The sequence below is a fragment of the Semicossyphus pulcher genome, unplaced genomic scaffold (genome assembly GCF_022749685.1).
Source record: "Semicossyphus pulcher isolate SPU_LCO1_2020_fin unplaced genomic scaffold, fSemPul1.0.p SCAF_17, whole genome shotgun sequence".
Taxonomy (NCBI): Eukaryota; Metazoa; Chordata; class Actinopteri; order Labriformes; family Labridae; genus Semicossyphus; species Semicossyphus pulcher.
This window is the reverse complement of record NW_027211681.1, coordinates 8,783,724-9,017,462: the sequence shown is the minus strand read 5'-3', so window position 1 is coordinate 9,017,462 and position 233,739 is coordinate 8,783,724. Positions and strand designations below refer to the sequence as shown.

General features: G+C 42.7%; 2 protein-coding genes across 7 annotated transcripts; one reads left to right on the top strand and one right to left on the bottom strand.

The window, feature by feature from the left end:
- The first annotated feature begins 36,249 nt into the window (after positions 1-36,249).
- On the top strand, positions 36,250-198,770 carry ptprdb (protein tyrosine phosphatase receptor type Db). Its single transcript, XM_069665336.1, has 43 exons — positions 36,250-36,332; positions 36,513-36,618; positions 65,840-65,865; positions 82,628-82,703; positions 83,996-84,040; positions 125,889-126,038; positions 138,786-138,931; positions 142,615-142,756; positions 150,218-150,406; positions 154,062-154,079; positions 155,720-155,830; positions 157,349-157,618; positions 159,473-159,582; positions 159,968-160,165; positions 160,406-160,531; positions 160,680-160,827; positions 161,215-161,360; positions 161,455-161,599; positions 162,443-162,745; positions 163,932-164,125; positions 165,699-165,725; positions 166,355-166,472; positions 166,774-167,361; positions 167,708-167,802; positions 168,152-168,408; positions 170,708-170,801; positions 171,615-171,839; positions 172,171-172,331; positions 174,151-174,162; positions 174,482-174,594; positions 175,833-175,930; positions 178,557-178,680; positions 180,950-181,125; positions 183,367-183,390; positions 185,078-185,197; positions 186,326-186,480; positions 188,177-188,462; positions 192,027-192,205; positions 193,497-193,623; positions 194,279-194,404; positions 194,524-194,678; positions 195,191-195,326; positions 195,416-198,770. Exons 6-43 carry the CDS (start codon positions 125,954-125,956, stop codon positions 195,482-195,484), a joined length of 5,796 nt encoding a protein of 1,931 aa, XP_069521437.1. The 5' UTR covers positions 36,250-36,332; positions 36,513-36,618; positions 65,840-65,865; positions 82,628-82,703; positions 83,996-84,040; positions 125,889-125,953; the 3' UTR covers positions 195,485-198,770.
- Positions 198,771-202,720: 3,950 nt separating this feature from the next.
- kdm4c (lysine (K)-specific demethylase 4C) lies at positions 202,721-233,507 on the bottom strand. 6 transcript variants are annotated; one of them, XM_069665530.1, is made up of 22 exons: positions 233,437-233,507; positions 231,507-231,673; positions 230,970-231,145; positions 230,367-230,481; positions 229,613-229,806; positions 224,932-224,981; positions 224,067-224,170; positions 223,713-223,850; positions 223,338-223,531; positions 222,718-222,947; positions 220,430-222,552; positions 220,207-220,318; positions 218,884-219,065; positions 217,038-217,281; positions 215,224-215,300; positions 214,315-214,370; positions 214,066-214,174; positions 207,346-207,540; positions 206,978-207,148; positions 205,471-205,590; positions 204,014-204,106; positions 202,721-203,865 (listed from the first exon to the last, which is right to left on the bottom strand). In XM_069665530.1, the coding sequence occupies exons 2-22, from the start codon at positions 231,648-231,650 to the stop codon at positions 203,698-203,700; spliced, it is 4,995 nt and encodes a 1,664-aa protein (XP_069521631.1). In that variant the 5' UTR covers positions 231,651-231,673; positions 233,437-233,507; the 3' UTR covers positions 202,721-203,697. The 6 variants fall into 6 exon arrangements, with proteins under 6 accessions (XP_069521631.1, XP_069521635.1, XP_069521633.1 ...); XM_069665534.1 differs by having other exon boundaries at positions 204,029-204,106; XM_069665532.1 differs by having other exon boundaries at positions 206,978-207,145.
- Between the last annotated feature and the right edge of the window lie 232 nt (positions 233,508-233,739).

Genomic DNA, 233,739 nt, shown 5'->3' with positions numbered 1-233,739 from the left:
CAAAACTGACGTGAAAAGTTAACATCTGCCTTAGCTGAACTTTGCATTTGTTGCTTATTATGTAATATAATCATCATAAAACACCACAAGCACTGTAGTCCTGAACTTGTCCGAACGTTGCATTTTAGAACACAAATGGCAAAATCAGTTGAGCCGGACATTGAACAAACTTTTTCCTGTCAATGTGGGAACGGAGCAGGCAGTTGTCTGGAGCATTCCCTCCAATGCCATGAGTGGGTATGTTAATGAGGCTGCTTTGTACTTTATTCTGCTTGCCTGTCTATTGCCTTTCAGTTCATTTAATGAAGACGGCTTAAGATGCTAAAACGTGATAAATACAATACCTACCAAGCGTCATAATGCATGTACGGTACATTGAGTGCAAAACATTGTGGGTCACTAGCACTGTTCAGTTATGTTCTTTGAATGAACATTAATTGCGTGTGAAATATGTTTGTAATGTGATATTCAAATCTCTATTCTGCTTGCCTGTCTATTGCCTTTCACACTTTCACTGAGGTCGTCCAAATACAGGTTGTAGCGATATGAACGCAGTCACAGTCGTCATTACGAGTCCTCCTCCTCCTCCTGAACACTCTACCAGCGTGCCATTTCTCACCTAAACAAAACACAGTATGTTCCATAGCTGAGAAGGCGAGACGATCAATATCTGACATGAACAATCTCCTGCTGCTGCATGTGTGAAAGGGCAAGTCTGGAAATGATTCTCTGGTCATTGTCCAGAGTTCATATGTGAAGACGGCTTAAGATGCTAAAACGTGGTAAATACAATGCCTACCAAGCGCCATGATGCATGTACGGTACATTGAGTGCAAAACATTGTGGGTTACTAGCACTGTTCAGTTATGTTCTTTGAATGAACATGAATTGCGTCAATTGTGTTGAAACAAATGTCTGACATCAGGCTAAGCTTCACTGTCCTTTTCCCCTTTGAGGAGAAGTTATGTATTTGATAGATCATACGTTGTTGCCCTGTGATCTGCCCAAGAATAGCAGCCCCTCTAGGAAGCTTTAATGTGGATTGCCTTTCAATGAAATCAGCTGATGCTGACCAAAGGCGCCATTGACTCTCTTGCCAAAAGGCCAGCGTGACAAAACTTTAAACTGTGTCATGGAACCAATGAGCTTCTTGACCCGGCAGCTTAATATGTAACTGGCTCCTCAGCGGGACCGCTGACAGCCTGCTCTGAGCTATAAAACTAACGATGGAAATAATAGAGACTTTTTGGCTGTCAGTGTTGGTATAAGAACATGTCAGTGTTATTCTCTGTGGTCTATATGTTTCCTTTGAAGCTACGGGGGTGTTGCACAGTGATCTCTGCTTCGATTTGACTTACTTGACAATTCTGTGCCAAATCTGCACTTGGGCATATCAACAGTCTCTGTTCTCGCTCTCAAAACAAACTATAGATAGAAACGGAGACTTTGGGGCTTCAGAGCCGAAACATAACACATCTCAGTTGGGTTTTTTTTCTCTGCATACTTTGTTGCTTTCTTCTGAAATCTCTCTAACTTTCAATTTCCTGATCTCTCTTTCTCTCGCTGACTCCAGGAGATTAGGTCTGTGAGGTTAATACAGTCACATGAGCTTCACGCTGGGCTTTGTGCTACCAGCCAGTAGCACTTCATACTTGGCTTGTGACTAGGCTGGAGAGGGGGATTATTATTATGATGCATACTGTATATTGTCCACATACACATACATATTCACACCTACTTTCCCCTTTTTAATTCACACAAATATGTGTACAAACACAAACGCAGGAATACTTATTACTTGTACACACTACTTCTTCCTAATCTGTCCGAGGCCTTATTGCATTATAACTGTTTCTTTAATACAAATACTTTATAAGTGTTTGGAAATAAGCAAAGTACAATATTTTTGTAAGTCAATAATGGACGTAGGAACAAACTTCACAAATAAACAGTGACCTATAAACAAATCATTCTCTCTCTAAGAAATGGGCTTCCCCAAAGCGCCTCTGGGTTAAGATCGCCCTTATTACATGTTATTTGATGAAACCACAAGATTATTTTGAAAACATAGTTGGTGAACATCATGTAGTTTCTAAAGTTGTTCTATGTTTAGGGCTGGGAGGAGCAGCACCTTGTGCAGTGGGTCTGTTGGAGTTGCTGTCTGTATTTCACATGTCAATGTTGGAATTTCAGACGTGCTCTCCATGAAAAGAGGGCGGAGAAGGTGAGTAATCAACACTAACCTCTACCCTGGCCCGCTTCACTGTCATACTCTAACACACTAGCTGCTGATCAGCAGCTGAAGAATCTGCTTCATCTTGTTATTTGGAGCTCTTGTATTTGTATTCAGTACGCTCACGTTAAAGTTAAACTCAGTGATTTGGACAAAAAAAATCATGAAACCTAATATGAGGAATGAGTGCTATACTAAAACTATACTAAATGTGACAGACAATTATGGTTAAAGATGTTCAGATGTATTACACTATGTCCCTTTTCATCCTATTTCTGATGCATTACATATTTAAACTATCTGACTTCTCAACTTTGGAACCAGCGTTTCATGATGGTGTCAAAGTCAGCCACTTCCACTCATTTGCAGATCTACTTTTGGGCAATAAAACAAACGACAGCAGCAACAAGCCGCAGATATAGACATGCACCAACTGTAGGCAAATAAGGAAAGTCATTAATTCTTCAGTTTTGACGCAGGACACATGAAGCTAATGATTATCACAACAGCCATTTGCTTTTTGTAGCTACTGGAAGTGTGTGTATTAGTGGTTTTATTATACTTTTTAAACCTGCACAATGTAATTGTGTCTTCCTGGTTACTTCCATAACAGATTGCATCCATCCATTATCTATACCGCTTATCCTGGTCAGGGTTGTGGGGGGCTGGAACAAATCCCAACTGTCATTGGGCGAGAGGCGGGGTACACCCTGGAATGATTGTGATATGTAGAGACAAACACCTACGGGCAAGTTATAGTCACCAATGAACATTTCTTTGGACTGTGGGAGGAAGCCCACGCATGCACAGGGAGAACATGCAAACTCCACACAGAAAGCCACACTTGGTTCGAACCTTCGTCGGAAACTTCTAGCTGCGATGCCCCAGCACTGACCACTGCACCACCGTGCAGCCCTAACAGATTGCAATAGGAAGACATTAAAGAAAAGAGGATGCAAAATTCCCATTGAAAGGTCAAATTTATCCTGACAAAATCTCGGATCCCAAAGCACAACGGTGAACATGTAGCAATAAACGACTTCCTGTTCCGCGTGCTGCATTGTATATAGAAAAAGAACCCGGTTCTCTTGTGGTTCACAGGTCTTACCTTTGCCGAAATGTCAACATCCTGATGCAGATTTGTAAAATGTAAAAATTGAATCTTTGTCAGGGCTGTCAAACAAATCAACTTTTAAAATGCTCGTTTGTTAAACTGATGTGGGGTCGATGTGATGCATTCGAGGAAGTCGGGGAAATCTGAATGCTGAACGGCTTTTGGACACAGCATCAGGGAATTTATCTCAAGTTGAATTTTAGATCTAAAACGGATTGTTAGCTGTTAGCATGCAAATCTCTGTTTATAGAGATTAATAAGAAGCTAAATCATCATCAGATGACCGCTGATGTGAGCTGGGATGTCATTATGTTCTGCCTGCTTTTGCTCTCTACACGGACTGCCCAGGTCAGGAGAGAAGGAGGGTCAGGGGCAACTGCCCTCGACTAAGGTGTTGTACAGTCTGATGGCTGTGGAGACAAAGGATCCTCTGTACAGCTCAGTCTGAGACCACGGTGAGATGAGCCGTCTGCTGCGGCTTCTTCTCTGCTGCAACCTGCTGATGCGTGATTGGTCAATATTACTCGGACTATAAGCGTAGTACAAACAGAAACCAGAACACTTGCTGTCCTGTCCCTGCCTACAGATTCTTCTATAAATAGAGATAACTTCTCCGAGGTGCATACAGCTATAAATACCCATTTCAGACCAAAGGGGCAGGTTATAAGAGGAGCAGAGATTTTAAAATGACTTCCCCTTGTGACATTAATTATCAAATAAATTATTTGCAGGTAAATAAATAAATGTTTAATTTTCATAGACGTCTCCCATGATTTAAAATTGTGCATTGAGTATAAAAGGCTTAAAGTGGATTCTGGGTAACAATTGCCTCTTGAGTTTATATTAGTCATATGGGGTCAAGGGTCAATGGCACAAAAGGCCACTTGAGTTAGCAGAGTAATGGAACAGCATTTATAAAAGGCTGTGGGGATTCCCCTGAGGAAGCACTTGTTTAAGCAGTAGTGGAGACCGCTGAGGGTAAGAGGCTCTTGAGGTTGAGGTCATTGCCAGAGGCCTGCGGAGAGGGCTATTTATAACTATTTTAGTTCATAATTTTAACTACAATTCACCCTCACTCTGTAATGTCAGGGTCTGAGGGCATAAGTACTAATAATTATGTAACATACAACCACGCTGAGGCTCCAGAATGCACTAAACCCAGTGAGCACATAAATATTAGAAATTAAAAGGCCTATGTAGTCTAAAGGGAACAGAGTTTTTGATTGATATCACAGAGAACTTTTTGAAATTATGTGTCATTCACTAAAGAGCAAGAAGTTCTATTTCATCTCGTTCTTTTAGCGTTTTTTTTCCTCCTCATCTCTCTTTATCGCTCTCTTCACTTCTGCGCTCTCTGTCTGTAGTTTCAGGAAATTTTTCAAAAGGATGTTCCCCAAATATCTAGGACAACTTTTTAGGTCACCATTAAAATGATCCTCCAAACTTATAAAACATGCAGAGAAGTTACCTTTTTTTGCATATATGGAGATCTGAGCCTTCCTGCCGACACAAACAACAACAACATCAACCAGTACCAACAACAGAAATAATGTATGCTCTCATTATTATTCCTATTTAGAGTTCTAATTTATTCGGCCTTAGTGGGGGGAACAGCAGTTTCAAAGGAAAAACCATGAAGAGTGGCTTGTTGATAAGGCACGAAAGTTAAGTCAAATTATTCCGTCTTCCCCTCTCATTTTCTCTCTCACATGAAAACACAAACACATACACTACATGCACACATCACTCAGCATCCTCACTTCAAGTGGTGACGATTTACAATTTATTAGTGGGAATCCATATTTCCTTGCTTGTTTATGCCTTTGCAAAAGGCTCTATGATCTGCAGCTCAAAGCGAAGCAGAGAAGACAGACGCCCGAAGCTTCCCCTGTCAGGTCCATATGCTTGGAGCAGCCTTTATCGCTGAACGATTGACAGCCGCATATGAACTGCCAAATGAAACATCCCCCTCATAAATGTACACCAGAATTGAGCTGCATCAGTGGCTTTGTCATGACTCATTTTGCTTGCATATCCACTTTGCGTGTGCCTTTTGTATACATGGCATGATGATATATTGTGATATGCATCGTTACATCTTAGCCATGTTTCTACACGTACGTTTACGTCAGGACAGAGCTCTGGAAGGAAAGCTAGAAAGGGAGCAGATTTGTCCACCTGCTTTTAACCACCATACCCTCGTGCTCACAGTATCGTCTGCCAACATACAACACTTTCTTTCTTTTTCTGTGATGTTAAAAAAAGAGAAAACAATACCTCCGTGCACATTTCTGCTCCTCCTTGTAAAATGGAACACTTATATAAGGCACCATTGTGGATTACATAAATGTCTCAAAGTTATCAATATTTCATCCTCTGTGCGTTTGATGTGTTTGGTAATTGGATATTTATGTTGTGGGCTTCCTCTCACTAAACCCCCGTCGCACTTTGGTATTTGTGTATGTGTGTGTGTGTGAATGTAGTGTGTGTATATATAGTTGCAATTTGTGTGTGTTTGCATTCATGCATACAGTATGTGTGTGTGTGTGTGTGTGTGTGTGCATGCTTGAACATGTGAACCCATACGCATGTTTTTGTTATGTATGTTTATGTTTATTCTCTTTTGCTTTTGCAGATCTCTTTTAAAGCAGATAGCGGTCGTCTTAATAGTGGATTCATTCAAAAAGAAACAGTGTGTAGCTGTTCTGTGTGTGGGTGGGTGTGCATTTGTGGTAGTTCGAGCCCTTTGTAATGCTGGACATGGAAAGTCATGGAGGGCCCCCCACAGGAGAAAGTAAAGACTGCTGGAGTGTGTGTCTTTGTGTGTGTGTAGATGAAACTGTGCAGCTATTGTTGCATACATGAGTGAATATGTTTTTTTCCCTCTTTTTTTCTCTCCACACACCGAGATGGTCAAGTTGTATGAGATCTGGGAGCTTTGTTTGTCTCGTTGTGGTGTCTCCCTGGGGCAGCCCGAGCTGGTGGTTCTTCTTTGATGAAGACAGCGAACAAGAAAGGAAGAGAAGAAGAGGAGGAGGAGCACTAGTATGCGACTCCTTAGTGGGAGCTTGAGTCTAATAAATGTTTCACGTTTCTGACAGTTAATGTGACAAAAGAACTGTCTGTGTCTAGAAAGTATCTGACAAACCATTCAAGGAGCGACCTGGGTATCGTAGCGAGCGGATTATCTGAGGGGAACGGAGGGGGGGAGGGAGGAGGAGTGTGCACCATACTTAGGGATGGAGATGGAGAGATGACAGAAAGACGGAGCTAAAAGCATGGAGTACACAAGCAGCAGCTGACGTCTCTTGGCGTAGTTCCCTCGTGTGACCGAGCGAGGGAGCTGTTGGGTTTTAATTCGGTGATCCCAGAGGAGCGGAAGAAATAGCCTGCCAAGACAAAAAAGAAAGATAGAAAAAAACAGAGATATGGGAACAGAGAAGAGGGAGGATGGTGGGGGGGGAGGAGGAGGGAGCGAGAAAGAAGGAGCCTGACTGGTACCTTCACGGTCCATTACATCACTGTTCTCTCTGAGAATACTCCTCTCGGGCTTACGTCAGTGGGAAAGACTCCAATCACACTGTTGGTACAGGAGCAACACCTTCATGATGCTACAACACATCAACAAATACAGTCCTTCAGCTCCTTACACTGCAGAAGATTGAGCTTGGCACATGTGAGAGTTGGACCTCACTTCATTACAGGCTGTGGAGGTCAAACTGCATGTAGCGGAGACGTTAGAAACACTGTAAAGTTGCAAGGCAGAGTGGGTTTTGAGGTCGGTAAACATGTAAGCAAATGCAGCTCCTCATAGCTATTCTGGTGTTCTAGACAGCTTTACTGCTCATCAGACTAACAGCACCTCTGCCCCGCTGCTGATGTGCCTGCTTACCTGCCTGCCTCCTCAGCACTTCAGCACAAACTTGTCTCAAAGTACACGAGAGGAATGGAGGCAGCAGCAGAGTGCACAAGAGTGCGAGCTGGTATGTGTATGTGAGAATCCGCTGGCTATTGTGCATACTGTGTGGCCAGGTCTGCTGGTACATGCATGGGAATGTGGGTAGGGGGCTGTTGGAGCCCTGTGTGTGTGCGTTTGTGTGCTAATGATCCCAAGCACTCTTTCCTCTGCCACGTGAAAGCAGCTCAGTGCCTGAAGGTCCCAGATAACCTGTTTGTGTGATTTTTGCTGTGGCTGCGGATATTCCAGTCTTATCATCAATCATTAGACTTTCTCGCTAGCTGTTTGAATCAGGTTTACCCCGCTGTGAACACATTTAGTGTAACAGGATCTGCGTGGGTGTGTGTGTGGGTGAGTGTGAGAGTGCGTGTGTGTGCATGTCCTGCTGTGAACGCAGATACAGCAACACTCAGCACTGGACATCGCAGCAGGCAGCACCTGAGAGAGATTGAGAAAGGGAGAGGTAGGTGTGTGTGTGTGTGTGTGTGTCTGTGTGGTGGGAAAATGCTGCTCTATGAAAAGGTGGTGAGTGGGGAAAGAAGACGGGAGGAGGTGGGAGTGAGTGTGCATTCACGTCAGCGAGCATCAAACAGAGCTGTACTGTAATACCTAATAGACACAGGGTGCATCGTCTCACAAACACACACACACACACACACACACACACACAAACAGTCGCAGACACATGCCCCATCCAGGTGCAGAGGCTGGTGTCTGCTAGTGATGAAGCTGCTTCTCCCAGGCAGAAATAGGTCAGAGACCTCGGGGCCTCTAGGAAGGCTGGCCGCTCTGTATCTATACGTCTCTTACACACACACACACACACACACACACACACACACACACAAAGCCATCCACTCCCAAGGCTATATACTGTAACCTACAATATATAAGAGAATACGCCTAGCCATTGTCTGTCTGTTTTGCTTTAGTCTTGCAGATGTAACTACAATGTCTATATTTACAAGTCAAACTGTTTTTTTAGGCAGCTCAGGAGGTAGAGCGGGCCGTCCATTAAACATAGGCTTCATGGTTCGACACCCTGCTCCTCCTGTCTACATGTGGGGGTGTCCTTGTGAAAGACCCAAAGCAAAGTTTGCATTAAACCAGGTGATTAGACAAAGTGCATGATAGGACTGAAAGCTAACCATAGCCTTCATGCAAACTTGCAGCTGGGAAAGCACAAACCATCCATAGTTTCCGTGACTGCATTGTATGGTTGACATCCCACAGCAGGGCTGTGTCACCATGGAAATAAAAACAACAACAAAAAATACAATATGAATTAAAATAAGAATAACCTATTAAACAAAACCTGACAACAAAATTAATTTATTAACAATATATTTTTATGTATGAAAGCAAATATAACCCACTTTGACTCTTACCCTAAGAACTTTATGGCCCAGTCCCATTTCTTATTCTTATCCCTACCCCTTGCTTTTGAGTGCCCCTTGCTTTTCGACTTGCTCGACTAACTCTTGACAGAGTTACAAGGAGTAATGGCTGAATTCTATGAAATGGAACACCCTGCAAGACCCTATATGTCATTATCACAATGACATTTGCTATTTATCTGATGGAGACAGACAAGCATGAACGCTCATGATTCGTTCACAACTCATAAGTTTCACGCTATCAATAAAGTCATCAATTAAAAAAAGAATACTGCTTCATTACCAGGCCTCTTCATGACAGAAAAGTGCTCTGTAGGCTGGCAACTCGTGCTCATATGCTGGCAGCCTACACCAATATTGGAGGGCGGTTACAAGTGCAGCTACTTTGCTGCTGGATTTTGGGCGTCATAAGCCATCAAAAGGGGAAAATATGACATGGAAACACGGGACTGTGTTGCCTGTAAACAGTGTTGTAACAGCTCGCTCACTAGAGACATCAGCATACTAGTGGTTTTGTGTTATGCTTGTTATAAAGAAATACATTGAAACAACATTAAACTTTGCAATGGTTACCAGTTTTATTAACAAAGAAAATACATTTACGGATATCTTTTGTTGCTTGTGCCGCATTCGCCTTCCTCTCGCCTTCCTTTTTTCTCATAACACTCGGATTTGAGTGTGCCTCTGAAAAATCTCTGTTTGGAGGGCCATTTAGCCCTACCACTTGGCCCTAGCCCTCTATCCCAACAAGAATCGGGACACCCTACCCTTACATGTGAACGTGCAAAACAGAGGGGTCAGGGCTAAGTGGTAGGGGCAAGGGGTGTATTGGTTTCCTAGTTGGAAAGGGGGCCTTTCTGTGTGGAGTTTGCATGTTCTCCCCGTGCATGTGTGGGTTCTATCCGGGTACTCCGGCTTCCTACCACAGTCCAAGGACATGCTTGTTAGGTTAAGTGGTGACTCTAAATTCCCCCCCCCTCCACTGAGTTACAATACTTCCTTCCCTGACTTCTGCAGAAAACTTCTGCTCAAATTCCTAGCAAAAGTAAAATAAGAAAGCAGCTGTGCTATCAATTTGAATTCAGAAAGTTGTTTTTACAACCACAGAAATATGCACTTTCTAGTGTCTTCGACCAATTGTTCTGATTGGGTAAGCAACACTTTCTTTGACAGCAAGATCCTCATTATGGCTGAACAGCATTTTTTTTTCTCACTGAACAACTTTGCTTTGGAAACCAATAACTTTTTAACAGTATACAAAACAGTGAGAAAATTGTGTTATTCATCTTGATAGAATAGTTTTATTGTTATTTCAGTTTCCAGCATTAATGTAAACATCATTTGCAAAACATGTGTTCAGAGGTGAACCTGGGTAACACAAAGGTCTTGACCTAATGACAGAATTCATGAGATTATTCAGCAACCATTATATCATGCTTTTGTGTGTGTACTTGCTAGACACACAAACAGACACATCACATAAGCTGCCTCTCTCTCTCCCTCTCTGTACCCCTGCAGCTCTTCTCGTGTGTATCTGGATGTGGGATTAGCAGTTCTGGTCGAAGGGATGGGAATGAGGCTTACCTGCGAGTGGAAGCCTCGTCCTCAGTCCCTCAGCAGAGGAGGGGGAGATTAGCCCAGTACATAAACACACTGGGATTACTCACTACCAGGGATTAATGGACGCATGGATACAGTGTTGGTTTATGTTACCAGACCATGTATATTTATGTATTTATATGAGCTTTAAAAGCGGAGCTTTCTCCCTCTATGTTCATGCATCTTAAAGATTACTTGCAGAGAGATTACCTCCGCGGAGAGTTGCTGCACTTCGAGCCTCTCAAACACACAAACCGATGGGGGGGAGATTAGTCAGCAGATCTGAAATCGACACATGACAAACTGTTGAGATACACCACCTCCGTTTAAAATCTGAATCGTGAGATAGTGTTTACTTACAAGTTGTGCCCGTGTCAGTCAGTTGGTGGCTATTTATTTGTTAGAATCAATATTGGTATTTTTTTTATTCTGTTTACTTGCAACTTCTGCCCAGTCAGTGAGTCGGTAGCTATTTGTTTGTCCAGAATCAATATTTTTGTTACATCCTCACCTGCTAAGCAAAGCAGCTGCCATAGCGGGGAAAAAGACCTTATGTAAGTCAGCATGGAGCCCGCCAGAACGAAGGGATGAGTTACCATAGACAAAGGACATGTTTGTGAGTGTGTGTGTGTGTGTGTGTGTGTTTGTTTATGCATGGGCTTGCATTCCTGTTTATAGCCAAGGTTTGCTTTCGTTTTTGCAGGAGCCAAATCAGGGAAGGGCAGTGATTCGCTATGCCTCATTTGAAGCACAACTTGGAGACGTAATTGGTCTCCTGACACATGCAATTGCAAACACACACATATACACGCTCACTTTCTCACATGCTCGCTCTCGCACTCGCTCATTCTCTGTTTTCCATGCCTTTGAACCCATCAGAATGCATTAGTCAGAGAACAAAGACTGTGTACTTTGGATGATGTTGATTAGTCAATTACACAACAGGGAGTACGATAAGAAAACTCTGGTGGATCTCATGAATATAATGCCTCATTATGTCATCCACCGTCTATATATTTGAAAGGGTTCCCCCTACTTTTGACAGATCATATACAACGTGCAATTTGTGTTCAGCCTTTGGGCACCAAATGAGGAAATTCAAGCTGTAGCTATCATACAAAACTCCCAATACATCTCACGTCTGAAAAATTAACACCCCCATATTGAAATGTCATGAGCACTGATGGGTGTCTCCATTGTCAGACATAAATGACATTTTCCAGCATGTAAAAGAGTAATTTTTATCCTAACAAGCTCTTCACAGAGTAATTATACAGCAGTATTAATAATTATGTGCTGGAATTTCCTCCGATAACAGAAGAAGAAAGAGAATAGTTTCCCTTTTCGACTAGTGGTTCAGACGCAGCAACCTGATAAAAACTCGCACAATAAAATACCGCATGAGCTCATCTTTTCCTTAAATCTGCTGCTGCTCCCTGGATACATAAGTCTTGACTATCTGTCAAATATTAGGTCAGACTTTTCAGAGGAGCCTTCATGTCGTTCGTTATTCTCCAGCTTACTGAGGGAGACATGAAGGAGCGTCGTCTCCCTGCTTCAGGTTTCAAAGCCGTGTTACAGCTACGCACTGGAAACAAAGCATATGTTTTCATCTCGACTTTTAAGAGAACCTACTTGCTATTTATATCCCGTCACCAGCAGAAGAGAGATGACAGCTCCCTCTTCCCTCTGCTTTCTCTCGCTCTCTAAACTTCCTCTGATAAAAAGAATTAAGCAATCAGTCATTTTCTCCTCCTCCCTACTGCATTCACTCCAGTGAAGCAACGGCACCAGTGTGTCTGTGCGCTGTATCTCTGCATGTGTGTGTATGATTATTGTCCCTGATGCCTTACCTACATATAAGAAGTACAGAAGTAGCTCGCTGTCAGGCTCGGATGACAACTTCAGCGTATGAAAGGCGTGTAACTTTCAGAAATGCACAAAAACATATTTGACAATACATTTTATACAAAGTAACATTTAAATAATATCTCTCCAACAAAATGATTGCTTTTCGAGATGCTATGTATGAAGATGAAAGTGGTAATTCCGCTGTTGTGCTCGAGAGGGTGGAAAAAAGAGACACAAATTAGCAAACAGGGAAGTGAGCAACGAGAATGTATCGTCTGGCAGATGGCACTGGTTCTTTGCACTGTTCCTCCCTGAGACTGGTGATAAGACACCTCGCAGATGATGTTAGATAAAGACAATAATTTGTATTGTTCGTGCCAGTTGTTTGTTCTCATCTGATCAGTGTGCCGAGCTGCAATGTGTCATTCATATATGAGTGACTCCATCTGAAGAAAGGCTGGTAATTGAACGTTTGTAAACTGTAAAAAACACATTAAACATACTTCTCATCGAGAGAAAGAAGAGTAAAAGTGAAGATTAATTTCATTCAGTACATTAACTTCGGTTTCATAAAGTCAATAATTTTGACTAATGTGACACAAGACAAAGATAAAGTTAAAGGGGACCTATACTTTCCCTCATTTTATGTCATAAATATCATTATTGGAAGTTCATACTTTTAAGTTTTGTTCTACTTTTAAGTTTTGTTCAGCGAAAAGCCAAAGTAATGTATTCCTGGTAAATGCAAGTACCCACAATCACAAAACAGTTCATTGGCTTTAGTCCTCATAGAACTGCAGTTATATTTGGTAACCATTTGATTTGATATCTGTTACCTTTGTTAGCTCCTGTCATCAGACAGAATTTCTTGATCGTTCAACTATTAAGAAGGGCATTTATAGAAACAGGTTTATATACTGCTTGTGAATAAATGGACTGTTATGGACTGGTGGCTGTGGCCCTCGTCTTGTTGGTCGTCTTTCAATCAGAAGGTCGGAGGTTCGATCCCCAGCTCCCTCAGGCTACATGTCGAAGGAAGTGTCCTTGGGCAAGACACAGAACCCCAAATTGCTCCCAGTGGCATAGCCAACGGGTATGAATGTGATATCTGATTGACAGTTGGGCACTTTACCTCTGCCATCAGTGTATAAATGTGTGTGTGAATGGGTGAATGTGATATGTAGTGTAAAAGCAGCTTTGAGTGGTCGCAAAGACTAAAAAAGCTCTATATAAGTACAGTCCATTTACCAATTTCCATTTATATCACACAATAGGCAGGTAATGAGCATGATGTTCGCCAGTGAGACATCCTTTTGTAACCGTTGCTGCAGGTGTTTCTCTAATCTCATATTGTCGATAGGAATTCTGTTAATGGATGCAGAATTTCCAATCATAAACAAGAAGTTATTGTAGTGGCAAACCTTCAGATGGCAGCAGCAAGGTTTCTGACTCGTGTCTAAAATGCTAAAATTACTCACTGAAGGCCGGGATTAGCTTGCGATGTCGTTTATTTCGGGTTTTCTGTCATCACTCATCCAGCAGAATCAATTTGTAACTTATAACATTCGTCGCGTGTCACAGTGTTTCTTCCTTCTTCGTTATGGATATTTAAACATTTCTAAAGATGACGGTCAAAAGTTGTAGGCTTCCAAGCTACTCACTCACATTGTCGTTCTAAAACTCTAGCTCGAGCTAGGCTACACATCACACATGTGCAGTAAGCAACCCAAACATCAAGCAACAAAAGAAGTGCTAAAATCTGCCAAAATATAAACAACTTATTCAATTTATGTTCATATTATACATTTTGGCTCTTACACTTATGTTATTTAATGAATGACAAAATAATAAGGCGGTGCTTACAGGCTTCTTGATAGCTGGCCAATCAAAAGAGAGTGGGTCCTTAAAGAGACAGGAGCTTAAATGGCTGGTTTCATACAGGGGGTGGACTAAGAAGCAGATGATTGGGCCAGTTTAAGACAAATAAGAACTTTTTTTTTGCTGTGAATCATGTCAAGTTATTCTGGAGGAGTCCAAGGATTAAACATAGAGTTGGATATGAGCACAAGAGCTCCCCTTTAATACATTTTATTAAGAGTTTCTAACTCTGTAAGTATGGCAATAGAGTGCGTTTGCCTTTGTGTCAATTACTGTGGCAGTTTTACTTGCATTTTATCGAGACATCAGCAACATGAAGGGGAAAGAAACCGGCTTTATGTAATTTTATTCAATTTAAAAGACTTTGTTTTGTCACGAATTATACCGTTATAATGATGGTTGATCAAAGAGGAGCTGGACAGGCAGACAAGACTAAAATCTTAGAAGGAAGGATAACCGCTCGGAGATATCTCTGTAATATGCTAATAGTTACAGCATTTAATAATGGTTTTCTGGCCATTGAGTGTTACACATCCTCATCTAATGGGATTCATCTAATTACAATGTTTTCTGCTTGTTGCCTTGCCTCTGGGATCCCTGACTGTTGAGTTCTCTCGCTCTATCTCGCCTCCAGGAGCCCTCTAAATCTAAAGATCACAGAACCTGAGGAACATTTTAATGGTTGCTGAAATGAGCATCTCTTCAGGCAACAGCTCAACTTTCTCCCACTCACAAACTTTCCTGGAGCATTATACGCGACCCACCAAGCTTTTCTTCACTGTTGCCTACTCTCTTTGCTTCATGCGGGGTCCTCCCACCACTGCCTACGTGCTGTGGCTGATGGTGAGTGGAGCAGAGAGGGGAGTTCTGCCCATTCAAACTGTTTAAGAGACCATCTAACTTAATTGTCTTCTGGGTTTTTTTTGTGTGGTGTTTTAAACTGTGCAGGAAGCCTTCAACATGTAGGCACTTCATATTCATTAGCGTCAGACACAAAAGAGCTTCCCGAGGTTTATTAGTCTACAGTGATACCTGTTGTACCTGCGTACCTGCTGGTGTTCAGCTCTATATTTTCTGAGCTTGGTTCGGTGAACAGCGTGAAAGTTAAATGCTTGTTGGTGCCATGCTGACGTGTCATCTCATACTCATTATTACAAGGAGCAGTCATGCCAGAGGGCATATTGTTGCTTTGCAGTAAAAGTAACAATAATAAGACACAAGACAGTTTCATAATTTGGACTGTTACTTTGTTTAAAGATAACTTCATGGTGTTAAAGTCCAAGTTTAGTTTAAAAATGTCATTTTCTTGTCATCCTGAATGTGTCCTGTGTGTTGAGGACAACCACACACTGAATTGAGTTCACTGAATTTAAAATACAAAGATATGAATTTGCTTTTCAACCTGACTCAAAATTATTCACGGCCGTTTGATTGCATAGAATTTAAGTGACAAGAGGCCAACCGACAAAATAATGTGTCTGTAACTTAACTTGGAAAGAAGGCTGGAAATGGGTGGGGTTAAATCTGGTAGTCGCGTTTTCTTACCTTATATTTATTGGCAATGCAGTTATTGCCCAAAAATGGCCTCTTTCTTTTTTTGAATATAAACGAGCAACTTCTAGTAGAAAAAATGTTTTCACCACATTGTTTGCGCTCTCCTGATTAACGCCACAGGCCTGGTGGCGTTTATAATGAGTGCTATTTAAAAAATTAAAACCGGAGAACATTTAATTACAACATGTCAAGTTAAACAAAGTAATGAGGAGTTGTCTTTAACTGAAATGTAACTTATCATACGCACAACTTACTAGTGGCATCTGAAGAAAAGAATAACGTAGGTGTAAACATCCTGACATGATAATAATAATCATGAGAATAGTGAAACTTGCTGCCTGAAAATTGCTGCCCACAAGAGAGAGGCTTTCTCAGCCTTCCCACTCAGCATGTGTGTGTTCACTTGTTTCCCCATCCTGGTAATTACACCAAACAATCTCAGGCAACATTTTTTACTTTTAAATGTATCAATTATCTTATGAAACAGTGACTGGAGTTTTGGACAATGTAGATTGTTTATTGGAAATTTTGTTCACACATTTATATTTTATCTGCTTTTAGTTCTTGTTTTTTTATTTTGTCGCACATAAATCTTGCATGTTATATCAAAAACCTTTCTCTTAACACTAGAAAAATTTCAGGTGGCTAATTATATTTTTAACTAGACTAAAGTAGACTCAGCAGATTGCAGATCTCGAGCAGGTGTGCATGGGGGCATGTGGGAGGGGATCAGCGAGTGCAAAGCAGGTTGTATGTCCACAGATTACGCACAACAGTAGTTAAGAACATTTTTGTTGTTAGACACCAAACAGATGTAAACTCCTCTCTGCCTCCCTTACAAACAAATAAGAATTGAATCTCACTCAATTGTCCCCTCTGGTGTTGTGGTTCCTGTCTATATGTTTTTGCTTACCATACATCTAACTCTGACCACAACCACGAAGGAGAGAGGACCAGACTTTCACACAACACCAGATTTTTTAAATGTAAAGTTGGTGGCTAAAATAACAAAATGGGGATTTAATTGTCATATTGTTCCTGACTAATTGATTATTACTAGGGATGCACAATATTGGATTTTTTGCCGATATCCGATATGCCGATATTTTACAACTCATTTAGCCGATTACCGATACCGATATTTTTTTCCCGCACACCTAATTGCAGAGATCATCAACTCTTTTCTATATTGGAATTAGCGTACAGTATAATGGTGAAACTCTTATCACATTTGCTACAACGGTCGGGGTGACGGGTCTTGAGATGGTTAATCAAGTTTGTAGCGTTGAAAGACTTTGCCTTGGCTCCTCCTCGCATCACCGAAGCTGAGCAGTCATTGCAAATAGCAGTTTTGTGATCTATTTCGGACACTTTGAAAAACATTTTGGCTTCTAACTCTCTCATGCTGCAGGTAGACACACATGATGTCATCACGCTGCGCCGCGCAGGTCTTCTTTGCGCCGGGGACATTGCGCCGAGGTTGGGCATTTAATCAAGGATGCAGCCGCCCATCATTTTATCGGTTAATTATATTGGCTGATATTGGCGTGATAGTTCATTTTTAAGCCAATATCGGCCGATACCGATAACGTGCCGATAATATCGTGCATCCCTAATTATTACATATGGTATCAGAATGAACTTACAAAGGCATTTTAACCGCTGGCTGACATTTTTTTTAATGTTTTGGAAGAACACTGCTTTAATGTTTGATTAAATGAACACAAACCAAAATTGTCTTACCTTGGTGTGCCAATCTGGGCAAAAAAAAGAGTACGCCAACACTAATGTGCCTGCCCTGTACATCGTCCATAGCGCTAACAAAATTGTACGTCTTGGAGACAGGACTTCAAACTGGTTCACATAAAAATATCTCCAGCTTCGGACAGACACACACACACACACACACACATACACATGAGTGTGCAGGATGTCCTCCAGGTTTAAGCCTGGTAGAGATAATAAAAGCAGATTTCTCAAAAGCGTATTACTGCTTATGCTGTCTTTGTCCCATTGAAGTGCAATGAAATTACTGTAATAGTGCAACTTTGCTGTTGGCAATCTAAAGCATATAACTAGTCTAGGATTTTACAGCAGCTGTACAGTACCACCACTCAAAAAAGCCCATCTGTGTCAGGTATATTCATGCTATATCGTGTAAACAGCTCTGAATTTTTGCATTTAAATCTTTCATTTCTCGCGTAATGTGTTTGGTCTATAATGCCCTGCAGGACTGACAGTACCCATGATAGGTCCTTACAAACTGGGGTAAATTAAGAGTGCTGTTATAACAAAAAGCCCTTAGGTTGTAAACATTAAGACAAAATACTCATCTGTCCGAAAAACAATGCTTGTTATTGAACAGCTTAAGGATGTACGTCTGACATGATAGATTAGTCTTGGTTTTGGGCTTTGAAAAGCTTAGATATGATTGGACAGTTCTAGGTCATTGGTAAAGCATAGAGCGTCAATTGATGAATGAGTGTCTATTGTAAAACTTAACACTGACGTGATATGCTTCCTTACATCCTGTCATATTCCATTGTTTCGGTTGCCTTATTTTACCCTCCTTTTATTGGTTTCACATAAAAAACTTTTACTTGTGTCATGATAACATTTTTTACCCTTTTGATGACAGTCCTCTCGGTTTGCTTTTGCAACACTTAGTTTTGAGCCTTTTGTAGATTTTTCTGGTACTGTTTTATTACTTTAATTATGATCAATCACCGTATAAAAGAAAACTTCATATTCAGATCCATCTTTATTTTGATCAAATTAGGTTAATTGTAAATTGGAGAGACTCCAAACACCTTGGTTGTATACTTGCTTAATCTGAATTTATACTGTAACAATTTTACATTATTTGGTGATGTCTGACATTATCAAAAGGCATGCCATCAGTGTTGAGATGGTCCTATGATTTTAGAGTTTAAGCCTTGAGGTAATGTTTCTTATAATGTGTATTTGAGACTGTCCTCACCATCAAAAAAGATGGCATTCGGTTGCTTGCTCAAAGGCCTGAAACATCAATTTTTGTTTGGGCTCCATGACACTTAACTGTTTGTGGTGTAACAAATGACCACTGTCTACCTTCAATATTTCTATAGGACATTTTTCACTAAGAAAAATGACAGCTTCATTCTTTTAAGACATCCATCCATCCATTTTCTACTGCTTATCCGGGGTCGGGTTGGGGTGGCAGCAGGCTAAGCAACTTAACCAAGATGTCCCTCTCCCAAGCAGCATTTTACAGCTCTTCCTGGGGGATCCCGAGGTGTTCCCAGGCCAGATAGGACATATATAATCCCTCCAACGTGCTTTGGGTCTACCCCAGGGTCTTCTCTCAGTTGGATATGCCCGGAAAACCTCCACAGGGAGGCGCCCAGTAGGCCTTTTAATCAGATGCCCGAACCACCTCAACTGGCTCCTTTCAATGCGAAAGAGTAGCCTCTCTACTCCGAGCTCCCTCCGAATGCCAGAGCTCCTTACCCTATCTATAAGGCTGAGCCCAGACACCCTGTGGAGGAAACTCATTTCGGCCTCTTGTATGCGCGATCTCGGTCACTACCCAAAGCTCATGTCCATAGGTGAGGGTTGGAACGAAGATCGGCTGGTACATTGGGAGCTTCACCTCATGGGTCAGCTCCTTCTTCACTTTGACGGCCCGGTACAATGTCCGCATTACTGCTGATGTTGCACAAACCTGTCTGTCAATCTCATGATCCATTTTACCCTCAGTCGTGAACAAGACCAGGAGATACTTGAACTCCAATCCATACAAAATCACACGGGTACCTTCAAGCAACAAATCATTCTAGTGGCTGCTGGGAGAAGTGGGAAGTCAGAAAGCAACAAAGTTGGACAATCAACAATGTCAGAAACCCTCTGAGAGCAACAGCCAACTTTTCAGGTTTTTCTCGTGGGGCCAGCAGTTAGCAATAAAGGACTTCCAGCCAAGGCTCCCTTTTTCATGTGCTGCATTGTTTACAGTCCGACTATCAACTTGAGAAGCTAGGATGGAGAGATGACGTCGAAAAACTGATTGTTAGCTGCACTTGCATGCAGATCTGTTCATCGAAATCAATACAAAGCTCAATCGTCATCAGGTGAAGGTTGATTCGATTGCTGACCAAGGATTGCATTACGCCCAAAGTGTTCCGCCTATTTTGCTCTCCGCACGGACTATTTACCTGCATACGATTAGAGCCTGCTGAAAGGCTAGCGAACAATGCTACTCGGACTACAAATGGAAACCAGAACACATTTGTCACATGCCTACAGCTTCTGACTTTGACATGGGAGACGGCTGTTCATTCCTGGTTTGCTATCAAAAGTCAAGGTTGGTTTCTTTGATCCATGGCTGCTTTCTAACCCTGACCTTAAACAGCACGTATTTGTAACCATAAAGTCCCCCGAGCTTAGCTTTGTAGTTTTAGTTTTAGTCACATGTATTTTATCTTAACCCTACAGGTGGCAATCTCTAGTGAACATCTTGTGGGTTCTTCTGTAAAAGTAAGTATCAGACACGTGGTCTGTTTTGTTATGAGAACTTTTAGCTGTCAAGTGTGCACATTTTTATGTTTCAATGTTTTTATTAAAAGCGTTTGTGCAAACAATTTTAGACATTCATACATCCTAGAAAATGCTTCAGATTTTCACGTTTTTTATAGAATGACAATTGTAAAGGAAAGAAAAAGACATTGAGAAAAATATACAAATGAACACACACAAAGTAAGGGGAAACATTCACATCAACCCACCCATCCACCCAGCACTACATGTATTTATAGGTTAGAGCTGAATTTGTTAGTTGTTCGAGAAAAGAAATAAAGGGTGACCGTATTTTCAAAAACAGACGAAGTTTACCATTCAGGACAAATTTAATCCTCTCAAGATACAACATGTCGGTTAGTTCTGTGATCCACAGTTTCGTCGGAGGGACTTCAGCTTTTTTCCAGAATTTAAGTATGAGTTTTTTTGCAGAGATTAGTCCATAGGAGATAAAGCGTTGTAGGGAAATAGATAATTTGCCTCTGATATTCCTAGTATAATCAATTTCGAGTCTGGCTCTAGCTGGATTTTCAGTATATCACTGTGCACATATTTAATTAGTCAAATGATCAAAAGCCTTAAATATTGTTTGATGTAACATTTAATTTGACCTATGGGATTTAAAGTGCTCCATACTGTTGATCCATGATGGCTAAAAACAGAGAAGCGTGATGCTTTACCTCTCAGAGCAGCGTTATCCTTCATTTGAAGGATTACTGATGTTACTTTTTGCTTTCAGTGGCATATCTTCATTCATCATTTGACGGTAAGTAATATAATAAAATAACAGCATGATTAGGAAGGCACAGTAAGGGACAGAGATGATTTATGTGTCATTCTACTAATTACTAGTTTTAGTTACAGACATAGCCATAGTTTATTGCTGTTTGTGCTAATATAGTCTGGCGTCACTGCTCTGTTTAAAGGGCCCCATATTGCCTAATCTGAAAGCTACACCTTAACAACTGTTCTAACTGTAAAAACAAAACCTCTTTAAGCACAATGCAATTTCTAATAACACAGGTCATAAATCTGGATCATTAATTATTGTTTTTGCACGGCAGGCAACCAGACGAGTGTTTTTGGCTTGTTATTTTAAGAGCTTTGAAACATGTCTGGCAGTGAGGACAGAGAAATGATTAACAATAGTCTCATCATTTTCATTATTTCTATAACCCTATTTGCACTGATTAATTGCTTTCCTTACATTGTGATCACTCATTCTCATGCTTACGGGTTATTAATCTCAAGAGAATTAGGCCCTACGTTTGTTATTATCTCGCGCTCTTACACTTTCTCCTCTCCCTCTGAAGGGATTGAAAACGTAACTCTCTAACTGTGATCACTGAGGCCTGAAAAGAGAAAGTTATCTTATTCAGAGTCTCAAAGGTTTTCTTCATCCATTAAACAAGTGGGTGCTTAGTAAATGTTTGCTGCTCATCTAAAGTTTTGTTTCCCGAAGTCTATCCACCTGTTTGTGCGTGAACTTTCTCTCAAATGTCAAGTATGCAAATGTGAAACTATATGGAAGCTGTGTTCTGGAGGGTTAGACAAACAATGTTTGTTTAATTCTCCCTGTGTAGACCAGGGGCGCTAAAGCAAAGAGTCATGGGTCATTGTTTTTGCAAATCATTTTTGGACAATTTACACTCCGATGTGTTTACTGGATTTTTTTTCAGCCTTCGCAGGTATGCAAATTCAAATCCACCCTGTATTAAAATTGCCTTAAAAAATACATCAACAGCTCTTTTTTAAACTTTAAGGTCATGCTAAGATCTCTCTCAAAAGAAAAGATGATATAGCGATGAAATAGGAATATATCTCTGCAAAACCAGGATTACATTCAGTCACATGTAAACAACATTATAATAAAGACTCAGACATTGATCAAACCCCTCTCAGCCTTAATCTCATTTATAGTTTTGACAGACATTTTAATGGGCTATGTTATGTATGCACACAACTGTGATAGTTGTTAAATGATAATATGAGTGCTCACAGTTCTGCATGATTTAACAGTGATACATTTCGCCTCACATGAAGGGCGGGAGCGTGTCTGTGTTTTTCATTTCAATCGGAATGATTTGAAAACTGTTTTTTACTATTGTGATCTTTAAATGTATCATTTCATTGATTATATTGAAAGACAACCGACTCCATATGACGCTCAGACCATAATCGCTGCTGCTTCCCGAGTTGTCAGCCTGAGCTCGGGCCAGCGAGCGTCAGGCCAAAGAGTGATCAGTCATGTTGTGATGGGCCATGCAAGTATTTGCATACCATTAGCTGTGAATACCTCCCGTTTCAGAACATCTAGAGAGGCAAAGAGATGAGACATTTGAGAACAGATCTAATTAAATCAAGAGGACTGAGAACGTGTCGGCATAAAACAGGTTTGGCAATGGATTAATTTTTATCAGTTATTAAAATATTTGTAATAATCTCTAATTGTCTTATTGCAACACTGGGAATATGTTTGCCAACAGAACATCAATATTTAGTATTTTGTTCAGATTTTTCAGTCTTTGAGTCAGACTCCTTCGAATGTAATTTCTTTTTGTACAAAAGAACAAATCAGATAACAAACTTACTTAATGAAAAATATCTCTTATATTGACATTGACACAAGGCATTGGTTTACATGTACACCAGTACAGCTTTATCTAGACATAGACCTAAAGGCTGTATCAAACTACACACATCAGATTAAATCAGGTATACGTATAGATAGAATGAATATAACAAATTTAAATGTTGTTGCTCTTTCTTTCCAGAGACCTTCGGGATGAATAACACCACTTTTGGAAACTCCTCCGTCTCTGACAAAGTCGTAATAATTTTTGTAACGGCGATACCCAATCTAATCACCCCGATCCTTCGACTTCCTCTCAATATCTACATCCTGCATCTGATAGTATCAAGACACTGGATCAAAACCGAGTTCTTGACTCTAAACGAGGCGGTCTTTGAAATCCTAATCTGCCTCAATGACCTTCTCGGGATGGCTGAAATCTTTTTTCCGAACACGTATTTCAGAAACATCAAGTTGTTTTTCCTGGGATTCATAATTACAGGTCGTCCGAGTCTTCTGTCATTGATTTGTGTGGAGCGATATCTGGCCGTCATCAAACCTGTGGTCTACATAAGGGTCAAAACATTCAAGTGCAAACTGGCCTTGTGTGGGATAACCTGGCTGTGGACGCTTGTGGCTTGCTGCAGCAGATTCTTCTTTCAGATGTCCGTCTATCTCAATTGGGTTGTAGTACAAGTGTCCGTGTGTTGTGTGGTGAAACTTTTCTGTTGCATTGCTACTCTTCAGGTCCTCAAACAGCCTCGTCCAGGAGAAGGGCAGAGAGACGGCATGAGCAGCATAAAACTGAGGGCCTTTCGCGTACTATTGCTCATTACAATATCAGTTGTTATGATGTATTTACCTTTGATGGTTGCTATTTGTTTTAGGGGTTACATTTCAACCACAGCGCTTTCTGACATCTTGAATGTGTGCTACACCTTCACCAGCTTTTCAGGGTATGTCCATGCTTTCCACTTCCTCAAAAAATCGGGTACACTGCCTTTTATGAAGAGGCCATAACATGGAAGTTTGAGTGTCAGACCATGACTGTCTTAGCCTATACATTTATGCAAAACTACAATTTATGTGACAAGCATCAAATGCTGACTCAAGCGTCTGGACTTTGTGTGTTTGCATATCATTTGCAAAAGGGTTTTACATCAGCACTTGCGTTCCCTATCGCTGAAAAGCCCACTGGAACATATTGAGTGTCTTCTCAGAAAACATTAGGGCCGTGCTCAAACCAAAGCAGCCCACTACAAAAGTAAGACATCACGTTAGGCTTGAGAGATTGCACATTGTCTCTGCCGAAAATCCTCTGGGTTTTGTCAAGTTTTGCAACCAATTTAAGTCCACAAATTGCCCTGGTAAGTTTTTGTGTTTATTCTACCATCCATTTACAACTTGTCTACAACATGTAGATCTTACTTAACATAATGCTCTAAAAGTTGTTAATACTTGCACTTATTCTTTGCAATTGAATGCAGAACGCTTGCTTACCAGAGATTCAGAATGCCTGATTGTCTTTGCTTCCTTGGTCACCAAAGTCCTGTTTCTCCCTGCCTGAGGGTAACATATCTTAAGTATGCTTCATCTTTTTATAGGGCAGCTAAGATGGATGGAAATCACAGTCTCCTGGCTATTGTTTCTCTTCCGATCCCCTGTGAAGATGTCCAGGCTCCTCTCATAATCAATATCATTCTCGGTCTCCCTGCCAATATGTGTGTCATGTGGCTAATATTGGCAGGATCCGGAGATGTAGCTGCAGAAATCTTTCCTCTTAACCAGGCCATCTGTGAGGTTGTCTTCTGCATGGCGAATGTCATTACGTTAATTGCATTTAATAATAGAAGATCCAATGTTTTTCCATACCTCTGGTATGTTATCAGATTTTCCTGGGGATTCATATTTTCAGGGCGCCCGCTGTTCATTAGCTGTGTCTGTTTGGAGCGCTATTTGGCAGTGGTACATCCTGTGACATTCCTAAAGTACAAGCTCTCCAGATACAGACTGGCTGGAGCTGTAATTTCTTGGCTGACAGTGCTAGTCTGTTGTATAATCCTTCTATTGGTACCATTTCAAGCTGTTTTCTATGTGTCTTTTGCCATGGTTGTAACCTCGTTTGTCATGCAGATCTTTTTTTGTGTGGAGATACTTCGTGCACTTGTGCGACCACCACCTGGAGACGGGAACCAGGCGTGCAGCGGGATGAACGGTGTCAAACGGAAGGCGTTCAGAATAATGTTAATAATCTTTGTATCTGCAGTGGTAACTTATTTACCTTTCATCATTTCAGTGACTTTGCACCAACATTTATCAACAGAGAACAGGTCTGAACTGTTGTGCATTTCTTCCTACTTTTCTTTGGTTACTGGTTTCATCCCTCCCATCCTCTTCATTCATAGAGCTGGAATACTGTATCAGTGTGGCAAAGATACAGTGTAAACAAGCCTAAAACATCAGGGTAATAACTTCAATCAGCACAAAAGTTATGGCACCCACTGTATGCCATGGGGCACCAGTGCGCAGAAAGTTGTGATGCGAAACAACAACGTGGGCATTTTTAACTATAGAGGCATACCATGAACACATTGTCTCACACATAGGTGTGTGTGGAGGCCAACTAATTTTCCTATATGTATCATTTGGCCACTGGAAGGGCAACCAAAGGGCACTTTTTTTATCTACAACAGGGGCATTCATGAGGGCACTTTCGCAGCGACACCCCCCCCTGAGTGGTTGTCCATAAGTCTGCATGATCGGTACACTGGGTTGAAGCCTGTTTGCTGTTCTTATCGGTGCCCTTATATGTGATTTGAATGTGCTTTTAATTTGAAATCCATCATTTTATTCAGTGAGTTAAGTAATGACTATGCTTTTACATTTACTTGTTTATAACTTGCATTGTGAAAGTTACATTTTTTAATGAAGTTTCTTACACTACTTGTCTTACACTCAAATGTTAATAAAAGAAAAGACTGATTTTGAAACAAAAAAAGTCCTAAAATCCACCAACAACTTGACAGGAAAGTGTGAGGAAGTGTTTTTTTTTTTTTACTATGGCCTGATCTGTTATGTGGGAGGGTGACATGGTGTGGGAGGTGGTTACTTCTTGGTTAAATTGATTGTGATATGAAGGTCTACCAAGAGTGTGTTAATGTTTCTGATGATTTCATACATTAAAAGATATTTACTCATAACTTAAACACTGCAGTACATCTGCAGTGTTCCTCTGTGTCTTCTTACAAGCTTGCATATTAGAAAAAACACTTTTTCTGCAGCATCTGTGAGTTTTCAGACTTAAAAATCATGTTTCTGTTGTGTTAACAGTTTGCGAAATGACTTCACAACTGGTCATTTGAATATGCAAATACCAAACCACACATTCAAAACTCTGTCAACAACAATATCCATCTGTATCTTAATAGCTACAAAAACATGTAGCAGTGACTGAACCATTGAAACTTATCATATACGTTGTGTACAATCTTTTATAAATCGGTTGTAATGGTTCCTTTGCTTTGTTTTAGATATTTTTGATTGTATGCATGTTCTTGAAAATATGTGAATGTTAAAATATGTCGCTAAATTTGTGCTTACAGATTGGAACATATGAATAAGACTTTAAAGCCACATGTCTGTCTTGTCTTTCTCTCTAACTCAGCTGAGTGCAGTTTCTGTGATGACTAAGAATGAGAGAGACTGTTCACGAGAGGCCCTACACACACAAACCCCGCCACCACCAGCGCCACCACCGCAGCCACCTGCTTGTCATGAACGAACTCTTTGTGATTGACACAAGCGTCTCATCTGCCTTCCTATCACGACCAGTAAACACCCCGGCCAGAGAGAGGTGACCTAGTCTGTTTGATGAGAGCTCATCATAAACTTGATTTTAAAGTGTTCCAGGAGACGGCGAGTCACCTCAATTAAAGCTGCTCCGAGATGTAAATTACAACCGCCGTCATCAACTCTCAGCTCTCCCTCTAAACACGAGCAAATCCAGAAAATGATTTAACGTTACTTTGACTTCTTTATTATCACTATACTATTTCTATTCTGCTTTTCTGCATCTTACCTCAAAAGCTCTGTGTGTCTGTGCTCAGTGTGTTTAACACTCCCAGGTGACATTTCAATGATAAAGAAATGCAATCATCCAATGAGCTAAATGTCACCTTGGTACATTCTTCTATAAAATTCTGTTTCACTGCCCTACGTTTGTCAATGGTATTATGATATTGTTTATCACTGTCACCAATGTGGCTGTGATTTTTTAGTAATTCAAATCAGACTGTCACAGTGCTAGATGTACATTTCGGTGTACTAACTAATGCCGCTTGTATTAATATAGGCTGTGTATTTGGTATTCAAATCGTAAACCAGTGCAAGGCAGCCTTCGGGTTTGGTGTTGTGCTTCTTGTTTTGTTTTGTTGCTTTATTTTTGGAAGCAAAGTAAAGGCTTTAAGTGCAGCTGCAGGCTAGCCTGTTGGCAGCTGTATGCTAATTGCTCGCCTTGTTTGTGACTTTGAAATCAAAGCAAGTCTTATTCTGGCCGGTGCTGGCCTTAAGGCTGAGACTTTTAGGAATATGATGATGAAAAATTAAAAGATGAAGACAGCCTATTAAGGTGTTGTCGATGACGGAATTGAGATTCCTTTGAATTCTGGGGATTCATTAGCTACATACTAAAAGCTTGTTTTTCCTGACTTGTAAGGTCAGGAGAACACTTTTCTTGGCCTTGGAGCCATGAGCTTTAGGGGAATATTCAAGCAGGAAAATATAGGCAGAATCCCACGACTGATACTTGAGACTTCACAGCCTTTTTTTTTAATCACTTCAGTTCTGTCACTCAGTCTGTGCACCTCACGCTACCTTCAATACCTTCCACCCTGCCCTGATTCGTTACCTTTTCTCACCAGGTTTCACTTTGAATCCTTTTTGGTCCCCCTTCAGGTTTCTTCTCTTCGTATCAATTCCCCTTCTCTCTCCCTCTGTCTCTCTGAACCATGTCTCCTCTCTCCCATCTTTTCATGCCTCCCTCCCTTCCTCTCCATGTAGGCTGTGTGATATGTAAATGCGCAGACAGCTGCTCTCTTTCTCCGAGTTTTGATTCAGCAGTCGGCGTAATTAACGGCTCTGCGAACTGTGACTCATCCCCAAACTAGGTGAGAGCAGCTCTGTCAGCCAATGAGCACACTCTCTTTCTCTCTTTGCTCTCACTTTGGTGTCCTCTCTCTGCTCAAACACACATTCACACACATTTTAAGATATTAACTGAGACATTTACTGAGACACTTTCACACCAACCGCTATATAATCCAACCCTTAAACATTTGGGGTCATCTCGCAATGGCTGACCGGCGCATTTTCTTTATTGCACTCCCTTGTCCTGGGTCTTTCTTTCTGTCATTTTCCTCCTCCTCACTCTTCTTTTCGTCGATACCTTGCAGTAACTTCTCCGCTCTCCTGCCCTCTCCTCTTCCCTGAGCCAACTTATCTCTTTAATGGGGATATCAATTAACATGGGAAACTGGGACCCCAAGGCCCCTCAGAGAATTAATGCATAACATCTTAAGCCACAGGGACAGGCTCCGATGTGCTCATCTGCTCCCTCTCCTGTACTTCTTCTTCTCTCCCTTGCTATTTTTCTTCCATGCTAGTTTGCCTCTGCAGAGAGGGAATGATTCATTTTCTCTGAATCTCTTCCTGGGTTTGAGCCACTCGCTGTTTATACAGTAGCAGACGGTTTTATGTTACGTTTCTATAATTTGGCAGGGGCTGGCGAGCCTCATCTGCACACCTATCCCAATATGTTGCAAATATACACTCTGTTTTGACAACATGGCAGGTGTGGAGATTTGACTATGGTAATGGCTCAGTAGTCTGTGGTGAGTAGAAAAAAAACAAGAAGCAGGCTAAATTACTTCAAGGGTTCAAATCTTAAATCACTGAAAGGTTGTTTTTCTTTAGATAAAACTTCTTAGGTGATATGTGACCAAAACACTGAGTGTTTCATCAGTGGCATGAGAGTCATCACATCACATTCTAGTCAAAAGTACATTTTTTCTATAGGAAATGATATTGCCTTAGATCATTTCCTCTACCGCTGTAAAAAGAAAAAAGAATCGTGTATGTAGACAACACACAAGTTCCCACAAAACCAGAATCAGTTCAGTTCTTGCATTGACTTTAACATAAATACCAGTATCTGGCACAATAATGACAAAAAATAAACGTATTTTGTAGGTTTTCTTAATAGAGTTTATCATTTCCTCGTCTACAGTGTAAATTTTGGGGTCCTGGTTTAGCTCAGTGATAGAGCAGGCGCTCCACACACAGAGGCGATAGTCCTAAACACAGCGGCCGTACTCCAGCCTGTCCGACTCATGCTGTTGGCCTTTTGCCAATCATCCCCCACTTTCTTCTCCCAACATTTCCTCTCTTCAGCTTCTCATTCAGAAAAAAAAAATCTGCCGATTACCTTCTGCAGTGCATGACCTATACGATCTAGCTAGCAGGCTACCATCCCCAGGCATGCTAACCTTTTTGATTCCCGCTTGTCCCGCTGTTCTCCTAAAAAGAACATCACAAATACTGCGATGACAGTATCATCACTGTACGCTTATAGGGAGCTTAACCCTTTCACCAAACAGAACCGCTGAGATAAGTTGTTTCATCACACAACTAAAGCATAACCTTACCTATCGCATTGTTACTGAACCTTAGTACTGGAAATACCTCTCGTTCGACTAAATCTGCCATTATGAACGTTATAGAGGGAAAATGTTTTAGATAGGAAAAGCAGTTTATGTGGAAAGAAATACAAGCATTGCTTTTAGTTTAAGAAACAGGTAAATAAATGTATTTGTACCCTAAGAACAAGAAATGATCTTGTTAGAGATAAAGTTAGGATGGATTTCCTTTCCTCTGTTACTTTCCCCAACTCTGGGAATAAACAATGTTTAACTGGCTTTTTGCACAAGACACTTTTTATATCAGCAGGGGTTGGCAAATACAGCTGCTCGAAATTATCCACTCCACTGGTAAATCAAAAGCTTCTTTACTTAACTGTCAAGCTTTTCAACTGGCAGGCTGGCATGATTGTGTTCATGGTATATGATAGAAAAGCCACAGCAAAGCGCCAGAAACTCCCCCACCAAACTTTATATACCCCTATATGTGCTGTGAAATAGGCCTTCTTACACAGCACACCATAGAGAGCTGGAACCGATAACATTAACAATGACTATCAAAGTGCCCAAGTATGCAGTAACACTGAGGCAGCACACACAACAACACAACCCTGAACTTACATGAAATGGAATTCAGCCATTATAAATTCTACCTGCAGTAAGCTGTCCAATTATCTGTAAGAACCTTTTAGTTCAATTCCTCGGAAATCCAAGAGCAGCGATCTCAAGTGCACCATTTGTGAATCAATAGGAGCACTTGAAATCCAAATAGTTCAGTACTGAGCTGAACCTAGCATTATAGTTGTTATATTGACAACCTACAGTTCATACCACTAGCCACTTAACATGAGCTAGCTAGCTACTTGCTTGTTTTGATGCTAAGTAGAATATTTAAACTGCCACAGGAGCATCTAAAACTTTTTTGAGTTGTTTCTGACAAGAAGTATGACGCATGAAACTTTGGTTGTTTGCAGTTCTAATTTTAGCTTTTACTCCTAGCTAGTGCCGTGTGGTATCATGTGGCCTAATTCTGTTTGTAGTCAGGCGAGATTTGAGGTAGTAACAATCATCTAAACATCAAATTACTTCAGATGAGCAGTTAATAAAGAGCCTTAATTTGCAATAATGGGACCTTAATATTAAAAATTAATGCTTCCTTGACCCACTTTGTCGTCAACACCTTAAAAGTTGGAACTACACACAGGGAAAGCAGAAACATTGTGGTTAGATTAATTAGTATTTTGTACTTTCAAAGACTGCTATAATGTTTCTGGTTGTGTTCATGAGGCCACCATCCTGAAGGTAACTCAGGCTGCTTAGCTGCTGCCTCCCTGGCCCTTTCTAAATTAAAGTAAGGTAGTCCATCATAAATATTTTCTTAGCCCTCCGATATCCAACGGGGTGACTTGACCTTATTGTTTAAGGTTGCATTAGGATTCTGTTTTCTGCTGTGTCAGAGCCAGAGGTCAAAAGGTCAACAGTGAAATGATATAATCAATGTCTAAATGGAGACATATTGGGAGGTGATGACCTGTAGTGGCAGAAGAGGATATAGGCTAATATTAATGGTATTATTGACATTCCCAGTGGTCTTGAAAGAGAATGACTTAAACCTACTTCACCCTCTCACACATACACACATTTTTGGGGAGTTATTCAAACATTCAAGCTTTAAAAATGAGAGTCTGAAAAAGCGGTTTCAGCTGGAAAATGAGTTGATATTCTGTTCTTCGTCACAGTGTAGCCATGTCATGTCGTATACGTACGAGAAACAAACCACACGCAGCTGAAACTTTTTAACCCATCTGACCACTGGTGCGGTCATAGGGTGAGTTAAACCGCCGCCTCTGAGATAAAATTCAAAACCAATCAGAGCTGAATCCGTTCATATCCATTATACTCTGAACTGGATCGATAGTGACAAGGTCTGCAGCTCATCGCTCTGCAGCTGTCAGCAGGGGAAGCCCTAATCTATGGGAAAACGGCCGGCCACCAGCGCCGGCCGAGGCAGGACTGTGTAAATGAAACATGGATGTTTATCAAGCAGGAGAAGATTTATTTAGATATGTGTGTGATTAAGTGTTTGATGTTGCTCTTTGAACACAATGTGAGCGAGGCGTTTATCAGATGGGAGGGGTGTCTGTGTGTGTGTGTCTGCTTGTGCGTGTGAGAATGTGCATATGCCTTGTCTTTTTCCCCCCTTTTATGGCGTTTGAAACGCTTTTTTTCCCCTTATTTAAAGCATGTTGCTTTGGTACCCCCTGAGCTTTGCAAACCCCTGGGTGGTCGATATGGCCTAGTTTTAGAATTTCCTGCTGCACACAGCGAGGCACACACAAACAACTGGCACACATACAATGCACCGTCAGCCCCACTCGCACAGCGCACAGACCTTGTAAGCGAATGAACAGAACATGTATGAAGACGCTTTATTTTTCCCTTTTTCACTCCAGAGAGGACGAGAAAAGCATCTGAAGACGGAAAGGGAGGAGATGAGGAGGGGGGAAAAGATGAAGGTAGAGGAGGGGATAGGAGGGGGGTGAAATATAATAATGTGTCACAGTATATGGAGTCGAGCCAAGACACATGCTGTGAATAATCTGTGGTGGTTTTTCGCTGAGCCGGTTGTTGTAGCATTAAAAATATAATGCCAAATGTGTCTGGCTTGCCTTAATGAAGACAGCCCAGGGGGATGGATAATTAAGAGAGAGGGATGAGAAGTTCGCTTTATATAGCTTTAACAGTACTCCAATGGGACTTGTTCACTGTTATAGACTTGGATATTGATACTTTGACCAACGCTGTGACCTCATCACAGGTTACAATGTGCTCTGAATGTACGCAACGGCTCGAAATACGCGTCATTCAACATGCAAGTTCATCAAAGGTGAAAACTCGACCTTTCTTGCTCTCTCCAAGGTCTGCAGCTGTTTTATTCGTACAGCAACGCACATGAATAGTCCCAGCCTGCATAAGAAACATGGACGAAGAATCCCTCTTATTATTTTGGGCGAATCGTGAAAGGGAATACAAATAGACAGATAGATACAGATATAACAGCAGGTGCATAGTAATACAATCCATCACCTTGAAATCCAGGTTTAGACCTAAGTCTACTGAAGTGTAGAGTCCCAGAGTGTCTTAAATAAACCGCTCTGAATCCTGCGTAGATTTCACAAGAAATGTGAGAAACTTTAAATCCACAAAGCGAAGGATTTAAAATACGCTCTCCCTGACCTTTCCTGTGACTTCCTCCGTGTGCCCTTTGCAAGGAGAAATGAAAATGATCAGATTGATCAACCAATTATCTAAGCGACCAGTTGACTCATTGATTCACATGTAGGGAAGTATCTTGTCGCTTTAAGTAAACAGTTCCATGTGGTTAACATTTCAATTCGCAGAAATCAATCGAGCTGTATACAATGCAGTCAGGCATGAATCAATACTACAACATTTATACAAGGTTGTGTGTGTCACTGAAAAAAAACAAAACACTGCAATGAATGAAGATTCATGTACATACAGATACACAGAGTTACACAAGTACAAGCTGACGCACAAACATACACACACATTTCATCCCACATGCTCTGTAAATAGAGAGCAGGATGTTGCAGACATTCGGGTGCATGAACAAACAAGAGATGCTCCTAGAAAGAGAGCGAGATAGAGAGAAGGAGGGATGGATGAGAGAGAGACGGGAAAAAAAAGGGAGAGCGAGGGGTAGGTGGACAGATGAAGTGGTGACTCAGGAATGAAATGTGAAAAGAAAAGATTCAGCACTTGGAATTATTCTCCTCCTCCTCCTCTTTTTCTCCTCTCTTATTCTCTCAAGACAAGAAAGGACGCATGAGACAGACGTGGATCTAACCGAGAACTTTGCCCCCTTTTTCCCCCACTCGCTCCATCCCTCCTTCTGTCCTGCCTCTTCTTCTTTTTTCTAATGTCCTCTTGCAGGAGATAGTCCAGAAACCTTCCCATCTCCTCCTTTGTTAGTGCCAGCAGTCACAGAGCGGTCAAGATGACACTTAATAAAAGAGGAGATTCAGGAAATGGGAGCCAAAGCTTCTGCCTGCACGATTTGAAAAGAATGGTTAAATGAGATTTGTAGTAGAAATAGAATACAAGTGGTTGGCAGGGAGCCACACATCAAAAAAAGAATCAATTTGGAAATGAAATATTACACCTACACATTTATTTGAAGCGTTCAACTCCTGTTAGCATTGTTATATCTCTATAATGATGCTGGTGTATTTGAACAGAGGTGTATTTTTGCTCCGTAAAGATCTTCATGCTGCCTTTGGCTCTGTGTGTTGGATGCTTCCAGTCTGCCCCATGGGAGTAAACAGTGACACCTGTGTGATTTGATCAGGGTAACAAAGTGACATGCAGTTTGTTTGTATTTGAGATGCATTACAATTTTACAAAGGCCCGTCAAGGATCCGTTTTGTTTTCTATTGTTTCTATAAATTACACGCAGCGTTACCGTTGTTTCGTGATCTATTTAGTTAAGTTTATGATGGTCCAATCTCGGAACAAGGGGTGGAGATCGCAGGGTAACTCACGATACGATACGCGATACATGGCCCACGATAACGATAATATCGCGATACAGCGTTTCTGCGATAATTGATATATTGTAAGATAATCATGTAATGATACACCACATCGAACGATATTTCATCCCACCCATACTTGGAACCGCATCCATTATCAAGTCATGATGATTTAGCATTTAAAGAGCCAGTTTGCTGTCATGCTATTATTGGGAGCTAATGCCATTATTGTAGGAAAAAAATGCAATTTCGCTCTGTGCCTTTGGAGGACGCTGTTTGCTTCTCCAATGGGACCCGGGAAATCTCCGCCAGACTCCGTAAAACACGTCACCTGGCGGAGGGCAGGGAGCTTGCTAACTATACTTCCTCAATCTAGGACGCCAGCCTCCGATGTCTGCAGTGTTTATTTGAAAAAAAAACACATACCATAAAATGTAATCATTTGTTCCATGAGGTGCCTTCAAGTGCTGCCTCCGCTCCTGTTTTCCCCCCCAGACATTCCACTTTTATACCTGAGTCATGTCTCATTCAAAATCATCAGATTTGTAGAAATGTAGACTGAAGTCCCGAAGTGTTCTTAGATGATCCACCGGTATATTCTCGCCGTATTTCAGATTCTGTACCGCTCTGAGCCATTGCCTGCAGCGAAAACGGTAGTATCAGCGTCTCGCTGGGCCGTTCCTTTCAGAGGGAGGGGCGCAATGCACGCTGGGTGTTGTAGGAATGTAGAATGGGCGAAACCACGAGCTGTTTGTACAACTTTCTCCACAGCTATGGCGCCAATTTCAAATATTATTGCTTCTATCGATTACAGAGAACACCAGCTTTGACTTACAGAGGTTTTTTCCAGGGGCTAAATTCTCCATTAAGGGCGACAGCCGAAACATCTTGTTTGGTGGAGTAGCCAGTGGATATAACGGAAATCCAGGCAAAGTCTTCCTCTCCTCTAAGCGATCACTGTTTTTAGTCGTAATGCAACCGGACACATGAGAATAGCGTTTAAGTTCGGAGACGACACGAAGACTGGAAGGTTTTCTGCATTCATATACAGATATCTCTTTGTAGAGATGAATGAAAAGCTAAAGCTCATTGCAAAGGTTGAGTGATGGGGGATCATCAGCTGACCAAACTAAATGGATTAAAATTTGGCTGATGAGGTCAGCCTCTTTTGCTCTCCAAACAGACCATTTTCCTGCATGCATCCAAAGCCCTCTTAAACCTGATTGGGCGGTACTACTCGGACAACAAACAGGACAAACAATCTGAGATCAAAACGCTTTCATCACCAACATTTTGTCCCTCAACTTGCAAGTCTGCCTTCACATCTGATATCTGTTTGAAGAGATTCATGATGGCCGGAATATAACCGCTCCTTCCTTATGGCATATGTTGTGTGAAACTGCACTTGTGCACTTTTCCTTTTCATGTTAAGGTGTATTCCATAAAACATTATGTAGAAGGGGCTTTTTGATTAAGGCAAGGTGGTTCAGCTCTGCTTTAAAACGCTGCTGTAAAATGAAACCCTGCACCGTCTGTATGAAGGTATTCATTCAAACACTCATTTTACGCTAATGGAACATTGCTTTTCTGTATTCTCCTCTGTTAAATGAGAACAAAATCTGCCGCAGTACATTTATAGAAATAGAGCAGGAGCTGGGATTGGGGATTTTCACCAAATTAATGTGTGAATGATAAACACTCTGAGTGCTGCAAGTCTCTGGGGATTCCTCCGCCACCTGAGGTAAGACTGGATGTGAGCCAGAAAGTCCCAGGTCAGCTCTTGAAAGCATCTTTGAGGAGTGCTTTGCAGATAATGAAGCCAGGATGCGGTTTGAAGTCTTCCTCGCTCTCTGAGTTCTTTCAATTCAAATTGTTTTTTATTAGTGACGTAAATAAGTAGCCTACAATGTTTACTAAACAGGTTGTAAGATCATTAAAAGATCTTTCATCTTGACCTCTAGCCCGTGGTCGACGGTAGCACTATCACAGTATCATAACCCAAAACATGCACATGTGATGCATTTGAGTGCTTCTGCAGAATTGGGAATTATTTATCAAGACTTTTGATGAGTTCACGTGTTATGTTTTCTGCAGTTCATAGGTGGTTTGTGTTTCGTATCTTTGACCTACTTGGAAAAAAACTTTTAAGTAGTGGTTTGTTTAATTCAATTCTCTGAATCTGTCTGCTGCACCTCTGATCTCTCTCTCTCTCTCTTCCTCTCTCTCTCTCCCTCCCTCTCTCTCTCCTCCGGAGCTTATCTCGGTGCGCATCGTCAGCATCAGTTTCAAGTCAAATCTGACAGCCGCTGCCTTGCCCGGTCCTTTTTCCCTTTCCGTCTCTTTCCCTCTCCGGTGGTCATCCCGTCTCGTTTAAGAGGTACAGACCCGGATTAGTGAGCTAAACGTGTGTAATTATTGATGTACTTTTTGGGTGGGTGGGGAGAGAGAGGAGAGGGGGGAGGTTGACCTCGATTGCCGCCCGGGATGAGAGAGTCTTCTATAGGCTGGCGTGCTTTTCTCTCAATGTGGTCTTCTTCTTACCTTTTTCTCTTTGCAGTTGTGTCGGGACTGTGGGAGCGCGTCTGGCTTCAACTTGGGGTGAAGAAAGACAGAGGAAACTCCTCGGGATTCTCCGTACAACGAGCTCTGATCCGGATATTCTGGTGAGCACACTTTTAGCGAAATTGTTGCTTGATTTTCATCCTTTTGCGTCTTCCGGTAAAAACAAAAACATTTGAAAGTGCGCTTTGTGCTGATTTGAAACGGGTTTGTGTAAATAACCCGGGCACTTTTGTCTTCTTCAAACATTGAAAGCAGCATTTCATGATTGTTTTCTCACGCTGGAAGCTGAAAAGGAGCGCGTGCGTGGTGTTAGCAGCGCGGCTCGTTCGCTCCTCTCGTTCAAATTTTTCTTTCACCCCGTGGCAGCGAACTTCTCGCTTATTATGCATGTGAATTAAACGTGTCCATTTGTGACTATTACCAGTCAGTATTCCTCTCACGCAGGGTGAGGAAGAGAGTAAAACACTGCCGGCCGGGGTGAGGAATAGGGAGAAGGGGGGAGAGATTAGGTGAGAGGAGTGTGAGGAGAAAGAAACATTTTAAGGGATCCCTCAGGGAAGCGCTGCTTTTCTTCTATTTTTATGAGAGGGATTTTATTAGTCTTTTATTTCCTACAATGATGACATTGTGTGATATTGTTCTAAAGCCTCTATTTAATATGCTATTATTGTCAGAGCCATTACTCCCCATTATATATATAGTGACATCCTACAGTGCTGCTGGCTGGGCTGTAGGCAGAAATCTATGGGGCCATTTGCTTGTTTTTATTGTCCTGTTTATCAATTAAGCTTGTCTATAATGGAGATCTCACACTTCCTCCAACATAAAACATTACTCTCCCACACACCATCCGCTAGCATCTCACCTCCCACATAGCCAAACTTGCTGTCCACAGCCGATTATCTGGTTATGTGCCACCATTTGCACTAATAGAGAGTCCCTACTTAATGTAATGACAACTCGATCTGTCAGCACAGGCACGAGCGAGGGCCGCTTAAAGGCTCATAAGCGGTGTCATGAGGGCAGATTGAGGAGCCGTAAAGACACAGAGGACATGACAAAGTGCCTGTGGAGGTTGTTGGAGTAGTTTGCTGATGTGTTTTATTGTCCGTGTACAGTATGGGGCTGTCATTGTGAAGCCAGGAGTGCGTGCGTGCGTGCGTGTGAGAGTGAAAAGTGTGCGTGTGTGTGTGTGCAGGCTTTGCTCAGTCATGTGTATGCAAGGAAAGAATAAGTGAGCAAAAAGAAAAGAGGGACGGAGACAGGGACAGAGAGAGAGAGAGAGAGATTATGCTAACTCAAAGTACTGGAGGAAGAGGAAAAACCCATGTAAGCAGTTTTTCTTTAGCCTATATATTTATATATTTAGCTGTCAGGGCCTTCACTGATACACAGTGGGTTCTTCTGGATTTGACATGCTTGTCACCAACATGGGGTTTATATAAAAGAGGGCCACTGCTTATTTTAGCTTAGCTATACGAGAAACAAGAGGAGACTAAGAGGATTGACCAAACAAGACCACTGACAAAAACGCAAATAAAGTCAGCTGCTCATATTTAGGGTAATATGCAGGGGCATTTCCAGGTGGTGGCGTGGGGTGGCATGGGTCCCCCCGCTGAAATCTGATTGGCCCCTCTTAATGCCACCTAATTATCCTAAACTTAGTTGGCTATCTGCCTGCTTAGAGGCAAGGCCCAACTTATCAGGCTTTGGTTCAAGAGATTGGTAACTTTTGTGGCATGTCAGTGTAGCACAATTTATTTGGTTGGTACTTTGTACTAGAGGAGACAAATCTTCCTTTCGAGTCCTTCAAAAATTTGTAGGATGCACCTCTGTTGTGTTATTTTTACAAATTAAAAAAATATACACATGAATGTAACAGCTGTCTTATACTTTAATGTAAGTAGTTAAAGTAGATATCATTAGTAAAGAGAGAGACGTAAGGCTATTTGGATTACCTATACTTCATGCCAACCCTGCAGAAGTCGTTGCCCCAGTAGGGCCACCCCCCAGTCTAAGTATTCTGCACTCACCCCTGGTAGCATTAGAGGAATCTTATAGACAGCAACTAAGGCTCCACTGAACTTTATCCACACTCAGTTTGTGCAGGAAGCAATGATGCACTGCTGTCAGACAGCTGTGGGTATATAATAATAAGAACTCATTTCATGTTTCTGTCTACGTTTTTGGTCAAAGTAATAACAAATCAAAGGAAATGTATTTCTAAGGAAAAGAGTGCCCCATGTCATCGCTCCTCAATTTGATTCCAGCTCTTTCTTCAGATGAGTTTCAGTCTGAAATGTTACAGCAGAGATTTTTAACCTCATTGTAGACATGGCCAGGCAATCATGTATAATAAACCGGTCATTTACCCTGGGCCGGTGTCAGGTGAAAATGAGCTGTTGATGCGCTGACACGGTGACGCTGATGGCCATCAAGATGATGATGATGACAGTGTTCTGGCTTGTCTTAATGATTGTTATAATGCTGATCATCTGATTATCACTGATGCTGCTAATAAAGTAGGATTACATCATTGTGAGAATGGTGTTACAGCACGAGTCAGGCGCTAAATCTGACACTAGAATAAGATCAAAAAAGACTTGATTTCCCAGAATGCTCTTCATTCTCAGAGCTGTGCGAGCGGAGGCAAACACTGGGTTAAAGTTTGTTGTTTTTTTTTCTTGCGAGAAGCAGACAAGTTGAGTGTCGTTTGACAGCATGAAAGAATGGATCTTCTTGTATTTGGTGTTAAGATGGTGGGCTGGCAGCTTCATCACAGTCTTAAGAACATGACAGTCCGTGCAAAATGGTAGCGGCGTACAAAGCCAATCCTGATTTTTTCCTTGTGACAGATTGCGTGTGTGTGTGTGTTTGTGTGCGTTCTTTCCCTTTCCTCCGGTTGTTGTTTGTTCTCTCGGACGCACACTCACTAAATCACACATAACAGGCACATATGCACTCAAATGTACTTACGCACGTTATCTCATTTTTAACTTGATGAACAAAGCGTTCGCCACATTTTTTTTAAAAATACCCAGAAACACATTGATGCAGGCCGGCGGTCACACATGCCTACACAGTTAATAAAAACCTTATTGTGTCCCGGACGTATCCGCCATTCTGTCATACAGTACACGGCCTTGAGCTTAAAAATATCTGAGTACAAACGCACGTACATGCAGACACAGTTTTAGCAGGGACAGCCCTGGTGTGCTGGCACAGAACCAAAGAGTTGGTGATAACGAGGTTGAAGTTAGTTAGGATTTTTAGCTGCAGCTCAACCTCCTAACACCCTTTCTAAATCTGATTCATCCCAAAATGAGATGTTTTTCCAAGAGAGGGAGATGAAAACACTCTCTCTCTCGTTCTCTCTCCCTCCCTTCTTCCACTGCCAAATACAGTTGAGCTCACCCCCCTCCTCCCCTCCCCTCTTTCTATTACTCTCATACTCTCACACACTGTCTGTTTCACACCCCGTTCCTCCCGCCCGTTCTCTCACATCTCTCTCTTCTCTCCTCCCCTGGCACCTCGATGTGTTTCTCTTTAATTGAGATGCATTTCAATGTGGTGCAAATTAGCTTTCTACAGCTCCAGTCTAAACTTGCAACCTGTGTATGTGTGTGTGTGTGTGTGTGTGTGTGTGCCCATGCATGTATATGTGCATGTGTATCTATAAGTGTGCGTGCAAAAAGAATTCCCACAGTTGAAAGCCCTACCTTCCTGCTCATTTCTCTCCAGCGCGTCTTCTGATGCCTCTCCCACAAACTTACATTTTTAGTACAGCATTAATTACATTCACTTGGTTGAGACGGCTTTACTTTGTGTGTCTTGGCTGGAGGAATTTATGTTGCTCCCCTCTCCGAGTTGGAATTGTGATCTGTGCCTCTGAGAGATGACAGTGCATGGCAGCTCATTAGGGAGCGGGCCGGAAATCAGTGGGGTCAGGGGGGGTTTATAGAGACAGGTTTCAGTTATGCAATGCTTGTCCTTCTCAGCTGATCTGATCTGATCTGTCTGGCTAAAGGGAAAGGCTGGCAGGTGATATCCTGTGCACTGTGCAGGGCGAGGGCACAAGTGTAGGGGCGCCACAGGAGGACTGGGATGTGCAGTTTGCAGCTTATTTTTTATATATATGTTCTGCCTTTTTATTGATAGTACAGAGTTGGGATGACATGTACCAAAGGGCCAGGAGTCAAGGAGTCAAACCGGCGGCTGGTGCAGTGAGGACTTTGCCTCCATAACTGAGCTAGACCTGTGCTCCCAGTTTTCTCTCTTAACCCTATGAAAACAAACCTCCTCTGGATGGCCATGGTGGGTCCATTGTTTGTCCTTTTTTAATCAATCTGAAATAAGCAAATTATAATAGCTTTAGCCGTCATTCTTCCTGCAGCTGAAAGCTAAAAGCGTTTTCCCACTGGTCGAAAACCGCTAACACCCTGCTTTTTTATGCTTAGTTGGAAAGGCTACAATCGGCATTCACACCCGGGTCAAATGACTCTGCAGTAGACCCGGGTAGTTATCGCCTCGGCTCCGATCGGCATTGATGGGAACACTAAACCCATGTCGACATGCTAATCTCTGCCACCTTTCCGGCGCGATGCTCCATCGGTAACTTCTGCGACTCCTTGTCATCTCAGCTACAAATTCCGCCCGTCTCCGTCTGAGCAGCGTTCGAACATTGTTCCAAATTTGTCGCCGCCGAGTTTGATAAACCGACTGAATGAGTAATAGATACAATAAAGACCTAACCACTGCAACTTCTTCACTGTTGACTAACCCTGTCTCCGGCGAGTTTGTGACATGTGACGCAGCAGAAAAGAAACTGAAAGCAGGATACTCCCCTGGCAATGAGAAAAGAGACAATCGGCATCTATACGCGGGTCCTCCTGGGTCTGAAACACCCACATCAACGCGCTAATTCCGATGGGAAAGGGGGATAAGACTCCTGTCTCTTCTGTCAGCATGTTATATTCATTGATGACATCATTACGGTACTTACATCCTGGTTTTAGGGATATGTAGCATTTAAAGATAGTCTAAGAAGATGTCAGCACAATAAGCAACGTAACAATGTAGGACCTGTATTTTAGATTAAACTAAAAATCAAAAATGCTGTTCCTCTTGTAATTTACGTTTCACTCTTTTCCTGGTGTTTGTTTGGGAATGTTTGAGTTTGGTATTTTTTTATTTATGACAAAATAAATTCTCTGGTTTATTGAATTACAAGGTTTCACTTGTACAGATTCCAGGGATATGAAGCATTTGAAGATAGTCAGAGAAATCACAACTCAACAAACAAGCAAAAACAAAACATTCTTTGCACTGGTGAAATTATTTCTTTTGCAGAGTTTAAATGTTAACAGGTTTGAGTCATTAAAATCCCACTTACAAGCAAATCTTGTGAGGACCTTTGAAAGTATTTACAAGTTGGGAAGGTAGTAAGTCTGAGGGATTTGCAAGATAATACCAACGATAAAAAAACAACAACCTTGAACTAACTTAAGTTTACTCTTTGTGACTCTCTGAATCTTTGCTTTTTACTGTGAAATACTTTTTGACTTCCAAAATTCTCCTCAAAAGAAACAATCTGATTTATTCTTGGGATGATCTGTGCGCATGGGAAGCCTGTGATACCGGGTTTGCAAGTAGACTTATCTTTAAAGGGTCTCATGCTAAAGAAGTCGGCCAGCCCTGAATTAGAGGGATCATCCAGCCTCAATATAAAGTTCTTTGGTGAAAGAGTTCCCATCATAAGTGCCGTTGCATTTGAAGATGTGAAATAATTTCAAATTGATAAAAGATAAAAACAGTGGAGTGACCTGAGGCAGGTCTTTCCAGGTGGTCACTTGTGTGTAGTGTGACCCAGCAGTGCGGGAGTGTGACTGTGTGTGCACATACATTTGAGAGAGCTGGAGGAGTCGTTAGGGAGAGTGATGCTGACAGTGGGGTGACCTTGGGGCTCCCAGTCTTCCTCCTGTCGATGAAGGGGATGACTTAGTGCCTCCCAACCCACCCATGATGGCTCATTTATTATCATTAGGCACACAGTCAAAAGATGCTGCTCAGGCCCTCAAAACAGAGCCGTACGTCTGTGCGCTTGTCTCCGTCTCTTTGTGCGCGTGTGTGTATCGCCGAGACAGGAAAGGAAGTCTTATCTCTTATGATAAGTGCTGCACGTCTGAGCATATGTGTCTGTCAGCCTGTGTTTGTCACAGGAGCACCTGCCTTTGTGTTAGCTTCTGAATGTGTGTTTATCTGTATCTTGACTGAAGACGCGTCGCCTGTCGGCCCACATCTGCCGGTGAAACGCGCCTCTCTGCCTGCTTACAGTGCAGTATAAATAACAGTCTGTGCCATAACCCTGCCGTTACGTCACCTCAGCCAGCCAGCCAGCGTGTATGCGTAGATCAGGGCGGCCTCTGTGCTATCGTTTCTCAGCGTGATGGATGGAGACTTCTGCGGGCCAGTCAATACCCAATCTGAGCCCCACTGTCCTGATTTAAGATACAGCAGCACCCAGGTGACACACTCAGAAGCACGCCACTTTAATCACTCTGAGCATCAACTCCACGCTGCCAAGATTGGTGTGTGGGTGGCTTACTGTGTGTTTGTGCGCGTGTGTAAGTGTGTGTGTTTGTATTAGTATCTCACTCAGTCAAGCACTGCTGTAATCACACAGCGATCGGCGAGTGCCTGCCGCCTCTGACAGAGTTAACATTTCTTTAGAATGAGACGGGAGTAACATAAATAACGCGTGCACGGAGGATTTATGCGATGTGATTTGTGAGCGTTAACAGAAAACATACATGAAGAGAGAAGATGGAAGTGCTGAGTTAACTTACTGTTAAATAAATAGAAGAGATGTTCCAATACCATTTTTCCTTCCTGATAGCAAATCCCATTCCTAGTCTAGAGTATTGAATAACAGCAAGTACCACTCTGTTACCAGTTGGTAAAAAATCACATGCTGTAATTATTTTTTACAGCTTTACATCTATGCGACATGTATGCTAACCTAAGCAGTCTTAGCTAACAGCAGCTGCTCGGCTCGCAGCCCCTCCTGACTACTACTCAGCCAAATAGTGTCGGAGAGATAATTATTATGAGCATGAAACTGTTTTACTTATCTCATCTTCAAACTGAAAAAAATGTTCCCTGATGGGAAAACACTGCTAACATTTATCTAGTTTTGACTAACTTTACAGTAGTACAGTACTAGCAGCGCGCTGTTGGTGTTAGCTAACGTGAAATGGTAATTTACCTGTAATCAATGTATGTTAAAGCTCCTGTGAGGAAATTTTCGCTGGTGAGGAAACACTGTAATTTATTCTGATTACTCTCTAAGACCTACAAAAGCAAACCAGACCATCAGCAAGAAGATTGATTATTTTCTATATAGCTATTTTGAATGCCTTAAAATGCTGGTGGGGGGTAGGTGTCAGATGAAGTGATTAACTGCACGCTGCCTTTGTTTATATATTCCAGGGCAAGAAATTACTTAAACTTAAAGACTTAAAGTGACTTGACAGAAAGCAGGATGAGACTAAAGCATGTACAGGACAAAATCGGCAAAGTGATAAGAGGTACGGCTTTGTCCACAGGGGGCGCCAAAATCAACACAAACAAAAAGTTCCTCACAGGAGCTTTAAGTTACTATCTCTCACCGAATTCAGTAACACAATGGTGATTGAGCCTATGGCCCACTGAAGAAAGCCTTTGCATTTGCATTATTACGGACTGGGTGTCTGGTGCCACTTTCATGGAAAAAATCACAAGCGGCGCCCAGTTAGTGCGTCGTCAACGCGTTTTCCATCACCCAGCAGTGGTTGGTCTGCTAGAGAGGGTAGGCGGAGCTAAGCGGCTGCTTTTCCGGTCTCTGCAAATGTTGCGAGTAAACAGTAATCTACTATGGCTGAACAAACAAAGAAAAGATGGATGACTACAGATACAACAAGTGAAAATCCAAGGAAAAAGAAACAAATTCGACCCTCAGATGTAGGCAAACAGTCTAAAAAGGAAGTCAGCTATACTAAATATTTCTGCTGTGCAGGCTGTGCTGTGTGTTAAGGAGAAGAAGGAACAGGGTGATGTTTCTTAGGGGCATACAAATGGGATTCTACTGGTTACAACTCAAAACATGTGTTGATATTTCTATTTACATTGTCAGATTTAAAAAATTAAATTTCTGCCTGGATTTGATTTAGGGACAAAGTTTTCCAAATGATGAAATGTGGCATCCTTTGACTGCTATGTGACTTAGAGAAGCTGGATGATCGGGCAGGACTTTGTCACCTCAGGGTAGGATTTGTGCCCTGAACTTTTGAGACTAGTAGGCCGCTTGGTTAAGGTTAGAAGAAGTAGAAGCATTTTTTGGTTAAATCTAGAAAAAAAAAAAAAATCTACATATTCCACTGTATGTCATCTTTAAGTCAGGATTTACATTTTCAACATTAAACCAAGACACTGGCTCTCTCTCACAGTAACCACATGCTCTTGCTTGCATAAACAAACCCTTTAAAAAGCATTACTCATGCTTTAGCTGCAAGGAGCGGATTAGGAGGAAGAATCAATGACGTCATTTCTGTGTGAAATGCTTTCAGATACATTCAGATTGAACATCCACAATGAATAGTTAGCAGTCCATGTAAACAGGCTATGCTAATCAGAAATGTAATTGTGCAGCATTTCTTCTCCGATGTGAGTTTAATCAGAATGTAACTTTTTTTTAAACACATTCACATATGTCCAAATCTCCCACAATGCGAGGATGGGAAAGAGCGGATACTTGATGAGGGAAAAGGTGGGCAACTTATACTCAGCCTCCACTCCGTTTACACTGTGCCTGCTGTTTCAGTTTATGAGCGCATCATGCTGCAGAGAACGCTTCAGCACGAGCAGTAATCAAGGCAAGATTGTGTTTGTGTGAGTGAGCGGCTGGATATCGCTACTTTATCAGAGAGTAATCTGTTTGCATTGCTTCAAATTGTTCCCTCTTGACATGTCATCACTCACATACATGCGCAACACATACTTACTTGTGTACACAGAAACACACGTACGCACACACATCCGCGGGGCCCCTCCCCTCCGGCCCCCTCCGCTTTGGCTGTTAGTCTAATTTATGAGGTGCCGTTAATTTGGCCTAAACGCTCGTTGCGAGACCTCCCTCCTCTCTCATCCCTTCATCTCTGCATCCCTCCTTCTCGTCCTCCTCCTCATCAGTCACTCGGCAGAGTAAATCAGAGGGGTGGTATTGCACAGCAGGCAATACACAGACTGGACACCTTGACTAATATACCGCTGTCCTTCTCCCTCCCTCCCTCTCCTCCTGTCTATCTAACTCTCCCTGCACCCCCCCTCCTCCTCCCTCATCTCTCTTGCCCACTGTCTAAATCAAATTTGGCTCCTCTCCCCTCTCCTCTGTTCCTCTTTTAGGTTGCCTCTCCACACTTCTTTTACCTCTCCTGTGCTTCTTTCCGGTGCTTTCTCTCCACTCTTCCTTCCACCCACTGTCTCCCTACTTGTGTCCTCTACTCTCCGTCTTCACTCCCTTACCTTGCCTCGCTCCTCCTTGCCTCCTCCCCCATCCTCCTGTTCTCATGTTAGGTGTAAATTTAGAACAGAAGGCATGAGGGGATGCTTTGTATATGTGTGTATTTCTGTGTGTGTGTGTGTGTGTGTGAGAGATAGAAAGACAAACTCCACTTGAAAGCTTCTCACAGTCCCCGTACAGCGCTCAGATGGGGCTGATTAAAACATAAAGCCTTGGTTTTTCATCCACATTTAGGATTCACATAAGAATCAGATACAGTCCACACACACTCGCATGCATACATGCACGCACACACATGTTTCCAGCCTCATTATCTGACTCTTATTCCTCTCCTTTTGCTCCCATCTTCGCTCTCTTTTTTCTCACTCACTCTTAAACACACTATAAACCGGCTGAAGGAGATTTTTTCCCCCAGTATCGTGGAAGTGAGCAGAAACAACATTTGAGACTCCCCCATCGCTTTACGCCACATTGTCCCCTCTAATTCCATACATGGGACACACTCGGGAGTTAGCCCGCGCTGTACTCACTGTCCTGCACACCTATACATCACTGTCCATCTCTCCAGCTCCCCTTCCTCCCCCCTCTCTCTCTCTCAATCGTTCTGTGTTTCATGTCTATTTATTTTCCTCCTTTTCCCTCTCATTTCTCATCTCTCACAGCGTCGCTCTCTCTCACGCAAACCCCGTCTTCCCCGGCCCCCTGTCTTTCTTTCTCCGTCCCTTCTCCTCCTCTCTCTTCTTCAAATTCCCCAAACACAAAGGGCTTAGCTACTTCTCAATAAATGTAACAACATCTAGCCTCCTGTTCTCTAGATCTCGCTGTACCCCCCTCCTCATCCTCCCCCCTCCTCTCTGTCACTTCTCTCTCTCTCTTTCTCTCGCTGGGTTTCCTACTGGTGCACACTTCCAGTCACAAGATAAAGCATGCTACCTCTGCCTTATTCCTCTGTGTATTATATAAAGCTACCATGCTATCATTAAGCTAGAACAATTTAAAATACCGCCTCATGCTATATAAAGATCAGACAGTCTGTGGAGCTAAGAATTCACTTAATTAGAATAAAGCAGAAAGGGAACCAGACAGACAGATGATGTTGATTTCAGAGTTTATGTTGTATAAAAGCTATTTCTTTACCTTATAGACATTTTGACACGCTTCACTTTTATTCTGAAATAAAATAGGACAACGGGGAGCACATTTATTGCAAAAGATGCAGCTTCAAGCTCATTTTCATCTGCGATCTCGGGGCAAGTGCCTCCAGCGATGTTCAGGATGACTGTGCAAATGGTTTAACAGCAGCAGCGATTTGCAGTGAATTAAAATGATTTTGCCTCAAAAACAATTTAAGACGACTCAAATTTTACATCAATATTTCAAACACAAAAAGTGTCCAACTAACCGGCCTAACACGGGTGATCCAAAGCATAATTAGAGTCGGGCAGTTTGGGAGAATTTTCTTAAAAGCGCTGCAATCTTTTACACTTCCAATTTGAATTTCAATTTGATGCAGCGCAGCAAAACCTCAGTGACTGGAGTGCTAGAATGAAAGTGTTTAACTAAAAAGTAAAGTCAACATTCAGATTGCACTGAATGGGGAAAAAAAACCACTTTGTTGACTCAAATTTGGAAAAGTAGTTCCTTTCAGCGGAGGCTCTCGTTGACCTTGAAACAGAACTACAGGTTGTAACAAACTGACGGAGCTGTGGTGGAGGAAAGTCGTGATGAAAGCACCAAGAACCAAAAGAAGACGTAGAGAAAACATGTAAATATCATTGTATAATAACTATATCAATGGTTGATTTATGGATTTGCACATTTTAAAGACCAGCTCCAGTTTTAAGACATATAAAATGCTCTTCTTGAAATAATAAATTGTCCTCCTAAGGTCTCTCCTCCTTCTCCCTCATTAAAAATTACCCAATCTGCATAGTCCCTGCCCACTATGTCCTATGCTTCTCCTTTCATAAAATTACAGCCACAAACAAATCACGTCTCTCCCATCGTTTAGCGGCAACTTGTTGAAACGTTGCTAGCTTGAAATTTAGTAATTAGCAGTAGTAATGTTATAACGTTAGTAGTCAGTAGTGAGTTTGCAAAAATAACGATGACGACGACAGCTGGCTCGCGTCTCGCAGAAGTGGTTGCCATAGGTTACACATAATGATATGTATAGCATCACCCCAGGAATTAACAGGATTGGCTCCTTATGTTTGTGACATCACAAACCTGCCAATCTGAAAACGTGTTGTTCAGCCTGTCGTTGGTATACTGCAGTTTAAAAGCAGACAGGCCCAGCCATGGAGATGACTGCTTATGTTGTCCCTGATATGTCTTGTAGCACATAAAAAACACCACATGGAGATGTTTACAAGGTTAAACACTGGATTTTCACTGGAGGGGGTTTGGCGTCAGTTTAGCTCAGCCGTTAAATCATCGTCCCATGTACAGAGGCTACAGTCCTCTATGCGGCGACCCCAGCTTCGACTCCCACCCTCAGCCCCTTGCCGCCTGTGATCCTCACTCTCTCTTCCCCTGTTTCTGACACTATCCACTGTCTTCTCTATAAATAAAGGCCTAAAAAGGCCCCCCAAAAATCTTAAAAAAACAGATAACAGCTTTCTCTTTTTAGAGACATTGGAAGGTATTTTGAAAGTAGAGTATCCAAAGTTAGACAACCCAAAGTCTCGGAATATAAGTCTGAAACTTTCAGCTTTTCCAAAGTTAAACTCGCGTATTGGCTTATGGACTGTCGGATCTTGGATCGTGGGAAAGTTTGATGGACACTTTTTTTAGTATTTTTCAAAACCTGTGCTTTATTAAAGGAGAAAATGTATGGTCAAATTAAAAGTATGCGTTTACATGGGGCGCTGGTTTAGCTCAATTGGTAGAGCAGTCACCTGATATACAGAGGCTACAGTCCTTGACGCAGCGGCGGCAGGTTAGACTCCCACCCTCGGCCCTTTGCTGCATGTCCTTCCCCCCACTCCCTTCTCTCCATGTTTCCTATCTCTCTTAAGCTGTCCTATCTAATAAAGGCAAAATGGCCCCAAAAATTATCTTAAAAAACCTGTAACCAATAAAAATAATTAATTTAATTAGTGCTTTTGTTTATCTACAAATATCCAGATTGATAAAGCCATGATAGTCCTTCAGAGTAATAAAACAGCAAAAAAAACCACACAAAATATTTTTGTTTTGCCTATATGGCCTTTTTTCTTGTTCAGTATATATTGCATACGCCCTTACACTGACTTGTGACATTTAATCGAGCAGTAAATACATTCAGGTCATGTTCTTTGGGATCAGCAGCATAAATCAGGAGTTATCAGCTTCTGGCAGTGCTGACAGTCAGATAACAAAGTCAGGTAAGTGCAGGATGATGCATTATTATTACACTCAAGCATTTTTTATTCTTGATCCTAACTTGTTTTTCGGCGATCGGCGAGACACATTCATTATTTCACGAGCTAAAAAAGCATTCAAAACAAGTATTTTAACTGCGATAATGAATGGATTTACAGCTCCCGACTCAGCAGGGTTCAACTCTTTTAAATAACAATCAAGATTCAATGACAGACGTGGAACGTGCAAATCAAGTATGAGCTGGGTGCATTTTCCTGTGTGAATCCATTATGTGGCTGTATCCCTGTGAGATCTCCGGGAGGCAGGCCAAGTGTCTCTGGCTGAGCCATCTCCACTCGCCGTGTGTGTGTGTGTGTGTGTGTGTGTGTGTGTGTGTGTGTGTGTCTGTGCAGTCAGCCACACACAAGACAGATAGAAGCACCAGTCTGCTCAGCCCTCCAGTCGCACCAATGTAATCAGACCTCAGCAGCCATAAAGCACCGGCTATGGACATTCTGCCCGGCCCGCTGTCGCACACTCACACACACGGAAACACAATCCTACGTACTCCCATACACGAATAAATTCCGATGTAGACTCATGCACAAGGACGCAATTGTGTGTCTTAGTGTAGACGTAAGCTGCAAACAAACAAATGAGAAGAATAGCACCGAATTGGCTCACACCTATCTGTACACACTGACACATATATGCACGCGCACACACGTAGATCAGAGCGAGTGCTCATTGGTGGTCCTCCATAAGTTGAGGCTCTCTGCCCGAGGAGCTTAGCCCAACATGTCCCGGTCTGCTGGGGCAGGAAGGATGTCTTCTTGCCCAGGGGGGATCTTCATCATGTTGCTCATCCTGCCAACAACCATTATATGTGTGTGTATGTGCATAGTGTGTGTGAGTTATGTGAGAGCTCATGTCTTTATCTCCCTCCCTCCCTTCCATCACTCTTTTAGCACCTCCATCAGTGTCTGTTTTCACCCCTCACCAGCGCCTGCGTCTCGGGCCATTTTGTGTCTGTTTGTCTTTTTGTTATCTTTTGTTCTCCTCCTCAGCGCGGCAACACTCCCTCTCTCCCGTCTCCCTGTGTTCTCCTCTTTCTCCCTCTCTTTTCCTCTCTCTCTCCAGCTTTGTGGTGTGAACGATGGTGGATGACTGTGCTTTAGGAGATTTACTGCTGGATCCTGTCTCTGTCAGGTGTCGAGACGAAAGCAAAAAAAAAAAAAAAAAAAAAAGCGATGAAGGGAAAGGGAGAGAGATAGAGAGGGGGGGAGTAGCAGATGGAAGATAGAGCGGTACACAGGGAGATGAGGAAGGGAGAGGGAAGGGAATCAGAGGATGAGGGCGAAGAAAGGGACGAGAAAGAGGGGCTTATGCGGGGAGAACACAGAAGAAGAAAAATGTGAACAGATTGTAGAATAGAAAGAGGCTCCACTATGTTTTTTAAAACAGTCTCTGAATATAGTTTGACATAACTGAGCCTCCTTCCTCTCTTACCTCTACACACTCAGAAACACACACTCAAACACTTACAGACAAGCAAATGAATTCATGCTGTCAGTTTCAGGAGCATCAAACTCACCTGGAACCAATTTGTGTTCCTGGGTAAATGCAAAGATTTGCTGATCTGGATTAAAACCAACTCTCTCGGTGTCTGAGCGCTGCAGGCCTTGTGAGGGGTTAAAGTTGCAGCTGAAGGGTCACTGTGAGTGTGTTTAACCCTCTAATAGACCATTCACACACTTTAATGGCCCCCAAGAGGAAACACACACACACACACACACACATACATCTTCAAAGGCCAGACGGACTCCCTCCCTGCTAAGACATATATTCACAGATGGACGCATTACTCCTACTATGCTTGTGAGGACCATCCATTTACTGCTGTTCTTTCTGTTATTCCAACATTATTACTCACCATCAGTGACAGGCTGCATTTATCTATGAGGAGGTGGTCCATTAATCAATTTACACTGATGTAAGATAGACTAAAGTTACCATTATTGTAATTTACCTATTGATTCATTTACACTTTGGCACACATGAATGTTTTATAAGTGATTGTAGGTGTAGATTACTAATAAAGTATGCAATCTTTTGGATATTTTTAAAATGAAGACATAATAATGCGCTATTTTAATCATTAGTGATGGTCACTGCAAGAATAGAAGTCCAAATGTGTGTCATTACAAGCTAACTAACGTGTCAACAGTGGGGAAAATGGCTACAATATATATATTTATCCACAATACTGGATGATTAAATGGTCAACCAAGTTAAATAGGGAGATTTCAACAACAACTTTAACTTGGGGATAATGTATAGTGAGCAGGTTGTTACTGCGGAATGGAACCCCTTCAGGGTGAGTGAGACGTCTTGTCTCACCCTAAGGGGTTTCTCTGTGATAACTCACATTAAAACAAGCTAACTGAGCTTTTATAACTCACATTAAATCAAGCTAACTGAGCTGTTATAACTCACATTAAAATGAACTAACCGATCTGTTATAACTCACATTAAAACAAGCTAACCGATCTGTTATAACTCACATTAAAACAAGCTAACCGATCTGTTATAACTCGCATTAAAACAAGCTAACCGATCTGTTATAACTCACATTAAAATGAGCTAACCGATCTGTTATAACTCATATTAAAACAAGCTAACCGATCTGTTATAACTCACATTAAAACAAGCTAACCGATCTGTTATAACTCACATTAAAACAAGCTAACCGATCTGTTATAACTCATATTAAAATAAGCTAACCGATCTGTTATAACTCATATTAAAACAAGCTAACCGATCTGTTATAACTCACATTAAAACAAGCTAACCTAGCTGTTTTTACTCACATTAAATGGAAACATATCCACTGATAGTAAAGTAACACAAGGTGAACGGGAAAGCAGGAATCAGCGCAGCACCTTATTGAGGTTTTCTGTCTCGTCACTGTCAGTATTGTGTGATGAGAGTGGAATCCCTAGCAACGGTCTGTTCTTCATAGCAACGATCTGTTATCGAAAAATAGTAGAATGCCATAATTAGAACCAAGTATTTACCCAGCCGTGTAATTATCTATAAGGCTATATCTTAAGACCAAGTTCAATTAAACATTCTTTAATAAAGCTTTCAGTTGTTGTTTCATATACACATTGAAGTGCCTAAGTCTAGATTAGCAGTGTTATCAAGAAGTTGCGCATTAAGCACCACTGCTCCTCATCCTGTAGAAGCCAAAAATAGCCGTGCATCAAAGCACCACAAGGGGCTGCGCTGATGTGGGCGTGTGGCTACAGGTACCGGTGAGGAGCTGAGATATCAAACCAGGAAGTCCAGATTGAAGCCTTATCACACAATTAGACTCAGCACAGCAGTTTATACCCCTCTGAGGAAGGATTTTACAACTCTTATCACATCAGCAGTAATTTGCTCCTCAGTTTAGATGCTTCTCAGATAAATGCTAGCATTAGCATGCTGTTGCATAGCACAACAAGAGGCTACCGAGTCACAGGACTACAAAACACTGCTTAAACAACAGAACAGAATCATCAAAGTATAAGTAACGTACAGAGGATTTACTATGCGTCTGCTCTTGTGGTAATAATCATCTTTTACAAAGTGACGTTTGGTATCAAAATGCAGCCCTGTGATCACACAAACATGCATTTATTGTCAGGCATATACGCTCCATGATGAGTGGTCAGGTTCACATTATGTTAGCCTGTCAGTGACAGAGATGCTGGCAGCAATGTCGGAACAATCTGGACACATCCTGCCATCAAAACATGGCCCATGTTCAGAATGTTCCTGCTTACTGTTTACACTATTTTCCTTCACGGAAATTGAGAATGGTAAATAACAATTGCTGTGGATTTAGGAAATTAAATCTTACATTTAAGAGCTATGAGGATGGAGTTTCTACAAAATAAGATGGAGTAATCTGCTGTTCTGTTTTCAAGCTCTGTGATTTGTGTCATGTGTGATATCCACTCCAGCCAGTCATTGTAAGCACAATTCTTCCATGTTAGATAAGTTACTTTAAAGGCAAATTAAATCCATTTTTTATTTTGTATTTGAATTTAACACAAGATAGATAAGGATAAGTGCTCAGTGAAGAACCCCCTCCCCTTGTGTCCCCATCCCAATAATGAACCTTAACCATATGGCCCTTCGTGGTCACCGCATCCCAAGCAGAAAACTTCAACAGACCCAGGCTCCCTTCACGCAAGACAGTAACGTTTCAACCTACCCTACCACATGGCTCCTAATGGCCCCCACAACTCAAACTTGGTGGGCAGTGAGAGGCAGCACATCAAGTGGGCACCTCCCTATGCCCACAACACCTCAGGGAGGCTCAACAGTTAGCTCTGGTCCATGCTAGCTTTCACCGTCAACCACACCCAGACACAGCACTTTGTGCGGTCAAATCCTTATGTAGAAAATGCAACTATTCCTGATGCCAATATTAATTATACTATATTTATTTTGGCTATTTTAAACAGTTCTTGCTCATTTTTAGTGCAATAAAAAAGTGACTGTTTTCTGTCTGTTAAATATTTGACCTCCAAACTCATCTTAAAACAAGTTAATAAATAATGTGTTTTGGCTGACCATAAATTTGCGGTAAAATATTTGATATATTTGACTTTTAATACCTAAATATGACCCAGGCCAGTCAGGGGAGGCTGGAGCCAGCACACTTTAAAGAGGAGACAACTGAGTTCCTCATTTGGCGAGTGTTAAATGTTTGTGTATCTCATGTTTAATTTAACTGCTAACTGTACAGCAGTGGCTTAGCATACATATATTTCAAAAGTAAGCGCACAATCTCAAATTTGTTCTCATAAGAAGAACACTCACAAACTCAAAGAGTTTCGAAGCACAAACTTTGTAAACGTGTGTGCATGCATGAATGACCGCATGACGAGCTGTGGAGAAAACTAGAAAAGCAAAGAGGGAGAAGCACAGGGAGGGAGAGCAGAACCAGAAATGGTTGGAGGCTCCCATCTGCCAGAGAAAAAGAAGAGAGACGAGCTGAGAGACAGACAGAGATAGTGAAAGAGAGAATCAGAGCGCAAGGGGGGGTTCAGAACGGGGGGTTGACAAACTGCAAACAGCATGTGAATGTACAGACACAGGCTGCGAGACAGACAAAAAAAAGGGGGGGAAGCGACAGAGCAGAAAGAGGAAACAGAGAGGAGACAGAGACAGGAAGAGGGAGTGAAAGACAGACAGCCTGAGAGAGTGACAGAGTGCCGTCCTGAGAGAGAGTGTGTGTGGGTGAGTGTGAGAGCAGCGCTAGCTAACTCGTCTGTCAATCTCAATCTGTGATTGACACCTCGGGGTCCAGTGCTCCTCTCTCAGCCTGCCGGCTCTTCCTGTCAGGATGTAGGGCACAGGGTCACACACACACACGCACACACACCCACGTAAAACACACACCACAATGCATAAAGAGAAGGTTACGTGCCTTTTATCGTGAGCTTCGTGACGGACACACAAATCCTTACATGACAGAAAATATGGTGTCGTTGTAAAACGTGCATATGTGTGTCTCTTTAGATCTATCTACACACACACACACTAAAAGCAGACACACACGCAGGCAGGCGGGGTCCGGCAGAGGTGAGGTCTCCTGAGTGGTCCACTCTTGCTGACTGGGCCTTAACCTTTGACATATGACCTTTGACCTTTATACTGTCGGCAATGCATCTTTTCTCTGGACCTATCTTTCACATGAATCTGTCTTTGCATGTGTGTGTGTGTGTGTGTGTGTGTGTGTGTGTGTGTGTGCATGTGTGCTAGTCTCGATATTTATGCTTCCTTGTTTATGCACTACAGCCAGTTTGGGATTTATCTTCCTGCTCTTTCTCCCTTTCACACGCACAGTATCATAAACCAGAGACTGCATTAACATACATACATTTGTAAACGATACTCATTTACATACTCACACACACACACACACACACACACACACACACACACACACACGCACACACACACATAGACATATCAGTGTCCTTTGGAAGAGGGATGAAAACAATCTGTCCTCTACAGTGTGTCCACACCTCTAGCAGTTACTCTCAACTCCAGGCTGAAACTGTGTGTGTGTGTGTGTGTGTGTGTGTGTGTGTTTGTGTGTAGCTCTGTTGTCATCATGACATGGAACTGTGGTCATGCATGGACAGGGGGATTGAGACCCTTATTTCTATTCAAAGGCAGTCTTAAGCTTTTATTGTGTTTTGCATATTTATATTATTTTTAAAGAATAATTATTTGTTATTATTTTTAAGTTAATCAACTTTTAAACTTTGAGTTTAAAAAAAAGTTTGAGCCTGTAAAAGACACCACTGTCCAAGTGCAATGACATGCACATTGCTTTATAGCTGAATAGCATTCACTGTGTCCTTGCAGGTAAACTATACACTACTATACTACACATTTTTTGTAAGTCTTTCTGACTGTCTGAAAGTCAATTGAAAACTTCATGTTATGCATACATCTTTCTATGAGAGACACAATCAAACCAAAGGTCAAATTGGTGCATATAATTAGAGCTGGATTTTTTTGCATAATGCAGTGTTATACATTTGAAAAACACACATTTATACCCATGATTTTTTTTCTTACTTTTAACATGTAATTTGAATAAGAGCCAATTATGTGTTCTCTTCACTTCAGTGAAAATCCAGTGTTTAACCTTGTTAGCATGTCCTTCTGCTGTTTTTCATATGCTACAAGATATTTCTGGAGCAATAACAGCAGTCAACAGTAGAAACTGAGAATTCTACTTTTAAACTGCAGTGTACCAATGACGCTCTCAAAAAACTACATATAAATTGATTTTATTTGATAGAGTTTAACATACAGAAGTTTAAATACAAAGCATGAAACTGATTGTTGCACAGAGTTTTTAGCTTATGCTAATTTTCAGCTCTCGTCCCCAGTTTGGCCTTTAGATATACTAATTAAACTGAGTAATTAAACTGACAATCTACAAGATTTCAGTTTCGTTCTCTTGGGCGCCACCTAATGGCGCTATATGGTAATTGTGGGAGGACACTTCCCAGTTTAACCAGACGTCTACGGACGGCTTACTTTGTCATGGTTGTAACTCTTGATTTTCCTTTCTGACGGTCGCTTTCCTTTTTAAACTGTTTGCCTTCATCTGAGCGTCTAATTTGTTTCTTTTTCTTCGGATTTTCACTTATTGTTGAAGTTGTATCTGTAGTCATCGATCTTTTCTTTGTTTGTTCAACCATAGTAGATTACTGTTTACTCGCAACACTTGCAGACACTGGAAATGCATCAGCTTAGCTCCGCCTGCCCTCTCTGGCAGACCAAACACTGCTGGTGATTTTTTCTGCGAAAGTTGCACCTAGTCCATAATAATACTATATACTGCAAATGCAAAGGCTTTCATCAGTGGGCCATAGACTCAATAACCATTGTGTTAACTCATTCGATGATAGATAGTGGCAGACATTTATTTAAATGAAAATATTCAAGATTATTACTTTAAATTGTACAGCTTTCAGTATAATTTAAAAAAAATTACACTACATATATTTAATAAACAAATTCTATAAACTAATACAAAAACATACTTTCAAATACAATAAGCTGATTCAGACAGGCATTGTTTCATAGGTCACATATATTAGGAACAATGCAGCCAGCTTTGAGGATGGTGCTACAGTGAAACATGGTGTGGTACAAGATGTATCCACGCATCCTTATTTTGCAAGTTAGTTTTAATTTCACTTAAGGTTTATCTGACATCTATTACTTTTGTGTTAGATAGCGATACATAAAATACATCACCGATCTGATACGTCCACTTGACTCGAGCTGGTGGGCTCCGACGGAGGGGCGGGTGGAGATTTAGCGACGAGGACTGCTTGCATATATATATATATATCGATCAGCACGTACTAAAGGAAGGCAAATGTGTGGAGTTACATGTCGTTCAGGGAACGATCACGGAAAACACTAAGTACGTATTTTGGGTTGACAGAAAGGAGTTTTAAAGAGAGGGATCTTTTCATCATGAACTGGTAGAAAAATTCGAAAAATTCAAATGCAGCTGTGATGACAGTTTTGAAATTACACAAATGACACATTTTTTTAATCGCTGTTGCTTCACACCTGCACTAAGAGTGGTGTGAAGATGACTGGTCCGTCCAAACAGCTTTCATTAATGGAAGGAGAAGTGAAGCACTCATACATGTCGTTTCTGTGTAGCTCTCATTTCTTTTTTTAAAACATCTCATGTACAAGCACATACACGCTAATGAGAGGAAGTGTCCATCTGGCAGTCTCTATGTGTGTGTGTGTGTGTGCGCATTTAAGTGTATACGTGTGTGTGTGCACCAGTAGGGGTTTGTGACTAATGGGGTCATTATTGATGCTGAGTCAGGATTACCGCTGATTGCGATGGCTGGATACCGACCTAACGAGTATACAAAAAACACACGCACACACACACACGCACACACACACACTTTCTCTCCCTACCCCTGTCTCTCTGTAACACACATACACACACATTTTCATTTCTTTCAGGCTCTCATAGGTGCACTTATGCACATAAACCTCCAACCTCAGCTAATAAACTTACTCACCCAGACATCCCTTTCACAACCTCTGTAGACCTCCTTTGCTCTTTCACACACACACAAATAAACACACACACACGCTCACTGTAGACACCATGAGCTCTATATTTAGCAGGACAGGTGGCAGGTGTTGTGTTGAGTAACCGGTCACTTCCTTATTTTTAACACGCTACAAATTAGCCACGCGCAATTAGTCACACACTCTAAAAATATGAAGTAAGTTATAGTTTGACTTACTGAACATAGCATGCAGTTTAAAATACACATTCACGACAGAAAAGAACAGCAGGAATAAATGATATCAATAGGTCAAAGGTTTATTGTCTGGTTTTGTGTGTGTATTAAACAATAAAAAAAGGGGTGCTAGTTTAGTTCAGTCCGTAGAGCAGGCGCCCCGTGTACAGAGGCAGAGTCCTCACTGCGTCCTCCGCCCCTTGGTGCATGTCATCCCTGCTGTCATTCTTCCCCACATTTCCTGTAATATCTTCACTGTCCTATCAATAAAGGCAAAGGTTAAAAAAATATAAATTTATAAATACAGTATATATAAAAAATGTTAAAGAAAAAAGAAAAGCAGTCTGAAAGAGCTGTAGGCTCAATTTTATGGCAGTCAAAAGTATTGATTAACTTGTGTTAAACAAAAACAACTCATGCTGTTGCTGATGATAATTTGCCATGAACCTTGTAACTATATGAAATCAGTAACATCATATTATTACATCATCACAAAGCCATTGAGATGCTGGTTTAGCTCAACAGTTAAATTTGCGCGTCCCATATACAGAGGCTCAATGCGGCAGCTGTGGGCTCAACTTCTACCCTCTGCCCTTTGCCACGTGTCACCCCCCCGTTTCCAACACTGTCCTCTTTATTATTAAAGGCGTAAAAGGCCAGAAAAAAATATTTAAAAAAAGCTTCATCATTGCACACCTTGGAACAGTCTAAGGAGATTTTAAGAGGTCTATAGTGATATGTTGTGATCAGAAGTAGCTTTAGATTGAAACCATGCTTGTGTGTGTGTGTGTGTTTGGTAGGCTAAACCATGACGCTGAGCTGTGTATCAGTGTGTGTCCGTGTACAGTAGGCCGTGTGTTTGTGCTCATCTGTCCTCTCAAATGCCAGCGTTGTGATCACCCTGCCTCGGCATCATGAATAAACAAACGATCACATCAAGATCACTCCCAACATTCAGCACTGCTATTAGACAGTTGCTTCAGTGTTTGTGCACACACACTGTTGTATGTGGTATCCCTTTAAGTAAGGGTGATAGCTTCTCCGGAGTAACTCCGACACGTATCATTTAACACCCAGCTGATAAATATCTTCAATATCTTATTGGAGTAAATCATGTGATTGACATATGGAGGGGTGGGACAAAATATCGATACAGCGATAAATATCGTCGTCCTGACTCGTGCAATATGCTTTTTGACTCCTCACGTTGGCGCCTATGGCATGAATGAGGGTGACGTGAAGGGAAATAAATTGGCCAAAGAAGAAATTAATCAGATATCGTGATGTATTATTATATGATTGCAATTTATCAATTATCGCAGAATCGCTGTATCGTGATATTATTGGTATCGTGGGCCACGTGTCGTGTATCGTATCGTGAGTTACCCTGCGATTCCCACCCCTAGTAAGGAGGTTGGGAAAAAAAGGTGTTTATGATTATGGAATGATCAATACATGTATGTGTGTCTATTTAGCTGTGTGTGTGTGTTTCCTGTGTTTCCAGGAGTGATTCTCTTTAGCACATGAATTACACACTTATAAATGTTTATTCTCAATAGCAACTGAGCAGCGTAGCTCGAGGTTTTAATCAAAGCATGCTATATGTGGATGTGTCCCTGTGTGTGTCTTTGTGTGTGTGTTCCAAGCTTTATGTGTGATATGACAATGTTCATTGTTCCTGAAAGCCACCATAGTTTCTAAATCAAGTCTTTTATGAGGTTCTGCCGCTCTGGGCAGACCATTAACATTTCATGTCACCCTGCTTCGCTCTCTCTGTCTCACTCCTGTGGGCATTAAACAGAAATTCCCCTCTGAATAATCCCTGCTGCAGTCTGCAGAAGAAAACCACTGTCGGCGTGCGTTTCTCAGTCAGATCTTGTATCTTTTTGTGTTTTTAGCTTTCAGAAAAAGTTGCACAAAAGCTGTTAACCTTGACCCTCAGCTCAACCTTTTGCGCACAAGCTTTGCATTCCGGTTTAATCGTTCATTTTGACAATGCCAGTGGAAGAAGCAATTTTTAAAAATCAGAGTATAGCCGCAGGAGGAAATTTTTCTCTTAAGTTTCATCAGTTTGCCAGACTTTCTTGTCTCTTTCTCTCGCTCCGTCCTCGCTCTCTTAACATTCAACACTCACTTGTCAGTTCTGAAGTGCAGCTTGCCTTAAGTATCGGGATTCAGCGTGTAAGCTCATCTCATTATCCCTGTTTGCGCGCGCGCGCCTGTGCGAGCTTCATGTACGAGTGTATTAACGACTGTGAGAGCGTGAGTGAGTGATGGGTGTGTAAGCCCTCCTTGCTCGCGCTCTGTTTGAAATAAAGCGACAGATAATCGCAGGGCTCTGGCGAAGCGAGCTCATCTGAGCGCCAATCGATACGGGTGCCATAGCTTCAAAGCAACCCTTCAAAGAGGAGAGAAATAGCCATATGCTCTACGTGCTCCGTGTGTGTGCGTGCGTGTGTGTGTGTGAGGGAGGGAGAGCAAATACTAGTCAAGAGAGGGAGAACAAAAGGAGGAGGGGGTCGGAGTCAGGGAGTCTCTGTGCAGATGAAAACAGTTTTCGTTTAGTAGCGAACATTATCATATCACAGTTGACATGCGGATTGCTTGTGATGCAACTGATGTCGCTATTTAAATTGGACAAAATCATTGTTTCGTTAGCTAGTAATCTCCTGATATTACGGCTCTGTCATCTTTTATTCAGCAAACCGACAGCAGCTGTGGCCTTTGTTGAGAAAATGGGCTGGGAAGGAAAGACACACGCGCACACACACACACTGCAACACAGACTAAGATGGAGTTTAAAGACTGAGAGATAAAGTGTGTGTGAAGGAGGCAGAGAAGAAGAACTATACAGTGTACCGAGAGACAGAGGGAACAGAATGCGGTGTAGGGAGGAATGAGTGCAAGGACGAGAGAATGACAGAGTGAGAAAGGCAGAGGGAGGTGTGTACAGAGATGTGTTTGTGTGCGAGACGGGAAAAAAAAAAAGAGGGAGAGAGAGATCCCCCGGCCGTGCTGTGTTTAGCTGTGCCATCTCACCTTCCGCAAAGTGAAAATGAAAATGTATTTTTGACTCGTCTGTGTTAAAAAAAAAAAGAGAAAAAAAAAGAAAAACTTGTCTGGAAGTTTGTGCGAGTCTGAGTGTGATAGAATATGTGTTTTCTCTGCGAGCGCTAAGGTGTAATTGTATAAAGTGTGTGGCGTGTGTGTCAGCATGTCTAATTAGCTCAGACAAGCAGGTGTAAAGCAGTAATTAATGACACAACTGACTGACTTCATTATCTCCACATGAGCTTCTCATGCTAGCTGCTAAAACACAAACACATGCTAACAAAACATTATCTGCAAAAGAGTGTTTTTATGTGTGTGTGTGTGTGTGTGTGTGTGTGTAGGTGTGTGTGTGTGTGTGTGTGTGTGTTTTGCAAGCCTCGCTAAAAAATAATAGAGCGACGGCGTGCGGAGCAAGTGGACACAATCATCACACACGCCGCTGTTCGGCCACTCAAACACTCATTTAGTTTGCAAATGGACTCATTACTAATGAATCACAAGCTGCTTTAGAGCAGGCTGAGCACACAGTAATGGTTTGGCCATCCTCCAGAATACTGACTCTACAACACACACACACGCTCTCACACACACACACACACGCACACACTCGTTGACAGAGATTGAGAGCGAGTGTCCAAAAGCCCCAATTACCTTCACATCCAATGTAAGAGAACAAGCGAGAAAGCTAATTACAAGTCCCACACATGTAGATGGGGATTGTTTAAGCACACACACGCACACTCACAGACGCTACGCTACGAGAAATAACATTTTCCGCATTTTAGCCTCTGATTGTTCGTGTTTATAACAAGCTCATTACGGTAAATGCAGCTGTGTCATTGCATTATTACCATAAGTCATTATTACAGCCATGTTATTGAATCATCAATAACGATTGTATAATTGACTAATTCAGCATTTAGCCTGATTGATTTACACTTCAGCGCTCTGCCAGGCTCGAATGAGATCAAACGATATTAGATGCCTCCGAATGCACCACGTTGTCATTCGGTAAGTGGAATAAATATGTTTTTTATTTATCTTTTAAGTGCTATCAATCTTTTTCTGTTGGTAGTGTGCCAACAGATAAATATGCTGATGCTCTCTCTCTCTCTCTCTCTCTCTCTCTCTCTCTCTCTCTCTGTGTCGGGCGGGTGAGTGACTGAGATGGCACTGATTGGACAGAGTAATTGGACCTAATGAATATGTCAACAGCCTGTTTCTTTCTCTCTCCATTAAACACAACTGGATTAGATTTACTGTGCTTACTCTAACAACTTAAAGACTCCATCAGTAGGCTACTTTCCACACACACACACACACACACACACACACTCACAGACACATCTGCACTCACACACACGCACACACAGAGATTGGCTTAGCTCAGTAGATCAATGGCCTCTTGGTCAATGTCTCCTTCGGGAGGGTAATCTATCTGCTCCTCACTAATGAAACACTCTGATCGCTCTCTGGCGTGTGTGTGTGTGTGTGTGTGAGTGTGTGTAGGTTTACGTGTGCACTCATGGGTGTCAGATTGTCTCCATAATGTATGTATACGGCGTCATGTTGTTTGTTCTTAGTTTAATTACAGACTTATCTACCATGCTACACATACACACATCATAACTGTGTGTGCGTGTGTTTTTAATGGGCTTTTAAAAGAATAATTACCGTCATCTTCACCTCGTGTTAAAGACCCTCTTGTGCGTTCAAAAAACGTAACATTTGGGGTGAAACAGATGTAAAGGTTTTTGCATTTGCTTTGTATCAAACAGTCTGCATTTATTTTTTTCTTAAAGAAAAAAGGATATTAACAAAACATCTCATTCTCATTCAATCAGTAGGTGAAAATTTCCTGCTGTTTTCCATCTCTTCTGTGTCTAAAAATGCCATCAAAGTGAGCCCCATGATAAAATACAAAAACCAAATGAAGTGTGCACAGCCAGTGAGACACAACAACCCACATGGTCACGCAAAGGCAATAAAAATATCCGTCCTTCCTCTACAATGTCGGCAAAAAGATGTCTTTTATAATTAAAAATGTAAAAGTCTTGTGTTTCGCGGCGGCCTGAGATGTAACCGCGAGGTGACATCACCGGTTCAGTGCAGGCCGTGGACCCTCGCTGCACGCCATGCCCTGCTCTTTGTCTGCCTCTGTAACTCTACCTATGCAATAAAGGCACAGTGTAATAAAAAGCCATCACCACTATGTAGTAAAAACAAAGAACAGAGTATACCATGACCATTTGAGATTTAATAAGATAGATCCCCTGATCCCTGCTGTGTATACATGTGCTGTTTATTTGTGTTCCTTTTTATATCTCTCAGAACTAGTTGTGTGTATGACACATGTTCTCTCCAACTTCAAAATAGACAGTCCACATATGAAGTCCTCTGAATCAGCCATTGTCATCCAGGGTCGTCCAATAACAGAGCTTTGTCACGGCCGCTGTGTCTCATACAGATGCACAGCATAGTGTCTACTTTCATCCTTTCTAACACGTCTGTTTGGTTCTAGGCACTCAAAGTACTTAAGGTCAGATTTATGGAAAAACAACATGTTTAAGTTCAGAAAAATCATCATCATCATCATCATCATCATCTCCCACGACTGTAAACCCAAGTAGGTTCTTCTGTGTTACTAATGGTAGCTGCTCTGGGCGTCTACTATAGGGGTGGGAATCGCAGGGTAACTCACGATACGATACGCGACACTCTGCCCACGATACCGATAATATCACGATACAGCGATTCTGCGATAATTGATATACTGCAAGCCAATCAAAAAATGATACATCACGATATCTGATTAACTTCTTTTTGGCCAATTTCGCTCACGTGACCCTCATTCATGTCATAAGCGCCACCCGGAGGAGTCATGAAGTATTCGGCGCCAGCCGATCAATAATTGTATTGAGTCAGGACAACGATATATTGCCACATCGATGTTTTGTCCCTCCTCTAGTCTATTTCCACGTACAGGTTTACTTTTGAGTTAGTTGAAGCCTGACTGAGTGAGTGAGTGAGTGAGTGACGGTACTTTCAGAGCCATAGAGAGAGAGAGTTGCGACGTCGCAATGGTTGGATCATGGAGCAGACTGGACCTCCACTGACGCGACTCTCTGTCTATGTGGCTCTGGATACTTTGTTCGGGGAGTAGGCAGTGCTGCTCCTCCGCTGCTCGTTCGCTGTCGTCACCATGCGGTCAGCCACATACTAGATTTTGACCTTGTCTTGTTTTGACAAGTATGGTTTTTGAACAGCAATCTCCTGGAACTCTGTACAGTTAGTTACATAGAGTACGTTAGAACACAAGGACATACGTATGTTCTTATTTAAAACCCAAACCGTTGTCTTTCCCTTAACATAACCAAGTATTTATGGTGCTTAAACATAAACAAACCAGCATTTGCTTTTTTCTTATTGCTTACTTTACTGCTTTATTTTGATTTCATTTTATTACAAATATATATTGTTGCTAGCGCATCTGTGTATGATGAGTTGGAGACAAGAACAACCTTAACAAACTGTCTGAGAATGTTTAAGGTCGCCTTTGAGTGTTATTTTTCTTTTAATTTGGCAACACTTGGATTATTTTCTTATGTAGGTATAGTCTGTACATCTTGTCAGAGGGAAAAACAGTCCTTTATAAAGAAGGACATGATATTGATTGAATATGGGGATACCAGCGAACATTTTCTCTCCTGAAGGACTATCACAGTCACAGCGAGAAAAGTGACAGAAATATTTGTGTCAAGAACAAAACAAGAGAGTCATAAAGAGAGGTTCAAACCCTGTCTCCTTCCTCACCTCCGTGCAGCTCAGTCACAGCATGAGCTGCGCGTGAGCATTTCAGAAACTTCCAAAAAAACGTCCGGACAGATCCCCAAATCCCCAAGTCCAGCGTCTCAGTTTGGGAGGGAAGGGGGCTTTCCAAAGCGGTTCAGCCATCTCACAAGCACTTCTGACGGCTTCCACTGGCAGCTTCAGGGTGTTTTCAAGGCCGCTCATATTGCAGCCAGGAGAGCGTGGCAGTGTGAAGTACAGTAGGTCAGCGGTTGGCAAAGGAAGAAAGAGAAGAAGAGCGATCAAACCAGCTCTTCTCCCCGACTTCCTGCTCTGCTCTGGGGTCCTGAGCTGCAGGAGGAAGGGAGGAGAGGAATATTGTGCAGGATCCAGAGCTTCAGGAAATCCATGACAGCTATTTTTAGAAGATTTAATTTGTTTATTTAAACTTCACACAGCCTCTTAAAAAGCTGATTTGAGCAGCTTCTTTTAGGATCTTTTAACTACATATCTTGAAATTGTATTCAGTGAAGCAGCTCCCGCACTTTGAAATCTCTTTACAGTCCCCTTCACATCCTCCTGTGAAGTGTCTTGGAAAGTTGTTGTTCTGCCACTGTGCCCTATGGTAATCTAATTTCAATCTTTTTTCTCCCTCTTCTCCCTCCCTCCCCCCTCTGTCTCCCCTCCTCCTTTTACTCTTTCTCTTTGCAGTTTGACGTGTTGAAGTGCTTCTTAAGGTAAGAGAGAATCTCATTCTGTGTACTCCTCCTCTTGTACTTTCTCCCTCTGATTTTTCAACCCATAAAACACAGCATGCCGTCCGCACTTGGCACAGTGTGTGTATCACGAAACAATCTGCGTCCTCAAAATTTATTTGGCTCAGACTCCTGCTCACTGAAAACACAATAACGTTGTGTTAAGATAACAAAGAGACACTCTGGGAAGCACTTCCACCGCAACCCACCGGTAATGCCATGATTAGAAATGCACAGACGTGAAGCAGCAGCCAGCAGGACATGTGTCCTTCCTTTAGTGTATAAAACATTTTAACCAGTACGATTTATCATGAGGGCTTTGAAGAAATATTCTGATAATAACACACAGTAAATCCTCTTCCCTTATGTCTTTAAACTGCACCTGTCTGTCACAAGCTTTTAGTCATAACCGGGCCTGTTTGGGGAAAACCTGCCTTATACTTTTAAAAGGAAACGCTGCTGTTATTGTTTATTTAGGGATTACTGGTTTCAGCTTTAGTATATCTCAAACTTATTACTTTCACTCTGGGATGCTCTGTAATATCGGCAGACTCACAGTACTTCCAGAAGAAAATTAAATGTGCGACAGTGTCATACAAGTGTGCAGGACGTGTGTAACAGCTGACAGCAGTGGACAGTGTGAGAACGGACACAAAAACATGCTATCAGTTCTTGTATGAGTTGAAAATCTTGTGGCTTCAAATTAATTTAGATTATCAATGGTTTTATTTTACAGCTCAGTAATTTGACTTTAGCTTTAAAACGCTCCGCCACATTTCTGCTGTGGTTTTTCAAAACTAGAGAGGAGCTGTTCAAACTGATTGTTGTCTCTTTATTTGATCGTAGTTTGACAAGATGAAGACAGACACAATGATTAGAAAACTCGTTCACAGTTAAAGTTATATAATACCAAAAAATATTGATTATCATTTTAAAGACTTTAAACACCCAGAATAAATAAATCCCCAAATCTGACAAAATGTATTAAACAGCTACTAGAAAATCAATACATCAACCAATAAAAATGTTTCTGAGATTAAATAATATTTTAGAAATATAAAGCTTTTCTTTAACCTCCAATCATTGAAAAAGGTGTTTTGATGTATTTTATCTGAGGCACCAAAGGTTTAAAAAGAGTTAAGGGGAGCTGGTTTACAGAGGCGTACTCGGGCTGTTTGAGGGGCAGGGGCAAAACAAAGGGGCAACCGCTGTATGCCATTGGGCACCAGCACGCAGAAAGTTGTGATGCAAAACAACAATGTGGGCATTTTAAGCTATAGAGGCAAACCATGAGGGCAATGTATCATTTAGCCACTGGAAGGGCACCCTTAGGGCACTTCATCATTTTTTTAATCAATGACAGGGGCATCTATGAGGGCACTTTCACTGTGTTTTTTCAGACATGCGTGCACCAGGGCGGGGGTGATTGGCCCCTGCCCGCCCCTGAGTACACCAGACCAGTGGTTTAGCTCAGTTGGTAGAGCAGGCGTCCTATGTACAGAGGCAGAGGCTCCACTCCCGATCTGCCTATCTTTCTCTGTCTGTCTCTCTTCAGCTGTCCCACCAAATAAAGGCAAAAGCCAAATAAATCATCTTGAAAAACAAAAAAGAGTCTAAAGGCCAGCTCAGACAAAAGATTTGCAACAAAAAACAGAAAGTTGCTCAGAAACGTTGCAGCGGTGTGCACTTCTCCTCTCAGCTGACTCTGGCCTGTCAGGTCACCAGTGGCTGGTTTAAGAAAGGAAGCATCGTCACCTTTTCAGCAGCCAATCAGCTTGTTGCAGAGTCTGCATATTCAGTCAGATACAGACTTTTGGATGAGGTCAAATCCAGGATTAAGTCAAAAGGTAGAAAAGATAAACAGCCATTTATTTATGACACAAGTGACACACATCTTCAGGGTGTAATGAGAAGAACTTATACAGAATTTACACACTTTAAAATTTGACTGTCAGTTTAAGAAGTTTCAACTAATTTCCTCGTGAATCTAAACTGGCTTTATTACCTTTGAATACATGTTGGCAGTTCTCAGCTCCATAATGATAGACCTCTGTGTCTACGCTTAATGGGCCTGATTAGTTCATATATCCGGACTGAAGGGGCATCTGTCCTTCATTGACATGTCCTTCACACTCTTCATTTTTTATTTATTTTTTGCTGTTTATGCTTTTATGTAGAGAGAGAGGACAGTGGATAGTGCCGGAAACAGGTCAAGCATGTCAGAATTTTTTGTACCTTCCTTCCTAGTTTGACATCTCCTACGACGTGTTCCCTGACGTTGACCAGTAGGATGTCAGAGTGCTCTGATGCGTAAACGTATGATTGACAATTTCTTGTCCAGCCTCCCCGATGACCTATTGCCCCGCACAGGGTCGTGAATGATGATTGGTCGGGGTCATACTTGCAGTGTTGCCAGTCTCCCGACCATGACACGGCATGACTGTATGCCACTGTGACTGATTAATCTGACATGGTGACCATCGTAAAAGACAAAAATAATGTGTAGTCTGATCCCGGCATTAGGCCATACTCAGACTACAGGAGTTTTAAAATGCTTTAGGAATCAAGTTACATAACGCAGACAAAGAGAAACACAGATATTCTTCTAATCTCAAACATGCATACACCACACAATACTGGCCGCCACTCACTTCAAGATTATTGTGTGGGTCAGAGGGAGCCACGTTCCCTTCACGCGATCTCTCATGATCTTACCAAATCTCACAGGGAAGCATGTAAACAAAGAAAGGCCAGATACAAATAAAGTTTTGCAGTACAAAAAAAAGAGTGGGAACACAGAAAATACAGCGAGAACTCGAGGGGAGATTGTACCTGTTCTTTTTCTGTCAACAGTAGTATGCTAGCTCATGTAGCCTCAGGGACTAGAATGTTTACCGGTGCTCTGAAACACGATCAGCTGCTTCTCGTGCTTGTAGACTTCTTTCTTTCATTGGCTATTGTTTTCGGGCTCGGAGACTTAACCTTTAAATCCTGAATATCAAACGTGTCATATTATCAAGAGGGCTCCGATGAGTCTTTGAGCAGTTCGGGAGTCTTAATATTGGATCTGTAGACCCCTCACATTAGCAGATAATCTGAGAGATATTTAGAATCACCACAACAGAATTGTGTTATAGAACAACAGTAAAAAAAAACATTGGCTCAGGGTGGTTACTACTTTTACACTGTGTTTAAATCTGAAAAATACTGCCACATATAAATATTGAGAAAAGGCTGTGAAACTGTAATTGCTGCTGAATTTAGTCCAAGGAGCCCACACTTGTCTCAGAGCTGAGGACAAGTAGAGAGTCGTGCCAATCCTCTGAAGAAGTTAAGACATAAAAAGCAGCACAATTGTAGCTACAAGGTTTTAACCAAACACAGATGCCATGTTAGCGTGCCCTTTAGTGATTGTTTGCTTTGGTGCCCAAGGTTTTGCATCAGATTTGAACCTCTCTGTGTGTGCGTGGGACAGAGAGAGAGAGAGAGAGAGCATGTGTCTGCATCTGAGTCCCTGTCTCCCTCCTTGCGTGTGTGTTTCTGGTTCCCAGTGTTTGGAGTGCGCTCTGTTGGGACTGTGTGTAGAGCCTCATTAGTGGTTAAGGTTTGGCTGGCCTGCTGCTACTGGAGACTCACTCTGGGGCACAAAGTCGTATGTTCCTCTGCTGCTGGACCATCTGCCACATTGGCCCTCACTGGAGACCCTGGGTTTGTCTCTTTTTTCCCCCTGTTTACTTGTATCTGTGTGAGCAGTGGTGGCAGGTCACTGGTACAGTTACAGAAGAGTGAATGAATGAAAAGGAGGAAATAATTTTACTTTCCGACACACAACCTTTGGCACCAGAGCAAACGGATACAGATTGTATCATTATTTAAACAAGAGCCTGACCGATATATCGCTTGGCTGACACTATCGGGCCGATATGGGCAGATCACAGAATTATCAGTATTGGTTTATATGTTGTGTAAACATAAAACACACTATAGAAAAAAAATACTTTGTCTCATTGAGAATTTTTTTCAAAATTATTTTGCTTTTTTCAGGAACACAACAGATACACATTTATGACACACATGCAAAAACAACAAACAAAAAACATGTCATATGATTCTTATGTAGCTATATTATATTATAAGATATTATCGTTATGCATTACGTTATATTCTCAAGTGTTCATACGTCTTGGTTGGTGACTTTCAAGATATTTAATAAATTGTCCTCATATTCTAAAAAGGCTCTGTATTTTCGCTTTAGTGGCATAAGTTAGTTTTTCCATGGCTAAGCGGTTGGAAAGACTTTTAAACCAATGTCCAACTGTAGGTATCTCGTTGCTTTTCCAGCCTGTTGCAATACAGCGTTTAGCCTGAAGTGAGCGTAAAGTAACTGTTGTTTTATTTGCACCTGAAAGTCTCAATTCAGGTGAAAGCCAGGCAGGGCAACAAGAGATAATATCAGATATAGTTTGTATGAACGTTTCCCAGAATTGTTAAATTTCCGGGCAGCTCCAAAGACAGTGGAATAATGTGCCTTCTTCTAGGCCACATTTAATACATAGGTCAGGATTATTACAATGAAAGCGATGCAACAGGGAGGGGGTTGTGCTTGTGCGCACAATCCATTTAAATTGCATGATTTTAAACCTGGTGTTGATAGTCTAGCTTTGCCGTCACATTGTTTGTCCAGCAGAATGCACTCTAAATTGACGGTTTCTGATACTCGCATTGCTGTCTGCAGCACATGTAGTGGAGCATCCAAGCTGAAAAGATAATGGTCCAAAGATTTTTTTTAAGTCGTATGGTATTTAAAGCTCCTGTGAGGAACTTTTGGTTTGTGTTGATTTTGGCGCCCCCTGTGGACAATGCCGATTTTTTCCTGTATGTGCTTAAGTGGTGTTTTTTAACAAAAAATCTCTCCTGCTTTCTTTAACAGTCATATGTATCATTAACTTTAAATATAGGCCCTGGAAAATGTAAACAAAGGCAGCTTGCAGTTAATCGCTTCATCTGACACCTACCCTCCGCCAGCAGTTTCAGGCATTAAAAATAACTATATAGAAATAATCAATCTTGTCGCTGATGGTCTGATTTGTTTTTGTAGCTCATAGAGAGTAATCAGAATTAATTTCAGTCTGTTTCATAACCAGCGAAAAACTCACAGGAGCTTTAATGTTCTTAGTTATTGGTTCAAAAAAGCAGCTTCCTGAGTCCCTTTGCAATGTCACATCACCTCAAAATTGGTGCTAAATCCACATAAAAGAGGTCTAGTTTCGTTTCTGCTCAAGATGACACTACATCGGCAGACACATATTTAATTTTTTCAGTGATATTGGTCAGTCTCTGAAATCCCTTATCGGTCAGGCTCTAATTTAAAGCACCTCAGACCAGCCCCTGTCCAATGACATTCACCATTAAAGTAGTGCATGGAAAAAAGGCGTTACTTTTACTTCGAAACATTGATTTTGCTGCTAATATTCTGCTCATTTATTATGTAAAACTTTGCACTTGGAACTTAATTTCCATCCATCCACCCATCCTTTATCCATTACGCTTATCCTGTTCAGGGTAGCGGGGAGCTGGAGCCTCTCCCAGCTCTCATTGGGCGAGAGGCGGGGTACACCCTGGACTGATCGCTAGTCAATCACAGGGCTGACACATAGAGACAGACAACCTTTCACGCTCCCATTCGCCAATGAACCTAACGAGCATGTCTTTGGACTGTGGGAGGAAGCCGGAGTACCCGGAGGTAATCCACGCATGCACGGGGGTGAACATGCAAACTCCACAAGATATATAAGAACAATGACATTTAATCCACTGCTGTTTGTGCATCTGCATGCGTTTGTGTTAAGTGGTTGCATTGTGTAGATATCAATCATTCTAGTCGGTAACATTGTTCCAGATGGCAGGTGAAGTGATGAAAGAAAAAAATGAGTCAAGTGACGAATCAGGATGATAATTCAATTAATAATTCATGTCCGGTCAGACACACAGAGGAGTATAAAGAAGTGGGTCGTAGAGAATGACCCCTGCTTGATCTGCTCCATAGCGCATCACTGTATGTTAACAACAGCTCGACACAAACCCAACTTGTGTAATGTGTTGTGTTGGCCATAAAACCTGGTTTAAAGTGGTAGCTTTAACAGCAGCGCTCAGCAGGAGAAAGGTTAATTATCACATCCTGTTACAGACAGACAGGACACCGCCTCCTGTCAGGCACACACACAAACTCGCAGACCATCAAACAAATCTGTGTGTGTGTGTGTGTGTGTGCCTTATAAAGGTGTAATCTAGCATCTGTTTGTCCTCAATTACCTCATCACCTGATTGCGGCCTTTGTTTCTCTCTCCTCCGCTCGCCTCCTCCTGCCTCTCACATCAGCCATATTTACATTAAGTCGCTTTTCATTCATGAAGGGGAAAAAAAAGCCACCCTGTCCTCTTGGATCACGTTTCCTCACTCTGATACAATGTGTGAATCGGGCAGGTTTTTTATCACATCTCTTGAATTCAAAGACGAAATGACGGATGGGTGGACGGAGGTGTGAAGCAGTGAACCTCAGAAAATGATTGCTGCTGTGTTGTCTCCAAGATGCCAGACAATTTAGAGCGGAAAAAAAACAACATTAAACTGACAACTGAGAAGGAAGCACAAAGAAGTAGTGGAATTTCTTTTCCTCCACTTCAGGTCATGAACCCTTTCAAAAATATTTCTACTTTCTTTCATGTCACTCGCCTCTTCTATCCACTTTATCTTTCTCCTCAAACATTCCCATCACCTTCTTTTAGTGTCTCCTTTTCCTCTTATCCTCCTACTTTGTGCACATCCACCCCCTACTTGTGCTGTCTCCCATCCTCTCTCTCCCCCCCCCCCTCTCTCTCTCTCGTGCTCCATCATAATTTCATTGCCAGTCTAGACAGCTTCTGCAGCAGGTGCCGAGGCTGGGAGAGGTGGAGAAAAAATAGGGTGAGAAGGAGAGAAAGGGAGGGAGGAAAGGAGCCAAGGGGATAAGGAAGACCTGAGCGAGAACAGAGAGAGATTAATAGATCAAGCGGCAGAGGCGTATGATGAAAGTTTAGAAGAGTATGGAGAGGAGAGGAAAGGAAATGAAAGGAAGGGAGAGGGAGGGGTCAGGTTAAGGTAGGATTGGAGCAGAGAGGAAGGCAGAGAGGGGGGAGGCAGAGATCTGAGTAAATCAGGTGGGCGCTATGGGGAGAGGAGAGGTGCGGAAGAGGCTATTTTAATGCAGGGTAGAAATCAGGTGGGAAGAGGTGGGAAGAGGAGGAAGTGGCAGAAAGACAAGAGGAAGGAGAGGGGATAGGAGGTGTGGTGCAAAGGAGCGAATGAGGTAAGGTGTGGGGGGGAGGGAGAGGAAGGAGAAGAAGTCCCAAGAAAAGGTGGGAGAACAAGGATGCATAGATGGATGGAGTAAGTGCAGGGGAGAGGACAGGAACAGTGTTGTTGTGCTTTTACGGGAGGACGCGGGCTGCAAGGAAGTGAGGCGGGTAATAAGGCCATATCTCATTCCTGTGGAGCAGCCTCTATCCTATTAGTGACTACCTCTCGCCGGATGACTTATATGCACCTCGTTTTTCACCAACACTATGACAGCAGATGCTTGGGAAGAAACAAACACACATGCACACACAGACGCACACACACACTCGCCAGCACGTTCACACAGCGACAGGAGCGATGACAGGAGGAATCTGCTCCTCCTCCCCGATGTGAAGAGAAAACACCATCAGTGCGGAAAAATGACAGCTTACTACGGCGCTTCAGACTGTAGGATCACCTTGGAAATGTCATTATGAAATTCTGATTCAAGAAAAGCTTCAAATTACTTGTGAAAAACTTGTTATTGTACATTTTAGTCACTGAAAACGAAGTCACGTTACTTTACTAATAACTTAAACACAAAAGTAATCCGTTACATTACTTTCATCACTCGGACAAGCACCATCAAAGGTACTTTTAAAACATTTATAAAGCCAACTGAGAACAAAAACACTTCTCAAATGTAAACAGTGGCTAACGTTAGCAAGACGTTAACAAGTGAGCTCTGCCTTCTTGTCTTCTTTTAGTAAAGGCCAATTGTCTCCCCACACTGCCTGCGAAACAGAGGTCATCACTCTGTTAAACTCCCGCTAAGACATCCTGACCCCCAAATTGTTGAGGTCGTTGAGATTATTCAATCAATAAAATCAGTCAATAAACCACTTCACTTTTTTAATGCCTCTTGGGGCAAAAGGTTTGGTGCAGCTTGTACTTGTGAGTAAATAAACTTAGAGCTAAGATATGGATTAGGATAGAATAAAATGAAAGAAACTTGATTAACAATAAATGGATTAGGCTGACGATAAAGAGAAACACCTATCGGTTTAGCATTTAGTAGTCTAAATGCAGAGGGGTAGAGTTCGGCAGTAGGAGCCGCTGTAGCCGAAACACACACTTAACTTACCTAAAAAAAAGCAGCAAAGATCCCGCACGTCGGCTTATTTAACAGCAGAACAGCTTCTTTGTGTTGTCTGAGGTTAATGTTCACAGATATGGAAACTTCAATGACTGTAGTGATTGTTTTAGTTACGTCTCCTCTCTCCGTTCCTCCTCTACTCTGCTAATCCAGGACAGATCGGCTGGAGCCGGATTTGTCAACAGAGCTGTCAATCATCCTTTTTACAGCATCAAATAACTAATTAAAAATAAACTTGTTTGAAAAGTTAACGCTAAGACATAAATCAGCATAAGAACTAACTATTATGACAGAAACCATGTTGAGTATTTAGATTTTATAGTTTGACTCATGTCCCATCTGTTAACATGGAGGAGGCGGGCTTTATGACCTATACTGCAGCAAGTCAGCAGGGGGCGCTCCAAATGTTTTGGCTTCACTTTTAGGGAGCTGTCATGTCGTCCATCTTGTTATACAGTCTATGGTGGCAACAGAGAGAATTCTGATGCAAGAACATGTCCAAAGAGGCCAAAATACTTGCTGCTTTAAAGGTATAATAAGTAGCAGTTTTCCTTGCATTTTGTCAACAACACATTGAAACTGGGCCCCTCCTCCTGGGCTCTTCATCACCAGAAGCTCACTCTCACTCTCTCGTGCGAGAACATGCCCACCCCGCCGAGCTAACACCGACAGCATCACGGTGACCTTTGCACTAGCATGCTAAATCACCGGTTAGCTTCTCCTACCCGGTTTGAGGCACCTACCTGTCCAACAGAAAGAAGGCCAACTCTGCATCGCTCTTCCGCCATGTCCGCCGGTCTGAATGGAGCCCAGCTGCTGATTTGAACCACTCCCACACTCACCTCTACGCTGTGATTGGCTCAGGGAACCACAACAGCGCCCTATAGAATAGAAGCAGAGGGAAAGGTCAAGGGTCTGCACACACACTCAACACACATGTATAGAGGCCCATAAGTGATGATTAATATTATATTATATTAGTAAAAGTCTATATTTTATTTTTCTACAAAAATCTTATTATTATATTATTATGAATCTACTTATTATACCTTTAAGGAGGATTTGCTGGTCACAAAAGGAACTCAGATCACTTTGTTTCACTTATTAACTTAATTGTAATTATAACTGTAACTTCTGACTAACCAACGCTGGTGAAGGAAAGACTGTTTGATGGACGCTGTGTGAACCAGATGTGAGGAGCTGATTTACATTGTAAGGTCACTCAGCCGGCTCAAGATCAGACTGCCTGTTTTAAGCATGGAAACAGATCTTGTTCTGCTCAGCCAACATCCTTGTTCTCTTACAGTCGGTGTGTCTGAGTTCTGTATAATCAGTCGCTTCAGGGAGTTTTGTAATTGCAAGATATTTAACAAAATCCCCTTCTAACTTGCAAGGGTGTGCAGTTTGGACCAGGCCCACACTTTTACTTCATAAACCCTCTGAAATCATTTTAATATTTCTAAAACATGTGGCAGAACAATGTCTGATGTGCATTCAGAAACACTATCATTCAAACTCAGAGGATTAATACTAAACACAAACAGTAATAGTCTTGATACCACACATAAACACACACTCTCACTCCATTATAACATGATTTCTATCCCGTCTTGTCCTTTAAAGGGAAAGTTCATTTGTGTTATTCTAATTTACCATCTCCATCCTGACATTTCCTCCAGAGAATGAAGACTGACCCGGTCACGCTCCTCACCCGCGGGAGTCCGAGCGACCTCAAGGACTAATGGTTCGGAGAAAGGGGATATAAGAATCTATTCCAATAATTTTAGCCATTTTAATTAAATTTATGCATATTCTTCCCTGTGAAGAATTTGGGGCAGCTGTATCAGCAAGAGGTGGGGGGAGAAAAAGAGAGAGAGAGAGAGAGAAAATGGGTCACTTTAGCAGAGGGACTGTGAGGCTTCATTAGGAAACCCGATGCAGTCGTTCTGTGGCCCATTCTCATTCTGCTCCAGCGTGGACCCGCGGGATTCCAACAGCACCCTAACATTTGTGACCTCGTCAAAAGCAAGAAATAAGCAGGCGTCAGGTCGCGCCGGTCTCACCCGCCGCCACCTCGGTGACATCCTGCCACCTTTCTTTATTTATTCTGCCTAAATTAACGCTCCGACTCGACTGCTTCCGAGAGAGAAATGTCAGGTGTTTCTTATCCACAACTTTGCAGGCTTTAGTGAGAAAACCTGCACGTCTTGCCTTGAAAGGTGAAATACCGAGGATGTTAGCGCTGAGACAATCGGATGTTAACTGTGCAATGGAATTAGATGTGTCAAAGAAAACTGTTTATTAATGTTTCTTTACAGTGTGAGCAGATGGAACAGAGCGAATCTCTCCACTTTCCAAGCACTTAAATCTCATTTGTTCTCACTCATTTGCCATAATTCTCCGTATTTCCCTCTCTCTTCCTCACCCGTTCATTTTTCCCGTTCCCTCTCCGTGTTGTAGACGCTTCTTTCACTTCTTTTGCTCCCTCAGTCATTCGTTCTCCTGGCCCCCCGAGCACCGCGGCGTCTAATATGTCTTTAAAAGTAGGACACCACTGAGTAATTTGTTGCACCTAACAAATGATAATTCAGAATTGTCACCATATCTCCACGACTGCGGGGCCACCCCGAGCACACAAAAGCATCTGCTGCTCCGGAGAACACTCATCGTGATTTTCTCGCCATTGTAGTGTGAAATAGAATTAGAAATATAGGATTATTTCACAAAGACGTGACACCGTTTCACAGCAGGGATGTTTTTGCCCTTGTGTAAGCTGCGTCATTTCACTTCCATTACTTGGAATTTGCAGTGTTGTAGATTGCTCACAGCCACGGCTTAGCTTTCCTGCCCACCAATAAGCGTAAAAAGAATATCGTGTTTATATTACAACCCTTTTTTCTCTGTAATTTTGTGGTGTGCTCCAGTTTACAGTGGTTTGACCTCTTATGTTACAGAACTAAACAGACTATCACTTCCAAACATTACTTTAAATGTAATTTATTACAAATAAAGATCAGTTAACTTGAGCACAGCTAAATAAAACACCATGTTTGATGTCTGGTGTGGGCTTAAAACCTGATCAACTCTGAAAATTAACTCTTGCAATGGTGTGAGAATAATCTTGTCTTGGACTCAGAGACTAAAAATGTTTAACATCTGGTTGACAACCTCGGTTGTAGATTTAAACAAGTAGTCAGTTTCCAGGAATGGCAGGTCTAACTAAAACTGCTACCTAGTAGTAATATTGCGAGTGGAGAACAGAGCTTATCTTACTGGACTAAAACTCATGATGTCTCTCCAATTTCTGCATCAATTTTCTTTTTAATTTGTCTCTTCAAAATCCTACTTAATGAAAAAACAATACTAACTCAGCTGGAGCTTTCTTCTTGTGTTGTTCCAACATTTGAAATCAATTTAGCTAAAGTTGAGGCGGCTCACGGCATAGGCGATATAGGCGGTCGCCTAGGGCGCCACTTTCTGGGGGGCTGGCTTCAGCCTCAAATGTTTTAATGAAGCCATTATATTAAATGCAAGCCTACTGCAAGATTGACACCTTCAGTCCCAGCCTTTCTCTCTGCTCTGCTCGCATTAACCATCACTCTGCCGCTCTCTCTAGCGTCCTCGACCACTCACTCAGCATGCACTTCCTGACACAAGTTACAAGAGAGGAGAAGAGAGATGCTTTCAGGCCCAGTTGGAAAAACTCAAACTCGGTTTTGTCGTACATATAATGTACATTCTGTTGTTTAATTAGCTCGCCCTTCTCGACTAATCCCACATGTGATACAAACAGAGACAGAAAGACAGACAACATATAATAGAAAGGGAGGGGAAGAGAGACAGCAGCATGTGATGGAAAGAGAGAGAGAGGAAAGAGACAAAGAAACTCTATCTTTAAAAGTGTCTGAAGAAAAACCCTTATAATATCACAGTAAACTAATGGTAATTTCATATTTTTCCAAGTCTATTCAATAAATGTTTAATGATAACAGTTCAGGTACACATACATTTTCAATGATTACTTTCAATGTAAATAAAAAGTGCATAAAATTGCATCAAAACAGAGCTTTTTGTAAAATAAGTTCCTGGGGGAGAATCCTCCAGACCCCCCCTCTGACGTCTAAGGCCCCACAATGTCCTCATATCCCAACACATTGTAGTGAGCTTGATCGATCTTTATCCCAATATCAACTCTAATAATCAGGTCTCTTCTGGATAACTGTGTTGCACACTGGCATGCAAAGTAAAAAATGATACTGTGTGGCAGAAAAAGATGATATTTTACCATTTGCAGGGGGGGGCGCCAAATTCTAAACTCGCCTAGGGCACCAAAATGGCTAGAGCCAGCCCTGCGTTTGATGTAAGGTGGTCATAAAGCTCAGTCGGAGCTGACGGAACTTGACGTTGAGATCAAACATCTTAAACATCATCACAAGGTTTTAGTATTGAAATTTAAAAACAGCGAAACGGACGTAAAATTCAAGTAGAGACAGAGGAAGTGCCTCGCTAGTGGCCTGCTAGCTAGCAATGCTGTATTAGCTAACGTACACCTTTCAGTTTGAAATATTTACATTTTGAATTGTCAAATATTCTTGGAGCAAAATGTCTTATAATTTATAAGGACCACCTCTCAGTCTTTTAAAAGGTATACTCAAAGTCTTTCGAAACACATTAGCATCCCTTTGTGTTTCTTATCAATGGACACCAGATATCTGCTGTCCTTTCAGGTCAGGTTTTGTCTCAATTCAGATACTCCTGTGAGTTCTGTGTACTCTCTGAACTTAAATGCGATATTTTTTATTTTGCCATGGCTTTGTTAGAAATTGAAAATAGACGGTCTGCACTTAGTGGAAATGGTAATTGCTACATTTCTTTGTCTTGTCTCGTCCTGTGTTTCACACAAGGTGGAAATAAAGTCGCTATCTGGCTGTTAAGCTTTCCATATTCAACTTTCTGACCCTTTTAAGCACACTATCTTATGAGTACCATAAGGCACAATATTTAGCCATAATTGCAGTTGTTAATGGCTTAAGCACTCAGAATAGCATACTGTATGTAAGTACAGAAGAACATTGAGACTTAGTGCTCGTCTCTCGTCTCTGAATATATATCTCTCAATGTTCCCCTTCAGATATGTGTCATAGAGAAATGTCTGCTTGAGAATCTTAATGGAGGGCTAAGATGTAAAACTTAAAACCCTTCGATTTAACTCCAAAGAAATTCTGTTGAGTTTGTTATTTTAAATAAGGCACGCTGGAGCATTGTAACCGAGCTCAAACAGATGGATTTAGCTGCACTTATCCAACTTTAGTTTTTAACAGAAGCTCATTTTAAATGTAGTTTAGGATTAAAGAGTAACGTGTATTTGTATCCTGTAACATTTCCCTCTTGTCTGTCTTCCTGCTATCTCACTGCGTGTCACGTACAGGTTGTTGGATGAGTAAACAGGGAGCCATAGCTGTTTTAATAATGCTCATTCCACTGTAGGTCTTTCTTTTCCTCCAGAGGTTCAGGAGCAGCAGGTCACCTTTGAATACTCAAGTTATGCAGGAATGTGTGCATCATGTATCCTTTCAAAATGCTTCATCATCCATGCGGGGGCAGATTAGATGCCTGTTTCTTTGTGTAAAATCCTAAACGGCAGACAAACACACACACATACACACACACACACAAGCTGTAAACAAGTTCAAGTTGTTTACGCAGAACTGTGTCATGCCGCTCTGAGGGTCCCTGTTGCCAACTTGACCTGCAATAACCTCCTTAAAATTCTGGGCAAACTTCAGCGCTGCAAACGCACCTCGAAAGAGTAAACATGTTTACAGAGTCATTTTGCTGCTGAAACATATTTTCTGTAGAATATTACACAGCTGATGAGCGCATGATCTCGAGACATTTCATACTCAATTTCCACATACTGCGTCTAAACTCTAGAGATGACGTTTGTAGGGAATCATGTCAGTGTTATGCACGGCCCGACTCTGACACTTCATTTAATGTAGGGCTTATGAGATGGCCCCTCTGATGCCCACTCTGCTGCCCTGCTTACCCACTTGCATTGATGTTGACTCCAGCTGACAGAAACCTAAGACGAGTGTTTCACACATGCTGAGTGAAGCCAAACCAAAGTAAACCGAGTTCCACCCAGCTGCCCTGGTTAGGGTTAGACATCAAAAAATAATCTGGGCCGATGCTGCGCGGGTCATCGCTGCAGAAGTAGTTTGGTTCACAGAGTGAAAAGGGTGTGTGAAAGCACTTTAGTGACCTACATAATACGCAGCTTTTCCTCGTGTAACATTTCCAGCGGCAGCAGAAACCTTTAAGGTGATGTCCAGACGAGGCCAACACGAGTTGAATTCCCTTTAAATTACTATCAACATTTTGACTCTCTCTGAATAGTCGCTTCAGCTATCAACATTAAAGGGATTCAAAGGCTGCTCTGAAGCGCTCTCTTGGGAGTCCTCACAGAGATTCAAAGCAGCTAACAGGGTTTGCAGACAGACTTTCACCATGGGTGCCACTTTATCACACAAAAATCAGGGAGAAACCACAGTAATACCATGTCCAACCGAACAGGATAAACATAACTTGTCCCAGCTTATCGAGCGAGCCCTGTAAACCGAAATTGCTTGCGCCAACATGAGCTTTCCAAATGATCTACTTTCCAAACTCTTCCTCTCCCGTGCAAGGCTGCCGAGGCTTTAATTACTTCTGCTGGGCCAGCATAGGTGAAGCACATTCTCACTAACAAGGTGGTTTCCAACTAGGGAGCAGTGAAATACCAACAGGAAAACAACATGATGGAGAGGAAATCTGGCGCCCCTAATAGAGGGGTAACCGAGGCTTATAATAACCCTCCACCCAACTGATTTCACCAGCTATTGTCAGAAGAGAAGCGGTGCAGGTGGAGAGGAACCCGGGGAGGAATGTGTCATCAACTGAAAATTAAGTGTGAGCTACTTTTCACACATATACATTTGCCACAGTGCACATGTATGCAAAGCTAGGGCAGCACTTAAATCTATCACGTGTCTGAGAGCGCGCCAGGCAGACACACAGTCTCTAAAGAGTCCCTTTGATTACACCATGTGAGGTGCAGCCATTTTGACCTGGAAACAACAGGTGTTTGCAGGTCATTGAACGCAACAATGAAACATGTCCTACTTTTCATTCGTTGTTCAATCACTGTTTATCTTTACATCATGAGATCAGGCTGTTAATTTATGCTGCCATCATTGTCTCTGCCCTTATTTAGTAAGTCGGTCAGCAGCACAAACGCAGGAGTGGTGTAACAGCACAGACTAGTGGCGGATCTGTGTCATGGCACCTTGATCCAATTACCAATGACAGAATCACCCTTGTTATCCTTATATTTCCAACAGTATACATGCTGTATAACATATAGGGTTGCTTTTACATGCTATTAACTTGCCACAGTTTTCGACAAAAGATATTTTAATAAAAATGAGGGACTAGAGCAAGATTAAGAACGTGTTATTTCTGCTCAGATTTTGATTTTTAAAAAGTACAAAAAAATCAGGTGAGGATTTACACTTTTCCACAGGCTTATTTGTTTAAGGCCTCAAAGTTCCAAGAAGGGTGCATTTCAGAACCAAAATAACTGCAAATGCCCATGATCCCTTGAGACCCATCCTCACTCCACCCGCCAAGTGATTTTTCTATTTTGCTGCGACTCTGTGCGCTCTGCTGCTCTCCATAGAAGGCAGAAGAATTCATGCAAACAGCACAGGCGTGTAGAAAACACTGACTAGCAACATCTGAATATGTGTGTTAAAAGTCTCTTTCTTTCAAACTCCTCTGTGCCGGTATTCGCACATCATGTGTCCTAATGCGCCCCTTTGATCTGTCACAGTGTGTACTTATCATACGGAGGTGCTGTCTGCTTTTACCACTCGGGTTTCTCAGGCCCTCATCCCCTCACAGCCCGCATGGCTCGTAAGTAGCTGGCACGGAAGCCCCCGAAAGCCTTAAAAGCCCCCAGCATAGGAGGAGTCAAGCCGGGGGATCTCCACTTGACCTGACCTGCTTTTGGAACAATTATGGAACATTACTTGTGTTTATGTCCCAGCTTTTGATCTGGAGTCTGCGACCAGAATGCAGAAACACGCAGACACAAAAACAGGGAACTCATTTGAAAGCAAGAGCTGGCTTTAAGAGCGGCAAGTTCTGAAAGGCTAAGGCTCTGTTCCTAATCCCTTTCCCACTTCTCCTCTTCCCTTCCCTCCTCCCTGTATCCCTCCTTCTCTCTTGCAGGAGAATTCTGGGGAGATTTCTTACTCTTTCGTTCCTCAAGGATGAAGCAGAACAGTGGATCTGTGTACTGAAACAGGTGAGTTGAAGAGTAGCACGGTGACCTTCAAAGAGACACATGCATCCACGTGAACCCCCTGCCCCCTTTTTGATGTGATCTGGGTCAGATTTGTGTAAGATTTATGTTGCTAAGAGGGCTGTTTCATGTCTGCAGAGAAAAAAAACAGAGAGGGAGTTTAAACAGAAAGAAAAAGGGGTGGATGCTGCTTCAGAGGAAGAGAGGGAAGGCAGCGCAGAGAGAGAGTCATCCTCAGGGACAGGGAGAGCGAGTGAAGACACAGTCGACAGGATGAACGACAGGATGAAAGTTTAACCAAACATCGGCTCCCCCACAGGAGTGGGCAAATCTGCTGCCGTCGCAGTGGACAGATGGGAGGAAAGACATGCAAAGAGACGGACGGGCAGACAGGACGAGAGAGAGCGGCGATCCCCAGCTGTTTTTAAAATGCTGCCTCTGATACATTATTGAATATGCAGTTCTCCAACGCATCGCTGAGCTTTCCTCTCATGTTAGTGCTCAAGTTCGCATCGCGTCACCGTGCTAAATATAAAGCATTCGCTCACCCCTCTTTGGTTTGTTAAAAGATGCAGAGGCTGCACGTAGGCTGTGTGTGTCTGTGTGTGTGTGTGTGTGTGTGTGTGTGTGTGTGTGTGTGTGTGTATGTGTTGCTCTGAGAGGCACTTTTCGAGGCCGGCTGGAGTTTGGAGTTTTTGTGTGTGACTCAATTTTGGAAGTAAGCCTCGGCAAACTTCACAAAAACAAAAATAGTTTTCATCAAACTCTTTGAAAGAAGTGTTAGATGATGCGCGGCATACACTGAGGCGAGTGGAGCGCTTCACTGGGAGTCGCATGTGCTGTACGCTGCAGGAAGTGAGATGTTACCGAGGGGATTGATTTTGGATCATACGGCATGTGGAAGACTGCAGGTCTGTGTAGTCAGAGCAATAACTGAGTTTGCTCCCCTCCTTTTTTTTATAGTTCCCTTTTTCCCAGTTTAATAAGTCAGATTTGGATAGAGGTCAGTGTCCTCAGACTCTGTGTAATACCACCTCTGGCCTTCAGGTGGCAGCAGAGCAACATACCCAGCAGGCATGTTTCTGTAGCAGACTGGATTGGCCCATTTTACCAGCACGTCCGCTCGCAGGCCTCTCTCCATTTATCTCCCTGTCTCATCCAAGACAGCTTTTCAAGCAAATGATTCCTCCTGGCCAAGAAAAAACTGTGGAAAAAACAATCAATATTTTTGTTGGTAGATCAAGCGTGCAGACGGTTCAAACTCACATGAAAAATCTTGTCTTGTTCTGTTTCAGCTCCCACTTTCCAACTTCAGATTCCAGGATGAACCATGAGCAAAGGTAAGGGAACTTAAGCTTGACTTTCTTTTACCCTGCGTGCCTTTGTAGAAAAGATGTGTGTGTGCTAATGCCTGTGTGTGAGTGTGTGTGTGTTGGAGAGTATGCACGGACACCTGGGTCCAAGTGCTGCTGGGGGTGTGTGTGTGGTTGTTTCCAGCGCGTGTGTGTGTGTGTGTGTCTCTCTGCTTTCTGACAGATGTTGTAACGACATGATAAGCCCTCTGGCTGCCAGCACCGCCGTGTGAGGTTGCTATAGTGACTGTGTGTTGAGTGTTGGGGAGGCCAGAGAGGAATATGAGGGTGCTGAGCATGAAGAGAGGGGGTGGAATAGGAAATGAAGTGCTTGGTGCCTCCGGCCTGTGTGTGTGTGTGTGTGTGTGTGTGTCTGTTTTTATGTACATGAGTGGGTGTGTTTGTGTGACGTTTTTGTCTGTTTGTTTGTGTATTTCCACAAAGAGCGCAGAATTGAAGAGACACTCATCTGTGTAATTGGGAATTTGATCAAGATAACGCACACACACACACACAGTCAATCATGTACACACACACGCAGACAGCACACACACATGTTGAGTGTGCGTAGGAGCGACAGAGACGGGGATGATGGCTTCAGCGTGGGCTGAGGGTAACCTCCTCTGCCTCGCAGACTAACACCGTGAGTGGGTCACACTCGGTATCACTTATCACTTAAATTGCTGCGTCAATGGAGCTGTTGTGCAAACTGGTACGAGCAGGAGAATTTCCCTCTGCTGTCGTGAGCGCAGACACTGTAAAGAGCTTTGGTTTCAAGCACAATGCTGCTTCAAGAGCGAGGTTTAAGGTTCAGGTTGACATAGTGCCGAGGGAAAGGACTGTCTGAAGCCAACTATGATGTTTGTTTATATTTAGGACTTTTTAAAGCAGCTAAAGTACGTAAAGTATTCATGGCCCCGTCTGCAGCAGTATATAGGTTAGCTTCTGTGTGGGAACATCCGGCTGGACTCTCCAAACAGGGGCCCTGCTGTCATCTGCTGTAGGTAGCACATGTTATAGGAGCAGTGTCTAGTTTTGCACTACTGAGGCGTCTGACCCATGAGGGACTTGGCTGACGCACTTTGCCAGACCAAACTGTAGTGAAAAACAAACAGACACCTCCAACTTAAAGTGATGACAAACCTTCGCGCTTCAGCGGCTAAAAACCTTTTGCCCTTCCAGGATCACACACCTGACCAAGGATTGTCCTGTCTCTTGTACTTGAACTGTTGCATCACAGGGACACCCTCAGTGCATGCAAGAAACTACATGTATGTCACTGCATAAGAACCCCTAATTTGGCTCTTACAGTACACTGACTATTGATACAACCCCACTTCAAAAAAAAAAAGAACTATCCCTTTAAGGGGGTCACAGGCAAACTACGGTTTATTTGTCAATGAAATTATCAAGTTTAAATTCCTGCATCAGAACTCAGGATATCTGCTACTCTTACAGAGTGTTGAACAAATCCCAGGTGTGTCACTCTGTGGAACTGTTCTCATGTGTAAATACACCTGCAGATATAATCTTCAGGGGAAAAGCAACATAGTGCATGGCTGTATTTGTTCAATGTTAGACAGGAAACAATCCATACAGAAAACATAATTCAACTTCACAAAATCTAACTTTTATGGTAGAGCAGGTGTGCCTTTGTACACATTTATTTCCTAAATTTTTGCAGGGTTTTATATATTTTTACGTGTAAGAAAGTGTGCTTAGTGTGGATTGTGACATCATGCTGTTTAATAGGTCAGAATCAGCACCGATACCTCACCAATACCCGGTTTGTTTAATAGAGACCAGTTTAATCGATGCTAAATAACAAGCTATATCGAGCTAGCGGGCTAGCAGAGAGGCTAACAACATCTTACGTTCAGTCTTATTAAGAATAAAATGGGTGGATCATCACCTTTCTTCTCATAAGAAGTCACCGTCCATGGAAAGCATGACGAGTAGCACAAATGTGTTGGACAGGTTGTCTTTGGGATCTAATGTGATATCAGAAAGAGGAGCAACAACGGCAAACATACCATGTAGTCCGTCATTGTTATTGTGAGAGAAAGTTGCTGCTGGGAAAAGCAGTCATGTATAGAGTGACGTCATGACGTGGCTCTTCCACGGGCTCCAGCGGGTGGAAAAACAAACTGGTTCAGAGTTGGTTCGCAAGTTGAACCAGCTCTGAACCAGCATGAGCACAGGCCCTGAATTAGAACCAGGTTCGCGTTGGTGGAAAAGGGGTAAGATTCATGCATCTGTAGTTCTCAAGTATGGACACCTGTAAGCATCTGTAACTGCTTTGAACAGATGATGACTTCCTGTCTTGCAGGAAGCGAAAGTTAAAAAAAAAAAGTTATGGAGGTCATCTGTCTCTAAAACATGACCAAACTTTTTTTCTATTAAATACTTATTAAGGGACACTGTTGTATATTAACCTTCGGCTATTTTTACTACAATTATTTTCCATATAATCTGCTTATGAGATTTTTCCTTTATTGTTTAGTTTTTTTCTTATTTGTGTGTGTGTGTGTGTGTGTGTGTGTGTGTGTGTGTGTGTGTGTGTGCATGTTACTAAAGTAAGCATCAATGTTACCCGAGAATTAAACAGAGGAGAAAAAAAGGAATCACTAGAAAATGCAAATGTTAAATGTTAATGCTAGTATGCAAAAACTAGGCGGCAGGATTATTAAAGAAATATGTGACAGGCTGCATTAAAATTTCAATATTTTAATCACTGAGGTGAAAAACATCCTGTCAGAGCTCCGCATTAGTTGATGCGTTCCCCCGGGGGGGCCACCTTAAGTGAACCAATCTCATTTTAAGTAACAATTTAAATCAACCCGGAGGCTGCGCTGCTATCACACAGCAAACAATCGTCACGCTTGTCTCCTGTATCTCTGCAGTGTGTAACAGTCAGGACCAGAGACACAATGTGCCGCACCACACAGGCCTGGCTTCACACAGGGATTACACCTAGATGATTCTTCAATAGAGAATTCAGACGAGCTTAATCCGCGCCCGTGGAAACGGACCACAGCGCTGCGTGTGGAGCCGCGGCCAGATATGACGGAGAACAGAGAGCGGCCAGATTAGTTCATACGAGGGAGAGGAGCTGAGCTCGAAGCCGCCTGACGGAGCGTCTCCTGACAGCTCCTCCCAAACCTCTCCACTCCCTCTAATGCAGTCTGAGGGAAACATTGTTCCCCTTTCAGTCTCTCTGACTCTCTCTTTCTTTCCACCGCTCCGTCCCTGTCGCTCTGTGTGAGGTGGGAGAGAAAATGTGTGTGTGTGTGTGTGTTATCGCTTCATTAGCCTGTAGATTTCTGGGTCATTCGTAGCCTTGTTCCCACTGTCTCAGATGCTGTAATTACCCTCACATGAGTCACATCTGATAATTAGGATGGTCCGAGCTGGCTTCAGCCACACACACACACACTGCTCGGGCTTACACGTGTGACACATATGCACACATACACACGCATCAGTCATTAGTGGAGAGCTTAACATGCAGTACAGTGCTAATGGGATTATCATTGCTGAGGGTCCTGCTCATCAACCTCTTACTCCTCTCTCTATTCATCATCAAGCACTATTCTTAAACACTCAGGATCTTTCTACACGATCTTTTTCTTTCTCTCTCTCTCTTTCTTTCTTCACATACCTTTCCTAGGTGTCTCTCCCCTCCTCAGTGTCACAGTGAATATGATCTATGTGCATGACCACATCTGAGGAGAGTCTCAATGGGATGCTGTGGTGGCCTAGAGGTTTTAGCTGCTGACCATGTAATTCTGATGTCCCTGGTTCAAGTCCAGCTGTGGACCTGTGTTTCATGTCTCTTGCCTGTCCCCACCTGCCTTCTCTCTAATGCCTGCTTTCAAGTACATGCATAAAACTACAATAGTGGATCCCAACCTTCTTAGCTGGTGAAATTGATGAACCGCTTTCTTGTGACTCTTTGTCAAAATGAGCACTTCCTCCAGTTTGGATCATTAATGTTTGTGTAAAAATTACTTTTTTAAATTCTTAAAGAGCGGGTATTATGCTGTTTCACATTTTAAGACATATATATAATGTTACAATGTGGGATGTCCAAACTAAACGTGGGTGAAGTTTCAGATCTGTAGGTAAAAGTATGTTGGAGGAATCACCAGGCTTCTCAGCTCAGTCTGCAGGCTGCTGTGAACGCCAGACGTTTTGTGACGTCATAAAGTGCAGCCTCAGCAGGCTTCGGAGAGCTGGCCAATCGGAAGAAAGTGGGCTTGTATGGCTGTTCTTTTTTTAAAGGGGCAGAGCTGACAGAGTGGTTTCAGGCAGAGGCTAAATGAGGGCCTGCACAGAGCACCAGTGTGAGAAATTTTTTTTAACTGTAAATGATGCTAAGCTACTCCACAGGTATCAAAGAGTGAAAAATGAAGCTTGAAATTAGCATAATAATTCTCTCTTTATAAAGGCCCTCCCCTTTTAAAAAAAAGAGCAGTTATTCTGCTTTCTTTCTGCTTTCCCATCCTTGCAATCATCTTGAGACCCCATGTGTTTGCCTTAGACTCCTTGTAATGCCCTAAACCTCAAATTATTAATAGGGATGCATGATAATTATTGGACAGATAAATTATTGCTCAATATGGGGGGAAATTACATCATTTTTATTGCTCCAATAAATAAATTAAATCCGATAAATAGATCCAATAAAGTAAAGGAATTGGTGAAGTTGCTTGGTAGACATTTAGCGCCTTTTAAAACAGGCCATGTCGCGCTCGTGACGTCATCTACCGCGCTTTACTAGCAGGACCCAAGGCAAGCTGGCCCCGTGTCTGCCTGACTGCGCTTACAGCAGTGTCAGTACCCAACCCGGCCCAGCTGCCCGATCCCTGCCTTGTACGATTTTGTCGCCACACACATTCATAATTTGTTTGACAAGAACAGACTAAACGTTTCACCACGGACATATGGACTTCTGGCGTTAGTCCGGTCAGTATGCTTAGCTTAACGGCGCAGTGGTTGGATGAATACTTTAAGATGCAAAAAGCCTTGCTGCACGCACAGGAGTGCTCCGGGTCGCACACAGCGACAATGATACTCCAAGCTTTTGAAACCATGCCTGAATGGTGGAGTATAACAAGTGTATGTTGTGCTCAGGGATAATGCACGCATTATATCCAAGGCCATGGAGGAATGTGGGCTCTCAAGCTTGGGCTGTATGGCACACACTTTACAGCTCGCCGTAAACGAGGCTGTGGTGAGTCAAAGGAATCAGTCGATCAGCAGGAAGATGCACTTCAAACACTCCCAACTTGCCACCTACCGTCTTAAAGACTAGCTACGGTTGCTAACGTAGGATTGGACGGTGGCCGTTCAAAGGAGGGGCTTTGCAAAGGGTCAATTCGACACTTACAGCCAGTCGACCATCCTTAAAATGATAAATAAAAGCACCCATACATTGCAATAAGGTTATGACAAAGAGAAAGGAAACTGTGCTGACTGTAACTTTGATTTATTCTTCTTCTCTTTCATCCTCCAGTTGCAGCGACATAATCACCTCTCTCCATCTGAGCCACTCTCGACCCGCTCTCCTATCATCACTGCGCCCATTTCATCAGCTTATTTAAAAGTATTATTACCCATAACATTCAATTTTCACCGTGTTTACTCCGCTGACTGAAAGGGTAATGGAGATATTGACAGCGGAGTGCCGAGTGATTCTGTCCAGGCCATTGTGTTGAGTGCTTCGATGGAGAGGAGTGAATGACTGGAGGGCTATCTATGGTATTACATATAGTGAGGAAGGCGTGGGAAAGAGAGGCCCTCTGAAAGCCAAAAGCTTAAATACCATGCTTCACACACACAGACATAAAAGACAACTACTGCAGGACAAACACACACACTCATGGATACACATACAGGCAGTGGATTAGGATGGGGATTATGGGAGCATAGCTGTAAAACAGGCAGAGACAGATCAGTGTTATACTTCATAAACACACACACACACACACACTGGATGAAGACTGTACAGTATGATGGATTTATTCTGAGGTGAATGGTGATGACTTATGTGCGTCATGACTGAGCACTATTCAAGCTCAAATAAGAAGGGAAGCAAAGAAGCTTTAGTAATCAATTATTGAACGGAAAGCTGCGGAGATTTCACGTCTGGGTCCTGAAGTATTAAATAATGTTGATGAATTTCAATTAACCACTGAGTGACCTACAGAGAGGAGCACAAGGAGGTTTGAAATTGGGAACTTCAAATGTTGGTTCTTATATCTAAAATCTAATCTGCTGTAGCATGAAAGAGAAGACAACCTTGACATATAGAGGAGCAATGGGTCTCAACATCATTGTCTCCACAACTCAAGTGAAAAAAAAACAGCACCTGTTTTAATAAGAGGTGATTTCTTGGAGGACCTCGCTTTTAAACAGCCGTTTCTACAAGGACTGTAGGACACTCAAAGGCATCCTTGGAAAGTTTCCAAGAGTCAAGTTTGAGTTTTCCAAACTCGCCGTCAACGTAAAGTCCAATTCTGCCTCATGAAACTGAAGAATTTAAGGCTATATAAGCCTCTCTATACGCTATGTTGTTATGCTAACATGCTAACATTAAGTACATATAAGCTGTGTCCCAATCCTGGGGCTGCATTCTTCGAAGGGCGTATTTGAAGGCCGATTGCGTCACAACGGCACGTCAAAGGCTGTCCTTCACATGCGTCCTCCTTTTCCCGGGCCACGAAGGATCCATCGGGTGCATCCTTCACGGCCCAGTGTATCCCAAGGTTCATTGTGCGCCAATTCAAACAAGATGGCGGACTCTTACGTGGACGAGGAATACACTTTTAAATGAGCATGTTTTTTTGGTTTCAACTCAATCGAATAGCTCGGGGCCCTTGAAACAAATGATCTTCAAAATAATAGGTAAAGTTAGGTGATGCTATCTAGTTAGCCTGCTAGCTACTTGTTGCTAGGTGACCGTCTCATTTCAGTTTGGCTTTCGTGGTCTATGCAGGCTATGAATGGAGCATCCTCTGTAGACCTCACCCTTCGAAGGCTGCAGCCCCTGGATTGAGACACAGCTATAATGTTTATCGCGGTCACTGTGTTCGTTCAGTGTGTTTAAATTTGCTAGTGAGCGAGATGTCCAGCTGCGGCTGATGTTAATGTCAGTAGTGTTGCATTATGACTCATATACCTGGATATTTGTCATAATTTCCCTCCCTTCCTCTATGATTGTGTTGCTGTTTTCAAAATCCCAGTTGCTACTGGAAACTCTAAACTTTAGTCCACATAAGTTTGTGAAGAAACCTTGAAAAAAATGCCTCATGCTTCATGCTGATTAAGCCCCTTTTTTAAAACTCTGCCAGCGGTATCTGCAACTGACAATAACCTGACCAACAAATAGATTGAGTCCAATTTATAAGAGCTTCTGTGTAATTGGTTCAATAACGATCTGCAAGAGCTACATTCAGATATTAAACTGTCTGTGGGTCTGAAAAGTCCATTGAGCTCCTCCAGAGCTGAAGTGAAGGCAAGCTTCTCCTCTATGGCACAGATGGTCAAATTATGCTTTTCGTCTGTTATCAGCACAAGTCACATGTCATATCTCATAGTTGACGCGCATCTGTTAATGTTTATGTGGTGTTTTCTTTTGCAGAGATTGAACAATTTTAATGCTGGGGCTCAACTCTCCAAATGCAAACGTCCAACCAAAACAATTTCCCTCTATTCTGCGAGCCAATCCCAGAACATTTCTTTCGGCGGTGCGGCTAAATGATGGCGCTGGCTCAGAACTAAAACAAAGTGCGGATACAGCCCTGCGTATGTTAGACTAGTTATGTATTAGTTCTGAACAAAGTGACCTGATGATGATAGATAGAACATTGTTAGGGGTTCACTTGAGTTATTATAACTCATGCAGAGGGAGGCTAATGTGGGTAACAAACCTCATTGAAATCCATCAAACAGCTGTTGAGATGCAGCATGTAAGTCTCGTCAGAACTGAACATCGAAGCCTTGTGGAGGTGCTACAGGAAAAGTGACAGGATCACTAAATTCAGGAAGAGGGGGGTCATACATGTCTGTAATCAATTTCATGACAATCCATTAAATATTTGTAGACTTTGTGAAAGTGAAGCCAAAACCACTCTATCGCCCCCTGCTGACTGGCTGCAGTATAGGTCATAAAGCCTGCCTCCTCCATGTTAACAGATGGGACATGAGTCAAACTATAAAATCAAAATACACGGCAAATACATTTTTCTGTTGTTATAGTTAGTTCTCATCATGCTGATTTATTTAAGTGTTCAATTTTCTGACAGGTTTAGTTTTTATTAGTTTTTTGATGCTGTAAAAATGATGATTGACAGCCGATCTGTTCCGGATTAGCAGAGTAGAGGAGGGCCGGCGAGAGGGAACGTAACTAAAACAATCACTACAGTCACTGAAGTTCCCATATCTGTGAACGTCTGCTTCAGACCAACACAAGAAGCTGTTCTGCTGTTAAATATGCCAACGTGCGAGATCCTTGGGGTTTTTCAGGAAGTTCAAGTGTGTTTTTGGTTAGCAGAAGTGGCTACGGCAGCTCCTCCAACCGATATCTACTGCCCAACTCCTCCTCCAAATGACGTCCCCATCGCAAGATGGCAGCGCCTATCACTGGGACTGTTTTGGCATCAATTTTGTACAATGGGAGCAGATGGAGACGCGTGGTCCATCTTCATATAGATAGATGGACTGGCAGACTTACATTAACTAGAGTCTAGATCATGGCTTTGATCGTGGCCTTAAAAACATCCCGTCCATAACAGGAACAGGAAATGAGGAAAAAATTATCTTTCACTTTGACAGAAATGCAAGTGGTCTTTTGTCCTACATGTAGAGTTTAGATGTGGCGATGTTCACTACTTTGTAACCCTCTTAATAAAGGTACGTTTGTCCAAACATGAGCTAACATAGTTGAAAATTGTAGGTATCCGAAATAGAAACGTCAGTCACTATCCAAATAAACTGACGGTAAAACGAAGTTTTATTGTGATACTCACAGTTAAAAACTTTAACATTTTAAATATTCAGCAGCATCTCTTGTGTCTAGACAATTTCTTTCCTAGAAATGTGTTTAAAAGAAACAGGGAGCGCTCTGAGCTATCCTCAGTCACATTGTCTCTTTCATTATTTATGTCTGATGAGATTTTCAAAAGTAATTTCCCGATGCTTTTGCTTCTTACAAAATCTTATTAGTCTACGATGTATCGGGGTCGCTTCAGGATGATCAGAAATGGAGATGATCGCTGATGAAGTCTGAAATGCCAAGTTAATAAAATGTGACATTCTGAATTAGCAGGAGTGTAAACGGAGTCGAAGTTTAAACTGTGCTATTAAATCAGGGCGTTCTCTGTTTGATGTGATGAGATCACTGCTTCCTCTTCATTTGTCAAATTCAAACTCTGCAAAAACAAATTAAATTCAAAGGCTTTGACTAAATAAGAGTTCTCAACCTCTAATTGTCATAGGAGCTGTTTGCCGTCACTGTGGTCAGATTAGCATCCATAAAGGGTGCAGGACTTTCTCGCTTAACCCTAACCCGTAACGTACAGCTGGATGCGGTGAACACACACTCAAACCACATTATGAGGGAATAAGAAGGAGCTGTTCACCTCTACCCACCCACCTTGTTAATTTGAACACATTACCCAGGCGATAAAAGCAACACGCTGCCGCCGACGTTGCAGGACGTGGGCCCTAAACGTGGAGCTAGAATGCAATATGATGCTGTCATGCTCGACGCTGTCGTATAATGTTTCAGAATCAGGCCACACACCGCTCAAACGTGATGGAGGACTTGTTATACACCGACGGATGGCTTCAATCTGTGGCCGTCTCCGCTCCGGCCCTGCTGCATCAGGCACATCTTGGTCACCAGACATCTGTCATCAGCAGGCAGCTCAGCGGAGGTCCGAGGCTCCCCGTGATCCCGTCATCCATACATCTGTCAGACACAATCATCAATCTCTGCGTTGTCTCCGTTTAGATTCACTCTGCATATTCCTGCCTGCACGGCCTCCTAAAACTCGCCCCTCTCTCCCCCTCCTCCTCCTACCGCTCCACTCTGCTCCTCTCTTCTTTCAGTATGCTGAAATATATAACTAGCAATTTGCCAATCTCTCCCACTATGACACACACACACACACACACATACATGCACACACAGACACATGCAGAGGCATCCAGACCGCTGGAGCTGCTGTGGTGTATAATGACAGATAATTGGCTATTGTGGGTTCGCCCTCGGCAGGGGGAACCAATCACAGTGACAGCCACTTCTCCATGACCCGTGTGTGTATGCCTGAATGTGTGTGTGTGTGCGCGAGCGTGGGTAAGTGAATGTGTGTGTTGCCGTGATTGTATTTTATTTTGCTTTGAGTATAGAGGTAATTGCTAGTCAAGCGTGCACGGTACAGTATGCAACTGACAGCTCTCTTTGTAGTTAATATCCCTGTCATTGTTGCATTTATGTAAACATAAATATGCTATTCAGCTACATGCGTGTGTGTGTGCACGGAGAATACGAACATCCAGTGCTGTCTGTGCTATTTCTACACACATACGCTGACATATCGCTCTTCTGCGCAGGTATTACCTCAATATAAGGCTTTTATTTTGTTAAAATTGCCGCTCAGTGCTTCTCATTTCACATCCTCAGGGTTTCTGCACCCGTCTCGAGGATCCCTCACAATGCAGCCTTGCTGTTCTTCACTAATGTGATCGCTGCTTAGCTTGTCACTCGTCACTCATTCTGATGGAGTCAGCAGCCCTGGTTAATGGTCTATCTGCTTAGCCGTTTGTATGGAACCTGTTGACTCAGTCTGCTCCAAACTGATCGGAATTTTGTACGTTTTTTTTCCCCCCAGAAAATAATGCTCATGTGTTCTTTCACGCTGCCGCATCAGCAACAGCCGAGGCACAACTCTGCCCCCCTCTCTCTCTCTCTTTGCGTTTTCATTCTTCCCCTTTATTCCTCCTCTTTCTCCGCCACTTCCTTTTCTCTCGCTGTTTTTTCCGCCCCTCTTTTCTCTCTCTCTCTCTCTCCTCCTGTTTGCACCGACTCTCATTTCCGCTCTCTCAATAGCGGGGAGTGCTCATCCAACACATGCACACACACCAAATGAGATCCTGTGCGTGTGTGTGTCTGTGTGTGGTGCATGCGTGCAGCTTTGACTCAGTAAATATGATCTTTTCTGTATTGCTAATACACGCTACCATTAAAAAAAAAATGTGCGTGTGTAGAGGAGGGGTTGTGTACTTCATCAAACCAGCCAGCTCAATATTCCCAAATGCAATTTCCTGGATGTGAAAAGAGCAGGCTGCATGTTCATCATTCTATACTCCCCTTTTTAGTGCTCAATAAAAGCTTCTTTAGGCTGCTCGCTCTCCTCGTCTTCTTTTTCCTGTCATTTTCACTCTTTTTGACTCTTCTGCACACTCACACATGCACGCACGCACGCACGCGCACCCTCCTGCACAAGGCGTATCAGTCTCCTGAGCATGATTAAAGTGCATATCACAGCATGTTCCCTCACTGTTTCTTTGTAATGCTACTTAACATTCTGAGACTTTATCACATAATTCAGCTCAGCTGAGCTCAGCCGTATTGTGTCTGTGAAAATCAATTTCAACAATGGAGATTGTCAACGTTACATGTAGATAAAAACACGTTTCGGCTCTGGCCTTTGCTAAATTGATCAATTTGTGGTTCCAAGAGCTCAGAATTATCTTCTTCTCCGCAGCTAAGCCAGAAGAAGATTGCTATTGTCAGGGCTGAATCAACATGTTTACAACAGGAGTCAAAAAGACCGAATCGGTTCCTGAATAGTGAAGAAATAACAGGTGGAGAGGAGCAAATTGGGACATAAAAATGTTGTTACCCTTGTTTATTCTTGTAGTTCAATCCAGATATGTGATTACAGATAAAGATACAGCTTTCACGTACCATAAACCAACCTTCAGCCTCTCCCCTTACCTTCCCTCTGACTCTGCTCTCTCTTTGTTAGCTGCATTAGCGTCCCCCTCTATGAAATTATGCTTGTAATACTCCAGGTGCGACCAGGGAAGGTGCCATCTTTAATACCAGCCAAGCCACTAATGGTTTGCAGCCCTCTGCAGCGTCACGTTTTCTGGGTAGAAGACAAACGACAGGGAAAACAGCGAATCTTAGCCTTAAGGAAGGAAAGGATAATGATGTAGTGTGCGTGTGTTAATGTGTGTGCAACAGCAAAATGTTCCCACACACGCTACGGGAAGGGACGTGTGCGCCTGTATCATAAAGTCATCCATCTTTAAAGCTGGAGGAGTGTCTTTTCTGTTTGCATATGTGTGTGTATGGGGGAGGGGTCAAGTGTCAGCCGCAGGGCGGGGGGTCAAGTGTATATGTGGAGCATTAATCATTAAGCATCAGTGATTAAGGCGTATGTGTGTGTGTATGTGTCTGTGTAAGTGGTGCAAGTGGGTGGCACTGTAGCTCTCTATGATGCTGAGATTAGAGGCAATTATTGAAATGTCATGGCTTTAATGGGCCGCCGCTCGGCGCCGCTCTCAAAAGTCATGAGCTGAACTTTCAAGGTGAAGAAACAAGGACCCTTGTGCTGAGTTTTTATGTGTTTTTAAGCTCATCATGTTGTTATTTTACCACTTTGTTAGCCCTCTCTTTCACATAAGGAGAAGAACATTACAGCCTTTCATTCCAGTCCTAAGGGGTTAAGTGAGGACGTGTGGACGACAGTGCTCTCAGGGGCTGCAAGTAGAGATTATGTTCTGCTGATTATTTGCTCGATTAATTGTTTGTGTCCGGAAACTCATCATATTTTTCTCTGAGCCCAAGTTTATCAGAAAGTTTTCATTTAACTCTCATAGCCGATAAGAATACCAGCAAACATGTGAGAGGCTGCAATCTGTTAAGTTTTCACTTTAATGCTTAAAAAGTAGGAAAATTGTTGCTCATTTATCGTCTTTCAATGAACAATTTCAGTTACAATGTTCTTTTCCTTCTGTCTCTCTGCTGTGTGACAAAGTTTTAATGGAAGAAACTTACATAAAGAATAGAAACTCGTGGGTTAAGAGAAGTGAAACCTACTTGTTTAATAATGTTGGATATTTACTGCATTGATTTACTGCAGTGAATTGTGTTGCATCTATCCTTGTAAACTTTATCATGTTCTTTGTGTACACAAGAGGAACATATTTTTCATGGTGTCTTGCACCGTTGTATTCTCCCCCTTGTTTAAGTTAATGAGTGAAAGTTACATTTTTTGGTAGGAGAATACCCAAAAAACATTCTTTTTACTCAAACGAAACAAGCCATTTATCTTGTCAAGGGGGGGAAAAGGGCCCCCAAAAGGATTCACTACTTGTTTTAAAATGAAGCCAAATGCTGAGCAGAAGTGTTACTCAGAGGTAAGGGAGGACTTGGCTTGGGAACCTGGAGCATTGAGTTGGTGCTGCTACCTGGAGAGGTGCCAGTTCCTTTCCTGGGTACTGTTGAAGTGTCCTTGAGCAAGGCATTGAATCCCCCAACATGCTCGGCGCACATGTTCACGTGCAGCCCCCTCACTCTGACATCTCTCCATATATGCATGTCCATAGGGTCCTGTTTGTGCAGGTCTTTATTTTGGGCCTATGTTTGTGAAGCATGCAATGTTAGAAATGTTTTGCACTGATAAACATGTATACCTAGTTTCTTTCTTTCTACATTGAACATAGCAGCTGATTGGCCGGTTGGTAAAGACATAGACCTTCATGGCCGACATCTTTGACTTGTCCACTACGCAATACAATCAATGACGCTTGTTTACTTCATGAATTTGAGGTTCATTGGCTGCTACTGTAGATCCTCCTGGCACACCAACATATAACTGAGCCATCATGAATGTTATTGGTTGTGTGTTCTTGTTCTCATGAGTATGTGCTTTATTTTGAAAGGGCTCAGTCCTGCATATATAGCAGATAGAGCAGATTATTCAGTGCCCTATCAGTCAACTGTGGGAGCCTCTCTGAGATCCTTTCTTTGTACTCAGCAGGATTTTCTGTACCCCGAATCGCTGATCAGGACTTAATGACGAGGATTAAAGTTAGATATTGGTTTAGCCAAACTTTTGCAGTTTGGAGATATAAAAGTAATTCCAAAAAAACAAAAGAATGGGTGGAAATATTTCATATTATTTATGAGTCCGAGTTAGCCTTTTTTAGAACATTAGATTATACTCAAAGCCCACATATCGCTGCCGGTTTTTTATATTTGGAGCATAGGACTTACTATCTCCGGATCCCAGGATTAAAACCACAAGTGAGCCGGACATTTTCCACGAAAAGCAAGTACTCCACATTGATCCAAAAAATTCCTGTGCTGCAGCCTGGAGCATCTTATTAAGCCTGCATGCTCACCCTGTTACAGTCCAGTCTGCGTTAAAAGTAAAGACGCAATTTAAACATGTCACCTACTGATGTGTGAGTGACTGCACACACACAGCGAAGAATCATGCACGGACTAAAAAAACACTGAAACATTTAAATTAGTGGGTTGACGGTATGTGGAGTGGCCTGCGGGGAATGTGTGAACCCCAGTGTGTGTGTGAGGACAGTTGTGTGCTTTCACATGCAGAAAGCATCCATGCATACACACGCACTGAATATTGAGCCCACATATCCATACATATTTATCAGTGGAGCTGTTAGATTGTGTGTGCAGATATGTGTTGACAGTGAGAGGGCGCTTGAGTGTGAAGCAACACAACAACAACAGCAACATCATATGCAACACAATTCGCAACGAGACAGTTATTGCATTTTTGGAGGAGTACAACCTCATTGTCTGAACATTACAGTGCTTTGCAGCTCAGTGCGTGTTCATTTAGCCCAGGTGTGTGTGTGTGTGTCCCATCAAATACAGCTCTAGATTCCATTCTAGCCAGTGAAGTTATCACCATAGCAAACCCCTTATCTCTTATGTGGCTTATTATCTTTTGAGTGTCCATGTGAAGGTGTGCACAACTCTGTCTTGTACATTAGTGCAAAAACATCTGTCTCTTAGGTGTGCGTGCGTGTGTCCATGTGTGTGTGTGTGTGCCCCCCAAAGCCTGAGGTTGCGCTTCCTTGTACCCACTGAGCTGAGGAAGTTTCTGCAACAAAAGCATGTTTACGCTCCTCCGTCTCATTTACATCGCTGTGCTGATGGGAATCTGCTGCACCGCTGATTGTGTTTGGTGTTCTAGGTCAGCTCACCCAGATAAGTCTGTGTGCAGGTCTGCGTGTGTGTGTGTGTGTGTGTGGTTTAAGCATGTGCTCAAACCTTGACTCCCCCTTTTTTGCTGACTTCCTGTCTCTTCGTCAGCACACGGACAGTCCCAACACTCTTAAAAGTTTTATACACACCCATGAAGGCAGCATATATTTTACCCAAAGCAACCTTGAAGTACAACTACACTCAGCGTGTAGTACAAATACACGCACACACACACACACACACAAAGCTAAACCACTCACATGCATACTGGTGTAATCACGTTGTGCGCCCTAAGCGCTTTGAGCATTAGTCCCATCTGGGAAGATTTTTGATTTTATTTTAGATTCATCATACCACTGTCGGCACCGTGGCAAAGGGAGAAACTTTCTGATTAAAATGACAAACTCCCTTAATCCTCACATCTATTCTGCAAAACGGTATTTAAATATTTCTCTTCTTTGGACTTCTGAAAAAACCCATGGACCGCTTTTAGCACTAGTTTGTGGAAACTGTTGGTCTTAAATGAAACGTTCAACTGTGCTTGTTTCCAGGGATGATTTGTGCCTGTGTTTTCTGGCCTAATCTCTAAATTATCGCAGAGTGCATTTAAAGTCTCATCATCCAGATTCAAGTTTCAATTTTGACAAAATTATTGAGAAAAAAAAAACCTAACCTTTGACCTTAAGTGTCTCATCTCATGTAATGCACGTGTGTGCATTCTTATTTAAACACGTGAAGCTTGGCGTCAGTGCATAGTCTTTCTATCGATGTCATAAAATATTAAAGCTGAATAAAACATGTGACCAACTGTCTCCAGATTGACATGATATGCATCCATTGATCCATCCGCCGCCTACTCGTCCGCCGGGACTATTTTACCTCATACCGGAGGAGGGAGCGATCAAAAATATCTCATACTTGGGCCTTCTGGTGACTCCACATGCTCCACACACACACACACACACAAACACATTCACACAAACACAACATTGTGGACTCCCCCAACATAACGTCGCAGGGATTACGCGCGGCGTCTGCAGCTTTAAATCTGCAGCCAACTTCGCTCCAGCCACCATACCGGGGGGGATTTAGCAGCTACCTTACCGACTCATATACTCACCGGGTAGGAAATTATTGGAGCGAGAGAGCGAGTGCGATTGAGAGAGAGAGAGAGAGTTAGAGCGAGAGAAAGAGAGAGAGAGAGAGAAAGAGGGAGGGAGGGAAACAGACGCACGGTGCTGGATTATTTGGGCAGAGCGGCTGCAGCCACGGTGGATGTTACACAGCCAGACGACGGACGGACGGAGAGCTTGATTCTATCCAGACTGCGAGTTTTTTCCAGCGACGGCGCGCGGCGGGATGCTGATATGGTGAGCGCGTTTTTTTGTGTACGTTGAGTTTCTGTTATTGTTGGCGTGCACAACGGAGCGTTAACTTCTTCTGATTCCCGTGCTAAGCGCCTACACATCTGCGCTTATTCGGTCAGATGTGATGTGTGTGTATGCGCGTGTGTGTGTCTATCAGTCCTCCGGTGTCAAAACACATATGACTGACACTTGATGTCTGCCTTACAGCGTGGACAGTGAGTTGTTTTATTGGTGTTTAAGGTGGGAAACGACTGTGATGTTTCTATGATATTCCATATTTCAGGGGATTGTAATAATGGCTGTCAGTAGTGAGTTCATGTTGATCTTAATGTAGTCAAATCAATGCTTATCTGCCGTGCAGTCAGTGTATTATTTGTATAGGAGCTTGCATTATGACTGTCACATAATAGTAGTGTTTATTCCCTGTCTTTGCACAGTGATATGATTATACAGTAAATGCATTATTACACAGCATCCCTGAGACATTATTACAGTTCCTTTTGCAATAAGGCGGCTCTAGAAATGAGTTTTTTTTCTAATGCTGATGAGAGCTTAAGGAGGCTTGGTTTTCACTGGGGTCGCTGCCTGCTGGGGGGGTTTGGTGCTCCCCTTCAAAACATGCTCTGAGGTGTTTCCTCACGACTGAACCGACGCTACCGGCACACACACACACACACAGCAGACACAGAGCAGACTGGATGGACATATGATGGTGTATGCAGACACAAAGCAGTGTAGGATTTGTTAATGGCACTGAGTGAGTGGGCTGTCTGCGAATTTATGCAAAACTGCATGAACACTTTAGACTCAAATAGGCCACAGTGGATTATATGGGTGAATGTCTGTCTGTGGATTTCCCTGCACCAGCCTGTATCAAATCCATTTAGACATGTTTTACACAGGATATTGGACATTGGACATTTTTTGATTATATTTTATTATGTAAGATTTCCATGAAGACCAGCGTGCCGAATTCTGCCGCCGTCATCATCCCGGTCCACCTGTGAGACGTCTGCAGATTGTGTTTGACAGATTTTGATACATGACATTTATATTCCTCTTTACGCCGCTGCCAAAACTCAATGACTGTAATGTGCTGTAATGTGCTGATGGCTGTGTGTGTGTGTGTGTTGGGCAGGAGTCAGCAGTCTTGCTCTAACACTGTCTATGGCAGCATTACAGACCTCACTAGCTTACAAATCAATCATGCAAGTACTTTTACAGCAATTAGGTTTGAGGATGTGAGACGCACACGCACACACACAAATATATGGGAGAGGGAGGAGTGAAAGTAGTGCCTTTACATTTGCAGATGTTTATCTACCTATACATGTGCTAATTACCTTAATACATGTAAAGTGTTGCGATTAAAAAACTGCACAGTATGAGCCATATGTTCGATGTGTAGAACGCCTACATTACATTTACTTTTACAACCCAATTGATGGTAATTGTCCCCATTATGTAAAGATAAGGCGCTCCTTTCTGCTAATATATAAGTATATGCTAGATTTGACAGATTCTGGTGGTGATAATTGTCTAAAATAAGAGTGCACAGTGTTAAAGGAAGTAATATTTGATGTCAAATGTCTCCAGTTTTAAAAAGATGCTCACAGGATTTGGTTGTGCTGCGCTGTGGGAAGGTTTTGGGGCATTAGGCAAGTGGACTACAACCTGTTTCATGACGATAGCCTGCGACTCTCAGGTCAAAGGGGCCTTGTCACATGCCGGTCTGTGGATGAACAAGTGCTTTACCCCAGCTGATCTGCCCCTGTGTGTGTGTGTGCATGTGTGTGTGTGTGAATGCGTGCCACTGCAGCTGTTCCTCCTCTCAGAGAGATTAAGTTTCACAAGATGTGATGGATGCCAGTGTCTGCAGAGCCAGCTGTGTGTGTGTGTGTGTGTGTGTGTGTGTGTGTTTTACATGTTGGTCAGCGCATTTCTCTGTGCACAAATACATAGCGCCGAGCCTGCGCTTGTATGCATATGTATGTCGTGAATGTCCGTGTCATTCCCCCGGGGGTTGGGTCAGGTTAGGAGAGGTGAGGTTAAGGTCAGGGATGTTATGGGTCGGGATGGTAATTATAGTGACTGTGTTTGGTTCCCACATACCAGGCCAACGCAGTCTAAAGTAGGAAGACACGAGCGGGTCAGCAGAGCTGGATCGCTGCTCGGGTCGACTGCAAAAGAAAAAAAGAAGTCGGTTAAGAAAGAAATGAAGATTACACAGATCAGAAACGAGAAGTTTGCAGCTTAAAAAGCAGTTTTTTTGGACAGAAGTTTGGCCTTTTTCCCGCCTGATCAGAAGAGGAGTCAGAAAATAAGCATCCATTTTTTATGCAGGGCTACTTCTTCAGAATCAAACTGCATATGTAAAGGTTTTCAAAGAGGCTATTTTGAGCGACAGCCTTGTGGTGAAAACAGGCTGGAAGTGTCAGAGTGTGCAGGCGGGAGCGTCCTGCCTCGCCTACCAGTTAGCCAGCATCCAGCTGCGGTGCTGGATGTGGAGCCAAGAGAGAGTGGAGGACGCGCAGCCATGCTATTGATTTACCTGACAGTCAGAGGAGAGGGGACGGCTTCCAATCTATCCCTGCTCTCGCTATCATCCGTCTGTCTGCCTGACTTCTAGATCGCCCCCCTGCTCTCACTTTTCCCCATACTTCCCCAACAGCCCAATCAATAGTATGTATTTCTGTCATCGCGCCTTTCATTCCTTTTCTCCACGTTGGATGTATTCGCTGCCTTCTTTCCTTTTGTCTCTCATCCCTCTCTTGCATTCTTTCCGCTTTCATCCATCCATCACGCAATCACGCCCACATACAGGCTGTGAATCGGTAATTAATAGCAAAGATGTCTTCACCTGTGGAGAGGAGCATATGGTGAGGTATTAAAAATTTAACTTAAGACTTTCCTCACTTCATCTGTTCTCCACTCAGGCGGGTTTGTTCTCCCTGCTTGGGTCCGCTCCTGTAGCTTTCCTTTCTCTTCTGCTCTCGCTCTGCCTCTCCTTTTGTCAGTACAAAATCCCTCCCTGTTTTTTGTTCATTTTTCTTTGTCTTCTTCTTGTTTGTAAAGTGTTGTAGTGGCGGAACAAGCGAGCAAACATTTCTGCTTACGGTCGTTTTTAGCAGTGTTCTGCTTCCCTAACAGAGACGCAATGGCATCAGATTTCCATATTTATTGCATGTGCTGTGAAAGCCTTGTTTGTGTATGTGGGTGTTTGTGTTGGGTTTTTTCAAAGAGGCATAAGATACGAGCATGTGTAATAGGTAACAGGCAAAAATAGAGGAAAGAGTGAAAGTGAGAGAGCGACAGAGTTAGTGGTCGGGCCGATCCCTTCACTGCCCCCCACCCTCATGTTCCAATCAGAGGGAGACACCCCGAAGGAGCCAGGCACGACCACAACAATTCCATTTTCCAACCACTCTTACACACACAAACACACACACACAAACACACACACACACACGCACACACACACACAAACACACACACACACAGTGCTCCTATGTCTCCCACTTTCTCCCTCACATTTCATGTTTTCTTTTGCTCCTTTCTCCCCCGTCCTCCATCCCCTCGGCACGCACGATGGTTCGACATCGCGAACTGGTGCCAGACCACAAAGCCTTATTTTCCCTCTGCAGTTCTTTCTTCCTTTCTCTCCTTCTCTCCTTCTATCTGTCTCTCCCCTCCTCCTCCTCCTCCTCCTTACTACTCTACAGTTTAATCTGCAGCGGGGGCTTAGTGGCACGGCTGCAGGACTTCCACATCACTTCTTTCTCTCCGCCAGAGGATTTGCTGCTGTTTACAGCCGCTCCTCTACGGCCCCTCTCTGTCCTCGCCGCTCTCCGAAGCAATTTATTTGTTTAATAATGTATTCCTTTTAATTTCCTTTGCTTTTGGCTTTGCCGTCTTATCCTACATCCTCTCTTATCTTCTCCTCCCTTCTCCGTACAGTGGCGCCTGTGTGACATGTGTTTGCATTACATCTTATTATTGGCTCCTTTAATCACTGTCCAATCTGTACGTCCGCATAACTCGTTTGACGACTCTGAAATTAGTTGCTTTTTCTCTGCGCCGCACACATCCAGCGATAATGCTTTCAGCCTTTCTTGTCTCAGTCTTTTAAGCGACAGAATATGTATCATTTTCCACTTGGCAGCTGCCCATATTTGTGTTTTTTGTTCCTCTTTTGCTTTTGGCAACATCTTCGGCGCTAAGCGCTCACTGCTGTGGTATTTTCCCACAGATTACACATCAGTCAAACATTATGAGCTGCTCTTTTTCTTGGATTTCATCTCAAAGAAGTAGGTGGCGCTCATTTCTTTACCCAGCTGTGTTAGCGATCACCGCTAATGTAAACTCGCCGTGCCGCTCCGGGACAAAGATGTGTCACTCACATGTGCCAGAGGATTTTTTTTAACTTGGAAACATCTACCCACCTCCAGGTGTTAAGAACAATAAGTGCAGAAGCCTCTCATGTGAACCCACGATTGTGTTATATCAATCATCGACGGAGCAGCAAAACTGACGTTTATACGAATATTTCTCGGATTCATACTTGAGGCTAAAGCGAGGAATTTTCCAGTCCATTATACGAGCGGAGAGTGTTTGCTCTGGATCCCCAGTGGGAGTCTTTACCTCCGCTGTCCCTGCCATGGCACAGCTTCAGCCCTTGGCTCGGCCTCTCCATTCACAAGCAGCACGGCCAAGCAGCAACTGGACGCCCCCAAAATGGCTCCCACCAATCACCCAGCGCACATTAATTCTATTAGTATCTCTCTTAGCTGCTTGTTCCTCTGCCTGTCTGGGATTAGCCCCTGCCACTGTTTGTCTCTAGATTTGTAATTAATGACTTTGATTGTCTTTTTGTTTGTTTTGGCCAATTGAATCAGGATAAGAGTGTTTAGCTGAGCGTTTTTTTTCCCCTTTCTTTTGTCGCTTCGTTTATCCTTCATCCTGTTGTTGTCGTTTGTCTCCCCTGTCCTTCTCTCTCTGGGGGGCTGAGAGTCCAACACAAATCCCATTTCTTGTTGTTCGTGTTCAGGAATTATGTTCTGCCTCCCCATTTCCCGCAGACTCCCTAAGGCACCTGGGATTAAATGATGTGTGATATTTGTGTGTGTGTGCAGTTTTTCTTCTTTACCGTCTTGATTGTGTCGAGCTTTCCGTCTGTGACGCTCACAGTAAAGACTGACCTCCGATGAGGTGTAAAGGTATCCGCTCGCCGTGCGGGCCTGTGTGGGCGTGTGTGCATCTGTGTGTGACCATTTCCATGCGCTTGCCCATGTGTGTGTGTGTGTGTGTGTGTGTGCATGTGGATGAATAATCCCTTCACCAGCACCAAACATTAGATATTACTAGACATGCTCAGCCCTCGTGGAGACAGAATGCTGCAGGCTTGAATGCAAATGTACAAACCTGACCTGAAATGTCCTGCTGTATCTGGCAGATTTAGTGTGTGTGTTTCATGTCTTTGATTATGTGTCAGGGTATTTGTGCGTGTGTGAACAGCTCACTTAATAGATGTATGGATGTTTGGCAGCGTTGATCAGGTCTACAAACGGAATACTCCGTCCAATCTCCCGGGGAAGCTTTGCTGCCAGAGTAAGTGATAGATCTGTACCGATACCATTCTTCCTCGATACCAAGACACCAAGTACCTCTCCAATACCAGTACAATGAAACACTGATTACTGACTAACATTACCCTCTCCAGTATGCATTTTAGGCTGGTACCGACGCTGGTACTGGTACGGAAACATCTCTGAACTGAACTGGAACACTCATCATAAGCGCGCCAATGCATTAGCTAAAACCCACTGTCTTTGCATAGTTATACTGCACCCATCATTCACCTTGTAAACACGCACCATGAAATCACTTCCTTTCCTCTCTAATGTATCCCAAACCCCTTACGCAGCAATCCCCCCAACTCCTCCATTCCAGGACGGCCTTTAGACGCAGGAAGTGCCTTAGCAGGTCTCTCAATATTGCAATATTAAATTAGGCCGGTCATTTAATACATCCCCTGGTGTAGAGATTGGCATCACTTTCCCCGTTGCATCCTCTGAATCTCCCGGCCAAAGCAAAGAGACACCTAACCGACTCCCCCCCCCCGCCCCGCCCCGGCCTCCCCCGTGCCTTTCATAAGAAGCTCCTGTAATAGGTTTATTGAAAATAACAAGGTTGTCTTCTCGAGTTACAGACGAGGCTCAGCTCCTGTCTCGGCTTGGATGTCGATAAACTGGGGAGGATTTTTCAATGGGGCCTTGTTTTTAACTTCGTACTGAGGTATGCAGCGTACAGCTCAACACTGCGGGTAGTGATGCGCTTTTCTGTGTCTTATGTAAAGTAAGCAACAGGCAAACTAAAACATATATTAGAATCAGAATCAGGGTGTATCGCCAGTCAGATGTGCAAATCTAAGATGATAAAATGCAATATAAAGTGACTAAAATGTACATTTAGTGACTAAAATATAACATAGACACTAAAATGCAACTTAAAGTGACTACAGTGTAGCATAAAGTGACTAAAATGTAACATATAGTGACTAATATGTAACATTAAGAGACTTAAATATAATATAAATTACTTAAACGTAACATAAAGTGACTAAAATATAACATTAAGTAACTAAAATGTAACATAAAGAGACTTAAATGTAACAGAAATGACTTAAATGTAACATATAGTGACTAAGACAAAACATTAAGAGACTTAATTGTAACATAAATGACTCAAGTGTAACAAAGTGCCTCAAATGTAACAGAAATGACTTAAATGTAACATTAAGTAACTAAAATGTAACATAAAGTGACTTAAATGTAACATATTGTGACTAAGACGAAACATTAAGAGACTTAAATTCAACAAAGTGACTCAAATGTAACATAAAGTAAATCACATGTAACATATAGAGACAGAAGAAAAGAAAGAAGAAAGGAAGAGTTAAGTTGGTGTTGATGGCATGAAACCATCTCTGTGTGTTGCTGTTTAAATCCCCAAACACGAGAACATTTCATTAAAGTATTATAACAAATTCCTGCTTTTATGTGAGACATTTTACGAGACATACAGAGAGAGAGAGAGAGAGAGCTTATTAAGCAGCTTCTAGTAATCAAATAAGTTAATTATATGAATTTAATTGGCCCTCAGTTGTTGTAGCAGTGTTTGTTTCTCTGATGAGCGACACAGCCACACATCAGTCAGGTTCAGGATTCAGTCACAGCACAGATTGATCCGCTTCATTCTGCACAGCTCGCTCACCTCCTGACCCTGAAACTGTCTCTGCTCCCCAACGAGGGTGTGCCTGTGTGTGTGTGCGTGTGTTGTCTCCCATCACATATAAAACTCAGACATAATAGGCCGGTGTCGAAAACACGACACACACACATATACGTGTGGCGAGTCAAAGGCACTAAAACGCGGGATTATAACGTAATCTGACATTTCTTGGCTGATATGCTGATTCACCGATTAGAAACTGGTCTGCCATGCCAGCAGCGTGCACCAGTGTGTGTGTGTGTGTGTGAGAAAGGGAGACATAATGACAGATAATGTCATGGTTAGTGTTTGTGTTTTGTGTGTGTGTGTGTGTTGGGGGAGGGGTGATTGGAGGGCGATTTATTTGCAGGCGAGCTTAACGTATGCCGCCTGCTCGACGACATGAAAGAGAACAATCATCCGAATGAGAATTGCAAAAGCTACATCTCTCTGATTGGAATTCAACAGTCAGCGTCCGTATTGGCTTCAACTCACACACACTCCCTCACACACACACACACACACACACACACACACACAGGAAAGAGAAGCATTTTATGATAAGCTTGCTTACCCCAAATGTCCTGCCCATGCACACAAGTACACACCATCGCACAAGCGGCATGCATAAAGCTTGCCCGACAAATTGGCTGCACAAACACACTCTGCAACACACTGATATTTCTCCTTCCTGTTGTGGCGTGTGCTCATTGTAAGCCGCCGCGCCTCCTCATAGACTATTTAGCTGCTTCTCTGCTGCGCTGGGTGGCAGCCAGTAAAATGGTGGCTGCTCATTGTGGAAGGCTGCTGGCTGCCATTGATTTGGCCCAGCGGGTCTCTGAGGATGCACACTGTTGCCCCGCCAGCTAGGCCCGCTGAAGGGGACTGTACGCACGTCTGTGTGTGTCTGTGTGTGTGTGAAGCAGATATAAAGCGAGAGGGGACTACAAAGTGCATTTATTGGTGCGTACAAAAACCCGCTGCCTATACTAACTGTATATTCCGAACACCTTTGGGGAAACTATCAGAAAGTCCAGAGCAATCAATTAGCTTTAATGCTTTTGATGTGTTCTGCAGCGTTTACCCAAAGACACGGAAAACAGCTTGTTCAGAAAAGTGCTCTTTTCCAAGCACTCTTCTTCCCTTTCCTCTTCTTCTTTTTGTTCCCACACATCGATTCCTCAGACAAGGGGTTGAAAAACAAACAAAGGGAAGCTGGCATCAGACTATAAATAATGCAGGCGCGCAGATTGGGGTCAAATGCTTTGGATTCCACAACACATACATACGGCTGAATGGGAGCTCATGCGCATACAGTACACACACACACACACACTTTCGCTCTTTACCTTAAAGCAATGTTTATTCCCTCGTGAGCAGTCAGTTTGATTAACAAGTGTGCACTCATCACGCACGCGCACACACACACAGGCTGTTTACTGCCTTGATGTCCCTCGATGACAAAGCGTGACAAACAAGTCTGTTGGGAACACATTTTGGTGTCGTTGCCCCGGCTCTATCTCCCCCCCCGTCCCTCTCCTGTCTCCCCCCTCTCCTTTTCATAACTCCGACAAGGGCGACTCAGTCATCCTCTCTATCCGCCGCTCCGATCCATCAGCACACTGCCATAACCTGCCGCTGCTCCGTGATAGATGACTTGCCATGCGCTGATGTATCGGCCCTATCAGACTTTGAGGAAGTGACAGATTAGATCATTATGTCCCTTCATGATTATGAGGCTTGTTTTTGTTTTTTTATATCAGTGTTTCTCTGATGCGAGTTTGTATTGTGTTACATGAGGAGCATTTTTCATTGTTGTGTTCTTCCGAGGAGGGGCGAACGGAGGAGAGGAAATGAGTTGAGGTTTGGGTGAAAAGGGACTACAGAGGAGAAGTGGGGGGAAAGTGTCGGCATAAAAAAGCCTTTTTATGCTCTTAAAACTTTCATTCATTATCTATACCAGGGTTGTCGGGGGGTCTGGAGACAATCCCAGCTGTCGTTGGGCGAGAGGCGAGGTACACCCTGGACAGGTCGCCAGGGCTGACACGTAGCGACAGACATGCTCACACGCACACCTATTCAGAGTCACCGATGAACCTAACGAGCATGTCTTTGGACTGTGGGAGGAAGCCGGAATACCCGGAGGGAACCCGCGGATGCAAACTCCACACAGAAAGGCCCCCTACATCCGAACCAGGATTCCAACCTTCTAGGTCCATTTTATAGCCGTACCTGGGTTATGCAACATCATGTACTAGCTAATTTCAACACCAACAGGACAAATGAAAATACTCCAATAGCAAGCAGCAGAAATTAAAGCTACATGCCTTTTTTTCTGTTTTGCTAGCAGCCTCTCCAGGATTTAGCTAACTGGCTAATTGGGTGGGCTTAGTTATCATTACGTTTGTGATAAAAAGATGTGCTTGAATCTATTTAATCCATAAATGTATAGACTTCATCAAATGTACGGCTGTGCGACCCTCTTCTCCCTCCTCTGATGTCTATCTATGAGCCTCAGTATAATACGTCTTTGATTTCCTTCACTCCTTAATGTATATCATTGAACATCTTTTCTCTTACGTGTACCAAATTAAACAGACGATATTGTTTGAATGAACCCGTGTTGAATCGCAGTCACATGCCTCTCTAATCCTGTGAGTGAGGAGAAACTGATGTAATGCATGCGTTAGCCTTACACTGCTCAAGCTAGAGTAGTCCCATAGTGTGTGTGTGTATATATATATATATATATGCTTCTCTTTGAAGATCCACTAATCTCATGCATGTAACAGATTATATTGATATGATGGTTATGCTGTAAGAGGCTTTGGATTGTTTACATAGCAGTGTAATTCAGTCTCCTGTATTTTTCTGTAGCTTTAGAAACAGTTGTGCAGAAATATATATTTTAAACCTATAAGGAGAAGCACATCAAACAGCTGACTCTGTTGCCCCGAGGTGCTGCACGCTATAATATCAGGATGCAGCTGCTGCGTGTTATGAAGTTTCTCCTCATCTCTTACCCTGAAAAAAAACGAGCCTCGACACTGAAATTGCGGACAAAGTCGGAGTATCATATTATACCTATCCTCCGATTCAGCACTTCATCATTATTGGATGCACACATAAACCCTTTTTTCTTAACCTAACCCTAAAATCAATCCCACAATGCACGCACCATGCACGGGCCGAGCTGTCACCGCGATGGAGCTGTTGTTTGACCTTCTGTAGACACAGTTTACACAGTGCAGAGTATTTACTGTGCATGTGCTGCTATCGTTCAGCCTATAGGCTTTCTCCCTGACCCCCTGACTCCTAAATCCCCTCCAATGGCGCCGTGTCATGATTGATGACGTCATTAGGAGCATCACTGACACATAGAAATGAGGCCGCGCTTTGATTGGCAGCTCCCTCCCCTCATCCATCTTCCTCCAGCATGTGTGGTGTGTCCATTTATCAAACATGCAATATTTCTAGTAGCTTTTGTATTCATGGGATGACCAACTAAGAACATGGTGGGTCTACAGTGTGTTGTCATGCATCAGTGTGTCCATGTGAGTGTGTCTTCCCCATGGTGCCCCCTCTCCTCCTCCGTATCCCCCCCTCAGTCCCTTGTACTGTAAGACAACCTCTGCACTGCTGTCGTTACCTATTATAAGGCATACAGCACCATACAGGGCTGCTCTCCTCTGAGGCCCACACATCAAACACACACACACACACACACACACACACTAAGGGAAACACAAGCACATATGGTCCATACTGTATGCATGCATGGCATCACACATCATGCACTGTTCTGGCTCTCTGGCTCCTGCTTGAGTTCACTTTCCCTCATCTTGCAGTTTCTCGGTCTCTCGCTGAAAGAGGTGGAAAGCAGCAAAGTAATATACTTTATTTATAACAGTTTGAAGATACTTTATGTACGTTTTAATCTTTAAACTTCACTACATTTCTGAGGGAAATACAGATTTTAAATGTACAGAGCTCCATCTGCAACATCGTAAGTCCCCTTTTTACACTCAAAAATAACAACATGTTTTTGAATGTATTTAATTTTTACCTTTTAAAGGAAAGAAAAATGGTCTCTCTGGGAAATATCAGAAATGCCTGGAAGGGTGTGTTTCTGTCTGTTTGATTGACAGCAGCTGGCAGAATGAGCTCCTGTACGCCCTGCAGCAGAAGAACAGGAGATATAGCTGCGTGATAGCTTACAAGCCTTTGGTAGACAGTGTGCAGTTAGCATCGGTATAAAAGACGATGACACCAGCTCTGAAACAGGCTGAAGTGACAGGTCAGTAATGTGCTGCAGCTATGGGCGGCTAATATGCTATCTAGCCTGCAGACTGACTAGCATTGCACTTTTACCTGTTGGATTTTTGTTTGGTCGCTCATGTAACAAGCTGAGGAGCACAACAACACAGCTTTACAAGTTAGATAAATGGTGACTTTAGCAGGGAAGCTAATGTGGTTTGTTTTTCAAAGTGTTAAAGGGGCCATATCTTTTGAATAGTTATTATCATGTTCTGCATGGGTTTCACATTTTTGGGTGTTCACAGTGGAAAAGTGAAAACTGCATAATTACGTGTTTGTCCCGCCTCTGAAATGGGCCGTTCAGAACAGCAGCAGGTTTCTACGTAGAACCTTACTTTTGCTGAAATCGACCAATCGTCGTTCACCGTCATTCGCCTCAGGGTGCCTTCTTGCACGAGCTTGTAGTCACGTTGTTGTCAAGATTTCAACTTACAATTCAGATACCTCCTGGTGATTCTGGCTCGTACATATAAGGCCCAATAACCGATCCTAGAGCAGCCATGTTTTCTACAGCTTTGGAGTGACAATGCATCCCACGGTGCAACACGGTCACTCCAAATACTGTCAGCCAATCGTGGCTAAGGTCTGACCTTTGAATGGCAAAACAGCTTGTTTGTTTCAAGAGGAAGGAGAGGCATGAAACAAACTTTACCAACGTGAAAACACATTCGAATAATAGAAAATTGCACAGCTTAAATATGTCCCCTTTAAAGAAGCGTTAGAAGTTCTTCATCTACGTACACCAAGGAGACTAAGAAGGTAGACCAAGAACTCTCAGCATCTCAAGTCAAAAGGAGAATCCAAAAAGCATGCAATATAAAATTGAATCTTTTAGTTCTTACATCTAGGCCAAGCCAGTCCAGCTATGTCTCTGTTTCCTGTCTTATTGCTAAGCTAAGCTAACACGCTGCTGGCTAATCGACCTCCTATCAGCAGTTTTCCTTTATCTAAAGGTTCTGAGGACTTCTTCCACCAGTGCTTATATCTTCCCTTCCACTTATCTCTGAACGGTCTCAACAAATTTGCGACGACATGCATCACTGATATATCTTTAGGGCACCAGTCATATTTTTTAAGTTAATAAGCAATGAGATTCAGATGAGCCCCGCTGTTATATAAAGGTCTGGATCCAGTGGAGATGGAGGGAGCACTTATAATAGAAACCAGAATTTTGTGGGGGGCACTTTGGGAAATCATGTCAGTCTCTCCATCTCTTCCGCTAGCCTGTCTTGCTCACACCCTCTGCCCCTCTCTCTCTCTCTCTTTTCTTTTTACACTTTCACATCTTAAAACCACACACACTCTGACACGCACACACAGGCACACACACACACACACTCTACAGCTCCAAACTTCCTTCCTCCGTGACATCATTGAGTTTTTGGTGCCCCCAGCGGCAGCGAGCCTACGAAGGGAAGGAAGCGCCGGCCCGGGTTGCTCGGATGTCTGATTTGATTCGCTCTGACAACCAAGGACCATTTGGGAACCCTGTAACCACGGCAACTCCCATCACAACATTCTGGGTGGTTGGTGGACGGGGCGAGTCGGGGGCCGGTGTTCCTTTGCATCCATTTTTAATGGCCAGTGTACTTAGTCGTTCTTCCTGGGCCTGTCTCCCTGCGGTCCCATCTCCAAGCAGGAGAGGCAGCCGCACTTGGTGGAAAAAGCCCCCATTACATATTTATTGTCCCCAGTCTTAATTACTGAGCCAGAGGGGATGTGGGTTTTGCTCTCTCTCTCTCTTTTCTCTCTCTCTCTTCTGTCTCTCTCTTTTTAACTTGGAGGGATGAGATCTTCTCTCTCCTTCTGTCTCCCCTCTCTCTCTCTCTCTCTCTCTCGCTCTCTCTCTTCAGCTGTCACACTTCCAACCTTCTATGCTATGCAGCTCCATTTAAAGGAACCACCGATGGAAAATATGAGCTCTTACACTGGACTCAGCAGCATTAACAGTAATGTAGAGCTAGAGAAAAATGGCATGTTTGACATGCACATGACATTGTAAGTGTGTGTTGCAGCTCAAAGCTAATTATTGTTTGACCATGCGTGTATTAATCATGTATGTCTGCTCAATCTGACTTCTACTTTTGCTTAAGACATCTGTATTTCTGAGCAGACTTCCTCCTTGGCTCCGAATTGGCAGCACCACGTAAGATATAATCTAGTTTCAGGCACATGTTGCGCCGCTAATTGAAAGAGATATGGTTAATTTTAGACTTGGCAAGGGTTCTGCACTATGTTGCCATGCACAGCAAGAAACATCCAAGTCATTTAAAAAGAAATCCATGTATAGTGTTCACATCTTTGCATTTCCCTGCATGTTATTTTGAGTCATCTTCATGTCCTCCCACTCCTCGGCTGGCCAAAATCAATCTGAGGAAAAAAGGTTCTGTAACCCCATCCTTCTCTCTCCGCCGTTGTAACATGACATTGGAGAAGATTGATCAAGAAATGTATTTTTGGACGCGATTGTCCATCCCGTCCCCTTTGACCTTGGTGTTATTGTTATTTTACGCTGTCGTTGACTTGTCAAATTCTTTTTCTCTCCATTTCCATGCTGCTGGAGTTCCAAGGTTTTTTTTTTTCTCAGTGTCTGAATAGATGCAAAGCAGAGCTGAAGCTGTTCTTTGCTTTGAAATCACCTTGACGGGGAGGTACGGAAGTAGTGCGGCTTCTTACATTCAAACAGAGCTCTTCTTCACCCGACTTTAGTCAATCTGGTCCTCATGGTGAGGAGTGGTTTTTTTCTCGTACACAATAGGAAGGCCATCTCTTGACTCGTGGTGCACCGTAGAATCCGGTGAATGCATAAAGTCGGATTCATGAACTGCTGCACTGCTCTGCTGACGCCTCCTCGTTCTCCTCCTGCTCTGACTCAGTTCACTCGCGAGGCATTGGATATGTGTGTGTGTGTGTTTCTGTGAATGGGTGCATGCTTGCCTCGTGCTTCAGACCACAGGTAGATACGATCTTTACAGGGCAGAAACACCCGGTTGAGATAGTACTGTATATAAAAGAAGAGGATGCGGTTGATGGGATTTAACTGGAGCACAGTGTGGATAAAAGGTCCAGTTATTGAAGGGTTAGCCTACTTCTGCTCTGCAGGAAATCCATATTTTATTTGACGTGAGAGGCGCTCAAGCCCTGTAAATTATTACTGCCATGTTCCACCTGCTTGTGGAGGTCACCCAGCCTGCCAGATCGGTAGATATGTACGTGTGTGTGTGTGTCCGCACACATGTTCCCCCTGATGTGTGTCCACAGTAGTATGTGTAGCATGTCACAGGGCTGCAGCAGTCACACCGTAACCGTACCGCAGGCTCACCCATCCATAGATCTCTCCCTCCCTCCCTCCATCCATCCATGCTCTAAAACACATTACAGAGATGACTGCCTCCAATGTGCCACTTTCCCCCCTAGAAATAAAGGCTCTGTACTGTACTGTGTGTGCCGCTAGGCAGGAAGTATCATGGCTACAAAGAGAAAATAAAGTGCACATGCACTCCCATGCAGGATAATATCACAAGTGTGGAAAAATAAGTAGATTTACTCAAGTACCAGATACAAAGGCACAGTTTTCCCCTTTATTAAGTCTCGTTACTGCACGGCATTCCGAGGTCTGCTATTTCTTGATAGCAGACCGTTGTTATGAAGAACAGACTGTTGCTAGGGATGTGGCTCTAATCACACAATCCAGAGGACTAACTGTAATCATATCAATCCGCCGAAAGGGAGTAAATTTGACGTTGGTTTGTTTACAAGCCCTTCAGGGTGAGGTTAAGACCCCTCCGCTTCCTGTCGGGATCCTGCTCATCCTGTCGGGGTTCCATTCCGTGATAACAACCTGCTCACTAAACATTATCCCTTATATAGTAAGGAGAGAATATTGTAGTCTTTTATTGTTGAATTTATTGGATTGCTGTAAGAGCAGATAAAAAGCATATAATAAGGCCTCTATTGTGAAAGTGGAGTCACCTGGACCACTTAAACTCATAAACATATCAATAACTTAATAACTCTGACAGATTTTTTAAAAAATCCTTATAATGTACTACTGTAAGAGTGCAATTACAGAGAAGCTGGAACCTGCAAATTTGTGACATTTTTGCCTAAGAATGGCTTACCATTGATTGACTGTCGACAAATTCATCTGCTCATTAACTTATGGTTTCAGCTCCACAATAAAGTTCCTATTCTACTTGCAAATTCTGAAATAAGTTATAGAAATATGATCTGTGTCTGTAGTTTAAATTGCCCCACAGTCAGACTTTTGTGGAGTCACCTGAACCACTTTGAATTGTCTTCAAAGCACTTCATTAGCTTAGCGCTGTAAAGAGAAAATTCCACCCAGTGTACAGCTGTACTGTCGTGGCTGAGGTCTAACTGTTGAATGGCAGAATTGGCTTGTTCGTTTCAGGAGGACAGAGAGGCAAAAGAAGTTAAGTTAAGTTAGAAAGCAATTTCAGACTTTTTGGTTTAAAAATCACCTACATAATTAATATCATGCCGGTCGACATGCTCACCAACTAGTAGTCTCAGATCTACAGTATAGTTCCCCTAGACGCTTTAGCTGCTGATGCTTATTTACTCCTCAGTAAAGTTTCATCTCGTTCGAGTATCCTTAAAATAGCCTCCATCAGAGCTCCTCTTTCACAGTGACCTGCCGCACACTCCACCACATTACTTCACTCTCTCTTTCCCCCTCTTCCCTTCCTCTCACCCATTAATTCTTACTGTACCATTTTCAGTCTCCATCTCCCTCTCTTTAACCTTCTCGCCCCGTCAGCCGCTGCTCATCTCTCATCTTCCTCCCCTCACTTCCTTCCTCCCTCCCCTCTGCAGTCCTGCTGCTATCTTTACGACCCTCTCACTAATGCACCGCTCAATTAGCCTTCGATGAGGTTTCCACTAAAGGCTGGGTAAATAGGTAATTACATGTTGTCATCCCCCCCCCCCCCCCACCACCTCTTGCTAATCCACTCAACTTCACTCCTCTCCTTTCTCTGTCTCTCCCCCCCTCTCTCTCTTTCTCTCTCGATATCGTGGACGGCTGCCAGAGACGGTCCAATAGTGGCCCAGCGTGCGCCTGTTAGTCACAGCTGGCTTAACCCTTCGATTGGCCACATTCAGCACTCTGCTTAGTGCACACTTTTTCGCTGCACTTCAGCTCCGTTATTTGGGACACTTCATCATCAGAATGGGAGAAAACTGGAACCACCCACCGGCTAAGTGCTGATGAAATCCTGGCTGCTAATAGAGCCATTAAACAGGTCCAGGTGTTTGGAACACTTGAGCTGCTCTGTCCGGGAAAACGTCAGTCACACCGCTGAAATGAGCGATGACAGGTGGAAAGTGGTAGTGGGAGGGATTTGCACTTTTTTGTGCGGCTGACAATCAGAGAGTGGAGGCGCTGTGGCTCTCAGCTCTGACGGCTATTGATGCGATCAAATTGGCTGCCTCGAGGCATCAGTCCACAGGCGCTCTGTGAAGCTGGTGGGATGTTTTATATCGCTTGTGTCTTCCGGGGGCCAAGAAAGGAAACATTTATTTATCATCTGCTGAAATAAATGGATGCAAACACGAACAGATGACGACAGTTATATCAAGAAAAAACATGTGTGCCGTCTATTCTGCGTCTGCCTCACAAATCCTGCCATTGTCAAGGTCTGCCCATTATTCAACAATGTCTTAACAATGTGGATCTTCATCTTTCTCGTGTAGGGACCAGGCAGCTCTCCCGCTGACTTCTTTTTGGGGAGGACCAACTAAAAAGCTTTTATGCAGACATAAAGGAAAATAGAAGCTAGAGAAAAAGGAGTGATGCCTGCACAGTGAGCTTTGAAATCAAAATAAAAAATGTATGCGAGATGGGAATGGAGTCTAAAAAGTGAAACAACTGTGGGAGTCTTATTTTGGGAACAAGGGAATCTTATAACCCCCCACAAATAGGATATTTGATTGACATTTCAGTCCATTTCAGAGGGAAACAAGATATCGGTGAGGCCACAGCTCGCACAGCCAGCACAGTGAGAAAGTACAAAAGAGGAATAATAGCTAGTTTGGGCCTTTGGAGATAGGACCAAGGAAACGGAACGTAGGAGAAATAGGTCGGTGAAAGGGAGGGAGAGGCGTCAGGCTGGAGGAAGCAATAAATGAAGGTAGAAAGGAAGGGACGGCGGAGGACAGAGTGTTTGGGGATCCAGAGGAAGTGATGAGTTGAGTACAGCCAGACAGCCTAAATCCTCGTCTCAATCAATCACATTTCCCTTCCTCTCCTCTCCCTTTGTCTTATTGATTTCCTGTTTCTGCCAGTGTCCTGAAAGCCCAGCTCAAATGACTACTCACAGTTTTTGGGGCTCCATCTTTGAGAAAAATATACGATTTGGTCATTTGTTCTCACAGAAGTGAAGGGGTCACCGGGGTCTTATTTAGCAAGCCAATTCTACCATGTGTACATTTCAATTAGCCCACTTATTTACATGTATCCGTTATGTGTGGGAGAATAGAGTGCTGGCGAGGGTTGTTCAGGACTTAGTGTGGCATTGATCAGAGCTAAATGAAGCCTTTTAGTGCGACTGAAGTTTTCATGAGCAAATACATGCAAGATGTCGAATGTATAATGTTGTTTACAGAGGTGGAAGCAGTCCTGTCAGTGCACAGGTTACATCTAAATATATGGCTTTGTAGCTTTAGTGAAAATGTCAAGTTGACACACAGATATGGTTCTTAAAAGTAGCAATGTGTCACCTGTCACACATGACTGACACTTGACAGGTAATATTTACAGGTCGATTGAAATTTGCTGCATATTAAAGCCTTTGAACAGACTCTGTGTATGGGAGCAGACTCTGTAGGCGGTGGGAAAGATTTTTTGTACCATAAGCAGTCAGGGTTTGTCGTCTGAGCAGTTTCGTTTACGAGCAGGAAATAAGTCTGTGTGGGAATTGGCGGAAAGCAATCGAACATAAAGCAATCCTGGATCCCATTGGCAGTCATGTTTTCAAGCACGATTGAGCCTTTTTATTAATCTGTATGAACAAAAATCTGCATGCAAGTGCAGCCAACAATCTGTTCTGGCGTTGCATCTCAACTCTGACTCCTTTCTCAAGTTGCTAGTCGGGCTGTAAACAATGCAGCGCAAGGAGAAGGAAGTCTTGGTAGGAAGTTCTTGCCAACCACTGGTTACACCAGAAGGCGAAAAAAGTTGGCCGTCGCTCCCAGAAGCTGTATCGCTGTCAGATGACAGCCGTTACGTTGTCATCGGCCTCATAAGGACAGTCCTTGTAACACGTTGCCCACAAAAGCGCACATTGACCTGATGCGGTCAGCCACATGCTAGGTTTTGACCTGGTCTTGTTCTGTCTATGTTCAGCTGTGCTCTCAATAAAGGCAAAAGGAGGGCGCCGGTTTAGCTGAGCAGTTAAAGGGGCGGCCCACGTACAGAGGCTACAGTCCTTGATGCGTCGACCCGGGGTTCAACTCCCACCCTCGGCCCTTTGCCGCGTGTCATCCCCGTTCTCTCTTCCCCTGTTTCCAACACTATCCTCCGTCCTCTCTCTATAAATAAATACAGGTAAAAGGCCAAAAAAAATCTTTAAATAAACATTGCTGCATGTGGACGGAGAAGGTGAATCTGTAGAAAACACTGTGATGTATGAAATTGTGCCTTTCACCACCCAGCTCAGTGTCTGACTCACGTTTGTGGAAATGAAGGAGGAGGTTTCTCTCTTCCCCTTGCCCTTTCTCTATATCACACTGACACACATGCATACATACATTGGTTACAGTACATATGTGCATAATTTGACTGCCGTTGGGTGCTAAAAATAGGTGAGTCACCCTATGCAGAGGTAATTATAATCCCCGTCACAGCATGATGTCATCAGCTGCCACTCCCACAGACACTGACACCGAGTTATGTGCCTTTAAAGATCAACATTTCTCTCGAAAAACATGCTCGGGGGTTACTTCTGGAGTCTGTTTGAGAGCAGCGGGGGAGATGACAGATCACTGGTAATCAGCGTGTGCATGAGCGTATGTGTACACACATGCTCAGCGCTCATATACATCAAACAAACACTCTCCCTTCGAGCCATCTCCAGCTCAGTTTTGTTTGTTGTGCCACGAGAGAGACTGTTATATTTTTCTGGCATTTCTGAAAATCGTATTTCCATGCTGCTTGTTATCTATCCGCAATGAGCGCGTGTGTTTGTGGATTCTTCTGTGAGTGACACGACGGCTTCTTTGATAGCTCAAATAGATAATCAAAGTGTTGTAGACAAAACAGGCTGAACGGAGACGGAGCGAAGGCGGAAGAATTGAAGGTACAAGTGAGGCCTGTTTGTAGAACACCAATTGGTTTCAGTGCCGCCTGTACAAGACAGTTAAAGGACGCAGATAGCAGACGAGACTAAGAAATGGGACATGAAGGAAGTAGAGCTGATTATTCAACAGGTGCCTTAGAACCAAGAAATGTCTAAATCCATTCACACCTGTGGAATCGGTTCATTTTTAACCTGCTTAAAGACAAAAATGAGCTGTTCTGGTCCAGTCTGCCATGATGGACTGACAGCCATCTCATTCTATTTAATGGCTTTATTGGCAGGTTGGCAACTTTTATACAAACAATTGTGCCAAAGCAAACTTTGATAAAAGCTTTTATATTCATTAAAAACAACATTACATTAAAAGATACAGTATATCACAGTGTTTGCACGATAACATGATAAAGAAATGGACATTCATTGGCCAGTTTTGCAACTTATGCAGCACTTTACTGCACCTTATCAATTGCTAAATGACCAATTATCATCAGCATAGTAGTGCACACTGCAGCTTGAACAACAGGTGGGCTGCACGGTGGTGCAGTGGCAAGCGCTGTCGCCTCACAGCGAGAAGGTTCCTAGTCCTTATCCCGGTTTGGAGTTTGCATGTTCACCCTCCGGGTACTCCGGCTTCCTCCCACAGTCCAAAGACATGCTCGTTAGGTTCATTGGTGACTCTAAAATTGCCCGTAGGTGTGAGTGTTAGCGTGTCATGTCTATGTCTCAGCCCTGTGATTGACTGGCGATCAGTCCAGGGTGTACGCCGCCTCTCGCCCAATGACAGCTGGGATAGGCTCCAGCCCCCTTGCGACCCTGAACAGGATAAGCGGTGTAGATAATGAGTGGATGAACAGCAGGTAGACACAGGACAAAAATGAGGTGCAAAGAGTAGGAGAGTAGGACACCACCAACACACCTCTGTTGTGACTCCTTTTCACTTTCTGAATGGTCATGAAAAATCAGGCTCTACATGTGGTGAGGCTCACACACGTTACCATGGTTTCCACAGATCTTACCTTGGGTAACTTCCTTGACATTTAAAGGGCCAGAGATTGAGAGATTAATAACACTTAAAATTTCATGCTAACACCGCTTATCTGTTATTAAAAAATCCTTTCACTCAGTCGCACACTGTCAGTTTGATTGACAGCTAGTACATCAGCACAGATCAACTGAACCAAAGGAAAGTTGAATGAACTTTTCTGACTCAAGCTGACTCTGCTGTCTTTGATGGAAAAACAGGAGGACACAAACTTTGTATATTCAGCTCATCTTGTTTGTCGATCAGCAGTTCTGATGCAACAAACACAAATAGTCCCTCCATTGACATTTCTGTCAGTGTGGCACAGTTTGAACAGGGCAGATAGAATAAGTTAATTAGCATGTCTAATTACATTTGGTGGTTCAGCTTTGGGAATATCAAATCAAATTAGGAGACTGAGCGTTCCTCTTACATGGCACACGGTTTGCCTGAAGCTGTGCTTTTTAGGTTCTGTCTTCTGTCTTTGTCTCCATCTTTCTCTGAGTCCCTTCCAGCTGTGCTACTCATTCACTTTGTAGTCTGCACCGTCCTGTCTCTGTCACCATCCACCCACTCTCTCTCTCTTTCTCTTTCCTTTCCTTTTTTAGAGCTCATCCTTTCTTTTAATTGTTTCTTGTTTAACTGCTCCCTCCGTCTTGCAACTTTTTAGCTCCATATCTTCATTATCCTTGTAGCTCTGCGGAAACTGATAAAGCATTAACAGCCAGATAATGTAATAACTTTACACTCTTAATGGGACAGAAATAAACAAAAGCTGTTAATCCAATTACAAACAGCCAGTTGAGGCAATTACAATTTACAATGTTACATTTTCATTAAGCAGACGCTTTTCTCCAAAGCGACGTACATCTGAGAGTTAATACGACACAAGCAACGATCGAGACAGGAGGGAACGAGGTCAGCAAGAGCCAACGAACTGCTTCAAGTGCGATCGGACACAGGTGCTGACAGGCAGTGCACAGGGCGTAACGAGACAGTTTTTTTCCCCTTTTAAATTATCATCATGAATATCTTAATCAATATCAACAACATCCTCAATGTCGTCGTCATCAATAGCATCAATATCATTAAGTGCAGAGGTGTTCATAAAGAGCTGGGTCTTTAGCTTCTTCTTAAAGGTGAAAGGGAGCCTGTGGACCGAATGGAGTTAGGTAACTCGTTTCATCACCTGGGGACTACACGTGAGAAGAGTCTAGTTAGAGACTTAGGGCCCTGTTGTGATGAGAGCAGCAGGCGCCTTTCATTGGCCGAGCGTAGTGGGCGGGGCAGAGTGTAGACCTGGAGGAGGGAGCAAATGATGTATCCGCTGGTTTTAAGCAAAGTTAGAGCTGTCACAAAATATTAAATATGGGTGTTACTTTTCATTTTATCTACCCATTAAGAGGTGCTTCATGTCCAGTTTTGCCAAGTTGGCACTTTTATTTGGGCGGGAATCACTGTAACACTTTATTGTATCATTAGCATTTATAAACAATATTTAACCGGTAGTGTATGCACAATGGGATATAGTTATGTGTATTTTTATAGTGTTTTTCGTGCTCAAACTCCTGATTGTAACTTGATGTAGGCATGTAAACTATTGAGGGTTTTTTTGTATATTGATGTAATTTATAGAAATAATAAAATATGATAAAATTTGTCTTCATAGGAAATGTTATAAAGGCTGAAAACACCATAAATAAAACAAAATCTGTATACCTGATTATAAAAAGATAACTTCATGTTAGGAACAACATTATGTATGTTATATGTAAGTTTAGATACTACCGATGATTAAAAAAAAGATTTTAAATATTCCTCTAAAAAAAGTTAGTTTTAATCTTAAACCCAGACTTTTCTCCCCCTCCACTTCCCTCAGATCTCTGCGCCTCCTCCTCTCCCACCTCCCCTCATGCCTCCCTCTTCCCGTCCTGTGAAGAACCATAAGCCCGTGTGTCACTCTGTGAGTCAGTCTTTGTTCTGTCAGAAGCTATCTTACAGATAAGTGTGACTGATGGCTGCAGGCCCGGCCAGGCACACACACAGTATAATTGAGTGATAGGGACTAATGTAAGTGAATGGCTCAGAGCCGCGCTGTGATCCACAGCAGCGGCACAAGCTCCGGCTCCCAGGGAGGCTTTCTGTTAGGCCCTCAGTAATACCGGCTACAGCAGCCACCCAGATTACAATCTGGAGACTACCTGGCTCTCTGTGTGTGTGTGTGTGCGTGTGTGTGTGTGTGTGGGTCAGGTAATATCCCTTTTTGTCTGATTTCCATCCCGTGTCTCCTTTCTTCTCGGTCTCATAGCTCTGTTTACTGCTCTACTTTCATTTCTCCTCCCTCCGCACACCTTTTCTCATCCCCCTCTCTCTCTTTCTACCATCTCTCTCTCTCCACGTTATCTTAGCTCTTTAATTAACGTGACATGCTGTGAAGTGAGATACTAAATAATGCAGGCTTTTCCAGTGACATTGAATCAGCTGGAGTGATTAGTGGCCACACACACACACGCACACACATAGAGTCCTTTTTCCAATCAGTGATCTTCCCTTTAATATCTGTATTTATTTTGCCGCTAAAATGAGGCTTAATTAGATAAATATGCACAAAGATGCTCTTTTGAAAGTAGAGCGTATCACCTGTCTGCATTTTAAGTTTAAGGTGTTAGAGTGTCTCCACATTGTGCCTTTCCACATTGTATTTCTCAGCCTCCCATACATCCTGTAGTCGTGTAAATCACAGTGCGCAGGACTTAATTTGTGCAGGCAGAGATGTAGGTTATCCCAAAGCAATTGTTTCAGACCAAACCAAGTGGAAAATCCAGTGTGGGTTTAGTTGTTTGCTGCCTTAGCTGCAGGGACGCAGGGATGCAGAGCGCTCTGGGTTCCAGCGTTCTTCCCCCCCTCCCCTCGCCTCCCGTCCTCCTCCCCCTTGTCTTTTTTTAATCAGATGGCTTGTTCAGGAGTGGAGGGGATTAAGACTGCCGCTGCTGCCGCTGCTGATGACTCTGTCCAGTTTTGGAAAGCCCACAAACGCACGCACGACACGGGAACTCGCATCTGCAAGCACGCACAGACATACACACACAGAAGCGCTCTCAGAGGAGACACACACACACACGCAGAGGCATCAACACATGCATGAGCTAGCCCATATGACTGCACATATATACATTAAAGGCCAGCCTATTTATTCCAGCAAAAATGCACATTACACACTCAAACGTTGCTCGCTCTCGGTGTCTCTTGCTCGACGTTGTCACTTTCTGGACAGCAGCAGCGATCTGCCATGTCTCATTGTGTCATGTGATTTGTAGCTGTGAGATTTCTGACACACAGACTGACTGACGCCTGTCTCTCATAATGCCAGACACTCACACCAGGCGCTGCAGATGGCAGACGCTCAGACAGACAGAAAGAGGGAGACAGAGGGGGAGTAGAAAGGCAGAATGATTGGGAAAGGAAAGGAAGATGCTCGGGAACGTTATAAGTGAAAAACCAGATTATTGACAGGAGAGGGAAGAGAGGGGAAACAAGGATTTAAGGAAGACATATTTGAAAGACTTAGGCAACAGGAAACTGCAAAAAAGAAGTTGTGAAGTGAAAAGGAGGACAGCAGGAGAGGGAGACACGGAGATAGAGAGAGGTAAGGATGAAAGGATAGAGACATCGAGCTGTATGTTGACCCAACACAGTGTGCAACACAGCCAGGAGATAACACCAGTCAGTCTCCTCCCACTTTAATCTCCTCATCATCCATCAATCCCCCTCGCTCCATCCTTCCACCCCTCTATCTTAAAGCCATTCAGTCCTTTTCATCAATCCGAAATCATGCCGCCTTTTGACGAACATTTGAAAGAAAATCCTTTATTGAAGTGTGTTTTTCACTTTGTCGATTGTGTAACGGGTAAAAAAAAAGTGGAAAAATAAATGAGGCCGTTGCTTACTTACTTGCGAGATAAAGAAGCGAACTTCAGAAGGCGGCTGACGCTTTAATGCTAAATGTTTGCACTAAGTTGAGAATTCATCAGCTACTTTTGCGAACACGCACACACCAAAACACACCTCCGGCGGTGAGTGTGTGGTCCTAATGAAGCGAGAAGAGAAGAGGCAGCTGCAGAACTGGAGTGTAAGGCCTAGAGGGGACTCGCACACTCCAGGTCCCTGTGTGTGTGTGTGTGTGTCGGTGTGTGTGTGTGTGTGTGTGTGAGATGATATAATATCTGAAACTCTTAATTTGGAGTCTAATGAAAGCATTGTTCTGTTTCTCTCTCTGCAGGTTGTGAGGGCCTGTTTCTATCGTCCTGTCGTACAGTGAGGCAGTGAGCTCACGGTGGATACAGCATGCATGTGTCGAAATATCCCATGATGCACTCTGCCAACCCAGGCCTGCTACTCCTCAGCTTCCTCTTCCTCGCCGATGCCGACTGTGAGTCCTTACGACACGACATGTGTTTTGGATGTTTGTACATGTGAACATGAGCGCACACACACGGTTGGAGTGACCTGATTTTGTCTTACAATCCACTCCTGATATCACATCCCCACTCTGTGTGTGTGTGTGTGTGTGAGTGTGTGTGTATGAGAGTGTGTGTGGGGTAGCAGGTTTGATATGAGGCCAGCTGTTTTTGTCCATCCCAGTATTACTTGGCATGGATAGACAGACCGCATATGGCAAATCAGATAATTTCCCCACTGCTTGTGTGGTTGTGTGTGTGTGTGTGTGTGTGCGTGTGTGTGTGTGTGTGTGTGTGTGATCCCTGATTGTGGCGTGTCCAATATACATGTACATGCACATTAGTATTCTGGTTATGATTTGTACCCTGGTTTTAACTAAGGCTACAGCTACTGATTATTTGCATCGTCAAGTGTTATTTTCATTCAGTCAGAAACCAATGAAAGCGTCCGTCACTAATTCCAAGAGCCTTCTTTTATCTAACCAATGAATGAAGGCCAAATATGTCTAGTTTACTGTCACATAAGAGTAAGAAAACTGGAACTAGCAGACTGGATGCTTTGAAATTCTGCCATTTGTGCATTAATGAGAACTTCAAGCAAATTTTTATTTATTTCCAGTTTCTGTCAACTCTTTAATCGATGAATCATTTCTGTTTGTTTTGTGGTTTTTACATGGATCATAGAGTCAACATTTTAATCATCTCATTTAAAATTACTGTATTACGCTACAAAAAGCATGGAAATATACATCCATCATCTATATGGCTGATACTGTTCAGGGTCACAGGGGCGCTGGAGCCAATCCCAGCTGTCATTGGGCGAGAGGCGGTGTACATCCTGAACTGATCGCCAGTCAATCACAGGGCTGACACACAGACAGACAACCTTTCACACTCACACTTACGGGCAATTTTAGAGTCACCAATGAACCCAACGAGCATGTCTTTGGGTGGTCTTTGGGAGGAAGCTGGAGTAAAGGCACACACTTCGTCCGAACCGGGGTTCAAACTAGGAACCTTATAGCAACAGCGCTAACCACTGCACCACTGTTCAGGACGCATGGAAATATAATGTAACAAGACTGGGCAATGTGTTACAAGGACTGTCCTTATGAGGCCGGTGACAACGTGTTTGAAAGCAGGTGCGCACTGCGGACGTGGGTTAGGACAGAGGACGAGCAGCGGAGGAGCAGCACCGCCTACTCTACGAAACAAAGTATCCAGAGCCGTGTGGACAGAGAGTCTCGTCAGTGGAGGTCCAATATGCTCCATGATCCGCAATTGCGATGTCGCAACTCTCTCTCTCTACGGCTGTGAAAGTACCGTCACTCAGTCAGTCAGTCAGTTACTCAGTCAGTCACATACAGACCCGTGTGTAGGGCTGTCCCCAACGGTCAGCCAATAAAAACGTAATTTTTTTTTCATTAATGGGATAGTTCTGGTTTCTCGAAGTGGGTTTGTATGAAGTACTTATCGAATCGTACTTATAGAATTTTTTTCACCACTATACCCCGTATACAGAGCCAGAGTAAGACACAGAACAGAGGGACAGGGCAGTCTGACGTCAATGTGAAGCGGTGTAAAAATCCCCAAATCCAGCGTACAGTGACTCTTTTATGTGGCTAAAGTACGTGCTACTCTTCTGCAGTGTTTCTTTGCTTAGCTTCTGTGGAGGAACTGCGGACAGCTTCTCCTAACAGGGGCTATACCGACTGTATCTACTGTATGTAGTACACTGACTATTGATAAGTACGTCATATAACCCCACTTCAAAAAACACAAACTATCCCTTTAAGAAAAAAAAAGAAGAAAAGTGCAAAGAGTCGTCCAACCATCTCAAATACCACAAAGAAACCAAGAAAACCACCTCCTGCTTTTTATGGACTTTACCTATGAGACACCTGTGTGTTTGGTTTCCATTCCATCTTGTAACCCAACTTAATGAAAGATAACAGTGACAAACACTCCCCCATTTAAACAATTAAACGTGTTTAATTAATGTTAATCATACATTTAACATACATGGATAATCACCACATTCAGACATTCAGTTTTCTCAAATCGTAGGTGTAAACATCTGAGTATCACTGTCTACCTGTGTGAGGGAAAGTCTCAACCAGGCACGACTTCTCTATCAATTGTTCAGGTTGCTGATTAAGAGTGAGGCTTTGAATCTCATGACAATGGTGATGAAACGGTCTGATTCAGGCTGAGACCGAGGGGGAAAGATTTGAAACAGAAGAGGGGAGTGTGGGAGGACTAAAAGATGGGACAGACTGAAAGAGAATAATGGAAGAGAAAGAGGAGGAACTCAGTCATGCTCATCATGCAGACTGTTAAACATCTGGGAGTTCTCCTTTGGACGACAACAGCGGCATCATTTTAATTGAATATTTGTTTTAAAGAGCTTGTTCCATACATCTAGATACGTCCCAGCAGCCCTTGAAAAACAAACATTTGTAAACCGGATGAAACACGCAGAATGATCAGTGCAGTCTGCACAACAAATATCATCTCCACATTGTAATACATATACACACGCAAATGCAGGCTTGAGGCAGCAAGGCAACACACACATCCATAAACCAGCCTTGTTTCCCTCTCAGCCTCCTGACCTCTCGTCCCCTGTGTAAGTTCCAGGGTCGGCCAGTAAAGGCCCAGTCATCCATCAAAACGATGATGCTCCCAGTCTCCCCTGTAACAGTTAGAGTGGAAGGGTGGAAAGGATTCATCTCCTCCGTCTATACGTTTCTCCTTCCCCTGCCCTCGCCTCATTCGCTGTGACTTCCTGCGCTGCTCTTTTCCTCTCTCGCTCCCTGCCTCTTCTCGGCACATCCATGTAATCTGCTAAGAAAGGAGGGACAGAGGGCTGGAGGGGGGGGGAGAAAAGGAGGAAAAGTCTGTTCTGTTCTCTTTTTATCTCATTGTGTATGACATACAATGCCTCTTTTAATATCAACAGTGGGGACTCAGAGATTTGACTGTTGGGAATTCAAACAGAAGCTGCTGGGACGCTGACATCTTCGGTGCTCGTCTCGTGTCGTCTCGCATGTTTTGAAATGTTAAATGCGCTCTGAAACATTGCTTCCAGTTGTGCTAGCTCCACTCAAACTTACTGCCAAATGAATGGGAAACATTTTAAGCATGACAGGGCTTATGGTTTACTCCTCCATGTCTGGACAATGAGATTTAGAAACACACACATGCTTTCTACACACGTATACTAGTGGACTGAGGGTATTAAGATGCAGTCACATGGAACAATATCCCATGTGCATGGTTGGAAATCTTGCATGACACTGCACCATATGTGCACCCTGCATACAAGGGCTGGTATAACAATAGAAGCGGCTCGCTAAACTCTGCGTGTGTGGATGTGTTCGTTTTTATCAAATTCACTTTCACATCTCTCTCTTTTACTCCCCCTTTCTCTCCACCTCTCTCTCTCTCTCCACCATTTTTGTTCCTCCGTGTATTTGTGTGCGCGTGCGTGCATATGACATCTATCTGGTGGATTAAGAGTAATGCCCTGATCCCGTCGCAAACTAGGCCACTGCTCCATGTACGCAGTGAGATGCCCCTGTGTGGGAAACCACATCCCTCTGCATGTCATTCAGGGCGACGGGGAAACAATGCAACAACAGGGTTCTTTTCTGCTGACCCTCGTTTGCCCCAAAAACAACAAGCTGTCGTCCTCCGCCCTCGCAGCTTGGATGTAGCAATAAAAATTCCAGCTGAAACAAAACTCCTTGTGTGTGTGTGTGTGTGTGTGTGTGTGTGTGCAAAGCAACAAAACGGCTCCTTTTTCAGCAGCTACAGTAGGGCAGGCGATGCTGAGTTGCAGGCCGGTGCTTCAGTAAGCAGACTGTACGTTTTGAAAGCAAGCAGGAGCGGTTTAGGATTCTGCCGAGGGAGGCTCTGGTAATGTGAAACTCATTAGCCTCACTTTGCATCACATCATTATGTGTTGAGACATTCATTTTTTTCCCACAAAGCTGGTGCATAATAAAAACACGGGGGCATCAATAGCCATGTTTTTTTCCTAGTAACTGAAACATGACATTTTCATTCATGACATACAGACAGAGTACTACATTAGAAACACAGAACCAGCTCATGTGACTGATTAACCTGTCAACATTCGGCCTTATTTCCAGCGCCTGCATGGCCTTGAGGTTGGCCAGAATCTAAAAAGTGGTTGGGTCATTTTCCCTCAATGACAGCACCGCTACCGGTGCTAACTTTGGAGCCCTCGAGCGAGGCAGCGAACACTGAGTGCTCGGACAGGAGACTTCTTCGGTTACCTGCAAGTATTTCATTCAGCTTTCCCTCGGGTTCTAAGTTCGAGGGTCTGAGCTGCTATGAAGAGAAATGTGTGACAAACCCCACACCTGCATTTTAAGCTACAAACAAAGCACTTTTATATTTAATGCATTAGATAGACAAGATACCACACTTTAAGGATACAGTAGATGGAGTGAGTTCATTCAGATTCAGTGAGAATCATGCAACCAGAGCAGATTTTTGACTCCTATATCCGAACAGAATCAGAGCTCACAGATTTAAATCAATAAAACTGACTGAATGAAAATAAGACGGCTAAAACATGTGTATCAAAGATTGTTAGTTCAGGTAAGTCAGTAAGGGTTAAGTTTAGTGGCACATGCATGCGTATGTCCATGTAAGTATGTTGTCTGTTTTATATGCATATGTATGCAAGCATGTGTAGCGCTTAGAGCAGACAGGAGATTAGATTGCGATAAGTATCCAGTTTCGTGCGAGCTCCACGGCTCCTTGTTGCTGATGGATGAGGTACCGTCAGGATTCGGTGGCAGGAGATGAAGAGGCTGGGTCACGAAGGTTAAAGGTTTCTGCCCCGGGGATTAGTTAAGGGTGTGAATCAAGCAGTTATTTTCTTAGATGGATTGTGTCTCTTTCTCTGATTGATTGGTAATGCCTGGCCGCGCTGAAAGTGCAAGGAAAAGCAAGAGCTGGGTTGACTTTATCGCCCGTATGTGCTAGATGTCAATATGTCAACATCTGCTTGAGGCAGTGGAGGGGATGATGGAGATTTCTCCTGCGGACTGGGGGGGGGATGGTGATGATCAAATTACCAGAAGGCCTCAAGTGATACACCGGTCAACATACTGGTCAAGTGTTCAGAGATACTTTTTAGTTTTAGCGTTTCATGTCAGTTTGTACATGTAAGGACTACATGATACTGATACTTAATGCTGCATCACATATTACACCATCGAAAGGTCATTTAGTGGTGTCTAGAAGAGTAAAAAAATACGGGGGGAATCAATTTAGATGAGCAAATCAATACCATTCTCTCATCTGTCCCATTAGTATTAAGCTACAGTCTGCAGCCGGTTACCTTAGCCGGAGAGAAGACAGGATACGTGAGGAAGAAAAGCTAACCTGGCTCCGTCCACAGGCAATAAAATCCACTTACCTGCACGGCTAAAGCTCGCTAAGTGTTATTTTCACACTGTGTTTTTTTTAAGGATTAAATAAATGAGATGATAACCTGTGAGCTTGAGGGGTGTAGATCCAGAGATATTTGTACTCTGATGGTGTACAGGTCAGGAAATGTCATCAAATTTCCTGCAGGGAAAAAAAAGAATTCAGGGCGCTTTTTTCTGCTGTTAAACAAGTCAAAGGGTCATTTTTTCACCCTGAAGACACGAGGAGCGTTAACAGAGTTTGACAGCGTTCAAAATATGCAAAAAGACCCTGTGACACTGCAGAATAAGGAAAACTCTAACCACATTGAAACTGTACTTCAATTTCTCTTCTTTATTTAACATGCCACTTATCAACACAACTAATTCCAGTCATTATCTGAATAATGCATGGTATATTTCTAGAATAATGTATTGTATTAAAATTCAGCTGTCGTGATGATGTGTCAGCTCGTGCTCATCCGGAATATGACATTAAACCTTAAAAATAAAAAGCCTCATTATGATGCTCGACGACCTCTTTCCATCAGCCTGCGTGAGAATATCTCTTTTTCATAGACAGTGACAGAAATGGGTCACATCACAAACTTTCAGTTCATAAACACGCAATATTAAAATGCCAATCATGTTTATGCTATTATTTTAACGGTTTACTGCTGCTTTTAGGAGAACTGTACCGTTAATGTGCTGCGTAAAAGGCACAAAATATACCTTTAAATATGTGGGCTCAGACTGGGTTGTAGCACAGTGACCCTTTGGACTCTCTACATAAGTTCAACATGCTTACTTAATAAATTTAACCCCTACGTTAGGCGTCAGGCTGTGAGATTTTCAGTCCTTATTAATGAGAAACAGAAAGAAACAGATCTGCTGCTGCATCTCCAGCCCACAGAAGTGAGGCTATTAGCAGCTAGCATAGCTGTGCGCCCATCCGTGAGTAACAGAATCTGACCGGCGTTAGCTTAGCATTAGCTTAGCTGGTGCACCCGTCTGTGAAGAGGCCTGGATAGCATCAGCTTAGCTCTAACTTAGCGACGCAATGTACTGTGAGTAATACGCTGTGACCGGCTCTGAGAAAACCCCTCTGTTCATCTTTATGGGAAGCTAGCGCTGACCCCGTGCAGTTGTGTACCCAGTGGGTAGCCCATGTGTTTCTAATGACCTGTGCATAAAAGAACACCATTTTTTATTAATTCCTCCCCTTGTGTTTCTAACAAATTAACCCTGATTAACTCGGCACTAGCCAGACCCTGAGGCCGCTATGGTGGGTAAGAGGCATGCTAATTGGATATGCTTTATTATTGCAGTAAAAGTGCTTTTTTTTGGTCCTGCTTTTACATAAGTTTAAAGGTGACAATTAAAAGGGATGCTTGGCAACTTTAGCTGGAAATTGTCCACGAAACTGCAGGTCTTTGTGCATATAGAGAAGTGACAAAGTACAAAGTGCTTTATAACAGTAACATAAAAACAGGAAGCAAATTAAAAGGCTGTACTTTTACTGTCAAGAAACTTCAATAGAATAAATAATCAATATGATTATAAAAGAATGTTAGTAAAAATATTGCTATTTGGTTTATGAAAAGAGCTGTATAGTTTGTACTGTAATGTGCACGATGTTATAAGTGGGGATGCACCATATTATCAGCACGTTATCGGTGTCTGCAGATTATGGCTTGAAAATGACATATCGGCATCGGCCGATATGTCATTTTTCTGCTGATATCTTCTGCCGTTAAAACAATGCATGAATTCTGCCTAAATGCTCGATGATAACCTGAAAAAGCTCGACGTAATGCTACAACATTCGCCAACACACGAGTGTGTGCACACACTGTCTGCGCAAAGTTATCAACAATAAACAAATAAAGACTAAATAGTCACAGAAACTCGAGCCAATGGATAGAAGTTTAACAACTTTCACAACAAGCTAACAGTTAGCTCACATTCTCGTCATTTTACCGGACTTAACTGCATCAAACACGCCAAAAATATACTCGCGGCCACAGCCGAGTGTAACATAAACATCAGTGCAAAACTAACTTACTTATTCATGGACGCACACACGATAAAAAAAGAGTCCGTCTGCGATCACTGATGTCTCCATAGTAGGTGCAGTAAACAAGTCCGGGCATGTCTCCCTCACTGCCGTGTTTCGGGGGGATGCTGCATTCAGGTGCGCTCAGAAATGTGAATGATCAGACACGTGACCTTTATTACAACGCTTCTTCTGTGAAGCGTGAAGAAGGGTGCAAGATGTTTGATGTTTGGCAGTTTTTGGCCACTACAACAAGAGGAGACTTGATGTTCTCTACAATGAGGTGGAAAAAAACATGGCAAAAACGGTTGGAAAATATCGGCATATTGGCAAAAAATCCAATATTGTGCATCCCTATTTATAAGACAGTGCGCAAAGGTTGACTGAATGAAATACAGAGACAATGTGCAAACAACAGAGGTAATAATCCAGGTAATGTGTGTTAATGTAAAGCAAAGAGTCTAATACTCCAGATTTGGTTAAGATACTGCACAGATACACTTAAGCTTGAGTAACATTTCATCTTTAATGTGAAGTTTTATCAAAAGTTACGGCACTTGATTGTGTAAAATTAAATCTTCTATCTTAAAAAGGCCCATTTGACCAAATATATTCCAATTAACACTAACATGTGCTGCCGTAGGATGATAGCCGTCTCTCTGTGTTTATGGCCCCCCAATCTAATTTCATTTCCCGGACGAAAGCGAGCAGCTGATAATTTGCTCTTAATGTGTCGGTTTGATGTTAATGTGCTTTAAGTTATGGTCCTGGCCAGCTGCCCGCCCACTCTCCAGGCAGACTATCACAGCCCTGGCTCAGGCCCCGTTATTGGCCTCGTTCCTCAACTTGTCTGACAAGCCCCTGCCTCAGTTCTCATTTGGGAAGCGATCTGCTAACCACCCACCACCGCTACGTACGACACCATGCAGCTGGATCTTTCCCTGGCAAGGACTGTAAATTACTCATTACATGCCTAACTATCGACATAAGCACACACACGGAGGGAAAATGTGAGGCGCAGGCACAGATGCTTGGCAAGTTGGAGCGACATCCAGAGCAGCCTTTTCAGATGCGATCAAAACTTCCAACACGCACATCACGTACTCACAGAAGCATGTCCACACGACTCTGAAAGAGGGATGTGTTAATATCTATCTGATCAGGAAGTTCAATGATAGTTTATCCCCTTCTTCCTCCTCTGAGGGATCAGCCACAATTCAACCTGCACATTCAGCTCAAACACACACACACACACACACGCAGGATTAGCTACCATTAAAATCTGGGTTTCCCCATCTGCTCCTTTTAGCTAAAACTACACTAAAGCTCATTTTGTATTCTCATCTGTGATTTTGTTGGAAACCCAGCTTCCCAGAACTTCTCTTTTCCAATTTGTAACTTTGATACCTGCACTATCAGACGGAGCGGCTGTGTTTCGTCCATTGCTTTTCGTTGATTTGCTTTGTTTGGAAAGGCCCGTCTGCTTTATACTTCTTCGCACCAGATCAGCTAAGTGATTGAGGGCGCACAAGATTCAGCCTGAGGGCACATAAATTGCAATATTTCTCAGAGTTCTTGGAAAGATCTGTGGGAGTTTGGTTTTATCTCAGGAATCGCTGCAATAAAAACACACATTTCTCTTACTGTGTGTTGCCGAACACATCCTCATAAATGTCAGCGTCGTAAAAAGTATGGGAGCTCTTTATTTATCACACTTTTAAAGTTCTTCTTTTACAACCAGAGATGTGCGTCGTTTGCGGTAACTTCCATCTGTTTTTTCCTCCTAAATATGTACTTTCCATTCTTGAATTTATACATTTTCCCCCCAATCTTCACACACTATATTCGTAAATCTCACTCCCCGGAGGTTTGTGCTAGCATCTGTTCTTACAAACTCGATCTCTCTCGCTGTGTCCCTCCAGGTTAAACGCAGCATCTGCCAGCTACATCCCTGTAGTCTCCAACAAAGTGTCATTAGCTTCATTTAGTCCTGCTATTTGTCTTTTCTGCTCCTCCGGTGAACCAGCATCACACCGCTGTGCTTTGCTCGTTCATTTAAGGGGAGTTGGGGCACAAAATGCTCTTCTAACTTTATCAGGCTTTTCAAAATAAAAGCAGAAGAGGAAAAAAAGTAGCTCCCAGATCAAAGTCGAAATTAATGATGTGTTAAAATTGTTAACACATCTTTCCAAATTTCCCAAAAGCATGCATTTATATTTCTTTGATCTTAAGCACCAAAAAGCCAATCTTTCACCCTGAAATCAAAGTTTATCGCACATCTTTACTCGTGACTCGAAAGTGGTCCAGAGAGGGGAGCGTACTTTGTAATCCCTGCCATCTGTTGTGTAGATCACATCCAACTGTACGCCGACCTTTATGTAGGCCACCCTCCAACCCACACACACACACACACACCAAGAGGGGGAAAGATTGGCACCGTCTAAGCCCATCTAAATCTTTCTCCGCTGACCCGCTCTGTACTTCCCTTCACTTCCATCTTAGGTCATATTGAGGGAAAAGTGGAAGGCTGGGAGAAGGCGACATGCACGAACACTGAAGCTCGTGACTCCTGCAAAGTGCCCCCTGAGAACACGTTCTTTGGCTTTATCTTTCATTTTATATCCATAAGGTAATAAACCTGCTAGTAAACCTTTCCTCCCATAAAAGCACTACAAATACTGAAGTGCCCTTTTGAGCTTGAGCCCTCCTCCCCTTCCTTGGCCTAAATGTCAACGCTTAATCCAACCAAATAACCCATAATAATCTTGGCAAAAGACAGAAGAGATAGGGCACAGATAGAGTGAAAAAAAGAAGAGGGTCGAAAAAGGAGGAGGAATTTGGAGAAAAAGGGCTCGAGAACAAGGGGAGAAGAAGACAAGGAGAGCTGATGAAGAGATGGGAGGAGGAGGAATGAGGGAGAAGAGAAACAGCGATAGAGAGTTGGGAGAAGTGTCGAGCATACGGTTGCATCCCCCCCCCTCCCCCCCTCCTCATTAAGTCAGTCAATGTGACAGGAAGACTTATGTAACACCCCAGAGATGGAGGGAGGAGATGGAGAAAGAGTAACAAGGAGGAGGATGAAAGAGGGAGCAAGGAGAGCAGCTGTGAAGGGAAGGAGGAGGGAGGTGATTGAGAGGCAAAGAATGAGGAGCGGTTAAAGAGATAAAGGGGCAAAATATGAGAAAGAGAGGAGCTAAGACAATTAAACAGGAAGGATACACGGAGAGAGAGAGAGGGATGGAGAGAAGAGGGGATAGATAAAAAAGCAATTGAAAGATCTACCGTGCCTTTTAGTACGGCTCCGCTGGCTTTACACTTTTCATTTGTTTTGTGGGGGAGAGATTAGCAAGAGGATTAAGAGAGCGATTCTCCCGCTCCTCATTCTTTCTGTTTTTCATCTCTCTCTCTTTTTTCTCTCACTCTATCTATCTCTCGCTCTCCTTTTTGATGGGCACACACACATTTGCTCACTGGCTCATGCATCATGCACACACAAGCAGTATAATGGCATGCATGTAGGGATGACGTGCATGTCATAATGCACTGCACGTATCATGGCTGCAACTAAGCACTGCTTTCATTAATTTCTATGATTTTATTAATCTAACAGCTATTTTAAGATTCATCTATAAATTCTTAAGCATGCAAAATGTCAGATAATTAAGAAATGCAGCCACAATTGTCTTTAAATCCCTTTTTTTCTTTGAACCAAGTCCAAACCTACAAAATATTCAATTTTTTATTTTTATAAAAAGAGGAAATTTGCTAATTTAAAAAAAAAAGTAAAATCAATTATGCTTTTAAGGAATATTAGTAGATTGCCTGTACTCTTGATTGCACTACTAATGCATATACATGAGCTTACAGGAACTCACACACATATATGTCTACAGTTTGTGTGTACGTACATAAACTGGCATATGCAAAGATGAAAGTAAGCAGACACAATAAAAGCACACACTCTATCTCACTCTCTTTCTCCCACACACGCAGGCACACACATGCAGTCGTATTCAGTGACTGAGGTAGATTTGGCCGCGAGCCAGTGAGGTGGAGAGGTGATTGGGCAGCTTGGGGCTCTCTGACCATGTTTGCCAGTACATCTGGCTCGCTCTCTCTCGCTCTCACTCTCTTTATCTCTCTCTTTCTCGCTCTACCGTATCCACCTCCTGCTCATCTTCCTCTCTCCCTCCGCTTCTGCTGTTCATGCTTTCTCTTCCTTACCCATTCTGCTCCCCATCTGTCTCTCTCACTCGCTCCCTTTATCTCCCCCGCTCTTCTGTTCTGCTCTCTCCACTCTTTCAACGCACACTCTCTCTTTTTCTCCCCTTCTCTGAAAAGCTTAGCGTTTCTCCCTCTCTCTCTCTCCCTCCTTTTAAACAGCAAAAAGCAATTTCTCTCCCTTTGTCAGGGCGGTTGGCGGTAAGCCCTTAAGTAGGGATTTTCTGGTTTGGCTGGAATGCCATTAGGCGAGCTGGCGGTGACGTGCCGTGACTGACGTGCCGAATCTTTTTGATGTCGTGATGTCACAATCCAGCGGAGGCTGTGGTTATGATATTGTTGGCGTCCCTGGAATGAGGGGCTTTAGTGGTCATGTCAGGAGTAAGTCTTCATAAATCCTTTATGGCAGAAATATTAAGCTTCTTTGGTGGTACAGGGACAGAGGGAAAAACATGGTGGAACGTGAACACACATGTACAGAAAAAATGACTCCGTCATAAGCCATCCACATGCAGCGCTACGCTAAAGACAGATATAGATGCATGTGTCCTCAAAGACATGAATCACAGTGTAACAAGGCGCAAAAGTAGCCCTATATTTACTGATGAGGTGATCCAAGTGACATCATCGTTGGGCTTCCTCTTTTTCACTTAAACACACACACACGCCACCACACACACACACACGTCTTGCATTTCCAGTTAAAAGCTTAGTAGAACAGAGGTCTCTAACCTAACTGTGACAGATATGCAAGTTACATATTACTGTAGCATATTTAGTGAGAATATGTACTGGTATGTGTACATGTTAATACTGTAACGGTGATGTGAATGGGTGCCATATTAAAAGTATTGTTCACCTGTCAATCCAGTCATCTCCTGTTCCTTTACTTTTTCACATATGCACACACACACACACACACACACACGCACGCACGCACAGCTACTTTATGACTTTGAGCTCGACTTAACTGTTGTGCACATCTTTCCTTACAGCACCCCCCAGGTTTACACGAACCCCTGAAGACCAAACAGGAGTGCAGGGGGGAGTGGCCTCCTTTGTGTGCCAGGCCGCAGGAGACCCACAGCCCAAGATTGTGTGGAACAAGAAAGGCAAAAAAGTCAGCAACCAGAGATTTGAGGTATGTCACTGAGATACTACTGATGGAGGTGTATCTCTTTTTTTTTGTTTGAAAGTGCTGACTGCTTCTGCAGTAAAATGAAAGGGGTTAGCATCGAGTTAGCATCCCGCAGAGACACAACAGAAGTTCACTGTGTGCGCTGTGTAAAACAGTTGTGTCTGTAAAAGCCGGGAAGACTTTTGTCATTTGTTGTTTTCCTGTTATATTTCTTTTCTTTATGTACCCTTCTGAGACACTTTTGAACCTCTCAACACAAGTCATATGATAAAAATATCTCTCGAGCTGAAATAAGGTTAGCACATGCATAGAGATTTAGTTAGCAACGTGTGTTTTTGCTAGATGAGGAGGTTGATACCGCTCTCTTAAATAAAGGTGCAGCCAAGAGTTGGTTAGCTTAGCCTAGCATAAAGGGGTAAAACAGCTGTCCAGCACATAGCCACTAGTAAAACCACAACATGTCTTTTTTTTTTTTTTACACTTAATTATTAGCTATGTGTTGAGCAGAAGAAATGCGGATAGTCTTTTTTATGTGTTTTTCTTTGAACAGAGCTGAGCTAGCTGTTTATGCTAGGCTTGTCAAGCTAGCATCTCCTGGCTGTAACTTTAGCTTTGTATTTAACAGACGGATAAAAGAATGCTCACAATTTTCTCAACTAACTTCTACATGAACAACAACAAGACTGTTTCCCAAAATGTTTATTAAGTCCTAGCATAAAATTGTGACGTTTTGTGATCGTAAACTGAAAAAAACTGGTTTTGGACAACATAGTTTCGGACTTTGCCTTGGGCTCTAGCTAAGTTTTTTCTATTTTCTGACATTTTATTGATGAAAAATGTAGAAAATAACCAATACATTAATAAATAATGATAATAATAGTTGAGGCTTTAAATGACTGTCTTACATTTAAGTGAGGCACTTTCAGAGCTCTGGCACAGTACGCTGCATTCTGACTCACTCCTTCATTAACATGATTTGTTACACCTGTGCTTTCTCATTAATTACAAACCAGGGTGCCACCTGTGAGAAAGGTGTCCTGTTGCCCTATTATCATCACAATGAAGGTTGACATTTAAGTCAATAATGAGCGTTGCGTTTTATTTTCCCGTATTCATATCATAGCCAACACCCTAAAAGCATCAATTACCAGTTAGCAAATAGATTTGATCAGTTTACCTGCTTTTCTTCATTTGTACTCCAAATATTACACAACTGTGTGAGTGCTCCAACTCTTTCATATGTCAAGATGATGCCTCGGGCTACAGTATATGAGATTCTCATATGATCATCCTTATTAGTTTCCTGTAGGCTCTAACCTTTGATTTATTTCCTCACCTCACCACTCACTCCTCGATGGAGATGTTGAACCCGCCTCTCTCCTCTCCAGTCAGTGTCACCTTGAGCTGTGGGTGCTTTTCCACTTTAATAAGTCGAGTTTCCTCCCAGGTTTAAGTTCATCTTGCTGTCTCGTGTTTGTGATTAAATCACTTGAGGAGATATTTTATTTTTAATCCACCCTATATAAGCTCAGACATTCGGGAGTTGTTGTGGGATTTCTTTTTATTGGATTTCAGTCAGCGGAAAGTTTCTCAGAATTCACAACCCAGATCTTTTCCCTTCTTGTATTAAACTTATGGCGGAGCATTTACAATGTACAGTCCAGTACTTCTGAACAATCTCTCTGTGGGATATCCTTTATGTGAGGAAACCTGAGAGATAATCAAGAACTGCTGTATTTATACAATCCCTCTTCTCCGTATCTTTTAATTCAGTCCAAAGTTACAATGAACTGCTTGTCTGTTGCTACCTGAAATCAATTTTTAATGTGTGCAGTGATTGATCCCACACTGTGGATCCAGGCATGCCTTGTGGCTAAGGATTAAACGTGACTCTCATCCCTCACTGGCTCTGTCCCCTCAGCGTCCCTCAGCATGTTTATTACTAGTAACAGGCTTTAAAAACTTAGTTTTGGCCTTGTTTTTTGTGTCCTTGTTATTTAAAATTGGTCTGTAAACAATGCCCACAACCGTATCCGTAGCTCACTGCAATATTGAAAGGCTTGATAAATTCAGAAGATGTTTCTTAAACTTTGTTTGACGTGTGTGGGCGAAAGAAACAGGCTGTAAACACAACTTATTATCAGCTTTAAACAGGGGCCTATTCTACAAAACGAGTTCAACATACATACGAGTGTCTTTTCCTGATCTGGCTTCACTTGTCACTTGTCGCCTGACAATCATGCTGTCACACGACGCTGGTTATCACCTCGATAAGTCAACCCGGGGTTTCTATGAGCACGTTCACATGAAAGGTTTGGAGCAAATGACCAATCTAAACACGGGCAAGTCTGCCGTCAGCTGATCGGCATATTTTACAAACTCAGAGCAAACTATGATTTCAGAAAGATATGAAGAAATGACACATAATCCAGACTAAAATCCACTCAACTACAGCTGCTGAATGCAGGAAGGACAAATAGCAAAAAAAACGCAGACTAGGGCTTTTTACATTGCCAGTTCAAGGCGGGATTATTATGCCTCCGTCAGTCGCACAGAGGCAGAATGGTGGGGCGCAGTTGTTCCGCCTCTGAGCCGACATCGGAGGTAATAGAGGCGAAACAGCGTCTGCGTAAACTGCAGAGCCAGCAGGGCGGAAACAGCGCCTTGTGTGTGTATTTGAAGCACGCGCAGGTTCTGCTTCCGCAACGCCAGAGCGTTATTTAAAAACACGTACTGGGATGGCTTTATGCTGGCATTGCATGGTCCAACGTAGAATGACAAAGGTGCCATGAGGATGGAGATTTGCTACGGCGCAGTGTAAATCCGCAAATATGATAATATCTCTGCTCCATCATTAGAGCACCATATATTTATTATAACACTTGTGTGTTACATTAGATTAATACGTTGCACAGATGTATTTTTGTTGCGTAAATGACAGATTTAGACTTCAAACTATGGAGCAAATAAAAAATCATTTAAAAGCATAATTTAAAGCAGTACAATGCTTACTATCATATCTTATAAGTACAAACGTTCTTCAGGCTTCAGTGCTGTGATCAGTCTCTGTTGTAGATGTATATCAGTAAAGCTTTCACTGAAATCTTTCATTAATATATTTCATAAAGTCAGAAGGTAAAGCAGAATTGTTTTACCGCCCTCTCTCTCTCCTCCCTCTCACAATCTGCTCACAGAGCTCCTGAATCAAGAGACCTGATTGGTCAGTAGGTGGTGTTTACCCTCCAGGTATCGATGTCAATATCCAGCGGAGCAACATTATCATTCTTTTGAAATGTTGCATTAGCCCTCCTGATGAATGGAAGCTCAAATTTCACCGTTTTTTTCGATCTAGTTTTGTTCTCCGCTAATTCGTTATGGTAATCTTGTAATCACCCGTCACTAACGTTGTCTGTTGTTTGCTAAGGAGGTAGTTTTTGTGGTCAAAAACAATACTGATGAGAGCAATGCGAGTGAACCAAAAAAGGTGAAAATGCAGGCCATAAAACCAAAACAATTAGCTTAAAGACGCTATAAATATCTGTCAAGCTAAGGGTGGACTGCAGACCAGGGTGGTAATTCTCTATAGTTTCCTCACTACAAGTGACTTTCACTTCACTCTTTTTGATCTATTATAAACACATTATATGTATTAAAGTTTCTTTAATGTATTTGTTTTCCTCTTACAGGTAATAGAGTTTGACGACGGGTCCGGCTCGGTCCTGAGGATCCAGCCTCTGAGGACCCCCAGAGACGAGGCTATTTACGAATGTCACGCCTCCAACTCTGCGGGAGAGATCACCGCCTCCACCAGACTAAGTGTGCTACGAGGTCAGTGTTGAGCCCACATGCAGTCTGTGTTTCCATTTAGCTGTCAAAAGTCATTTTTTAATTGCTGTGAAGAAAATTACGAATCATAATAGCAGGACATAAGTCATAGCCACATAGCAGACACACTAATTATATGCTTGCAGGCAGAAGAAATATTGTATATGCATGTATAACAAGAGTGATTTAACGACATTTTGCCCCTCATAAATCTCCTCTTATCTTTACTGGGGTACTTTAAGATATCGTCATATGTCAAATGAAGTATTTTCCTGACGATGTTCTTGTAAATTAAAAACTTTTCACGCAGACTTTAGACGTAGATATTCGTTTATGCAAGTATAAGCGTGGCTCCACTGCTGTGGATGGTTTTGTTAGTGTTAGCAGGAGTCCATTAATGCAGATAGTGATGTTAGTGTTAGTGGAGTCCATTAGGAGGAACATTATGTACCGGTAGTTTGAAGCACAAGAGTGTCTTAGTGAGTGAAACTGCTCGAGCGTGGATAATCACATCGTCTGCCTTTACATGCTCGTGGGGAAAGGACGAGCTGCCGATTGTTCTACCATCTCTCTCTCTTTACCTCTCTGTCTCTCTGAGGTAATAACATAGTTTACAGTTCCACTTTCTCGTCATCTCTCATCTTTTTCTGTCTGCTTCCGTCAGTGTGTTTTTGTCTCCCCAAGTTCATTTCTTCGTACTTTCTTTCTTTCTCACTCCCCCTTTTTCTCCACTTTTCTCTCCCCTCTTTCTCTCGCTCCATATGCTCTTAGGTCCACTACACAGCAACCTCTAAATTATTCACATCAGACCACTCTTTGCATCTTCTGCGCTGTTCCGCTCCATCCATCCAGAATTTTCCCTGTCTCACATGGTCGTCTTTGTTCGTGAATCTGTGTGTGTGTGCGTGCACGGATGCTCAGTTGCGCGTGGACATCTGTATGCGCTCTTGCTTATGAGCCTCTGCATCTATTTTTGATTTTTCAGGCCTCCCTTGATGGAAGCTATCTGCTCGTGTCTAATCTTTTATCTTTATCGAGAACATAGCCACTCATGCACGCAAACACAGTCAAACACACACACAGACAGACACACAAACGTGTCCTCAATCTAAGACAGTCAGTCTTTATGTAGTGATTAGCCTCTTTCTACTCCTCTGAGGAGTCATTGTGCTGTGGATGAATTAAAGGCCACCTGGGAGCAGCTAATAGCCCCTGATAGACTGACAGTCCAAATGTCAGTTAGAAAATGCACGCACCAGCACACACGTGTACGCACACACACACACACACACACATGCCTGTCAGTCATGTGTCTCCCCTGGCTCTGTAGAGACACAGCTCCAGTGACTGACTGACTGACTGTCTGTCTGACAGGAGGGATCCGGTGTTAAGGTCAGCCGGCTTAATTACTGCGGATTAGGACCAGGCTAATTGAAATCTTGGATTCCAGTAAATGGCTGTGATTGGCAATGGCTGAAATAATAATGAACTGGAGTGCGATTATCTGCTTTAGGATCCGGTGTTCAGTCAGACTGATACTATATAATTCATGCTTCAGTAAAAGTGTTTGTGTCTTTGGTTTATTCTAAATGAGTCTCAAAGTTCCAAAAATTGACATTTTGAATTGGAAAGATGAAGTTGTAAAGTTTTAACTAAAGCTACTTTCCAAAACTCGCTAACACTCGGCTTTTTTGCTTAATGGGAAAAGCTACAATCGGTATTCAGTAGTCTGCGGTAGACCCGGGTAATTATCGCCTCGGCTCCGATCAGCAGTGATGGGAACACACAACGCATGTCAACGCGTTAATGTCTACCCTCTCTCCAGCGTGATGCTATGCTTCATAGGTGACTTCTACGACTCCTTGTCATCTCAGCTACAAATTCGGCCCGTCTTCGTTCAAGCAGCGCTCGGCGCCAAGTTAGATAAAGACTGAATGAGTAATAGATACAATAAAGACCTAACCACCGTAACATCTTCACTGTTTACTGACCCCGTCTCCGGCGCGTTTGTGACATCAGACCGTGAGCAGCAGAAAAGAGACAGAAAGGAGTATACTTCACTGGCAATGGGAAAAGAGACAACCGGCATCTATAAGCAGGTCTTCCTGAGTCTGAAACACCCGCGTCAACAAGCTAAATTTAGGTGGGAAAGGGGTATAACATACCGTATATTCCCACCTGCATAACTTGAAGCAGAAACAAAACCATCTATTGCCTCAGAGTCAAATCAACACATGTCAGACAACAGAACATAGCATGTAAGAGCCATAAAGCGTTGCAGGAGCACGGGCCTCATGGATTTATAGGTGTTAATTTTATTGCATCCATGACTTCTACTGTTTATCCCCCGAGGCAGATGTGAATGACATAAACAGGTTCATGCAGACATTACACTTGGGCTTCTGATTCAGCAGCCAGCGTCATGCTTTAGTTCCCCTTGATTGTAACACCAGACTTGATTTTCACTCTCCCAGATTTACAGATGACAAACTCGGCGAGCGATGTGTGTGTGTGTGTGTGTGTGTGTGTGTGTGTGTGTGTGTGTGTGTGTATTTCATTGTGGGTCTTATATAAAGAGGACAGTGTTCGCACAGCCGTTCCCATGATTGTGAGAGCGGGGCTTTTCTATGAGCTGTGAAATTATCTGGATCTCGCACAGTGGAAACACGGCTGAAGTGGGAGCACATCCAAATGAAACCGTGGGATGTGTGGAAGGCTCCGTCAACATGGGGAGTGTAGGGTTACGCATCTGCTCTGACCTCAGGGGCTACTTAACTGTTCAGCAGCACCCACACACACACACACACACACACTCGAGCAGCTTTGTCGCAACACTTTGGTGTTGCTTACACCTGTCCCTGTGATGGATGGCGGAAAGCTGGATATATGCATGTGTAAAAGTGTGTGTGTGTGCATCAGCCCATTCAATCAGGCCTTAAACACGCCTACTTCACACCCCGTCAGGTTTTCATTAAAAAACTTTTCCCGTTGCATTCTTGTGCTTGTGGTTTGCAGGTGCTTGCACACCCCTCTATCCACACACATCTTTGTTTTTGGTGCACTCATGAGGGGCAGAGAGGTAGAGAGACGCCTGGTCTCGGGGAGTATCTCTCTAACCGTGCGTCCTCGCTGTTCAGTGCAGTGTCCCACCCCAGGTAGATGAAATAGAATGCATTATTCCTGCCTACAAGGGGCTGGCTTTGAAGTAAGCGTTTGCATAATGAAAGCAGAGAGAATCTGGATTGTTATGCTGTATGGGTCCCTTGTGCTCTCATTCCCTTTCAGTCTGTTTTTCTTTTGCGCTCCCCCTTTTCCCTCTCTGTTTTCCTTTATGTCACTCCTTCTTCGTCTCACTCCGTGCAACCTTACTCTTCCTTTCTTAGTTTTTTATCGTTGCACTTTTGCCCCTTTCCGCCAACCCGCACACGCAGACACACTTCGTACACACAAACACCTTCTCATCTTGTTCTCTTGGTTTATTATATCCATGTTTCCATTTGTCGGGCGTTGTGATTGATTGAAACCGGAGCTGTTAAAAGGCCACACACGGACTCGCAGAGCTAGTGTCTCACGACCCGACGGCTATGGTTCGATGGACTAGTACCAGAATTAGCATCTCCTTGGCGAGGTTCAGCGCTAGGATTTCCCGTTAATGAGGCTCTGTGTGGTTGAGAGGGATAAAGTCACAAGGGATTCTGGGTAAAAAAAAATGTAAGTAGACTGCCTTCTAGATCAAATACAGCCCGAACACATGCAGGAGCAAACGCAGGAGCAAACGCAGGAACACGCGCTTCTTTCTCATCCAACTCTTTTTCACCGTGTCTATCTTTATATGCTTTATTATGGATGACTCATGAATCTGACATTTTACCTCGCAGATTCAAAGTGCGACCATGAACAAAGTTCGGAATTTGTTTTGAAAACTTGCTCTGAACATATTTGATTTCAAGGCTGCATACAGTATCTACTTAATGAGACTAAGTAGACAGTCTTTGATCCCACACCTCCTCAAAGCTTTGTCCCCTCGTCGTCCTTAAAGCTCCCGTTGCAGCTGAATGAAGTTGATTTCTCACACTGAAAAGACTCTCTTAGATGTCTTTAAATTCACATTCAATTTACCATCCCAAAAGGCTGTGACTCAATGCATGTGTATTCATTGGACTCACCTTTTTAAGCTTCCTGAGAGTTGCGTTCAATAGACTGAGCTGGACAGGAAGTGTAGCCCACCTTCTGCTGATTCGCAGAGGAAAAGAGGCTATTTGATTTCCAATTGATTCTTATTCAAAGAGCAGCCGTGAGACAGTTTGTCAGGTGGAATAAAATGTTACTTATTCTGCTTGACCTCACTATTGGATTCTTCAAAAGTCTTGCCTCCAGGCTCAGGTCTGATGTGAAACTCATTTGACTCTAAATTGTTTCTAAATTTGACTTTTGCATTTGACCATCCAGATTCCTTAAGTTCGCCGAACTTCAACCTCAGTCCTATCATGCTATCATGGGGAGCTAATGCCATTATGGTAGGAAAAAAAAAAAATCACTCTGTGCCTTTGGAGGACGCTATCCGCTTCTACAATGGACCCTGGAGAACCTCCGCCAGACGAAGAAAAACGTCAGGCGAAGGCCAGGGAGCTCGCTAAACTACACTTCCTCGATCTAGGACGCCCACCTCTGATGTCAGGTTTAAAATGTAGTTTTTTAGACGATCCACCGGTATATTGTCATCATATTTCGGATTCTGTACCGCTCTGAGCCGTTGCCTGCAGTGAAAACTGTAGTATTTCACTCCAGCGTCTCTCGCTTGGCCGTTCCTTTCAGAGGCAGGGGCGCAATGCACCCTGGGTGTTGTAGGAATGTAGAATGAGCCGTTTGTACAAAAGCTATGGCGCCATTTAATATATCATTGCTTCTATCGATTACAGATAACACAAGCTTTGACTGACAGTGGCGTTTTTCATGGGCAAACTGCTCCTTTAAGAACCTTCTTCACCAGACGCGTGACTCAACCCTGTCGCAGTCAGTTCAGAGCTTAAGCTGTGTCACTTCAAGTTAAAGGCATTTTTTTCTTCTCTTTAAAAAACAACCTGTCTCTGGGAATGACAGAATGAATACAAGGAATAGTTTGACATTTTGCGAAGTACATTCATGTGCTTTCTTGCCTAAGTGGAAATGACATAATCTTACATTCAACGAAAGCATTATTCACTTATATGCATAGAAGCTTTTACAAGGCTTGTATCACCAAAACCCACTGAATATTAATTTGGAAAAAAAAAGTTCCAGCCTAGTCGTTATTGACCTAAATACCATTTGGTTCTGGCTGTTTCAGTCACTGCGGGTTGAGCCTGTTGAACTCACTGCCCCGTCAATCTCAAAGATAGGGTTTTACTAATCGCAAAAGAGGAGGCACCGGTCGCTGGGAATATAGCTTAACTTTTCACTGGGGAAAACTGCCCAAAAAACAGCACAAATTATTCAAGCAACCCAAAACCAATCGAATAAAGAGAAGACAAACTAATGGGATGAAGACTGGCTGTCTGGAAAACTGAGAAACAGTGGAGAGTATGGTGTGTCATTTTAAGAACCGGTTTAGGCCATTCCAGGTAAAGGTGATGTGACGTTTCTATGAGGGAAGCTTTGTGCGAAACTCCCCCAAGGATAAGCCGGAATATTGTCATGCTTCCATCAAGATCCTGTCCTACTTTAGCCTTTGGGAGGCAACTCCTACTAATCCTCGTTCATGTGGGTTAACACAGAAATGACTATGAGACTACACCAGTGACTCCCAACCTGTGCTTCCTGCACTTTTAGATCTGCAATTTAATACACTGACCTTCCAGTTTATTGTTACACTTAACTACAACTAATGCAGTCTACGGCAACAACCCTGCAATCAATGGTTACTATCTTTCTTTAGGTTGAAACTGTTTTAGAGTAAAGGTAGATTTTTTTCTGTCATTTTGGGAACTGTAGTTTGTGTTCCTGTTGTGTTATATACATATGCACGTTTAAAAATATAGTCTGATACCTGTTAAAATTGTAATCAATAACCTAATGCAAGTATCACAATTTTAAAGTAATGTAACTGATTACTTTCAGTTACTTTTGGATTACTTCAACACTAATTCTGCAAATAAGGACAAGAGAAAATAAATTTCAATACCTCTGCAATGCGTGAACGGCCGTTTAAATTAATAGCAGTAATTATGCGTATTTAAATGTACTTTGTTAAGTCTGCTATTCACACTTCTTCACACTCAAACTTCGAGTAAACTGCCATAAACTTGTTCCAGTCTGGGGCTTGTGTTTTTACCCACTATCCCGACCAAGGCCATCACAAACTATTTTTCAGTAGTAGAAGAAGACGACAGGTTAGCTAACGTTTTTAACTGGCATTCTGTGCAGCTAAGGTTAGCGGTCGGTCTTACTTCTAAACGTTTTCTTTGGATTAGATGATGGATAATGACAGCATTTACACAGCTGGGAGGCAGAACACTGTACTGCGATGTCGCTCCCGTTCTCTCCTTTGAAGACAAAATGACGGAGAAATTTCCACCCAGTGAAAGCAATTTTTTCACCACAGGTCGTGGCATCTTTGAGGAGCGGTGTTGTGAGACTTGTGTGTCGTGAAGTGTGGTAACGTGTGCGCGCAGGTGCGTGGTATTATCAGAGATTGGTCAGACAGACGGTTTAGAAATGAGGCACCAGATGTTATAAAGCATCTTTTGTATTATATCGTTTTCATTTAAAAATGTATTTTAAAATTGTAATCCTGCTAGTAATCCTCATTTTTAATAAATGTATCTGTAATGTAATTACCTGTTTTTTCTGTAACTAACGGAATACAGTTGCATTTTTTCTATCCTGATTACGTAGCACCGTCACTTGTATTCCGTTATTTCTCCAACGTGCATATACAAACATATATATTATAAGTGCCATGGACGTATCATTGGAGGTCTACATTAGTTTAAGCTCGGGGTTCCTGCAACTGAATTAATCTTTGTCTTACACAGAAATCACATACACAAATAGGATAACAAACCGATTTAGTGCTTTTCTGTTGATTTGTATTACTAAGAATAACCATGTTCAGGGTATTCAGGTGTCCTAACCTGTGTCCACGTGCTCCGATTGAAAAAACTGAGAAGAGAAATGTGCTGAGAAGTCAAAATGGAATATGCTTGATAAGTGGTGTAAATGCCAAGCGTCTGCTCTAAAGTAGAGGTAGTTGTACGAATGGAAATGTGACCAAACCAACTGGAAAAAAAGGATCCAATATCTGCTTTTATATACTGCTGAAAATCCCCCGTAGTTAACACATTTGAGACACGATGGGAGATGTAGATGAAAGTGTGTTTGAGCTCATCCGACAGCAGACGGTTACACATTAAAGGTTGTGAAACATCAAGCTGAAGATGTGTTTAATGTCCTTCTCTCTCTGACTCGTGTGTTTGATCTTTCCAGAGGACCAGCTGCCCTCGGGGTTCCCCACCATAGACATGGGTCCCCAGCTGAAGGTGGTGGAGCGTTCTCGGACCGCCACCATGCTTTGTGCTGCTAGCGGTAACCCTGACCCAGAAATTACCTGGTTCAAGGATTTCCTGCCCGTCAACACGTCCAATAACAACGGACGCATCAAGCAGCTCCGCTCAGGTAACTGTTGCTTTTATCCCTCCACTTTTTCCCTCCCCTTTAACCCCAGCTTTTATTTCTACCTTTACGTTTTTCTCCCTCCAACTTTGCTTTTATTCCTCTTTCAACACCCACCCCTTCCCTCTCCCTCCGCTCTCTCTCCCCCAACCTAATTTAGTTTCCTGTTCCTTCAAAGTTCTGTTAATCTTGCCCTCGTTCACCCCTTTCCTTATTGCAATACCGCACTCCTCCTGCCGTGGTTTTTGGCTGTGTTTCTCTGCTGCCCCTCTCTCTGCTGCTGCCTCTGCTGTGGTATAAGTTTACTGTGTGTGGTTGCCAACTTTTCTAAACTCTTCAAGGCCTTAAACAGCGAACTCCCAACTTTTCTCCGCTTTACTCTCCAAACTCTCTGAGGTCTTCCCGTGCAAATCACCATCCCGAACGGTTTAAGATTTTACTAAGTAAAGACGTCATGAAATATTTGCAACTACACGCATCAGTGCGCGACATGCCTCTGCTCGTCTCTCGGCAAATTTGTCCGCTGACGGACTTTTCAAGGTAAACCAAGGTGATGGTGGCGTGCACTGTGAGGGAATGGCCTCTCTAAGATGGCTCACTGCTGTGACTAAACAACCAAATAACCTTTTTGTTTTTCCTCATGTCATGGAGAGTGTGTCTTGCGTGGGCGGGAAATCGACTCACAGACATTGTATCCATGTTATTTGAGAAAATACATTCACAGAATTTGTTATGTAAAAACAGACTTAGAAAAAAGCACTTAGTTTTCTGTATAGCTGCTAAATTTAATCTCAATCAGACTGTAAATAGCCACAGTAGTGTCCTCAGTCCTCCCTCTGCCTTCAGGGACCCTCTTTGGACCCAAAGTCCCCTTTCTTGTGATTTGACACCCAACTTTCTTGCTTCTGTATTAATAACGACCTCTTTGCTTCAATCCCTGTTTTTTTAATTATCTGGCTCCACCCTCAAAACCCTGCTCGGATTTCCCCTTTTTTGACCTGTAATTTACAGAAAACCTTTAAAAAATAACAAAATTGTTACAACTTAAAATATCAAATATCTGCTATTCTAGCCTTGCTTATTATATATGATTAGTCATACAAATCTTTTAAGCTCAAAGCTCTGTAGATGTTCATGACTTCTCTTTGGAGTTCCAGTGCTTTTTCAACGTGTTTCTACTAAGTCAACTCGTGTGTGTATCCAGTTGTCTGATTGTAATGCCATGTCTATGCTGTTTCTTTCTCTTTGTATCTTTTTAACCACAGAGTCCTTTGGTAAGTGCTTCTGTTCCGAGGCCCACACCCTCACTGTCCACTTCTCTACATATACTGTTCACTAATGTTGCTACTGTTGCTGCTGCTGCTGCTCACCTTTACAATGATGAGGTGTTATTAAAATGCATGGCATGCATTTTACTAACAGACACACAAAGATTAAATGAGACACACAGAAATACACACTTTACAGATCAATCATTTTTGGTTAAAGACGCATATAATGGAGGCTAAACACACACACACATGTACACACACTCACACACATATCTGTCACCCTAGAGGTAGCTGGCCTCACCCTCACCTGTGCACCTGCAGCCTCTCCACACCCAAAAGAGCTACAATAACTCTCTCCTCACACTCACCTATTTACTTTTCCACTCCTTCACTTATTCACTTATTCTTCCCCTCACTCACTCACCCAATCTGTCATTCACTCACCCACTTACTCTCCTCACTCGGCTGTATACAGTTACCAGTCAATAAGCCATCAGCTCCAGATGACTGCTAGGTAGGCCTCTGGTGGAGCCACTGGGAGGAGATCAATGGGCGACCAGGTTTCAGACTGAGAGAAGCTGACTGTACAGTGTAGTCCGAACATATTTAGCCGGTTAAAGAAGGAAACAATGATTACAAGCAGTTATTGTTGTTGCAGTCGCGTCAGGCAAGTTAAGCGGCTAAAGAAAAACCCACCCGTCAATACTTTTCAACTGGTTTGTAAATACTTTTCTTACATCCACTTTAGTCTCAATATGTTAAGTGTCAGGTGTGTCTGATAACAGGCACATCAATCAAGCTTCCTAATAACAATAAAAGTTATCCCATAAAAAATTCTTGCATAAAGGGCAGGTACTCTCCTTTTACAGGCAGAAACCTCGAGCAGAACCGGACTCATCGAACAGCCGTCTGCTGCAAACAGCTGGGTTTATCACGCCTCCACTGTGCCCTGCCTTCTATGTAAAACACACACCTCGCGCACGTTTTGCTTCACACTGGGGCGGCTTTACGTCAGCCGTACTTGATGCGATGTAAAATGGCAAAAGCGGCATAACAGCTGAGCTTCAATACGGTGCTGTGGCAGAACCACAATGTCAAAATGGCTCGAAATAGAGAAAGAGACAGACAGGCAGCGAGATGTACAGTGAGCAACAAATATAAGTAGTAGAGAATAGTAGGACAAAGCAAGATTCACCCCTCTTTACAGGTTAACTGATAAGTACGTTATTTGTCAAATAACATGATGATGAATTTGTGAATTGTGAAGGATTTTCTGCTTTTCTTCGCAGCAAGACAATTCTTCTTAACACAAGACAACAAACAAGACACAAAGACATTAAAAAGCAAAACTGAAGATACAATTTAAACAGCTAAAACAGAAGATAAAATATAAAAAGACAAAAAGAATAAAAAATAAATGACAAATTAACTTCCAAGAAATAACTCCTGCAGATATATTGCAGATCAATCAGTAAGGAAAACACTTGTAAGCTGCAGCCCCTACACTGTGCTACAGTAATCACAGTATTTCTCGGGGCTGCGTTCTGCTCTGTCAAGGCCAGTGCGGCCTCGTTTAACACTGGACTACTCACAGCATGTCTGTTGATGGTCAGCTGATGATACTAAGTCTACAAACACACCCCTGCTCTGTGAGTCTGAGGGGCTGAGACACCGACTTGACATCTACTGCTGATGTTTTTAGATTGCCCAGAATATCCCCGCTGTCGGACTCGCTTGCAGCCGCGCTGGAAGGATGTTGACTTGATGTCCGCTTTGCCACTTATCTAAGAGATTTATATAGAAAATACAGCCGCAGAAATCAATACAAGTAGGATTTCGGAACGGCGCCAGTTGTTTGTCAGTGTTTAAGAATTGAAGGGTGGATTTTTCTTTCTTAGAAAATATCTCTACAAAACATATTTGTTGTAGGATTACACCTGATTTTGAGAGCAGGTTTAGATTGAGTCCAGTTTAAGTCTACTTAGAGTCCCAGTCCAGCTCTTAGAGAGCCAGATAAGTGGAGTGCAGACACTATCCTACTCCTACAGCCACATCTGCCCCTGCTGCAAGTCAATGAAGTCCAATCAATAACCCCTCTCCTTAAAGCTCTGTCACTGTCTGTCTCTCTGTCTATCCAGTGTCTGCCTTTCTCTTCTCAGGCTTATTCTGTCTTTATTTATTCTGTCTTCTCTCTTCCTTTCTCTCACTCTCTCTCTCTCTAAGGATCTATATTTGAGTCTTTTTCTCTCTAATTTGATTCTTCTCCTCCTCCAAGATACCCCCCTCCCCCCTCCCTCCCTCCCTCCCTTATCCCCTTCTCCTCCTGTGGTACTAACAATTTCTTCTTCTTCTCCTTCTCTAATCTCGTGCATTCATTGCCCACTCAGGTGGCACGCCCATACGAGGTAAGACCGCTGGGAGGACCAACATGACACAGTGGCCTGATTCCTTTTCGACCCCTGGTTCCTACTTGTCTCACAGATCTGAAAAAAAAGAAGCTCTGGGTGGATTAATCAATGTGGGTTTAGTCCAAAAGACTCCGGACTCTGCCATATTGGTATTACACATCCAGCTGTTTCAGATCTGCAGTAGGTGCAAGAGGAGGGAATTGGAATCGAGCAAATTCATTATCCTATGACTTTTAATCACCTCCCCTCTTCTCGTCTCTCATCCTCTCATTTGTCCATCTTCGTTCACTCTATAACACAGAAATCCATCGCTTCCTCCCTCGCCATCTTGTGATCTCTCTTCTGTACCCATCAGTTTAACATCATGAAGCTTTTAACATCGACTTTAACCTCAGTCTAAAGCATGACGTGTTAAAACCTGTATTTAGTGATACCTTGCTTAGTTTGAGGCGACAGAGCATACTTTCATTCTTACCTTTTTTATTTTTGAGCGGATTTTCTTTTGTTTTTCTTTATTTTTTTATAAGGGGGGTCTTCACCTATGCCTGACCTAGCCTCTCCTTCTATCTTGTCTATATTTGCCCAATCAAACGTCCCAGTTTTGCTTTCCCTCCCAGCTGTTATTCGCTCAGCCTGAAAGTCCAGATGGCAAAGACTCAGACACACTTGCAAACATTAGTGCACACACACACACACACACACACACACATTTCCTCATGGTTTTTTACCATTACTTTCTCTTTTCTCTCTCATTACCGATAAAAAGCCCCAAACAACCACTTTTTTGATAAAGTTTTTATGGGCGCTTTTTTGCCTTACCACCCCATCTTTAAAAAAAACCTCTGGTTGACTTTTTTGACCGTTTTTCTGTTTTCAGGGAGCGAGAAAGCGTCGGTCCCTTCCCAAGGCTTTGCGTATGTCGTTCCTTTTTTTTTTAAACTGTTGACCCTGACGGAGGTCAGCTGATGTCTGTACCTCCTTACTGGGTGTGTTTTAAAAATGACATCACACTCCTGATCCCACTGGTGGATCCGAATGGGTTGGGGGATATTTTATTGCCATGGCAATATCTTTGTGACATTTTATCCTTGAACACTAAAACATGATTTGCTCCCTAATATAACAGCCTCTTAATTTTCAGCAAAGACTTTTCTAAATGCTATTTGTGACTGGATTTCTCCACGTTTTTAGTTGCTTGGTTTCTTTGTCTCTGCCTTGCATGAAGACTACACTCTCCGTTTTTGGAGGCTTTGTATCAGTGCTTTTTTTTGGTTTGTTTTCCTCTCATTTCTAAATCAGGAAGCTGACCCTGCTTTTGGGCAGATTCCTGCTGACAGTGGTAGAAACTTGTTAATATATCCCAATAGATTTGGCGCCCTTTTAGCCTCGTGTTCCACATACAGAAATCAGCTTGTTGTGGCTGAAAACTCAGATTCATTTACCCTTTATGCAGCTCTTCCCATTTTTCTATGTTGTGTTTACTTTCTGTATTTATAGACTGAACCCAATTATTCCACGTCTTCTACTTTGGTGTAATTTGCTCTTTCTTCCTCACTGTCTTTCTGTGTGACTCCCTTCTCTCTCTCTCTCTCTCTCTCTATCTTCTACTCTCTCTCTCCTTCCCTCCATCCATCCAGGTGCCCTCCAGATAGAGATGAGTGAGGAGTCAGACCAGGGGAAGTATGAGTGTGTTGCCACCAACAGCGATGGGACACGCTATTCCACCCCAGCGAACCTCTACGTCCGAGGTAAGAGGGGGATGAAAACACGTCTAATTAGAGCTCGTTAGAGAGTTAAAGATGACAATGATAAGGGATCTTCCATTCCTAGAAGATATTTTATTTTACACAGACATTTATCGTACTAAAGTGATATGATGCTATTAAACCGACTGTGTTTTATAATTCTTCGCTGCAGAGCCATAAAACGGGAGGGTTTTTAAAATGAGAGCGTCAGAAAAGGCCGGGCTGAATGTTTCACTCAGGCTGTTAATCTCTCTGCCCTCCCCTCTTAGCCTTTAGACCTCCGAGAAAAACCAAATCATTGTCTGGTTAAGACTTGTTTTCTGCACAAAATCTGACAGGCATCTCACTTCCTCGGGGCTGCATCTCCTTCAACACACATACAAAAACACATAACCCACCAAACGTTTGAATCTCCGAGACATTTTCATTCCCGTGGCCTTTTGCTCCGTTGTCTGCCCGTGCCAAAGATAAATAAATAAATTAAGGCTTTAAACAGCGAAGCATGCTTTTTCTGAGTCCGACATCGCTCCGAGGGATTCAAAACAAACACACGCTCAAAAATACACATCTATGTCCTACGCTATTTAAACTCACACATGCGGACGCCAATGGAGACGCACAAACGGCGGCGAGTCAGTGATGTGCGTCTAACAGTGCTTGCAGGGCCAGTAAAATATTGCAGAGCTGCTCAGTGAGTGTTTGACGGGAGGTCTGTGGAGACAGCCATCAGAGGAGGCTGCCTAAAACAGGAAGGCTTTCAGCATCACACTGCCCATCTATTGCCTCTGTTTTCTTCTCGTTCCTCTCTTTCTTCCTTTTCTCTCTTTGGATTCCCTCTCAGTCTGTTGCCACCTTGCCATGCTCTTTTGTCTAACTTGTTTTCTCTCCGTGTCTCCTCTCTCTTCTCTGGTATTTTCCGTTTCCTTCTCTTTTCTCTCCTCCTCCTCCTCCTCCTCCCGCCGTGCTCTGTCCTCCCTCCCTCTGCAGAGCTGCGAGAAGGTTGGTACAGTAACGACTGTGTGGCTCTTTTGAGTCTCGCCCGAGTATTTTCTTTTCTTCCATTAAACTGCCATTTGTGTTTGTGTGTCTGGGTTGTTTTATGAGCAGTACTGAAGGTTTAAACATACCTTTACAGTTTACTCCTTTGAGATATACTGTTCCCTGCATTCCTTTTCTTTCCCTTTTCCCTGCGAGTGCATGTGTGTGTGCTTTGAGTTGTTTTTATTATTGTGAGTATCTTTTGTGTTTCAGTTCATGAAATATTTAATGGAGCACACCTAAAAACATCATGAATAAAACATGTAGATATCACATGCGCCCTGGTGGTGATGTAGCAGACTGTGTGAATGCTTGCAGTCCCCTTTGAATGCCGTAAAACTTCCTCTTAGAGCACAAAGAGCTAACAAAAGTCATTTAAAGTATAAATTCCCTGATTGTTCTCCCCTGTTTTCAACTTCACTTAACAACACAGTCATGAATTTCTAACCAGCTCTCTCCTCCTGCCTGTCCTGTCTGGTCCAGTGCGTCGTGTCCCCCCTCGCTTCTCCATCCCCCCGGCGGACAGCGAGATCATGCCAGGGGGGAACGTCAACATCACCTGTGTGGCAGTCGGCTCCCCCATGCCCTACGTCAAGTGGATGCTGGGAGCAGAAGACCTGACGCCCGAGGACGACATGCCCATCGGCCGCAACGTCCTGGAACTGACCGACGTGCGCCAGTCCAACAATTACACATGTGTGGCCATGTCGACGCTGGGAGTGATCGAGGCGGTGGCACAGATTATTGTGAAAGGTGGGTGTGTCAGTATGTACATGAGGAGGCTGCGGCAGGAGAAGAGAGCATTTGAACGAGAGAGGAAGTGATGTTTTGACCTTGCCTCCAGTGAGACCTTGGTTTTCACTTGAATAAAAAGAAAATTTTTAAGAGGACGAACCCGCAGTGTGGCCTCCTTCTCTCTGGGAATAAGCGCTTGTTGTGGAGTGAACCAAAAAGGAAATTTACATCATAAAAGAAATAGAAAGTTACACTTCAAGTTAACTCCCTTTGTGCTCTTAATATTAGAATTTTTGGTGAATAAATATATGAATATATAAACTACTGTTCAAAAGTTTGCTGCCTCAAAAGCTCAATCCAGTACGGTCAGATGGCTGAGAGGAAAACCCCATATTTATAAATGGTCTTTCAAGCTTTGAGGTTGTAGAGAGTCCCATTTACACAAACATTATTTTATTTAAAAGGTTTGCAAGAAAAAGTTTTTTACATGTCAAACAAATGCAGCACAATGGTTCAACAAACTAACAAATGAAAGATATCTCAGAACAACAGTAAGACAACAGTTTCAGAAATCACCACGCATGTTTAAAGAAATTCAAGTTAATAAGAATATAAGATAACACTAGTCATTAGTAGAAGTTGGAAGCCTGGTTTAAAAAGATTTCTGTCTCAGTGTCGAGAGCAAACTGCCTGTAACAAGATGATGAGGTTTCTTAAAGTGGCAGTAAGCAACATGAACATTCCTGCAGCACTGAGGCAAGGAGAGAAAAGTACACTTTATTGCCGGCAAAATGTTCAAATAAAGTTATGATTCTTGGTGTGCACCACCTTTTCACCTCTAGCTTAGTGTGACCATTAGCTGTAACCGTAAGAGCTACCGTCACCTGTCAAGAAGGAACAGGGCAACCTCTGCATCGCTCTTCAGCCCCTCACACTCCCACTCATCTGATCCCTCTTTTTATTCAGGGCTCTCGTTGTAGCTTTTTTTATCCTCCCAGGTCTTCCTTCTTTCTGCTTCTTTAGCAGTATATGTCGCTGTCGGCAAAGGAGGTACAGGAAATTTACCGTTGCTATAGTTTTGGACTGACACGACCTCTGTGTGCACACTGTTGACACAAGTCACTTGGAGGCCGGATGACGCTAGTTTGTACAGAGTCATTGTGATTGGCTAGTTTCATGGAAAGCTAATTCTAATTGGTTGTTTGATTCAGACAGGACAAGTAGAAAGGGGGCGGGCGCTCACTGTCACAGATCAGCAATCATTTCACTTGATATTGTTAGGGAAATGCAGCGATCAAAATGTGTAATTTTAACCAGTTTCTTATGAAGTAATGTTGCCTACTGGAGCTTTAAGCAAATTAGTAGCAGAAGGTTTTTGTATTACAACTGGTTCACTGACTATCAGACATATGGACCGACAAATCCCACTTTTAACATCTTCAGTCAGTCCACTGAGTAGACTTAAGGGCGTCCAAAGGAAAGCTGATTCCTCAAGAATATATTTAGAGCAACCAAGTTTTTCTCGACTGGAAAACAAATTAAAAATCGAACAACAGTAAACAGTATTCTCCCCTGTCATAAACACTGCGGGGACATCGACTAAATGGAAGTTTTAATCATTTAATTACATTTCTTATGGGGCCACGGCGATTTCAACCATAAATTATTCATTTGGTGTCTGATTCAGTTCTGTTAAATCCTCTCTGTTAATGTAGCCACAATTAAAAAACATGAATATTTGACATACATGAATATTTGGGATTTGAATCCTATTCTGACAACTCATTGAATATATATTTATGAAATTATTAAACTATATAAAGGTATGGAGATATGTATCATCTTCCTCCCTCTCTCTCCCTTCTCTCTCAGCTCTGCCGAAGGCCCCTGGTAGCCCTGTGGTGACGGAGAGAACTGCAACAAGCATAACACTCACCTGGGATTCTGGCAACCCCGAGCCTGTCTCCTACTACATCATACAGGTGTGTAACAGACACAGAAGCTCTACTGCACACACACGATGGTTCTTGAGATACAAGGCTTAAGATGGATAACGCTGCAGTACTTTTTTTATGGACGCAAACTGTTATTAGCAGCTTAAGGTCAAAAGAAGGGCTGCAGAAGAACAGAGTTCCTTGTCTCTCCTGATAGCAATAACACTGCCAAACGACTGTGATAAAATGTGGTTCTTTTGAGTAACTACTTCCCAGGGGTGGTAATGAATTAAAAGTATGCCATTCACAAAAAGCAGGACACTTACACTTGACATTTAGATAGGCAAGAAGTTTGGTTGGGTATTAAGCGCATTACGTGTGCAGTATATAATAATATATGATAAGTATATTCTTCCTCTCTTGCTTCCTCCAGCACCGTGCCAAAGGGTCCGAGGACCCCTACAAAGAGATCGATGGCATCGCCACAACTCGCTACAGCGTGGGCGGCCTCAGCCCGTACTCCCACTACGACTTTAGGGTGGCTGCCGTTAACACCATCGGCCAGGGCCCCTCCAGTGATGTGGTGGAGGCTCGCACAGCTGAGCAGGCCCCCTCCTCACCTCCTCGACAGGTCAGGGTTTGGACAAAGTGAATTAATAAAATGTTAAGGGAATTATCGCAAATAATGTGACTCTTGCTGTCTTAGGTGATAAGCTGTTATTTCAATTATTAATGTTGTCTTTGGATAGCTTCAGTTTTGCAAGATTAAAACTCTTCAGTCCAACAATCCAACTTTCTCTAACAAAACTGGCTCCATTGAAAGAACAGTACCCAGCGCTGTTTTGCTAAAGAGCTTCCTGTCGCCCTGCAGGTCAGAGGTCGTATGCTGAGCACCACAACAGCAATCATCCACTGGGACGAACCGGAGGAACCAAACGGACAGGTGGTGGGCTACAGGGTCTACTACACCTCAGACAACATGCTGCCAGTCAACCAGGTGTGAGCACTGCATGTGTTTGCTTACATTTAATTCAGTTGTTACTTTCTCTAATCACAGACGACTGATGACTTGTGTTGTCTGCATGTGTCTGATAAACAAGTGTACATCTGTGTGCCTGCTTTAATTCATGCGTCGTGTTGTGCAGTGGGAGAAGCAGATGGTGCGCAGCGCCAACTTCATCACCATCCAGAGTTTGACTCCTAACAAGACTTATTACATCCGAGTGCTGGCCTTCACTTCTGTGGGAGACGGGCCACTGTCCCAGGACCTGCAGATTATAGCCAAGACTGGAGGTGAGAGAGGGATTCTTACGATGTGTGCACATATCATCAGCAATATTTATAAAGGAAAATGTCTTAACTTGGTTTTACTGATATTTTACCGCGGCTGTGGCTCATCGGTAGAGTCGGTTGTCTTTCAGTCATGAGGTTGAGGGTTCAATCCTCTGCTGCTACAGTCTACGTGTCAAAGTGTCTCTGAACCCCAAATTGCTCCTGAAGGCACATGGCATGTCTGCCTGTACATGAATGGTTAGACCCTAGCAGCTTCTGCCATCAGTGTATGAATGACATGTGACATGTAGTGTAAAAAGCACTTTGAGTGTCCTGAGGTAAACTATGAAAGCACTTTTTAAGTGCAGTCCACTTACCATTTACATGTTGTCCTCTTCAACTCTGTAGTTCCATCCCAACCTTCAGAGTTTAAGGGTGAGGCCAAATCTGAGACCAGTATCCTGCTGTCCTGGGTGGCCCCACCTCAGGGCGGTCCAGATAACCAGATAACAGGGTATGAACTGGTCTACCGACGAGCTGACGACACAGAGGAGGTAGGACAAGAGACATGATTGGATGATGTCAGATTAAAGGACCAATGGATGCTTGAGGGAAAGATAAGCTGATATTGTCTGCATGTCCTTTCAGAAGAAAGTGAGCTTTGAGCCAACCTCCTCCTACCTGTTGAAGAACCTGAAGCCGTTCTCCACCTACACCTTCCAGCTGGCTGCAAAGAGCAAGCATGGAATCGGGGCGTATACAAATGAAGTGTCCATCGACACGCCGCAGACGCGTAGGTCCAACCACAAACAGTGCTGTGTGTGAGCGTTTGTGAGTGTGTTTGTTTACGAGAGCGAGAGAGAAAGGTTTCAATTTTAACAATGCAAAAATAAAGATGAACCAAAAACACATGAAAAGCCAAATACAACCAGAATAATGTGTATGTTATGAAGTGTGTTTGGAGAAGGCATTTGGACCTAGTATTTTTGCATTGTCACAAAGAGGCCGTTTGAATCCAGACGTTAACTGACCTCAGGTTTGATGGTTCAACAACAACAAATTACCAAAACTTAACTCCACAAAATGCACAATTTGACAGATAATAGATAATACTTGATGTGTTGGATACCAATCTGAGGTCAGTGAGAGAATGAGTGAAAGACGGTAAGACGCCAGAGGTTTGTAGATAGAGATGAGAGCTCCATCATGGATCACTGAGGCTTGGGTAGGCTGTAAGGACAAGTAAGTTATGGGCAGGTATGTTGGTGTGTTAAAGCTCTAGTCAGTGTTTTTGTGTTGCATCTCTTTTGAGTCATTCACCCGTTTTCATTGACCAAACATTTCGACCAAACAGAAGTTGACACCCATCACTCAGTATCTTTGTTCAGCCATCTTGCTTTCTAGTCACAGGTTCATTTTTTCGTAAGAGCTTCTGTTCTCCAGTGTTTTGTTTTCATTTTATGTTTCTTTGTCTTTTGTTCTCTGTCTCTCGTCTACTCAATTTCATCCCCATTCCTTCACGGCAAAACCTCACTCCCTCACCTCTCCACCCACCAATAACAACATGCACACACGACCAAATAACATTTACCCAAACAACCCCCTGCTGTGCCTCCTCAAAACCGGCCAAAATCAGTTCCTTCAGCACCTCCCCAGGACATCACATGCACCAGTCCCAGTTCTACCAGCATCCTGGTAAGTTGGGCTCCACCTCCTCTGGAGTTTCAGAACGGCGTCATTACAGGATACACCATCCAGTACTCCAACACCGAGGGCAACAAGATGTCTAAAAGAATTGATGGAATTTCTCCGGAAAGTTCTCCGTACCTCCTGGAAAACCTAGAGAAATGGACTGAGTATGGCATAACGGTACGCGCGCAGACGGAAGCTGGGGACGGACCGGAAAGTTTACAGCTCCTTATCCGCACCGAGGAAGATGGTATGTTCCAAAACAAACCCCCCCTGCCTGTCTTAGGATGGTCCGCCTCACTAACAATGGCTACCTCACTAACATAGCACTTAATGAGCTCAAAGCACCCTAAACTAACCACACGTGTCTTCCTCTGGCCTGTTAAGGCGTTTTGTCTATCCTTGAGCTACAATCTAAACGGATGATGCATTTAGGAACCACTGTCAGACCCTCAAGTTTTAAAAACCTCTCCTTTACTCCCTCATAAGCCTCCAACATCCGGAAATCTCTCCTCCCACTGCTCCCTCACCACCGCTCTCTCTTGTCGACAGCAAACCCTTTTTTCTCCAGCAGCCGTTTTTATCCCCTTTTTTACCAGCATATTTTTCCGCACTTTTCCCTTTCTTCTTAAATCCCCCAGTTTTTGTGAAAAGGGGTACTTGGTTTTCCACTATATTTTCCACTAACAAACCCAAAACCAACCCTTTGGCTGTAGCTGTACCTTGGCCTTTCCGCACCTTGGCTTTGACCACCTGCCCTCCAACTCCTCGCCAGCTCTAAGCCGATTATTACTTCTTTAAATCGACTTAAATCAATGTTTTTTATTGTGACATGAGACATTTGTAATATTAACCGCAATATTTTTCCTTAATATCCCAAACTCCCAATGTCTCAACCAGGATATTTATCTGGCTTCAGTTTGCTTTTGAGTGCCCACACGTGGGAGAGTCAGATAGCAGGAGGTGGCTGAACTTTTTCTCCTGTCAGTATATTTTTTATTATTTTGGGGAGAAGTGTAGTTCTTGGCAGCACCTGAGAGGTTTTTCTTGATAACAGTATTTTCTCTTTGACTGCCTGCCTGCCACTGTTTATCTGCCCATGGCAACAAATCCTTTTCTATCAGCCATTCTTATCTTTCTCTACATTTGCTTCTTATCCTCCACTGCTTTTTTCCTCCATGTTTTTCCTCAAGCACTTTCATTTTTTTTTTACTATTTTGACTTTTTTCCCAGACATCAGAGCAGTTTTAGACTCTTTGGAGGGTTTGTATTTTTACATTTTTTTAGCTCTTGGGTATTTTTTTATCTGCCCCTGAAACTAATATATTTTTGATTAGGAAAGGAGCGTGTTTCTTTTAAGTGAAGCCCTTTACTTGAGAGGTTTGAGTGCGCATCATCAGTGACCCTTGACATCTATCCCCAAAATGCATTTTTAGTTCCAAGTGGTCCTCCGCGAGGGGTGGAGGCAGAGACTGTGAACGCCTCGGCCGTTAGGGTGAAATGGCGAGCACCAGCCCCCGAAAAGCAACACGGTCAGATCCGAGGCTACCAAGTCCACTATGTGAGGATGAACTACGGAGAACCTCAGGGGCAGCCCTCCATCAAGGACATCCTCATAGAGGACTCTCAGGTAACACTAACATATACTCTCTAACACTTACACTTCACTTGAGTCAGGAACAGTTTCATGAATGCCTGATAAATTATATGAGTGTCATTTATACAACAGAACTAAATATTTAAAAAAGAGCTATACTGATGTTCATACTGGGAAGGTATGACGGAGTATTAGCGCCACATTAAAGAAAAACAAATCAGAGATTATGAGAATAAAGTGAGCATCTTGTGAAGTTATGCTTGTAAGTAATTGCACAGGAGGCTTAATACAAGTTTAGCCGGAGCTGTATTTATTGAACACACCCAGACGTCTACGGAGGCTCCCTTTGTCATGGTTCTTACTCTTGATTTTCCTCGCTTTCGTTTGTAGACTATTTGACTTCATCTGAGCGTCGAAATTGTACCTGTAGTCATCGATCTCTTCTTTGTTTGTTCGGCCATAGTAGATTACTGTTTACTGGCAGTGCTTACAGAAACCGAAAGTGCACCCGCTTAGCTCCGCCTACCCTCTCTTGCAGACCAACCACTGCTGGCTGATGGGAAATGCGTCACTATCTGGGTGCTGCTTGTGATATTTTCCTCGAATGTCGCCACAGACACCCAGTCCATAATAATACTATATACTGCAAAAGCAAAGGCTTTCATCAGTGGGCCATAGGCTCAATCACCATTGTGTTACCTCATTTGGCGATAGATAGTGACTTAACAGACATTTATTAACATGAAAAAGTTCAAGATTGTTCCTTTAAGTATAGGTTTCACAAATACGAAAAACTTTTGGCACATCAGCACCACATTCTCACAAGTACCAGGACTCAGGAAAAGTGATTTTATTGATGAGTGATTTTGGTGCAGGCGGCTGGCTGCTCTTCTGATATTCCTCTTCAAAATAACATATAGGCTAACCATAGTCTAAATCACGACTTTATTCTTGTAATCTCTGATTTCTTTTTCTTTAACATTTAATACTCTGTAGTAGGGAAGGTGTCGCTGCTTCAAAAACTTTATCAGCCTTTTTACAGATGACTCTTTAACAATGTAAGTAGAGTCACTTGGAAGTTGTAATAACAGATTTGCCCACTGCAAAAAACCTTGTTTTCAACAAATGTATAGAAACAAATATATTCGCAACATTTGCTACCTTTTCCTCCATTTGTGATTAGCTGTGATGTCAGGGGAATCTCAACTATCTGCTTTTGTGACAAGATATAACAAGAATGACACATTCCAGTCTGTTCACGTCTTTGCATTGACTTTGTATGCCCAGATTTCCTTTGCCTTTATTATTAAAACACAGAAGAGGGATCTGTCTTCTGATCTAATTCTTGGCAGAGAAAGAATAAGTTTATTTCCCCCCAAAAATAAATCTGACCTTTGCATGACCTGTCGCGGTTAAATAGGCAAACTTCTTAATATTTTGAGCATCATTAATTTTCTGTCTACATCAATAATGGAGCTACTGTAAATCTGTTTGTACTGATACTTATATGGGGAGTAAAGTGGTGCATTCAACTTGAGTGTGAAGTCTTTTAGATCATATAATTGTATTTCTCCTTCTTCTTTCTTTCCGCTGCTCCATCGTTCAGTGGGAAAACGATGACTCCACTGAATACGTGAGTAAACCCTTCTTTAAGTCTTTCATTTAATACTAATAACAACAGAGCACAGAGACACGTTGAGTCATCGAGTCATTTATGAGCTTCAAAATCTCCTATGACCAGAGCGAGGGTTTAAAAGCCAATAGGGGGAACACAGAGATAACTGGTGATATGAGTCATTTCATGAGTTATTGCCAACATATCACCCCCTCATTCTTGCTTTCCACGGGCCAGAAATTAGGATCATACTTTGATTAGTTTAGGAGAGAAAAGTTAATGAGTTTTGAGTGACATTTTGTATCACACACTCTGAGCTCTGTGGGGATAATTTGATTTAGCTGCTTCTTGCTTTTGAGATGATCGCAAATTATATCTCAAGTTTTCAAAAGCAGCTTGAGAGTCTTTTTTTTATTATGGCCCGCAGAAGTATTGTTGTTGTAGAGACAGGCTGAGTAATTGTCTCTACTCTATCAGACAAACAGCGCAGAATTGTACCTTTGATCCCCGAGGCTGAACCTTTTTTCACCGGTTTTGACCAGCCTGACCCAGACAATCTTTATTAAATCGAAGTGCTGCCTATTGTCCTGAGGGCAGACCGCAGTAGTTGCCTTTCGCGGCTGACGGTGCTTCTTGTTGTTCTGCAGGAGGTGGTTCTTGGAGATCTGAAGGCAGACACTTCCTACTCTGTGTCAGTGGGGGCTTACACCGCCAAGGGTGATGGGGCTCGCAGCAAGCCTGTCTCTGCCTGTACCGCCCTGCCACGTAAGTGTGTCTGTGACTCTAACACTAAAATACACAAAGAGATTTATCTATAAAAGCACGCCCAACTAATAATAATCTTTGTGACTTAAGCACCACTATCATGAGTGTATGTTACATCATTGAATTGGTTTCTGTCTCACTCGTTCACACCTTGCTCTGCCAGTAAAAGCCAATCGTTTTGTTCCATATTTATCACATTTTGCATTTTGCTTTAGGCTGTGAATAATCTGCTTTGCAATTATCCTCTAATTATCTTTCATCCTTCTGTCTCGCTCCTGCTCTCCCTTTTCATCTCTTTTAGTGCCTGAGAAGCCCAAACTCTTGGTGAGCGCTACTGATTCAAGCACTGCTCTGCTTCAATGGCACCCACCGCAAAACCCGCCCACCCCTCTCCTGGGGTACCGCCTCACCTTCGGCCGTGTCGACGTCCTTCCCTTTACGGTTGTTGAGTTCCCCACCAAGGAGAACCACTACACCGCCCAGGACATCCACAAGGGAGCTAACTATGTGTTCAGACTCTCCGCCCGTAACAAAATGGGCTACGGAGAGGAGGCTGTAAAGGAAGTGACTACTCCAGAAGACGCCCCGAGTGGATACCCAGAAAATATCATCTCTCAGGAGGCCTCTGCCACCTCCCTGCGGCTGGAATGGAAATCAGTCCCGCTAATTGAGCAAAATGGGAAAATTGTGAAATACTCGGTGCTGTACAAGGATATAAACAGCCGAGGGAACGCCTCAGAAGTTGTTGTGCCCGCTCCTGGGTCGAGTGTTTTGTTGGAGGGTCTCAGTGCCGATACTGTGTATGATGTCAGGTTGTGCGCGTTCACAGCTGTCGGCCCCGGGCCGTTCAGCCCAGGTGTCCAGTTTAGGACGCAACGGCTGGACCAAGGTAGGGTTCACACTCGCTTCCTAACAACCCATCTTCATTGCTCTGGATGCACACACACTCAGACACAATACATCTGGTGACAACATCCTAAGTGTCCTTTTTCGTTGTCTTGTCACTGTAGTCTTAGACCCAACGTCCTTTTCCTAAAACAAGGTAAGAGTCTTGGGTGTTGGGCGTGATCCCTGTCCTGTCACACTCACCGTGTGTTGAACAGAGCAGATAGCTAGCTTGACACTGGTACTAAAGAATAGTACACAGGTAAGGCTGTGACTTTTGGTTAAGACGAGGGATTAGATGAGACTGGAATCGTATTCATGTTTATTTGTTTCATTTTTTTGTTCCTTAGTTTTCGCGACAAACTTCAGAGTAAAGGCTGCGATGAAGAACTCTGTTCTGCTGTCCTGGGAGATCCGAGACAAGAACCCTGCCCAGCCGTTCACCGTGAGTACATTTGCATTTTATTATATTTGAATACAGTCAGATAAAATAGGCCATGTCTCAAATGGTGTACGAAGAAGCAAAGGCAGGATGCAAATAAAGGTTGGGGGGAAGGGAAACGAAATTACCTGTTCAACAATGAGTCACAGTGTAAATTTGGCATATTTTTTTATGATTATTATTTTTAAACATTCTATTTTTGTTCGTTTCATCACTTCCTGTTGGGTAATTGATAAAGCTTTGAAGGCACATTTAAGGCTTTTAATGCAAAGGAGGAGGAAGTGTTATCGAACTACTTCAGAACTTTTGTGTTTTTACGTCACATAAAACTCTTAATCTACCCTGTGTCCAGATCCTGTATGGAAAGGGCCAGTCTGTGGAAGTGGACGGGAAGCTGACTCAGAAGCTGATCACTGGTTTGGAACCGGACACTCAGTACTCCTTCCTGCTCACCAACCGGGCCAACAGCGCCGGGGGTCTGCAGCACCGCGTCACCGCCACCACCGCCCCGGACATCCTGAAAACCAAACCTACAGTGGTGGGAAAGACCAACGCAGACGGCATGGTGACTGTGCAGCTACCAACCGTGCAGACCACAGCTAAAGTCAGGTAGAGATTATTAATGAGTTCAGGAGAGTGAAGAGAAAATGAGTGGAGAATTGCGTTTGTAGTGTTCAACTGTGCAGAATTTGCATCAATTAGGAGGTTTTGAAATGACCCTGTGAGATAATTCCACGTCTTCCTGCTGCTGCTGCTTTTCATTTATTGTTCTATCAGCAGGGATTTCTCTGAGCTGGCAGCAAAGCAAGTCTGAGAACTCCCACAACAGGCCGATGAAAGCACAAAGCTGATAATCTCATCAGCTTTTAGTAACCAAGAACAAATATAGATACCAAGCTGAAGCAGTGTTTCGCTGTTAAAAGTACAACTTGAATCACTTCACTGCTTCTCGTATTTTCCTCTCAGACGTTTTCCTGTTTGTCGCCGTCACATTAGAAGCTATTTTGGGGTTTCACAGGACTTCACAGGGTGCACAAGACACAAGAAGTTTTCTCATTTTAGATCTGTTTTTTTAAAGTTTGGTTATTATTTCTTTACATTGACCGTCCTATCTCCACTCTCTCGCTCCTCGTTTGACATAAATATCTTTCTTCTGTATCACTCGATACAGTACTGTGTGCTGAAGTGCAAGCATTGAGAAGTGGAGTGAGTCATCTACTGAGGACACATGGATGGTTTTGGTGTCTGTGCTTTCATCACTTATTGCCTGACTGCTTCTGAAAAATTCCCGTCCTGCAGTCATTTCATTTTTTGTTTCACACTTATCTTTAGACATGGCCTCTGCCACAGATTTACAGAGTGATGTCACAGCTGCTGCTGCTGCAATATAATGCATTAAATGATACTATTCTCCATAGTCCTTGGTATTCAAACACTATAGGACAAGTTAGACAATTAAGAAAAGATCCTTATTTATGTTCTTTCCAAGGGTTAAAGGAGAAGATCAATAACACTCGTGTGTACGATAAACCACATTATTACACGGCTGTGTTAAATACTTCTTCGGATTGGTTAATTGCGGCATTCCAAGGTCTGCTATTTCTTGATAACAGACCGTTGTTATGAATAACAGATTGTTGCTAGGGATGCAGCTCTAATCACACAATCCCATCTGTTTACAGAGGGGGAAAAGAAGAGACAAAACAGCGGAGAGAAAGCAATAAAGGTTAAATGATGCAAAAACTGATTGCGGCACATGAAGTAAACACTAAGCAAAACACAGTGCGGGATACAGCGGTGTTTAAAGATGATGAATGGAAAAGAAAATGTCAACAGACTCTGACAGTGACGAGATCGAAAACCTCAGTCAGAAAACCTGCGGCTCGGTTCACCTTGTCTTACTTCACTGTCAGAGGAAATGTTTCCATTTAATGTGAGTAATAACAGCTAGGTTAGCTCATTTTAATGTGAGTAAAAACAGCTAGCTTAGCTCATTTTAATTTGAGTAATAACAGCTAGCTTAGCTCATTTTAATTTGAGTAATAACAGCTAGCTTAGCTCATTTTAATTTGAGTAATAACAGCTAGCTTAGCTCATTTTAATTTGAGTAATAACAGCTAGCTTAGCTCATTTTAATTTGAGTAATAACAACTAGGTTAGCTCATTTTAATGTGAGTAAAAACAACTAGCTTAGCTAATTTTAGTGTGACTAATAACAGCTTGGTTAGCTCATTTAAATGTGAGTAAAAGCAGCTAGCTTAGCTCATTTTAGTGTGAGTTATATTAGCTTGGTTAGGTAATTTTAAGAAGGCTAGAGTTAACCGTTGCTATGAATGCAGCTCTAACTATGAGTGTAACGGACTATTTTTCAACAAAAATATAATAATTTTTAAATTAATAAAATCATTTCCAAATCATAATGTAATTTTGTAATTTCATGAGTAAAAAGCTGTGTAATAATTGGGATAATGTATAGTGAGCAGTACATTATTCCTTACAAAACTGTTCTACTCTGCTGAACTAACTAAGACAACATATGTGACGTTCTAACTAGTGAGCAGATTTTTATAACCTTTGGACTAAAACAGGCTAGCAGTTTCCAGTCTCCATTCTTTTTGCTAAGCTAACTGTTTAACTAATTAAAGTATTAGTTAAATGGGGGCCCTCAAATGAGTAGCATTTTTTGCTGACATGTAACTTTTTGTGTTAATTTCTTATCACGTTGTGCTGTTGTTCAACTTCTTCCCATGTGAAGTTATTGGTAGCTTTCACAGCAGCTTCACTAACAAAATCACAGGCTATTCCTGTAAATGTCAGAGCATCGATGTTTGTCCAGGGACTGAAATGTTAAAGAAATTGTTTATTGTGTATCTTGATAAACCTAAACCAAGTGCGTGCTGTGTTTCAGGGGTTACTATGTGGTGGTGGTGCCTCTGAAGAAGCAGAGAGGAGGGAAGTTCCTGAATCCGTGGGAGGAGCCCGACCAGATGAACCTAGATGAGGTGAGACCCGCAGCAGACGCCATTATTATAAAGCTGAGTTATTTTAAGGAGAATGATGCTCATGATGTGGGTGGTAGCGATGATTACTGTTATACAGAGATGGTACAAAACACATTATATTTATACATTTACCTCCATGGTATCAGACCTGTTATATCTTATTATATTAAGGTACATGACCTTGCCTTCACTGCCTGTTCCATCCAACGATACGTTCACATAACATTTCCTGTTTAATTCCACTTCCTGCCTCCTTCTAAAGACTTCATCACCTCATTATGCCATTGTGAGAGCCCATTCATGTGTGCGAGATTAGTTTCAATAGAGTTTTTATGGAGCCCACTGTCTCAATGGATAAATGAGTTAGCAATTCAGTTGATGATGAAGACATTTGTGCTCAGGTGATAATGCTCCCTACGGCCCATTATTCCTTCTCTGATGAGGGTTTTTGTGTGTGAGGGAAAAATGCCCTTCTTTTCTTTTTTCTCAAAAAACTCTGGATTAAAATCTCCAAATATTGAGCAATTGATCTTTATTAAATCTGCAGAAACATGGCTAAATTTATTTCACTCAAAGAGCGTGTTGATACACTCACTGGCCTTTGATGTTGCACTTTGTTTGAACTTGGCTCATATCACATAAAAAATTACATCCGTTTGATGCCTTTTATTCCCCCATTTTCTATCATTTCTCATCTCTTTTCTCGATCTCTTTGCTCTTTGCCTGATTAATTTCCCCTCCCCTCCCCTCCCCTCCTCCTCCCTCTCCTCTGTTAATGTGTGTCTGCCCGTCCCCTGTGTTTCTTCATTTCAGCTTCTGAAAGAGATCAACAGGACCAGCATCAGTCGTGCCCTCCGCATCCGCAGACAGGCGGGCCAATCAGATCCAAGGGCCTATGTCAGTGCTCACTTCAAGACCCTCCCCGTGGAGTTCACGCTGGGAGATGGGCGAAACTACGGTGACTTCCGCAACCGTCCACTGTTAAACGGACAGGAGTATGTTTTCTTTGTGCTCGCGCTGCTCGACCTCTCTGAGAATGTGAGTACTGAAACACAGTTTAAACATAAAAGTACAGTTCTGACTACTTCATATGTGTACATTTATTTATTATTATTTTTATTTAACTTTTATTTAACCAGGAAAAAAGCTCTGGAGATTAAAAAATCTCTTTTTCAAGAGTGTCCTGGCCGAGACAGGCAGCAGCACATTAACAAAGATTCAGACAACCAATGAGCAGCCATACATTCAAACATAACACAGAATACATGACTATGATACAATAATAGGCATGAAACAACAAGTGAAACCAGTCAAACTTTGTCTAAAACAACCACAATCATAAAATGATTAAAACCCTGTGTTCCTCCAGACCATGTTCGCCACCAGCCCTTATTCTGATCCCGTGACATCATCGGATGTGGACCCTCAGCCAATAGTTGACGAGGAAGAGGGTCTGCTGTGGGTGGTGGGGCCTGTGCTGGCTGTCATCTTCATCGTCTGCATCGTCATCGCCATTCTCCTCTTCAAGAGGTAAAGACAACACGACTGAGCCGGGAAGATGAGAAAGTGGTTTCATCTTGTATTAGGTTGATGGGAAAAGGAAGAGGAAGAGGAAGAGGAAGAGGGGAGAGTTTGATCAACTTCCATCTTTATTTTAGGACAAAAGTACTCTACATGGATTTAATTGTTTTCATTTTACACTTGGCTTTTTCTCCTCTGTAGATTCAACTCAAACTACTGTTTGGACAGTATGCTGTATCCCCCACATATTTATATAAATGCATTGCCTGAATACCGATCTGTCTCAAGCAACAGTTCTCAGATAGCTTTTGACAGAGCAAGGTCATAAACAAGACCACCACCCCTTTCCTCCATAACCCTAGTCTTCTCTAATATCAAAAACAATTGAAAGGGCTTCATGAGGAAAGATCTATATTCATTGTTATTCTATTCTGAGTCTTTGTTTCACTTATTTTTGGGGGGTTTTCATGCCATAAGTTTTGGAACATGGGTTCCCATAATGCTTTGGGACTTTTGAAGCCTATAATTGTTTACATGTAAGCACATTAGAAGCATGTACAGTGTGCTGTGTTAGCTAATAGCATTAACTCTCTGCAGTGTAACATAATGTGCCATGGATGTCATCACAACAACTATTACTAGATAATTTATCAAGATAAGATAATTCTTTATTGATCCCCAGAGGGGAAATTCGGGTTTCCATTCTCAGACAGGTTCTGCAGTTATAAGAAGGATCTTTTTTATGCTGTGATTTTGAAGAAAAGTTATGGATTTATTGGTGAATTTCAGTACAGGAAAGTTTAAGTCACACTTCTCACACACACAATCTTAATATAATGTTGGTGTATCATGTCTGTGTGATCAGACTTGAGTGGAATATAACTCAGAAGACATAGACGTAGAGGGCGCTGGTTAATCTCAGCTGGTAGAGCAGACGCCCATATACAGATTCAAGGTTCGACAGGTTTGACTCCCGGTCTGCCAATCACTCTCTACTCTCAACATTTCATGTCTCTTTAGCTGTCCTATAAATAAAGGCAAAAGAAGACTTCCTTAACTGCCTCACCTCAAGTGGTATCTTTGCCTCATGTGACAGCAGCTCTCCCAGCCCCCCACCCCTCTGCTTTAGTGGTTTAATAGTCTGGACCTGAACCTCTAAACAGGATAAAACTTGAGGTCTGTTTTCTTTATTTATGAAACACACAGGATTGAGATCTGTTATACTAATCACATCTGGCTCTTAAGTTATCTTTAAAACTATATTGTGTTTTTGTTGTAATCAGTTCTCAGAATCAATAAACAGGGAGCAAAGTTGGCTAACGTAACAGATAGGGGAAGATAACATTATCACCCATTAGCATTATTCATGATAATCATCGGATCTCCTGGCTACAGCTTTGTTAATGCACATGAATAATCGCTGTGACTGATGTGGCGTTGCAGAATTATTAACCTTGATGGTAATAATCTAAGGTTAATACACCCTGGAATATAACCTGTGGTGATTCACAGCCGTTAATGTCCCAATGAAGGCCGACGTGCACTTGCAATATATTTTATAATGTTATTATATAGTCTGTGTCACAGCTGGAGGGTGTCCTGGGAGATAAGGTTCAGCAGTGTTACGCAGGATCAGATGATTTAGATTATTGCTGATTATCTTTGTAGCTATAGGAGGCTCTGTTTAACATGTTATAAGAAAGCTTTAATGAGAGACAGAGAATAATGAGTTCAGCACTGCTTTAGTCCCTGTTGTTTGTTCAGTGCACACTAATGTTATTCACTTTTGTCTCTCCTTTCATCTGCTCTGCTCCCTGTTTGGATCCAGCAAACCTGACAGGTAAACAAACTCCACTTATTACTCTGAAGGACGGAGAAAGTGGCTTTTATAATTTAGATAGCAGGTACCAATAGAGTCAGGATTACCTTGATGTTTCTTTGTTATGCATTTAATGCAGTCCTCTTGATAAAGTTAAAATGCATAAAAGCTAATTGTAAGTAAGGAACAGTGACAACTGCACTGCGTAAGTTTGAGGACACATGGATGGTATCGTCTAATTCAAACACACTTTTGGTCATCAACATTTTAGATATTTTGCATGCAAGTTACATTCATCAGGTTGAGTTACATGTAAACGTGTGTCAACCTGTTATTCCAGGAAACGGGCCGAGGCCGAGGGCAGGAAGGGCAGTTTCCCCTGTAGCAAAGCCATGTCATCCCACCATCCCACTGATCCCGTGGAGCTACGCAGAATCAACTTCCAGACTCCAGGTAAACCAGACACACCTATAGACACGCCGCCATAACATCATGTGTAGTTTGAGGCCATGTATACACGTACACGGGTATTTTTCAAATCTGTGTTCCCCCCCAAAAAAACCCCGTCCACACAAGCGCGTTTATAAAAAAATCACTGTCCAAACGACAAAGAAAAAACCACAGGAAAAACACTGTCATGAGAATGCCACACCATCAGGCGGTGATAGAACCTTGTCATGCAAAGAAGAAAAAGAAAATCTCGGCCAATCAAATGTCTGAAAAAATCTATTGCTGGAAGTAGTGCATTGAGTAACTGTACATACATTTGTAAACATGTAAAAAGTCCTGTTAGCAAGGTGAGAAGCACCACTGTTTTTGTAACATCTGTCACTTCGCAAGGAATGTCGCCTCATTAGTGACACCTCACAAAGGGCGATAATGGCCTGATGTCACGAGCCAAAAACGCTGCTACACCGTCTACAGACTTTCTTATAGTCTTCACCCTGGCCGGAGTTTCACAAAAGATCAGTTTTCAGTGACCTAATACGTGTGTGTGGCCAAAAGGACAAATCGCAGAGAAAAAGCTACATTTTAAAAAATACCTGTGTACGTGTGGACGTGGCCTGAGTGTGATCTAAAGTATTTGCTATATTTATAAGATTAACTGTGTTGTTTCCTTTTTCAGCCTATCGTGTATCAGTGTACCGTGGTTATCGACGCTTGTCAAGTTAGTTGGTTTTAGTCTGCAAAAGATCTCTCCTTCTCTGCTCTGTTCCTTCTTACACATTCACCTTCCTTTGTCTTCCTTTCTCTTCCCCATGTCCATGCTAACTAACCTTCCATCCCATGCAGGATGAAGCCGCTTCAATTGACAACATTTCATCCAAACGCCTCTGGAATACCTCCTGAACAAGTCCCCAATTTTTTTTCTTTTTCTCATGCTAAATTTTTAACCGCCTGTGTCATATTCTTTTTTTATCCTCACCAGCAGTGTGCATATACTCTGAGGACATGTTGCTGTGCCTCAGTAACTTTCTGAACACGCACATTGTTCTTTCTGTCTGCCTGGAGAGAAAATGGTCACTTAACAAAAAAAGAAAGAAACACTTCCATTTGCTTCCTCCGCTGACTGTGGACAGAACACTAAACAACACCTCCTCTGAGAGTCCTTTCTCTTAACATTTCTCTCTAAAAGAGTTTAGTTGCACACTTATCCAAATGGCCTCTTTTTCTATTTCTGTGCTCGGCAGGCATGGCAAGTCACCCGCCCGTCCCCATCTCCGAGATGGCAGATCACATTGAGCGCCTCAAGGCAAACGACAATCTCAAGTTTTCTCAAGAGTACGAGGTAGGAATGCTGATTATCTGTCCCTGAAAATCTCTAACTTGGGAAATTCATCTGGTTCTGATGCAGACACACACATATTTATCGTTGACTCCACATTTTTTTTTTTTGCTCAGTTTCAATTTCAGTTGTGAGCGCTGTAGATTGAGCCCCACATAAAGTCTCTACAGCTGCATTTTGATTCCTTTTTACAGAAGATACAAGATAAAGCACATCCCCTCCCTCTGCTGTCTTGTTGTTATCTATACAAATAGAAGGGGGAAATTGAAATTGCAAGCTCAAAGAGGGTTTGCTTACAGCCAGATGGTTATCAGGCCCCTCATTTCTACGCTCTGGTGGAGAAAGGGGAGAAACAGAGATAGAAATAAAGAGGCAGCGACCGAGAGCAGACTCAGTGAGAGATACAGGACGCTAAAGAGAAGCTTCTTGATTAGTTTCCACCAACTTGCAGCACAGCTAATGTGGAACCAAAAAACACATATACCAGGAGATAACAACGTGCCTGAACTTGGTGTGCTGAACTGCCACACTAAATAGGAAAACACATCAGTAGATATATTTCCCAACATGGTGGCTGTGTAGCAAATAGCGCTAGAATTACAATGAGCTCCACAGAGAGCTATTAAAGGGGTAAAAATGTTTTCTTTTCCTTTCAAAAAAAAAAAAAAGGCAGTTTAGACCGACGGCCTCTGGGTGAAGAAGGAGACATGAGGCTCTAATTGGCTACCACCAGAGAGAGAGAGAGACAAACTGTCTGCGATGGAGATACGTATACGCAAGGACACATTATGCAAAGAGTAGAAAAACAGAGCGAGGAGGTTTTAGGGAGAAAAGCGTCGGGAGAGAGGATAAAGAGACGGTGAGGGAGAAGCCGTATGTAATTGTGGTGCGAGTTTGAACCTCTCTGTTGAGCCTCACATTCTCTCTGCATGACTGTGTGCTTTGTTCGCTAGTGAACCCTTAACGAGGGAACGAGAGAGATGGATGGAGGAGGGATTGAGGGAGAGAGAGAGAGAGAGAGAGAGAGGGGCCAGAAATGATTGCGGTGTAATAATCAGACACACATGATGTTGGGCAGCGTGTGGAAACACACACACACCAACACACACACACACACACGCATTCATGCACTCATCCAGCACCACTCCTGTCCATTTTTTCCCCAACCAAACCATAATTATGTGTCGTAAAATATTCAGAATTGCTAAATTGCCCTGGCTCTCTCTCCTCTTCGTCCCTCTCCATTGACAGCCTCATAATGACCTCATGTCTGCCTCTCCCAGCTAACAGCAGTGGTTACACTGTAATTACCCTCCAGGAACTTAATGTGTTGGTCTAACACAACCATCCTTTCTCTCCCAGAGGAATTTGTTGTGCTTTTATCATCTTTTTCTGGCAGCTCCTTTTTTTCTTTGTCCAAAGCGGAAAGTCCCTCCATCCATTCTTGAAATGTGATATTGTATTTGCGGACATACCCGTCCGAGTTCAATAATACCTTATTAATTTTCAATTTGTATTTGGTTTCTAAGGGTGTAGCAACACATGGCACTGCTTGTGAGCACAAAGTCATTGAATTATCCCGTTCTGCTGCTATTGGAAATCCTGTTTTCTGCATTTTGGGGCAAATTTAAAGAGACAACATCTTTATCAACACTTAAAAGTAATAATGTTAAAAGTTTGTGCATAATCTTAATCAGAGAGTACGTACAGGGGAACACAATGATTCCTTCTCTGTTTATTTCGCAAGTGAGCCCTGACTGATCGATATTAAAGTGGTAATTTGGCGGCACCTATGGCGATTAACGGCAACTGTGGGAGCACTTCCCAGGTATCCAGACAGTGTCGCATGTGTGACATCCACAGTTGGCTCCGGTTGTAACTCTTGATTTTCCTCGCTGACGGTCGCTTTCCTTTTCAGACTGTTTGCCTTCATCTGAGCGTCGAATTTGTTTCTTTTCTTTGGATTTTCACTTATTGTTGAAGTTGTATCTGTAGTCATCGATCTTTCTTTGTTTGTTCAGCCATAGTAGATAACTGTTTACTCGCAACACTTACAGAGACCGCTTAGCTCCGCCTACCCTCTCTGGCAGACCAACCACTGCTGGGTGATGGAAAACGTGTCACTAACTGGGCGCCGATTATAATTTTTTTTTCCACGAAAGTCGCCATAGACACCCAGTCTGTAATAATACTATATACTGCAAATGCAAAGGCTGTCATCAGTGGGCCATAGGCTCAATCACCATGTGTCACCTCATTCATAGTGACTTAACAGACATTTATTTAAATGAAATTCTTCCAGATTATTACTTGAACATTTAATTCAGCGCTTCATGCAAAAGGATAAATTATACTTAGCACATTTAAACATGCAATAACCCTTTTTTCAAAATATACTGCTACTGACACACCACATGCTGGTGTAGTGCCATTTTAAATCAAACTTTAATGTTTAAATCAAAGCATTAAAACCAAAATATGCCTATAAAAAATAGCTCATTAAAGCATGCAAACACTGTCCAACACAACTTGAATCTATAAGAGTGAATCAAACAGCGAGTCTGTCCTCATTAATTACTTCCTGTTGACGTTCGCTCTTTGTCCTGACCTCGTCTTCTCCCTCTTGTAGTCCATCGACCCCGGTCAGCAGTTCACATGGGAGAACTCCAACTTGGAGGTCAACAAGCCAAAGAACCGCTACGCCAACGTCATCGCCTATGATCACTCCAGGGTTATACTCTCCAGCATTGAGGGTAAGACACGCCGCCAGTGTGTTTGTGTGTGTGTGTGTGTGTGCGTGTCTCTGTTCTCGTACTTCTATCTCTGTGGGGACTCAATTGAGAGTGAGGACATTTTTAGGAAGTGAGGGAATTTTGGTCACTTCTTCAAAGGGCTGTTTGAGGTTTATGAGTTGGTTTCTGGGTTAAGGTTAGGGCAAGGCTTCAGATTGGGCATGAAGTTGTGATGGTTAAGGTTGGGAATGGAGTCTGGGGAGTGCATTATGTCAGTTTGGAAGTAAGTACATGTGTGTTTCAATGTAGATGTATGCCTTTATGTGTGTGTGAGCTGCTATCTAAGAGGGGTGGAGTATTAATACTCCAAGGATATGTTCGGTTGTGAATCCACAGACAGTGTTGCACCTGCATCAGAGATAATAATGAGCAATTTGGGATTCCAACAAACTGCTGTTTCTACCCACTGTGTTACCACATCATACAATTAAAACGGTCTCTCACTTGACCGATTCAATGCTCATTGAGGTAAATTATAGCTTTTTGCTGATATATTTTCTCTATATGCCAATTTTACTGGATTTAAATGGTCTAAAACGAGAAGAAAACACAGTCTCAGTCCTGTTCTCAGTGTGTGTTTCGAAGCGCGCTCACCCACCTCAGCTGGGAAAGACCTGAGGCGGAGAAACTGGCAGCTCCGATGTGAAGAGAGGGAGGCAGTGGGAGGCCAAGCCCAAACAGATGAGCCTTATCTGGGCAGAGCATGTGTGAGCAGCCCTTCCGCCCCCGCCTGTCCTGGAGCCCTGGCTGTCTGTCTTTCTTTCAGCTTAGAAAACGCATATACTCATGAGCATGTCCAAACACACACGAGCACTAACACACACACACACATGCTTTACTGTAGATTTAAAACACATGCTCAGGATGTGCAGTAGCACAGATATGCACTTCGGCTCCCAGTCTCCTCTACACATGCTCATGAACACAACCTCTATGCCAAGCCAGTGTAGCCACCAAGTTACTGGAAGTGTGTGTGTGTGTGTGTTTGCTTTATCTGCATAGTGCTTCTGCTGTAGTCCCCTGCAATAAAGTTGTAGCACATCAAAGCGTTTAGCTAAGCTGTCTTTTAAAGACTGAGGTTGATAAACATATGCTGAAGCTCTTCTTACCGTCTGTCCTCATCCAATTTGGAGTAAGTTGTATAAACCCCCCGTACGCCTCTGTCATTTAAATGTGTACGTGTGTGTGTGTGTGTGTGTGTGTGTGTGTGTGTGTGTGTGTGTGTGTGTGTGTGTGTGGAATGGTGGCCCGGGGTATTACGAGCGTATGGGACTGAGGGGTGTTCATAAAAGAAGCTGCTGGAAGAGAATCAGCTGCAGGAGCTTCTCTCTGCCGGGATTCTTCTGTTTGCTCATTGACTTCTATCTTTTTAAGTGTAAACCGCTATCAGACGACTCAAAAGGAGTTTTCTGTCCCACTTCGGCAGAATCGGGTCACGGCTCAATGCACGCGTACACGTCTGTGTGTACGTCTGTGTGTGTACTTTGCTGTTTCGGTGTATGTGTGCATGTTTGAGCTATGACTCAGTGATTTTTGGGATTATGGTATTAGGCCCCAGATGAGCAGGACTGATCCTAAATCAAACACACACAGACGGTCTCTCGCATCACACACACACACACACACACACACACACACACACTCACACACACATACAGACAATCCCCTCCAGGACAAGCAGTGTCAGCTGAGTCTTACACAGAGACGGCCTTACAGTCATATTGCCATTCAAAGCGACACATCCAGAGTATACTCAGATTAGGCCCATGATCGTCTTAGCATGTATTATAAAACAAGACGGCTGAACAATCCAACACCAAAGGACGCTTGGCCCCGTGAAAATAATAATCCCTCCGCCATGACCTCAGATGATCCGCACCCTTTATTACTGGGACATAAACCTGCTTTCATACTTTCAGTAGACTTTAAATAATCCATATAGATTATTTTGCAGTCAATCAAAATAAGAATCGTCGACAAAGAAAATTACATGGGCAGACAATTTGTCTGTTTTATCAGTGCAGAAACATTCAACTCGAATGTCATTCACCTGGCGCAGTAGAAAGACGCATACAGAGATTACATCAGCATCACTGGGTTTATTTAAGCCACCTGTTCCCCTCTGTTTACTCTACCTTTTCCCTCCCACCTTCACATGTCACAATTCATTCCCCTCCTCACCTTGCACACTTCTCCCCTCCTTGACGTCCTCTTTTTCTGTATCATGCAGGTGTCCCAGGCAGCGACTACATCAACGCTAACTATATAGACGGCTACCGTCGCCAGAACGCCTATATCGCCACTCAGGGATCCCTCCCTGAGACGTTCGGGGAGTTCTGGAGGATGGTCTGGGAGCAGCACACGGCCAACATCATCATGATGACAAAGCTGGAAGAGAAGTCGAGGGTAAGACAAAGGAGATGGGGCAAACATCAAATATTGGGAATCCACGCTGAGTCAAACTTTCTGATATATCATGGTAGAAGCGATAGAAAACAAAAGTAGATTAGCATAGGGATGGTACTTTAGAGTAGGATAAAGACACATAGTTGAATGGATGGTGTGGGTATCGTATGGTAGGAACGACTTGGTTGGCATCAGTGAAGGAGAGAATGCTGTATATACTTTCTAAAAGTAGGGCACGCAGGATGAATAATTTTCTCCAGTCAAACCTGAACACAACCATGAACAGCGGTTAGCTGAGTGGCTGCTGAAGCAAATGGAACATGAACATTAAGGGCCTGTGTCCACTAACGCCGTTTTTTGCTCTGGTAACACCCACAACCTAAATTTCAGAGCGTTTGTCACTGGCACTTACTGTTGCTAGGTTACGAAAGTTGTCTGGTGGCATTTCCGCTTCCCTCATTGAGTGTATTATAAATTTCTCTGTTTGCTTATTATTTGCTTTTATTCAATGACATTTTACAAAGAAAACATAAAACGATGTAAAGGAATCGCGTCCTGGTATTTGCAGCAGCTCTACATCGGGGAATTGTACCCTGGAAAAAACGAAAGGATTAGCTTCTCCTACGCCTACAAATTTGACATCTGAAGTCCCGCCCCTTCTTGATTTTGATTGGTTGGTGAGGGAGAAGTGACACTGACGAGCGCGGCAGTGTTCCAAAACTTGAACTATTTTTAACAACAACAAACAGCTAACGCAGAGGGTCTTTTTGCACTGAGGACTCTGAACAGCATTGGTTTTGTATAGAAAATAAGTGCTGCCAGTGCAAAAAGCGCTGTTAGTGGACACAGGCCCCAATCATGTCCCACAAAATACAGCTGGATTTTTGACCATGCACTTCTTTGAAATGAACAAGGTGAACAAAAAACTGTGTAGATTTTGTTTTGATTTTATTAACAGCAATTAAAGGGTTAGGATTATGTGGGGGTGTATCAGGTATTTACCTGTAGTCAGTGTATTACCAACAGTTGGCGGTTGGCATACCTGCAATAAGTGCTTCATACCACCCAATTTCAATGTCATTTACATGTTTACATTAAATGCCAAACATGAATTCTACAAACACTGCGAACATCCTCAGTTATATTTTTTATTTTAAGTTTTAGCTGCTCATTATTTCCTTGACTCGCGCCACTGTACATTGGAAAGCAAGTTAGTTTTAATCATGCCGTGCCCTATGATTTTACTTACCTGCAGCAGCAGAGTTTTTAAAGAACTGTTGTAGAGCTCAGTGGCTCCTAGAAAATCAGGAGGAACATGTAGTTTAAGGGCACCTGGATGTTCAAGGGCAAAAGTAGGGACAGAATTTGACTAGGTTTGGTTTAATATGTTTGGATAGAACATAAAGCAGGAAGGTAGAAGATTTAAGATGATGGTACATAAGGGTAAGATGTAGAAAAACAGGCTAGGTTGGATTATGTCAGGTTGAGTGTGAATAGTGCATGGTAACTTTTGAAGGTTAAATTGCTGTAAAGTGAGTTAAACAAAGTCCAGTCCGGTTAGAGATGAATGAGGGCAGAATGGGATTGGATATGGTTGGTTTGGCAGCAGCGAGGAGGTACGAGTGAGACCGGGGCAGGGCAGGATATTAATTTTTTAGGATGTGGAAGGACAGATGGACTCAAGAGAACAGGACGGACAAGGAGAGGACATTAGAGAAAGAGCAAAGAGACGTCATGTAGAACAAAAATAGTTTATAGTTAAAACCGAAAAACAGACATCTTTATAGGGACCACGCAAAAAGTGCTTTGTGTGAGTGAAAAGTTAGAGGGCATGTAGGACAGCACAAGGTGGCGTGCAGTGTAATTGATGAGAACAGAATACAGTAGGATATAATCATGTAGAACGGTGAGCATGATCTGGGGGAATTACAGCTAAATTGGGGTTACTTAATGAATTAGAAAATCATTTAGCTCGGAGGCATTTTGCTGTTGTTAATAGAATATGCGCTTGAGTAAAAACTCAATGTAATGAGAATGTCATGTCGGAATAGAATGAACAAGAATGGCTCGAGGTGTGAATCATGATTAAGTGCTAACCAATTATGTCCGAAAGCCGTGTTCAGAAAATGATCCTTTCCTCTCATCTGTGCTTCTTTTCCTATTAACCTGTGTCCTGTGTTAAAACTCTGCTTCCTTTTCAACTTTTTCCAACTGTCTCTGTTGTGTCTGTTTGACCCTCAGATGCCCTCTTATTTCTTCTCTAAGGCAAGACCTCTCTTTCTCTCCTTTGCTAATCCCTTTGAAAATGCAACCTCACCTCACATGGTTTTCTCCTCTCCCCTTCCCCCCCCCCCCCCCCCCTTCTTTTCAGTGCCCCTTTTTTCTGCTGTTTCCCCCCTTTTTTTTCTGTGCAATCGCCCTTGCGTTGAGTGATTATGCAGAATTGTTTTCAGCTCACCGCAAGGCCCTCGTAGTTAACTTGGTCTGAAAATGGGATTTACTTTAACCACTGCAGCTCAGAACAGTGCACATTACTGTCTAAAGTTTGCATGATCACACCCACAACTGTTTCTCTATTTTCCTGTCTGGTGGCTGAGCAGAAAGGCGATGTAGCCATTAAAAAGAGACATGAATTTACCCAATGGCAGACTACAAAGCACCCAATTGTAAGCAGTAGATTGCTGCTGTCTCGTAAAGACGATGGATCTGTCCTTTGTAAAGGACTGCTTAGCTTTAAATTCTCTGCATTCAATAACGTAGTCGCAACATTATCCAACAATAAAACATTCAATTTGAATCTCCTTAGCTGTTTATTATCAGCCCACTACCTCCATATCTACTGTTTGAGGGAGTAGTGGGCCGCTTGTTGGAGAAAACGATTTAATCTCATTTAACACCTCTCAACATCATGCCATTATGTGTTTACGCATTAACAACACAGATGATCACAGATGGTCCCACTGTGGGAATCTTGCCAGCGTTCTTCCTTTTAGCACCAATCAAACCACACAAGAGTCGGCGCAATTATGCTGTTAGCACATATATCAGTGGATAATATACTCTTCAAAGCGGGCGTTTACTACGATCCTGTTTAGTCTCTGGCGAGGGTCTGGGCCCCCCTACGTGGACGACCATTCCTGTCCCCACCGTGTCTCAAGGTCTGGTGGGAAAAGAACAGTAGAAAGCGGTAATTACAGCCTGAACGTCCCGGGCCAAAACGCATAATCCCCAGTCTGGAGCAGTGGAATGCAGAGCGAGCTGAGCTGAGCTCCCTGCTGTCTTTGATGTGAGGACTGGAGGGATCAGCACATAACGTTTGGTTTGGCCTGATTCTGCCAAGGCCCTCCTCCTCCTCCCCCCGCCATCCCCCTCCTCTGGGATTTTTTTTCCCTCTCTCGCCTGTGGTCTCTGAGGCTGAGCTGAAGAACTACAAATATGACAGCCTTATACACGGGAATTCAAGGTGTTATGGGGGTTAGGGATGCTGGGATTATGAGTGCGGGTGTAGTTTCGTAGGAATTTGGCAATGTATAGCTTCAAAAATGTGACCTTAAAGTACCACTCGGCTCTGTGGTGGATCTTTGTGAGAGCCCGCCGACATATGGCAATTTCATGCCACACTTTTTGAAACATCTTATGCAGGATCACACCCCAGAAAGCAGACATTTCTCTCCCCACTGTCTCTCTCTCTGTCACTCTTCACCCCGCACACTCACTAAAACCCCTCTCACACGCTGGGTTGTAGCTATATGCACATATTTTCCAAACATTACTGTCTGAATTTTGCAAACCCTCTCACTGATCTGCTTCAACACTCCCCCCTCCTTCTTTTGCCTCTGTACACACACACGCTCAAGTCAGCTCTCTCTTCCTCTCTGCTGTCACAAAGATGTGCACAGACATATGCAAAGTGCTCTGCATCTCTCACAGCCTCTCTCCTCCACCCTTGCAGGTGAAGTGCGATCAGTACTGGCCGACACGGGGCACAGAGACCTACGGCCTCATCCAGGTCACTCTGCTGGACACAGTGGAGCTGGCCACCTACTCTGTCAGGACCTTCGCTCTTTACAAGGTAACATGACATGTGCGCCGGAGTGTAACGGGGTCGTGCGTGTATTGATCTCTTTAAATATTTATGCATATGAGTGTTTGCCCCGGATTCTGTGCCCATGTAGCAGTTTGTACATGAATATGCCCTTGCTTGTATTTGTGACCCAACAAGACAAGAAACCGCATAAAAAGAGAATGAGAATTAACACAAATCCTCATAAAATAGTGACCTATTTTAATTTAGAATTATCAGTTGTTGAATTAAAAACACTTGTAATTGTCCCTAGAATGCTAGCATGAATTAGTGTTGTCTGTTTTGAAGGATACATCTGGTGATATTCTCTATTTTTTCATCAGCAAAACCACCTAAAATGCCAAAACCAACAATGAATTAATCCTCCTAGCAAGTTTCTTTGTGTTCTGCAGCTTCTTCCTCTGTATAATCAACTTTCATTGTTGCCCAAAATCTATTAAAAACACATCAGTGAGCCACACTGTTCTTCTCCATGACATGTTCCTGCATCACCACGAACACAAGCACTGTGGTTTATTTTAGACCAAACCCACATACAGCGGCCCACTGCCGTAAATACTTCCGTGTATTAATCCATGACTTAAAATAATGCCATTGTTAGAGTGTTATTTCCCAGAAGAGAATTACTGGGCCCTTCTTAAAATCTACAATATGAATGTGTGACTATGTGATGTGTGGAGGGAGAAAAGGGGCCTGGAGCTGAGTTACGCAGACAGAGAGGGGACGTCGGAAAGTGTTTAAAGACAGACGAGAACTTTGTAGTGTTCAGTCTTTTCTTTGGACGTTTTACAGCAAAATCTAGCTAAGAAGGTTTTGCTTGACAAAATTCTTCCAGTAGGATAGATATCCTCAAAAAACATGGTCATAAGGAGGAGTGTGTCGGCTCTTCTTAGCTATCTTGTCCAAGCAACAGAATCCAGTCTCCATCAAGCACACCTCAATAAATTGAGACACACCAAGGTCATCTTATCTTAAAATGAGACAGTGTGGAGCCATTCTTATGTCAAACAGTGCATAAAGGTTGCAGTGACCCTTTTGAGTTGTGACAGATGACGATTTAGCAGTTTAAGGACACATCTGATTAATGTTCTGTCTCTTGTCTGTCCGCATGTTCAGAGCGGCTCCAATGAGAAGCGCGAGGTTCGTCACTTCCAGTTCACGGCCTGGCCGGACCACGGGGTGCCTGAACACCCGACCCCGTTCCTGGCCTTCCTACGCAGAGTCAAGGCCTGCAACCCTCCAGATGCAGGACCCATGGTCGTCCACTGCAGGTGTGTGTGTGTGTGTGTGTATGTGTCCATGCTCCATCCTTGTTTTTATTGGTGTATTTTTTTTTATTGCTATCCTAAGATAATTCCTAAAACCACCCTGGAAGAGAGTCCAGCGGTTGCTGACTCAAAAGAAAGCATATTTTCTCCTTGATGTGTGTGTGTGTTTGTGTGCATCTGTGTGTGTGTGTGTTTGTGTGCTTGCAAGAAACACTTATGTGTTATTTTAGGTTTTACTTGGCAGCATGACTATCAAAAGCCTGGGAGTGTGTGAAAGTCAACACTGGTCCAAGAGCACTTGTATAAAATCATTCATAGGGCCTGACCTGAAATGAGATTGACCTGCCATTATGCAAACCCCAAACCGTCCTCTCTGGCTCAGACACCCACATTCCTCCATCGTCCCTAAGGTTTAACAACTGCGGCAGCCGCCATGCTGACCCTATTTTCCATAAGTAGCTCTCAGTGTTGACTATTTACCATTTAAGCTGGTGGTAGATCTGGGTTCATAAGTTTATATTCAAATTTGCTGCTCTCTGAGCAGCAGAAGGCTCACGCCTCGGTTGGAGGAAGATTCTGGAAACTTGTCATTACAGTCTTGGCACAGTGTCGAGCTCCAGAGCTGGGAAGAAGCTGCTATTTGCTCATACCAGGGAGTGAAGGAGAGAAGGAGGCTGAGGGTAGCAGAGGGAATATGGAGCCGAAGCTCTCAGGAGGAAGAATTAGTGAGGTATAGATGTGGAAGGAGGAGAGTGAAGGGAAGAAAAGAGGGATTGAGAGATGATTGAGAGGGAGAGTTAGCAAGGGACCGGGAGTTAGAAGAGGAGGTACGTGCAGAATGAGAGAGAAGATGAGGTCAAATCCCGGACGCGGTGAATGGAAATGATGAATTAAAGAAAAGGAAAGGTGGAGAGAAAAGGGAGTCCAAAAAAAAAAAAAAAACGTACAAATGTGAGAGTGAAAAAGTGGCGGGGCTGGTGTGAGAGTGTCGGACGGGTACTTAGAGTGAAGATAAAGAGGCAGGGAGACGAGGGAGAGAGGGAGGGAGGAGGGTGAAAAGGTTGGCAGCAGAGGAGCTCTTCCTAATCTTCCGTAGCAGTCAGATGGAGTATCTAACAGGATTATCAGTCAAATTTAATTATCCCGGCAAGACTCCATCATAATGTGCCTTAACATATCAACCAGCCTCTGTATCAAACAATGGACTGAATCTCATTCCACCTGAGCACACACATGCTGCGCTCGCACACACACACATGCATGCAGATATTAATTTAACCATATAAAGAGGTTTTGTTCACTCGCAGAAACTTGCTTGGTCAGGATGTTTCACCTTTTCGGTACTTGCGCAGCAGAAATGTGAAGTGTTTGGGTGGGCAGCTAAATGTATTATATTTCTGGATTGTATGTCGATAGGAGAGGATATCTTCCCAATGCCAGTCAGACGCTGATGCTGACTCATCGCTGATGTCAATTTTTACGTCCTTTGTTGGAAATATTGCTGGCTGGCATCTTTGCGATTCCTAGTTGATTTAGGCACAGTATGTAAGAGCTTTTGCAGTAATTGGCAACGAGGACAGATTTGTGACACACTTAGCGCACACTCAGGAAAATTATTTGTGCTAACAAGACAGACCCCAGGTTATATGTGAGAAATCAAATCACCATCTGTTCCCCCTTTTCTCCCCTCCCGTCTCAGTGCTGGAGTGGGTCGCACCGGCTGCTTCATTGTCATCGACGGCATGGCGGAGCGAATCAAGCACGAGAAGACCATCGACATCTACGGCCACGTCACGCTGATGCGCTCCCAGAGGAACTACATGGTCCAGACGGAGGACCAGTACATCTTCATCCACGATGCGCTGCTGGAGGCTGTGACCTGCGGGAACACCGAGGTGCCCGCGAGGAACCTGTACTCCTACATCCAGAGGCTGACGCAGATCGAACCAGGAGAGAATGTCACCGGCATGGAGCTGGAGTTCAAGGTGAGGACTAATTGCCTTGTGTTTGAATATTTTAAAATGAGTACCTACTGATTTACGAGGGTTCATAAAACCGATTCATGAAGATAATGTGACACTTCACGGGTCCCTGCGAGGAGTAGTTTCCTTTTCTTTGACCCACATAGAAGACCAGGCATCATGGTCAGCGACACAATATCAGCCCTGACTTCATTAATGTAGATATTACTTTACTTCAGCAAAGATCAATCAGTGTCTACAGAGGGTCCAGCATTTACTGAAGCATATGGTGGCTGTTTTTGTAACTCAAACATTAAAGGCTTGGAGCTGGAGATGAGGGAGGCTTGATGTTGCAGCTCGATCCTGACAAACTTCCATCACAGTGTAAAGGTCCTAAGTTTGTCACTCTGTAGTTAAGGAAGTATTCTTATCTAAAGGAGGAGATCGACATTTTGTGTTTTGCCAACTTCTACAAGAAGATTGATACAACTCTCGTGTCTGTCTTTTCAATATGAAGCCGATGCCAGCAGCTTGTTAGTTTGGCTTTGCATAAAACTCCGGAAACAAGCCTGGTTAAAAAAAGTAATCTACCAGCACCTCATTAGTTCACTACGTAACTTGTTATAGCTCGTCTGTTTCATCAAAGTGACTTCCTGGAGTCTTGTTCTCATCATGATGAAGAAATGGTCCTGTATTTAACCTAGGGGGAAATTAAAACTTTGGTCCAGACTTTTGGTCTTTACTCCAAAAGTTGTTTGGACAGGCGGACCAAAGCACCAGACCATGGTCTGCCAGAAAAGACGGGACTCGGTCCGTTTCCAAAGGAACCACGTTCTGGTTCGATTTAGGTGAGAACATTATCAGACTGAAAGTAGGACCTAATATAGGAAGCAAAACAAATGTGCATTGTGGGTTGTTAACGGATGTTGACACTTGCAGAGACAGCCGCACAGCCATGCAGCAAGATCAGTAGAGGACAAACGTGAGGTGAGGGCTTTAACAGAATACAAAACAACCAAACAATTTCACAAATGCTTGTTGAAACGCACAGAAATAAGGAGGCATTCAAACTGTTCAATGAGAAACTAAAGGAGTGTAACTGATCGAACTGAGGAACAATATCGGTTAAAAGTAAAAAAAACTTGTAACAACAAAACATTAAAGTCTGCGATTCTCTCTCGTCTTGTTCTCTCTCAAATTCAGTCCAATCAGAGAGCAGCTTCCTCTCACATCATGACTTTTGGTCCGCTGGTAAAAGCTGCCGTGTGAACACAAACCAAACTCGAGACAAAATGCAGCATTGTAACAGTTTGGTCTTTGATTTGGATCAAACAAACAGACTTGAGGTGTGAAAGCACCTTAAAGTTGCACATTGGCGGATTCATTGAGCAAGTGACAGAGCCAGGCTCGCTGTCTTTCATCATTTTCCAGTCTTCATGCCGAGATAAGCTAATCAGCTGTTGGTACCAACTGCATGTTGAACTATTCATGAAAAATGTCCAATGAAAACGAAGAATCAAGCCTTTAAGAACACCACAAAACCAGTTAAATGTTACATGTCTGTTTAGAATCTAGACTGTACTTTACTAATTTTTAGATGCAACTGTTTCAGTGATTAAGAATTACATTTGAACAGTCAGCTCCAGATCCATTAAGTAGCTGCTAACAGCTTGAGAACGACCTCCCTCACAAGGATATACAGCGTGTGTGAACCTTGAATTCTTGACCTTGACAGTCCCTGAGCATCTTACCCAAGGGCTGTTAGTGGTCTCCCCTCTGAGGGTTACATACACTCGGTATGAATGGTAGGATTTGAAGGGGATTATGGGATTGCACCTTTTGAATCCAAGGTAAGAGAGTTCCACTGAGAGCATTAGAGAGCATCATAGTTCTGACTTACACAGTGAGACCAAATAATGGAGGCCAGAAAGTTAGAGGTTATAATACAATCTTTGCGAAAGGTCTTTTGGGTGTTGTCAAACATGTAGGGAGCTGATTAGAATTCAAAGTTAGCGCTCCAAAAACAAACAAGTAAGGAAAATGAGTACATGAGGGATTCACAGTGTTATTGAGAAGTGTTATTTTCATTGTATTCTTGCTGTTTTTATTGTGTTTACTGTGATATTTACTACTTGTCAGACGAGATCTCAGCAGACCTGTCTGGTTCGGTTGGGTTAAGGGGGAGAGCCGGTTTGAGCCGTACAGGTATATATTGGAGGCAGGTGGCTTAGATTTTTCCTGGAATGGTTTGTGTCTGCTCAGACACTCAGAGGGCAAAGTAAACACAAAGCCTCTCTAAGCAATCTCCTTCATCCGATGCTCTGGCATTCCGGTCCTAATGGCAGCGCTCTCCTCAGAATCACAATGAACCGCGCGCTCACCGAGCTGTTTGCTCAGCCTTATATTGATGTAAAACATATGCCAGGGTTGTCTCAGTCACCAGGTTTCATCCCTTGAACACTTATGGGACCAAAAAAAAAAACCCTTTCCACCTACGTGGACGAGACACCAAAAATAATTTCCCATGGAGAAGCGGCGCTGCATCCCTCAAATAAAACCCCAGAAAGTCAAAGAACGTGTGTGAGAGAAGAGAGCTTTGTGTAATCCAACACCCTATTGAGACATACTGGTTTTGTTTCCCTTCATGGATAGTTTACTGGTAGAGGTTTCCAAGCGTGTATCTATGTTCCACTGATGGTAAAAATAATGGCACGTATAAAGGCAACAAAAAAAGTTTTGTGTGGTCCAGACTCTATTGATAAGACCGAGTCAAATTCAGACCAAACGACATGAAGAATTGCTATTGTTGGCTCTAGAGATTCAACTCAAAATACCCAAATGAACCGGTGAACTTGCGGTCAGTGTGGGATTTTCCAGCCTGGTCTGTCTGTAAGAAAACAAGGTACTGCTGTTCCTCCGGTAGCCGCCGATGGTCCGGGCTCGGTTCACGAGACCCCATTGTTTCCCCCCGGAGTCTGCGGTTTCCCTATTCTCTGTTGTTCTGTCTTTCGTTTTAAGCCGTGTCATCCAATGGTCGAGTGTCAGAGAGAGTGTACAGTATGTGCTCACGTCTGCCTGTCTGCACGTATCCATATGTATGTGTGTGTTCCAGGATCAACTGTGGTTCACATATGTGCAGTGAGACAGTGTGGGGCCTTGTGGTTTCCTGCCCCCAGACTCTTGATTTTCTTCATCCTCCTCTCGTTCATCTTATTATATTCCCTCTCCCGTTCCCTACCACTGCTCTCGCCCCCCTGTCTCACCCCTCTTTGTTTACTCAATTGAAGATGTCTAACTAAACATCCTCAGGGCTGCCTAGTCAAGCTGATTTTCTAATTTCAGTTGTCCGGTTTGCCAGAGGAAAACCAACGCTTGTGCTAAATACATTTAAATGTGGTCCTTGAAGTTGTCTGAAATATTTAATCTTTCATTTGTCCTCATATTCATCCGTCCGTTACTTCCGTGACTCCCCATCTTCCTGTCTTTTTTCCTAAGTTTTCTTCACTCCGCTTGAGGCCCCGTTGCTAGGAATCTGTGAAAGTTTTCTACTTTCTAAATACATAACTATCCGTCTCTTTTCTGCTCCAGCGTCTGGCCAGTGCCAAGGCCCACACATCACGGTTTGTGAGCGCCAACCTGCCATGCAACAAGTTCAAGAACCGGCTGGTGAACATCATGCCGTACGAGACCACGCGCGTGTGTCTGCAGCCAATCAGAGGAGTGGAGGGGTCTGACTATATCAACGCCAGCTTCATCGATGGATACAGGTCAGCACTTTCACACACTTTACTTGTTGGCATCTAGTTCATTGGGTTACAGTGTGTAGACTCAAAGGTGTTTAACTACACGATGCATAGATATAATATTAAACAGGGCTGCGTATTGATCAGGATTTCTCAATTCTGATTCACAAGGTCCCAATTCGATTCGATTTTTGATTCGATATCGATTTGTTAGTTATTTTAGTTAAAATATTAATGCACCTCTAACCTGGTGCATTATCAAAATCTTTAATGTTATAAATAAGTTACATCATGTACTTTTTATTTAACACGACAAACACACAGCAGTCGACACAATATTAACAATTTTATGAATTAGACAGTTTATGAACTTTTTGTCCAGTTTCAGATTTTTAGTCTGCACATCTGGCTCGTGGTTTTGATTAAACAAACGTTTCGATTCGGCCACGAGATTTCACAGCGCAAAGAACAAAACCACACGAGACTAAGAGTTAGAGGTCTTCATGGGTCCAAAATGTTGTGCCTGAAACCTAAGAGACCCGTTATTGTGCGATCCGGAGCCGGACCAGGTATCCATCATTACCGGCTTTGGCTTCAACTTTTCTCTGAACCCGCAGTCACATGACACGTCACTCAACTCGTTGCTTTTTCCACTTTAATTCCCTCATGCAAATGACACATTGTTGCAAGTTAAAATACACACACAGACACACACAGCACCTTTATCTTGAACACTTTCTAATCACGGCCGGGTCTTCCGGGATCCACTCGGGTATTACACATAATGTTGAACAGACCCGGAACCGAGGATTATAGAACAAGTCCCGACCTGGACCTGTTTGACCACATAAAACGTGGAACCGAACCAGTCCGGGTCCCGGGTCAGGTCCGGTAGACCCGTGAAGACCTCTACTAAGAGTTATAGGGAAAGGCATACTGTATAACATACTGTATAACAACACGCTGAAGATACACTCGCGGCCAAAGCCGGCGCTGACAGAGTGTAACATAAACATCAGTGCAAAACTAACATATTCACGGACGCACACACGATAAAAAGTAGCTGCAGTAAACAAGTCCGGGCATGTCTCCCTCACTGCCGTAATTCGGGGGGGGGGGGATGCGCTGAGTCATGCTGCATTCAGGTGCGCTCAGAAACGTGAGTGATCAGACACAACACTGTTTTTACACATAATTTCAAAGATCAATCTGTGTAGTAGATCTGTATAGTGGGTCATTCAAATGAGAATCGATTCAAATCGGAAAAAAAAGTATTTTTTTAACTAATATTAAACTGATGTATTTGTGTTTTTAGGCAGCAGAAGGCCTATATAGCAACCCAAGGCCCGCTGGCTGAGACCACAGAGGACTACTGGAGGATGCTGTGGGAACACAACTCTACCATTGTTGTCATGCTAACCAAGCTGAGAGAAATGGGACGGGTACGGACACACACACACACACACACACACACACACAAACACATTAATGTTCTTTTATTTCCTGGTGATTTTAGGGATCAGTACCGCAGACATAAAAGGGATTATGGTGAACATGAACTGCTACATGCAATATGCTCAATGTCCTATAATTAAGGCTCATTATTTTTTCATTTAAATGAGTTCTGAAGGACTGCCTGAGTGATCAGCAGTCTATTTACAGCTGTCCTCCAACCTCCCCTTCCTTAATAACAGCCAATGCTAATGGTGAGCTGTCCTTACCGGGAGATGACCCTGGTTTCTTTTGCAGCACACTCTTTGATGTCAGGGAACAGAAAAAATCTGAATTAATTGTGTCGCATTTTTGGGTGAATATCTGTCAGAAGAATAGAAAAAGATGAGTCTCAGCCATGAAAAACATTGTATGAAGCATTGAAAATGCAGTGACGAAGTGGGACAGAGTAAGATAGTTGTGGAGTGAGTGATATCTCTTTCACATCATATCTCATCCTGCAGTAGACTGTCCTCCAGTGAATAATGAATTTTACGAGCCAGGCAGAGGATTTTTATGACAAAGTAGTCAGAAATTGTTCTGAACTGAATCCCTCCTGCGTGATGTAAAGCTCTGAACAGAAGCCTCTGTGCTGTCCTCCTACAGGAGAAGTGTCACCAGTACTGGCCCGCCGAGCGCTCAGCCAGGTACCAGTACTTCGTGGTGGACCCCATGGCTGAGTACAACATGCCCCAGTACATCCTCCGAGAGTTCAAAGTCACTGATGCCAGGGTGAGTCATCACTTTGTGTGTTAGTGTGAGAGTGTTAGCGGGTATCAACTGTACGCTATTAATGTTGCTTCTGCTATTAGACGTGTTAAGCTTTCTCTCAACACGTTCTCTGCCTCCAGGACGGCCAATCGCGGACGGTTCGTCAGTTCCAGTTCACCGATTGGCCAGAGCAAGGAGTGCCAAAGTCAGGGGAGGGATTCATTGATTTTATTGGCCAGGTGCACAAAACTAAAGAACAGTTCGGCCAGGATGGGCCCATTACTGTGCACTGCAGGTGAGACACATTATTCCCACTCGCACCTCTTTATTTCACACGCTGGGGTCAAAAACAAAATAAGTTAGTGGAGATCTAAAACTATACGAGCACCAGTAGGAAATGTTGCACTTTCATGTTAGGCAGAGCTCTCCACCAGGATCATTAAAACACCTCATGAGGGAATATTCTTTGAAGATTCCTGTTTATGCCTCCAGTCGAGCTCAGAGGACTGTGGTGGCCCAACATCTTACTACACGTCTCCCATCCCTACATGTGATCACTGTAGTTGTTTAAATAAAGAGTGAACTGCAGTTTGAGTATCGCATAGGGCATCTTTAGCCATTAGCCTTCAGGTCAGTCTGCCATACCCATGGGGAAATACCGGCTCTAAAAGGTTTTTCTTCCTACTTACACTTTTAATATACAGAGTGTTTGTGTGAGCAAATTTCAGATTTAGGTCACTGCTGAAAACCTAGCCAGTGGCAAGAACTTCTATATAATAAAATGTGCTTCTAATTATCCACCGACAGTGCTGGAGTAGGGAGGACTGGTGTGTTCATCACCCTCAGCATCGTGCTGGAGAGGATGAGGTACGAGGGAGTGGTGGACATCTTCCAGACTGTCAAGATGCTGCGCACCCAGAGACCTGCCACCGTTCAGACAGAGGTGACCTCTCTTTAACACTTCCATCTTTGTCTTTTTTTTTTCGGTGTTATTTTCTCTGATACTGACCTGATGTTTTCTTCTTAACTCAGGACCAGTACCAGTTCTGCTACCGGGCCAGTCTGGAGTATCTGGGAAGCTTTGATCACTATGCAACATAAACCCAGTGGCCGTCTCTCGTGCCACATCCCACCTAGTGCACTTCTCTCAGGTCACGCGCGGCCTGAATTAATGCACTAGGCTGTGATGTGTCTCTGAAGAGCTTAGGCCACCACATGCAGAGTGAAGGGGGACCATCGGCTTACTCCGTACTAAGAAACAGCACCTCTAACTGAGCCATAGAAACCTGCTTGACAAGGGTGTTTCCTTCCACCCTCAGCCCAAACACACCCATTGGTCAGTCTGAAGAAGCAACTTCAACCACTGTTCCAATCAGAATACTTGATCAAATATTGATTTTTTTATTCGTTTCTGTGCTTTTGTGGGCACCCAGATTGCTTTACATTGTTTGGGTGTGGAACTCTCACCTCGTCCACCACCAGTGTAGCATCACCAACCTAAACACGGGACCTGGCTACAGTATATAGCTGTCACTTTTTTCTATCTTGAGGACTGTTTAGAAGGAGTCTACAAATCCATCTTATGGAGGCCTCGTGGACGGAAAGAACTGGGACTTTTTAAAGCACCAGAGAATTGCCAACAGGAGACGGAGAACACAGAGCACACCGTATTAAAAAGACAAAGAACTCACATCCCAAAAAAAAAAAGAGACACCAAGAAGTGTTTTTTTTTCCTGTCTTGTTTCGGAAACAGACTCTCGTTTCCTGTGAATGAAAAAGAAGATATTTCTACCATACAGTAATAAAAACCACCAGTTCAACCTTATGCTTCACGAGTTAAGATAAGGGAAATTTGAAAGAGGTTTAAAATGCATACCACAAAGTAAAACATTAATTTAGTTTTTTAGAAAAATATAGATATGTGACTATCTTGTTTTTTAAAAGCTGGGTATTCCTTGTGGCACGTTCTGTTTTTTTGTTTTTACAGGTTTATGACTCTGTCCCCACTGATCATACGAAGGCAAAGTTGTATTTTTTTGTTTTTTCTGTGTAATCCAACGAGCTGTAGCGATTTTTTAAAAAGTGATACGGTACTGTTTTAAAGTGTACAATCAAATCTAGTGTGGAAAAATGTTCACAATTCTATGAAAAACACCACCATTGAGTGTCACTCTCCTGTATTCTCTTCCCACAAACACGTTTCGCATGCACACAGGACTCTCAACCTCATTTCTATCTGGCGTGCGGTGTCAGAGAGGGCGGCCATTTTTGAATTCCCGGGGGGGCCTGACGGAGGTACAGCGGTAGCCCTGCTGCTACCAGAAAGCCCAGAGGATAATCTTGCCAAGTTGGTCTGTGTGCAGGTTGAAAGAAAGCCAGATTTAAACACAACTACAGAGAGTATGCACAGAAAGCAAAATATGAAAATAACTATTTATGTGTCCAAATAAGCTTCACAAAGATTTCTCAAGCAGGGAGCGAGAAGGGGGAGAGGAAACCAGGGTGGGATGGGGGGTCGGGGAGGGAACAATTTCTCACTGGAATGCTCACCTATTACTTTTCTCTCTGTCTGATTCAGTGTGCAATAAGTAGATGTATTATATATTTTTGTGTCAAGTCACTAACTGCAGTTATATGCCATTATGACTATGATGAAGATGCCGATGATGGTGCATCATATTTCCAGACACAAGGATGTTACGCTTGATATGATTCTCGCCACCTGTTTCAATGTGTCCAAACAGAGGAACGACCTCTGACCTTTTAGGAAGTAGACCTTTTATCATGTCACAACTCCAGTAGATGATGTCATCCTTCTGTGCGTCACGGCAACAAACGAATGATCAAACTCATATTTCAAACAGCATCTAATAAGTATTTTGATTTTAGATTTCTAGTGCCTTATATTACACGCCTATTTTGATAAAGTTACTTTAAAGGGTTTTTTGTGTATTTTATGTGTGTCTGTGAGCTTGTGCGTACGAGAACTGAATGTCTGTGTGTATATGATTTTGTTATGTTACTGTATGTGAAAGTATCTTGTGTGTGTTATGTTCTTGGCTGTGAAACTTTTGTATGGAAGGCTCTGCGTAGGCTGGATAGTTGTACTCATCTCTTTTCAACCCAGCAACAACATTGTCATATCAAAAAGGAAATATCTTAACAGGAGACTTAACGACAGACAGAAATGTGGTCATTAGCAGGTGAAAGTTTCTTTTCTTCCTGGGACACTTGCACAAGCTCTGTGTATAAACTCTGTCTTTCAGACTTCAGATTGCCTGCGATTAAAGTTTGGCCACACTAGCGACTTTGGCACCGACTGTGAGCTGGCTCAGACAAGTCATACTTACTCAGCTATGTAGAAATCTATAAACAGCTGAACGGCAGTGGCTATCTTTGTCAGTTTGGAGAAAAAGCAAAGTGAAAAACTTTCCACAGGGCTGCTCTCATGTATCCCACCTGAAGCCCTTCATATTAAGTCCATGTGGTCATCTGTGTTCCTCATTCTGATGTCTACAGTTATATATTTTTTCCTTTAACGACAAAGGCTGAGAGAAGTTCAGGTGCTACGTCTCCAACAACACAAAACCTACAACTTGTTATTATTTTTTGTATCTCCATTAACGCTTGACCATATAAGGGATCATTGACAGTTTTCCACAATCTTACAGTAACCCTGTTGTCGTTTTTGTATGCATGGTACCACTTTTGAGATGCCCCTTTGGTCGCACCTGTAATGGGAAGACTTGCACTTTCTCTCTTTGTACTATGCACTAATACTAGTATCCTATTATCTCTGATAGCCCCCACCCCCCCCAAAAGGAGTTTTACTTGAACTCAGTAAAGATGGACCCTGTAATGCTCACATGGTTGTGTATATGTAAATAACACAAAACACAGAGAGTAATTGAAATGCATAAATAAATAAATTAATAAATAAATGATTTTAAGGTAACGAGTGAATACAAATCTATGAGATATACAGAGTGATATAATTAAAGGAAGCACCTGAAATCACAGTTTATGGCACAGTCGTATGTGCGATACATCACATTGTGGATTTGTTGTACCACAAAGAGAAGTCTCACAAAAAGGTGTTCTATTTTACCCCCAATGTATCATGTAGATGGATCAAACTGGAGTTTATAAATTGTATAAAAATCGAAAAATATGATGTGTTACTTGGATCAGTTACCTCCAATTGGTCTGTAAATGTAAACTTTTTTTTGTTTTGTTTGTTTTCTGCTCCGAGTCAACAAGTGCTTTTTATTTTCTTACATTGGTTCTCGGAGCGCGTGAAAACTGAAAAACAGGTCTGTATGGATTTCTGTTCTCTGTCGACACAAGTTTCATTTGTTACAAATAAACTCAAGTAAAATAACTGCTACTGCTGTCGTTTTGTATAACACAAACTTTGAAACCCACTGGGCAGCTTAGGGATACTGTTTTTTGCTCCAAATACTACAGCCATTGAGCACCTTAGGGACACCTTTGTCTGTCAAAAATTTTACACCCACTGTGTGCCTTAGAGACACCTTTGTCCGTTAAATATTTAACACCCACTGTGCGCCTTAGGGACACCTTCGTCTGTCAAAAATGTTACAGCCACTGAGCGCCTTAGGGACACCTTCGTCTGTCAAAACTTTTACACTCACCGTGTGCCTTAGAGACACCTTCGTCTGTCAAAAATTTTACACCCACTGTGCACCTCAGGGACACCTTTGTCAAAAATGTTACATCCACTGTGCGCCATAGGGACACCTTCGTCAAAAATTTTACACCCACTGTGCACCTTAGGGACACCTTTGTCAAAAATTTTACGCCCACTGTGCGCCATAGGGACACCTTTATCAAAAATGTTACATCCACTTTTTGCTTAGGGACACCTTCGTCAAAAATGTTACACCCACTGGGCGCTTTTGAGAAGCATGTCAACATTTTACATAAACTAGATGCCTAAGGGACACATATGTCCTCCAAAAATTTTTACAGCCATTGAACACCTTATGGATACTTTTCTCAGACAAATATCTTACAGCCAATGGGCACCTTAGGGACTTTTTGGCATAATTTTTTATTTAAATCCACCGGAAACTTATTGTCCTTTAAAACATTTACAGGCACTGGGTCCTTACAGACACTAGGAGCCTTAGGGAGATGTACTGTTTATCTGCCAAAAAATGTATAGACCTATATTCATTATAAAATGAATAGAATTTACTCTGATAACAGGTAAGATAAAGCATTTTAGAAGTTTTAGGGAATAAACTGATCCAAGAAAAAGCCTGGGATGAAAACACAATATAAACAAAATAACAAACACTAGAAATTGCTGTCAACATGTTTGAACCCTCTAAGCGATAATTATTACTAATTTAATTGGTTCCATAGAGTGGCCTACTTCCCAACTCAGGACAATCCTTAGAGCATGTGCATGCAAGGTAAGTACAATTAGCTGTTATATACCCTACCCGTCCTCTACCCACCCCAAATTTTCTCCAGCTGACCTGGATTTCTTCCTGCGTGGGGGGAGATTCTGTTAACCAGCTCACCATTACACATTACAGCGTCAGTAATTGTTAAGTTACATTGTTTTGTCTTTATGTTTGTTTGCACTTGTTAAAAGGGAGATTGAACTACTTTTAAATTCATTTATTTTCTTTTGTTAAAGGCCAATCTGTTTAAATATTCGTTATTATAAGACAACAGTTACTAAAGTGGAGCCCGTAGTCCATAAATGATGCTTTCTCCCCCGCTGGTTATAAGACGCACACAGTAACACTAGCTTTAATTTGTTACCAGCATCATCAGAAAGGTTTCAGCCATTGTTTTGGTCATGAAATTAGCGTTCCTGTCTTACAGGGGTTCTTACATTTCTATAAAAGTCTGCTTAAATCCATATTGGGGAAACAGATTGAGGCTACACTGCAGCTGAAATGGACTTACTCATTCATGGCTGACTTGTTATTGTCAAAGCAAAGCAAATTATCTTTCAACGCTGCTACCAGGGTGGAGAGAGACTGTCTTGCTTCTGGGCTTCGAGAGCAGATCAGTCTTTTTCTCGTTGCAGCTCTGAAGCTCTGATGAATTTGCACTTGATTTGTGAAACAGCTCAATTCCCACCACTTCAAAAATGTCTCTGTTAGACTGTGTGGGAAGCTTTAAAGAGTCACTTAGTCTTTTAGAGGCGTTCGCTTTTCCCTTTGGCTTTCTGGCCCAAATATATTTTATCATGCTGCTTTGGCAGTGCAGTAAATGTCAAGTGTTGTTACAAACTGAGGTAAATGACATGGTTAGCGAGGCAACGCTCAAAATATGCATGTGATGTGGCCTCCGTTCTTCACAAATTCACTGTGGAGTTGGATATGGTACTAGCCCCCTAAAGACCCTAAAAGACTACAGGGAGGCATGAGTGCAGGTGATGCCACGCTCACACAAACCACTCCAAAGTGATGGAGTTTCTTTCATAGGTTACCTGTGTGTGTTTGTGTGCCACGTTCATCGAGGGTGACTTGTGTTCTCACTTTGGCTTCGGTTTCACACAGAGCCCTCTGAAGCAGGCTGTGACACGGTTTCTATGGGAGTACAAAGCTTTCTGAAGCCACGCCATGGCCACTTAAGATACCGTCTGGATTTGACTTCCTGTCTGTTCTGCCAGGCTCCTCAGGTAAAACGCTGGGTACATGGTCTGTATGCTTCAGCATGAGACAACCCTTCTCCTGCTAACACTTGTTAAATTATTTAACACTATCTGTATAAAAAGCTACATGCTTGCTAACAACAGAAATGTCCCTTAAACCCATGATTCAATGGTATTTTTTTTCTTCTATTCTATGGACATTTACCTAATCCATTACAAGCTCATATCCCGCTAACAGAAGGAATTTACTACTCAAGAGAACAAATGAAAAAGCTACATGCTTATTATTCCTCTGACAGGTGTCTGGCTCTCATGACAACCTTATGCAATCCTTCTAGTTTTGAACTCAAGTGAAAAAAGTGGAAAAACATCCCTGACTGGATATCAGGGACTTCAAAAACCACTTCTCAGCTGAGCGGCGTTATATTCCAAATGCTGAGAAAATAAGATCTCCTTTGGGATGGCAGCTTGTTTACTTCCCTGTTAATAAGACGCTAACTTTAGTTGTTTATTTATTTTCTCTTTATTGGATAAGATCTGAAGAGAGACCAGAAATGTGGGTAGGAGAGAGTGGGGGATGAAACGCACTCAATGACGGTCAGACCGGGAGCCAAACCTGCGATCAGTGCGCAGAGGGCTGTAGCCTCTGTACACGGGGCGCCTGCTCTACCCACTGAGCTAAACCAGCGCTCCAATAATACACTAACTTTAAACAGTAAAAAAATAGGGCCCTCTATTTTACAAAATACATTACATTCATACAGAATAAGATTGTTTAAGGTTGTTTCATGTTAGTCTGTGCTATCCATGGTGTCAGACTATCTAATATAACAAGATATTGTTGGTAGGCCGAACCTTCATGCTGGCATAAAACTAAACATACATTATTTCTAAAAGTCAATTCCTCCACCGAATATCAGTTATATTGTCTAGAAATCATGTCTTTGTATAACCATAAAAAAAAACGCTACATAAAAATGTTATAGGTTCTAGAAAAAGTTGAGTGCAATTTCATCTTTACTCCCTCTCCTAAAAGTATCTACGATATACTCTAATTGTGTAGGACCCACTTTTGCTGCCCCAAACAGCCCTAACCCATCAAGGCATGGACTCCAGTAGACCTCTGAAGGTGTGCTGTGGTATCTGGCACCAAGACGTTAGCAGCAGATCCTTTGAGTTGCGAGGTGGTTAAGGTTGTGTTCTGACATCTTTCTATCAGAACCAGCATTAACGTTCTCAGCAACTTGAGCTTCAGCGGCTCTTCCCACACGCATCAATGAGACCCTGCCGCCAGTTCACCGGTTTTCCTTCCTTGGACCACTTTAGGTAGGTACTGACCACTGCGGACCGGGAACACCCTACAAGAGCTGCAGTTTTGGTGATGCTCTGACCCAGTCGCCGTCACAATGTGGCCCTTGTTAAAGTCGCTCACATCCTTATGCTTGCTCGCTTTTCAACTTCGAGGACAAGATGTTTACTTGCCGAACATACCCCACCCACAGGGGCCATTGTAACGAGATAATCAATGTTATTCACTTCACCTGCAACTGATCTGTGTATAGCATTAAAGCATTGTGTACAATTTGTGTTTAAAAACAGCCGTTTTTACTTAGATTTTTAGCATCAAATGTATAACGCACATTTTCAGTCACAAACGCCTTTTCTCTGCAACATCTCAAAATAACGGACAATTTCATAGAAAAAACAAATATGTAATTTTTTATTGTTTTCCTTACAGCAGTTAGCAATAGTTTAACTATAGCAAGCCAAAAATAAATACAAATTTTAAATAATTTCAACAATGTGTTTCATTCAACAGAGCAACAGTAGCATTTCACATTAACAGGGAGCACAATCCAACACACAGGCACGGCTTCCTGTCTGCGTCTTTCACCTCAGGGACTCGTGAACGTTTGGTCTTTTTTTTTGTTTGTTTTTATTCAGCAGTAACTCATTTTCAGTGTCAATTACTTAATACATATAATATATGTTGTCCGTACAGATTCAAAAGCAGCGCAGAGAGGAAGCCATAGGAGTGCGCTTGGATTGGGCCCAGCAGAAGCAGTTAGGAGACAGTGTTTAACATGCGGGAGAAACAGTAAGACATGAGGGAAATACTACAAGCAAAGTGCATAAATATTCAAAATCAAAACTGGAAATATCAGACCCCCAAAAAAGCTACCAGAGGCAAGCTATTTAGAAAAATCTCACCTGTGAATTTTTTTAATGTACAAAGAAAAAAGTTCTTGTTCATTTCAAAAAGGGTGATGTGACAAATGTCGGTCACGTTTATTTTTCCCTGACGGATGTGAAAGCCCGAGGCAACTGAGGCGACAATGCCCTCCGTTTACCCGTTCTGTAAGAGTCCATTTGTCCAATCAGAAGTCTACTCCAGCCTGTTACATCACCCAATCGCCAACCGTGATGTATCATGTACAAGCACACTCAGAGTTAGCATTCATCAGACACACGTCACCCATTTCTCCGTTGTGTCCTCTGATCGGTTCACAGGGAAGTTGTGTGGACAATAGTTAAAGTGGAAATACACCCAAAAAACATTCACACAGCCACTCGATCGCACACGCACACACTCACACACACTCTAACAAGCTCCCCTCTCCATCATCTGTTCATTCAGTGCATTCATTTGTCATCGATTCCTCCTCCCATGACTTCATTTCCCTTTGTGGCTGCGCTGCTCCCATGTGCTTTTGGCAGTTGTACGGAGGCCTGGCAGGGCCACATAGTCTTTCTGGAAGCGTGAATTGGGTGTTCTCTGCCGTTTCCTCTCCCCCTGAGTGGTGAAGAAGGCGTCCTGGAAACGCATGCTTGAGGCTGTAGACTAGAGAACGAGAGAAGAGGAGAAAACACAAATGAGAAAACAATAAAACATTTCAGATAGTGAAATATTTTTTTACTTTATTACTGCTACTGAATCAAACTTTTATGGTTTAAAGTTTTACGTGTTTCCCAGTAAGTCTAATACTTACAAGTCTACGCTTCACCTTTTTAGGCAGGTCTTCATCTAGAGTATAGACATCTTCTCTTTTTGCCAGCACCTGGGACCCGTCCTCAAACTCCACCTGAACAAGCAGGAACATTTCACAGTTATTTATGAAGTTGTTGAACACATGCATTGCTATTTAATTTGCTTAATTTTCACCCATGCATACAGATTTAAGGGTACAATTTTCGACTCACGACTTTTCAAAACACAATATTTAATCTACACATTTATTCACATTACATAATCTGTTGAAACCTGTGAAAAACGTTTGTGTTGATTTGGCGCCCCCTGTGGACAAAGCCGTACCTGCTGATTTTGTCCTCTAAATGCTTAAGTGGTGGTTTTTAACAAAAAATCAGTCACTTTAAATGTTTGCCGTGGAAAATGTAAACAAAGGCGGCGTGCAGTTAATCACTTCGTCTGTCACCTGCACAACACCAACGAGTTCAGGCATTAAAAATAACTATATGGAAATAATCGATCTTGTCGCTGATGGTCTGGTTTGCTTTTGTAGCTCATATAGAGTCATCAGAATGTCTGTTTCATAACCAGCTAAAAACTCCTCACAGGAGCTTTTAGAGATGCTATAAGTGAACAGTCAAAAATAAGGATCTTTGTGGTGAAGATGCAAATACAAAAAACATTTTTGGCAAATTTAAATAATTAAACAGACATCTAAAAAGAGCTCTAACCAGGAAGTGCGAATTATTAAAATAAAATCATTCCTCATGTAACAGCCGCTTCTGCTCACGGAACTCAAGTCTTTGAGGTCCGTGTAGACCCTGAAGTAAAACATGACCTGAAACTACTTCCTGTCCAAACACACCTTGACAATGGAAAGTTCTTGTTCAGCCTATCTCCTTAAATATGACCTCTCTTAAACCGAGCGTGTGCGTCACAGATGCATCTGTGCATAACTAATGGTTGACGCCCCGCTCTACTAAATAAAGCTTTAAGTGGAAACCGCATGACTCTTAGCTTAGTGAATATTTCAGTGAGTTTGAATAATGCAGATTGTCACCTCCTCTCATCCTCCTCTTCTTGCTTTCTCCCTCTCTCTTTCCTCCACCCATCTGCTTCCACTCTGTCGACAAAAGCTTTTGCTTCCTGTATCTCTCTCTATTCATCCTCCGTCTCAGCGCCCACTCCTCCTCGTTAGTCACCATGACTTTAGCACCTCCCTAAATCCGTCTCAAGTGCCTTCTTCTTTTTTCTCACCCTCCACTTTCCTGTACATACACCTGGGGACCCTAACTACGTCAGAGAAGTCACGCTGATTCGGATGTTTAGTTCAACAAGTTTACTGCTGTTTCGCTTTGACCTACAACTGAGTCAATTCAACAAAGATTAAATCTGCAAAACTAGGTCATACATCTCTTTGTCCATTCCATTTGTTAAGATTATGTGTATCTATGATACAGTGCGTGTGTGTGTGTGTACCTGGTACATGTAGGAGACGTTAGATCCCAGGTATTTGGCACCATAGAACAGCCCATCGGGCCATTTCACCTGCACAGCTTCCCCGACCTCAGGAGGGCCCAAATTCACACAATCTCTGCTCTAAAAACACACGAGGATAAAGGTTTGTCCAGGTAAGTGCCTGAATGTGTGAAAATGTCTTCAAAACATTTGAAAAAGTCCTTCAAAGTGAGTGCTTTGATGTTGATATGAGCTGCTTTTAGTCTGACGCCAATTTCATGTTCAGATTCGATTCAGTCGACTGAGCTGAAAACAAATTTGTGGTACATAGTGATAAACTCACATCGAGTATTTAGTTGATGTTTATTGGAACCTCAAACAAACATGCAAGCTAAATCCACTCTGTTATTAAGCTGATGCCCAGGCTTTAACATTAAGTTATACACATGCTGCAAGAAACAATACAAAAGGAATTCATATCATATAATTGCTACATTTAAGGGTGTGTTTTTTTAAGTACCGTAAAAATTCGCACTTTTAATACTTTTTTTTTCATAAAAAGTGGGCTGCGTCCTATATACCGCTGCAACCAATATACCAGTATAAAATGCAGGGAGAGGTATGTTATTGTGTTACGGTATTTTACCCAGACGATGGCGCTATCCAGTTGTTAAGTGTCGACGTCACATCTCTGCATTAAACCGCTTCGGGGTCCAAGCCTCTACAACGTCTCCTAGTTACAACATGCTGGAGTGCTGTTTTCCTCGCTGTTTTAAGCGGAAAACTAACTTGATTGTTGCTAACGCTTTGTCACGGACATGCACCGTCATGATCGCCATTGCAGCCGCCACCCTCACAACAATCAACATTACTGTAGGCTGCCAGCTACTGTTAGCTACAGCACCGGGAGCTAGCAGGATTGCAAACTCGACATGGTGAAAAAACAGATGGTAGAATGGTGTTTAGAATGTGTTTTAAATGAAAATAAATTGAAATAACTTATATTCATTTTTTTTTATTCATAAATAGGTAGAAAATCTTTTCCCCTCTGGGATACCCCCAAAAACAGACTGCGTCTTATATTCCAGATTTTAGTGTAATAGTTTAAGTGGTGAACAACTGGGTCTATTAAGGCTGTAAATGTAAGTGGGATGTCCCCACTAATACAAAAGTTATAGTGTGGTTTTATGTCTGTCACAGCTACTTCCTCTTTAACAGCATAAAGCTCACTAAGTGAGACTTGGTCATTATCATATCATTATCTTAAACATCATCTTAAACAAACAGTAATTAGAACTAATCGAGACACGTCATTGATTTTATGCCGTTTCTGCTCCGTTCTAATTTGTATGGCCTTTTACAGAAATCAATGCCGTCTCATGGTATTTACCGAAAGGTTTATAGCGAGAGATTTCACAACCATTTGAGAACAAATAATCGTCCAGCTCATTTTTTTTCAAATCAGATATGACCTCTCACAGCTGGGAGATGACCTATTGAGCGCGGCTCTAATTAAACACATCCTCACCACTATGTCCTCGGGGTAGGTATCGTTGGAGAAGGAGCCGTCATCAAACATGACCTCGTAGAACATCTGGGAGGTGATCTGGGTGACCTTTGAGCTGTAGTAGCGCAGGTTCTTGTGTTTGGAGATCACCGTCTGCCCCCTTGAGATGGACGCTTGGCACGCTCGCTGCTTCTGGTATACACAGAAAGAAATTAGAAATTGTATTACTATTTTTAAGATATGTTAATATTTCTATTCTAAATTCAATAAATTTTCACTCTTCTACTAACATTTATTTTGACCAACTTTCATTTGCCAACTTCTACCGCCAACCGTCCATTCCAACTGAGCTGGTATGTTTCACAACAGACACCTGTTTCGTTACTTACAGCTGACGAACTCCGTGATTGGTGTCTGTGGCAGGTGATTGACACCACATACGGCCAATCGTCTGGCTCCATGGTCACACCGGCAGCATGGGCGCAGGTCACGTGAAAGGAGGTGGGACACCGGCCACATGAGCACTGGATACAAGCACCTGCCTGCCGCTTCCCCACGCAGCGCTTACGACAATAGATGCACCTCTGCGAACACACAGATGGGAAAAACATCAACACCAAACACTGACTGACAAGAGGCGTCCATTTTTATTTATACGGACAGATATCTTTAAAAGCCGGTCACAGATAAATGGTTTCATTTTTAATAAAAGCTAAATAATATCTACCAAACAATCTACTAACAGGAGTAAACAGTTCATTCGTTTGGGACCATTTTCAGCAGTGAATTAATATTAACTTCTCTAAGCAATATTTTCAGCAGCAGGAGGAGGGAGGTCAAGAGAAATGTTTGCTGGGCAACAAAACAGGCTGTCCTTGTTTGCCGGTTTCCAAAGAACATTCTTTATAAGTTTTATAATGATTAACAAACAAAAGATGTGTATAGATTCTTTACCCTGAAATGTATACTATGTCAAAGGCAGCACGTAAAGTATGCGGGTATAGAGAGTTTATAGATCATTTGGACACAATGTGGTGTGCTGATTACAAACATTAAAGCCCCCCTCCAGCAAAAATCTAGTGTTTAACCTTGTAAACATCTCCATGTGGTGTTTTTCATGTTCTACAAGATGTATCAGGGACAACATGAGCAGTCATCTCCATGGCTGGGCCTGTCTGCTTTTAAACTGCAGTGTACCAAGGACAGGCTGAACAACACGTTTTTTAGATTGGCAGGTTTGTGACTTCACAAACGCAAGGAGCCAATCCCGTTAATGGACAGGGTGACGCTATGCATATCGTTGTGTGTAACCTATGGCAACCACTTCGCAATGCGCAAGCCAGCTGTAACCGTCATCAGAATTTTTGCAAACTCACTACTGACTACTAACGTTAACGTTACTACTGCTAATTACTACATTTCATGCTAGATAAGCGTTTCGTTTTCATGACGGAGGGGGCGGGGACTATGCAGACTGGGGAATTTTTTATGAGGGAGAAGGAGGAGATGCCTCGGGAGGATTTTTACAGGTAATTAAACATTTTTTGCAGAAAAAAAACATATCAGACACAATTTATTATTTCAAGCAGACCATTTTATACGTCTTAAAACATGACTGGAGCTGCTCTTTAAAGAGTTTCTGACACGTCTTCTCCCTCCTTCCAATCCTTCCCTGTCACTTTCCATTGCAAACTACAACTGTTATTGAGTGCCTTTTCTGCAGTAAAGGAAGTCTGAGCTTATTCAATAGCGTAGCCTTTGGAACAGGGAATAAAATTGAGTAATTTGAAATCTTTATTTCCACTTCAGAGATTTTGAATATGGGCTCAAGAAAACCAGCGGGCAATTAAAGACAAAAGGCTGCTGAGTGAATCATCGCTCAGCTGCACCACGAACCTCTAACATAATTTGAAACCATCATGCGCTCCGAGTAATGTGAAATCTACTCAATGCACTGTTATTGGATACGGTGGTGTAAACAAAACATAGGAGGGAAAATACGAGCAGAGGGAGAGGGGGAGGGAGCCCGGTTGTTGTACTCAACAGAAACATGTTATTCCATCACTACAATACAAGGAAACCCTCAAATGAGAGCAATCAGATGACATCATGAGGTTTCCACAACAAACCAGTGCGGCGAGGTCTGTGTTAGGGATTATTTTGTGTGTGTGTGTGGCCAGTACACAACTGCACATCTGAGGGCGTAACACGCTACACACATTCACTGCCACAAACACACCTACATGTTTAAGACCGTCCCTCGGTTTTTCTGCACCAAACAGCCCATCAAATCCATTTCCTCCACTGTGTCATCTCCCCTTCCCTCCTTTCCCACAAACACTGCGCTCTTCCACTAAAGGGAAAAGAATGACGACATCCTCCCATTATAACCCGACTCGCTCCCCATTCCTCTTTCACCCCTTTGCCAAGCCTCCCATCTCACTCCATTTCCTCCACCCTCCTCCTCATAAAAACACCCATCTGCGCCCTCCTTCTCGCTCTGCTTCCTCGCCATGTCTTCCTCTCTCTCTCTCTCTCGCGGCGCCTATGTACATTTCTCTGAAGGTAATTTATTCATTAATCTAATTCCTGGGAATCCATACTGAAATATCCATACATGTTGACGGATAATACGTCTATATATAGATAAACTCCGCAGAGCATGTGCCTCAGCGGTAAGTAAGCTCAGTTGGGAATTAGCTGGTTTGTAAATGTGACTTGTAGCTTATAAAAGGCTCTGATGACATGCAAACTGTCATATCAATATCTCACGATATCCACGGAGGAACATAATGCGTCTTAACGGCATACATGGGAGTATTGAGAGGCTACATTACTAATAAAAAGGACCTGAGATATTCTAATTCCCTGGCTCATATATAAAGGGAAATAGAGTATATATTCTCCAAGGAAGAAAAGCACAGCATGTGACAGGTGGATAAGAAGGTGATACTGTGCTAATGCTAAACTTTCTTTAAACTCTCTGCCCTTAGAAGCTAACACTCTCCTTTGCTCATTTCTTTGAAAAACCAATAGCTGATCTCATGAGTTAACCTAGACAGCATTTATTAAAGTCAACCTCTACAGCAGGCCCGGCTTCACCTTTACAATTAGCAGCTTAGCCTTCTTAATTCAGATATCGGCTGAGGATCAGGAGGTGTTGTGTACACAAAGACTCCTTCCTCCGAGCGAGGTAACCCAAAGGCTTCATTTTAAACGTGTGATGATATTCTGTAACTTTATCCCTTTTTTTCAAACTAATGAAGCCTCTAATGCTTTACAGCGCCTCTATTTCTGAACTGAAAGGACTTTTACTCAGCGCTTTTCTCGGTGACTAACTTGGCCTACATTTTCAGAAAGCTTTTTCCCATACCTCCTCTATTATGGACGACAGTGTCTGGTCCACCTATTGAGGCCAGCTTGACAAGATTCTGACTGGCATGCAACACACCCCGAGTGTGTACAAGGGAGTGTTTGTGTGTTTTAAAGAGTATTAATGTGGATTTATTAGGATTTTTTATGAATACAAAAAGGAGTGTAAATATGTCAATATATGTCCGTTATACATTAAATGTGTGTGAGTTGGTGTGTGTGAGAACCTAACCCACTTTTTCCCATGCCAGTGTCTTCTCCAGGGTGTTTTTGGGTGCCTGTGTTGAGCCATGCGTTAAGAACATTCCCACAGTAAATTATGAATGCATATGTGTGCACGGGTGTGTGCGTGTGCGATAGTAAATTATGAATGTAGTGAGCTGCTGCGGGGGCAACGGGTCCAATGCGAGCTTCTGAACACGTGGCTCACGAAGCAAAGTAACAAAAGATAAAGTGGACATAAGAGAAAAGATGCACCAATCTATAATCTCACTCAGATTAAATGTCAGTTAAATTATAGAGTCTTATTTAAATGATCTGTAGGGTTAAACTCATGGCTCACAAGTACATTTAAGGCGTGGCCGTCTTGCTTGTTAAGTGATGCATGAACTGGTCGGGAAGTAAGTCACAATACTCAAAAGGGTGGTATGAAGTCTTTTAAATTTTCATAGCTGTGTTTTGGGTGTCGCAGGAATTTAACTCATGAAGAGTGTCTTCCCTCACTCCCTATAAAAGCCAGATGTGCCGGCATCTTAACATTGCTCTTTGTACAAAAGATTTTAGCCATTTCTTTTACTTTTTTCTCTCTCCTTTAAATTGTACCCATGTACACGCAGAGCAAACATTGGCTACTGTATGAAACATTTTTATACTTTATTTGAATTGATATCTGCTGCAGCGGTCCCACCGCAGATCACAGAGAAGATCTCAGCAATCAGAGAGATGCTGCGCACAGCAGTGATTAAAACACACAACACTTGTCTGTGTTGTGTGTTTTAATCTGTGAAGTTGCACTGATAGATCCAATGTTAATTAACATTTTTGTGTACTGAACATCAAGGACACTAGACGTTTCGCACTCGGGCCAGTGGTGACCAAGGTTGTAGTGAGCATGTCCTCATCTTGTGGGAAACAGCTCACAGTCTCCAATTCCTCTCACCTATCAACAACTACATTTGACTGCATGAGAGCAAATGCTCATCTATAACCAGCCTATGTAGGTGCATCTTAACCACATGTCAATAATGTACAGGACTAGGTCAAAACCTAGTATGTGGCTAACCGCTTCAGGTCAATGTGCGCTTTTGTGGGCAATGTGTTACAAGGACTGTCCTTACGAGGCCGATGATAACGTGTTTGAAAGCAGGTGCACGCTACGGACGTAGGTGAGGACAGTGGACAAGCAGTGGAGGAGCAGCTCCGCCTACTCCCTGAACAAAGTATCCAGAGCCGTATAGACAGAGGGTCGCGTCAGTGGAGGTCCAATATGCTCCATGATCCGCCATTGCGATGTCCCAACTCTCTCTCTCTACAGCTCTGAAAGTACCGTCACTCACTCAGCCACTCACTCACTAAGTCACTCAGTCACATACAAACCGGTGTGTAGGCCTGATCCCGGTGGTCAGCCAAAAATAAAGGAACTACTGCACAATACGTTAGACCTGGTTTCTGTTGGATAATGGCGCACTAACTTTTTGCTGCCTCAGGATGCTAACAATGCGCCTGACCACATCTCAATTTAAGAAATAAGCACCTATGGGTGCACAGATGAGCATAAGTTGCTACATGAACAACGTGGGCCATGGGTGTGAAAGTAACGTGTTGGTCCGAAACTAGCCATGAGACTTGCACTGTGCTATGCGCCTCTCTGTACCAGGTGTAAGACAGTGCTCCTTATCTGGGTCATCATACCACAGATGGGATTTTTTCTACTACTGCACGTGTGTATGGGCTTATCATTTATGAAAGCATGGCGTGCATTTTGGGATATTTTACCTTAATCTCTAACTCAAAGAGGTTTCTTAGAAGAGGCCCATCTGTTTATTATCAACAACATCAACAAAGTGCTTGTGTCAGCATGTTGATTCATGAAAAATGGGCAGGGGGAAGTAAAGATTTTGTGTTCTCATGTAGGGCGGGTAAAATGATCGCAGTCATAGATACATCTTCACATCGGATACGTCTTCCAGAGTGTGATCTGCGGTGGCAAAAGGCCGGCGCTGTGACAAACTCAACACTTTTTAAAAGCTAGAGGAAGGAAGTATCTGAACATGGTGGCCTTTATGGGGTCATGTCAGAGGCTCTTTATGAGGTCTACAATTTTCATGTTTCTGGATTGTGGCCTGTGGATATGGAGACTGACTTTGTGGTTTGTGCTTTCATATCCAAATGAGCTTAATTTCAGTGTGGTATGAGCGGATATGAACCATAAATCTTTAAATACACTGTGGTAAAGTCACTGTGTCCAAAAAGTTACTGTCCCATGCGGTCCAATGTTTGCATTTAGATGCTCACGTAGGAGCGGAGATTAGTTGGTTACATTATGGTCAAGTGTGACGTTGGTGTTAAAATGCTGAAAGCACCATTTACTCCAATTTAAAAGGGACACCTAGCTTAATTAAACTTGATGCAGTCGTATTGCTCGATACTGGGAGGTGTTTCTAATATTTATTAGAATCACAGTGTTCTCCATTTATTGAGGGTTAGGATTTTATGCTTCCTTATATTTCATGGCTAGATGACATATAAGGGGAGAGAAAGGGACAGAAAGCATACAAGAAAGAAGCTTGTGTGTAACTGGTTTAACAGGCTCAAACCATTGACCGCACAGGAACTTCATTTCTTTGATTTGTCGCTAATTAAATGCAAGAACTGTTTTTCAGTAAACTGTAAGACAACTGAACAGACAACAAAGTTTATTCAGGAAGGATTATTTCAGCGCTGTCTTATTAAGCTGTAATTGTTCAAGCTAAGTGGAACCTAATGAGGCAGGCAACAGAGTTTTATATAAACAACACATTGCCAATAAAATACAACATATGTTCATACTTATGTTGTAATGGAAGCTTTTTTATTTGTAGCTTCGGATATGACATTTATATCATCATTTCAATAGTGTGTCGGCTGTTTTAGGTAGTCTTAACTTACGCCCCGACCAATCTTAAATGCTTCTTGAAAAGCTTAAGTTGTGACTTTTATTGCAGAAACAATAATGTGAGCAGGAAACAAACAGGCGGAATTCATCTCTGTTATTCATCTCGTATCAGGATGCACCTCCAACACTTTGCTTTCTGCTGAGCTATCATGGTGCCTGCAGCAAAGAGCTAACTATAGTGGAAACATGTCAGGTCTGCTGAGACGTTCTCCAGCTCTCTCATTAAGCAAACACACACACACATATACACACAAAATAGACGCACAAATGCATGCAAAAACACACCGGCAGACAGACGCACAACCTTACATGTAGAGACACCCACACACCGACAGCCCTACGCACACAAGCCCCCACTCCCACCCACCAGTGGTTAATTATCTAGCTTTGATTGCGGGCATGTTCGTCTCACATTGTTAATTAGAACTGTGAACACTTCATTAATTAGACCGAGCCGGTCCTCAAGGACCTGGGGAATTCCAGCACTGCATCTCTATGTGTGTGTGTGTGTGTGTGTGTGTGTGTGTGTGTGTGTGTGTGTGTGTGTGTGTGTGTGTGTGTGTGTGTGTGTGTGTCTCCTCACCAGTTTATATCGCTGCATGGGGATCCTACTGGTGTCAATGGGACCTCTCTTGGCTTCGTCGCTAAACCTCGCCTCTGGCAGAGCTACCGCACACATCACGTGGGCCCATCTATACACATACGCACGCGCACACACACACACAATTAATACATTACGATGATTAAGATGCACAGACGATTCAGTCGTCTGAGCTCTGGAGATGAGAGATTGAGTGTGAAGAGATAATGACTGAACAAAAGATTGTCTCACTTGTCGTTTTGGGTTTTTTTCAGAGCTCCCCCTCTGAGGTTACAGAGACAGCATTCCTGAGGAAACATAAACGGAGACAAGTGAGTCAGAGAGAGAGAAGATTATTACACCTGTTTACATTTAAACACCTCCATTTAACAAGAGCGTTGTGCGATGTACTAGATTAAATTTGTAGGAAATCAAAAGTTCAGTGAGACAACTCATGTTTGTAATAGTTTGAAATGTTTATTGCAGCAGTAGTTCACAGCTTTGGTTTGGCGTTGAGGCTCCGACCTCATCCCTCATCACAGATTTATTTTACACGCAGAAATTTGAGAATGGATGAGACAAAATCTTAACCCCCCCCCTCGTCCGAGCCTGCAGGTGGATGCTGGGGCTGAAAGTATGAGCGCGGTACTGGTGCAGGGCAGTGGCGGCAATGACGGAGCAGAGGGAGAGACCGGAAATCTTGCAGCTTAAATAGAGCGCCAAATTGGGAGGAAGTATTTGTCGGGTGACTGTGGAGAATGACGCATGTCAAGTGTGAATCAGTGCAGTTTGAGTTGCCTATCTGAGCAGGCGTTGCTCCATGAATGCATCCAAAGTGATGATACCACAAATGAGATGCAAAGAGCAACATCTTCTCTGTGAACGTTTCTCCATTTAAGAGATATACGCATTAGCAACACTCTTCACATGAGATAAAGGATGAACAACGCCTCAGTTATAGTCAGAACTCGATTGATTAAAACATGGGCCATTTATTAATGTTGTTATGACATTCTTGTCTGAGGGGAACGTTGTCCAATTAAATGAATTTGTTATTCAGAGTCGGTCTGCAAGTGTCGCTCTTTTTATGAGGGCCGTTTCCAATAGCCGTTCTCCTAATGAGCAAATACTGATTTCAAACAAGGAGAAAAATGGTCTTACGGCTGTAAAGCTTCCTTCCGTACAGCGATCGCAAGACCACTGTTCCCTGACGTCATCCGCAGCAACACCGTAGCAACCTGAGGGAGGAAGTGATTGATGAAAACTCAAAGTTACAATCTTCACTCTCACTCAAATAGTGCTGAACAGCTTTGTAGCCTGGTATCAGTGAACCACTCAGTGAACAGCAGACTTGACAGCAAACGATAACGCCATCATCAGTTATAATGAACAGAATAAAATGCTACACCCACATTGTTTCCACAGATCTCCAACAGAAAGATGGTTATTGTTACATGCAGAAAAGCACAGCATTGCAGACTAAGTGGAAATGGAGAGCTCTGTGGTAATTCTGTCTATGTGTGTGTGTGTGTGTGTGTGAGTGTGTGTAAGCGAATAGTTGTGGTCGAGCAAGAAATGCACTGAACACAAGAGGAAGATGTACATCTCGGCATCTTTGTTTATAAACGGATCTGTTTGTGTGTTCATCTGCGCATCAAAGAGCGCTTTGCATGACAGCCAGGCAGGCGCTGGCGTGACAGCGTGCTCTCGTTTCAGACACTTGTGCAGCTAGCCCTTTGTAGCCCAGATGACACTGCTGACAGACACTGCAAAACAGATAGTATGAAAAACAACAGGCACTAAAAAAAGTGATGTTCTGCATAGTTCTGGTCTGTGTGCTTGGTGTGGCAGAACAGCAGAAATGCTTCTTAAAAAATAAATCCTTGTGGCCTCGAACTGAAAACAATTTTGTATTAAAACGTAAGACAAATGTGATTCTTTTCTAAGCTGGCAGCTGGTTATCATCCATGGGCGAGGGGTTTTAGACACACAGGCAAGAGGGAGAAACACTGTATATGTGTGTGCATGTCTCTGTTCTTTTCCTCCACAATCCATCACCAAACCAAAGATAAAATCTAAACTCACCTCCCTTTCCTTTCCCAAGTTCAAATAACAGCACAGAGGGAACGCAACATTAACTTGTACTTATTGTTGGGTCTCAAAACCAAACTTGTGGCTTTTTCATCAGTGTCAAATGACACACACTTCATCTTCTACTCCCCCACTACCGTACCCCCACACATAAGGCTAGTAAATACATGTGTAGTCCATGCATGACACGACGACACTCCAGAGGAAATAATGAGGAGGGATCAGCACAAGTGGCGAGAAAGTATGAGGGATGGAAACTGTCTTTAGGAGAAGCAATGTCATTTTAAAGCTGTGGACTGGGGATGGCGTGTGAGAAGAAAAGCGTGCGTGTCTGCGCTGTGAAAGACGGGCTGAAAGCTCAAGATACTGGAAAAATGTGTATGGATTGGGAAAGAGATCTCGGGTTGTTAAAACGTGTGAATGAGGGATTGAGAAAACGCTCTGTGTATCGTGTCTGTGCGGCCCGTGGAACAGAGAGGCTCCGGGGGTTTTTAAGAGCGTGTGTGAGGGCTCGATACACTGGCTTGGGGCTTCTGGACAGGAAGTATGTGCGGTGAAGTCGGAGGATTCACCCTCATCGGGCTGACGGGGGAAATAAAATACTCCAAACCACAAAGAGAGGGGGAGTAGGGGAAACAGAAGGGGGCTGGAACATTGAAAGGGAGTGAGTCAGGACATAAACCCGCTGAACCTCTCACAGTGACATCAAGGAGGAACATGTAGAAACAAACAATGTGGCTGGTGAGGTAGGTGGTGAAAGTTTGGGAACTATAAACTATCCTTACAGCATCACTATTGACCTTAGGATGCACCAGGCTCTCTCTCACTCACACACATACGCACACACGCACGCACACACGCACTTTCCACTTCTGTGTACATACTTGCATGAACTTGCAGACAACAGCCCTGGCAGTAGAGCAGAGGGGAGGTGCCATCTTCCTGCAGCAGAGGGTTAGTGGGAGTCGGGGGGCAGTTCTGCTCCCGGAAAGAAAAGCAGATCTCTGGGACCAGGGGCGTGGTCCTTCTCAGACCTCTACAGAGGCGTGTGGGGCCCTCCCCTGGAGATGAAGATTTGGAGGTGTCCAAAGCTGAGCTCGATGTATTGTCCTCAGCTTTGTCATCAACCTAAAACATTTCTTTGGTTATTTTTTATGTTCTTAATATCACAGAGGGAGGTAAGAAGAACATTTCCCCTCTTCCCTCACATTAAAAGGTTTTCTTTTGGTAGGCATGTTAGCCAGTGGCAAATTACAGGAGGTTGTTGAATGAAAAACAACAGTTATTTGCAGGAAAACCATGTGCTTCCTTGCCCTTCATTGCCGACAGGCTATTTTTTCAGTTTAAGTATTATTTACCTGCAATAATTTAGCTGTAATTTAATTATTAACATAGGCAGTTGCAGAATATTTATGCCTCTCTGAATGAATGAATGAAAATAAGGCTATGCTTTCACAATAAGAAAGGGTCTGGTATCTGCAACAGTGTTATATACACATGGTTCTCTATTAGAGATAGGCATTTGAAGGCATATCAATAGTTGAATATTCTATAAAAAAAGAAATCGGATATCCGGTTAACCTCACTATAAAAAAAAAGTGCAGGGCACAGCGCTATTTTTTTACCCGCACTCTGTCTCTGCTATTTAAAGGGTGCATTAGTAAGATTGGTATACATCGGCGAGTTGAAAACGTGCGAGTCTCTGATTGTTACTCACACAGGGACACACACAGTAGCGCTCTTCCTCTTCCTCAAGGAAATACCAGTGTATTTGCCGACACAGTAAAATGAAGTTGGACTGAGAGACGGCAAGCTTTTGTTTCCCTCGTCTCTTCACATCATGATACTGCCTTTTCATTTATTATAATCTTCAGACATAACTATATGTGGCGCTGACAAATCAGCCACAGATATTAATTACACCAAGCAGTGTTCATTACGCACACACTGGAGAATACAGCCATGTGATCCTGTCCGATCCTGACGGAGATTTAAATTATTAATTAATTACGCTGCTGTGCCAGGCGTGTTTTTTTTTTATTTATACTTTTTACATACTTTAACATGAGTATACACTTTTAATGAACAATATGTGACTGATATAGCTGATGAATTATATTTTATTAACCAGGCAAAACAAAAAATCCATAAGCTACAGCTGTAGTTGAATATCCACGTTATTTAGAATGATCGATATCCGTGCCCGTCCCTATTCTCTATTGTAGACTTCAAATCAGACATCAACAAACATGACATTACTGTGAGTTTACTGATGTTACCAAGTGATCTTTTAATATTCAGTTGTTATCCTGAACTACAAGAAAATATAATAAGAAACACAAATTTAAAAGTTGAGAGTATCTCTCTTTGAGGCAAACTTTTGCCGAAAACATGAGGTTATTGCGGCAGCAAATATTGCCACAGTGGGGGTGAAAAACAGGAGACGTGTGCTCTAGATGGGATCAGAATCACTGACCAGCAGAGGTAAAATTGAAATCAGCCCATCTGAAGGAGAAATAAAATCTCTGCAAACTTCACTTAAAGGGTGAAAGGAAAGAGTGCAACTGTAAGTGATCTGCCAGTATTGATTCCTGCTGTAATGAGGTACCGTCATATCTTAAAGAGTGTTTATGCTTGAGTCTGCAAAACCTAAAGTCACTAATGAATGTAATGCATTATGGATACAAATATCTACCAACTGGCACTGGTTAGAATTAAGCTCCATTTTACCTGATAGTAGGGCATGAAGAGTGTGCACACGGCACAGTGTGGCTGCATTGATGCTGCATGAGCGTTGTACTCCCTCTCTGCTGTGAAGCAGCTCTTCCTGTTCTGCCACAGGTAGACGAGGGGCTTCGCCCACGCTTCCATTTCCTGCTCCTCCTCATCGGCGAGGGTTGCTTCAGTGGGCTCTAAGTGGAGACAAAACAAAGCCTTACCACCTTGCAATCACTTATCTATTCAATTGGTGCCTCTTTCACTTTGGCCCAGATAATAATTCATGCAAAACAGAGTGCACATCTTACTCCGGCAATTTGTAAATCAAGCCTATTCTAATTCTAATTCAATCACGTGACCTGAATAGAAATCAAACGTAGCATGCATCATTCTCACAATTAACATCAGAAGTATTAATGGTCTTGTTGTTAAGTCAGAATTGACTCATCCACAGTGGTGATGATTTGCTGATTTGCTAAACATGTCTGTTTATGAAATTACCCAAAATGATAAAGAGCTCCCATCATCATGTACTAGGCTTCTGCAGCCATGGACATTTCATGGTCATTTCTCACTCAGGGACAAAACAACCAAAATGGCTGCTGAATTATTCATCCTTTTTCACAACATCGGACATGATGAATGTGACCGTGTGTGTGTGTGTGTGCATTAGCAGTTGTTAATTGAGGGCCCTCCCCTCTTGCTCTGTTAAAACCATGAAAACAAATAGAGTATCTATCACAAGCTCATTTTACTGTGGTAGGCCTGAGAGTTAAATCTGTTTGGTTTATGGCTGCATTGACGTCAGAAGAATCATTTTGGGGGGACATAAAATGTGAAAAATGGGGAGAGGAAGTGCGGACCGCAGAGTTGAATGGTTCAATGGTTATAAAGCTACGCAGCAGGGGAACACAAACTTTACCGGACATTACTTAATACAAGTTTTGTGTTAACTATATTTAGGCAACAAAGCCAGCTCTATTCCTCCTGGGGTTATTTTATTTATAGCTACACAACCTTTCAACACGGAGAAAGTCAGGGTTTTTAAGAATGCTTTAAATTGTGTTCTGGTACACAAACCAAGAAAAGATGAGTTATGGAAACTGTTTCTCGGCTCGCTGCGATGCAACCAGCAGAAAGTAAAGAATCATGGGTTCTGGCCTGGTGCACCCACAACGCAGCACCGACCACAACAGGAAATGTCCTTGATTTTTTATTGACTTGGCTTATAGTATGTGCATGTGAGCTCAATGACTGTCTTTTTAAGGTTAACACTTAAGGACACCTTTCAGTACACAGTGTGAACAGTGCGTGTGTGTGTGTGTGTGTGCCCACCATCATCGCTGACAGCTTGTTGTTTGACAGCAGTGGGTACAGCCCGTGCAGTAGGTTTCCTGAGTGGGTGACGCCAGCTCTTAGTGGTCCTCTTCACTGACAGCGCAGAGTACTAGTAGGCAGACATCATTGAAAGGCATTAAAGTGCAAATAATCTCTATTTGTACTGTATAAAACTTGAGCTTAAGACTGAATTTATGACTGAGTGGAAAACTGCACTCACAGCACAAACCTCTCCAGGCTCCAGTCCTGATTCATCACACTCGTAGTTACTTGTATCGTTTTCCTCCTCCTCCTCCTCCTCTTCTTCTTCCTCTTCTTCTTCTTCTTCTTCTTCTTCCTCCTCATCAGATGAGTCACTACTGCTCTCTCCCTTGACATTACTCTGCTGCTCGACCTCTTCGCCATCAGATCCCCCTTCTTCCATATCAGACACCCCATCCTGTTCTCCTCCAACCATCCCGGGAGGTAAAACAGAAGTATCAGAGTGTAGGCTCTCCTCTGCGTCTCTTTGTCTCTCCAGCTCCCTGCACAAGGAAAGCGCCTCAGACCCCTCTGCTTCCCCTCTGTGGAGGTCATAATCTCCACCAATCCCAAGGGGCTCAACAACACCGACTGAAACTAGCGAGGTGGGCTCGAGCTGGGCCCAGGTGAGAGGCCCACCCTCCTCTTCCATGTTCTCCGACTCTCTGAGGTCTTGTTCCGGGTCCTCCAGGTCTGTGACCTCTTTGCACTGAGGTTCAGTCCACATGGTGTACGGGAGGGTGTCGTGGGTGAAGTCAGAGGGGAGTTCTGGGTGCAGACTCTGGATGAGTACAGCGGGACCCTGGGAATTGAAGTTTCTCCAGATGCTGCTGGAGAAAGGTTTGGGCTCGATGTACGAGTTCTGGGAAGTGCAATGTGAAGGGGAGTATGTAGTGTGGCTGTTGAGCTGAGCAGCTTGCGATGCAGAGTGACTGTCACTATGAGTGCATAATGGAGGCAAAGGGACTATGGGATTATTGTTTGAGGAACCAGTTAAAAGAGAATTAACACTTCTTGGACTCAACGCAGCTCCTCTTTGTGCTGGCTCCTTTGAGTTATCTTTATTTGGTAACTCTGCAAAGCTGTATTGCTGCTCTGTGTGATGTGAAGTGCTCTGAACCAACTGGCGAGGGGAAGCATCACTATGTCCGGTGGTTACATTTTCCAGCGTGGTGCGATCCTTTTCTGCAGCAATTTCTGCTTTTACTAGCATTTCATGGACACCACCAGATGTTATTTTGTGCATAGCATTGATGGTTAAATGACCCGTGTTTCCTTCTGAAACAGATACTGCTGCCGCTTCACAATTATAAGGAGAATCCAAACGCCAGTTGTTGGCATGTTCTACAGCGAGAGGTTCTTTAGAAATCATTAAGTGAGTTTCTCTCTCTTCCTGAAGTGAGGACGGAGAGCCAGTTGGCGTCTCGCGTTGAAGCACAGGTGCAACCTGGTCACTGCACAGTCTAGATTTTGGGACATCAGTCAGACCATCATCAGCCGGGGTGAGCGAGGGCATCTCTTGGGTCAGTACAGGTGGCAAAGGGCAGATTCCAACCTTATCTGCTGTCTCAGGTGTGAGCTGTGGCATATCCACTGCATTCCTCTGTAGCAGAGGAGGGAAAAGATTTTCCTCAGTGCTGCTTTTTTCTAAACTGCAATTGTGTCCTGAAGGGGAGAGGGAGGCACCTGATGTGTGACCATCCCCCTCTGCTGGCTCAGTTTTCACATCATAAAGTGCTTCTGTAGTGGAGTGTGGATTTATACATTTTGGATCAACAACTGTGTCCATGTTCTCTGCTTTAGCAGCGTTTTTAGTGTTATTCTGAGAACCCGCGTCCATGAGGCTGTCGGTGTTTGGTGTTAGGCTTAAAGTGTCTTCTCTACATGAAGAACGAGGTGTCTGAGCTTCACAGTCAGCGGAACAAAAGCTCATCTCAGTCTCAGCAGAAGTGCTTGTTGTGTGGGAAGGTGAGCCGAGTTTGTTTGCCTCCGGTGGAGGCACCCTGATAGAGCAATCCTGAAGAGTTGAGAGGTCTTGTGGTTCAGGAGAGCGACACCTTGACTCATTAATTCCAGGATGCATCTGGGAAGCCTCAGGCCATTGTCTGAGTCCTTCAGGAGTCCTGCTCGTGACCCCTGACCCTGAGAAGTGTTGAGGGTCAGTATGAGTGTCTGTCTCTGCCTTTAGGTCATTCTTGTCTGGTAAGGCAGAGGAGGGATTGGTGCTGCAGGGAGAGTTATGGGATGGCCCCTTGTTGGAAAACCCCAAACTATTACTCTCTACTCGATTCACCTTGACCACACACATCTGTCTGCAAGGACCTGTTGAGGATAAAAGGATGGACACAACAGGAAACATACCATCAAGGAAAGCACGCAAAAGCATTTTAACAAATCACAGTTATTTTAAAACGATAGTCACACACATCCCTCACATCAACACTCAGCTCAACTCAGACCAGCTTTTGCTCTCTCTCACTCTCTTACCAGACAGCTGAAAAGAGTTGTGATTCTGGTTGTGCTTTGACTCCGTCTCCTTTTTCTTCTCTGTCTCCTCTTCCCTGCTGGTCGTCCCAGACACGGACCTTCGTACTTTGGGTCCGGGCGGACCGCCCAGACCTTTCCTCTTGCTGCTGCTCAATGCCGAGCTGCCATTCAGGCCAACAGGCTCCTCGGTGGTTCTCAGGCGCTTCGAGCGCATACGGGAGTGACTGCTGCTGTGAGAATGGAGAAAGAACAAGGGAGATTGACACTCAAACGATCAATTTACCACCTGAGAGCAATAAAAGCAAGAGAGGAAATCTGTGACTTTTACAACTAACAATTATTTCTGGTAACATACATTAGGTCTCTAGCCAATACACAAGCCACCATCACAATCTGATGCATCTCAAAATGTTTATAAATAAATATTTCCTGTTACAACATCGTATTATGTTTCTATATCCACACAGATGAGGAATGTGTTTATATCACATTATATGTATACTATTAGCACCACTCCTACTCCAGAGAACTCTTCCTTAGCACTGCTAGATGTAAAACAGTTTCCTCTCTTACGGTGTGGCCTAGAAAACAGAAACACTGTCTGAATATGAATACAGTACCCTTTATTAGTAGGCTTGGTCTTGCGCCGCCTCTGCAACCAGCTCTGCAGCTCGGGTGTTGTGCTGGGCGTGGCGTGTGTGTGGTCAATAGGTGTAGAATCTTTGCCCAGCATCCAGTTAGGGTAGCGCTCCGGCTGAAAACGTTTCACAAAGGGCTCCATGGATATCTTTACCATGTCTCTGCTACATGTGCACTACATGAGAGGGAGAAAAAGAGGACAATTACTCTCAGAAAAAGCCTTTTAAGCTTAAAGTACAATTAATTCTCTTCAGTTTGATGCTCTTAAAATTAAATGTATTCAAATCTGAGACATTATGTTGTCAGCCTTTCCAAAGAGTGTGCAAAGGAGCACACAGATTTGAGGAAAATGTTACCTGAGTGGCCACTTTGCCATAATCTATCCAGCGCACAGTGGCAAAGTTGGTGGACTCTGCACAGTTGAAGCCATGATTGAAACCAGCATGGTAGCCGTAAGGGAAGGTGATCATGAACTCTCCAGCTTCCTGAGTTATCTGACAATTCAGAAATAAGAGGAGATGAGGGACAAAACAGCCAGCAAAAGGAAAATAAATAAAACAATAATTCAAATAAGCCTCGGCATTTCAAAACTACCTCTGCTAATTTAAGTGGCAAGAAAAGCGGGTTTCTGAAAGTTGGTAAATAAAGAGAGTAAGAATGGCAAGATGACGAGGAGTGAGAGTAATTTTTCAAAGGAGCTCAGCGCCTACCTTATCAAAGGGAATGCCATACTTCTTCAGTATGGAAGGGGAGATTAGAGTCATCTTGTGCCGAAGAAAAGCCTCACACCCCTTGAAGCTGTTGGGAAAGAAACCTGACAAAAACATGCACATACACATAAATATTTAAGACTGAGAATAAACCAGGCAAAACAAAAAACACAATCCTCATAATTTACCATAGCTTAACATTATTATCTGACAGGACAGGAACATTTACATGAACTGCATGAAACAAAGAAAAGCAGCAACTTTTCCTCAGAAAATCTTCCTTTATGACTTATTTTCAAATTCTTCTTTTTCAGCCAACAACCTTCTTTCTGTCAATCAACTTATGGATTAATCAAGCTTGGTTGCAGAACACTTCCTCATCAATTTACTTTGTTGACTGGATGGCTGTCTGTAACACTTAGCCTCATGTTACTCTACTGTGATTGGTTGTGGCTTCCACTTATCCAGTAAAGAAATCACTATTGCTAAGTTCAGACATAATAGCCTCCTTTTACATTAACAGCAACAATCATTCAGTTCTACCTGCAGTCATATGTATTACAGTTGAGTGAGTCTACTAATGCCTTACAGCATGGATTTTCCCAAAGTGGTTTGTCGATACATTTGCACATTTGTTTAGTTTACATCACTATGTAGCAGTCAGAGCTCATTCGCATGCTGTATCTTTGGCTGCACGGTTACCTCCTGTGCCCTCTCATCGCCGGGTTTAAATTCTGTGCCTTGCTTTGTTGTTTAATTCAGACCAGCTTCTGTATGCTGCGATCATTATTTAATAATTATTCAATTACCTCTTCAGCCTCCTTTTATACGGAGAATACAAAGAGAAAATCAATTATTCCTTTACCTGTAGCCAGACGCTCCAGTCTCTTCCCGTGCTCAGGGGGGATGGCGTACCTGTTAGAGACAACACAAAGATATGGAGCAGACAGAATTATTTTGGACTTTGTTAGTGATATTCTGAACATGTACTGTTCATTATACCTGCACTGTAGTAAACACGGATGGTTGCAAACCATTTTTCAAGAGCAGCCTTTGCAATTGCAAGACTGCCATCATGTGGTGGATAAAAGAATGATTGCCAGAATGAAGCGTTTCAATCGTTTCTGGCATGGCACTATTGTTTCAAATTATAATACAAAGAAATGTTATTCTTTATGGTTTAGAGGGTTTAAGTCAAGTCAAGTCACTGTGTGATTTTGTACCTGGAGCGAATGCCAAACACATTACATACACGTTCAGAAATTGTAGCAAAGGATGGAGGCAGACTATAGGTGTATTGTTGCCCTTGTGCACCTGTCTGGAACAATGAACGGCCACTGTTTTTACTCTCACTGAGAATAGAGTATATTTTCAGATGGCATAATTCAATTGAAGTGATTACATCTTCTAATGAGCTTGAAGATCTAATCATCATGCTTGCTCGTAGTGCATTAATGATGGGTCTCTCTAAATACTATTAGAAAGAGTATGGTCTAGACCTGCTCCATTTAAGTGTCGTGGGATAACTGCTGTTATGATTTGGCGCTATATCAATCAAAACCGATTGATTGACTCAAGTGTTTGTCGTGCAATAAAAACAAATAGTCAACAGTTGTCATAGTGACACATAAGCTGCATTTATACTGCAGCTAAAAGATTCAGATTTTTACCCCCCGATGTGCCACAGATCTGATTTTATTCAAATCAGTGTGAACAGTTAAATTCAGATTGACATGAGGCACTTAATCAGAATCCAAAACATGTGACCTGCATGTGACCTGTATTTGAACACTCAAATCGGAATTGGTCCGTGTTGCCATGGTAATACGCACATTTCCAGAAATTATTCTAAAGGAGAAGAAGGCTTCTTTTTTCCGCTTGACCATAGAAGACAACGACACGCAGCAGTGGAGAGACGGCGAAACAGCAGATTTAACTGCTATTTGTGGAGATGCCTCTATCCAATCAAAACTAGAAGGCTCATACCGCAACCGAAGCGTGTTCGAAAATATTTCGAGAACACTTATCTGATGCAGATGTCGCTTACTTGCACTAACGTTTATGTAAATCCAATTATGTAAAAATTGTTCTTGCAGAAGCATTGATTAATTAAAACAATATTGCTTTAATGCAGACATATGTTTCAGGGACTAGTAGAATCCTCTTACTGCTGTGCATCAAAGGGTAAAATCAAGAATTGGACAACATTTCTAAATATTGAGACATAGCTAAAAATATTTGGATATTCTACACAGGCCGTACTGCCAAGCTCCATATGGAGCCTAGTTTTGTCCATAATAGGGACGCAAAAACAACCACTTACTGCTGTTGAGTCGAAGAGTTTAGAGAATCTTATTTTGACCTTAATTTGCTTTTTTGTGCGCCACACTGCTGACGCAATCTGAAACGAAAGTATTCCCAAAGTTCCCGGCAAGAAACCCAGGCAGTGTGACAGGATTCCCTCAAGGTTTGATGAGGCATTCCATCTGACTCGCACCATCCGCCCTCAGGTTTGTGGCATTTCTATCATCATATCACCTGTCAGCTTAACAGAGCAGTGAGAGACAGGGTGAGAGGGAGAGGTGAGCTCAGGTAGAGGTGACATGGGGAGTTGGAGGGGATTGAGAAGAGGTGCATCTTTAAGCTGCTCCCCTCCAGGGACGTGATGTCAAAAAAGCAGCAAGATGAAAGAGTGTATATCAGTGTGTGTGTGTGCGTTAGATGATAAGGGTATGCATGTGTGTGGGTACTTGGCACGTAAGGCTGCTCTCTGTGAATGTGTGTGTGTCTGTGTTTCTGTGTCTATGTGTGTGTGTGCCACTGTCTGGCTGTGACACTGATCCCTGTGGGGTTGCAGGGCTCACTGCTCTAATGAGCAGAACTCCCTCCAGGGCAAGAGGCAGAGAGAAATGGAGCAAGCCGAGCTGACAAAGAAATAAAAAGCAAACTCTATTTTGATCTACCTGCATTCTTCACCTCTTCTCACACCCTTTCATTTTAACCCTGAAACTCCCTAAAACCCAGCTCCTCAGCATTTTGAGCATACCTATGCTCTGGTCAATTAAAGACCAGCTCCAGTCATGTTGTAAAGACATATAAAATTCTCTGCTTGAAATAATAAATTGTGTCTGATATTGTTTTTTTCTGCAAAATACGTTTAATTACCTTGTAAAAATCCTCCCAAGGCATCTCCTCTCGCATTAATATTCCTGAATCTGCATAGTCCCTGCCCACTATGCAAACTTCCAACCGCTCCCTCTGTCGCGAAAACAAATCACGTCTCTGCCATCGTTTAGTGGCAACTTGTTGAAACGTAGCTAGCTTGAAATATAGCAATTAGTAGTAGTAACGTTAACGTTAGTAGTCAGTGAGTTTGCAAACATTACGATGACGGTTACAGCTGGCTCACCCATCGCCAAAGTGGTTGCCACAGGTTGCACATAATGATATGCGTACCATCACCCCGTCCATTAACGGGATTGGCTCCTTAGGTTTGTGACGTCACAAACCTGCCAATCTGAAAACGTGTTGTTCAGGGGGTCTTCTGAGAAATTCAAACAGAGTTTGGCTACTTTCAAGTATGCTAATGTTGAATCTGTACATGAAAATCTACCATGAGGGAAACTACTTTAAACCTCATCTTCACTGTTTTTTTAACATGACCAACTTAAAGGGTAACTTCACTCTAGATCTATATCCATATTGGTGAATTTTGTGTATAGTGGCCTTATCCTTAATACACTATAAAGTGATGCTAGTCCCAGTATACATAAATGTATATCTGAACTCATTTTCCTTCTTCCATCTTTCAGAAAGGTAAAGTAATTCTGTCCTCTAGCCGCTCCAGGAACTGATATGAAATTCAATGGGACCCCTCCCCACCCAAAAAACAACATGACAGTCTCACATTCACACACTCAAAGACAGCTGCAATTTTACAATTTCCAAAGACATGGAGATACTGAAGTTTGCAACTGTAAGTGGTGGGAGTAGAACATCTAATGCTACACTAGAAGTTTACAATGTTTATCTGTGTCGAATTTATAGAATCAATGTGTACTATATGGTTTGCTCCACTGTGCAGACAAGAATGATGGCGTCTAAGAAATCAAACCATATGCTTGAGCCCTTTGAGAATAAGAAAACTCCTCATGCACACTGCCTCCCTCAATATTACCCCTTTCCCACCATGTGCCTGTCGGCCTCTTTTCTGCCGCGTCACCGTCTGACGTGACAAACACACCAGGGTTAGTTAGACAGGGTTAGTAAACAGTGAAGATGTTACGGTGGTTGGGTCTTCAGTGTATCTATTACTCATTCAGTCTGTTTATCAAACTCGGCGCTAACACATTTGGAACGATGTTCAAGCGCTGCTTGGACAGAGACTAGCTGAATTTGTAGCTGAGATGACACAGGTTCTGTGTTCCCATCAATGCTGATCGGAGCCGAGGAGATAATTACCCAGGTCTACTGCAGAGTAGTGGTCGACCGATAAGGGTATTTCATTGGCCAATGCTGATGCCAATATTTAGAGGGCAGGGTGGCCGATGGCCAATATATGAGGCCGATATCATGTTTATCATGTCTATTTTTGCATTTGATAAAATACAACAATTTAATAATAATAACAAATGAGACACAAAATTGCTAAACTACTGCAAAGTCATTTGACCCGGGTCTGAATGTCGATTGTATACTTCCCCACTGAGCAAAAAAGCCGGGTGTTAGCGGGTTCTTTGACCAGTGGGAAAGCAGCTTATGTCATCTAATCCCCAAAGCTCAACATGCGTTTTTATTCTCACTAGTATTTGGATTCTCTAAAGGATATTCAGTTATTGCAGGTAACCACCTCCTCAGTGTGCAAAACAAGCATTAAGGGAACAAAACCCTGGGGCCATATGCAACAGAATGGCTGAGTCAATCAAATGAAAGCTATGAAATCGTGTAATTCACCATTTAAATCCACTTTTTGAAAATCAATCATGAAGGAGATTTGAATGGAGAGCGCTAAAGATGGGCTCTGCAGCCCTAAAGCAAATGTGGATGTACATTATGAAAAGGAAACTTAATATAAATATATAAGTATATAGTCAGTACACAGTCCTACCAAGAGCAGTGATGCCATATAAACAGAGACCTGTTCCTATGACAGGAAAGCTTTTACCTGTATCACATATAGAATACTGAACCTGCTGTCCCTGTCGTTTAAAATCACAGCTCTGTTTTAAACGTCCCAGGAGAATGGGAGAAGAAAAAAAGCCACAAGGATGGGACCTTCAGTAAGTTCAGTTGACTGGAGTTCACTTGTATGAGTTGCATTGCTTATAGCAATGAATGGTATCCATGGAAACAAGCATCATTAGCAACCCAGAAAAGCATAAAACTAGGGCACTAATACCGGTGCTGCCCAACGAGTGCAACAAGTAGTTTATAATACATCGAAAATTGACAACATAATACTCATTAGAGACCATGGTTGTGTTTTGTGGCAATTTTGTTCTAGGGAGAATTATGTGTTTAAACCCCTGTATCCCTGCCCCACTTACCAGGACTTGGGCTCTCCGAAATGGAGGTAGTTGATGCTGTACAGGTCCATATCTTCAGTGTGCCAGGAAAAGGTGGTCTTCCACATGCCAAAGTACAGATATGGAGTGTTAACCCCCTGGATCGATACGCCACAGTCCTCCTCGATAACATCCAAGATGGAGTTTAGGTGGCCAATGTTCCACTCCTCCACATCCTAAGAGACACAAGCAACAGTTACGTACACTTAGGGATCAAACCTGCAGGTTAGTATTACGGCACTTTAAAATCCATTCAATATGAGCAATATATAGAGCTTAATTTCAATCTTTGTGCAGCAGGCTGGCCAGCTGTCTGATCACCCCTTTTGCTTTGCATTGAATACAAGGACCATTACCTAAGAAGACGCACTGTCCATGGATCAAAAATGAAGCAATGAGAATGTAGTTTTTTCTCTAACACAGACACTGTGATAGTGGCAATCAGAAAGCTATGCAGCTAATGCAACTCTGGCAAAACTATAGTTGCATGTATTGTATTTCAATGAAAAATGTAAGATTGTCGATGCCTTTAAACTTCTGAAAACATACGCCATTTTAAATAGTTTTTATTATCTAAAGCTTTATTTGATGACTGATGTGAAATAAGTTTACATTCAGTTTACCAAATGATTTCCACAATAACCAGTGACCGAGCCAATTATGAAACTGAACCAGTAAACACTAAACCTCACTGATCAAATAGAGATTAAATAACAAAAATAATAAAGTCATCTACCTCATCGTAGAGGCTGCCACTGACATCAGCACCATATATGGGCGAGACAAAGGTAAGGTTCTTCCAATATTTCCTTTCGAGATCTTCATAATTCAGGTAGCGTGGTGTACAGTACCTGTGGATGAGAGAGACATTACATTTGATATCATGAAACGGCTGGCTCTTGCACATTTAAACCACTCCAACTCCAGGCTTGATCAAAACCAGAGCTCTGAAAAATAATTCATGAAATACGTTTTAATTTTCTCACCCTTTTTCTATTTCTGCCTTTTCTTTTTTTTTAAGGAAATGTTAGCAATAAAATACAATGTTTACTGTATCTTAATATTTATATCAAACACACACATAAACATAGTGCTGTTGGTAAGTGTCTGTATTTAGACAAATAGACAGTTTGACTTCTAGATGTTCTGTATTCCAAGAAAATACTTGTGTTAAATTGGTAAATTGTGTAATATACTGTGGACAAAAACAACATTCTTTCCCTGGCAGCATCAGAATGAAATCCATTTGTGAATGTTGTAAATGTATGCTGTTTCCCGTTCCTCTAACATAATCAATAAGGCACTGAAAACAATTCAAATTCAAAGCCATAATACCCACATGTCACTGTTAGCCAGTCGCCTGAACTCCTGCACACTAAGGGGCTTCTTCTGGATGTTGTATTGAGTGAAGAGCCCTGACTGGCCCGCCACCATCTGCTGGATGGGAGCATCGATCATCAGATCATCTATGTCGTCATAGGTACGACGGGGCTTCCAGCCTTTAGGAGGAATCACCTGAGGGACAAATAAAGGAGAAAATTATGCTGTAGAACATGACACAGGGAAAGAATATCCTTGTATGTATTGATCACTCTGATCAGCAAAACCACAAGCCAGTATTTATGAATGATATGTCAAAATAAATGTTGTTCTCTGGTTCACTTTTTTTTCTGTTTACCTCTGACTTCCTAAAATTGACCTCAGTAGAAAATGATAATGTGCCATCAGGCTTTGCAACAGTCATCAACATTTGAAACACTAATCTAGTAGTTATGGGAAAGTGCACTATCATCATCATGATTCTCAATTTACACAAAGGTAAACAAGTATTTCTTGGGGGTTAGGGTTGAACATTCCCCAAGTTGAGTCTACCTACCTTAGCCAGGCCTGCGCGGTGCGCCCCCTGAGACTCCATATAAACCAGGTACTGGTTGAAGTCCTTGAACTCTTCCATGGTAGGCCTGAAGGTCATAATCTTGCAGGTGGGGTTTGCAGGGGTGAACACCTCTGCTCCCGCCATCCTGCCAGCTCACCAGATCGAACCTATAAAAACACATTAACACATAAGATTTGCTTTTTAAAAATTTGGACCAAAATTAGGTCTGGAGGAAAATATTAAGTTGGTAAATAAATCACTACTTTATTACCTTTTGTTTTCAAAAAGATAAACAAATGAATCATTACCTGAGCAAGGTAATATGTTTAAATTTTAATACTTGATTGTGATCAATTTGTCTTGATTGTTCAAATTAACATACTTGTTACATATTACACATTATCCTCTTTTAAAGATTTGATTCATTTTTGGAGTAGCAATAAACCATTTTATGTGGTTACCAAGTGGTTTTGGTTTAACAAGTATTTATGGCAGAATTAAAGCCAAGTGAATAACAACAGTGACTACAACATTAGGCTTGTATCCATTTCACACTTCAGACATCTCACTTACATTTTTTCCAATGTTCAATTAGTTACTTCCCTTTTTTGCCTCTCCTGCAATGATGAATCATGCTAAATTCGTATTACTGTAAGTGTTAAAGGATATTAGGATACAAGTGTCATCATTAATTTTGTTATTTTTTTATTGAATTGGTACAAAGTTTATACCATTACAAAAAACACTCGTAGTTACAAGTGTCTAACTGCAACTAGAAGGCGCTTGGTTTGTGTCAGTGAAAACTTTACCACCAGATGGAGCTAGAGATTCAACAAATGTCGATTTGATCCTTTGATCCTTCCTGATGCCAACGACGCTTTTCAGATTTTTGTCCCATCCACCCATCCCACTCCCAACTCTGACTTTACTGAGCACCAAACAAAGGATCAGCCTGCCCCGAGGGAAGCTGTAGTGATTTCCAACTTATAACGTTACAACGCTGCAAACCACATCGCAATGCCCTGCGACTCGATTATGTAACAGGCATATGCAGGCTGAAACAAGTTATTGAAAAGCGACCAGTTTTAGCGTTCACACACAATGTATTTACAATATTACTCTCCTTCAGACGTTTAAGCATCAGTGTAATAACGTGGATAACCGTAATCCGGCATATTCGACCTTTAATTAACGCAAAATAACTTATTACAGCCGCTCAGGAAAAGTAAATCACGGCTTAGTTGTAGTTTCGCTTTGAGTGTTGTATGAGCAGGCTGATCTTTGTTGTCTACCAAGCCAGCTAACCAGCCATCGTGTTGTTATGATGCAGAGCTATGGCTGAACAGAGAGCGCAGCCTGCTAGCTCAGCAGGCTAGCTTCATTATAGTTAGCTTGTAGACTAAAGGGTGACTCTTTGCAACGAGTTTGTTATGTGTTTTTGGGCCTGAATCGTTAGCACTCGGGTATAACTTCGCAGAGGGGAAAGGGAAGGCATGACTAACTATTCGGCTAAGCTAGCTTCCACCCGGGCTAGCTAACTTCTTAATGCACGAGTCAACTGGGTTTAAATGTCCCTGAAGGTGGCTGCAGACAGGCCCGCAGCTAGCCTCTCTACTGGGTGACACTGTGCGGCTCAAATGATACAGTCTGATAATAACGTAGGAAACACATTATTTGTCGATATCGTAAGTTTATCAAAAGACAGAAGAACAATGACAGAGCACACAGCACGATATGCCCATTGGCATGAGCGCGTGCCAACTTGTTCGGTTGGCAGCGCTAACGGTTAGCTGTTGATAGCTCGGCTAACTCTGCAAAGGAGTCACGAAATGCACACTGCTTTGTGATAAACCGGCACTATGTTAGCTCCCATACACACATTTCGCTAGTATATCACATGCTGTTTCTGTGAAAGTATAAATCAGTTTACCCTTAGTGTAGAAAGACGGGCTTCTGTTGTTGTTTATCCCCTTCCTTGTTCGTCCAGCTGATTCACATGACAGCTGCTCTGCTGCCACTGCTGCTTCGTGCCTTGTAGAAAAGGGGCGGTGTTCCAGACCGCCTCGACTCCAGCTCAACTGTGTGTCAACGTGCTAACAGGCACGGCTGTGTTGAGAGGCAGTAAACCTATCCATGTACTGTGAGATCTGCGAATCACGGGATGCGTTGATGAACTGAAACGCCTCCAATGTTGGTAGAAAGTGCACCTGCCTGCTGCATCTCCAGCATGCTA

What these genes read in the sequence shown, in the direction of transcription:
- ptprdb (XM_069665336.1), top strand. Translation starts at nt 125,954, where the DNA reads ATGCATGTGTCGAAATATCCCATGATGCACTCTGCCAACCCAGGCCTG. An exon ending in ACGATGACTCCACTGAATAC is followed by an intron (nt 165,726 to 166,354) that starts GTGAGTAAACCC and finishes GTTGTTCTGCAG; the next exon opens with GAGGTGGTTCTTGGAGATCT. An exon ending in AGTTTTCTCAAGAGTACGAG is followed by an intron (nt 175,931 to 178,556) that starts GTAGGAATGCTG and finishes TCCCTCTTGTAG; the next exon opens with TCCATCGACCCCGGTCAGCA.
- kdm4c (XM_069665530.1), bottom strand. Translation starts at nt 231,650, where the DNA reads ATGGCGGGAGCAGAGGTGTTCACCCCTGCAAACCCCACCTGCAAGATT. An exon ending in TTCGGAGAGCCCAAGTCCTG is followed by an intron (nt 224,982 to 229,612) that starts GTAAGTGGGGCA and finishes TGTCTCTAACAG; the next exon opens with GTACGCCATCCCCCCTGAGC. An exon ending in ACTGGAGCGTCTGGCTACAG is followed by an intron (nt 224,171 to 224,931) that starts GTAAAGGAATAA and finishes TGTTTTTGTCAG; the next exon opens with GTTTCTTTCCCAACAGCTTC.